At 46.9% G+C, this 288,358-nt stretch overlaps 1 long non-coding RNA gene across 1 annotated transcript; it reads right to left on the bottom strand.

Moving 5' to 3' along the window:
• Positions 1–229,793: 229,793 nt before the first annotated feature.
• On the bottom strand, positions 229,794–231,736 carry LOC117096717. The gene is made up of 2 exons (XR_004442607.1): positions 231,664–231,736; positions 229,794–230,321 (listed from the first exon to the last, which is right to left on the bottom strand). It is a non-coding gene; the product is annotated as an uncharacterized LOC117096717 (long non-coding RNA).
• Positions 231,737–288,358: the final 56,622 nt, after the last annotated feature.

Raw genomic sequence — 288,358 nt, 5'->3', positions numbered from 1 at the left:
CCCTTATGCTTTTTGTGCTATTGTTGCCATATATTTTATTTATTCCAGTGTTATAAACCTCATAGTTTGATAATATTGTTGCTTCAAACATTCAATCTGTTGAAGGAAATTCTGAATTAGTCTTTTATATATATATATTTACCATTTCTGATTGTTTTCATTTTTTTCTGCAGATCTGAGTTTTCAATTATTGATGAAATTCCTTTAGTATTTTATGTAGTGTGGGTTTGCTGGCAATTTATTGTATCAGCTTTTCTTTGTCTAATTATGTCTTTATTTTGCCTTCAATTTTTAAAAGATGTTTCTGCTGGACATAGAACTTTAGGTTGACAGTTATTTTTTTTTTCTTTCAGCACTTTAGAAAGGTCATTGATTGTCTTCTGACTTCCATTGTTTTTGATGAAAAGTCAGCCATTATTCTTTGTGTCCTTTCACTAAAACTAATGTCTTTCTCTCTCTTTTATCTTGGCCTGCTTTTAAGATTTTTCTTTTCCTTTTCTTCCTTTTTTTTTTTCATTTTTTGAGACAGAATCTCACTGTCACCCAGGCTGGAGTGCAGTGGTGCAATCTCAGCTCACTGCAACTTCTACCTCCCAGGTTCAAGTGATTCTCATGCCTCAGCCTCTGAGTAGCTGGGATTGCGGGTGTGTGCCACCATGTCCAGCTGATTTTTGTCTTTTTAGTAGAGATGGGCTTCACCATGTTGGCCAGGCTGGTCTCGAACTTCTGGCCTCAAGTGATCTGCCCACTTCAGTCTCCCAAAGTGCTGGGATTACAGGCGTGAGCCACCACACCCGGCCAAGATTTTTCTACTTATCTTTGTTTTTCAACAATTTGACTAGGATTTGCTAAGTGTGATTTTATTTAGGTTTACTCTGTTGGGGTTTACTAAAAATTTTGGATATGTTGATTAGATCTGTGTCCAACCCATTCAATACATCATCCACTTCATGAATAATACTTTTTAGTTTTATAGTTTTATTTTGTAGAGCTTTCATTTTTGCTGCTAAAATTTCCTCGTTAGCTCATTCAGACCATATTTTTCTCTAAATTAGTTAAAATTTTTATAATAAAAATTTAACATTGTTGTGTGCTAATTCCATCTGGGTCAAATGTCTCTGCCCCTATTAACTGTCTTATTTTCTTAATTATTGGTCATTTTTTCAACCAAGAGTCCAACTGAGCTGGGAATTGGCTGTTGCTTTCATTCATTTTAGTTCCTCTCTGATTCAAAAGTATTGAGGGTGAGGTTAGGTCTTCTGATACCCCGAGGCCCAGACCCTGGGAGACTATGACAATGTCTCTTTGCCCTCAACTCCAACCTCCAATTTCTCTTGCAACCTACATGGAGGGCCTGGCCTTATTTTTGCGGTCTTATCAGGAGTCCAATTGATTGATTCAGTTACAGCTTTGGCTAATTGCAGTTCACCTGTGAATTCAACTGTTCTGAGAATGAAGTCAAACATCTCCCACCCTGTCTCCATTCCCAGGAGGGTCCTGGAATCCGGAATCTAAACATTATGAGACTACAAGAGCTCTCTCTGCTTTCTGGCCTCACCTCTCTTTGCCTCTTACTTAGACAATTCTACTATAATCTCGGACAATTCTGAGTAATAGGGATTATTTTTATTTTATAGGTTCTTTCAAATTCCAGTCTGTCATTTAAGCCTACAGTGCTAAAATGTGCGGCTGGTTTCTCCTTGAGCTTGTAGCCTCTTTGCCTGGGCCAGGCTCATGCCTCCGCCCACCCCGCTCCCAGCCTTGGTAACCACCCCAGAAGTGTTGGCAGACATTGGTCTCTGCTCACCTATGAAGGCCTTGTATTTATTTGGAATTTGGTTCATTTAGACTTCTTTGCATTGACGGCTCTTTGAAGGCTTAGTATTATGATTTTGTTGTCTATATGGTGTTTTCTTGCTGTTGTGGTGGAGTAATGATCTTTATCTTCTATATCCGCACTAGAAGCAGAACTCTGCTGCAAACACAGTTTCTGGTGTATTGCTGAAAAATGGGAGACATCACTAAAGGGAAAATTAGGACCAAGAAGCCTCCTAAGCATGTATGGAGCTTCTCCTAAGTGTGTGGAGAACATTTGCCCCAAGAGCTGCCATTTGAAGGGTGGGGCTTGTGTCCCCAGCAAGGTGAAGGAGTTGAACCCAACCCTTCCTCAGGAGCCTGAGGCCTTGAGGGGATATTGTGATCCTAGGTCAGAGTCAACCGCAGGGTACTGGAAGAAGAAAACAAAATCCTTCTTGGAGAAATGCACCCTCAATCTAAGCCTTCAGGACACCCACAGATTAAGATCAACAGAATATGAGCTCGTAATGAAGATTTTACCAACACGCCAGGAAACAAACTGCCAAGAGAGAGAGAGAGAGAGAGTCAGCAAAAATAACAACTGCAGATTTAGACCCTCAAGGAGTTCATGTACTGGAGTTGCCAGATGCAGAATGTAAAATGCAGATGCATAAAATATTTTAGAAGTAGAAGCTGGAATCTTCCCATGGGGGAAACCCCCTGACTGAAGGGATTCTGCATAGGCAGGAGTGACTGTGGTCCTAGGTGACCTGGAAGGTTCCAAGGAGGCTACTTAGGGAGGAGGTTACTTAGGAAGAAGGTTCTAGGAGGTTACTTAGGGAAACTAAGGGAAGAGATTACCTAAGAAATTATCTAGGGAGGAGGTTACCTAGGAAGAAGGTTCCAGGAGGTTACTTAGGGAGGAGGTTACCTAGAGAAGACATTACCTAAGAAATTAGGTAGCAGGGTACCTGGGAGGAGGTACCTAGGAGGAGCTTACTTAGGAAGGGGTTATGCAGGAGGAGGTTACCTAGGGAGAAAGCTAGGGGAGACCTCCCCAGATTCCCCCAGCATGTGTCTCCAGTCCTCAGGTAAGCTGGAAGGGTCACATAAAGACCATCCAGTCCAAACATTCAATTTTACCCATCAGGAGACTGAGGCTTGAGAGAGGTGAAGGACCTACTCAAGGCCCACTCCTCACCATGGTGGGAACCAAACAGTGCTCTCCTGACTCCCAAGGGCCCATGGATTTCCCAGGGCTGCGAGGCCCTGAAGCCCTGTGATCAGGCCTGGGGACACAGAGGTCAAGCAGGTCCATGTGGAGTCTGAAGGCGGGCAGTGTTCCAGGACAGGAGCTGTCAGAAATGTAGAGTGCTGCTGAGCTCCCAGAGAAATCCTCGTTAGAAATGGAGGCCTCCCATGGCTTTCTACTGGGTTCCATGGGAACCCAGGCTGTCCCAAGGCTCGTGGGTCCCGTGGGATCTGGCCCCTGACCACATCTCAAGCGAGTCCTCCTAGGGGCCCAGTGCAGGGCAGATTCACTTCCTTTGAGGTTGTTAGACCTGTTTTGTTTTCAGATATGAACACGTACAACAATGGCCAAGCCACAGCTTCAACAAAGTCACTGCAAATACTTGCCACCGATGTTTTGTGGGGCACGGAAGGGAGCTGGGGATCCTCAAACTCCAGAGAACTAAAGACATTTCCCAGGAGAAGGGAGATCAGTGTGGGGTGGAGTGTGGGAAACTTGGCTCTGCCGTTTTTACCAGTGTCATCTTCAGCAAGTCAGGTCATCTCCATGCGCTTGGTTTCTCCATCGAGTGGAATAATGAGGCCTTTTGCACTATTCTGAATTAGAAGTAAGGTCACTAAAGCAGCTTTGCACAATCTCAGGCCCTGATATTGTCATTTCAGCCATCGTAATGATAATAACACGATTTTATTCTATTGTTTTATTTGGTGCTTACAGCTTCTGTGAGGGAGCACAGGTGAGTCTTGATGGTTTCTACTTTACAGATGAGAAGTTTGAGACACAGAGAAGAGTTTAGTGTGCAAATCGCGCCAAGAAAGGGCTGTGACTGACTACAAAGGCATGCAGCCAACCTGGGGCAGAAGCTAACTGCTAACTGGAGACCTGGAGTCCCTGGGTCCTGGTGCCGCCTCTCTCCTACAGAAGTGCTGTGTGTGTGTGTGTGTGTGGTGTGTCCTGAGCCAGCCATGACGTAGGACCCTGTGTTCTGGGAGGTAGCACCAGGGCACAAGTCAGTCCTAGCACCCAGGAGATGGGGTTATCTTCTAAGCCACACCTACAGGAAGAATCCCAGAGGTGGCACTGGAAGGATCTTGTCTCTGTGGCCAAACTCAGCCGTGGTTTTGTTGGGACTCAGTGATCCATCTAGGACAGATGGTGTCATGGCCAGCTAAGGTGGCCGTCATTGCATGAGAGTGTGACCAAGACAGCACCATCAGGAGAAAGAGCTTTTCCTGAACAGTAAGAGTAGATGCGTGGCTGAGTGCCTGCTTAGGAGGGGACTGGCTGGTCAACCTCCTGCAGCACCTGTCAGTGGTGAAATGGGAAGGCTGCTCAGACACAACTGATAGGAGGCCTGAACCTGGCCCCGGGGCGGAAGAACTTGGAAAAGCAGGGCTCAGGGCTTCTCTGCACCAGCCCCGAATCTGGTTTATTTCTGCAGAATTGCGTTCGAGGGATGAGCTGTACCAAACGAACAAGCAGCGGGTGTGCCGAGATTCGGGGCCATCCTGGACTTCCAAATGGCCTGTGCTCTGAATAGACCTTTTGTTCAGTGTGGCAGTAATGAAGGAGGGGAATTGGCAGCAGATGCCCAGAAAGGACTGTGACTAAGTGTCCATTATAAGTGCAGCAGTTTAATAAAAAAATCCATGTAATTTATTTGAATAAAAATGTGTGTTCTTTCACAAGCCCATTCTCTCCCCAGTCTTTCCATATTAATAGATCATTAATACTCCATGAATGGGTAATCATCTTCTTGGAAAACAAATGCAAGGGCATAAAAGGAAAATTATGGTCGTTTAAACTTAAAAAAAAGGATTGTTGGGGGAAGGAAGAGCTGTGTTCACAAAAACAGCCAGCTCCTGTCGCCGGCTTTGGGAGTGGGAAGGTCTGTGGAGCTGCACCAGGGGACTCATGGTGGACAGAACCTGAGTACTCACTGCACACCCTGGCCTGCGGAGGGTGCCCTAGGTCCGCTGTAACGGGGGCTGCCCATACAGGGCTTGATACAAGGTCAGCTGTCCTGAGCAGGTCTCACCAGCGCAGGTCCAGGAGAGCAGGTCTGGGTGAGCAAATAGAGGTGAGGAGGTCCAGGTGAGCAGGTCCAGGTGAGCAGACACAGGTGAGCAGATCTGGGTGAGCAGACACAGGTGAGCAGGTCTGAGTGAATAGACAGAGGTGAGCAGGTCCAGGTGAGCAGACACAGGTGAGCAGGCACAGGTGAGCAGGTCTGGGTGAGCAGACACAGGTGAGCAGGTCTGAGTGAATAGACAGAGGTGAGCAGGTCCAGGTGAGCAAACACAGGTGAGCAGATCTGGGTGAGCAGACACAGGTGAGCAGGTCTGAGTGAATAGACAGAGGTGAGCAGACACAGGTGAGCAGACACAGGTGAGCAGGCACAGGTGAGCAGGTCCGGGTGAGCAGACACAGGTGACCAGACACAGGTGAGCAGACACAGGTGAGCAGGTCCGGGTGAGCAGACACAGGTGAGCAGGTCTGAGTGAATAGACAGAGGTGAGCAGGTCCGGGTGAGCAGACACAGGTGAGCAGGCACAGGTGAGCAGGCACAGGTGAGCAGACACAGGTGAGCAGGTCCGGGTGAGCAGACACAGGTGAGCAGGCACAGGTGAGCAGGTCTGAGTGAATAGACAGAGGTGAGCAGGTCCAGGTGAGCAAACACAGGTGAGCAGATCTGGGTGAGCAGACACAGGTGAGCAGGTCTGAGTGAACAGACAGAGGTGAGCAGGTCCAGGTGACCAGACACAGGTGAGCAGGCACAGGTGAGCAGGTCTGAGTGAATAGACAGAGGTGAGCAGGTCCGGGTGAGCAGACACAGGTGAGCAGGCACAGGTGAGCAGACACAGGTGAGCAGACACAGGTGAGCAGGTCCGGGTGAGCAGACACAGGTGAGCAGGTCTGAGTGAATAGACAGAGGTGAGCAGGTCCGGGTGAGCAGGTTCAACAGGAGGGAACCCCGGGACGGGCTGTATCACCACAGACCAAATATCTGGCGGGTGTCTAGCGGAACCTGTGCTTTTTGGGATCCCTTGCTGCAGCTGCACCTGTGCCCTGCTGCTCATGCTCTGTCAGTCAAAATGGCCTCCTTTTGGCTTTGGAACCACGCAGTGGGAGAGGACCCAGCCTTGGACCTGATGCCCTGCCCACCTCTTGCTGGAAGACTTCCTTGAATCTGACCCTTTTGAACAATTCAGCAACTTCAGATGAGACTTCCTCCTTTTGAGTCTCCATTTCCTCATCTGTAAACTAAGGTGGTTGGACTGTGTGATACATTTGTTCATTGTTCATTCACTCACCGATTCCACAATCACAACAGGCTGTGAGGTGAGCAACAGACTCTGCTCTTGTGTGGCTTCTCTGTAGTTGTGACTGTCATGAGAGAGTGGATAATGTTTGAGGTGAAGGAGAAAATGGGAAATCCAGCCTTTTGACGGCTATTTGGAACGGCAGGTGTTTGTAGTTCCAGCCACATGTCATGAGCCTCCCATGAGCTCTGCATTTTACAAAGAAATGGTTTCTCGAGCATTGATCTCTTCTGCCTGCATCTTGAGCTGAGCCATTGATATGGTTAGGCTTTGTGTCCCCACTCAAATCTCATCTTGAATTGTAATCCCCATAATCCCCACGTGTCAAGGGAGAGACCAGGTGGAGGTAGTTGAATCACGAGGGTGTTTTCCCCCATGCTGTTCTCCTGATAGTGAGTTCTCAGAGACCTGATGGTTTTATAAGGGGCTCTTCCGGCTTCACTTAGCACTTCTCCTTCCTGCCGCCTTGTGAAGAAGGAGCCTAGGCACTAGGCAATTCACATATGTTGGTCTTTAATTTGCAACGTCCTAGGCTTCCTGTGGAGTGTTAATACCTTCATTTTGTAGAAGAGGAACAACTGAGGCTCAAATACAGCTGGGAAGCAGTCAAACAAGGATTAGAAAGTAACCAAACGCGTGTTCTTACTTCATTTTAGACATCAGTCTGCTTCACAACAGAGACACGGCTGACGTGTTCTTGGCTACAAAGGCACCTGTAGTCTAGCCCTGGAACCAGAGCACAAGAACTTCAAAGTCGAAGAGCATTCCCCAGTAGGTTCTGGAGGGAGAGCTCAGTTTCCCCTGGGTGTGGAGACAAGCATCCCAGAGGGCACATGGAGTTGGATCCCCAAGGAGTACAGTGGCACCATCTCTACACTGTGGGACACCATCTTTCAGAAGCTCTCTGGGGTGCAAGGCCCCTCGTCCTCGCACTGCCCTGTTAAATTCTCTCCTTGAGTTTCTTTTTCTTTCTCTGAAGCGAAGGGGGAGGAACTTTCAGATGGGCATTTTCAGAGCCCCTTTCAGAGGTGAAGAGAGGATAAGACATGTAGGATAAGTGTTTCTGAAAAACCTATTTGTCCAGGCAGCTTGGGCACGGATGTGTGGTCTTAGGAGAGCCTCCCCCGGAGGCCTCTGTAGCTCTAGGCTGGATTCACTGCATCACTGCCTTACTGTAGCCAGTGCCGAGCTCCATGCCACCCGGGCATGGGTTGTGTCTGCAGCTGGTCCTGGGCTCCCTGTAGCAGGGGCAAGACCCAGTTAACTTCAGCCAGAGGCAGAGAAAACAGGAGACATTGCCGGGCTGCTGGAACCCTCCACTAGGGCTGTGTGACCTCTGGGTGAGTGACTTAGCCTCTCTGTGCCTCAGTTACCTTGTCTGCACAGTGGGGGACTACAGTGCTGTCCTCACAAGTTCTTGGAAACATTAAGTGACGTATTTGATGCAGAGCCCTTAGAACAATGCCTGCACTCGGTGAGTTCTGGGGTAAATGTCACCCGCTGTGCAGTCCCCTGGGGCCTCCATAACAAAGTGCCACAAACTGGGTCTTGAAACATGAGTTGACTCTGCCATTGCTCTGGGGGCCAGAAGGCTGCAATGGAGGTGTGTGCAGGGCCTTGCCTCCTCCAAAGGTCCTGTCATTCAGGGCCTCAGGGGTAGAGGGAGGCTGGAGGCCGAGCCCCTGTCCTGGAGGTGGGGAAATCTGTCATCCCAGGAGACACCCTAAGTCCTCACCAGCTCCTCACCCCATGGGCAGGAAATGTGGCTTCAAGATGGGCATGACGGGCTGTGGTCTGCAGTTTGGAGGGAGCCCTGGAGGAACCTGCTGCTGTGACACCTCCCAGGAAGGCAGATCTGGAAGGGAGGCTGAGGGTCGTCTTAGAGCTGACCCCATGTTGGTGAGTGCCGTCTTGAGCATCCATGCTCCTAGACATTGCTGGCAGGTCCTTTCAGCCTGCACTCCAGGATGGGCAGGAGGCCTAGGGGAAGCCCTCTGGGTCCAAGGCCAGGAGGACCCTGCTTGGAACTCCCAAGGCCCCTACCCTCAGCCATCCCTGCCTGGCCCCTGTGCCTGTGTGCCCCTCTGCCTGTCTCATACATGGACACACCCACAGGGCATGGCCATGACTATCTCCTCTGGGGCTTGGCCCAGCCTCTGTGAGTGTTTGCTGTGCTGTGGGTGGTCCCTGAGCCTGTGCTTGTGTTGCACAAAGTGAGGAACACACCCCACCCTGCCTGCAAGAGCCCCACACTCAGGTGGGACAACGGACATGGGAATGGGATGGAAAGGTAGGATCAAGGGCTGCTGGAGCACAGAGGTGGGTGTGGAGTTAGAAGCCTTCCAGGGCTCCTGAGCTGAGTTTTTAGGGCAGCATCCTAGAACCAGGAAGGAAGAGGGAGGGCTCCCAGCTGAGGGAGCAGCCTGTGAGAAGGCCTGGGGGTAATGACAGCAAGGTGCATTCTGGAGACCAAGCAGTGCCTCTGCTGCTGCTTCAGTAAAAGTTGCTATCTAACACCGCCGTCTTACCCTTAAATTCTTTCCTGGGCAAAACCAAGAACCCTCCCAGGCTAAGCCCCAATCTTGGGACTCACCCATACATTGATACATGTGCTCCACACTATGGCAGTATTTACATACCTTGATTTTTTTTTTATTATTTAAGTTCTAGGGTACATGTGCACAACGTGCAGGTTTGTTACATATGTATACATGTGCCATGTTGGTGTGCTGCACCCATCAACTCGTCAGCACCCATCAATTCATCATTTACATCAGGTATAACTCCCAGTGCCATCCCTCCCCTCTCCCCCCCTCCCCACCATAGGCCCTGGTGTGTGATGTTCCCCTTCCCGTGTCCAAGTGATCTCATTGTTCAATTCCCATTTATGAGTAAGAACATGTGGTATTTGGTTTTCTGTCTTGTGATAGTTTGCTGAGAATGATGGTTTCCAGCTGCATCTATGTCCCTACAGAGGACACGAACTCATCCTTTTTTATGGCTGCATAGTATTCCATGGTGTATATGCGCCACATTTTCTTAATCCAGTCTGTCACTGATGGACATTTGGGTTGATTCCAAGTCTTTGCTATTGTGAATAGTGCCACAATAAACATACGTGTGCATGTGTCTTTATAGCAGCATGATTTATAATCCTTTGGGTGTATACCCAGTAATGGGATGACTGAGTCATATGGTATTTCTAGTTCTAGATTCTTGAGGAATCACCATACTGTTTTCCACAATGGTTGAATTAGTTTACAATCCCACCAACAGTGTAAAAGTGTTCCTATTTCTCTATATCCTCTCCAGCACTTGTTGTTTCCTGACTTTTTAATGATTGTCATTCTAACTGGTGTGAGATGGTAACTCATTGTGGTTTTGATTTGCATTTCTCTGATGGCCAGTGATGAGGAGCATTTTTTCATGTGTCTGTTGGCTGTATGAATGTCTTCTTTTGAGAAATGTCTGTTCATATCCTTTGCCCACTTTTTGATGGGGTTGTTTTTTTCTTGTAAATTTGTTTGAGTTCTTTGTAGGTTCTGGATATTAGCCCTTCGTCAGATGAGTAGATTGCAAAAATTTTCTCCCATTCTGTAAGTTCCCTGTTCACTCTGATGGTAGTTTCTTTTGCTGTGCAGAAACTCTTTCGTTTAATTAGATCCCATTTGTCAAGTTTGGCTTTTGTTGCCATTGCTTTTGGTGTTTTAGACATGAAGTCCTTGCCCATGCCTATGTCCTGAATAGTATTACCTACGTTTTCTTCTAGGGTTTTTATGGTATTAGGTCTAACATTTAGGTCTCTAATCCATCTTGAATTAGTTTTCATATAAGCAGTAAGGAAAGGATCCAGTTTCAGCTTTCTACTTAGGGCTAGCCAATTTTCCCAGCACCATTTATTAAATAGGGAATCCTTTCCCCATTTCTTTTTTGTCAGGTTTGTCAAAGATCAGATGGCTGTAGATGTGTGGTATTGTTTCTGAGGGCTCTGTTCTGTTCCATTGGTATATCTCTGTTTTGGTACCAGTACCATGCTGTTTTGGTTACTGTAGCCTTGTAGTATAGTTTGAAGTCAGGTAGCATGATGCCTCCAGCTTTGTTCTTTTGACTTAGGATTGTCTTGGCAATGCGGGCTCTTGTTTGGTTCCATATGAACTTTAAAGCAGTTTTTTCTAATTCTGTGAAGAAAGTCATTGGTAGCTTAATGGGGATGGCATTGAATCTATAAATTACCTTGGGCAGTATGGCCATTTTCACAATATTGATTCTTATCCATGAGCATGGTGTGTTCTTCCATTTGTTTGTGTCCTCTTTTATTTCACTGAGCAGTGATTTGTAGTTCTCCTTGAAGAGGTCCTTTACATCCCTTGTAAGTTGGATTCCTAGGTATTTTATTCTCTTTGAAGCTATTGTGAATGGGAGTTCATTCATGATTTGGCTGTCTGTCTGTTCCTGGTGTGTAAGAATGCTTGTGATTTTTGCACATTGATTTTGTATCCTGAGACTTTGCTGAAGTTGCTTATCAGCTTAAGGAGATTTTGGGCTGAGAAGATGGGGTTTTCTAAATATACAATCATGTCATCTGCAAACAGGGACAATTTGACTTCTTCTTTTCCTAACTGAATACCGTTTATTTCTTTCTCTTGCCTGATTGCCCTAGCCAGAACTTCCAACACTATGTTGAATAGGAGTGGTGAGAGAGGGCATCCCTGTCTTGTGCTAGTTTTCAAAGGGAATGCCTCCAGTTTTTGCCCATTCAGTATGATATTGGCTGTGGGTTTGTCATAAATAGCTCTTACTATTTTGAGAAACATTCCATCAATACCGAATTTATTGAGAGTTTTTAGCATGAAGGGCTGCTGAATTTTTTCAAAGGCCTTTTCTGCATCTATTGAGATAATCATGTGGTTTTTGTCTTTGGTTCTGTTTATATGCTGGATTACATTTATTGATTTGCATATGTTGAACCAGCCTTGCATCCCAGGGATGAAGCCCACTTGATCATGGTGGATAAGTTTTTGATGTGCTGCTGGATTTGGTTTGCCAGTATTTTGTTGAGGATTTTTGCACCGATGTTCGTCAGGGATATTGGTCTAAAATTATCTTTTTTTGTTGTGTCTCTGCCAGGCTTTGGTATCAGGATAATGTTGGCCTCATAAAATGAGTTAGGGAGGATTCCCTCTTTTTCTATTGATTGGAATAGTTTCAAAAGGAATAATACCAGCTCCTTCTCGTACCTCTGGTAGAATTCAGCTGTGAATACGTCTGGTCCTGGATTTTGGTTGGTAGGCTATTAATCATTGCCTCAATTTTAGAGTCTGCTATTGGTCTTTTCAGGGATTCAAGTTCTTCCTGGTTTAGTCTTGGGAGAGTGTAAGTGTCCAGGAAATTATCCATTTCTTCTAGGTTTTCTAGTTTTTTTTGTGTAGAGTTGTTTATAGTATTCTCTGATGGTAGTTTGTAGGGGTCAGTGGTGATATCCCCTTTTTCATTTTTTATTACATCTATTTGATTCTGTTTTCTTCATTATTAGTCTTGCTAGCAGTCTATCAATTTTGTTGATCTTTTCAAAAAACCAGCTCCTGGATTCATTGATTTTTTGGAGGGTTTTTTGTGTCTCTATCTCCTTCAGTTCTGCTCTGATCTTAGTTGTTTCTTGCCTTCTGCTAGCTTTTGAATGTGTTTGCTCTTGCTTCTCTAGTTATTTTAATTGTGATGCTAGGGTGTCAATTTTAGATCTTTCTCTTGTGGGCATTTAGTGCTATAAATTTCCCTCTACACACTGCTTTAAATGTGTCCCAGAGATTCTGGTGTGTTGTATCTTTGTTCTCATTGGTTTCAAAGAACATCTTTATTTCTGCCTTCATTTTGTTATGTACCCAGTAGTCATTCAGGAGCAGGTTGTTCAGTTTCCATGTAGTTGATCAGTTTTGATTGAGTTTCTTAGTCCTGAGTTCTAGTTTGATTGCATTGTGGTCTGAGAGACAGTTTGTTATAATTTCTGTTCTTTTACATTTGCTGAGGAGTGCTTTACTTCCAACTACGTGGTCAATTTTGGAATAAGTGCGATGTGGTGCTGAGAAGAATGTATATTCTGTTGATTTGGGGTGGAGAGTTCTGTAGATGTCTATTAGGTCTGCTTGGTGCAGAGCTGAGTTCAATTCCTGGATATCCTTGTTAGCTTTCTGTCTCGTTGATCTGTCTAATGTTGACAGTGGGGTGTTGAAGTCTCCCATTATTATTGTATGGGAGTCTAAGTCTCTTTGTAAGTCTCTAAGGACTTGCTTTATGAATCTGGGTGCTCCTGGATTGGGTGCATATATATTTAGGGTAGTTACCTCTTCCTGATGAATTGATCCCTTTACCATTATGTAGTGGCCTTCTTTGTCTCTTTTGATCTTTGATGGTTTAAAGTCTGTTTTATCAGAGACTAGGATTGCAACCCCTGCTTTTTTTTGTTCTCCATTTGCTTGGTGGATCTTCCTCCATCCCTTTATTTTGAGCCTATGTGTGTCTCTGCATGTGAGATGGGTCTCCTGAATACAGCACACTGATGGGTCTTGACTCTTTATCCAATTTGCCAGTTTGCGTCTTTTAATTGGACCATTTAGTCCATTTACATTTAAGGTTAATATTGTTTTATGTGAACTTGATCCTGTTATTGTGATATTAGCTGGTTATTTTGCTCGTTAGTTGATGCAGTTTCTTCCTAGCATCAATGGTCTTTACATTTTGGCATGTTTTTGCAATGGCTGGTACTGGTTCTTCCTGTCCATGTTTAGTGCTTCCTTCAGGGTTTCTTGTAGGGCAGGCCTGGTGGTGACAAAATCTCTAAGCATTTGCTTGTCTGTAAAGGATTTTATTTCTCCTTCACTTATGAAACTTAGTTTGGCTGGATATGAAATTCTGGGTTGAAAATTATTTTCTTTAAGAAAGTTGAATATTGGCCCCCACTCTCTTCTGGCTTGTAGAGTTTCTGCCGAGAGATCTGCTGTTAGTCTGATGGGATTCCCTTTGTGGATAACCCGACCTTTCTCTCTGGCTGCCCTTAAGATTTTTTCCTTCATTTCAACTTTGGTGAATCTGACAATTATGTGTCTTGGAGTTGCTCTTCTCGAGAAGTATCTTTGTGGTGTTCTCTGTATTTCCTGAATTTGAATGTTGGCCTGCCTTACTAGGTTGGGGAAGTTCTCCTGGATGATATCCTGAAGAGTGTTTTTCAACTTGGTTCCATTTTCCCCCTCACTTTCAGGCACACCAATCAGATGTAGATTTGGTCTTTTCACATAATCCCATATTTCTTGGAGGCTTTATTCATTTTTTTCCCTCTTTTTTCTCTAGACTTCTCTTCTCACTTCATTTCATTCATTTGATCTTCAATCATTGATAATCTTTCTTCCAGTTGATCGAGTCAGTTACTGAAGCTTGTGCATTTGTCACGTAATTCTCGTGTCATGGTTTTCATCTCTATCAGTTTGTTTATGGCCTTCTCTGCATTGATTATTCTAGTTATCAATTCTTCCATTCTTTTTTCAAGGTTTTTAGTTTCTTTGCGTGGGTACGTAGTTCCTCCTTTAGCTCTGAGAAGTTTGATCAACCAAAGCCTTCTTCTCTCAACTTGTCAAAGTCATTTTCTGTCCAGCTTTGATCCATTGCTGGCAATGAGCTGCGTTCCTTTGGAGGGGGAGATGCACTCTGATCTTTTGAATTTCCAACTTTTCTACCCTGCTTTTTCCCCATCTTTGTGGTTTTATCTGCCTTTGGTCTTTGATGATGGTGACATACTGATGGGGTTTTGATGTGGGTGTCTTTTCTGTTTGTTAGTTTTCCTTCTAACAGTCAGGACCCTCAGCTGCAGGTCTGTTGGAGTTTGCTTGAGGTCCACTCCAGACCCTGTTTGCCTGGGTATCAGCAGTGGAGGCTGCAGAAGATAGAATATTGCTGAACAGCGAGTGTTGCTGTCTGATTCTTCCTCTGGAAACTTCATCTCAGAGGTGTGCCCAACTGTGTGAGGTGTGAGGTGTTGGTCTGCACCTAGTGGGGAATGTTTCCCAGTTAGGTTACTCAAGGGTCAGGGACCCACTTGAGCATGCAGTCTCTCTGTTCTCAGATCTCAGCCTCTGTGCTGGGAGACCCACTGCTCTCTTCAAAGCTGTCAGACAGGGTCATTTACATCTGCAGAGGTTTCTGCTGCTTTTTGTTTAGCTATGCCCTGTCCCCAGAGGTGGAGTCTACAGAGGCAGGCAGGCCTCCTTGAGCTGTGGTGGGCTCCACCCAGTTTGACCTTCCCAGCGGCTTTGTTTACCTACTTAAGCCTCAGCAATGGTGGGCACCCCTCCCCTAGACTCGCTGCTGCCTTGCAGTTAGATCTCCGACTGCAGTGCTAGCAATGAGGGAGGCTCCGTGGGCGTGGGACCCTCCAGGCCAGGTGTGGGATATAATCTCCTAGTGTTCCGTTTGCTAAGACCCTTGGTAAAGCTCAGTATTAGGGTGGGAGTTACCCGATTTTCCAGGTGTTGTGTGTCTCAGTTTCCCTTGGCGAGGAAAAGGGATTCCCTTCTCCCTTGCGCTTCCCAGGTGAGGCAATGCCTTGCTCTGCTTCAGCTCTTACTGGTCGGGCTGCACCAGCTGACCAGCACCAATTGTCCGGCACTCCCCAGTGAGATGAACCCAGTACCTCAGTTGAAAATGCAGAAATCACCCGTCTTCTGTGTTGCTCGCGCTGGGAGCTGGAGGCTGGAGCTGTTCCTATTTGGCCATTTTGCTCCAGGAACCCATACGTTGATCTTTAACTTAATACATCCTAAGTTTCCTGTGGAGTATCAGTAGCTTCATTTTGCAGAAGAGAAGAAACTGAGGCTCAAATACAGCTGGGAAACAGTAAAACAAAGATTAAAAAAATAACCAAAATCCATGTTCTTACTTTGATTTAAACATTATCAGGCCATCTCACAACAGAGCCACAGCCGATGTGTTCTTGGCTACAAAGGCACCTATAGTCTGTCCCTGGAACCAAAGCACAAGAACTTCAAAGCAGAAGTTGTACCACTGTGCCTGGCTCTATTTTTTTTTTTTTTTTTTTGAAATAGTTTCACTCTGTGACCCAGGCTGGAGGCAGTGGCACAATCTCGGCTCACTGCGAGCTCCAACTCCTGGGTTCATGCCATTCTCCTTGTTCAGCCTCCCGAGTAGCTGGGACTGCAGGTACCCACCATGACGCCTGGCTAATTTTCTTTTTGTATTTTTAGTAGAGATGGGGTTTCACCATGTTAGCCAGGATGGTCTCAATCTCCTGACCTCGTGATCTGCCTGCTTCAGCCTCCCAAAGTGCTGGGATTACAGGTGTGAGCCACTGCTCCCGAACTGTTTGTTTGTTTTAGAGAGATGGGGTCTTTCTTTGTTGCCCAGGCTGGTCTTGAACTCCTGGCCTCAGGCAATCCTCCTGCCTCACCCTTCCCAGAAATATATATGTGATTAACAAGTTCTTAAATGTCTGTGTTTCTGTTTCCCTGGAGAGCTGATGACAGGTGTAGGACTCACACAGCACATTTGTTAGCATTTATCCCCACCCCCGACACCTGCCTGGGTGATGCAGGGACTTCCCTGAGCACAGCAACAGCAGAAGAACAAATCCCTGGAAAAAGCATCAAAGTGTTGAGGAACCTGGGCCTGAGGGACGATGACCCAGCGTGTGTCCACAGAAGGCGTGTTTACGTTTCACTCTGTGGACCATGACTTTTCACTTAGATCCAATGCTGAGTCCTTGAAATTAATTTTGCTCATTTTCCACTGCCAAGTGTTCTTATGCACAGATGAAAAATGAAGTGATAGCTGTGATTGTATTGGCTCTGTTTGTGGAAGACCTTTAGAAACAGTTAATGATTCTAGTTTTATATCATTGTTACCAGATACTTCAAAGAGGAAATCAGTTAATTCCAATGACAGTTTGATCCTTTTCATCTGATTTATGGAATCGGTGAAGATTTAGAAGTTTCTTCTGTTGCTGGTGATACAATGATGTTGTCATGAGTTCGATGGAAAAACTTAGTGTGAAAGGGGTATATTATTTGTTCTTGTAGTTATGATAGGAACACAATTTTTGGTGAAGCTAGTGTCATAGTAAAAACAAGATTATTTCTAAATTAAGTACAGAAATGTGCTTGGGATAACTTGTGGCCATTAAAACAGGCTGTGATAATTTACCAACCTAACAGGAGCTGTGGTTGTCAAAATTTACAGCTATTATATGTGTACCCAGAATAACTTGAAATAAACATGTTTGTGATGACGTTAACACTAAATATGAAAAAAACCTTGTTTTTCCCCCCAAATAGTAGTACTCACTTTCTCTCATTTTCCTCATTATCAGTCAGATTTGATAAATGTTGGAGCTTCTGAAAAATTACTTCATAAATCAACTTAAGTGTCTTATGGTACTAAACTTTTTGTAAACAAGTCATTTAAATTTTAGATGTAGTTTTATAAAATCAATTGGAAATTTTTAATTGAAGCAGTCAATGAATAGAAGCCCCCAAATGTCAGTTATTAATGTTGTAAGCAAATTGTAATTATTGAAAACAAAGCTTGCTACGCAGGAAGACATTGAAATTTTCCTCTAGGAGAGCAAAGGAGGAAGTGAACATATTACATTGTGAAGCTAGCTCAGTGTGCAGGATTTTATTTAGAAATTCTTAAACTTTGGTATATCTTGGCATATGGGAAGAATCTTTAAATGAAGCTCCTTTATTTAATTGGATAAATGTATGATGTGGAATGGAATGGAATCAGGTGGAGAAGGCCTAGAATTTTATGGCATCTAAGTTTGGTAAGACATTTAAAAGAATCATGAATAGAGATGATGCATTTGACATGTTTTGTTGTGAAAAAAATATGTCAAAGAAGGCAACCTAAATAGATGCAAAAGGCAGTCTCTATGACAATGTTTCTGCTGAAATATTTATATATTTCAATGAAAAAATATTAGAATTGAAAATGTTCTCCATTTAACAGAATTTACTCTGAGCTTACCAGCTACCTCAATTCCTGTAGAGATAATAGTTTCTAAATTTAAAATGTCATGCCCTTTCGGAAAGAATCAGTTGCAATGTTAACAACTTAGAATTTTTAAATCATAAAATACAATTTGAAGACAATTACAAGCAATTTGATGAAAAATTTAAAATAATATAGTCACATTCTTCTGAAAAATGCCACTGGTCCACAGCATTAGGATAATGTAGGAAGGAAAATGACTGAAGTATGTAGTTGTGTACCAAGAATAAGTTGTTTATTGATTTTTATTTTTATTTTTTGAGATGGAGTCTCGCTCTGTCATCCAGGCTGGAGTGCAGTGGCGTGATCTTGGCTTATTGCAACCTCCACCTCCCGGTTTCAAGTGATTCTCGTGCTTCAGTCTCCCAAGTAGCTGGGACTACAGGGTATGTGTTACCACACCCAGCTAATTTTTGTATTTTTAGTAGAGATTGGGTTTCAGCATGTTGGTCAGGTTGGTCTTAAACTCCTGACCTCAGGTGATCTGCCCACCTTGACCTCCCAAAGTGCTGGGATTACAGGTGTGAGCCACTGCTTCTGGCTTATTTTTACTTTTTAATATATATCTATTTTTTGGGGACCAAGTCTTGCTCTGTCATCCAGGCTGGAGTGCAGTGGCGTGATCTTGGCTCACTGCAACCTCTGCCTCCTGGGTTCAAGCGATTCTCTTGCCTCTGCTTCCTGAGTAGCTGGGATTACAGGCATGCGCCACCATGCCTGGCTAATTTTTTTGTATTTTTAGTAGAGAAAGAGTTTCACTGTGTTAGCCAGGATGGTCTCGATCGCCTGACCTCATAATCTGCCTGCCTCGGCCTCCCAAAGTGCTATTTTTAAATATTTGAAATGTGTAATTGTTTAAATAATTTAAAACTTTTGCTTTAATATACATAGATATGTCATATTTTCATTTTTTAATTAAAATTTTTAATAGCTTTTAAATTAAATTATTTTAGGCCCACCAATATAATAAACCAATTTATTGGTCAATAAGTGCACGTATAATTTATATTATATAAATATGTATATATATAAAACATTTACTACCTATGTCTATATAATTGAAATTAAAACAACACCTCAAATGGTTAGCTGCTGCGTCAGAAGGAAATGGAGGCTCCAAGTAATTAAATAATGTGTTCAAGTCCTCTTGACTGATAAGTGGTATAATATTTTGGTATTTTATTGAGTGCTTTCTTTTTGTATTATCAAATCTTTAAAAAAATTATTAATACCATTTTATTAATGTAGCTAGAGGGCCCCATTCCTCTCTCTGTTCTTTCCAAATTTCTGTCATTTTAAAATATCTTTTTCTCTATTGCTTTCAAATTAAATTTGAAAATTAAAATAACATTTAAAAAATAAATTAAAATTAAATTAAAATAATGTAATTGAAAATTAAATTAAAATTAAAGTAAATATAAAATAACATTATAAAATATCGTTGGAGTACCAAGATGAACTCTTCACTGCGCACCCTGGCAGTAACCATGACCTTCAGGAGTTGATGTTACCTCTGCAGCCTGGGGGCTTCAGACTTTATACTTATGGATAATGTACATCCTATCCATCTTATCCATCTCCCGGCTCCTTAAAAGCATTTTGTACTCACCAGTCTCTGAACTGGCCCCTGAGTTCTACTGCAGGTGCTGAGTTGTCGACAATGGAGTGCTTGGCTTTGCATGTTTGTGCTACACACATTTGTGTTACTCACCTTTGCCTGTGTGCAGCGGCATCCTGTGGTGTGTGGAGGGAGTCTCAAAGCTGCTTTAACCACATGATTACGTTCCTGAGGCCCAGCGTCTTGTACTGGGCTATGGTTTGTTCATCTCCACTCACCAGTGGGGTTCCAGGATTCCATGGCAAGACTACGGCAGATGTGAATGTGTCCATTCTCCGTCGATGGACACGGACTGATTCTAGGTTTGTCTGATTTGGTTTGGTTTCCTCTGGGGAACCGTGCACCTGTGGTCACTTGTGGGAAGGTTCCTATAGGATGTACCCCTAAGTGTCCAGCTGTGTGACCTTGTGTGTGTTGTGAACGTCACTAGACCATGCCAACCTGTTTTCCAGATGGTTGTGTCAACACAACGCTCACCAGCAAAGTACAGCTCACTGTTGTCCCAGGTCCTAGGCAACACTCGATGTCATCAGATCTTATATTTTTTTCAAATTTAGTTGGTGTGGAGTGACATATTATTGTTTTAACTTGTATTCTCATTCTTTTTAATGAAGCAGAATTTTTTTTTTTGGATGTCCATTATTCATTCCGATGAGTCTTTCTAAAACACAGCTCCGTTCCCATCCTGTCCTCCCCATCTCCCCCAGAAGGTCCCAGTGGCTTTCAACTGTTTCATAAATCTATGCCCAACATCAGGGGACCTCTTTCCATTCAGACTCCCGTTTTACTCCTCTCCTTACGCCTCAGAAGGTGATTATGGCCACTTCACTGGCCATTCCCATGTGCTGTGTGCTGCCTCTTTCCTCCAAACCTTTGCCTGTGGTGTTCAGTCTTCCAGAAACACCCTTCCTGAGGGCCTCCCCTGCACCCCTTCAGCCTCAGCTCAGGGCTCATCTTCTCCAGGAAGTTTTCCCTGAACCTCCCTTGGCTCTCCCTTCTGGTTGAGGCAGCTCCCTGTGTTATGATGGGCTCTGCTTCTCTGTGTCCCCCTCTGGACTGAGCTCACGGGGGTGGACCCCATCTGACTCACCCATGGTGCCCAAGGTGGTTCCCCAGCAGACATGCAGGGAGTCATTCTTCCCATTTTAGTGTGATTTTGCAGTTTTGCCCAGGCAGGTTCTGAGGCTTTGAGTGACCACTGACTTTTTAAGTGCAACTGGCTCAGTGGACAGGATATAAACTGGGGCCAGTGACTTCCAGCATCAGGTGGCTGGTGGCCAGGCTGGCAGTCCTGCCGAGCTCCGGGAATCATCCCCACTCCCTGATTCATGGGTTCTCACCAACCCCTTGGACTCTGTGGACTCTGTGTCCAGCTCTTCTCTGCTTCCCCAACACTTCCAGGCTCTCCCCTCTGGCTTCCCAGCGTGGGCCATCGCTGCTGGGCTCCCTTGAGGACAGAATCCATGTCCATCTGGTTCACAGTTGTCTTCTGATGCCTGCCTCGTGCCAGAGACACAGTCAGTGCTCAAGCAACATGTGCTGTAAGCTTGACACAAGCTCCCTCGATTTTGGCGATTCAGAGAGAAAATTAAGGCGCACTCCATCTCCCTACCTTCATTGAAAGCAGCGATCTCACACCAGGCGGATCCTAACAGAGGCGTGGGTGTTGACAGACCTTGGCAGATTCCCCCAGGTCTGTCAACCTGGAGATGTGTGAAGCCCAGGGAGGGGGAATTGCACTGGGAGCCCATAGATGGAGGAGGGGCGTCAGTGGATACACAGTCAGAAATGCTCTCCCCACCCCAGCCCCTTTTCCTCAGCAACCAGGAATGTTTACCTGACTCACAGGTGCCTCTGCAAGCAGAGAGAGTGTCCAGGAGACCCCAGCCTCCCCTTGTATCCACCTGCAGGGGTGGAGCTCTGTGGAACCCGTGCCTGTGCACATTCCCCCGAGCTCCATCACTCACCACCAGAGAGGAACAACAAAAGGAAGCCCTGGAGATCTGGAGTGAAGACATTTCATCATGCCCCCCTGTGTGCCAGCTCACATCTTACTGAAAAATTCTAATCATCTCAGAAGGCTCATTTCCATTTGTGGCGCAAATGGAGCCTGTCCTCACGGGGATGGATGTACATGCAGCCCGTGCAAAGCGAGATGTTCCACAGGCTGGTAATACAACGTGCTTCCTGGCGCTGGTGGGGCTCACAGTCTTGGACACAAAGAGCAGCTGCAGGACTGGGGAGGAGGCTCCTGTTCATGGGGGTGAGCAGGGAGGCAGGAAGGAGAACTTGAGGTACACCTGACCTATGAGTTCCGGCAAAGGACTCCCCAGCTATGCCTCACCAATCTGTGACAGGGACTGAGCCCTCACACCCCAGCTCAGGCAACACACACATACATACAAACATACACGTATGCACACATACACCCATAAACATGCAAACATATGCACACATGCACACACATGCATATGCACACCCAAATACATGCATAGGCACACACATGCACACATACACAGCCATACATACAAATACATGCATAGGCACACACATGCACACATACACAGTACACACATATACACACACAATACACATACAGATTCATACACATACACACATGCACATATGTGCACACATACACATACATGGATCCATAGATACATACATATACACATGCATACATGCATATGTAGACACAGACACACATACGGTTCCCTACAAGTCAGGGCAGGAGGAGGCAGGTGCCCTTGAGAGTAGCTCAGCTGCAGCTGTGGTCGTTTTCCAGGCTGGTGGTTTCCTGACCTGGCTGAGCCTCAGAATCACCTGAAGCTTTTAACAAAGGTGCAGCGTCACCAGCCCCCCATCTGAAATTCTGACTCCTAGGGCCTGAGACGGGTCCAGGGATCTTGATTTGCTCCACCTCTCTGAGCTCTTGACCCCTCTACCTGCAGACAGTAAAAGCCTTCAAGGCATAGTTAGAATAGCCTCTCTACCGTTGGGCCCTCCTTGACCGCCATGAAGGTTAATCGTCTCTCTTCTGGGTTCCCATGGTTTCTTTTTCGTTCTCTGACACAGCATTTGTCTTAGAGTCCTGTGCGTATGCCTCTCCCTAGGCTGTGAGCTCTGCAGGGGTACCATTGTGTCAGATTCCCCTCTGATCCCAGCAGGGCTTCCTGACCTTCAGAGTGTGGGTCACACTTGATCTGAACCCACCTTCGCAGCTCTAAGGGAGTCAGTCCAGCTCCTGCCTAGTTATTTCTGCCAGTTTTTATGCCGCACTGGCTCTGTGGTTCTAGTACCCACACTTAATGCTTCGAGTCTAGCAGAGCTAGTTTGGGCACAAAGTTTCCAGACACTCCCCACATCCAAGTATTTGTGAAGAATTTGAAGGCTGGGAGTTTGTGGGAGGGGTCACATTGCAAGCTCCAGTATCGGCCATCTTGCTCGTGACAGCCTCCTTTTCTGACTCCTTCCTGGTGCAGCTTGGAAATCCTTCCTCTTACCTCACACAGAGAAATTCTGCCCATCTTTAGAGCACTGAGAGCTCAGCTTCTGCCCTGGGAATCTCTTCTGAAAAAAAGCAGTGGAATTCTGATAACTGGATTCGATCCACTTGGCTACTTTGCAGGAGGTAGAGACACGTATCAGCTCCTGCTAGGAGTGTTCTGCTCAGCATGAAGTGCCACCTATTTAGGGAGAAGAGGAGTCGAAGAATGTTTCCTTGAGGGAAGTTCACAATAACAGAAAGAGACCAAGAGGAGGCTGACAGGGGATGGCAACCTGTGCTAGAGGTGGATAAAATACTTGCTCTGAAAGTTTCCCAGAGTGACCACACCCTGAACCAAGAGGTTAGTCTGCAGCCAGCTGTTTCCTTCAACCAAGAGGTTAGACCACAGCCTGGTGTCTCTTTCAGCTGAGAGGTTAGACTGCAGCCAGGTGATTCATTCAACCAAGAGGTTAGACCATGGCCAGGTGTCTCCTTCAACCAAGAGGTTAGACCACGGTCAAATATCTCCTTCAACCAAGAGGTTAGACAGCAGCCAGGTGCCTCCTTCAACCGGGAGGTGAGACCACGGCCAAGTATCTCCTTCAATCGAGAGGCTAGACAACAGCCAGGTGTTTCCTGGTGGAAATCATTTGCAGGTGGTAAATGGTTTTTGGGTCATGAAATCAGCCCAGTGCGTCACAACCAGGTGAACTGTTTACTTTTTAATGATATAGACTACAAATAAGAATACATCTTGCACAGTATGTATTTTTAGAGGAACTTTTATTCTAGTTGTGAGCGTGTGTGTGTATGTACGTGCTATGGTCAGAATGTGTATGTCCCCCCTTCTCAAATTCCCATGTTAAAATCCTAAGCCCAAGGTGGTGGTATTAGCAGGTGGGACCTTTGGGAGGTGATTAGGTCATAGGGGTGGAGCCCTCATGAATGAGATTAGTGTCCTTATAAAAGAGACTACGGAGAGATTGTTCACCTCTTTGCTATATGACGATATACCTAGAAGAGGGTTGATTACGAACCAGGAAGCATGCCTTCACCAGACACGGAATCTGCTGGCTCGCTGGATCTTGGGTCAGCAGGCTTGCATTCGTTTCTGGAGGCTCTAGCAGAGAACCCATTTCCTTGCCTGTTTCAGCTTTTAGAGACCATCATGTTTCCTGCCTAATGGCCTCCTCCTCCCTCTTCCACGTGGTCTCTGTACCATCTTCCCTCCTCTCTGAGCCCTGCTCCCTTGCAAATGCATTGAGCCCTCTGGGATGATCCGAGATCATCTCTCCAGTTCAAGGCCTGAAACCTTAACCACATCCACAAAGTCCCTTTTGCTACATAATATCACATTCACAGGTTTTGGGGATTAGGGTGCAGACATTGTTGGAGACCATTATTCAGTCTACCATAGTCACGGGCAAAAAAAAATAGAAGCCACTAGCCTAGACTACAACCCACATGAACAAATTAGCAGGCCTCTGGTATCTGCGTCGGCCATCCCGTTTCCCGCCCTGTCATTCAAATTCAATCAGCATCACTGAAACCTGCTGGGTTCGACAGTCGATTAGCCCTAAAACCCAGGAGTCTCAGAGCTTCAAGGGCAGTTTCCTTGTTTACATCTGAAGAAAATCATGCCAGAAGTTGGGAAGCCTTGTCTCACGTTGATTCAAGGAGCGGGGGCAGGGTGGGACCAGAGTCCAGTGACCTTGTCCCCCCAGGCCAGTGTGAAGACAGGTGGAATGATGGAAGTGCTGGAAGCTGGTGTGTGTCCAGGTACTTGTCAGCTAGATGACACCGACCAGGTTGCTTCCGAGAACTTCAGTTTCCGTATCTCTAAATGGGGACAATGATGCAGATTTTGAAGAATGATAATGAGATTCCTCGAGGGAATGCATACAAAGTGACAGTCCTAAAGCAGGCACTGGAAAAGTATGACTTCCTCTGGAAGCTTGAACAATCAGCCTTATTTCTTTGTCCTTCCCTTCAACTGTACCCTTACCATGCTTCATTACCAGTGCCCTCCTCCCATCTTGACTTGGGACTTGGCCAGGTGACCTGCCTTGGCCAGTGACTTGCAGGTGCAAGGGACAGGATGCCGGTTCCAAGCCTAGGCCTGAAGAGGCTCCATGTGCTCTGCTGGTCCTCTTGGGTCTCTGCCATTACCCAATAAGAGCATGCCCCAGTCAGCTTCCCAGTCTCTGGAGGAGCATGAGAGGGAGAGGAGGAGCAGAGCTGCCTGGTCACCCCCTGCCTCTCAAAGAATAACCACCAAACCTAGCCCAATCTAGGCTGGATGATCCCAGCGACCTGCACACACAAGAGGAAACCCAGCTAAGATTGGCGGACACCCAGCCTACCTGCAGATGCCTGATAAATCAATGCTTATATTGTTCACACCCTACTGAGTTTTGGGTTATTATACACTGGTAGCTAACCGCGACAGCCCCCTTTCCTGTTTAGTTTTAACTAAGAAGATATCATACTATTGTGACATTTTAGAATCCATTGTGTCAAAGCCCCTTCCAGTCCCTGGTGAGAACGCCATGTGCTTTCATCCTGAGTGGCCACTTGGTTAGTCAGAGGACTTTGGTGGCTGGGCCGGTGTCTCCCTCATCTCCGTGCCTGCAGCACGTAGTGGGGTTCACTCAATATCTGCTCAGTCAGCCTTGGGCCTGAGCAACTCATTTTCACCTCTAATTTAATTACTGATTGATTCTGTCTTGATGGCAGAGAGGTCTCTGTGAAATGCAATTACTTCCTTGTACCCAAGCATTTTGATTGTCTAATGATTGTCTCCAACAGGAGCCAAGCATCCATCCTGCTTTTAATTAAACTAATCTGTTAGAGAGGGAGCCAGCCTGCCTCCCAGCCCAGCCAACTTCAGCCACACCTCGGGGAGAGAGCTCTTCTACTCCCTGGATGCAGGCTTTGGGATCCGAGACCCTGCATGGTATTTATGAACCATAATATCATTCTGGAGTAGAGATCCCAACGAGATGGGTCAGCTTGATGGCCCAGTCCCTAACAAGCCATTTGCTGCCTTTACAAATGTGCCGCTCTCCCCAAGCTCTTGGTCCTGGAACTCAGAAGTCGGAGGACCCATCGTGTGGCATTAAGAGCAGGAGCAGAGAGCAGGATCAAGCCTGGGTCGAGAGCACAGGCACTGGGGTCAGAATTTAGTTTCTTGCCTTGTCTTTTAACAGCCCTGCATCACAAGAAAGTTGTCAACTTCTCAGCCACAGTTTCTTCATCCGTAAAGTGGGGATACTGATAAAAGCCTGCAATTTCTTAGCCATACCCTCAGGGCAGCTAGTGTTCACATTTTACTCTTTTTCTTTTGGGTTTTGCAGATAATACAGTGTGTATTACAATTATTAACCTTGCCAGGAGGATCTGGGGTAAATACCCCCAAATCAAATGGGATATTTTAGTATCAAAACTTGACTATTCAAATGAAGGCAGTAAACAAAGATTATAAATGGTCTCATGAGACTTCATGATGGATATTGGTGCCCAATGACTTGTGGAAAGTCTTTTGGATTTTAGAACTCTTTGGAATTTGGAATTATAGAGTGAGCTAACTGGATGCATACCTCGTTCAGCAGGTTTTCGTGAGGGTTAAATGAGACCCTGTGGGCATATTGTTAAGCACAGTGCCAGGCACACCATCAGCGTTCAATAAATGGCCATTTCCACTCATCCATTCACTCTGAATTCCCATGGATGAGGTGGGATCCACACTAGTGAGGAGCTGCAGATACAGAGACTCCCTCCTCCAGAGTGCATGGCTTTGGGACAGAAGTAAAAGGCCACAGACACCAGTAACTACCCCGGCAAGAGGAAGAACAGACGCCAGCTTTTCACAGAAGACAGAATCAAATGGCTGATGGACGTTTGGACAGATGCACATCCTCACTGGTAATTAAAAGAAACCAAATGAAAACACAATGAGATTTTTGTAGCTATCAGTTTTGCAAAAACTTTACATATTGCTAATGTCCAGGACTAGTAACAGTATTAACAAGTAGCTACTCTTATAAATTCGGTGAGAATGGAAACCAATCACATAGTGTATGAGTTTGTTTTCGCATTGCTGATAAAGACATACCTGAGACCGGGCAATTTACAAAAGAAAGAGGTTTAATTGGACTTACAGTTCCATGTGGCTGGGGGAGCCTCACAATCATGGCGGAAGGCAAGGAGGAGCAAGTCACATCTTATGTGGATGGTGGCAGGTAAGGAGAGGAGCTTGTGCAGAAAACTCCCCCTTATAATAACCAGCAGATCTCCTGAGACTTACTGTCACAAGAACAGCACGGGAAAGATCTGCCCCCATGGTTCAATTACCTTCCACCAGGTGTCTCTCACAACATGTAAGCATTCAAGATGAGATTTGGGTGGGGACACAGCCAAACCATATCACATAGATACAGCTATTTTTTTGATAGATAACATTTTTACTTTATATAAAAGCTCAACATGTATGTACATTTTTTTTTTCTTTTGAGACAAGGATTTGCTCTGTTGCTCAGGCTGGAGTGCGGTGGCATGATCTTGGCTCACTGCAGCCTCTGCCTCCCGAGCTCCAGTGATCCTCCTACCTCAGCCTCCCTAGTAACTGGGACTACAGATGTGAGCTACCATACCAGGCTAATGTTTAAAATTTTTTTGTAGAGACGGAGTTTTGCCATGTTGCCCAGGCTGGTCTGCAACTCCTGGGCTCAAGTGATCTGCCCACTTTGGCGTCCCAAAGTTCTGGAATTACAGGCATGAGCCATTTCTCCTGGCAGTACGTATTTTTGACTCTACAACCCTAGTTTTGGGACTCTACCCTGCAGAAACCGTAGCCCAAAGACAGTAAGAATGTGTGTTCCAGGTCAGCAATTGTAACATTGTATGTAATTCTGAATTATTGAAAGTGACTGAAATATTTCTTGATAAGGGGATGGGTACAGATACTTAGCTTCATTCATATTTTGGACATTATACCGATTTTGGAAAGAATAAGGTAGATTTACACTAGAATGAAGTAACATGAACCCAGTCTTCTCATCTATAAAATTAGGGCTGTCTTACCTCATAGAGTCACATGAACAGTGGATAAAAGACTGCAAAGCATTTGACACAGTGTCTGATGCAAAGAAAATAATCAATAGCTGTTAGCTGTTAGTTGCTGCTTTTTAAAAATCATGAACTCATAGATGCTGGCTTCAGTGAAAGCTCACTGTCTGTTGGGTCCTCCCTGTTTGCTACTGTTAGCTGTTACAAAGTTGCCTGGCAAGGCAACAGGACCAGCCAGGTATTTGGAAGGCATGGATTCCATACTGGGCTCTGCGATCAACTTCTTGATTTCCAAGCCACCCAACCTCCCTTAATCCTGGCTTCCTTATCTGTCAGTCAGCTCAGGTTAAGTTCTGCTGCAGTAACAAACATCCCTTAAGGTCTTGCTCCCATGACACATTCATCATGAGTGGCTTTGGCTGTGCCCCCTGACACCCAGGCTGGGGAGCAGCCCAGTTTGGGACATTGCTGGTGTCGAGGCACAGGGAAAAAGAATAGAAACATGCAATGCCTCATAATGCTTCTTTGGGAAGCAGTACATGTCAATGCTGCTCAGATATTCATGGCCAAAATGAGTCACCTGGCCAAGCCCAGTGTCAGTGGAAAAGAGAGGGCATCCTGTGTAGGGATGGCCTATGTGGGAAGCACAGTAAAAGCCTGGCAATAACACCACCTACCACACCAAGTCAGTCAAAGTGAGTACAGTCACCCCTTGGTATGCACAGGGGGTTTGCTTCTAGGATATGCCCCTCTGATCCCTGCTGCTTCAGATGCCAAAATCCAACAATGCTCAGGTCCCTTATATAAAATGGTGTAGTATCTACATTTAACCAATGCATATTCTCCCATTTATTTATTTCAAGATGGAGTCTTGCCCTGTTGCCCAGGCTAGAGTGCAATAGTACAATCTTGGTCCTCTTCCTTCCTCCTGGCATTTTGTCCCCTCCTTGGCAGACCCTTCCTCATTTGTCATCCTGCACTGATGCGGGCAGTCCCATGCGCGTCCGTCTTCATGGACTGTCAGCTCCTTGGTGACACTGCTCTGCCATCTCGGGTTACCCTCATCACTCCTGCATATTGTCGAGCTCCACAAATGTCTGTTGAGTTAAGGAATGGATGAGCAAATGAGCACATTCCTGGATGCCCCTTCCCACTTTATGTATCTGTGAATCCCATTTGTTCTTCAAACCCAGGCATCACTGTCTCTAGGGCGCCCTGCATGATGGCTCCCAGGGCTGCGTGAGGTGCTCCTGTAGTCCTCAAGCTCCCCCTCAGCATCGTGCGCTTGCCTGAGGGTCTTCTCTGCTTTCCTGCCTTGAGGGCAGCATCAGCTTTGCTCCCTGTCATTGTGTCTGCCCTGCTGAGGCCAGGGCCAGCACATAGCAGGTGCTTCCAGTGTGTTCACGGGGTAATTATTCATTAGACTCATACTTAGGGGAGTGCCTGGGACACAGCTGTGACCAAAGAGGCCTGCCCTTGAGGTCCTTCTTCTCTAATGGGTGAACGAATTGCTGCCGCCCACATTGCACCAGCTCGGCCTCTCCCAGAGTGTGACATCAGCAGACACTGTCCAAACACAGATAGGACTTCTGTTTTGTCACTGTCTGGTTGTAAAAGCTGCACTTTGATATATTTCCATGGGCTAAAGATTTAAGATAAAATTAATCTGCCAGCTCTGCATCTAAGTGACTGTCAAGGTTTAAATAATGCTATTTAATAGACAGTGGCAGTTGGAGCCACCGTGTTTGCCAGGAGCCAGTGATTTTCCCTGCAAGTCCCCATGCTGCTATCTGAAAACCTCCCTCGGGTCTACACTGGCGGCCCCTGAGAGACCAGCGAGGCTCTGGCCTCCTTTCCTGAGTGTTACCAAGGAAATGGACTGAACCTTGCTCCCCCTTGCCTTAGTCCAGTCCTTCCCTCCACTCACACAGGGAAGCAAGCTCAGCAGTGGCCATTATAACCTAGAAACAGCCCTGGATCTCCTTGCCCTATTCATCTCTTCTCTTCCAAGCATTTCTTTCTGCCTTTGAAGTCAGCACGGTTTTGAACTAGACTTTGAGAGGCTTCCAAGGAACGGGCAAGTCGGGCAAATTTCAATATCCCCTTTCTACAGTTTTTCAAAACCAAATCCTTAAAGGAGTGCTAACTTTAGTTCTCCTCATGAGGCGACAAAACTACTGTCACCAGAAGGGGTTCAACCTCAGCGAGGACATCAGACCAGGCAGTTGTGCCCAAACTTTGGCTGAAATGAAGCAAATAGGACCTGGAGACAGGCTTTGGCAAAACAGCAGGACTTGCTGTTCTGAATGGAGCCCTGGCTGTGCCAGCAGCCCAAGGCCTGTTTCCCCACTGTCAAGGTTGGTAGATGAGATTATCTTGAAGGCCTCTCCTACCCTGATAGTCTATGATGTATGGCTCCCATAAAAGAAGTGATTCAACTGAGTTGGGTTTGATTATATTACAACCAGGGACTCCAGGAATAGGCAGGAAAGATCCTGCCCTCCCTCCCAGTAAGGAACCTAAAGGAACTGGCAGTGCCAAGAGAAGTAGGCTTTCTTGCTAAAGGGAGCTCTAGGCCAGCAGAAGTTAACCATAAAAGGCCTAAGCAGAGTCTTAAGCCAACATTGGCTGGAGGGTTTCCTTCACCTATTTGCCCCTAAACCCTGACCTTGGTCTCAGGACTCAGCACCCCCAGGAGTGGTGAGAGTTCTATGGTTCCTATGCCCAGGTGGGCCTGGTGGAGGGTGGGAGGGGAGGGCCTGGGCAGGAGTTACCTGGAGATCCATCTTCACTCAGCAGAAGGCATCATTTGAAACAGGTGCATCTACCTGTGCAGAATCAGTGGGGTCCAATCCCCACCAAACAACAGGATAGTCGAGGAGCTTTAAAAAATAAATCAATCCTTCAGCTGTACAAGTTCAGAGTGTCTGGATTAAAATCCCTGCATTTGGGTATGGAGATCTGAGCCTTTTGAAAGCCTTCTGTGAGGGGTGTGGTGCCTGGTGTGGTTCCTCCATCTTGTCCACCACTAGGCAGTCAGCACAGTGAGTTAACTGAGAATTCATCCCCCATCATGCCCTGTCTTGGGCGCCAGGGACATGGAGATGGAAGCCCTACCTTGGGCATCTGACAGAGGTGTGTGGGTGACAGGCACACGAGGGGCATGATAGAGGAACCCCAAGGAGGTGGACATCTGGGGTCTGACAAAGACTCTTCTGGACCAACACAGGCTTCACCCAGCCCTCTCTCAAGGAGGCCTCAACCTTGGCCTCTAGAAACTACAGACTCGGCCGGGCGCGGTGGCTCAAGCCTGTAATCCCAGCACTTTGGGAGGCCGAGACGGGCGGATCACGAGGTCAGGAGATCGAGACCATCCTGGCTAACACGGTGAAACCCCGTCTCTACTAAAAAATACAAAAAATTAGCCGGGCGAGGTGGCGAGCGCCTGTAGTCCCAGCTACTCGGAGGCTGAGGCAGGAGAATGGCGTAAACCCGGGAGGCGGAGCTTGCAGTGAGCTGAGATCCGGCCACTGCACTCCAGCCTGGGCGACAGAGCGAGACTCCGTCTCAAAAAAAAAAAAAAAAAAGAAACTACAGACTCTCATCACAACTGATTTCGTCCACCTCCCAACACTGAGACTGGAACAGACCCTGGCATTTTTTTCTCACAGTTCAAGGCTGCATCCCCTGCTTAAGTTCATCCCTGGGAAAGTTCAGGGCTGCCAGAATAATTTACTGTCTGTTCCAGCCAACACCTTAAGAGAGGGCGCCCGTGTCCCAGTTGTGGTGGGAGGGCAGGCGCCTGGCTTTACTAGGTAGCAATCCCGATGGCCTAAGCCCACTGACTACACTTCCTGCTTTTTGTAATCTCCCCTTCCCTGACTCTGCTGGAGCCCCACGCATTCCCTCTTCTACTCCCTCATTCTCCCTTTCAAACGCTTGGTCACCTCGGCATGAGCTCACTTTGCAGTGGACTCTGTTCCCTGCTGCAGTAGACTGAGACCTGACCTCACTGTCTTTAGCTAGTGGCCGGTAGTGTTTAATCTCTGACAGGGCTCAGGGAGACTTCTCAGAGGAGGGGGCTTTTGGACTGGGCCTGGGGTTGGAGGTGGGTGGCAGGTTCGAGTCCTTTCAATGGAGGCTGTGTCGTTTCCTAATGAAGCACTGGTTTTCCCAGGCAGTGAAGCTCTTGTCTCCCCAGAATGGAAACTCACGACTTTTCTAGATCTGCCTGTAAGTTCACACTCTTACAAGGCTAGAAAGATTTTCAAGCTCACTAGGGTCAACCATCCTCCGGGCCCAGCCATCTTGGTCTTTGTTTTGCTGTTTCTTTCTTCCCTTATAAACACAGGCAAGGGTGATTCTCCCATGTCCACGTGGTGTCAAGGTCACAGTCTGGGACCCAGTCCTTTCCCAAGCAAGCAGCAGGGAGGCACTGTTACGGAAGCCTTGGACATCTGTTGCTTTTGCTTATCCACCGGCTTTCCCCTTTCTGGTAACAGGATTCCTTTCTTTGGGACTCACAATTCTGACTCCCCATAGTTCAGGTAGGGATGACCCTATGCCCCATTCCAGTTTCAGAATGAGCAGGAGACCCAGGACTGGCCAATCAGAGGCCAGGGCAATTGGCTCAGGGGAGGGCCCATGACTCCATGACTGGCCAATCAGAGGCCGAAGTAATTAGCTGAGAGAAGGGCACCTGACTCCAGAACTGGCCAATTAGAGTTCACAGTAATTGGCTGAGAGAAGGGCACATGACTCCAGAACTGGCCAATCAGACTTCATAGTAATTGGTTAGGGAAGGGCCCATGACTCTAGAACTGACCAATCAGACTTCACAGCAATTGGTTAAGGGAAGGGCACATGACTCCAGAACTGACCAATCAGACTTTATAGTAATTGGTTAAGGGAAGGGCACATGACTCCAGAACTGACCAATCAGACTTCATAGCAATTGGTTAAGGGAAGGGCGCATGACTCCAGAACTGGCCAATCAACCTCTACAGTAATTGGCTGCTGGAAAGGGGCGTGACTCCAGCCAGCCTGATCAGTGTCTTCCCTGGGACTTGTTGCTGGAATAATTAGGAAAGAAGCATTTTAAAAAGCGTTCATGTGAGTCATCATTTCTTGAACACTGGCTGTGTGCCAGACATTGGGCTAGGCACGTGCCTGTGTTGTTTCTAATCCTTACCAGTACTGTACCTGGCAGTCACGGTTCTGTCTTTGTCGTGGCCAAGGAGCGTGAGGCTTAGGGAGGCTCGGACTCTCCTCAGATCTCCAGACAATGCTGTGCAAAGCCAGGGTGCGACCCGTCTGTCTGGCTCCATGTGGCTTTCAGACTTAGTAAGTAATGCGACATTCCATGGTGACAGCACATCAGTGCCCGGATGGGAAAGGCCAGCGGCGCATCCCTGTAACGTAAATGCCTTCAACAGCTACATTTGGAATCTGAAAAGCTCTCTCAAGTCCATTTTGATATATGAATCCTAAGAAACGAATTGAAGTCCACACAAAGACTCAGGAAGAGCCCTGTTTATTCTTCACAGGGTAATTTGTGATAGTGAATAATTAGAATCTGTCTAAATGTCCTATAATGAGGAAATGATTAAGTAAATTATGCTCCAAAGATGCTTACAATGAGTTTGTAATAACATGGGGAAAAATCTGGCATATTAAGTGAGAAAAACAACAAGGCAAAAAATCATATTTGGAGGCTGATCTCAACCATCTCAACCATGTAAAATTATAGTTTGAAAGATAGACACTTTTTTGTTTTGGAGATACAATCTCATTCTGTCACTAGGCTAGGGTGCAGTGGTATGATCGCAGCTTACTTCAGTCTTCATTCCCAGGCTCAAGTGATCTTCTCACCTCAGCCTCCCTGGAACTATAGGTGCACACCACCATGCCTGGCCATTTAAACAAATTTGGTAGAGATGGGGTCTCTGTTGCCCAGGCTAGTCTTGAACTCTTGGCCTCAAATAATTCATACACCTCAGCCTCCTAAGTGCTGGGATTACCAGGAGTGAGCCACATTGCCTGGCCTGGACACATTTTTTAAAAAATTTTTTTCTTTTTCTGAGATAGAGTCTTGCTCTGTTGTCTAGGCTAGAGTGCAGTGGTGTGATCTCAGCTCACTGCAGCTTCTGCCTCCTTAGCTCAAGCAATCCTCCCACCTCAGCCTCCTGTGTAGCTGGGACTCCAGACATGCCCACCACATGCAGCTAGGTTTTGCATTTTTTGTAGAGATGGGGTTTTACTATGTTGCCCAGTCTGGCTCAATCTCCTGGGCTCAAGCGATCCTCGCACCTCGGCCTCCTAGAGTATTAGGACTATAGGTGTGAGCCACCACGCCTGCCTAGACACTTTTTAAAAAAAATACTGAAATACTGTATGCCACTGTTTCTGTAGTTGTTTTGTCTGCATAGTGACATATATGCTTGCTTTTTATTCTTAGTTTCCACATTTTCCAAAATACGCAAGTAATGTATTTAGAATCAGTGTAAAAGGGAAACACATTATTAGAAATTCCAGTAAGGAAAATGTCAACAAGATTTTTGTTCTCAACGGAGCTGACAATGTCCGCCCCCACTTTCCCTGCCTGGCGTCAGATGAACAGTAAGGACAGTTTGCGCCAGAGTGGGGTTTTCTCCTTAGAATGCGCTTTCCTGTGTGTGATCTCATCTGGGATTCACGACCTCTCTGAATGGTAAACAAGGTAAATTCTTTTTCTTACCCTTATTTTTATTTCATTTTGTTTGTTATTGTCGTATATATCAGGCATTCAAAAATCCATAAAATAAAATACAGTTTATAGGAAAGTAACAAGATGAGTGCCCATGCCTCCACTCCCTAGTATGAGATAGAATATTCTAGAAACTTAGAGGCCTCTGTGTTCTCCTTCCTAATTCTATCTCCCTCCCTCCATGCTCCTACCCAGGCCCAGCCCTAACATTGGTGGGACTTGAGACAAGATTACAAACATAAGTCCACATATCATATGTCTAAATATTTATAAATTATAAATCAAGTTAAATTATCGAATAAAAAGTATTCTAGCCTCTTGCTTTGACAAATATACCTTCATAATAACAAAATAGAGATGTATGAAATTATGGTTTTTTGATAGGTGAAAGCTGGCAGAATATCATAGCAAACTGAATTTAATCATTATTGCATATACCTGGGTGTTCTGTTGCTGGGCCAATAATGCTTGGATAAATAAAAATACAAAAACATGCATAACTTATAAATTATTGTGTTTATTCTAAAAATTTATTTTCTTGTCTTTATTTCATCAGTATCGCTAATCATGCTATTATAACTAAGATTTTCACATAATTGAACAATAATGACAAATTAGGTATCCTTTCTTGAGGCCTTGTAGCTCTTAGCTAGTTTTCAAAACTTTGGAGATTTTTTCAAAATCTGCGGAGGGAGTAGCAGCTGGGATTGTCAATAACATTCTTAGAGGAATATTTTGATTTGGAAATAAACCAAATTTCTTTGAAATTTTACTTACAGTGTTTAATCATTGTAATGGGGTTGCATCTTGTATGTGATCATTAGCAAAGAAAAAAATCGTGAAATATTTTAATTTCATCATACAAAATCACTATCACTTATGTCAGAGCTTTCATTGTGTTTTACTGTCCATCTCAAGACTCCTACAGTCGTGCAAAGAACCAATATCATGTTTCATTCATGTTACATCTAATTGTATATAAACATAAGTGTAAAAGTACTAAGCGTTGTCTAACATAGAAAGGTGTCTCTCAGCTTCTGGATGCATCTGTTCTATATATCGCCCAACTTATGAGGACCTTCAGAACCACGGAATGGTACCCAAGGAGCAGCAAGAGCGCCTTCAGATGAAGAGTTCTGGAGAAGACACAGCCAACAGCCTCTGAGTCATCGTGTGGCTTCAGCTTCCCGAGGGTTCACAAGAGTCCCTCTTGGGGAAATCTGTGGGCAAGACCTGTTGGCAAAGCCAGGATTCCCCAGATTCATGGCATCCATAAATGCCACGGGATGTCCCTGTGCTTCTGTTTCTGGGATTCCAGAGTACGTCATGGCAGAACCCCGCTGCGGAGTGTCTCGCGTGCTCTCAGCTGGTCCTGCGAGCGAAGGATGGTGGGAATGTCAGGGCTCCTTCCGTCTATGGCCAAGACAAGCCCTGGTCACAGCTGGGCAGTGTTGCCTGGGCACTGTGTTCTTAGTTCAAAGGATGGTGTGGTGACCTGGAGCAGCGTGGTACAATCTATTAATATCCTAATATCCCAAGGTCAGTCTCTCAGGCCACACGCTCCCAGGTTGGCCTTCGGCCCTCCATGGCTGGAGCACAGCTGTCAATTTTGGAGTTCCCCTCACCCCTCCTGGGGCTCCTCCTCTTCCCTCCCATGGGGTCATCTCACTCCAGGCCCTGCACGCCCCACAGCGGCTTCCTGCGTCTCATCTCTTCCCCTTTCTCCTTTCACACTTTTGTTTGGGCAGAGTCTCCCACCAGTATCTGCTTGAGGAATGACGTACGGAAGTTAAATTTTTGAGACCTTAGAGGTCTGAAACACTCATTATTTTACTCTCATACTTGATTGACAGTTTTCCCTAGCTGGGAATTACCTTCCCTGAGAATCGGGAAGGCTTTGCTTCGCCACGTTCTAGATTTCAGGGTTGTTGCTGAGATGGCTGAACCTGGTTTGCTTTCTGGTTCTCGTGTGTGACCTGTTTTCTTCCCCCCTTTCTTGGCCCCATGTGGCTATAGAGACCTCTCGTGGCCTGGGTTCTGAAACAGCAAAGTGTCCTGGTGTGAGTTTGTTTTCTTCTGTTGTGTTTGGTACCTGAAGGACTTTTCAATATGCCAGTGGGTCATCTTCCTTCTTGGGGAATGTTGGTGCCTTTTTAATTATTTCTTTTCCTCCGTTTTCTTTGGAACACTTGGTTTTGCTTCCTGGATGCAATATCTTCTTTCTCTGAGAATATTAAAGATGCTTCTGGAAATTCTCTTCTCCTTTAGTCTTTGCTTCCTCCCGCTGAGCTTTGCTGTATGTGTTTAATTTGTCTGTGTTCCATGCTGGAGGCAGACGTCTGTTGATCGTTGGAGCTCAGCTGAGCGTGAGGAATGGGAGTCTAAGCAGCAGACTGGAAGTTCTGAGCTTGGGTGTGGCTAGTCAACATTGACTCTTTGTTGGGGCGATCTGGGTGGGCCAAGTTTCGGGGGACCCCAGCTGTCAGGAGTTTGGGACTTTCCCCTTTCACTAGTTACAGCACTGGAGTGGTTCTTCCGGCCTCTTTCGGTAGGGAGCAGGGTTGGCTGCTGCCTGAGTGGTGTGGTGGGATTTCTGCAGGCAGAACCCACTCCTGCTTTCCCAGAACCCGTGCCGTCCATGTGTGGGGGTGCCCAGTCCAGAATCTGTTTACCTGCTTCAGAGCAGACCTCCAATCTCCACCAGGACAGACGTGAGGCAGTCCCCCATCCCCAGAGGTGGGGAGAGGATCCAGCTTTTACAGCTTCTCTCTCAACTGTCACCCAATTCCAGGAGTGCCCGGTCCTCTCAGTTCCTAGTCCTCTGACTGGTTCTCGGATTTCAAGCTGCGGATTTGGGGTTTGGCTTCCCCAGTCCTGCTAAACCACCTGCCATGCAGCGACTGCTTTGTAGCTTCCAGCATTTTGTCGTGGTGCCTTCGAGGCTGTTCTCCTGTATCTTAAAACGTCTCTCCACTGCTGCTTTGGTGGAGCCTTGGGGCTTTGGGAGCAAGGGGAGTGTTTTCTTGGCTTTCAAAACTGGAATTGCCAAGAGTTCACTTCCTCACTGAGATAGCTGAAGGGGGGAGGCAGGCTCAGGGCTTCTGGTGGCCGATGCTGTTGTGACCCGGAGAGGGCCTGATGGAAAAGAGAGAGTGGAGTCAAGAGGTGGTGATGGGAGGCAGATTTCTGACTGCTGAATTCAGCCATTCCTTAAGCCAACCACACCCTCAACATCCCATTTCTGTTGCTCTTGTTTGTCTAGTCTCCTTTGATTTGAAATTCTGCCATGTGCAATGGAAGGGAGCTCTCGCCAGTCCTTGTTATAACTTTTAAGTTTTCTCTCAAGTTTATCTTCTGGGTCTGCCGTGTCCTCCCTCCACGTGAGTGCAGTTCACACAGGACCTTCTCTGAGATGCCTTCCCTGGCCAGCTCGCTACACCAGCACCCTCTGCTCCTTCTGCCTTCTGACTGGGCTTGGTTTTTCTGGCTTCGCCCACCGGGCCATGACCCCTCCAGAGATACTCGTGAAACTGTATGTCCCCTGCATTCAGAGAACTGCAAATGGTATGATAAGATGGTGGAGAAGGACTCAGGTAACTGTAGCCTGTGGGCCAAATCTGGCCGTAGTCTGTTTTTTTTCAATAAAGTTTTACTGGAACTCAGCCATGTTCATTTGATTAGATATTGTTGATGCCACCTTCACTCTACCATGGCCGGGTTAAGTAGTCACAACAGAGTGTGAAATGTTTACTACCTGGGTCTCGACAGAACAAGTGCCTGAGAGTCTGACGATGCAGCAGAGGTGTGTTCACACCTGGGCACTGTCGCCTACTTGTTGTGTGACCTTGGGCAGGAATTTAGTCTCTCTGAGCTACAGTCTGCTTGTTTTCATGCAGATACCCACCTCATGGGTTGCTGAGGAGATTCAGTGTAGTAACAGATTACACTAAGCCGGATGCCTCAAGGCCCTGAGCCCAAGGGACTGGCCTCTGCTCCCAATGTTAGTGAAGTTCTCCTTGGCCGTGTCCACTTCGGTGTCCTCAGCATCTGTGACCTGGTCCTCGAATGAGTCAGTGGGGTGAGCAGCAGGCCAGGGCTCCCCTCTTCCCTGCTGCCGGGGTCCAGGTCCCAGAGGGGATGAGACCCAAATCTTCTCCCTGCCACACATAGGCGGGCTCCCCCCAGGCTGGGAGAGTGGGACGGGTGCCAGGGCTCCTCCTTTGCCTGTGTGTACCCTCAGCACCTCTCCCCTCGGTGACAGCTGACCAGGTGCAGACCTGCGTGGGGCCATCACTGAGCAGAGTCACACCCACGGCGGGTGCTGAGTGGCACCCAGGAATTCAAGACGGCCGCTGAAGAAATGGTGAAAACCATGAATTTGCAGGCTTGGACTCCCCCGGTTACACTTTCTCTCCATTTTCTGGAACATCCTGAGCTCTGTGAATCCTCCTCCCTGCCCACTGGGAGCACAACCTCTCTGTGGGCCTCTGTGAGAGAGAAGGACCATTCTAGAGGAGCAGGCAGGGGTCTCCTGCCAGTGGCTGGGTCAGCTTCAAGGCAGCAGATCCCCAGTCTCTCTGGAAGTTTCTAAATGCCTGACAACGTGGCTCAGTGGCTGGGCCTCCTGGGTGCTGGCCTGAGTAGGGGCCTCAGCGGCATCCATACTTTTGTACCCCGTGCTGTTAGCAGCAGCAGCCTGCTGGGGCCTGCCTCCTGTGCTCCAATTTATTAATTGTTTTCCTCTGTACACATTGTTCTCTCTCTGTTTGCAGCTTTCCCCCAGCCTTTCACAGTGCAGAAGGAGTGCCTCATTGCATATGTAAATACGCTTCGGTTATTCTTTGCAGGGTTGTCTTCCTGCAGCTTTAATTTTCTTACTCTTTTCTTCCAAATAAGACTGAAACCCGTTTTAGTGAAGAAATTATTCATTAAGGGAATGGTGTTCGTGTTTGTTATAGGTGCCACCTGAAGTCCATTAGGGATCAGCAGAATTAATTATTTTCTCAGGGCTGAAATCACGAAGTGGGAACCGAGAAAAATGGGTCTCCTTAACTCACGGCAGGGAAGAAACAGGATTTTAATAGACCTAAGTGGCCTCAGTCCAGAAACAGTGTGTTATCAGCTCAACGCTAAATGGCCAAAGCAAATTTTAATCTAATCTGTGGAGCTGGCTGGGGCTGGTGGTCCTCATCACCGGGCAGGGAACTGAATCAAACCTGGGCTTGAAAAGGGGAAACCGCACCCGCTCAGTTGGGAGCTCCAGCTTCTAGGTCAATGGCAATGGGAGGAAGAGGACGAGACCCTGAAGTCAGGACTGGGAACACCACAGGTGTTGGATTCAGGAGAGGCAGGTGTGAGCCTCGGGCACAGAATTTAAGGGGTTCACAAAACTCATTCATCAAGATAGATAATATTTCAGTGCAATAATGTAAAATATCAAAATTCATGCAAAAATCTATGATAGACAAAATGTCAACATTTTAAATAAGAACTGGCTGTTGTTTCTTGTTTGGTGATCTTGTCTATCCTGTAATGGGGATGCCATTTCTGGTCAGTCCCAGGCTTGCGGGGCCGCTGGCTGGCGTGTCCACCATGATATGAGTTTATAAGGATTGATGATGGTGTGCGAGCAGATTGGGCAACTCGGGGCTCTCTCTGTAGAGCCAGGATTTTAGATTGTTGGGCTTTTATTAACTTTTCCAACTCAGTTCAGAATGCGAGAGGCAACTGTGAGAAGTGGACATAGGAGCAGGCATGTTTCCTTTGGCCTCAGGCACTGCTGGGCCCACATGCTGATCAGGCGTCACCCCTTGGCTGGCCTGGATCCCAGGCTGGGCTCTCACCTCACAGGCTGAGCGATCTCACTGCTTCCAGACCTCTCTGAGTCCCAGGACAGAGCGCTGCTGATGGACTGCTATGGGATCAGCTGACAGAATGTACTGGAATGCAGCTTGGCAGTAGTGAGGGGCTTGGTGCAGGAAAGTGGCCCTTCCGTCTCCTTCAATCACCTGCTCTGTGGCAGGCAAGGGGGCACCGACAATGACAAGGTTGCTGGATCTTGGGACTGAGCCCCCTATGCTCGTGGACAGGCTCAAAGCCTGGCCTGTGGGGAAAGCCCTGCTGAAGGCTGGCCCACGAGGACACTGCCTGCCGTCTGGGCCTGACCCACGTGGGTGGCCTCCTGGGTGGCCCATGAGGACACTGCCTGCTGTCTGGGCCTGACCCACGTGGGGAGGGGAGGGCCCTCAGGCCCCTCCAGGTACAGCCTCCCTGCAGGCTGGAGCAAGTCCTCAGCCAAAGCAGAGTCACAGGAGCCTGTGTGTGTGTGCGTGTGTGCATGTGTGTGGGCACGTGTACTGATGTGTGTGTCTGCATGTATACTCACATGCATGTATGTGTGTTCTCACATATGAACACATCCACATGTGTATCTGCCTGTACATGTGCACATGAAGATGCCTGTGTGTGCCTGTATATGCGCACGTGTGTGTGCACATGTCCCTGTGCACCTGCATGTGTGCTCAGGCTTGTGCCACACATGTATGTGATCATGTGTGCCTGTATGTATTCATGCATACAATACATGCACTCACATGTATGTCTGCAAGTGCATATCTGCAGAGATACATGCTCACGTGAGAGCATTATACACACATGTACGCAGGCACATGTCCACATGTGTGGATGTGCATGCTTACGTAGGAGTGGATGGGGTGTGTGTGTGTGTAACCAGCAGTGACCTTCTCCCTGCTTCTCTGGAGGAATCTGGCTGGCTAGCCAGAAGATCCCTAGTTTTCAGTCTAGCCTCCTTGACTCCTGAAGGATTAAACAAAAAGTGTACCTGGCTTCAGCAAAAGGCTGCAGAAAGAGGAGCTGGGTCTGTTTGCACAGAGCACTTTTCCATGAAGGTTGTGAGCTCCTGAAGAAGTTGCCCAGCGGGACTGAGGTGGGGACAGTCACTTGGTAAGGGAGAGGCGGCCTTCTGCTCTAGAACTCTGCTTTCTGCCAGGGTCCTTCCATCTCCAAGCCTGGTGTCTCCGGGGTGCAGGCACCCTGGGACTGCTGATGGTGTGGCCTGGACTGGCCAAGGGCAGTGCTCATCTGCAGACTCTGGGTCCTTAGGGAGGGCACATGCTATGGGCCACAGGCAGAAATGGGCCTCCCAGAAAAACAGATGGCCACTGTGAAGGCCTGAGCCCCCAGCCAGGGACCCCAGGTCTCATCGCCAGCTCAGCCAAGGGGTGACTCCATTGAGTCCCAAACGCTGTGGACTGCGGTGGGCAGTGGGCATCTGGGTGGAACCACAGCCCGCTCTGAGTGGAGCCGTGAGCAAGTTTGCTTTTCGGAAGTTCCTTCTTGTGAATTATTTAGGACAAGGGGAATTTTCACTTAGAGAATAGCTTGTTTGTTTGACTCATATCAAGAAAATATTGAAATACATGCAGGATTCTGAGTGACAATAACATCGTCCTGAAGTTGGCCGGCTTCTCTTGCCATTCTCGCTTGGGAGGACTTTCTGCAAAGGGGCAGATGTCTGAATGAGGACTGGAATACAGACACGTGTTGGAAACTGTTAGGAAAAAAAAAGTTAGTTTTATGAGCAGTTCAGCATCCCTTGAGAGCGAGGTAGGACTGGAATGAGCTAGTGGAAAGCACGTACCTGGGTCTGAACTCAGAACCGACTCCAGCCACATTCCTCTGTAGTTAGGGAAAGGGGACGATGGTTTTACTCTTGAGAAGATGAGAGCAGGGTGTCTGTGCTGCCGTCTGCAGCTGGGGATCCCCAGCATCTGCTGCCCACCAGGCATGATGCTGGATGCTTTGCAGATATTTTCTTATTCAACCTGCGCAGAGCAGTGAGGCATTGCCATCTGCATTTTATAGAGGTGGGGAACTGGGTTCAGAGGTGGGAGGTGACCTTCTCAAGACACAGATGAGCTGATGAAGTGTCACAACCAGGTTTTGAACCCATTTCTGTCTGACTTCAAAGCTCTTCCTAAGCAACTCTCAAAATTCAGAACCAAGGAAGAGCCTCTCCTGAAAAAAAATCAGCCAGCTTCTTTTTTTATCCCAAGTAAGAATTAAAAACACAAAGTGTTTCTCTCTTTGCCCTGGCTACCACTAAGCCAGGAGCTAGATTTTGGCAACCTCTGAGTTAGCTGAAGTTTTTGGAATTTTTACTTCTTTACCCATCTGTGGATTTGCATATTGTCAAAAAGCCCAAATGAAGATTTGTTCTCTAGGATACTCAGCCTCCAGCCCTCTTCAGAAGTCCTCGATTATATTTCCAGATCCTTCTTGTGTAGAAATGCGTACCTAATGTGCACCTATTCAGATTCCAGCTGTATGGAAACAGCGGGACGTGCAGATGGCCGTGGTCCAGGAGAAATGAAGCTGTGGTAGATGATGGAGGATTCCGGCCCAGTGCACGGCACTAGTCTTGCCTCCATCTTTATTCACTTCTAAATCAACTTTAGAAGTATCTGAACCAGCAGGAGGAAAGAAAAGGCTTAAAAAGACAAAGTAGATTACAGGAAAGCAATGATTTCTCGGGCTATTTGTCAGTTCAAGTGCAATACATTAACAAAGTGCTGTAATAAGGAGAGCTACTAAAAAATGATTTATTGATACTTTAGACCTGTTGAAACAGGTTAATGTCAATACAATTAGCTCCTGAATCAAGACAATCCCCAAGTTGATAACAGAGCATTAAACGGCACTCCATCAAAACGGGGGAGGGGCTGAGGACTCTGCCCGCGGGGAAGAGAGGAGAGAAATGTTCTCTGACGGTGTCCGCTCTCCCACCCCTGGGGTCCTTCTTGGGCCTTCGCCCCCCAGGACTCCATGGACTGGAGTCTGAGACTCAAGCTGTTCTAAGAAATGAGCAGTTTTTGTCTGGAAGCCTCGCTGGCTCTGCTCTTTCACGGATGGGCGATTCCTGAGTAATTTGGGAGAGTATCGAGCAATTGCTATGCTGGGAAAATGGGCAGAGAAGAGCAGGTGAGTCACCAGGAGACGGGCCGCGAAATGAGTGTTCTCAGAAATGAGCAGAGCTCCGGAGCCTGGTACTGGATGGACGGGTCAGGGCCTGGTCCCTGGGCGAGTCCCCTCACCTTGCTGAGCCTGGTCACTTCTTGGCCAGTCTGTGCAGCTGTGAGCCCTGAGCGTGACCCCTGCCTGGGGCTGCATGGACCCTGGAACCCGCAGACCCCCTCAGTGCTACCTCCCGCTCGGAGGGATCTGTCCTTCGGGGAGTGAACCGAGGCTGAATTGGTCTTTAGTGCTCCCCTGGGTGGTCACCAGGGCATCACTGCCACTGTGTGAGTTGGCACGACCTTAATGTCATCATCCCAGTCCTCAAAGAGTTGTTTGAAAATGGTTGCTCTTTTAAAGCAACAGTGCACAGGATAAGAATTCAGATGGCACAGTCCTGAGTGTGGGACACTTCAGTCTCCCTCGCCCACCCCGCCCCACCTCTTCTGCAAAGGCAGCACTGCTTTCGGGCTTGGTTTTCCTTCCAGAGTCAGCCTGCATGTTGACAGGCACAGGGCTCTGCCCTGGGCATGTTTGCCGGACACGCCGGTCAGCTTCTGCGGGTTATGTTGCAGAGCCAGCGACACCTAAGTCTCGGGGGTTTTCTGAATCAAAGGTTGATGTCTTGCTGTCTGTGGATCTGCTCTGCATTCTTCTTCATTCCCGACCAGGCTGAGGCCCAGCCCTGATGAGGCGTGGCAGAGGGAACACAGAAATAGTGAAACACACAGTGGCTCTTGGAGTGACGCGTGCCACTTTTCTTGGGTTCATTGGCCAAAGGGGGTCACCTGGTCAGGTCCAACGTCACTGGCAGAGATGTGTCCTCTCCCTGCGGGGAGGTTCTCCAAGTTGCAGACAATAGGCAGAGATGAGTAATTCTTTTCTTTGGGAAGGGGGAGCGAAACGTCAGAAGCAATGGAACATTCTGTGGCAACAGTGTACCCAGAGATCTTTCAGATCGATCCAGAGCCGTGAGCCCTTCTTCCTGGGACCCTGTGATATCCCTTATACAGATGTGCTGTGGTTTCTGCAAAGATTTTATCATTTAGGGCATTTGAATTCCGCAGCAGGCTGACCCCAGAGCCCCACCCTAACCACTGTGTAGTCTGGCCTCCTAGAAACCCTTTTAATGAAAAGAGTTGATAAAAAGCAATGACTCCAGAATCCGTCTTCGCCATGGTCTCCGAGTCAAGGTTTCTCTGTCTCTCGGAAACTCTGCTCTAAAAGGGTTGCTTTTATGAGTCCCTGTCTCCAAGTGTCCATTCTGAACATGCTTCTAGGGTCCCCCGTCCGGGGGTGGTGATTCTGACAATCGGAGAGAAGGCTCCACAGAAGATGGCCAAGCCCTGAGACCATTGTGGCAGCTGTGTCCCTGGACGCCACACCGTCTGCCCCTTGGAGTTGGTCTCTGTGTCTGGAGCCAGCCCCTCTGTGTGAGGAATGGGTCCAGAGGAGGGGAAGACAGGGCCTCATAGGTGACAGGAGGCAGGAGGACCAGAGTGAGAGATGTGATGTGTGAAAGCCTCCATAGGCCATCGCTGGTTTGGAGGTTGAAGGAAGGGACCAGAAGCCGGGGAATGCAGCTCCTATAGTCTGGAAAAGGTGGGAGATGGGTCCTTTCCTGAGTCTCTGGAGGGAACCAGCCCTGCCAACACCTGGAGTTCAGCCCTGAGAGCTCCTTCTTGACTCCTGACCTCCCGGGGATTGGAGTTAGGGATTCCTGGATTCTGAGCTGGTGGCTGGTGGAGAGGAAGGGCGGTGGAGAGGGTAAAGCGGCAGTGATGGTGTGACATGGGATAAACGGGGTGCAGGGCTGGGACTGGCGGGAGTGGTGGCAGGCCCGTGTGGCCTCTCCCCTTCCGGGCTTCTCTGTGAAGGCTTTGGCTCTGCTTCCCAGGCAAGCTGAGGGTGTGGTCCAGGGCTCCCAAAGGCTCAGAGAGAGCAAGGAGTAGCCGTGGCAGGGTGGGAGCCTCATGGCCACCTCCCCACCCTTCACACCATGCCAGAGCTCCAGAGGACACAGAGCCTTGGCCGCTGCCCTTACCTTACCCAGGCAGGGAGGCTGAGTCCCTGAGCTGGTGAGGTGAGAATGGAGACCAGAGCCCCGGGATCCTGGGTCCTGCTAGGTGGGGTCCTGTGTCATGCTGGCCTTCCCTGCATGTTCACCGGGCACCAGGGGTAGAGAGCCCCGGGAACCCTAGAGTTGGGAATAGGGGGTGCCCAGGCCCTGGTGCCCAGCTCAGGGCAGGAGCTGGTTTGCCCCAGGCTCACTCTTCCCCTCCCTGCAAGACCCCCAGCCTCCAGCTTACTCTGGGGTCTGCGCTGCCATGATTCTGTCTTCTAAGGCCTGACCTGTCCCAGGCCACGTCGGGCACATCTGTTGTCAGCCCCATGGCTGCATCGCCTGCGGCTTTCAGATGGACTAAAATTCTATTTCCCAATTCCAAGTTCTCAGGAGAGAGGGTTGGACGGGGCCAGCTGGGGCCCCTGCCCAACATACGTCCTGTTAGCCTTGCCAGGTGAAGGCAGGCTCTCCATGAACCGGGTAGACATCATGGCTGCGCTGATTCGGCAGCTGCGTCCAGTGTTCGGATAAGGTGCGTTTTGGGGACAAGGTAAATGCCCTGAGAGTGGAGGCCTAGTTCATCACTGAGGCCGTGGCCCAGAACGGTGGCTGGCAGGGGCAGCAGATGTTTCTGAATGAATGAATGGGTGAGGAGAAGCCATCTCTGTGCTGGGAGGGAGGCAGGCTCCGTGAAGGTCCGGCCCTCGCTCTGGTGAAGGGCAGCAATCAGCAATCCCTTCACCAGAGCGAGGGTGGGGTGGCGGATCCGGGGGCGGCTCGGAGCTGCGGCCCTGCCCCTTGTCCTACCCAAATCCCCAGGACACCAGCTCTGACACCCACCTGGGTCTGACTCAGGCTGGATCAGGTGGAAGGCTCTGGCCTGGCCCGAGCCCCTCCCGCTGCTGTAACAAGGAAGCTGAGATGAACACAAAGACAGAAGCAGCCCCGGCCCCTGCCCCCGGGCACAGTGGACCCACGGAAGAGATCCCTTGTTTCCTTCTTTGTCAGAAGCCCAGGAAAGAGCAGCTCTTTCAGTTTCCAGGACTGATTGCTCCGAGCGTTCTAAAGGATGTCTCTTCCTGAAGAGAAATTCTGCTCCTGAAAATTACCCATCACGGTACTTCGCGGTCCTTTCTCATTTCTCATCTCAGACCCTTAATAGCCTCGCCAGCGCCAAAGGCCTCCGTGTGACTGTCAGCGGCTATTACCCTTGTCACCTCGAGCGCTGCTGGTCCCTGGCTCTGCAAAGGCCCAGCAAAGCGCTTGCCCCCATCTCCAGCCCTCTCCAAATGCTCCTGATCTGTGGCATCGAGGTCTCATTTCAGCAAGTGATGCCTGGCCTGTCGGGGGGACCCTGGGCTGGGGCAGGGAGCCCGGAGAAGGAGGATGTGCCCCAGATATCCCAGCCAGGCCTGGAAAGAGAAAATCTAAGTCCAAAGGAGGTTTCACCTCTGTCCGCAGCAGCACCTTGGGGTGGGTCGTTCTGCCTCTGAGACCCCAAGTGCAGACCCTGGGGCAGGCAGCACTTAGCTGGAGGGGTAACCCAGGGGTCCTGGGGGCACTTGGGCAGATAGGGAGGTGCCTCCCCAACACTTGGGGAGGGAATTCAACTTGTCTCTGCCCAGATTGGCCCAGCTCTGGAGAGGTAGCCTGTGGTCCAGAACAGGGAGGGCCGTGCCTCAAGAAGCAGGTGCATCAGCTGGAAAGGAGGCTGGTCACCAGGGTGCTAGGGTCAGGCTGTGTCCAGCCATCCCTATCCCTGCAGTGCCTGGGGTCCTGGGCAGGGGGCTGAGCATGGTGAGGCTGTGGACTGGATGGTTTCTGCAGCTGAGGGGCCGTTCAGGGGTCCTCAGCAATGCCTTGCTGTTGTAGCCCAGAAATGGCCTCCCTTGCTCTGCCTGAACTTGACGGGCAGAGCTGCGGCCCCTCTGCTTCCACTGAGCGGCCCCTCACGGGAATGAGGGTCTCGAGCCCGTAGACAAACTGGCAGCTGGCTCTGAGTCCCCTCCCTCCATTCCTCCAGGGCTCATCCGCCTCGGCAGGCAGGCAGGTGGGAGACAGTGTGCTCCCTCCCCTGCGGAGCCCCCTGCTCCCCTGCGGCCAGCCCAGGGCTCTGACCACACCTATTGTCATCATCCTTGCAGAATTCATCACCAGCTGTACCCAGGCCATGCGCCAGGTTGAGCCCTGCTGGTTGTTCTGTGAGTCCTTGGTGCTGTCTGGGGTCCTGGCTCTGAGGAAATGGTCAGCAAATAGTGAGGAAAGAACAGGCGATGAACAAATGCATATGAATCAGCTATTCATTCGGTATGGACAGCCTGCGAGCAGCTGACAGATGAAGGGATGCGCCGCTGAGATGGACGGGAATGGCTTATCTGAGATTCCGAACGGCCCCAGACCTTGAAGACACATCCCCAGTGCAAGAAATCTCTGCCTAGGACAGACCAAAGGGGCATTAGTTTAGTTGAGAGGGAAATTTGCTGAGTCCTTCAAGTCACACTGTATCCTGTGTGGGTCCCAGCTCTGAGCTCACCGGCTGCAGGGGCCTGGGAGACCCAGGCAGATCTGGTGAGCTGTGGGGCTGCCTCGGCTCACACGGGAGAAGGAGGCACTCTTGCCATGGTTGCTAACTCTCTGTCTCTCTCTCTGTCTCTCTGTCTGTGTCTCTCTGTGTCTCTCTGTCTCCCTGTATCTCTCTATCCGTCTCTCTCTGTCTCTCTTTCTCTCTTACTTGTTCAGGCTCTTTTTTCCCTCTGTTCCTCTTTCCATCCTTCCTTCCCTCCCCATTCCTCTTCCTCCTGCTTACGGCTGCTAACTCTCTCTGTCTCCCTGTATCTCTCTATTCATCTCTCTCTGTCTCTCTTTCTCTCTCACTTGCTTAGGCTGTTTTTCTCTCTTTCCCTCTGTTCCTCTTTCCCTCCTTCCTTCCCTCCCCATCCCTCCTCCTCCTCCTTTTCCTCCACCTCTCTGTCTGTCTTCTTCTCATTTCTGTTTTCTAGTTTGTTAGGAGGAGGCAGTGATGGCCTTGATGTTGCTGGTTTTACATATTCCCCCTTCCAGGTATTCTGGGGTCCACTTTTATCTGATCAAAACTTCGTATAAGTCCTGGCATTGAAAACCCGCGAGGTCCCTGAAATGTGTATCCTGGTTTAGATGGTGGCAGCTCTGGAAGGACATTCTGTGAAGGGATTGTATTAGTGATGGTGACCCAGGCACTGATGTCAGAGCTGAAGGGAACCGAGCCACCAGAGGCCCTGCACCCGCACCCTTCATGGCGGGTCTCCTGAGAAGAGCAGGGCCTCGCAGATGGCCTTGGAGTGGGCAGGGTGCTTTGTGGGGACTTCATTTTTCCTCTGTACCAGGACGTTCAGACTCATCCTAGAACGAAGCGCTCCTGGTGCAGCAGAGTCTCACCTTGGACCCGGCAACCATCATCTGTTTCTGCACCTCAGCTCTTAGGCTGGAGAAGAGCAGGTTTGGCAGCAGTTAGGGGAAAAGTGATGGGCTCAGAAGGAGAGGAGACAAATGTCTGTCTCCACATGCACATGCTGCAGGCGCTTAATAGACAGAGGGCCTGTCTCAGGCACTAGAGATGCCTGCTGACCACGGAGAAGCACTCGCCTCTGTGAGCCTGGGCAGCTATCATCAGAAGGGCAGGCCCGTGGAGAAGTCCCCACGTTCTGCAGGATCTGTGACTTTCTCAGGTTCAGGCCTGAGACGGAGCCTCCACAGCTGACCCAGATCAGCAGTGGAATCAAGGGCTGGGCCATGGGAATCAGACTGTCCAAGGACAGCCATAGTCCCCGGCTGGTGGCATCTTTCAGTGTGGTGGCCTGGAGTTGCTTACAAGTCCACCTGGAGCCTGACATCCAGCCAGCTCTGCATCTCAGGGGCCCAGGCGCCTCCACAGAGCTCGCTGTGCTGACGGGGAGTCGGGACCCTGTGCTGGGCACCTGCTGGTGGTCCAGGCACTGGGCCTGCGATGCATGAGGGTAGCAACCTGGGACTTCTGGCTCCAGCAGACTGGCAGGAGAGAGGCGGGGCATCTTGATGAAGTGAAATATGAAATGGATAAGGTGCTCTGAGTGCCATTTGGAGGATTGCAGGAGGGGCATTGCCGGCAGGTGCAGGGGCTCAGGAAGGGGTCCAGGGGAGTGGTGGCTGTGGAACCAGGCTCAATGGAGAACCCGCCTTTCATCAGCCACATGCATGGGTCAAGATGAAACTGCATCAGTGAGGGTCAAGGCAACAGGTCCGTGTGAGTTAGCGTGGTTGGAGGAGACAGCCAGGGAGGTGGGGTGGGGTGCCTGCAGTGGTGGTGACAACCAGGACAGGAAAGATTCTAGCAGGGGCCAAGGTCTGCAGACTCGGGGAGCCACAGGAAACTCCTGGTGGGCAGCTCAGGAAGGTGGGGCTACGTCTCCCTTGGTGCGGCTACAACCTCTGCCTCCCTGGGACCTCTGCCTGCTCCCCATGGTCCTGAGGTCAACAGTGTAGGCCGTAGGCTCAGGCAGGTGAAGTGATCGGGTGAAGGACGCATGGTTGGTCAGCAGGGGTGCTGGGACTCAACCCTGATCCTGGATGGTTCATCCCCTCACATCCAAAACAGGGTGGGGTGGGTCTCCATTCAAAGTGCTCAGAGTATGTGCAGGCTCTACTGTGTGTTCATGACCTCACCAAAGCCTCACCGGAAGTGGCTAGTGGGTGCCATTGGCTCAGACCCCTGTCTCCATTGTACCCTCACCACGAGGTGAGAGCTGCAAAGGGTGGGGTCCATGGAAGCCCCTGGGGTCTCAAATTCAAATGACGACGGCTCTCAGCTGGGTGGTCACATGGACGTGCTTTCATTTGTTCTACTGAGAGCCAGACACTGAGCTCCACTCAGCCTCCCCCATTCTGTTTTTCTTTTCTTTTCTCTTTTCTTTCTTTTCTTTTCTTTTCCTTTTTTTGAGATGGACTCTCGCTCTGTCATCCAGGCTGGAGTACAGTGGCACGATCTTGGCTCACTGCAATCTCCGCATCCCGGGTTAAAGCAATTCTCCTGCCTCAGCCTCCTAAGTAGCTGGGATTACAGGGACCCACCACCACGCCTGGCTAAGTTTTGTACTTTTAGTAGGACAGGGTTTCACCATGTTGACCAGGCTGGTTTCAAACTCCTGACCTGAGGTGATCGACCCATCTCGGCCTCCCAAAGTGCTGGGATTACAGGCGTGAGCCACTGTGCCCGGCCCCCATTCTGTTTGTTGCATTTTGTGCAGCAGTATGTAATGCCTCCTCTTTTGGAAGGCGCAGCTGTGATCCTTGTGTGCTGACGAGCAGCCTCCATCTGCCCGTGGAGCAGGCTGCATCTCATGCAATTTCAGAAGCTCCTAGGGAAGTGGTGTGGTGAGACGGCAGGAGAGCTGGCTGGGAAGTTTGCAACCTGCATCGGTTTCCAACCAGCTGGGTGACCTTGGACAACTTCCTTCCCCTCTCTGGGTCTTGAGTTTTCTGAGTGGAACACGATGATCTTGGGTTTGGTGTTCTTCAAGACTTCCTTTGCAGTAATAATGATATTCTCTCTTTCTCTTCTCTGTCTCTGTGTGTGCATGCATTCCCACACATGCATACATGTTTTGTCAGAATTGGCATACAAGACATGGAGGGTTTCTCTCTAGGAACCATACTTCCTTGTTGACATCATAGCACTACTCTTTGTAAAGACTCCTGTTCCAGGAGATCCTTACTTGATCTATGTAACCAGGGTCTCAGTTCAACAATTGGCATATTGGCTGAGTCCATCCAAGGGCAAACTCCTTCATCACCTACCCAGTCATTCACTGATCCCTCTTATCCATTCACCTTCCCATCCATCCATCCATCCATCCCTCCACCCACCCACCTGTCATCCCTCCATCCATCCATCCATCCATCCATCCATCCATCCCTCCACCCACCTACCTGTCATCCCTCCATCCATCCATCCATCCATCCATCTATCCCTCCACCCACCCACCTGTCATCCCTCCCTCCCTCCCTCCCTCCATCCATCCATCAGTCCATCCATCCATCCATCAGTTCATCCTCTTTTCATACATCGGTCCTACCTTGTCACCCACTCATTCTTCCACCACAACATGGAGAAAACATGGGTCTAGGGTTCAGAACAACTAGAACAAGAATTGCAGAGGGTACTACTGATTGTGATCATTGTTATTTTTTGTCTGTCAGGTTATCTTTCCCCCACACTCCGTCCCTGACAACAGGGGTGGACCTGAGGTGCAAGCTGCATCCGCCAGAGTCCCTCTTGTGAGTCTAGTGAGGGAGGCTGGTGGGGCTGTGCCATGTGGGGGCAGTGTGCAGAGGACAGGCCAGTGGGTGCCTCCACCCTGACCCGGAGCTGCCCTGTCTAGTCTTTTGTCTGGGCCACCCAGCTTTGCTCTAGGGTTCTGTGACCCAGGCAGCATCCTTCTATAAATGCCGTTCTTTGCTGGGCGCAGCACTCAGCTCTGCTGCTTATGCTTGGGTTTACTCCTTCCTCCCAGGAGGACTCTGCTCTGATAGAGTTCTCACTCTGTTTGAGGGAAACAGACAGTACAAGAGAGAGAGTGAGTGCACAGGCCAGCCTTGCGGGGTCAAGTGCTGAGTGAGGATCATCAGGGAGACTGGCAGGTGGGGGTGGAAAGGTGGGGTGGGAGGAGCACCTCCAATGGGTTGGTGAGGGAAGGCAGAGGGCAGAAGGTACCTGGTGCATCCAGAAATGATACTTGGAGAAGTTGTTTTAACACAGGAATGTACAGGAACAGCTCAAGGGTTAGTTGTGAAAAAGCGTGGTCATTCATGACACAAACTGATTCCTGATGTTGAGCTAACCCTCTGGGCACTGGCAGGTGAATGCTCCTGAAGGCTGCCAGGGGCAGCCCCTCATCCAGCCTGACTACCCCAGAGGCCCGAGAGGGGTTCAGTGTGCTGGGGAGGGCAGCTGACTGGGCTGACTGGCCATCTGGCATGGGATCCAGCCTTGTCCCCTGGCAAGCAGGAGATCGGGTCTATGGCCAAGAGATCAGCTCTGACCATGCCTGCAGGTGGCTGATGATATCCTCTGGGCTGTGGGCTGGACTGGTGGGCTCAGGACTGGCAGAGGATGGACTTGGAGCTGAAGTGGGGAAGGTAGGGGGAGAGGCCCATCCTCTGCCCCATGTTCCGAATTCCCTGTGTTGGGAACAGCAGGAAGCGCGTGAGAAAGCAGCCCCAATGCCCGCAGGCTGCAGAGCACCCTGCTGGAATCTGGAGGTCACCCAAGCAGGAACCTGCTGTTTCTGGGTTCATGCCCCCATGTGGGAGCCACACCGTGCAGGGACGAGGAAGAGCCTGGACGTTGTCTGACCTAGTGACCTCTGGCCAGACCCATCTGGGCCCCTGCATGCGTGAGCACATCTGGAAGGTGAGCAACAAAATCCTCAACAAGTGCAACAGCTGGAGCTAAACAAGTATGTCAATCGTATGTTGAAATGATGCACGAGAGAAATTTTTAATACACAGCATTCAGGGAAGGAAAAGCTGCTGCTTTTCTCCATTAATTCCCACAATTAACGACAGCAAATCTGTCCCTGTCTTCATCTCCAGACTTGACCAGAAAGCTATTTTCTAAAAGACATCATTTCCCAATTATGGAAGTAAGAGGCCCCCCTTACAGTTAAGTTCATAAAGTGCAGAAAAGTTTACTGGCGATGGTTCCGTATTGCGGGCGTTCGTGCCAAGGCAAAGGTCTTGAGAAGCACAGCAGTTGCCTTCACCACTGGCTTCTCGTGAAAACCACGAGGAGGGTATTATTATCCCCCCAGTTTCAGATGGGAAAGCTCGCGTCCAGGGGAATTAATAGCTCTCCTGGCCAGGCGCGGTGACTCACGCCTGTAATCCCAGCACTTCGGGAGGCTGAGGCGGGCAGATCACGAGGTCAGGAGACCAAGACCATCGTGGTTAACACGGTGAAACCCTGTCTCTACTAAAAATACAAAAAACTAGTCTGGTGAGGTGGCAGCGCCTGCAGTCCTAGCTACTCAGGAGGCTGAGGCAGGAGAATGGCGTGAACCCGGGAGGCGGAGTTTGCAGTGAGCCGAGATCGCGCCCCTGCACTCCAGCTTGGGTGACAGAGCGAGACTCCGTCTCAAAAAAAAAAAAAAAAAAAAAAAAGCTCTCCCCAGGTTGCAGATTCGGTCACTGGTGGAGCCAGGAAGCAAATCCAGGCCTCATCATGACAAATCTTGATTCTGATGTGTGACGAGAGATGGTTACTGCCAGCCATGCCAGCCTCGGGCTAACCTGCCCCAATCCCGGGGGATCCCTTCAACTTACCCAGCACAGCTGCAGCCAGGTAGAGCCAGGCCACGTGCTAATTCCAGCCCTGAGCCCAGCCAGGCTACCTGGCGGGGGAGACCCACTCTCTCCTCAGCCCCCCGTCTGTGTCTGTGAAGCCTGGTCCACACTGGATTCATCTTCTGGGGATGCTGTGAGAATTGCATGAGAATAGGTGTGGGTGTCCAGGCCCCCAGAGCTGTCCCCAGAGACACCCCCAGCACAGATGAGCTTTTACGGGGACCCCATAGGTGTCCATTTCTCTGTCCTTGCGGTAATACTGGCATATAATTTTGACACACCCTGTTTTATCCTCAAATGAAAGATGAAGGCTGGCTGCTTCTCTGCCCTCTCCAGGACTCACCTGTGGCCCCGGAACAAAGCTGCCCTCGCTTGGGACACTGCCCAGCAGGCAGAGGTGCCCAGCACAGAGGCCTCTGTACACCCAGACACGACCCGGGTTCTGATAGCCTGGCCAGGATCCACACTGCCCCGTGGGATGGGAACAGCATTGGCCGAGCTGCACGATTCCCCAGGAGGAGTAACAGGGTATTTTTTAAAAGGGATACGTAGTAACTGTACATGTCTATGGGGTACAGAGTGATGTTTCCATACGTCCAATGTGTGGTGATCAAATCAGGATGATTAGCACTTCCATCATTGAACATTTCCCTGTGTTCAGAGCATTCGAAGTCCTCCTTTCTAGCTGTCTGCTCGTGTGTCATGGTTTTGTCCATTGCTGTCTTCCCCACATGGGGACAATGCATGGTGCAAGGTTTGCCTTTAAATAAGTGGATCTCTGGGAAATCTTCCAGGAGAAGATGGCATCCGTGCTGGGTCTCAGGAACCCGGGGTGACTTCAGCAGGGGACAGCGCTCCAGAGATCTCCTGCAGAGGGCTGGGGAGCCAGGGCCTGAGCTGAGAGGTCCTGGGCGTGTCCAAGGCCTGGCAGGGTCTAGGGAAGGTGGCTTGTGCTCTCACAATGGAAGGCCTTGAATGCAGTGGGGGGTTCCCTCAAGTACCTCGGGCCGATCAGCACTCTTGCTTTGGAGGGAAAATGCGGAGTGCCCGCATGATTCTGCACAGGAAGCTCCATTTTCAAGATGGGTGATTTGGCCATGGGATGAGGACCCAGTATGGGATCCCCTCCTCAGCCGCAGAAGAGGAGCAAGGCCGGGAGAGAGGGGCTGGAAGCAGAGAGACCTGACGCCTGGATTCAGGCATCAGGGAGGGTAGGGCCAGCTCTGTGCTGAGATTGCTCACCTGGGTGAACTCGAGGCTGGTGGGGACCTTAGTAGGGACAGGAGGCTACCTTGGGGGAGGGTGCTGTTTTGGGACTGATCAATTCCCCAGCCCATGAGTAATGAAGACCTCCTCTGGGCTTCATTCTGTGAGACCAGGAGTGGCCTTCTGGTCAAGCCACCTCAGAAGCATTTTGCAAAGGTGGATGGATGCTCCCAGCCCTCTGGCCCTGGCATCTCTGTGGGTGCCAGGATGCGCAGAGGTGGGCTGCAGAGGCCTAGACCCTGCAGAAGTGCCCTTGCCTGTTGAGTAGAGCTGTTTCAGCCTAAGTGCCCTCCACCACTCGGAATGTGGATTAGCTCTGGAGGCCTCATCTGAAATAGATATTTTTCTCCGCCACCGGAGGGATTTATTGGCAACACTAGCCATCTATTAACATCATCTGGGGACTCTGCACTGGTGAGAATAGATACCATAAATCTTAGTTGTATAAAAACCCAGGAGCTAGAAGGCTTTAGTGGACGGCAAATAGAAAAATCCAATGAGTTCAGACCAGTTTATTTTACTTAGAGGGAAAGAACATTCCGAACCCAGCCAGGCAGGAAATGGGTTTTGGGGACGGCCACTTAGCCCAGCTGTTGGCCCTGAAACTGTGGGAGTAATCTCTGCCTGCAATTAGAGCAGGAGGCTCAAAGGACCGTGTTTGGGAGCCAGTGATGGAGTCCTGCAGAGAAGTGAGGCCTGGAACTTCAGGCGGGAGGCCGTGGGGCCTCACGGGAAGGAGACTCCGGGGGCAGGCTGTGCGCTCAGCTCTCGGCCACCCGGTGCCTCGGATGGAGAGGACTCTGTGTCCTGGTTGCCTGGGACAGTCCCATGATGCCAGTCACCCTGGCATAATTCACCGTCGCTCCCTCTTTCTCTCAGTGTTGTGGTGTGGATGAGAAATTGTGTTATTTACCAGTTCCATCATCTCTAACTGGCTGTTGCTCTCTGCCTGCAATGGTAGATGATTCTGCTGCACAGCTTGTCATCCTGGTCTTGGGGGGCTCCGAGGAGTCCTGTCTGAGCACAAGCTTTGGGAGTTGGACCCTCTCCACTCTGTCCCTGAGCGGGACCATGCGAACCCCTCCCCTCCATGGGGCATAGAAGGAGCAGGGGCTCAGGGCGTGGGTGCCAGACCCACTCCTGCTGCCTGCTAGCTGCTCACCTCTCACCTCGGGCAAGCTCTTCACTGCTCTGAGCCTCCGCTTTCTGATCTGCAAAACGGACAGGATATGAGTTCCTATGCGTGACAGGCAGAAGTTCTAAACGTCGACCTTGTGTTATCTTCTTTTGGCTGTTGTTGCAAAATACCCCAAACAACCGAAATTTATCCTCTTCTAGTTTCGGACGCCAAAAGTCAGAAATCAAGGTGTTGTCAGGGCCACGCCCCCTCCACAGGCTCTAGGGCAGAAGCTTTTCCCTGTCCCTTCGTCTCTGGGGTTGTGGGCAGTGCATGGCGCTCCTCGGCTTGTAGATACATTGCTGTAACCTTGGCGTCCGTCGTCACATGGCCTTCTGCCTGTGTCTCTGTCTGTGTGTCTCTTTCTGTAAGGACATCAGTCACACTGAATGAAGGACCCACCTACTCCAATGTGACCTCGTTTTCATTCATTATATCGGCAATGACCTGTTTCCAGATAAGATCACATTCGGAAGTTCTGGGAAGGACATGCATTTTGAGGGAACTGGTCAGTCCAGTGCAGCTCCCTGAGGATGTTCTGTGCTAATCCCTGGAGTTGATGAAGATGAGATGTCATTCCCGGGCATATGTTCTGCTTCTGCGCAGTCGACCTCATGGTTGGGAGATGACCTGGGTGGGCCTGGTTTAATCAGGTGATGCCTTTAAAAAGCAGAGGATGTGCCCTCGTGGAAGGAGGAAGAGGAAGTCTGAGGGATTGGAAGCATGAGATTCAATGCGCCATTGAGAGTGTGAAGCTGGAAAAGGCCACGTGGTGAGGAGTGTGACTGCCTCCAGGGGCACAGTGGCCCCAGTTGACAGCTGCCTGGGAACAGACACCTCAGTCCAACAACTCTAAGGACCTGAGTGGGCTCAGAAGCACATTTCTTTCCAGAGCATCCAGACGGGACTCTGCTGGGCTGGCACTTGGATTTCGGTCTTGGGAGACCCCCTGGCAGGGAACCCGGCCACACCCTGCTGGACTTCTGACCTACAGAACTGGGAGCCGATAAACTGGTGGTCATTTGCTATGCATTACTCATGGGCTGGCTGGGAGGGTGATGAGTTACCGCAAGCAGGGGCGAGACCCTGGCCTGGAGCCGAGCCCGCGTTATGACTGACCTCATGAGATTATTGTTGCTACAGAATCAGAAGACACCACGTGGGGCACCCAGCGAGTCCCTTTGGGCCCATCCTGTCCTGTGTATGGACAAGAAATGCCCCTTGCTTCTGAACTTGACCCGTTTTCCTGCCTCCCCTGGATTCCTTCCTCAACACTGAACCCCAAACACTCCTTGTGTCTCCTAAAATCCAGGCTTCCTGTTGCCCTAGGGGTCAAGTTCATCCCTGGGCTGGCATCCTTGGTCTTCCTGAGCACCCTCCTGTTCCCATGCCCATGTCTTTCTTGGCCCCAGTGCCCTCTATCCAGCCACAAGAAACATGGGCCCTGCCCCATGGCCTCAGCCTCCCTGCCCCTCAGCTCACCATTCCCCTCTCCAGGAGTGACCTGCCTGCAGCCTCTCTGGGCCACTGCCTCCCTTTTCGTGGTTCTCCCTGTCCAGAGGCCACAGGGTGACTGGAGACTATGCCACATCCTCTCACTGCCCAGCAAAAGCCCGGGGTGGGCAGTGCCCAGAGCTGAGCCCATCCATCAGCTCTTCTGCTCTAGAACTTTGCATCTTGAGTGGTCGGGGGCAAGTGTGCAAGAAATGGGTGGGCTTTGTCTTTTCATTTATTTCCTGCATGATCCCCAAGGCCTGGGGTGATGCTTGGTCCAGGGTAGGGACGCAGTGAGTCTTGGCTGAAAACAGCGTGGTTAATGTCAGCAGTGGTCCTGGGTGAGGTGGTTGAATGGCTCTTGCTGCTGACCCCACCTCCTTGAGAGCCTCCTCAGCCCCAGACCCACCTCCTCGGCCTCACTTCTGTCCTGCGAACCATATGTCCTTCAGTAAGCTCCTCCTTTGTTTGCAGCAGTCAGAGTTAGTTTCTGGTGATTGCCGACACCCCCCAGCAGATCCCCAGGAGTGAGGGCCCCATAGACCCTGCACCTGCCCACACAGGAATTCCCGAGAAGCCCGAGCTGAAAGATCGAAGGCAGGAAAGGTGGGCAAAGGCCAGTGAGGGACTGCCTCCCTCAGTGAGGGGCTGTGACTTGTCCAGAGCCCCCAGCTGGGGAAAAGCAGGGTCCGAAGCGAGTTCAGGGCCAGTGCCTGTACAGCAGCTGCCATGGAGGGTGCCCACTGCCCGAGCACCTGGAAGAGCGGGCTCTGCATTTGCTTTTACCCGAGGCCAGAGGAGAGCCCGCGGTGGTGCTCTGTGGCTACACGCCTGCAGTTTGGTCACGCTTTCGTGTCTTTTTGGCATCACATCCTCTCTCTAACGTGTGCTGAGTGGCAGGGCTCGGGTGGGGGTCCCACGGGGAGGCCCCGCTGGGCAGCAGCACCGTTCCTGTCCATAGCGGCTGGAGGGGTATCTATCCCACTCACAAGCACACAGCAGCCCACTCAGGCCAAGTCACATGGGGTCTTCAATACCCCTTCCCGCTAATGAGCAGCGGCTTCACCGGCTCGAAGCCTGGAGATGGGGCTCTGCTCCGTGGACGCTCTGTGCAGATCCAGCCTCATGACTTCACAGCTTCACAGCTTCACAGGTCACATCAACACCCTCCTCCGTAAAGAGCAACACAGCAGGCCGGGTGCCCTTGGTGCCGATTCGGAGTTACTGTCCTTCAGAAATGTCAGAAGAGGATTCCTCCAAAACTCCTGGGACTTGCTAGAGACCTGGAAAATAGAACAGAGTCGTGTTGCCCCTCCCAGCCCTGGGTCCTTCCCCTCGCTGTGTCTCTCACTAAGACGCAGACGCAAAGCAAGCCTCAGGACCTAAGACACAGCGCCGAGCCTGGGCCTGTTCCTTGGTGTGCCATCCCAATTGAGGCTCCATCCCTCTGGGCCTCAGTTTCCCCATTGCAAGGACCGAGGGCGGGACTTGAGACCTCCAAGGTCTCTTTGAGCCCCCTGGCACTGAAAATCTATCTTCCTCCCTTTGAGAACTGGACATGCCCTTTCCTGGGTGAGAGGTGACTCAGAAAATGGCAGCAATAATTAATACTGATGCAGCTTCAAATGTTAAAAGTTAGAATTAAATTAAAAAAAAGGGAAAGGGTCACATGTAACCAATTAAACCACAACTTCTCCACGGCCTGTCTCCTACTTTAGGAGCAGAACCATCCTCGTGTGGCTCTGCCAATTAATCTCCTCACCTTCCTCTACTGGGAGCTAAAGCTTGCTGCAAATGGAAAGGAAAGGAGCAATTGGCCGATCGCAGACACATAGACCATCTCCCGTTGTGCGTATGCCAGGGAGGGGGAAGCGCCGATCAATTTGCAGGCTGAAGACTGCAGACAGCTCTTGGAGGAGAGGGGGGCACACGCACCCCGGCTCGGGTACGAGAATTAATGAAGGCGGCTGGGAAGATGAAAGAGCACGGGCATTTGAAATGAAGCCCAGCGGGTTGCAGGAGTTCAGGATGAATTTCAAAATGCAGAGATTGCAGGGTCATGGACTAATTACCTTGCAAGGATGGGGCTCAATGGTTGCGTCTACGCAACTCCACCTGTCCAGGTGGAAAGTGGGAAAGGTCGCCCGCTGGGAGCCGCCGATCTTGCAGGGCGGGTGATGGCCCAGACCCCGCCTGCCACACCCAGTGCTGCAGCAGCAAGCCTGGCCCTTGACATGCATTTTTCTGGGTCCCAGATTTAGAAATGATTGTGGGGTTTGTGGGGACTCCAGGAGACTCCAAGCCTCCTGAGGGATCTTGGACCGTCCTGTCCTGGAGAGCTGAGAAGCCAGGCACAAAGCTCCTCCCCTCGTCTCTAAGTCATCCTGTGGGTGGACAAGACTTCCTAGAGATGCCTTGTAACCTCCTTGCATAGATCTCGGGGGTCGGTGCTACCTCCTGAGGGTGCCCTGCGCCCGCCCAGCCCCGGTTTCTGGTGTTTGTCCTCCGTTCCTCTGTTGTGTGCTGCCTGGGCCTGTGCTGTCCTCCGTGTGGAGGATCTCACTCCCGTGACAGCACTGTGAGGAAGGCTCTAGTCTCATGTCCGTGTTAGGGGTGGGGAGACTGAGGTTCGGAGAAGGTAGGATGCCCAGCTAGTCATTGGCAGAGGCAGGCTCCAACCTTAGGAGTTTGCTGTGCCCTAACCACTGTGCAGTGCAGCTGCGCCCGGGGAACTCAGCATGGGGTGCTGGCGGTGGCTGCCGGTGGGCAGGTGGCACAGAGGGGCCCGTGGCTCTGAAGATGGAGCAGGTGCCTGCTGGGAGCTGGAGGACCCGGGAGGGGCATGTTCCAGGCAGAGGGAACAGACAGTGTGGGGCTCAGAGAGAAGTGATGGTGAATTTGGGTGGGTTTGGGTGGCACAAGGGGCAGGTGACGTGGGAGATTCAGCCCCAGATAAAGTGTGTGGGCCAGATCAGGAAGGGCTCAATGTCCGTACTAAGAGGCAAGACCTTCTCTGGGACCCGAGGTGCCCTGGGGTAACTTGAGACACGCATGGGGTCCTGGTCGGGACTTCAGGAGGCCCCTCCAATCTTTAAGTGTGTTTTATGAGGTTCGCTTTTTTTTCTTTTTCATGAAATTCAAGCACTTTAGGAGGCTTTTCCTGGCGGCCACTCCATGGAGGAGGCGGGAGGAGCCAGGGCTGGAGAGGCTGTCACATGATGGACTCAGGAGGAGGGATTTCAGCGACCACGTGGAAAGGACTCAGGGTCTGTCCTGGGGCCTGGGGCGGGTGTCATCACCTCCATAAAAACCCTGGTGCTTATGGTTTCTGTGTCATTTAGAAACTCCTGTGTAACAAACGCCCGCAGGTTTATTTCTCAAAATCAGAATTGCTCATCATTTCTCTGCACCCCAGGTCTGCTTGGCTGGTCTGGGCCAGGCTACTCCGGTCCTGGCTGGGCTTGTTCAGGCATCTGGGGTCGAAGAGTGGTCAGCCTGCTGCTTCTCCTGCTTCCTCTGGCCCCATCCTCCTGCAGGTGAGACCTGGCTATCTTCACGGCATCCAGGAAGGACTCGGACAGGGAGTGGAGAGTGCAAGGCCCCTTGAGGCCAGGCTCAGAACAAGTGATGTCACTTTTGCTGACTTCTTTTGTCCAAAGCACATCACAAGGTTCACCCATATTCAAGAGGGAGGAGCTGCCAAGTCACATTGCAGGGGGCATGTGTGTGTGTGTGTGTGTGTGTGTAATATTTGGGCCATTTTTGCAAACCATCTCCCACGGCTTTTGCTGTCCCCTGCAGACACGTGCAGGCAGTGGGTTCTCACAGCCTAGAGAAGGGAACCCCTGGATGCGCCAGGCTGGTCAGGGGTAGCTCCTTAAGGAAAGTGGCATCAGGGCCCTCCAATCTTTAAGTGTATTTACAAAGTTCATTTTTTTCTTTTTCCTGAAATTCAAGGCTTATTAAACTTTTTTTTTTTCTTTTAACCCAGCATGGCAGAAAGGAGGCTGCCCCATGTCTCAGATGAATGTAGGAGCGGGCCAGTTGCAAATTCATAATTAAAAGAATTTGACAAGAATCAAAGAAGACTGGTTTCCACTGGAGGTTTGGGGAGTTAACTGCCGGTTCATACCCTGCCATAATGGGTGTGTGTGAGACATCTGAAGTGGGAGGGCTGGGAATTCGCTGGGAACATGCAGTGATTGTGTAATTTGGGGGTCACCCACAAGACGTCTTAGAGATGAGGGAAGGAGCTTTGTGCCTGGCTTCTCTTGTTTTCAGAAACATCGCTTTCCAAGAGGCCCCGTCGCGTTGCCCTGGAGAGCAGGGTTCAAAGAGTGGCCTCCTCCCAGCCCACCCCACCCCGCCAGGTCCCCAGCAGGACCTTGGGGCGAGCAGGGTGTTGGAAGGAGTTGGCGATGCGGAGTAAAGGGGACACTGGGGCCTGGGTATGCACATAAAGGCCTTTCTGCTGTTTGGGTCTCTCCGGCCCAGAGACCAGGTAGAAGAAACCACTGGGCCCTCTGCTCCCAGGATCTGCCTTCAGAATGGCTCTCCCCGCTCTTAGAGGGAAGCCATGCCTGAGGGCGGGTTGCCGGAGGGTGCCAGGTGCCTGCTGACCTTTCTGGGCCACACATACTCCTGTGCTCTCTTTTGTCTCGGGGCTTTCTTCCCGCTGGCTCTGCTGCCTGGCACACTCCAGGAGGCTCATTCGCATCCCCCTACCCTTCTGCCACCCCAAGACCAGGAGGCTTGCAGTCCTGCCCTGCTCTCCTTTGTGCTCTCAGCCCAGGGGACAGGCACCTGCTGCATCTTCAGCCTGGGCTGCACGAGGCTTGGCTGATCGGCCGCCTGCCGCAGGACCACCGCATGACCAGTCGGCCGAGCTGCAGGTGACCAGTTGGCCCAGAAGCAGGAGAAACGCATCTAGGCAGAAGCTTCTGGGTTCTGGAGCCGTTTGTCACGCAGCTAAGCTGACGAATACACCTGGCTGTGACCTGTCCACCCTTTAGGTCTCACCTGGCCCTTGTCCCACTGTCTTGTCAGCACTTTTCTCTGCGTCTGTGTCCCCAGCTCCCCTGTAGTCCTAGTGAGAGTGAGGACAGCCTCCAGCCTCACCTTGCACTTGTGCTCGGTGGCACCTGGTGCTGCTGGTGGCTTCACGAATGCATGAAGCCAGCGGGTGCACGAGGGCCCTGGGCGGGAGGAACCCGGCTTTGGAGCCATCTTGGGTCTGATGTCCACTCTGCCCTTCGCTGCATGACCGTGGACAAGTCACTTATCCCACCTGAACCTCAGGTTTCTTGTGTGAACATGGGGGTAACCACCCCAGGTTTCGAGGGGAGATGTTGCGTGCAAAAGGCCAGGCTGAGAGCCGGGCACACAGTAGGTTCCCGACACGCCATGCTCTCCCTCTCTTTGCAACCCTACTCTGTGTGAGGCCACCCCTCCTGCGTGCCCTGTGAACTCGCACCGCCCACGCCTCTCGGAGTCTCACTTTCCTCACCTGCCAAGTGTGGGAATGATAATGACAGCTGCTGTGGTGGTGAGGGCGAAGCGGGGTTCTCACTGCTGCAAGGGAGCCCTGGCCTGGAGGTCACCGGTCTCCAGCCACCTCTGCTGGGCCTTGGTCTTCTGGCTTCACTTCTGACCTTCCCACCCACTCTGTCTCCGCTCCAGGGACCCCTATGCCTCTGACGGGCACAACAGAAGATGTGGGCTGTCCCCTGTCTTGACTGTTCCATCTCCAGCCAGCCCTCAGCCCTGGCCTGGGCTTTCCTGGTCCACTCTTGTGAGGACAAGGGTCTGCCAACAGTCTGGGGGACTTGTGCTTATTCCAGCCTTTAGAAGGCGCTTGTTTAGTCACGCCTTCCTCACCAGGTGCATGTGGGGGTGAGGAAGACCACAGCACATGGAGGGGGATGCCAAGCGGCTACGACCCTGTGGACAGGGTGGCTGGGACAGCTGCCTCTCACTGGGCAGGGTCTGGCGTCCTCCACACGGACCTGCCACCTGCCCCAGCCCAGCCTCGCTAGCCAACCCCAGCCCCTCTCTCGGGGGCCTCTGCTTTCTCTGGCTGGGTCCAGGGTCTTGTTGCCACCTTTGGCCAGAGCTCCCCCGCATGATGTCCCCTTGTCTGGGCCACATGGAAGTAAGGACTGACCACCTGGTCCCATCCAGGCCATGTTACTCACCTCTCTGTGCTTCAAGTCATTCATCTGGAAAAGGAGACCTGCAGGCCCTTCCTCAAAGTGGTGCTGGGAGGCCGATGAGTTAATCAAGGAAGGTACTGGGCACAGAGCGGGCACAGAGCAAGTGTGGTGCATTTGCCGTGATTTTCCTGGTGACACGAGCATCTTCCTTGTATTTCCTGCAAATGGAGGTCTGCACACTCTGCGCCTGGGGCCTGCCAGCCCTGGGTACCTAGGAATAGGTTGTGATGTGTGGCCTAGACCAGACCCTGATTTCTTAAAATAGTTGTTTTTCTGGATGTAAAGGTAATCCATGCTCCTTATAGGAGGCCTGGAAAACACAGGGGGCAGCCAAACGAAACAAAAGCCTCTTGCATTTTCACTTCCTACTGACAACTGCTAACGTTATCTAAGCCTCTGTTTTTTCTCAAATGCCTTTGCTCGAGCACACACTCAGGCAATATCTACCTTTGTTGAAAGCTTAATTGCAGATGATTTTGAGATTGCACTTTTCACTTTATTATATCATATTTTAAAGTTTTCTCACGTCACATGCATTTGTCCACAGCCTGAGTTATGATGGCTGCAGCCATCCGTCTTATGGATGTGTCATTTAAATGACTCCTCCTGTTTTACTCTTATAGAGATAGCTGACGCGACTGCCTTCTAGTACATTTTTATGCAAATCCATGACAGTCTCTCCAGGGTAAATTCTTAAAAGTGGATACACTGGGATGAAAAGTATTTACATTTATATACTTTTGATACAAACTGCTCAGCTGGTCTCCAGAAAGCAGTCGCGGGGCGGGATGCCCTCTCTCCCTGGCTCCTTCTGCAGTGGGCAGCAGTGTGAACCTGGAAGTCCAAGTACATTACACACAACATCATTGTGGTAAGTCTGGAAAACATGGGCTTACTGTGCCTGCAGCTGCTCCTACAAGCTACAGCTCAGGCCTCAGGCTACAGGAGGGCCAGGGGAGACAGGGATGGGGACTCTGGCCATGGCAGGAGCCGCTGCTGTGCATCCAGCTCACCTGCCCCTGCCCCGTCAGACGTGGAGCACCACATGGCCCTTTAGGGATAGGTACGGCCATGGCTCTGCACAGCCGGGGAAATGTAAGTGGAGGCCATGCATGGTATGTGGTATGTGTGTGGGGCATGTATGTATGGGATGTGTGTGACGTGGTGTGTGGGGTATGTGTGCCTGTGATATGGCGTGTGTGTGTATGGGGTATATGTGCATGTGATGTGATGTGTGTGTATGAGGGGTATGTGTGCACATGATGTGATATGTGTATTGTGTGTGTGCACGGTGTGTGTGCACCTCTCAGGCCACAGTCTCCTTCCGGGGGGGGTGTGGGAGCGTGTATCTCTCAGCCTGTGTCCCCCACCCCTCCTGGATCAGCAGGGCCCCACCCTCCCTGCAGGCCCACGCGATGAGAGATGAGTTTTGTTCTCGAGCCCACAGCCACAATGGGTGGTGGTCACCATGGCTTGCCCCCACCCATGGCCTGCCAGCTCAATGTTCTCTGTGGTGCCTGCTGTGCACACCACCCTGCGAGGGGCTGGAGGGCGACGCCTTCTGCGACAGAGGTCCCGACCTGAGTGCGGCGGCAGGCCAGCAAGCCCCGGGGTGGAATGGGCCTGGCAGTGCCCCTGGAGCTCCTCATTGCATGCTCTGGGGCTCTGTGGGGCTGGCTTTGGCCAGAGCAGGGTGAGCGGTGGTGTCACAAGGTGACTGCCAGGAGAGGCAGCTGCCCCGGTGGCCCTGTCTGCACCTCTAACTGTCGGGCCCAACTACACCTCCAGCACCCTGGTGAGAGTGAGAACGGGGGTGACACCCAGCCCAGACCCAGGTGAGCCCGGGCAGAGCCTGTCGAAAGTGGAGAACAGCAGGTTCGGGTGTGCACTGTGTGGCGTCTGAGCCTGCTGAGGTCACTTCAGACCAGGCCCCGACCCAGCTGTGTCCCCACAGTCACTGTGGTGTGTGTGGTGGGCTTGGGCCCAGTGTCGCTGCCGGAGTGCCCGGTCATGTGGCCTCCCATTGCCTGTGGACGCTGCTTCGGCCAGCAGCCTGGGTCTGCCTTCCTTCTACAAAGCGGTTTTGGATGTGGCTTGAGCAGTCATTTTGGGTGAGAATTTGCCTGTGTAATGTTAACTAAATCTTCTTAGGTTATTTGTCCTATTTTGCACATGAGGAAACTGAGGCTCGGAGTGGCTGGGTCACTTGCCTGACAGCCTCTGGGTGAAGAATGGGGTTTTACATCCAGGCTCTCTGTGGTGGTCAGGGCCCACCTTCCTAACCCTTGGCCTGAAACTCAAAAGCTTCTGAGCCTTGCTTACGTCCTGGCAGACATGGAACGTGGCCGGGGCTGTGCACTGCACCAGGACAAACTGTAGGGGACTCGGGCCCCTAAACATGGGGCTTGGTGAAAATGTCCACAGGTGTTCATATTAGATAATGTTAAGAAAAAAATGCTAAGGAGTAGGGAAGGTACTGAAGATTGAATTTATGTAAAGCTTCCAAATAAAACCCTTTCACAAATTTAAAATCAGAGACTGAGCCTGCCTTTGAGTTTTCTTTACATCGGCTTACACGTGAAAGGCCTGGGATAATTTCTGGGTTGATCTCCCCAGATTGAGGATACGAAACTCTAGCAAGGGCTGAGAACAAATGGCTGGAGAGTATGGTGGCTGCTTTTCAGCCTGGTAAAACCTCTTTTCTCTCCATAAACCAGAATTCAAATAATCCAGTCGCTCTGAATTGAACTCATTCTTCTAATCTAACAACCGTCTTTTTCTTTCGTGGACAAATGTAATGTGAGAATTTTTTTGTGATAATGCAAATGGATTTTGAATCTAATTGAACTTTTTATATCAACTATTTCAAAATAACGATGACTTTTTCCTCACATCCACAGATGTTGCTCCCAGAACCTTCATGATCCTTCTTTAGGATTCAAATGATAACCCCTGCTAAACACCATTGGTGAGCGGTTTCCGATTTCACTTTTCTAAAGGTGACGTTTTTGCTTCGAATCCATAAACTTTATCATTAAATGTCACCGTATTTTCATGTGGTTCTTGCAATTTTCAAATAAGTTCATTTCAGTGCTCCAAAATGTCCCTGAAGTAAGCTGTTTTTGAAGTCGATGACTATGCTCCAGTAAATCTGCAAAGTGAGGCTTCTCCTGCATTTCAGGGCTTGTACTCCAGCCTCGGCCCTCCCCTGGGTGGCTGCCACTCTGCAGGAGGGAGCAATACTGGGGTTCTGACCCCATTTTCTTCTCAGAAAGCTGAACATAGCTGGGAGTGCAGCAGCTGGTATTTACCAAGTTCCCTGATTTTATCATTTCAGCTCTACAGGCACATTTTGCATAGAACTTGAACTTGAGGCTTCAGAATGCATTCTCTCCTCCTTCCTGTCCTCACAGATGTGAGGTACTCAACGTTTCCATGATGCTTTCAGCGTGAGCATGGGCCACTGTGAGTATTTAATTCCCAGGAGTTTGCTTGGGTACTTTTTTGGCAACATAGATGATGTTTTTCATGCATTTCTCTCCAGGGATTTATTTCTGTAGGTTTGGGTGATCGCCCCTACACCCTTGATCCTGGTGTTAGACATCTTGGCTTCCTTGTGGTCTTTTGTGTGGACCCCTCCAGTTCCCAGAGATGCTGTGGCCACTGGCATTTCAGCAGGCCTGGGTAGGCCTGGTCGACCTGGTCTCAGGACCTGCCCAGTGATGTTGAGAAACCCAGGCGGTTCCATAAGCCTTGGCATGGTGGGGACACTGACCTAGTGATATGGTTTGGATTTGTGTCCCCACCCAAATCTCATGTAGAATTGGAGGAGGGGCCTGATAGGAGGTGATTGGATCATGAGGGAATTTCCCTGTTGCTGTTCTCTTGAGAGTGGGTGAATTCTCATGAGCTCTGGTTGATTAAAAGTATATGGCACTTCCTCCTTCACTCTCTCTCTCTCCTGCTCTGCTATGTAAGACATGCCTGCGTCCCCTTTGCCTTCCGCCATGATTGTAAGTTTCCTGAGGCCTCCCAGCCATGCTTCCTATTAAGCCTGTGGAACTGCGAGTCAATGAAGCCTCTTTTCTTCATAAATTACCCAGTCTCAGGTCGTTCTTTATAGCAGCATGAGAATGGACTAATACGCCTAGTTTCTTGTTTCTCTTAAAAAGAAGGGACCAGCTAGGAAATTGCCCTCATCTCCTTTCCCCTGTATCTGTCAGCTTCTGTCATGACCTATGTTCTGTTGGATGAACTGCCCAGGTACCTAAGGTCCACCTAAGGTCACCCGAGGTCAGCTAAGGTCCACTTGTTCATGGACTTCCACACCTCTTGTGCCCTGCAGGGCATCTCTCCGGCCTCCTTCCCTTCTTGCTGAGTCACCATCTTCGTGTCCTGCTGGGTCACGATCATCAGCCACAGATGGGCTACGCCAGCTCCCATCTTAGAAAGGGAACCTTCCTTGACCCTAAGGCACCTCCAGCCAATGCCCATTTTCCCACTTCCAGCCAGCCGCCAGACCCTCCCCCAAGTCACTCTTCTTCATCCCAGCCCCCCATACCCTGACCTTTATGCGATCGCTTCCTTCCTTATACAGCTTATTTTATTTTACAACATTTTATAGCTTTGCCACCTGGGTAGGTATCCTTAAATAACGGTTTGGTTTTACGTATTCTAAATATTTGTGTAAATGAAATGATACAGCACTGATGTTTGTGTTTGCCTTGTTTGACTCCACATGGCATTTTAAAGATTAAGCCATTCTATTGTGTGCAACTGCAGTGCATCCGTTTTCATCGCTGTGTACCAAGATTTATTTATCTGTTTTGCTGCTAAAGAATGTTTGGGTGCTGGAGTTCTTGTGCAAATCTTTCTGCTGAGTGTGTACCTCAGAGTGAAACTGTTGATCATAGCATATGTGCGTCTTTCAATGTCTCAGACAATCGGAGCTCTTTGCTGTGGATTCAGTGTGTACGGTATTGGATGAGGGAGTCCTTTGCTCTGCCCTCCCGTCAGTCCTTATTATTTTAGCTCATTTGGTGGGTGTGCAGTAATTTCTCCTTGCGATTGCAATGTGCATTTCCCTGATGACTCTCAGGCACCACCGTCTACCTTCACTGGCCAGTTGGAGACCTTCATTTGTGCTGTGCTTATTCAAGTGCCGGATCCATTTTCCTACTGAATTTGCAGGAGTTTGTTATATGTTTAGATACGAGGCTGTTGTCAGTTATATGTGTTGCAAATATTTTCTGTCACTGCTGATCTCGCCTTTGGACTCTTACTGGTGTTTTTGGATGAGCAGAAATACTTAATTTTTATGTGGCCAAATTCATCCACCTTTTCCTTTATGGTTATTGCATTCTGAATCTTGTTCAAAAATCTTTTCTCAGCTGAAGGTCATGGAGAAGTTCTCTCATATCCCTTTGAAAGCTTTATGAAGTGTTTTGACTTTCACTTTTGGATCTCAGTCTGTCTGGAATTAATGTTTGTGTGCTATGGGAGGTAAGAGGTCAAGTTTCATTTTTTTCCGATATGGGTAACCAACAGTCCCCAAACCATTTCTCCTTTCTGTTATTCTGCAGAGCCAGGCACTTCTAAATCCAGTGTCCACACATAAATGGCCATTTCTGGCTCTTTATTCTCTCTCATTGCACCAAAAACCCACCTTTTTCTTTTCTTTTTTCTTTTTTGAGACAGGGTCTCTCTCGCTCTGTTGCATAGGCTGGAGTGCAGTGGCATGATCTTGGCTCACTGCAGGCTTAACCTCCTGGGCTTAAGTAATCCTCCTATCTCAGCCTCCTGAGAGTAGCTGAACCACAGACATGTGCCACCATGCCTGTTTAGGTTTTTTATTTTATTTTTTATTTTGGAGAGACAGGGTCTCTCTATGTTGCCCAGGCTGGTCTCAAACTCTTGGGCTCAAGCGATCCTCCCACTTCAGCCTCTCAAAGTGCTGGGATTACAGGTGGATGTCATGGCACCTGGCCAGCCTTGTCTTAGCTACAGAAGCTTTGTAAGAAGTCTTGGCCGGGCGCGGTGGCTCAAGCCTGTAATCCCAGCACTTTGGGAGGCCGAGACGGGCGGATCACGAGGTCAGGAGATCGAGACCATCCTGGCTAACACGGTGAAACCCCGTCTCTACTAAAAATACAAAAAACTAGCCGGGCGAGGTGGTGGGCGCCTGTAGTCCCAGCTACTCGGGAGGCTGAGGCAGGAGAATGGCGTGAACCCGGGAGGCGGAGCTTGCAGTGAGCTGAGATCCGGCCACTGCACTCCAGTCCGGGCGACAGAGCGAGACACCGCCTCAAAAAAAAAAAAAAAAAAAAAAAAAGAAGTCTTGGTGTCTGGTGGAGCGAAGTCCCTCAGGTTTTTCTGACTTCTCAACAGTGTCTTTTCTATTCTTGCCTTTTGGATTTCTGCATACATTTTAGAACTACCATGCCCAGTTCCACAGAAGTTCTTTCTGGGATTTTGATTGGTATTTTATAGACTCTATAAGTGCAGAGAGCACTAACATCTGGGTAATATTGAGTCCTCCAATGAATGCAGATTTTCTCCCCATTTTTTAAGAGTTTCTTTAAAATTCCTCAATAATGTTTTATAGTTTTCTGAATAAAGACCTTTTACAGTTTGTTGGATGTCCTTCTTCTTCATCTTTTCAGATGCTATTGTAACTTTGTTTCTGAGCTTTTTTCATTGAGGTACCATTTGTATACAATAAGTTACACAGAATTTGGAGTGCTGTTCAACGAGTTTTGATGTGCGTGTCCACGTCGGTGACAAGATCTCAATCAAGAAAATTCCCTGATGTCTCTTTCTGGGCAATTGTCCCATTTCTCATGTTGACACACTGCTGTTGGGATATTTGTCACTGTAGATTAGGTTTCCACGTTTGAGAACTCTGTATAAATGAAATTATCCAGCATTTGTCCTTTGGTACCTGGCTTCTGTCATTCCACATCATGTTCATGAGGGATTCATCTGTGTTATTCTGTGCCTCTGTAGACATGCCTTTTTATCACAGAATGATATTTCATTGCATAAATTGGTTTTCTATCTATCCACCTGTTGATGGTTATTTGGGATGCTTTTAGCTTTTGGCAAGTATGGGTGAAGCTGCTGTGAACATTCTGGGCAAATTCTTTGTGTGGATATGTATTTTCATCTTCTTGAGTAACTTTGAACCAACTGGAATGTCTGGTTCAAGAATGGAGAAATGTTTTACTTTGTAAGGAAAATGTAAAAGCATTTTCCAAGTGGATGACCATTGTATATTCCCCCAGAAGCCAGTGTCTGGAAGTCCTCATCGTCCACACCCCTCACATTTGCTGCTGTCAGCTATCTGAATTTTGGCCTTTCCAAGTGGGTATGAAGTGATGGTCACCGCGATTTTAGTAGGCATCTAAGGTAGCTAAGGATGCTGAGGGCCTCTCACATGCTTACTGGCCACATGTATACCTTCTTGTGTGATGTGTCTGGTCAAGTCTACTATTTCTTTTGAAGGCAACTTTATGAAGACATATTACACATACAATAATGCAGTCACTTTAAGTGTACGGTTTGATGAATTCTGACAAATGAGTGTAACCAGCACCACAGTCAAGATATAGAATATTTCTGTCACCCCAGATTCCACTATGACCCTTTTCAGCCAGTCCCCAACCTTCTCCCCTAGCCCTATGCAAGCAATGGTCTGCTTCCTGTCACTAGAGATTAGTTTGGTTTGTTCTAGACTTTCCTATAAATGGAGTCATAGGCATTCTGTGTGTCTGGATTTCCTCATTCAGTGTGGTGATTTTAGATTCATCATGTTGTTGTATGTTGTATGTTTACTCATTTTGTAGTGAGTAGTATTCCATCAGACATTTATACCACAGTTTTATACATTCACCTGCTGGTGTCATTTGGATTGTATTCAGTATTTGGCTCTTATGAATACAGCTATAAACGTTTATGTATGACTTTAAAAAAGTCATCATTTATGTTAGATGAATACTAGGAGTAAAGTGCCTGAGTCATAGGGTAGGTGTATGACTAAGATTTAAGGAATTTCAAGGTGACTGTAGCATTTTATGCTACTTGAAGTCCCATCTACTCCATATTCTCTCCATTGGGTATGACGTTTTTGCCATTTTAGTGAGTGTAGAGTGGTATCGGAGTGTGGTTTCAGGACTGGAATGTTATATTTTCTAATAAGACCAGACAGCTTAAGGAACTCAAATTGACTTTGAAGAGCCTGGAAAGACACCTTGGAAAATTGTTTCAAACCTTACCAATGAGAAAGGAATGTCACTTCCTGATAAGCCCAGAAATCTCAGATATTTGGGGGACCTCAAGAAAAGAGGAATTTGCCAAATCTATAAGCGTTACAGATGAAGCCTGTTGGCAAATTCTCAGCCTGGCTTCCTCACCTCCAGAGGCTTCTACCAGTTCAATCTGAGATTCCTTATCAAAAGATCCAGCAAAGCAAACCTTAAAAGAGCCTGCATAATCAATCACTATTCTTGCTGCACATGTGTAGATATCCAGGCAAAGTTTAATGAAAATAAACTCATTTTGCAAACAGCCCAGTCTAACTGATTATCTTTGGTATAAATGGGTGTGACTTGAGAGAGAAAAACTGTGTTGCAGAAGAAAACTTGAGCTGAAGCTCCAGCTGAGTTTGGATGAGGTTGGATGACCTGAAATAAACTTCAGAGAAAATGACATGACAGGTCATCAACAGACAACCTTCATGACATCCAAACTGCAAACTAGGAAAATCTGCCATCTCCTAGGAGCCTGCCTCACTCCAATTGAAGATGCTTCAAGTCCAGCATCCAGAAATCTTTTTGACCAGCTGGCCTCTGGACTTGGAAATGGAGTGTCCAAATATTATTCTTTGTTTTTATTTTATTTCCATAGAATCTAAACTCCCCTCATTAAAGGCCTGATGGCTCACACCCTCCAGCAGATCTCCTCTCAGCAGATGATTCGGCTGATCCTTAATTAACCAAAGACCAAGCGAGAAAATGGACTGCTAATACTCACAGAAAAGAGTGCCTCTTCTTTCCTTAAACAAGGGGTAGAAAGATTCTCTGCCTCCTCAAAGTTTAGTCAGTCTTCTGAACCTTCTCCTAGGTCCATCTGTGTGCTTTCTTGTAAAATAGTTCTAGCAGCCCGGCGCAGTGACTCACGCCTGTAATCTCAGCACTTTGGGAGGCCAAGGTGGACGGACCACGAGGTCAGGAGATCGAGACCATCCTGGCTAACATGGTGAAACCCCGTCTCTACTAAAAATACAAAAAATTATCTGGACCTGGTGGCGGGCGCCTGTAGTCCCAGCTACTCGGGAGGCTGAGGCAGGAGAATCGCTTGAACCGGGAGGCAGAGGTTGCAGTGAGCCAAGACCGCACCATTGCACTCCAGTCCGGGTGACAGAGCGAGACTCCATCTCAAAAAAATTAGCAAGAACATAAGTCAGTTTAGCCAGAACCCTGCACCCTTGATATCTGGCCCACCTCACTGTCTGATTGGGTTCCTCATCCTCCACCATCACCCAGGTGATGTCGGTCACCCTAGCCTGTGTTCAGCAAGGCAGAATCCTCCTGGCCCCTGATGTTTTCTCTTAGTAACTTTCCATCCACTGACCCCACCCTGATCTTTGGTTATGAATCTCCACATGCCTGGGCTGTATTTGGAGTGGAGCCCAATCTCTCCCCCTGCAAAATCCTATTGCTGTTGTCCCTAAACCCATCTCAAATGAAAGAAGTCTTTTATTATCATGCTTTCACAAGTATTCGTGAATAATTTTTTCTTTAACAGTCACTTTATCATTTTTTTCTTTTTTTGAGACAAAATCTCATTCTGTCACTCAGGCTGGAGTACAGTGGCGTGATCTCAGCTCACTGCAATCTCCACCTCCCCAGGTTCAAGCGATTCTCCTGCCTCAGCCTCCTGAGTAGCTGGGATTACAGGCGCCCACCACCACACCCAGCTTATTTTTGTATTTTTAGTAGAGATGGGGTTTCACCATGTGGTCAGGCTGGTTTCAAATTCCTGACCTCAAGTGATCTGCCTGTCTCGGCCCCCCAAAGTGCTGGGATTACAGGCATGAGCCACCGCACCTAGCCAACAATCACTTTAGATATTATATATTACATTATTTAAAAGATGTGCATAATTTTAATCACCAGAATTAAATATATTTTAGCTAATAATGCTTAAAGTTACTGTATTTGTTCCCTTCCGCCACACACAGCAGAATTTAACTCATTTTACACATTGAACACCCTCCTCAACTATCCTTTACTCTATTCTTGTTATCGTTGGCTGCTGTTTTACTTTCATCATTTTTAAGCACAAAATTATGGTAATTATACTGTCAATAGTTAAATTTATTGACTTATTTTTAACCATTTGTTTTGTTTTTATTTTTTCATGTGACCTCAGGTACATAGAATTGAGTTAATTATTATCCTTGGTTCCTGGCTGCTGCAGATTTCAGTTTGCTAAAATGGCCATGTCAGTGTATACCCCACCCCAGGGGCTCCTCCACGCACAAGTGGGGCCTATGTTCATTTCCCTTGCACCTGAGCACACCTGGTAATAACTGCCTCCACTGATGATAAAATTAACGTAACATTCATATATTTCTTTTTTCTTTTTTTTTTTGAGATGGAGTCTTGCTGTGTCGCCCAGCCTGGAGTGCAGTGGCGCAATCTTGACTCACTGCAAGCTCCACCTCCCGGGGTTCACGCCATTCTCCTGCCTCAGCCTCCCGAGTAGCTGGGACTACAGGCTCCTGCCACCACGCCCGGCTAATTTTTTGTATTTTTAGTAGAGAAGGAGTTTCGCCGTGTTAGCCAGGATGGTCTCAGTCTCCTGACCTCGTGATCCACCCGCCTCGGCCTCCCAAAGTGCTGGGATTACAGGTGTGAGCCACTGTGCCCGGCATAACATTCATCTATTTCTATATGAAATATTTCAGGACTCTTTTCATTCAAGTAATGGCAGAAGTGTGCTGCGTATCCTCTGAGGCTGGGTCTTCAAAGGCACGGCAGCCCCTGTCTGTCTCACTCATGCTTTCAGTGCTCCTTGAGGGGAGCAGAGTCAACATGTGAGACTCTGCCACACTACAGCCACCATGCTGAAGAGCCACCTGGGGAGGACAGCTTGACACTGTCTGAGGAATCCTTGCTCTTCTAGAGGAGGTCCCATACATTGAGGACTAGAGACAAACCATCCCCACTGTGTTCTGTCTGAATTATTGGACGACAGAGTCCATGTGCGTTGCAAATCATTGCTTTTGCCACTAAGTTGTGGGCTAAGTTGTTAGACAGCCACCATCCCTGTGACAGTACCTGGAATGTTCTCATTAGTGGCCCGTTCACAGCCCTCTGCTACTTCGTTATGTAATTAGTTATCTGTAAAGATGTAATACTCATCTGCATACCCACCTTTCAGAACCAAATCTGGGACCTTGATGTAACTGGCATCTGTGTGGTGCACACACCCATGACCCATCGTTCTCTGTCTCCCCGTCCAAGGGAGCCGTCATCCTGAGTCCTGGGTCCATCCTCACCTCTTCACCTTTTTAGATGACTGCATCGCGTTGAAAGCTATTCATAATGGGTATATGCTTTTCTTTCAGTTGTGCTTAAATATATAAAAATGGTAATATGCTATATACAATATTTTAGGACTTTCTCATTAAGATTCATCTATATTTCCATGTATCGTAGTTCATTTGTTTTGGCTGCTGTACAAGATCCCATGTCTGAATAAATCAAATTTAGGAATCGACTTTCCTCTGGATAGGAATTTGAGTTGTTTCCAGTGTTTCCTATCCTGAACCTAGGAGTAGTTTGAGGCATTTCACCTATCACACTATAACAAACTTTCTCTTGCATAGTACCCAGAAGTTGAATTTCTGGGTTCTGGGTTATAAACTATGTGAATATTCATTCCATATGTATACTTTCTTCATATGCATAGACTTGGTATTACTTTTTTAAATAAATTTTATATATTGGAAATATCTCCCAATTTGTAAATCACCTTTTCACCTCTTTAATGGGTCTTTTGACGGACAGAGCCTTAGTCTTAATATAGTCAAATTAATCTTTCCTTTTATAAGCAAAGGTTTTTAAATTGTGTAAGAAAGTATTCTTTACCCCTAGTTCTAAAAAAAAATCACTTAACGTTTTTTGCTAAGAGTTTTAAGGATTTATTTTTGACGTTTAAGCACTTAATCCATCTGGATTTGACTTTTGCATAATGTAGAATGCAGGGCTGTGATTTGGCCTTTTTCTGAATGGGTAACCATGTTTCAATAAGTCTATTTATTTAAAGTTCCTTCCTGTTATTGATTTTACATGCCATCTCTCTTATATTGTCAGAGTTCCATACTGGGGTGGGTCTGCTTCTAAGCTCTCTATTCTATTCAGTTGATAAATGCATGTATCTCTTGCACAGTATGAAAATGGCTAAATTACTATTGCTTTACATGATGCCTGATTTCTCTATGAGGGCAGGTCCTCCCAGTTCTTTTTCAAGAGTGTCCTGCTTATTCTTGGCCATTGACTCTTCCATGTAATGTTCAGAATCATCTTTAAAGTGTCATTACAAATACCCACGGGGAATATGATTGGAAGAACATTTACTCTTTAAATCAAACTAGGAAGAGTTTACATCTTCACTGTAGTATGTTTCCTATCCATTCATTTTCCTTCCACTTATTTACTCCTCTTTAATATCTCTTAATGAAGTGTATAACTTTCTCTGAAAAGCTCTGGAACATACCCTGTTATATCTATTAGTGAACACTTGATGGTTGGATACTCTTGTGACACCTCTTGACCTTGGGCATTTTGTATATTAATCTTATATTAGGCCATTTTGCTAAATATTTATTATTTTTGATAATTAGTGCACAGATTATTTTAGCATCTCTAACCATGCTATCTACAAATGATGGCAGCTCTGTTTCCTCTTTCTAGTCCTTTGCATAATATATTTTTCCCGTGTTAATGCATTAGCTAAGCATTCCATACAATGTTAAAAAAAAAACTGTCAGTATCAGATATCCCTCCCTTTACTGATTCTAAATCATGTTTCCAACATTTCCCACTTTTACAATGTTGTTTATCCCAGATTTGTTATATTCTTTTGCAGATTAAGAAAATTCTCTATTTCTAATTTACTAAGAGTCTTTACAATTTTATCGAATGAATTTTCTGTATCTATTGAGAAGACACACGTTTTATTTAATCTGTTAATTTGATGAATTAAATTTATAAATCCCTTATTAAACCATCTTTACTCATCTACCATAAACCCAACTTGGTGGTAGTGTATTATATGTTTTATACACTGGTAGGTTTGCTTTTCTAATATTTTATTTGGGGTTTTAAAAATATTACTCATCAGCAGACTAACTGTTCATTTTACTTTCTTGTAGTGTCCTCGTCTGCTTTTAGTATCACAGTTATGTTGACCTCATAGAATAGGTTAAAGAATGTTACCCCTTTTACTCAATTTTAATATAATTTGGGCCTATTTATTTCATTTTTGTTTCTGTGGGAAGACTTTTTAATGCATCAATTTATTTAACAGTATAGGACTATTTATTTCTATTTATTATTTATTAAGCTTTCTATTCATTATTGAGTCAGTTCTGGTAAGTTACCATTTTTTAAGAATTGTATGTCCTCAAACGTACCAAAGCTATTGGCATATAGATACTGAGGGTATTCTTTTATCTTTTAAATCTCGATTTATCTGCATTTAATTCTCTCTTTTATTTATTTATTTATTTATTTATTTATTTATTATTTATTTATTTATTTATTTATTTTATTATACTTTAAGTTCTAGGGTACATGTGCATGACGTTTATATCATGTATAACTCCCCAAAGCAATCCCTCCCTCCTCCCCCCTCCCCATGATAGGCCCCAGTGTGTGATGTTCCCCTTCCCGAGTCCAAGTGATCTCATTGTTCAGTTCCCACCTATGAGTGAGAACATGCGGTGTTTGGTTTTCTCTTCTTGTGATAGTTTGCTAAGAATGATGGTTTCCAGCTGCATCCATGTCCCTACAAAGGACGCAAACTCATCCTTTTTTATGGCTGCATAGTATTCCATGGTGTATATGTGCCACATTTTCTTAATCCAGTCTGTCACAGATGGACATTTGGGTTGATTCCAAGTCTTTGCTATTGTGAATAGTGCCGCAAGAAACATACGTGTGCATGTGTCTTTGTAGTAGAGTAATGTATAATCCTTTGGGTATATACCCAGTAGTGGGATGGCTGGGTCATATGGTACATCTAGTTCTCTCTTTTTATCATAATATAGTTTATTTGTGTCTTCTCTTTTCTCTTGGGAAGTCATGTTGATGGTTTATTTTATTCCTCAAGAAGTGGCTGTGTGGGTGGATTTTCTCTATTGTATCTTCATGGTTTTAAATTTTATTTTATTAATTTACACTCTTAATTTCTTTCTCCTTTTTAAAATCTATTCTGTTATTTTTCTTACTTTAATATGAATACACAGTTCACTTTTGAAACTTTCCTCTTCTCCAGTATAAATATGGCTATAAAGTTGGCTAAAAGAACCATGCAATGATTGGTTATCATTCAATTGTAGATATATTTAATCCTACTGTGGTTTCATCTTGTATCCACGAGTTGTTTGGCAGTGTATGTGGGTGTTTTGTTAGCATCTATAAGAAAAAGTGTACAAAATAAATGGTTTACAGCTCAATAAATGATTACAAAGTGAACATATTCAAGCTACCACTAGGCAAGTAAAAATACAAAACATCGGCCGGGCGTGGTGGCTCACGCCTGTAATCCCAGCACTTTGGGAGGCTGAGGCGGGTGGATCATGAGGTCAGGAGATCGAGACCATCCTGGCTAACACAGTGAAACACCGTCTCTACTAAAAATACAAAAAAATTAGCTGGACGAGGTGGCGGGCGCCTGTAGTCCCAGCTACTCAAGAGGCTGAGGCAGGAATGGCGTAAACCCGGGAGGTGGAGCTTACAGTAAACTGAGATCGTGCCACTGCACTCCAGCCTGGGTGACAGAGTGAGACTCCATCTCAAAAAAAAAAAAAAAAAAAAAAAACCAGAAAAGAAAATACAAAACATCAAGACTAGCTATTACATCACCCTTAACTTCCCCCACAGGTACTTAATCCCTTTACAAAAGGTAACAATTACCTGACTCTTAATCCCATAGATTCGTCGTGACCAATTTTGAGCATTATAGAATGGAATCACACAACACACATTCTCACAGGTCTGGATTTTTGCATGTGTTGTTATGTGAGATTCATCCTTGTGGCTGACTGGGACAAGAGTTTATAAATTTTTGCTCTGCGTCATGGTCTATCGTAAGTGCATGCCACAATGTTTTTCCTTCCATTCTATAGTCTATAGTCGATGAATATTTGGATTGCTCACATATATTTTGGTACACACATGTATGTATTTTTATAGACTATATATTTAAAAACAGGAATTGTGGGGCATAGATCATAAATCAAGTGCCAACAAATGTGTGGACTGTTTCTACACTCTCTATTCTGTTCCACTGATTTATTTATCTACCCTTACACTGGTATCCAGTTATCCTAATCACTGTTGCTTACTGAGCATACTGGTAGTGTATGCACTACCAGTTTTCTAAAATGAGTCATTCTAAGTACACTCCCAGAAGCAATGGATAACAGTTCCAGTTCCTCCAAATCCTTGCAAACATTAATATGTTTTATCTTTTACAATTTTAACCATTGTGGTTGGTCTGGGGTGTTATTGTCGTTTTCATGTGTATTTCTTTGATAAGTAATGGCATTGAATATTTTTTCTCAAGGTTTTTCCCCATATTTCCATTGGGTTATTTTCTTATTTGTCTGAAATAGCTTGTTGTTTGTTTTTTTTTTTTGAGACACAGTCACTCTGTCACCCAGGCTGAAGTGCAGTGATGCAATCTCGGCTCACTGCAATCTCTGCCTCCAGGGTTCAAGCAATTCTCATGCCTCAGCCTACAGAGTAGCTGGGATTACAGGCGTGCACCACCACACCTGGCTAATTTTTTTTGTATTTTTAGTAGAGACGGCATTTCACCATGTTGCCCAGGCTGGTCTTAAACTCCTGGCCTCAAGTGATCCGTCCACCTTAGCCTCCCATAATGCTGGGTTTACTGGCGTGAGCCACCGTGCCCAGCCTCAAAATAGTTCTTTATATAATACAGGTATGGGCACTTTGTTGGGTATATGTACTGTAAATGCTGGCTCGTCCTTTCACTTTCTGAATTATATCTTTTGATGGCCAGAGCTTCCTAATTTTAATGTAGTTCAGTTATCTGGTGTTTTCCTTTTGTGATTGGTACTTTCTGTGTCTAGTTTAAGAAGACTTTGCCTGTCCCAAGGTCATGATGCTATTCTTCTACATTTTCCACTATAGACATTATTGCTTACCACTCAAATTTGGATTTACAGTAGACTTGCATGTGCAATAGACTTGTATACATGGCAAGATTTTTTCCATGTGACCGTTTAACAGCCTCTCTGCCACTGGTCCACAGGATCATAAATCAAGTGCCAACAAATGTGTGGGCTGTTTCTAGACTCTATTCTGTTCCACTGATCTATTTGTCCATCCTTATACTAATATCCAATTATCCTAATTACTACTGCTTTATAAGCAACTTCGATAATCGGTTGTTTAAGACTGCTACCACTGTTCTTATTCGATATTGCTTTGGTTATTCTTGGTAAATTTTAAAACTTTAAGTCTCCCACCATTGTTCTTATTCCATATCACCTTGGTTACCCTTGGTAAATTTTAAAACCTGTTATAAATATCCTCAGAAAACTTGCAGAAACTTTTATAGAAATTGCATTGGAGCTATAGATGAAAGTGCCCAAAATGGATATCTTTGTGATATTTAGTTTTTCAATTTATAAATATTGTATTCATGTATTCATGAATGAATATCATATTCCTATCATATGAATATGATATTGACATGCTGGTTAATTGTGAACAATAGTTTCTTCAAGGCAAAACATGTTTTGAAGCAGTTGCCAATTTCTGTGGTGTAAATACTATCACCAATTTTAAGTTAACAGCTTTTAAAGTAAATACTATGTGGTGTAAATACTCTGTGGTGTAAATACTATCACCAATTGTAACAGCGTGGCTGTTACGGGACAGAGACTGGGGAAGAAACACACGTGCTTGGCTCTCCTGGGAAATTATGAACACAGAAGTGGATCCAGCCCTTCATTTATTTAGGTCTTTAATCTCTCTCAACAATGTTTTTTAATCTCTCTCAATATGTTTTTAAATCTTTCTCAATGTTTGACATTTAATTTTTTTATGTTAATGTTTTTAAATCTCAGTGTTTAATGTTTCATCTCTCTCAAAATGGTTTTTAATCTCTCCCAATTTAAACAATTTTTTTTTTTTTTTTTGAGATGGGGTCTCCCTCTGTTGCCCAGGCTGGAGTACAGTGGCGCGATCTAGGCTCACTGCAAGCTCCGCCTTTCGGGTTGACGCCATTCTCCTGCCTCAGCCTCCCAAGTAGCTGGGACTACAGGCGCCGCCACCATGCCCGGCTAATTTTTTGTATTTTTGGTAGAGACGGGGTTTAACTGTGTTAGGCAGGATGGTCTCAATCTGCTGACCTCGTGATCCACCTGCCTCGGCCTCCCAAAGTGCTGGGATTACAGGTGCGAACCACTGCACCTGGCCAACAATAATGTTTTTTAACCTCTCTCAATAATGTTTTATCCTTTGTCCTCAGTAATGTTTTGTCATTTCCTATGTAGAGAGCTCCATGTTTACCTGAGTTTTGGGATGCTCTTTCAAATGTGATTTTACGTGTTATTTTTAAATTTTATTTTCTAATTTGTGTGATATATACATGAGACCACCAAGTATGGAAAGATAGACAAATACTTGGTAAATTATTTATTGATATATTACAATACAGGAGAAAATAATATATGTTTCCAGACATTGGGACCATCCCAAAGAAATATAGTTGATTTTTGTATATTGACTCATTTCCAAAACCCTGCCAAATTCACTTGTTAATTCTAATACTGTATTTGTATTTTCTTTTGAATTCTTTAAGTATATAATCATTTGAAGTAATGACAGTTTCATTTCTTGCTTTCCAATTCTACATTCAGTTTCTTTTTTGCCCTTTTTCCTGGTTAAAACGTCAAGTAAAATACTGATCGCAAGTGGTAATAGGCATTCTTTTCTCCTTCTAGATCTCAAAAGTTTTTGATAAGTATGAGGCTTTTTGTTGTTTCTTTCCAGTAAATATTCTTTTACATATTAAATAACTGGCTTACTTCTATTTCTAGTCTTCTAAAATTGTTGTATTACTTTGGTGTTGAATTTTATCAAATACTTTGCTTTGCTGCATCATGTAATTTTTCCCTTTTATTCTGACTTGATGGAATGTTACAAGGAATAATTTTCTAATGTTAAATCCAACTAAACTTCCTGAAAGAACACCAACATGGCTATGATGTATTATCTCTATATACTGCTAGATTCATTTTGCTGATTTTTATTCAGTATCTTTACATTTATATTCATGAAATAAATTGTTCTTTTTTTTTTTTTTTTAAACATTTGTCAAGCTTGGCTATTAAGGTTATTCTGGCCTTATGAAATAAATTGGGAAATATCCCTCTGTCTAGCTTCATCAGTTTTACCATGATGGGCCTGGGATATGCTTTAGTAATTAGTTTCTCCTATGGCTTAATGTCTTTTGCCAATTCTGAAACTTGGTGGGGGTGGTTATTGCCTTCAAAGATTGCATCTGCCAGCCTCTCTTTTACCTCGGCCTTTGGGACTGCAATTATACATATGGCAGACCTTCCCACTGTGGCCCACATGTGTCTTATAGTCTACATAATATTTTTCATATGGTCTTAATTTATTGGATATTTTATTCTAACCTGTATTCCACTTTATTTTCTTTAAGCTACATCTAAATTGCTGACAAAATTTTTGAGTTTTTGAAAGTGTTTTGAAATCTTTATTTTCCTTTTTTGTGTGTTCTAGAATTTTTATTTTAGTTTTTTAAAGTTTCCTGTTTCCTGCTAACATTATCTTTGTATCTGAATTTATTGAACCCAGTAAACACAGTTATTTTATTGTTCTGACACATTCAATAATTACATTTCCCATGAGTCTGTTTCCATTGTTTTGTTTAACTAAATATTCAGTCAATAGCTGTTTATCTTTATTGAATGCTGGGCATTGTATTTGGAATATTGTAGAGGTCATTTGAGCCTCTGGATGATGCAGCCATTCTGCAGAGGCAATATTTTTTAATTTTACAGGCAACTCAGGTAAAGCAGATCTCTGAGATGTAGATGATTGAAAGTTGGCCCTGAGTCTTGGTGAGAGCTTTTCTCTTTATTCTTATTTTTTATTTATTTATTTATTTTATCATACTTTAAGTTCTAGGGTACATGTGCACAATGTGCAGGTTTGTTACATATGTATACATGAGTCATGTTGGTGTGCTGCACCCATTAACTTGCCCTTTACATTAGGTATATCTCCTAATGCTATGTCTCCCCCTTCCCCCTTCCCCACAATATGACCCAGTGTGTGATGTTCCCCTTCCTGTGTCCAAGTGATCTCATTGTTCAATTCCTACCTATGAGTGAGACTATGTGGTATTTGGTTTTCTGTTCTTGCGATAGTTTGCTGAGAATGATGGTTTCCAGCTATGTCCATGTCCCTACAAAGGACATGAACTCATCCTTTTTTTATGGCTGCATAGTATTCCATGGTGTATATGCACCACATTTTCTTAATCCAGTCTGTCACTGAGGGACATTTGGGTTGATTCCAAGTCTTTGCTATTGTGAATAGTGCCACAATAAACGTACGTGTGCATGTGTCTTTATAGCAGCATGACTTATAATCCTTTGGGTGTATACCCAGTAATGGGATGGCTGGGTTGAATGGTATTTCTAGTTCTAGATCCTTGAGGAATCGCCACACTGTTTTCCACAATGGTTGAACTAGTTTACAATCCCATCAACAGTGTAAAAGTGTTCCTATTTCTCCACATCCTCTCCAGCATCTGTTGTTTCCTGATTTTTTAATGATTGTCATTCTAACTGGTGTGACATGGTATCTCATTGTGGTTTTGATTTGCATTTCTCTGATGGCGAGTGATGATGAGCGTTTTTTCATGTGTCTGTTGGCTGTATGAATGTCTTCTTTTGAGAAGCGTCTGTTCATATGCTTTGCCCACTTTTTGATGGGGGTTTTTCTTGTAAATTTGATTGAGTTCTTTATAGGTTCTGGATATTAGCCCTTTGTCAGATGAGTAGATTGCAAAAATTTTCTCCCATTCTGTAGGTTGCCTGTTCACTCTGATGGTAGTTTCCTTTGCTGTGCAGAAGCTCTTTAGTTTAATTAGATCCCATTTGTCAATTTTGGCTTTTGTTGCCATTGCTTTTGGTGTTTTAGACATGAAGTCCTTGCCCATGCCTATGTCCTGAATGATATTACCTAGGTTTTCTTCTAGGGTTTTTATGGTTTTAGGTCTAACATTTAAGTCTCTAATCCATCTTGAATTAATTTTCATATAAGCAGTAAGGAAAGGATCCAGTTTCAGCTTTCTACTTATGGCTAGCCAATTTTCCCATCACCATTCATTAAATAGGGAATCTTTTCCCCATTTCTTGTTTTTGTCAGGTTTGTCAAAGATCAGATGGCTGTAGATGTGTGGTATTGTTTCTGAGGGCTCTGTTCTGTTCCATTGGTCTATATCTCTGTTTTGGTACCAGTACCATGCTGTTTTGGTTACTGTAGCCTTGTAGTATAGTTTGAAGTCAGGTAGCGTGATGCCTCCAGCTTTGTTCTTTTGGCTTAGGATTGTCTTGGCAATGCAGGGTCTTTTTTGGTTCCATATGAACTTTAAAGCAGTTTTTTTCCAATTCTGTGAAGTCATTGGTAGCTTAATGGGGATGGCATTGAATCTATAAATTACCTTGGACAGTATGGCCATTTTCACAATATTGATTCTTCCTATTCATGAGCATGGTATGTTCTTCCATTTGTTTGTGTCCTCTTTTATTTCACTGAGCAGTGGTTTGTAGTTCTCCTTGAAGAGGTCCTTTACATCCCTTGTAAGTTGGATTCCTAGGTGTTTTATTCTCTTTGAAGCTATTGTGAATGGGAGTTCATTCATGATTTGGCTCTCTGTTTGCCTGTTCCTGGTGTGTAAGAATGCTTGTGATTTTTGCACATTGATTTTGTATCCTGAGACTTTGCTGAAGTTGCTTATCAGCTTAAGGAGATTTTGGGCTGAGAAGATGGGGTTTTCTAAATATCAATCATGTCATCTGAAAACAGGGACAATTTGACTTCTTCTTTTCCTAACTGAATACCCTTTATTTCTTTCTCTTACCTGATTTCCCTAGCCAGAACTTCCAACACTATGTTGAATAGGAGTGGTGACAGAGGGTATCCCTGTCTTGTGCCAGTTTTCAAAGGGAATGCTTCCAGTTTTTGCCCATTCAGTATGATATTGGCTGTGGGTTTGTCATAAATAGCTCTTATTATTTTGAGAAATGTTCCATCAATACCGAATTTATTGAGAGTTTTTAGCATGAAGGGCTGTTGAATTTTGTCAAAGGCCTTTTCTGCATCTATTGAGATAATCATGTGGTTTTTGTCTTTGGTTCTGTTTATATGCTGGATTACATTTATTGATTTGCATATGTTGAACCAGCCTTGCATCCCAGGGATGGAGCCCACTTGATCATGGTGGACAAGCTTTTTGATGTGCTGCTGGATTCGGTTTGCCAGTATTTTATTGAGGATTTTTGCATTGATGTTCATCAGGGATAAAATTCTCTTTTTTTGTTGTATCTCTGTCAGGCTTTGGTATCAGGATGATGTTGGCCTTGTAAAATGAGTTAGGGAGGATTCATTCTTTTTCTATTGGTTGGAATAGTTTCAGAAGGAATGGTACCAACTCCTCCTTGTACCTCTGGTAGAATCTGGCTGTGAATCCGTCTGGTCCTGGATTTTTTTGGTTGGTAGGCTATTAATTATTGCCTCAATTTCAGAGCCTGCTATTGGTCTATTCAGGGATTCAAGTTCTTCCTGGTTTAGTCTTGGGAGAGTGTAAGTGTCCAGGAAATTATCCATTTCTTCTAGGTTTTCTAGTTTATTTGCATGGAAGTGTTTATAATATTCTCTGATGGTAGTTTGTATTTCTGTGGGGTTGGTGGTGATATCCCCTTTATCATTTTTTATTGTGTCTATTTGATTCTTCTCTCTTTTCTTCTTTATTAGTCTTGTTAGCGGTCTATCAAAAAACCAGCTCCTGGATTCATTGATTTTTTGGAGGGTTTTTTGTGTCTCTATCTCCTTCAGTTCTGCTCTATTCTTAGTTATTTCTTACCTTCTGCTAGCTTTTGAATGTGTTTGCTCTTGCTTCTCTAGTTCTTTTAATTCTGATGCTAGGGTGTCAATTTTAGATCTTTCCTGCTTTCTCTTGTGGGCATTTAGTGCTATAAATTTCCCTCTACACACTGCTTTAAATGTGTCCCAGAGATTCTGGTGTGTTGTATCTTTGTTCTCATTGGTTTCAAAGAACATCTTTATTTCTGCCTTCATTTCGTTATGTACCCAGTAGTCATTCAGGAGCAGGTTGTTCAGTTTCCATGTAGTTGAGTGGTTTTGATTGAGTTTCTTAGTCCTGAGTTCTAGTTTGATTGCACTGTGGTCTGAGAGACAGTTTGTTATAATTTCTGTTCTTTTACATTTGCTGAGGAGTGCTTTACTTCCAACTATGTGGTCTTTTTTGGAATAAGTGCGATGTGGTGCTGAAAAGAATGTATATTCTGTTGATTTGGGGTGGAGAGTTCTGCAGATGTCTGTTAGGTCCGCTTGGTGCAGAGCTGAGTTCAATTCCTGGATATCCTTGTTGACTTTCTGTCTCGTTGATCTGTCTAATGTTGACAGTGGGGTGTTGAAGTCTCCCATTATTATTGTATGGGAGTCTAAGTCTCTTTGTAAGTCTCTAAGGACTTGCTTTATGAATCTGGGTGCTCCTGGATTGGGTGCATATATAGTTAGGATAGTTACTTCTTCCTGATGAATTGATCCCTTTACCATTATGTAATGGCCTTCTTTGTCTCATTTGATCTTTGATGGTTTAAAGTCTGTTTTATCAGAGAATAGGATTGCAACCCCTGCTGTTTTTGGTTCTCCATTCGCTTGGTAGATCTTCCTCCATCCCTTTATTTTGAGCCTATGTGTGTCTCTGCATGTGAGATGGGTCTCCTGAGTACAGCACACTGATGGGTCTTGACTCTTTATCCAGTTTGCTAGTCTGTGTCTTTTAATTGGACCATTTAGTCCATTTACATTTAAGGTTAATATTGTTATGTGTGAACTTGATCCTGTCATTATGATATTAGCTGGTTATTTTGCTCATTAGTTGATGCAGTTTATTCCTAGCATCGATGGACTTTACTAGCTTTGTGAAGGCTTTACTTGTACCCCAGAGCATGGAATATCAGAGTTTTCTGCTGAAATCCTCAATGTATATCAAGTCTCTCATTTTGACAAGCCATGAACTCCAATTTTGTTCCCAGAGCTCCATGGGTTTGTAAAATGTCTAGTCAGTCTCTCAGCCTTTTATCCACAGCTAGCAAATCAGCAAATACCTTGAAGGGAAAAAACATTGCCAGATGTTGGGTTCTGCTCTCTGTTTCTCTCTAGAAATTATCCGTAGAGTTTTAACCACCCAAGTCCTGACAGTCTCTATAGTTTCTGATATTTTCCAGTAGATTACTTTTATATTTCCCCAAGCTGTTATCTTTATCAGTGGAAGGAATGGTCTAAAGCAAATTAGTCCTCTATAAATGGAAATGAAAATTTTTTTTCCTGTATTAAAGATACAATTTAATGTGATAAATCTGTATAGTCGTGTAACCACCACTATCAAAATATCAGATAGTTCCATCACCCCAAAATTCTCCTCACATACGTTGCAATTAACCCCATCCACTCAACCCCAGTGTCTGACCACCACTGACCTACTTTCTGTCACAATAGTTTTGCTTTTACTAGATTTGTGTTTCATTCTGTTTTGTGGTTCATGTTTGCTGATGTTGATTTTTTTGTTTTTATTACAAAGAATAAGCTCTCAAATATATTCACCAACTCTATGCCTTTTCTATCTTCTACACCACTTGTTTCTGCATGTATCTTTATTATTTAATATTTTTTTCTGCTTTTGTAACATTGTTTTTTATGGTTTACTATGTGTTTTCATTAAAAGTCAGAAATAGATTGTTAGCAAGAATGGCTATAACAATGGCCCTGTCTGTATCCTTGCCCTTGGGTAATCCCTTCCCATACTGACTCTGGGCTTTGCCATGTGACTTGCCTTGGTCCACAAGTTAATAAGAAACATGACACAGAGTCTTGAAAGCGCTTCTGTACTGGGACTGGCTCTTTGTTGCTGCCCTTGGAACCCTGAGACCATCATAGGAATAAACCCAAGCTGACCTCCTAGAGAAAGAACACATGAAGAAGATCTAATGTGCCCCAGCCAACAACCTGCCCACCACCGGATATGTAGATAAGGCAATTTTAGATCAGCTATCTAGATAAGGTGATTCGAGACCAGCTATCCTGCCCACCAGCTGACAACACACATATGAAAGAACCAACAGAAACCAGCCATGCCAACCCAGATCAAAGGAATGACCCAACTGTCCCGCAGAGTTCAACACAGTGGTTGCTTTAAACCACTAAGTTTTGGGGTGGTTTGTTATACACCCAAAGCTGACAAATATAATTGCTATATTTATGTCATTTTCTGTTTTAGATAATAAAGTAATTCCTGCTTATGCATTTTCCCTTGAGGATTGTTCTGGCCGAATGCCATAAGCTTGGGTACATAGTGTTCAACATAGTCTATAATTGAAATATTGGCTTCTTTCTTTTTTTCTTCTTCTCCTCTTTGCTAACAGTTAAGAGAACATTTATATTCCATCTTTCTAAAATTGTCTTATTAGTAGCTTGCAAAAGTAATTTGAACAATTTCTGCTTTTTATAAGAGATTGCTGGTTTTTATGGTTTAAGAGTTCATCAAATTTTATAAATGCTTCAACAGCTCTGGAAAAGAAGAGCTGTTCTCTAAATGATTCATATTTCAATATGTCTCCAATCAACCTTTCCCAGCATGCACATTACACAGGGACAGGGGATGGTTTCACCCTGCTGTGTCCCAGCACACAAACATTGCCTGGCACATAGTAGGCACTCCATTAGTATTTATTTGTGGAGTGAATGCATAAATTATCCTAATTAATGACAATTAGATCCTATATTGCCTTAATATGAGACATTATTTATAATCTATTATGATGATTTATCTTACTAACATGCTACAAAGGGAAGTAATTGTGTAAATAATTTTGCTACCATTGTGCTATTGCCAGTCTCTCCGTGTCTTATCTAATACTCTTTCAACTATTTCTGTTATACATAATTATCTGTTGTTCGCAAAGTTTTCTATGTCTGTGAGTTTAGCGTTTATCTCTATAAAATCATAAGCTCTGCTTTGTGATGCATCTTGTCATGAATTCTTCTTTGACATTAATATTGGAATGACTGTGAAACTTCTGCCTGATCTCTTATTGCCCCTCAATGGCAGAAATGGGTAGGTGACCACAGATACCATTCTCTCTTTCATCCTTGGTGAAAAACAAAAACACTTTTATGTAAGGCATCAGAGTGCCCAGCTCAATAGCTCCATCTACCCTGAAGCAGGGATAGTCATGTGGCTTTCTGGCCAAGGAGACAGAAGGAGAAAGTGTTGAATGGGACCTAGGGAAGAGAATCCACTGGCAGGGGGCCACTGTGTTCCCTTCTTTCCTCCTGCTGCCCTCCAGTTCCCACAGTCATCGTGGACTCCAGGGCCCTCTGAGGGTAAAGGCTAAGGGATCAGTAAGTGACTGTGAAGCCAGGACAGAGAAGCAGGCATATCGTCTCCAGCAGCATCATGGAGATGCCATACCATCTCCAGAGGGCTGACATCTGAACTTATGTTACATGATACATCAAACCCTTATGTTACTCTCTCTCTCTTTATATATGTAAATTATGTATCTAAAGTACAAGATTTTTTTCCTTCAGAATTTCAAAAATTACTCTGTATTTAGAGAATTCTAATTCTCAGAATAAATCCTGTTCTGCCACCACTTTATCATTATTGTGCTCTTAATGCATTTCATCTGTTGCTTGATTGGCATATATCTCCAAATGATATCTAAAGAAGGTTACACAGGACAGGAATTGTGGGTGTGTGATTGTGTCTGTAGGTGGGGGGTGATTTTTTGCCTGGTCCCTTCACACTTTAAAAGATCAATCAATCCAATCCAGTCAAACCTGATTTCCAAATTACTGGATTATAAAGGTTTTATCTTCAAATTTTGGCAGAAGCAGTGGACACTGTTCTTTCTGCCCCTTCCTTCTCTGTAAGCATGCTTTTTTTTGTAAACAGGTCACAAAATAGAGTCACAGGAAGAATTGTTAGGACTCCATGCCTAAGAGGATCTCTCTAGAAAAGCACCTGTGAGTATGACTCCCTCAAGCTGGAAGGCTGGGAGGAGGGTTAGGACATAGGGGATCCCTCCCGTGTTAGGACTTTCTTTCTTAACTCTACCTCAAGCTCACATGGAAGCCAGCATCTTGGTAACCAGTGAGGTTCCAGAGGTGCACGCAGAGCAGTTAGCATTGTGTGCAGTAGGTCTCGTGAGGTATCCAAGGTTCTTGTGCAGGCGTAGACTTGCAGTCTCGCATATGTCAGTATTTTGTGAGAAAAATCATTCATTCGAGGACAGGACAGGCCTCTCTGCAGCCAGCAGAGGCAGCAGCCTTGGGCTCAGTGCTAGAGTGTTTTTCATGGACAGGGGATGCTGAGACTTCCGGGATCAGGGATCCCTCCTTTATTTCCCAGCCTTCCCAAGTCCACGTCCAATCCTACCTATCTGTCGTGACCAAGGGACAGGAGTGTTTGCGAAGGTGAAGCAGAAAAAAGAAAGGAACATGTGAGATGCAGCTGATGTCATGAAAGCTAACAAGACCCTTAGAGAGAGAGGCAACCCATAGAAGGGCAAAGCCTAGGAATGGCTTCAGGGCTGCAGGTGGTGACAGCTTCGTTGGTTTCTCTTTGACCTCTGAAGACTCTATCTCCCACAGCCACATGAACTGGAGAAACCTCAGGCTCCCACCAGGTTCAAGAAAATCAGACGGCAACTTGACCCATTTCCTGGTGGAAGACATTTCCCAATTGGGTTACGTTCACAGTCCTGGAATCCAGACAACTGGAAGAGACTGAATGTCTTGGCAAGTTTGAAACCAAGATCCAAGGTTTTTTTCTGTTCTTTCTTCTTTGCTCTCTGGTTACCGCCATTGCCTGCACCATAGCAGCAGTGGAGTGCCACTTTCCTTAGTAAACGCGGTGGCTGACTGCGTCCAACTCTCAGCCCTGCAGGTGAGAGGCTTCCCAGGGGGCTGTGGGGCGTCCTGATGCCCCTCTGGAGTGTGAGGAGGTGGAACCACTGGAGCCTGGGTTCCTGCTCTCCCCACCTGGAAGAGCTGAAAGAGAAGTGTGACCCCATTGGGACCTGAGGTTCCCATTCTCTTCCACGTGGAAGTGCTGAAGTAATCTGCCCACTCCAGAGGATGTTTTGCGGATGGGCAACCTCACCAATACACTGAAGGAGACCCTTCTGGCTGAGCTAGGGCAGGAATTTCATTTGGGGACTACAGTGGTTTGAATGGTGGCCCCAAAGAGATACATCCATGCCCCAGTTCCTGAAACCTGTGTATGCAACTCTATTTGGAAATACAGTCTTTGCAGATGTAATTAAGAATCTCAAGATGGGTGTTCATGGTTCATTAAGATAGGCCCCAAATCCTTGTAAGAGGAAACCAGATTTGAGACAGAGACACAGGAGAGAAGGCCTCATGGAGATGAAGGCAGAGGCTGGAGTGGTGCAGCCATAAACAAAAAGATGCCAGGAGCCATCAGAGACTGGAGAAAGCAAGAAGGCTTCTCCCCTGAAGCCTCTACAGGCAGCATGGCCCTGCTGATTCCTTAGTTTCTGACTTCTGGCCTCCAGAATTGTGAGATAATCAACTGTTGCTTTAAGCCACCATGTTCATGGTTAGTTGTTACAGCACATTTAGGAAACTAATTCAGGGACTTCATGCATTGGTAGGAATGTATTAATAAAAGTGAATTCAAATTGTTCAAAGCTGGGGTAATTTGTGCTGTCATCTGGTAATGTTTGTGGAATTATCTCTGATCAGCTATAATAGGAATTAGAATACAGGGTTCATTTGGGGTTTGGCAGGCAGTATGGCCTTGGGGCTATACTAAGCCATGCTCTCCCTTTGACCCATTTTAGCAGCAGTGGAGCACAGTAGCAAGATTGTGGGTGCTGGAGCAGGGTCACCTGGTATAAACCCAACTTTCTGCAAAAAACAGGCAGTGGCAGAACCTTGGGCAAGTTAATCAATCATCTGTGTTTCAGTTCCATAAAGTTGGATGGTAGTACTTACCTTGTAATTCAAACAAAACACATGAAAAACTTATAAGAATGTCACATCATTATAATTATGATCATTGTCATCATCACCATCATTATCATCATCACTATCATTAGTACCATCACCATCATCACCACCATCATCATATCATCACCATTATCACCATCATCATCATCACTGCCATCATCACTATCACCATCACCATCATCACTATTATCACCATCATCATCATCATTGCCATCATCGCCATCGCCATCATCATCATCATCATTATTGCCATCATCATCACCACCATCAGGACCTAAGTTGTTGACAACGTTGGACTTTACCTGAGCCCTGAGCTCCTGGAAAACAATGAGTATTAGGAAATCATCTTACCCTTTTGTGTTCCAGGAAACTGCTTATGACAAAGAAGATCCCCTCCCCACATGATTCAGATAAGACTCATGGATGCTCCCTTCTTTACCCAAGACAAGTCCAGACACACCCTCCAAATTCTCATTCTGCACCTCTTAATGATGACCTGAACTGTTATCCCATTGATCAATCAGAACAAAGAGACCATTAACTGACTCGATTAAACTTTAGTTCAGCTTCTCTCCCTCTTCTCAGGACCCAGAACATTGACCCTCCTTCAGCCTGAGCCAGCAAACAGCCCCTCCTAAATAGCTCCTCCCCACAGTTAAATGACTGCAAGGAAAGACTTTCCCCAACTGATCAACCCTGATCTCACCACCCACTCCCCCACACGCAATTATTTTTTGGCCTTGTCTGGTTCTCCCCATAAAAGAAAGTTTCTTTCCAACAGAACTTTGAGATGCCTGCAGCTGTTACTGTCAGATTGTTCCCCCTACTGCAGTAGCTCCCCCCTTCCTTTTATCACAATAATCCTTTTGAATGAAGTCTCTCCTTATTTAAATACACATTTGTTTTCATTTGGCACTCTATTTTAGTGCTGCCTGTATGAGAAATGAGGAAGTATTGGGTCATGGTCTTCTAAAGAACTCAGATTCACAGAGGTTTCTGGACTGGGAAATGGCTACATAGTCTTGGCTTTTAAGTCCCTGAGAGCTCAAAAGAAGAATATCTTCATCCATTCAGGCTGCTATAACAAACCACCATACGCTGGGTGGCTTGTAAACAACAGAAATTTATTTCTCACAGTTCTGGAGGCTGGAAGTTCAAGGTCAGAGTGCCAGCATGGTTGGGTTCTCTGAGGGCCTCTTCTAAGTTGAAGACTGCCACCGTCTTACTGTGTCCTCACATGGTGGGAGGGGCACAGTAGCTCTTTGGAGTCATTTTTATAAGGGCATCAATCCCATTCGTGAGGGCTCCACCCTCACAAACTCATCACCTCCCAAAGGCCCTGAATCCTAGTACCATCAGGTCTCCATTTTTTCATTGCTCTAGCTCCCTTCTCAGTAGACTCAGTTATCAAGGATTTGGGGGACAAGAAGTGGGGGCTACCCTGCTCCAGCTCTCAGAGACACCTGCCCTGGGGACCACCATTCATCCTCCAGCTATCTTTTCTTGCACACGCTGCCCTGATGAGACCCTGCGCAGAGCAAGATTGGCTATAAGGTCTTGAAATTCCTAGGCCCTTGGCTTATTACCATAAAAACCAATTAACACACTTGATAAAGTTGCTGGCAAAGGTGGTCCCACTATCTTTGGGCATTAGATGTAGCCAAAGACAAATCTGAGGCCAAAAGAATTTTTGTTCATTTTGTCATAGCTTCTCTCTTCTCCTGAGGTTTTTACCAAGTATTTTTTATCCTTAGAGTTTACGATTTTCACTGGATATATCTCATTTCAAATTTAATGTGGTAAGCCATTTCCACCTGATAGATGAGCTGTTTCCTCAAGGCAGGAAACTCATCTTCCCTCTCTTCCATGTTTGCTTCAATTCTATGTCTTTAGGTGTTCAACCAGACACAAATAGACACATACTGGCTCTCCATCCTTTGTCTACTGCATCTCAGGTGTTCTTTTGTCTCTTGAACCAGTCCATTTTTTCCCCTTCCAACACTAATCTGCTGCCCAGGAATTGGTTTGTGAGCAGCCATGTTTTATGTCAAGATATTTATTACTGTCATCATTTGTAGATGAAGCAAGTTGGGAATGGAGAGGTTAGGAGCATTGCCTGTCTTAGTCATTTTCTGCTGCTATAACAAAGTACAACAAAATAGGTAATTTATAAACAATGGAGGTTTATTTGGCTCACAGCTCTGGAGGTTGTGAAGTTGAAGAGCATGGTTCTGGCATCTGATTGGGGTCATCCATAGAGAAGCATCATATGATGAGCTAGTGTGAGAGACAGAGAGAAAATGGGGGCTACACACATCCCCTATCAGGAGCCCACTCCTGTGAAAATCAACCAGCTCCTGCAATAACCCACTCCTTCAATAATGACAATAATCCATTAATCATCTTTCCTCAACACTATTATGGCAATTAAATTTCAACATGAGTTTTAGAGGGTACATTCAACCCATAGCATTGCTCAGAATTAATTGGCTTATCCAAGCAGAGTCAAGATGCTCAAAGGAAACCATCAAATTCTCTCAAGATGGACAGAACTGGCATTGCTCCCCGTTCTCTCTGGTTTTCCATCCACTCTTGAACTAATGACAAACCCAAAACACCATGTCATCTCTTGGTCCAGTGAGAAAATGACCCCCAGAAGTCCACTGTAAATGCCCTGGCCTCTTCTGCTGAAGAGCCTCCTATGGGACTGCAAAGATTGGATTAGGAGGAGCAGAGGGACATTTAGATGGCTCTGTCTGTTGTGTATACTGTCCAAGCACATCCAAGGTAATTAATAGGACCCTCTTGCCTCTCGCTTCTCCCAGCACACATATTCTAAAATGTCCTTCCAAACACTAAATACACCAGACGGTGGCAAAAACAAAAACACCACACAAGTGATAGCTTATAGACTCAACCTGTTTTTCTTTCCCAGGCAGAAGCTTGTCCACACTTCAGCACTTTTACAGCCTTTATTAAGAGAAGCGAGAACTCAGTCTATTTGATTTATAATTGAAAATCATAAACTATAGCATTCACCTGCTGTTCCCACGCGCTGGTGAAATGATACAAGGCTATTTCATCACTCAGCCTCGTAATTGGCATGAACCAACATCAGTATGCACCGTGGCGTTCCCAGAGGCCCACTAACAAGTTGATACAACTGCACAGGCTGGAAAGCAGAAATTTAGTAAAAATAGTATTTCGTGCTGATTTGTTCTCTAACTCCTGCTTCATGAAGAGTCACCAGGATGCACAAGGGCACTTCATTAGTAAGGTAGGGGAAGAGCGGGCCTGGGTCCAGTGTACACATGTTCTCAGACAACAATTTTTCACTTGTCCAAACTTTAGTCAGGCTCTTGAATCACCACACCCAACCCCAGCTGTGCACTTCCTTGAAAAATTCAGGTTTATCAAGACTCCCCGCACCTTTGGTATCTGAACACCCTCACTATCTAACCCAGTTCCTCCAGGTGATGTCTGGTCACCCTGGCCTGTCCTCAGCAAGAATCCTGTTAGGTCACTTTAGCCAGAATCCCCTGACCCCTGATGTTTCCTCCTAGTATTTTTCCATCCATTCCCTCCCACCCTGCTCCTTGGCTATAAGTTCTCGCTTCCCTGTGCTGTATTTGAAGTTAAGCCCAATCCCTTTCCCACTGCAAAATCCCATTTCAGTGGTCCCTATAGCTATCTCAGTGGTTCTGAATGCTTTATCAAGTGGCGTTGAATCTTTTTTCTAATTTTCAACACCCCCCAGGAGCCCTTTCCTCTGCTGGAGGGAGGCAGGCAACAACTCTACCCTTGGCCATACACTGACTTCAGCCTAGAGCAGGTCTAGGTGCTGCCTCATGCACCACCATCACCGGGCCTGAAACGAACCCACTAGGGCTTATAAGGCTACAGAAGACATGGTCTTGACCCTCAAAGAGCTCTCCTTTGGGGTCTGAGGACATGGCCAGCCTGGCAGGGCTGTCCTGCTGAGCACCTTTCTGCCTCATCCACAGCCTCTTCTGGACCAGGCTCTAGGGACACTGAGGTCACTCAGAGACCCTGCTGTCCCCTTAGGGCTCCTAATTGGGGTATCGAGAGTACGCTGGGGGGAATGCATCACAGGGACACAAGAAGCTTAAAAAGTAGCACAAAGATTTGGCAGGGTGGAGTCAGACTAGTTTTGGCCTTGTCTCTCCAGAATCTCCATTAGGGGTGTCATGACCATTATCAGCTGCCGAAACCCAACCACAAGGAGTTTATGAGAGGGCAGCAGGCCCCCCAGAGGCTGGGATACAGGGTGGTGAGGTAAACTACAGGGAGCACTTCTGGTATTGTCAGGTGAAAGGAGAGGCTGGGAAGCTGCTTAGAAACTGGGGTGGCCTGTTTGTGTTGCTGATCACAAATGTTCATTCATCCCACATTAATACAATAGAATCTTTTGAATCATGTTTTTAACCAGCAAAAAGAAGCATGAAGCCAAGAAGTATTGTGTATATGTATGAGCCAGGCATTTTTATAACATTATATCATGTTTTAAATTTTTTTAATCTTAAAAGTTAACATGCATTTATTGCATTTGCTTTGGAGGTCTTTGTCAAAAATCCTTTGCCTAGGCCAATGTCCAGAAGAGCTTTTTCTAGGTTTTCTTCCAAACTTTTTATGGGTTTTGGTCTTAGATTTAAGTCTTTACTCCATCTTGAGTTTTTATATATGGTGAGAGATAGCGCTTCAGTTTCATTCTTCCACATGTGACTATCCAGTTTTCCCAGCACCATTGATTGAACAGGGTGTCCTTTCTCCAATATTTGCTTTTGTCTGGTTTGTCAAAGATCAGTTGGTTGTAGATATTTGGATTTATTTCTGGGTTCTCTATTCTGTTCCCATTGGTCTATGGTATTTTTATATCAGTACCATGCTGTTTTGGTTACTGCAGTCTTGTAACATAATTTGAAGTTGGGTAATATGATGCCTCCAGATTTGTTCTTTTTCCTCAGGATGCTTTGGCTATTCAAAACCTTTTTTGATTGTATAGGGATTTTAGGATTGTTTTTTCTAATTCTGTGAAAAATGACATTGGCATTTTGATAGGAACTGCATTGAATATGTTGATGGTTTTCAGCAGTATCGTCATTTTCATGATATTGGTTCTTCCGACCCATGAGCATAGGATGTTTTTCCATTTGTTTGTGTCATCTATAATTTCTTTCAGCCGTGTTTTGTGGTTCTCCTTGTAGAGTGCTTTCACCTCCTTGGTTAAGTATATTCCCAGGTGTATTATTTATTTATTTTTTTTGTAGCTATTGCAAACGGAATTGAGTTCCTGATTTAATTCTCAGCTTGATTGTTGTTCATATATAGCAGTGCTACTGATTTGTGTACATTAATTTTGTAACCTGAGAGTTTACTGAATTCATTTATCATACCTAGGAGAACTAAAATGCTTCTGCATGGCAAAAGAAATAATCAACAGAGCAAACAGACAACGTATAGAATGAGAGAAAATATTTACAAACTGTACCTCCAGTGAAGTACTAATGTCCAGAATCTACAGGGAACCCAAGGAAATTAACAAGAAACAAATAATCCCAATAAAAAGTGGGCAAACGACATGAACAGACATTTCCCCAAAGAAGATATACAAATGGCCAACAAACACGAAAAAATACTCAACGTCACTCATCATCAGGGAAATGCAAATTAAAACAGCAATGAGATACCACTTTACTCCAACCAGAATGGCCATTATTGAAAAGTCAAAAGACAATTGTATGAGCCAGGGTTCTCTGGAGGGACAGAAATAATAGGATCTATTTATATATGAAAGAAAGTTTATTAGGGAGAATTGGCTCACACAATTACAAAGCGAAGCCCCACAATAGGCCATCTGCAAGCTGAGGCCGAGAGAGGCCAGCAGTTGTTCAGTCTGAGTCCAAAAGCCTCAAAACCAGGGAGCTGACAGTGCCGTCTTCAGTCCCAGAGTCCAAAGGCCAAAGAATCTGAATCCTGATGTCCAGGGGCAGGAGGAGAAGGAGGAAGCATCCAGCACGGGAGAGAGAAGGAAGCCAGGAGACCCAGCAAGCAAGGTCATGCCACAATCCTCCACCTGCTTTCCCCTGGCTGTGCTAGCAGCCAAGTGGATGGTGCCCTCCCACATTGAGGATGGGTCTTCCTCTCCCAGTCCACCGACTCAAATGTCAATCTCCTCTACCAACACCCTCACAGACACACTCAGAAGCAATAGTTTACCAGCCATCTAGGCATCCCTCAATCCAATCAAACTGACAACTAATATTAACCATCACAACAATAGATGTTGGTATGGATATGAGTGAAAAGGGAACACTTATACACTGCTAGTGGGAATGTAAATTAATACAACCACTATGGAAAACAGTATGACGATTTCTCAAAAAAACTGAAAGTAGATCTACCATTCAATTCAGCAATCCCATTACTGGGTATCCGCTCAAAGGAAAAGAAATCAGTATATAAAAAAGACATCTACACAAGCATGTTTATCACAGCACAATTCACAATTGCAGATGCAGAATCAACCTAAGTGCCCTTCAACCAATGAGTGGATAAAGAAAATGTGAGATATATAAATAGATAGATACGGTATATTTAATGTATATATAAATATATATATATTTATTTATATGGTCCTTATGCAATGCTTTATATATATACCACTCAGCCAAAAAAAAAAAAAAAAAAAAGAACAAAATAATGTCTTTTGCAGCAACTTGGATGGAATTGGAGGCCATTGTCCTAAGTGAAGTAACTCAGCTACAGAAAATCAAATAACACATGTTCTCACTTATAAGTGGGAGCTAAGCTTTTGCTATTCCATGGCATGCACAGTGGTATTATGGACATTGGAGACTCAGAAGAGGGGAAGGTGGGAAAGGGGTAGGGATGAAATATTACCTTTTGGATACAATGTACACCATTAGGATGACAGGTACACAAAAACCCCAGATTTCACCACTATACAATTCATCCGGGTAACCAACAATCATTTGTACCCCTAAACTATTGAAATAAAACAAATATTTAAAAAAGTTGTAGTAGGAACCCATAGAACACTTATTTAATAATTCTAATAAATAATTTATAGTAAAAATTTTAAAACATTAACATGCAGTAAAATGACTTTATTTTTTGTTTACAGTTCCATGAGATTTAACACACATAGATTCATGTAACTGCCACTATCATCAAGGTAGAGAACAATCTTATAACCCCCAAATAATTCCCCGAAGCTTCCCCCAACCCTTATCACCTGGAAATCACTGAGCTCTTCTTTGTCTTTCTCATTGAGCCTTTCCAGGGATGATGTAAGTGGAATCACACAGTGAACCTGTCTTCTTTCCCATAGCCTAACGCCCTTGAAATGTATCCATGTTGTTGCATCTACAAATATTCATTTTTTTTATTGCCACATAGACTGCATCACATGGAGGCAGTACAGTCTGTTCATTTACCTGCTAGAGGACCGTTGGGTTCTCTCCATTTTTTCATGATTATGAATAAAGCCGTAAACATACATGTGCAGAGCTTTCATTTCTCCATAGTAAATATCTAAGAATGGGATTGGATTGCTGGGTCACGTGGTAAGTACGTTTAATTTTATAAGAAATTGCCAAACTGTTTTCCAGAATAGCTCTGTGTACTATTTTTCATTCAACAATATGTGACACATCAGCAATATATGTGTGTTCCAGTAGTTCCACCTCCTCACCAGCTCTTGATATTGTCAGATTTTTTATTTTACCTTGTACAATAAGTGTGTGGAGACATCTCATGGTGATTTTAATTTGCATTTCCCCAATGGCTAATAAAGTTGAGTATCTTTTCATGTTCCTTTTTGCCATCTGTATGTCTTAACTTGATGAAGCATCTGTTCAAATCTTATGCTTATTTTTATCTCCATTGAGTTGTTTGTTTCTAACTGTTAAATTTGAGAGGTTTTTAAAAAATATATTCGGAATAGAGGTCTTTTTATCAAATATGTGATTTGCAAATACTCTCTCCTAGTCTGGAATTTGTCTTTTTGTCCTTTTAACAAGGTCTTTTACAGAGCAAAATTTTTTGTTTTGATAAGGTCTTATTTATCTTTTCCTTTTATAAGCCATATTTTTGGTGTTCCTTGCCTAACAGGTCGTAAATATTTACTCCTATAATTTTTCTTCTAAAAAGTTTATAATTGCACTTTTACATTGAGATCTATAACTCTCTTTGAACTAATTTTTGTCTGAATTGTAAAGTTTAAATCCAGGTGCTTTTTTACATGCAAATACCCAATTGTTCCAGCACCATTTGTTGAAAAGATAATCCTTTCTCTAGTGAACCTTTGTTGGGAGTCAATTACACATATTGATGTGGGTCTGTTTCTGTAGTTTCCATTCTGTTCCTTTGATTCATAGATCTATCCCTTTGCCATATCACATTGTCTTGATTACTGTTGTTTAAAATAAGTCTTAAAATTAGGTAGGATAATTTTTCCAATTGATTTCGCTCTTTAAAAGTTTTTTGGCTATTGTAGTTCCTTTGGTTTTCCTAACACATTTTAGAATTGGTTTATGTCTCCAAAAAACAAAAACCCAGCCTGGATTTTTGTTGAAACTGCATTAAATCTATAGGTCCATATGGGAAGAATTTTTATCTCAGCTATATCAAGGCTTCCTATCCAATAATATAGTATCTCTCCATTTATGTAGGTCTTTGATTTCTTAATCCATGTTTTGTTGTTTCTAGCATACTAATTCTGTATGTTTTTATTAGGTTTACAGCCCAGTATTCCACTTTGTATGAAACTATTTTTAGTAGTTATTTCTATTAATTTGGGTTTCCAAATGCTAATTGCTAATATGTAAAAATATAATTTTTTGTATATTGACCTTTTATCTTGCATCTGTGCTAAATTCATTTATTGAAGCAACTTTTTAAAAGATTCCTTAAGATTTTCTATATACATAATAGCATCATATGTGAATAGTGACAATTTTATTTCTTCCTTTTCAATGTGTATGCTTTCTTTCTTCTCTTTCTTTTGCTTTAATGCACTGCCTAGAACCTCTAGTAGTTGATGTTAAATAGAAGTAAAGAAAATGTACATCCTTTGTCTTATTCCTAATCTTAGGAAGAATGTGCTGAGATTTTCATTAATTATGATGTTAACTGTAGGCTTTTGGAAGATATCCTTTATCAGGTGAAGAAAATTTCTGACATTTCCTATTCCTAGTTTGTTGACAGTTTTTGTCATGAAAGGAGTTGAATTTTGTCAAATATTTTTTGCAAAAATTTAGTTAATCATATGGTTTTTCTTTTTATTCTTTTAATATGGTGAATTATATTGATTGATTTAGTGGATGGGACTAAAGGGGTAGTTCAGTCTTCTACATTTTTCCAGAATTTCTGCCTATTTGTTCTATTGACTACTAACAAGGATGTGTTGAAATCTCCAAATAAAATTACGAATTTGTTCATTTCTCCTTTTAGTTCTATCAGTTTTTGCTTCATATATTTTGAAGCTCTATTTTTAGGTGCAAACCAATTTAGGGTTATTATATCTTCTTGATTGGTAATTTAGCCCTTTTATTATTCTGGAATGCCCCTCTTTGTCTCTGATCATTTTTTTTTATTCTGCAGTCAACACATGGTATTAGCATAACCATTTCAGGTTTCCTTTGATTAGTGTGTACATTATATATCTCTATCCATCGTTTTACTTTTAATTTACCCATATTATTATACTCAAAGTAGAATTTTTAAACACCACATCATTGTGTCTTTTACCTATTTTATCTTTTAAAATATAATTTATTACTTATACTATTTTCTAATGTGTCAATTTTTAGTATTATGAGCTATATTTCAAATGCCATAAAATTAACTCATTTAAGGTATACAGTTGCTTGCCTTTCAGTATATTCACAGAATTGTGTAATCATCACCACAATCTAATTTTAGAACATTTTAAACACCTCAAAAAGAGGCTCCATACTCATTACCAGCCATTCAACTTTTCCCTTGAATCGGCCCCAGGCACCCACTAATTTACTTTGTGTCTCTATGAATTTGCCTATTCTGGACATTTCACATAAATGAAATCACACCATATGTGGTTTTTATGACTTACTTCCAATTTGTCTTTTAATTGGTATGTGACTATTTACCTTTGTTGTTTGACTGCATTATTTTAATATTTTAGTATATTATTTTATCTGTTTAGTCATATACTATACGTTTTGTGTAGATTTGTTTTAGTGATTGTGATAGGAATTATAATGTACATACTTTTCATAGTTAAGTATGAATTAACATTTTACCACTTCAAGTGGAATATAGAAACCTGACCATCATATAGTTTCTTTACCACTTCTTTGATGTGGTAGCATTTATGTGTATCATGTTTACAATCACTGAAAATCTCAATCTTATAATTTTTCCTTTCAGTAGTCATACTTATTTTAAAGAATTTAAGAGGAAAATAGTGTATCATTATATTTACCTAGACAGTCACCATTTCCTTTGCTCTTCCTTCATTCCCAATGTTCCAAATATCTGTCTGGTATAATTTTTCTTACTTTGAAAAGCTTCCTTCAGCATTTATATTAAAGCAGGTCTACTGGCCACAAGTTCTCTTAAACTTTCTTCATCTGTCTCTTTCACTCCTGAAAGATATTGTTGCGGAATCTAGAATTCTGGGTCAATAGTTATTTTTCTCAGTACTTAAAAATGTTATGTCACTTAGTTCCTTCTAGTCTTCCTGATTTCTTTTTTTTTTTTTTTTTTTTGAGGCGGAGTCTCGCTCTGTCGCCCGGCTGGAGTGCAGTGGCCGGATCTCAGCTCACTGTAAGCTCTGCCTCCCGGGTTTACGCCATTCTCCTGCCTCAGCCTCCCGAGTAGCTGGGACTACAGGCGCCCACCACCTCGCCTGGCTAGTTTTTGTATTTTTTTAGTAGAGACGGGGTTTCACCGTGTTGGCCAGGATGGTCTCAATCTCCTGACCTCGTGATCCGCCCGTCTCGGCCTCCCAAAGTGCTGGGATTACAGGCTTGAGCCACCATGCCCAGCCTAATCTTCCTGATTTCTCATGAGAGATCTGCAGTCATTTGAATGATTACTTCCTTACATTCTATTCAGTGCCTTTCTCTGGATACTTTTTTTTTTTTTTTTGCTTTTGCTTTTAGTTGGTTTTCAGCAGTTTGATTATTATTTTTCTGGTGGAGAATTTCTTTGAGCTTAACTTGTTCTTGAATCTGTAAGTTTATGTCTTTCCCCAAATTTGGGAAGTTCTAAATCAGTATTTTTTTTCAAGTATTTTTTTTTTTTCCTGTATCTTGTTCTTACTTCTCTGGGACTCTAATATATAAATGTTAGAACTTTGTTTTTCTTTCACGAGGCCCTGGGGTTCCACACATTTTCTTAATGTTTTCTTTCTAACTCAGAATTGATACTTTATATTAACTTATCTTCCAGTTTCCTACCTCTTTTTTTGTCATCTCCAATCTGCTATGGAGTTCATTTGAATATTTAAAATTTCAGTTATTATATTCTTTGGTCCTAAGATTTTTATTTTATTCTTCATTATAACTTATTTTTCCTTGTGAAGATTTTCTCCCTTTCCATTTGTTTCCAAGTGTTTGCCCTTACTTCATAGAGCATGGTTTTGATAGCTACTTTAAAGTGTTTTTCTAGTAATTTCAACGTAAGTGTCATCTTGATGCTGGTGTCTGTGATAAACTTTTACCTTACAAGCTATCTTTGTCCTGGTTCTTTGTATACCAATTAATTTTGGATTATATCTTGAAAATTTTAAATACTATATTATAGTTGGTGATTTTGTTTAGTAGATAATCAATCTGGTTATGTTCAGAGCATAGGTCTGACCATTTTTTCTGTGTTTGAAAAGTTTTTAAAGCCTTTGCAGTGCTATTAAGATTTTCCAGTGTGTAAGCCATCAGGTGGCTAATCTCAGACTTGGGCAATGGTCTAATCCACAGTTCAGCTCTCAAAGTCCCTGGGTTGCTATTTAAGGTCAGATCCATTCATGCACAACTTGAAGGCGAACTCAAGAGTTTATACATAGTTTTATAGGACAGCTCCTTGGTCTCCTTCCTCTTCATGTTGTCTCCAACACTTTTTGGTTCCCTGGAGCTCCCTTTTGCAGTCCTTGGGCCAAAAACCGGAGGCTAACATTTTTCTGCTCTGCTATTATTTTCCAAAACCACATTGTGTCTAGGTCAAACAGCAGAATGAGAGAGGAAAAAGAGAAACAGGAACTCATTCTATTGCTCCTAGTACCACCTCTAGTCATAGGAAAGTATTGCCTTTCTTAAGTGTTTGGGGTTTCTTTCCAGCCTCCACTTCTTTTGCACTCTAGAAAGATTGCCTGGGTAGCTGGGGCAAGAGAAAATGAATAAAAGGGGGGAAAAAAAACAATGAATTTTTGCCTCTGTCTCTGAACCTTTGGCGTATACTTTCCCATTCCTCTGGCCAGAAATCAAAGGTTCTTCTTTAAGCTCTTTTTCTCTGTAACTGGTGCATTCTTTGATATTTTATGCTGACTTCAAGTCCGGTATGGACAATAGCAGAGGCAAATAAAATGGGGGCCTCACCACCGGTTTGGTACTCCTTCAAATTCTTCTATACTTTATACTTTGCCAATCTGCCTGCTGTTATTTCCTTTCCAGGGCCCTCGTGGAGCTGCTCCATGCATCCCATCCAGGATTTGCTTTCTGCTATGGTTTGAATGTTGGTGGCCTCTCCAAAATTCATGTTGAAACTTAATCCCCCATGCAACAGAATTAAGAAGGGGGACATTTAGGAGGTGATTAGCTCATGAGGATGGTGCTCTCATGAATGGGAGTTATGCCTCTAAAAAGCAACCAATTATATTTGAGGACCGCAACACTGTGCCTTTGCAGATTTGCCCCTTCTGTCTAAACTTCTTTTTCCAATCTAGAAAGTTGCTGAAATCACTGTCTTGTTTCAAGTCTTAGGCCAGTAGCCACCTCCTCTCTCTCTCTCTCTCTCTCTCTGACCCCAGTTTCCTGGGTTCAGCCGCGCACTTGCCACATCATTTTGGGAACATTTCTCATTCTAGTCTGTGCCCTTCACTGGACCGGGAAGCTCCCAGGAAAAGGTCTAGGTTGGTCATCAGTATGGATTCAGCTCCCAGCATAGGTCTGCCCTGCTGGGATTCTCAGTGCCCAGCAAAGGGGCCCAGGTGTTTTGTAACTAAAAGGCAGGAGCCCGGATTTCCATACTTCTAGGGAAACAGAGAAATGCTTTTGTTTTCCTGACAGGGAGTTCTGTCCACCTCTACACAGCACTGGTTTGCTGCTCATGAAGACTGTGTGCCTTCAGGGCCTGGGGAGCCCCCACTCCTGGGTACAGGATTTGCACCAGATTTCCAGACAATCTCTAACAGGTGGAGGTGGAGGCTCAACCTGCATCTGAGGACTCTTTGATATTTCTGATCCCTGGTCCTTCTTCTGGAGCCCTCTGCTCCTATGTCCCACCAGGCTGTCCCCAAAAGGGCTCAGCTCCAAGGCATGTCTCCTAATGGGGGCTGCCTCCTCTGCCCAGGCCATTGTTTTTGTAAGACTCCATCTTTTATCCATTCAAAGCAAGAAAACAAATCCTGCCCGGTGCCAGATCCTGAGCACTACGGATCCCAGGTGCAGAGAGATGGGCCCCACGTGCTCCTGCACCTTAAGCCCATTTGGTTTGGTTCCTACTGGCAGGGCCTCCTTCTCCACCCGAAGCATGGGCTATCCAAAGGGAGCGATTATGTGCTTGCTTGTGAATTCCAAGCAGGCAGCAAGCTTTGTGCTCCACAAATGGGGTTTTTCTGGGTCACAGCTCAGAAAGAATAAAGGAATCTGATGCAGTTAGAGAGAGAAGTGGCTGGGTTCCGAGGGTCAGATGCTGGCCTGATGCGAGAGCAAAGCCTGGGGCTCCATACACATCTGTTGTGCCGCTGATAAGGAGGCTGTGCCTGGGGGCATGAAGGCTGCATCCCAGCTCGGCCCACCGCCACTAAGTGGTTGTGTGACCTTGAGCTCTCCACCTCTCTGAGCCCCAGCCCTCATCCATAAATGATGACAGACCCTGCCCCACTGTTGCTGTGTCGGGAGAGGACTCACCAAAAGGAGCGCCTGGGGTCAGCATATCTCACCAGTACTTCACAGTCCAGTAGCCAGTTATAATTCCATGGCCCCTGGGTGCTCTAGGAAGCTTGGACAGCAACATGCAGGAGACACTGGCTGCCTTCCTCATTGGTCCACTTCACCCATAGGGAAACTGAGGTCCAGCCAGGGCACAGATCAGGGGGGTTTGGAAGGAGACTTGAACTCAGCTCAGGGCTCACCCCAAACCATGTAGGTGGTTCCTCTGGTCCTCAGATGAAGGGCCTAGACTTTTCTCTTTCTGGAAGCTTTTGAGCATTTAACTCAGGGCAAGGCACACTGTGATCTTTACAGAAAGTCCAAACCCCTCTGCCTTACAAAGACTTTATCCTGCCCCTCCTCGTTCCTCTCCATTGTTCCCCATCATCTTCCCACTGTAATAGAAAAATTATTCATCAGACACTTGTTTAAAATGGCAAGACAAGTTTTATTTGAGACTACTGCCACAGAGAGGAGAGATTGGGCTCAACTCTGAATTCAGCAAGGACAGGATGGAAAATGACCCAGATGGACTTGAGTGGGTATGAAGGGTAGAAAATTCTTGCTACACTGGCGCAGTAGGATTCTTGCTAGAGGTGATCAGATATCAAGGAGAAGGAAAGAGGAGCTGGGGTAGATACCAAGCGTGTAAGGAAGCTCAGCAAACTGGCTTCGCAGGACTCTGCTGAAATGGGGCTCAGCAGGCCAAGGCCAAGTGCAGAAGAGGCTCAGAGGAGCCAGAAAAAGTTTGATCAAAGAGTCTTTGTTGACAACCACCTCTCTCACCATCTCTGTCACCCACAGGATCCAGTGACCTTGAACCAGAGCCAGAGATATTTAATTCCTTGTTTGCAGCAGTTATCATGCTTGCTTGTGTCTTCCCGAAACTCTCTGGCATCTTGACTTCTGATACCTCTTTCTCTCCTGGGTCCCAGTTTGTTCCTCTTTAAAATGAAGAATGAGATTGGATTCCATGATTCTGGGGGCTTCTGTGCTTTGAGCAGAATATGCCTGGCTGGGGATGCGTGGGTTGGGGGTTACATCATGTCGCTGGAGGTATTGGTCAGGGTTCTCCAAATAAGCAGAACCAACAGGATACCCAGAAAGAGGTTTATTATAAGGAGCTGGGCTCGTGTGATTATGGAGGCTGAGAAGTCCCACCGTCTGCTGTCTGCAAGCTGAAGACCCAGGAAAGCCAGTGGTGTAAGTTCAAGTCTGAGTCCAAAGGCAGAGAACCCGGAGAGCTGATGGCATAAGTTCCAGTCCAAGGGCAAAAGACTGATGCCCCGGCCTGAGCAGTCGGCCAGAGGAACAAATCTCTGCTAACCTTTCTGTTCTACTTTGGCCTCCAGAGTTGGATGACGTACGGGTCCATCTGCTTTACCTAGCCCGCCAGTCTCCAAAGTGAATCTCCTCCAGAAACGCCCTCATGGACATATCCAGCAGACATGTTTAACCAAGTATCTGGGCACCCTGGGGCCCAGTCAAATTGCCACACAAAAGTACCATCCCAACGGCTGAGCTGGGACATTCCGAGTCAGGCCTTAAAAGGCAACTGGCAATGTGACAGCAAGCCCTCAGGAAGGGTGCTCAGCAGCAGAGGCAAGACCAAGTCCCAGGGAGCTGGTGGAAAACACCCCGACAACTGAGTGGCAGGAGGAAGGGCAGGAACAGACAAACCAGCTACCAGGACAAGGGGAGGAGCCGGACTTCCCTTAGCGACCTCTTTGCTGGCAGAGAGTTCTCAGCAAGAGCTGGGTCACCCTTGGAACTGACTTGGCCCTCCTCACTCAGGCCCTGCGCCACCCTCCTGGCTCCTGGCTGCCTCCCCTAGCAGATAAACAAGAGTTGACCATGGGCCAGGACTGGACTGACCATGGTTGGGTCCCCACGCCCAGCCCTGCCCCAAGTAGGCCCTGAGGGAAGCCTGCTGAATGAAAGAGCAGCTGCAATTGTGAAAATAGTTATCCTTCAGAGAACAATATGGGAACTCAATCGATCAATTAGTCATTGAGAAAGAAACATTCATGAGAATTAATTGAAAAGCATCTTTAGGGGGTAATGTCTAAGCAGTATTCTATCATCATTGGCTTTTCATGCCTCACTGAGCAGTTGGTCTGAGAGCTGGAGAAGCAGCCACAAGCCCACAGGTTGGGGAGGCAGGGTGTCTGGTGCCCACTGATCTGACCTCCCTCTTGCTGCCTCTCTCTCCTGAGGGGAGAGGTTCTACTGGGTAGGTGTAGTGTCCTCATTTCCAGATGGTGAGCAGGGGCCCTGAGCAGCAGCAGCTGAGTATCTCACAAAAGCTCACCCAGCTGATGCTGGTAGCAAATTCAATTGAACAGGCTCTCCTGGACTGTGGCACCCAAGTTCACCCATGTTCATGCCTTTCTCAGAACCAGACCCCTGAGCCTGCAGTGGTGTGTCAGCACGAAGACAAAGGTCATTCATGTCCTGACGTTCTCACTCCCCAAGCCCCCAGAAGCCTCACCCCATCCTCACCTGGGATCACATCAGGCCCAGGGCATGCAGCCAGGACTGTGGGAGTATTTCCCTCCTCTCAACACTGCAGAACTTCATGCATTCTCTCCCATCCTTCACCACTGCCGTTCTGTTTATGCATCCATTCATGTCACAAACACGTACTCATGCCACCCGCTAATGGCTTCTTTTCAAAAGAGTGGGTACAAGTGTCAGGGCAGGATGAGAAGGCATGAGGGATCACAGCACAGCTTCATTCATGTATTCATTTGCTCAGCATGCATTGCCTGTGCTTCTACTGTGAGGTGGGCCCAGAACAGGATTGAGGACACACTGTGTACAAAACAGGCAAGTCCCTGTGTTCACAGAGCTGATACTTAGAAGCAGGCCCAAACAGAAGTAAGTGCACAAATGATCTAAACAAGGTCATCTCATGGACTGCTAAGTGTGAGGAGGGAAAATAAAACAAGTTCACTGAAATGCACAAATGAAAGGAATAGTACTAATAGCTAATGTTAAGTGAGGACTTACGATGACGCGTTCAGCCCTGTGGAAGCACTTCACATGCTTAATTTCCTTCTCTCCACTGTGCAGAGGAAAAAGTGAGGCACGGGCATGTTAAGGAAATTTCATAGGCTTCACAGCCAACGTGAGTCAGCACAGCTGCAAATCCAGGCATTTCGCTTTAGAGCTATGCTGTACAGAATCATAAGCCACAAATGTGAGCCATGAATGCAACTTTAAATTTTATAGTAGCCATATGTTTAAAAGTATTTTAAAAAGTGAAATCAATTTTTAAATTAATTTGTGTTAATTGACAACTAAAATTTGTGTATATTTATGATGTACAAGGAGATGTTTTGATATATGTATACATTGTGGAATGAATAAGTCAAGCTAATTAACTCATCTATCACCTCGTATGTTTATTTTTGTTGTGAGAACTTTTAAAACCTACTCTGATAAATCTTCAAGAATACAATTCCTTATTGTTAACTATAGTCACCATGCTGTACAATGGGTCTTCAGGACTTACTCCCCCTGTTTAAAACTTTGTACCCTTTGAGTGAAATTAATTTTTAATAATATAGATCATTTAACTGAATAGATCAAAAATATTATTTCATTAAGTAACCAGTAAAAACAAAATATTGAGGCATTTTACTTTCTTATTTTCAAAATAAGTCTTTGAAATTTGGAATGTAGTTCGCACTGACAATTCATCTCTGTGCAGACCAGCCACACTTCATGTGCTCAGTGACCACATGGGGTTCATGGCTGTCACATTGGACAACATGGATCTAGAGCCAGGGGGAAGCAGGAATGGGGGTCATACATGCCGGTGTGGAAGTGGGAGAGGATGGTCAGGACGGGCGACATTTTACATGAGTCCCGAACATTGTGGAAAAGCAGCCTTAAGAGTCACTGTGGGAAGAAAGGTATTGGCAAAATAAATGAGAAGGGCATCAGCCTTGAGCTGGGAATAATCTTGGTATATTTGAGGAGCAGGAAAAACAGCACTGGACCTGAGTGCATTGCCCAGGATGTGTCAGGAGCCAGGTGGGAAGCCCCAAGGTGAGTATGTAGAAGAGTAGATGAAGGACATGTCCTTGGGCACTACCAATGCTCAAGTGCCTGCTGAAGCAGAAGGGTCCAGAACAGGAAGGGATAATTCAGAACAGGAAGTTTGACACAGGACAGGAAGTGGGACATAGGACATGAAGGGGGATACAGAACATGCAGTGGGGCATACTCAGAACAGGAAGTGGAACACAGAACAAAAAGTGGAACATAGAACACAAAGTGGGGCATACTCAGAACAGGAAGTGGAACACAGAACAAAAAGTGGAACATAGAACACAAAGTGGGGCATACTCAGAACAGGAAGTGGAACACAGAACAGGAAGTGGAGCATACAACAAAAAGTGGAACATAGAACAGGAAGTGGGACATGCTCAGAAGAGGAATAGAACATAGAACAGGAAGTGAGACATGCTCAGAACAGGAAGTGGAACACAGGACAGAAAGTGGGGCATAGAACAAAAAGTGGAACATAGAATAGGAAGTGGGACACACTCAGAACAGGAAGTGCAACACCCTAGGGAGACTGAAGTTGAACAGAATCGTGTCACAGGAGCCACATACAGACTTAATCTGAAAGACAAGGTAGTGGTCTACACTGCAAGTAAGATTGGGCATTTGGGGCAGGCAGGTCTGGGTTATGAGGATGCAGAGGTGGGCAAATACATATGTAAGACCTTCAGCTTTTCCCTGGTTTCAACTTTCCCGGCATTTCTGGCTTACAGGAAGGCAGGGACCATTCTGCTGTGTGAAAAATTTCCCTCCACTCTCAACCTGCATAAACAAGATTAATCCAACCAGAAAGCTACAAGGAGAGCAGCACCTCCTATTTGGGAATCATCTAGCTAGAATTACCTTGCTTTATAACTGATGGGGAGGAAAGTGGAACAAAAGGAGGCCTTGGAGGAAAAACTATTGCTCCCATCCAAGATTGATGGGTGGCCTTGCAGTGGCCCAGCGTGCCATTTCTGCTCACTGTGCCACTTAATAATCATGATGTCTGTTGTTGGTTACCTTAGAAACCACCATGTCACTTCAGCCTTTCCAAGGGAGGGGACAAAAAGTCTGCTGTAAGTTTGACTGGAGTTGTCACTTTTTCCAAGCTTATTTAAGTAAGGAGGTACTACAAGGGAGTAACTGCTCCCTGATTCAAGGGAGGGATCCTACACATTCGTTTGCAAGCAGAGTTCTGTAATCTGCACAACCTTTTGGCCTTAGAGCACTGCCAGGTATAGCCTCCAGATCTCATTAGTAAGAACAGCCATAGGAAGGTGGGCTCAGCGACCTTCATTAGGCAGAAGTGTTCTTCTACCTGGTGACCTGGGTCTGGAACTGCTGAACAGCCCTCTGAATTCCTGATGAGGATTCAAGAGACTCATCTGTCTTCACTGCAGAACTCTGTCTGGGCAACAGTCACACAGCCCTTGCGAGAAAGAGGCACAAAGAGTGTGGTTTGGGAGAAGTTTACAGAACAAGGGTTCCGAAGGGGGCCTGTGGGTCAGCCACTCAGTCTACAGATCTTTGTGGAGCATCTGCTGTGTCAATGACTGTTCTAGAACCAGGGATACCATAATGATTAAGCCAGACCAAATCCCTGAGCCCACAGATTGAATGTTTTAGTGGCAGGTCCACCTGTCTTCTTTGCCACTTTCCATGTACCTTGAAGAAATAAAATTCTCCTAGTCCCTAGGAATCAGATTCCTCAACTGTGAAGAGGAAGCTGTTTGGACGAATGGAGGCAAGATGGTGCAGTTCCGGGTTCTTCACCGTCAACTTTCCCACGCCCGGGAAAGACACAGGTCCACTGCGCAGGCGCAACCCGACCTCCGATGGAGAAAAACTGGAACCGTCTAGCCACGCCCACTCCCCCCTCCCCCCGCCCCCGACCCGCCTACGTCCCGCCCACTGCCCGCCCACTCCCAGGCCCAGGACATAAAAGCCGCTCCCCGGCGTGCGCGCCGCATGCACTTCCTCAGCCCCCGCTCTTGTCCGGACTGCATTAGGAACCTAGCCCGAGAGCTCCACCGGGTGACTCCCCCAGCCTCCCCTGCCGGAGACCGACGGACCTCACCCCTCCCCCACAAAGCTGGCTGACCAAAAAATAAATTTGCAGTTTTGCTCCTAGCCTTGCCTACTGGCTGGTCCTTTAATACCTGCCCTGGTGAGCCTGGAAAGCAAATCAGTTTCCTAGAAAGCAAATCAGTTTCCTAGAAAGCAAATCAGAAGCAGTAATAACACCGATGGCTCTTCCTGCAACTCAGTGGTGTCAACACAGTAACTGGGCAACTTACTCACAACTGCCAAGAGGTGGGAGCTACCCACATGCCTATCAACAGACAAATGGATAAACAAAATGTAGTATGTGCATGCAATGGAATATTTGACCATAAAAAGGAATAAAATTCTGACACATGCCACAGCATGGCCAAGCCACTTATGTTTCTCTATCCCTCCCTTGCCCCAAATTACTCACCAATGTTTCCAAGATTCTACCAAGACCCAGGATGCCTGCTGAGTGCTAAGGATGTAGGAGAGACCAAGGCAGCTAAAGCCTCTGGCCTCTCAGAGCTTCACCTGGAAGAAGGTCATGCTGCCAGCAGATGCCCACGTAGATGTGAGGTTTCACAAAACCTCGAGAAGGAAATGTGAAAAAGTGGTGAGATAATCCCTAAACAGCAGGGGCCCCGAGGCTTGGAGGCACAGAAAAGGTGGAAGGAGGGGAAGGCTGATGAAAGGAAACCTGTTGAAAGTGAAGACAGATATGAGGCCTGGAATGGTGAGCACAGAAAAATGCATCCCCTTGAAGACAGTGTGTATTAGTCTGTTCTCACACTGCTAATAATGACATGCCCGAGATTGGGTAATTTATAAAGGAAAGAGGTTTCATGGACTCACAGTTTCACATGGCTAGAGAGGCCTCACAATCATGGCAGAAGGCTAAGGAGGAGCAAAGGCATGTCTTACATGGTGGCAGGCAAGACAGCTGGTGCAGGGGAACTGCCCTTTATAAAACCGTCAGATCTCACGAGACTTATTCACTCTCACGAGAACAGCACGGGAAAACCTGCCCCCATGATTTAATTACCTCCCACTAGTTCCCTTCCATGACATGTGGGGATTATGGGAGCTACAATTCAAGATGAGATTTTGGTGCGGATGCAGCCAAACCATATCACTGTGGCAAATAAGAAAGACTACACATCAATGAGTGTTCCACTTTAGAGGCTGAGAAGGAAGAGAGTAAGCACCAGAAGGGAAAAAGAAAAATAATAAAGAAGGAAGGAAATAGTAAAGATAGCAAGCTCAAATCAATACATAGGAAACAAAATTAATGAATGATCTAGACAAGATCATTACCCCAATTTTACAGTGAGAAAAACAAGATGGGGAATGATTAGAGGAAAATGTATAGCCTCAAATGCTGAAGAGAAAAAGAAAGATGGGAAATAAATGAACTAAATATTCTACTTTCGATGGTGAAAAAAGAACAGAATGGACCGAAGAGGGTAGAAGAAAGGAAATAAACAAGATGATGAGCTCACATTGATAAACAGAAAGCAAGTTCAAAATGGAAAGGGTCAACAAGGGCTGGGTGCAGTGGCTATAATCCCAGGACTTTGGGAGGCCAAGGCAGGCAGAATACAAAAATTAGTTGAGTGTGATGGCAGTTGCCTGTAACCCCAGCTACACAGGAGGCTGAGGCAGGAGAATCATTTGAACCTGGGAAGTGGAGGTTGCAGTGGGCCGAGACTACGCCATTGCACTCCAGCCTGGGTGACAGAGTGAAACTCCATCTCAAAAAATAAAATAAAATAAAAAAAGAAAACGGCCAACAAAACTAAAAGCTGGTTCTTTAGAAAGCCCAATCATGTAGGCAAACCTCCTAGAAGTTGTCTCAGACAGAGAAAAAGACAGGGAGGGAGAGAAGGGTACCGTAAGGATATGTGTCTCATGATATTTGGACACATGAACTGGAACAACCACTTTGCAGATGAGGTCATTAATAGCAAAAGTGAAGATACAGTAGTTCCCCTTTAGCCACCGTCAAACTTCCCACAGTTTCAGTTATCCTCGTTCAACCATGGTCCAAAAATAATGAAAAATTCCAGAAATAATTTGTAAGTTTTTGATTGCATGCTGCTTGGAGCAGCATGATGAAATCTCAAGCCACGCCATTCTATCCTCTCCAATTCTGCCTGGATCATCCCTTTGTCCAGCATACCACGCTGTCTACACTCTTTACCCATTTAGCCACTTAGGAGCTGCCTTGTTTATTTTATTAGATGGAAAAAACCCATGATGTCTATAGAGCTTGGCACTATCTGCGATTTCAGACATCCCCTGGGGTCTTAGTACGTGTTCCCCATGGATAAAGGAGGCCTTTTGAATCTGTTTTTTTATAACCTAGAAGTCATCCTTAGATGCAGATATAAAAAGGTACTCTACATGTGCTCCAGGACAATGGTTGATTATCATAGAAAAAAGCAGACCAGAAGGGGGCGGAGCAAGATGGCCGAATAGGAACAGCTCCAGTCTCCAACTCCCAGCGCGAGTAACACAGAAGACCGGTGATTTCTGCATTTTCAACTGAGGTACTGGGGTCATCTCTCTAGGGAGTGCCGGACAATCGGTGCTGGTCAGCTGCTGCAGCCTGACCAGCGTGAGCTGAAGCAGGGCGAGGCATCGCCTCACCTGGAAGCGCAAGGGGGAAGGAAATCCGTTTTCCTAGCCAGGGGAACTGAGACACACAACACCTGGAAAATCGGGTAACTCCCACCCCAATACTGCGCTTTAAGGAAACAGGCACACCAGGAGAATATATCCCACACCTGGCCGGGAGGGTCCCACGCCCACGGAGCCTCCCTCACTGCTAACACAGCCGTCTGCGGCGATCTATCCGCAAGGCAGCAGCGAGGCTGGGGGAGGGGCGCCCGCCATTGCTGAGGCTTAAGTAGGTAAACAAAGCCGCTGGGAAGCTCGAACTGGGTGGAGCTCACAGCAGCTCAAGGAACCTGCCTGTCTCTGTAGACTCCACCTCTGGGGACAGCCCACAGCTGAGGTCCAATAGGGAAAGCAGCGGGGCCGGTGCAGAGGCGAACGACTCTGTCTGACAGCTTTGGGGAGAGCCGTGGATCTCCCAACGCGGAGGTTGAGATCCGAGAACGGACAGACTGCCTGCTCAGGTGGGTCCCTGACCCCTGAGTAGCCTAGCTGGGAGACATCCCCCACTAGGGGCAGTCTGACACCCCACACCTCACAGGGTGGAGTCATCCCTGAGAGGAAACTTCCAAAGGAAGAATCAGACAGGTACACTCGCTGTTCAGCAATATTCTATCTTTGGCAACCTCTGCTGCTGATACCCAGGCAAACAGGGTCTGGAGTGGACCTCAAGCAATCTCCAACAGACCAACAGACAGTCCTTCTGACTGTCAGACGGAAAACTATCAAACAGGAAGGACACCTATACCAAAACCCCATCAGTACGTCACCATCATCAAAGACCAGAGACAGATAAAACCACAAAGATGGGGAAAAAGCAGGGCAGAAAAGCTGGAAATTCAAAAAATAAGAGCGCATCTCCCCCTGCAAAGGAGCGCAGCCCATCGCCAGCAACGGATCAAAGCTGGTCAGAGAATGACTTTGACGAGATGAGAGAAGAAGGCTTCAGTCCATCAAACTCTCAGAGCTAAAGGAGGAATTACGTACCCAGCGCAAAGAAACTAAAAATCTTGAAAAAAAAGTGGAAGAATTGACAGCTAGACTAATTAATGCAGAGAAGATCATAAACGAAATGACAGAGATGAAAACCATGACACGAGAAATACGTGACAAATGCACAAGCTTCAGTAACCGACTCGATCAACTGGAAGAAAGAGTATCAGCGATTGAGGATCAAATGAATGAAATGAAGCGAGAAGAGAAACCAAAAGAAAAAAGAAGAAAAAGAAATGAACAAAGCCTGCAAGAAGTATGGGATTATGTAAAAAGACCAAATCTACGTCTGATTGGGGTGCCTGAAAGTGAGGGGGAAAATGGAACCAAGTTGGAAAACACTCTTCAGGATATCATCCAGGAGAACTTCCCCAACCTAGTAGGGCAGGCCAACATTCAAATTCAGGAAATACAGAGAACGCCACAAAGATACTCCTCCAGAAGAGCAACTCCAAGACACATAATTGCCAGATTCACCAAAGTTGAAATGAAGGAAAAAATCTTAAGGGCAGCCAGAGAGAAAGGTCGGGTTACCCACAAAGGGAAGCCCATCAGACTAACAGCAGATCTCTCGGCAGAAACTCTACAAGCCAGAAGAGAGTGGGGGCCAATATTCAACGTTCTTAAAGAAAAGAATTTTCAACCCAGAATTTCATATCCAGCCAAACTAAGTTTCATCAGTGAAGGAGAAATAAAATCCTTTACAGATAAGCAAATGCTTAGAGATTTTGTCACCACCAGGCCTGCCTTACAAGAGACCCTGAAGGAAGCCCTAAACATGGAAAGGAACAACCGGTACCAGCCATTGCAAAAACATGCCAAAATGTAAAGACCATCGAGGCTAGGAAGAAACTGCATCAACTAATGAGCAAAATAACCAGTTAATATCATAATGACAGGATCAAGTTCACACATAACAATATTAACCTTAAATGTAAATGGACTAAATGCTCCAATTAAAAGACACAGACTGGCAAACTGGATAAAGAGTCAAGACCCATCAGTCTGCTGTATTCAGGAGACCCATCTCACATGCAGAGACATACATAGGCTCAAAATAAAGGATGGAGGAAGATCTACCAAGCAAATGGAGAACAAAAAAAAGCAGGGGTTGCAATCCTAGTCTCTGATAAAACAGACTTTAAACCATCAAAGATCAAAAGAGACAAAGAAGGCCATTACATAATGGTAAAGGGATCAATTCAACAGGAAGAGCTAACTCTCCTAAATATATGCACCCAATACAGGAGCACCCAGATTCATAAAGCAAGTCCTTAGAGACCTACAAAGAGACTTAGACTCCCATACAATAATAATGGGAGATTTCAACACTCCACTGTCAACATTAGACAGATCAACGAGACAGAAAGTTAACAAGGATATCCAGGAATTGAACTCATCTCTGCACCAAGCGGACCTAATAGACATCTATAGAACTCTCCACCCCAAATCAACAGAATATACATTCTTCTCAGCACCACATCGCACTTATTCCAAAATTGACCACATAATTGGAAGTAAAGCACTCCTCAGCAAATGTACAAGAACAGAAATTATAACAAACTGTCTCTCAGACCACAGTGCAATCAAACTAGAACTCAGGACTAAGAAACTCAATCAAAACCGCTCAACTACATGGAAACTGAACAACCTGCTCCTGAATGACTACTGGGTACATAACGAAATGAAAGCAGAAATAAAGATGTTCTTTGAAACCAATGAGAACAAAGATACAACATACCAGAATCTCTGGGACACATTTAAAGCAGTGTGTAGAGGGAAATTTATAGCACTAAATGCCCACAAGAGAAAGCAGGAAAGATCTAAAATTGACACTTAACATCACAATTAAAAGAACTAGAGAGGCAAGAGCAAACACATTCAAAAGCTAGCAGAAGGCAAGAAATAACTAAGATCAGAGCAGAACTGAAGGAGATAGAGACACAAAAAACCCTCCAAAAAATCAATGAATCCAGGAGTTGGTTTTTTGAAAAGATCAACAAAATTGACAGACCGCTAGCAAGACTAATAAAGAAGAAAAGAGAGAGGAATCAAATAGACGCAATAAAAAATGATAAAGGGGATATCACCACCGACCCCACAGAAATACAAAAACCATCAGAGAATACTATAAATGCCTCTACGCAAATCAACTAGAAAATCTAGAAGAAATGGATAATTTCCTGGACACTTACACTCTCCCAAGACTGAACCAGGAAGAAGTTGAATCCCTGAATAGACCAATAACAGGCTCTGAAATTGAGGCAACAATTAATAGCCTACCCACCAAAAAAGTCCAGGACCAGATGGATTCACAGCTGAATTCTACCAGAGGTACAAGGAGGAGCTGGTACCATTCCTTCTGAAACTATTCCAATCAATAGAAAAAGAGGGAATCCTCCCTAACTCATTTTATGAGGCCAACATCATCCTGATACCAAAGCCTGGCAGAGACACAACAAAAAAAGAGAATTTTAGACCAATATCCCTGATGAACATCGATGCAAAAATCCTCAATAAAATACTGGCAAACCGGATTCAGCAGCACATCAAAAAGCTTATCCACCATGATCAAGTGGGCTTCATCCCTGGGATGCAAGGCTGGTTCAACATTCGCAAATCAATAAACGTAATCCAGCATATAAACAGAACCAAAGACAAGAACCACATGATTATCTCAATAGATGCAGAAAAGGCTTTTGACAAAATTCAACAGCCCTTATGCTAAAAACGCTCAATAAATTCGGTATTGATGGAACGTACCTCAAAATAATAAGAGCTATTTACGACAAACCCACAGCTAATATCATACTGAATGGGCAAAAACTGGAAAAATTCCCTTTGAAAACTGGCACAAGACAGGGATGCCCTCTCTCACCACTCCTATTCAACATAGTGTTGGAAGTTCTGGCTAGGGCAATCAGGCAAGAGAAAGAAATCAAGGGTATCCAGTTAGGAAAAGAAGAAGTCAAATTGTCCCTGTTTGCAGATGACATGATTGTATATTTAGAAAACCCCATCGTCTCAGCCCAAAATCTCCTTAAGCTGATAAGCAACTTCAGCAAAGTCTCAGGATACAAAATTAATGTGCAAAAATCACAAGCATTCTTATACACCAGTAACAGACAAGCAGAGCCAAATCAGGAATGAACTTCCATTCACAATTGCTTCAAAGAGAATAAAATACCTAGGAATCCAGCTTACAAGGGATGTAAAGGACCTCTTCAAGGAGAACTACAAACCACTGCTCAGTGAAATCAAAGAGACACAAACAAATGGAAGAACATACCATGCTCATGGATAGGAAGAATCAATATCGTGAAAATGGCCATACTGCCCAGGTGATTTATAGATTCAATGCCATCCCCATCAAGCTACCAATGACTTTCTTCACAGAATTGGAAAAAACTGCTTTAAAGTTCATATGGAACCAAAAAAGAGCCCGCATTGCCAAGACAATCCTAAGTCAAAAGGACAAAGCTGGAGGCGTCACGCTACCTGACTTCAAACTATACTACAAGGCTACAGTAACCAAAACAGCATGGTACTGGTACCACAACAGAGAATAGACCAATGGAACAGAACAGAGTCCTCAGAAATAATACCACACATCTACAGCCATCTGATCTTTGACAAACCTGAGAGAAAACAAGAAATGGGGAAAGGATTCCCTATTTAATAAATGGTGCTGGGAAAATTGGCTAGCCATAAGTAGAAAGCTGAAACTGGATCCTTTCCTTACCCCTTATACGAAAATTAATTCAAGATGGATTAGAGACTTAAATGTTAGACCTAATACCATAAAAACCCTAGAAGAAAATCTAGGTAGTACCATTCAGGACATAGGCATGGGCAAGGACTTCATGTCTAAAACACCAAAAGCAACGGCAGCAAAAGCCAAAATTGACAAATGGGATCTAATTAAACTAAAGAGCTTTTGCACAGCAAAAGAAACTACCATCAGAGTGAACAGGCAACCTACAGAATGGGAAAAATTTTTGCAACCTACTCATCTGACAAAGGGCTAATATCCAGAATCTACAAAGAACTCAAACAATATACAAGAAAAAAACAAACAACCCCATCAAAAAGTGGGCAAAGGATATGAACAGACATTTCTCAAAAGAAGACATCCATACAGCCAACAGACACATGAAAAAATGCTCATCATCACTCGCCATCAGAGAAATGCAAATCAAAACCACAATGAGATACCATCTCACACCAGTTAGAATGGCAATCATTAAGAAGTCAGGAAACAATAGATGTTGGAGAGGATGTGGAGAAATAGGAACACTTTTACACTGTTGGTGGGATTGTAAACTAGTTCAACCATTATGGAAAACAGTATGGCGATTCCTCAAGGATCTAGAACTAGATGTACCATATGACCCAGCCATCCCACTACTGGGTATATACCCAAAGGATTATAAATTACTCTACTACAAGACACATGCACACGTATGTTTATTGCGGCACTATTCACAATAGCAAAGACTTGGAATCAACCCAAATGTCCATCTGTGACAGACTGGATTAAGAAAATGTGGCACATATACACCATGGAATACTATGCAGCCATCAAAAAGGATGAGTTTGCGTCCTTTGTAGGGACATGGATGCAGCTGGAAACCATCATTCTTAGCAAACTATCACAAGAAGAGAAAACCAACACCGCATGTTCTCACTCATAGGTGGGAACTGAACAATGAGATCACTTGGACTCGGGAAGGGGAACATCACACACTGGGGCCTATCATGGGGAGGGGGGAGGAGGGAGGGATTGCATTGGGGAGTTATACATGATATAAACGTTATGCACATGTACCCTAGAACTTAAAGTATAATAAAAAATAAAAAAAGAAAACGGCCAACAAAACTAAAAGCTGGTTCTTTAGAAAGCCCAATCATGTAGGCAAACCTCCTAGAAGTTGTCTCAGACAGAGAAAAAGACAGGGAGGGAGAGAAGGGTACCGTAAGGATATGTGTCTCATGATATTTGGACACATGAACTGGAACAACCACTTTGCAGATGAGGTCATAATAGCAAAAGTGAAGATACAGTAGTTCCCCTTAGCCACCGTCAAACTTCCCACAGTTTCAGTTATCCTCGTTCAACCATGGTCCAAAAATAATGAAAAATTCCAGAAATAATTTGTAAGTTTTTGATTGCATGCTGCTTGGAGCAGCATGATGAAATCTCAAGCCACGCCATTCTATCCTCTCCAATTCTGCCTGGAATCATCCCTTTGTCCAGCATATCCACGCTGTCTACACTCTTTACCCATTTAGCCACTTAGGAGCTGCCTTGTTTATTTTATTAGATGGAAAAAACCCATGATGTCTATAGAGCTTGGCACTATCTGCGATTTCAGACATCCCCTGGGGTCTTAGTACGTGTTCCCCATGGATAAAGGAGGCCTTTTGAATCTGTTTTTTTATAACCTAGAAGTCACTCCTTTAGATGCAGATATAAAAAGGTACTCTACATGTGCTCCAGGACAATGGTTGATTATCATAGAAAAAAGCAGACCAGAAGGGGGCGGAGCAAGATGGCCGAATAGGAACAGCTCCAGTCTCCAACTCCCAGCGCGAGTAACACAGAAGACCGGTGATTTCTGCATTTTCAACTGAGGTACTGGGGTCATCTCTCTAGGGAGTGCCGGACAATCGGTGCTGGTCAGCTGCTGCAGCCTGACCAGCGTGAGCTGAAGCAGGGCGAGGCATCGCCTCACCTGGAAGCGCAAGGGGGAAGGAAATCCGTTTTCCTAGCCAGGGGAACTGAGACACATAACACCTGGAAAATCGCGTAACTCCCACCCCAATACTGCGCTTTAAGGAAACAGGCACACCAGGAGAATATATCCCACACCTGGCCGGGAGGGTCCCACGCCCACGGAGCCTCCCTCACTGCTAACACAGCCGTCTGCAGCGATCTATCCGCAAGGCAGCAGCGAGGCTGAGGGAGGGGCGCCCGCCATTGCTGAGGCTTAAGTAGGTAAACAAAGCCGCTGGGAAGCTCGAACTGGGTGGAGCTCACAGCAGCTCAAGGAAACCTGCCTGTCTCTGTAGACTCCACCTCTGGGGACAGCCCACAGCTGAGGTCCAATAGGGAAAGCAGTGGGGGCCGGTGCAGAGGCGAACGACTCTGTCTGACAGCTTTGGGGAGAGCCGTGGATCTCCCAACGCGGAGGTTGAGATCCGAGAACGGACAGACTGCCTGCTCAGGTGGGTCCCTGACCCCTGAGTAGCCTAGCTGGGAGACATCCCCCACTAGGGGCAGTCTGACACCCCACACCTCACAGGGTGGAGTCATCCCTGAGAGGAAACTTCCAAAGGAAGAATCAGACAGGTACACTCGCTGCTCAGCAATATTCTATCTTTGGCAACCTCTGCTGCTGATACCCAGGCAAACAGGGTCTGGAGTGGACCTCAAGCAATCTCCAACAGACCAACAGACAGTCCTTCTGACTGTCAGACGGAAAACTATCAAACAGGAAGGACACCTATACCAAAACCCCATCAGTACGTCACCATCATCAAAGACCAGAGACAGATAAAACCACAAAGATGGGGAAAAAGCAGGGCAGAAAAGCTGGAAATTCAAAAAATAAGAGCGCATCTCCCCCTGCAAAGGAGCGCAGCCCATCGCCAGCAACGGATCAAAGCTGGTCAGAGAATGACTTTGACGAGATGAGAGAAGAAGCTTCAGTCCGTCAAACTTCTCAGAGCTAAAGGAGGAATTACGTACCCAGCGCAAAGAAACTAAAAATCTTGAAAAAAAAGTGGAAGAATTGACAGCTAGACTAATTAATGCAGAGAAGATCATAAACGAAATGACAGAGATGAAAACCATGACACGAGAAATACGTGACAAATGCACAAGCTTCAGTAACCGACTCGATCAACTGGAAGAAAGAGTATCAGCGATTGAGGATCAAATGAATGAAATGAAGCGAGAAGAGAAACCAAAAGAAAAAAGAAGAAAAAGAAATGAACAAAGCCTGCAAGAAGTATGGGATTATGTAAAAAGACCAAATCTACGTCTGATTGGGGTGCCTGAAAGTGAGGGGGAAAATGGAACCAAGTTGGAAAACACTCTTCAGGATATCATCCAGGAGAACTTCCCCAACCTAGTAGGGCAGGCCAACATTCAAATTCAGGAAATACAGAGAACGCCACAAAGATACTCCTCCAGAAGAGCAACTCCAAGACACATAATTGCCAGATTCACCAAAGTTGAAATGAAGGAAAAAATCTTAAGGGCAGCCAGAGAGAAAGGTCGGGTTACCCACAAAGGGAAGCCCATCAGACTAACAGCAGACCTCTCGGCAGAAACTCTACAAGCCAGAAGAGAGTGGGGGCCAATATTCAACGTTCTTAAAGAAAAGAATTTTCAACCCAGAATTTCATATCCAGCCAAACTAAGTTTCATCAGTGAAGGAGAAATAAAATCCTTTACAGATAAGCAAATGCTTAGAGATTTTGTCACCACCAGGCCTGCCTTACAAGAGACCCTGAAGGAAGCCCTAAACATGGAAAGGAACAACCCATACCAGCCATTGCAAAAACATGCCAAAATGTAAAGCCCATCGAGGCTAGGAAGAAACTGCATCAACTAATGAGCAAAATAACCAGTTAATATCATAATGACAGGATCAAGTTCACACATAACAATATTAACCTTAAATGTAAATGGACTAAATGCTCCAATTAAAAGACACAGACTGGCAAACTGGATAAAGAGTCAAGACCCATCAGTCTGCTGTATTCAGGAGACCCATCTCACATGCAGAGACATACATAGGCTCAAAATAAAGGGATGGAGGAAGATCTACCAAGCAAATGGAGAACAAAAAAAAGCAGGGGTTGCAATCCTAGTCTCTGATAAAACAGACTTTAAACCATCAAAGATCAAAAGAGACAAAGAAGGCCATTACATAATGGTAAAGGGATCAATTCAACAGGAAGAGCTAACTCTCCTAAATATATATGCACCCAATACAGGAGCACCCAGATTCATAAAGCAAGTCCTTAGAGACCTACAAAGAGACTTAGACTCCCATACAATAATAATGGGAGATTTCAACACTCCACTGTCAACATTAGACAGATCAACGAGACAGAAAGTTAACAAGGATATCCAGGAATTGAACTCATCTCTGCACCAAGCGGACCTAATAGACATCTATAGAACTCTCCACCCCAAATCAACAGAATATACATTCTTCTCAGCACCACATCGCACTTATTCCAAAATTGACCACATATTGGAAGTAAAGCACTCCTCAGCAAATGTACAAGAACAGAAATTATAACAAACTGTCTCTCAGACCACAGTGCAATCAAACTAGAACTCAGGACTAAGAAACTCAATCAAAACCGCTCAACTACATGGAAACTGAATAACCTGCTCCTGAATGACTACTGGGTACATAACGAAATGAAAGCAGAAATAAAGATGTTCTTTGAAACCAATGAGAACAAAGATACAACATACCAGAATCTCTGGGACACATTTAAAGCAGTGTGTAGAGGGAAATTTATAGCACTAAATGCCCACAAGAGAAAGCAGGAAAGATCTAAAATTGACACTTTAACATCACAATTAAAAGAACTAGAGAGGCAAGAGCAAACACATTCAAAAGCTAGCAGAAGGCAAGAAATAACTAAGATCAGAGCAGAACTGAAGGAGATAGAGTCACAAAAAACCCTCCAAAAAATCAATGAATCCAGGAGTTGGTTTTTTGAAAAGATCAACAAAATTGACAGACCGCTAGCAAGACTAATAAAGAAGAAAAGAGAGAGGAATCAAATAGACGCAATAAAAAATGATAAAGGGGATATCACCACCGACCCCACAGAAATACAAACAACCATCAGAGAATACTATAAATGCCTCTACGCAAATCGACTAGAAATCTAGAAGAAATGGATAATTTCCTGGACACTTACACTCTCCCAAGACTGAACCAGGAAGAAGTTGAATCCCTGAATAGACCAATAACAGGCTCTGAAATTGAGGCAACAATTAATAGCCTACCCACGAAAAAAAGTCCAGGACCAGATGGATTCACAGCTGAATTCTACCAGAGGTACAAGGAGGAGCTGGTACCATTCCTTCTGAAACTATTCCAATCAATAGAAAAAGAGGGAATCCTCCCTAACTCATTTTATGAGGCCAACATCATCCTGATACCAAAGCCTGGCAGAGACACAACAAAAAAAGAGAATTTTAGACCAATATCCCTGATGAACATCGATGCAAAAATCCTCAATAAAATACTGGCAAACCGGATTCAGCAGCACATCAAAAAGCTTATCCACCATGATCAAGTGGGCTTCATCCCTGGGATGCAAGGCTGGTTCAACATTCGCAAATCAATAAACGTAATCCAGCATATAAACAGAACCAAAGACAAGAACCACATGATTATCTCAATAGATGCAGAAAAGGCTTTTGACAAAATTCAACAGCCCTTTATGCTAAAAACGCTCAATAAATTCGGTATTGATGGAACGTACCTCAAAATAATAAGAGCTATTTACGACAAACCCACAGCTAATATCATACTGAATGGGCAAAAACTGGAAAAATTCCCTTTGAAAACTGGCACAAGACAGGGATGCCCTCTCTCACCACTCCTATTCAACATAGTGTTGGAAGTTCTGGCTAGGGCAATCAGGCAAGAGAAAGAAATCAAGGGTATCCAGTTAGGAAAAGAAGAAGTCAAATTGTCCCTGTTTGCAGATGACATGATTGTATATTTAGAAAAACCCATCGTCTCAGCCCAAAATCTCCTTAAGCTGATAAGCAACTTCAGCAAAGTCTCAGGATACAAAATTAATGTGCAAAAATCACAAGCATTCTTATACACCAGTAACAGACAAGCAGAGAGCCAAGTCAGGAATGAACTTCCATTCACAATTGCTTCAAAGAGAATAAAATACCTAGGAATCCAGCTTACAAGGGATGTAAAGGACCTCTTCAAGGAGAACTACAAACCACTGCTCAGTGAAATCAAAGAGGACACAAACAAATGGAAGAACATACCATGCTCATGGATAGGAAGAATCAATATCGTGAAAATGGCCATACTGCCCAAGGTGATTTATAGATTCAATGCCATCCCCATCAAGCTACCAATGAGTTTCTTCACAGAATTGGAAAAAACGGCTTTAAAGTTCATATGGAACCAAAAAAGAGCCCGCATTGCCAAGACAATCCTAGGTCAAAAGGACAAAGCTGGAGGCGTCACGCTACCTGACTTCAAACTATACTACAAGGCTACAGTAACCAAAACAGCATGGTACTGGTACCACAACAGAGAAATAGACCAGTGGAACAGAACAGAGTCCTCAGAAATAATACCACACATCTACAGCCATCTGATCTTTGACAAACCTGACAAAAACAAGAAATGGGGAAAGGATTCCCTATTTAATAAATGGTGCTGGGAAAATTGGCTAGCCACAAGTAGAAAGCTGAAACTGGATCCTTTCCTTACCCCTTATACGAAAATAATTCAAGATGGATTAGAGACTTAAATGTTAGACCTAATACCATAAAAACCCTAGAAGAAAATCTAGGTAGTACCATTCAGGACATAGGCATGGGCAAGGACTTCATGTCTAAAACACCAAAAGCAACGGCAGCAAAAGCCAAAATTGACAAATGGGATCTCATTAAACTAAAGAGCTTTTGCACAGCAAAAGAAACTACCATCAGAGTGAACAGGCAACCTACAGAATGGGAAAAAATTTTTGCAACCTACTCATCTGACAAAGGGCTAATATCCAGAATCTACAAAGAACTCAAACAAATATACAAGAAAAAAACAAACAACCCCATCAAAAAGTGGGCAAAGGATATGAACAGACATTTCTCAAAAGAAGACATCCATACAGCCAACAGACACATGAAAAAATGCTCGTCATCACTCGCCATCAGAGAAATGCAAATCAAAACCACAATGAGATACCATCTCACACCAGTTAGAATGGCAATCATTAAGAAGTCAGGAAACAATAGATGTTGGAGAGGATGTGGAGAAATAGGAACACTTTTACACTGTTGGTGGGATTGTAAACTAGTTCAACCATTATGGAAAACAGTATGGCGATTCCTCAAGGATCTAGAACTAGATGTACCATATGACCCAGCCATCCCACTACTGGGTATATACCCAAAGGATTATAAATACTCTACTACAAAGACACATGCACACGTATGTTTATTGCGGCACTATTCACAATAGCAAAGACTTGGAATCAACCCAAATGTCCATCTGTGACAGACTGGATTAAGAAAATGTGGCACATATACACCATGGAATACTATGCAGCCATCAAAAAGGATGAGTTTGCGTCCTTTGTAGGGACATGGATGCAGCTGGAAACCATCATTCTTAGCAAACTATCACAAGAAGAGAAACCAAACACCGCATGTTCTCACTCATAGGTGGGAACTGAACAATGAGATCACTTGGACTCGGGAAGGGGAACATCACACACTGGGGCCTATCATGGGGAGGGGGGAGGAGGGAGGGATTGCATTGGGGAGTTATTCATGATATAAACGTTATGCACATGTACCCTAGAACTTAAAGTATAATAAAAAAAAAAAAAAAAGAAAAAAAAAAAAAAAAAAAAAAAAAGAAAAAAGCAGACCAAATTAAAAGTTCGCCAAAAAGAGAATGAATGAAAAAAGTGTGGCCTATGCACACAATGGAACTCACTACAGCAGTTAAAATGAATGAACTATAAAGCATGTATCCAGCTCAGGATCAATTCAAAATAAATATCTGCAACCCGCAGAAAATACGATCGGTTGTTTATGAATATGACATGTGCAGCAAAAATATAACATGATACGAGTTCAGAATGGGATGACCTTAAAGAAGAAGAAAAATGGGAGTTGGGAGAACCAAATGGGTGTCACTCTGTTCATCATAATGATCATTTTCATTTAAAAACAACAACAAACCTTCTTTACAGAAAAGATCTGAAGCAAAAATCTGTTAGACTAACAAAGCAAGGAGGGAAGGTACCTGAGAGGGCACTGTATTACCCTCCGTGCTTTTCTCTATGTTTAGAATATTCATATTAAAAAATTGAAAGCATTCTATAAAAAGCAAATGTATAAAAATAGATAATTCTGTAAAGAAAAATAACATACATAAAATCTCTTTAGATGTATGCAATATATATGGGTTATCAATATAACATTTCAGTAATTGAAATAAGATGATATTGGTTCACAGATGTGTAACAGACAATTCACCAGAGGTAGGTCATGAGTTCCAAAGCATGGCCACGCATGTGCGGAAAGTTGATCTGCAGTCAGGGTGTCAATCGGGAAAGCTGGCTATCAAAAAATCATGGTGAAAACAAGCGAAGTGAAATGATATCCTTACATCACACCATATGCAAATATGAATTTCAGAGGATTAAAGTCAGCCAGAGAATAAAACTTTAGATGAAAACAGAGGAAACCATCTTTGTATTCTCATGGTGAGAACATGTCCATTAGATAATGCACGATCAGCACAACACCTGGAGGAAAGTGCTGATCACACAAAGAGATTATACTTTATAATTCTGACAAGAAAAAGGGCACCAGAAATAAACTCGAAATGTGCCACAGACTAGCAAAAGGTGTTTTCATTGAAACCATCATATGACTGGTATCCAGAATATGTAAAGATCTCCTATAATTCAATAAGAAAAGGCAAAGTGCCCAATAGCAAGAACACAGAGCACAGAGATGCTTTGTGGAAGATGAAAGTCCAATGGTCAATGAAATTACAAATGGAGTTCCACCTTTTTTGGGGGGTGGATGGGGGTGGTGGATGGAGTCTCGCTTTGTCACCCAGGCTGAAGTGCAATGGTGCAATCTTGGTTCACTGCAACCTCCACTTTCTGGGTTCAAGCAATTCTCCAGCCTCAGCCTCCTGAGTAGCTGGGATTATAGGCGCCTGCCACCAGGGCTGGCTAATTTTATTTTATTTTTTTCAGTAGAGACGGTGTTTCGCCATACTGGTCAGGCTGGTCTTGAACTCCTGATCTTAGGTGATCCTCCCACCGCATACAGGCGTGAGCCACCACACCCAGCCGGAGTCCCACTTTTCTAAGTGACCAAGGAAATGGAGACTAAACCACAGTGAACTGCATTGTCAACATCCCCAGTTCTAGCCACACAAAGGATTGGTAAGGATATGCAAAACAGAATACGGGTGCAGCCAGCAGCGGATAAACTGCCACAACATCTCTGCTAAAAACTTTGCCAATATCCTCAGAGGATGCTCTGCAAGTGAGACGCTCCATTCCCAGGCAGGCACCTAAAGGAACACGCCATCTGCCCCAGTGACACCACGCAAACATCCACCACAGCGCTGAAAGTGTCAGTCCACAAGAAACGGGTAGATAACATTCTATGGAGTGATTTGAAAAAAATACAACGAATCAGTAATGATGAATTTTAGATCTCAAAAATACTAGTAAAAAAATTATAAAGCCAGTAAGATATAATGTACATTTTAAAAACTTAAAACAGCATTGTGATTGCTAGACATATATGTGCGTGTGCGTGTGTGTACATATATATATATGTAATAAAAATACATGATGTTGATTGCAAAAAAAAAAGTTGCACAAACTTCATGATAGTGACAGATTCTAGGAAGAGACAGAGAGGGTCAGCCACAGAAGAAATCCTGGAGAGGTCTTCACTTTTATCTGAAGCCCTGTATTTGTTTTATAAAAGAGAGATAACTGAAGGAAACTTCCAGAATGTTAATAGTTGCTCATGCTACTTGGTAGGTGCATGGGCCTCAGTCATGCTATTTATTCTCTGTTCCTTCTGTATTTTGAAAAGAGAGAGAAAAGGACTATAAGGCAATATGAACTAAAACAGTTTGATGCTAAGGCAGGAATATAATAAATAAGAAAGGCCACGGGCAGACACTTCCACACATTAGGATTCAGGAGCTGGTACAGTGGCATTTCCATTTAGAGAGGGCCATAAAGGGCTGCAGAATCGTCCACCTCTGGGGCAGATCTCCAGCTTGACTCCTACCTCACCTCATTTGCCAATTAAGGAGGTAAGTGCCTTATGGGGTAAAGACAGAAACGGTGGCAGGACTGGGGGGAAATGGAGATCGATGTTTTTCTGACCTCGGGACAGGAGGCCGTTCCCACGCATAACATCCAAGGGAAGCACCATAAAGGGGCGATTGATGGATTTTACTATTCACCACATAAAAATAAAAATGTTATTCTTGCAAAAACACTAGAAACAACATGTAAATGCAAATGATGCATTTTACAAGAGGGAAAGAGAGAGCTGACCTGGGCCCAGGTGGTTAGGCAGAGGGGCCTTCGAACACAAAGGTGGGGCCGTTGGGGTGGAAGAGGGGAGCTCCTGGGGTCACATATAGTCGGCCCTTGCCCGGGCCCAAGGCAGTGCCTTCCTCCTTCCATCCTGCCCCAGGGCCCCGCTGCAGACCGGCAACTGCCCTTCCTCTGAACGTTGGCCGATCAAGAACACCCGGTAGATTAACGAAATGATGCAGGAAGGGTGAAATCTCAGAGCAAGTTCCTAGGTGTCAGAGTTCCTAAGCTTTCTCTCCTTAAATGCCCTTTCTGCTGCGCTGTGGGCCTTTACACTCAGAAGTAAGTCTAAACACCAAGATGTGTTTGTGAAAACTCTAAACTTCCCCTCCCTGGAGCAAGTGGGTGTGCATTCCAACTTCACTCCAGCAGCCACGACTTCCTTCAGTTATTCACGCAGCCACCTTGTCCTGCACAGGTCCGTGGCAGGCCGTGAGATGGTGACCAGAGAAGCAGTCAGCACTCACGGTCCCTGCCCTTTCAGAGTTTACGCTTGCTTGGAAGTCTCCAGAATGGGGATAAGCACAAGACATTTATGCTGGGCTTCATCCAGGAAGCCCTGGTGGAGGGAAGAGAAAGCAGCCCACACAGCAAGGTTCAGGAGAGATTCCCATGAAGGATGACGGGGGTTCAACCCCATCCAGCAGATAACACGGAGCCAGCCTCGGAGGTGTCCCCGCCGTGGGACACTGGGATCTGAGCTACCCCAGGGCATAGCCCACCAATGTTCTCAGCCTCCCCCGGGCAGAGCCAGCCTGGACCAAGTGGTCTATCTAGGTAGGCAGCCCAAAAAGGGGACACAGTGAGGGTGGGACAGCAGCTTCCAGGGGGATAGGTGGACAGCAGGATCAAGAAAACACACAGGAAGCACCATGGTGGGGTGGGGACCAAGGGGTGACAAGGCGGAGAATGGAGTCTCAGATGAGCATTGAGGCACCAGAAGTCTGTGAGTGACAGGAGGGAAACTTTCAGGCGACTGCTGGGGATGAAGGACTGAGCCAGGAGCAAAAAGCAAGTGGGGCATGGGGAAGGAGGGGGAGTGCACACCGGGGTGGAGTGGGTAGAACGGAGGTTTTCAGGGTTTTGCGGACAGATGCACTTCATCTCTCTCCTCTGTGCCCTTGGACTTGGCCGGTTGTTGTAGGTGTCCGCCCTGCAGTGGGGCAGCCATTTCCATGCTGGGGAGGACAGAGATTTTACCTTGTTCTTGGCTGTCTTGCTCCGAGTGTAGGGGGCTGCCTCCCTGGCAGGCAGCAGATTTTCAATGGAGCAGTGCCCACGGGGTTTGGGGGAATGCCAGGGGGACAGGCCGCCATGGTGCCCTACATGAGGCAGTGCATCATGGAGGGGAAGACACACCCCTCGAGGGTGGGCTCAGCTGCCCCTGCCCAGCCCCAGCGTGGCAGCAACCAGATGGGCCCACGTGGAGTAGGCAGGCTGGGCCTGAGGACGGAGCAGGTGGCTCCTGGAGCACTTAAGCGAATATGAATATAAATTCTCTGCATTTCTTAATAACTGGAAGTAAAAGTTTGTGTAAACTCAATTGTCAGAGCACTAATAATCCGATTTCTCTCGGCAGGGTCAGTCCTCTGGGCTCCATCTATAAAATAAATGTTTGTCATCCTCCGGTAAGTGCTTCTTAGGGATAAATAAATAATCAGAGAGCTAATCGAGTGTGCACCTTGCCACACATTTACGTATTCTCTTCTTTGCACATCAATAACCCCATTGGAATTGGATTTATAAATTCAAATTATTTTTCCAAATCTTTTTTTCCAATGGCAAGGCCAGCCCTGCCGCAGGAGGAGACACAGATCTGCGTTTTGCTAATATCCGTGTCCTGTTGCACGCATCTCCTTGCCTGGAGAACAACTTCCATTCGCATTTTTCCCACCTGGGCAGAAACCTGGGTGGGTGGGAACTCACATCTGTAGAACGCAGAGGGCACCTGCTACATTGATACTAGGAAGGTTGGTGGGTTCCATTTCTCCCAGGGCAGCTTCAATCCTACCACTGGGAGACCTTCCCTGACCACCTGCCCAGAGCCCCCATCCTTCCCTGTACTCCTGCCTGTGGGCAGGTGGAGTCAGTGGTTGGGAGTGCCACCAGCACTCACTCCTGGCCCTGGATGCTGGGACAGTCACTATGGCTCCCAGGCATCCATTGGGCTTCCCCTGCAGTGACAACTGAGTTTGTCTGGCACCTGCTCTGTCCTCCTCCCCTGCTGGGTGACACACTGCAGGCAGGCAGGGGCCCCATTGGCCCTGCTCTCCACCCACCCCTGTGCCTGGTGCAGGGGGTGACCCAGAGCAGACCCCCTAAAACACTACTGAATGAGCTAATGGCCACCGCCACCTCCCAGCCTCCCTCCTCCCCACCTTCCTGCTCCCATCAGCAGAGGAACAATCTGCTTAAACTTTCTGAAATGCCAATCTGACCAAGCCACTCACAACCTCCAGGCCTGTGAAGGGAGGGGCTGCTGTGAAGGTCTCCGACATGCCCTGGAGACATTTCCCCCACTGTCTTGGTAATTAACATTGTGCTTCTCATTACTTATGCAAATTTCTGCAAGAGGCTTGAATTTCCTCCCAGAAAATGGGATTTTCTTCACTCTTTGCATCTTCAGGCTGCAAATTTTGGAAACTTTTATGCTCTGCTTCCTCTTGATTGCTTTGGTGCTTAGAAATTTCTTCCACCGGATACCCTAAATCATCTCTCTCAAGTTCAAAGTTCCACAGATCTCTAGGACAGGGCCAAAATGCCACCAGTCTCTTTGTATAGCAAGAGTGACCTTTACTCCAGTTCCCAAAAACTTTCTCATCTCCATCTGAGACCACTTCAGCCTGGACTGCATTGTCCATATCACTATCCGCATTTTGGTGAAAGCCATTCAGCAAGTTTCTAGAAAGTTCCAACCTTTCCCACATTTTCCTGCCTTCTTCTGAACCCTCCAAACTGTTCCAACTTCTGCCTGTTACCCAGTTCCAAAGTCACTTCCACATTTTCGGGTACCCTCATAGAAGCACCCCACTCTCTGTGGTACCAATTTACTGTATTCGTCCATTCTCACGTTGCTATGAAGAGACTGGGCCATTTATAAAGTAAAGGGGTTTCATTGACTTGCAGTTCTGCAGGGCTGGGGAGGCCTCAGGAAACTTAAAATCATGGTCAATGGGGAAGCAAATGTATTCTTCGCATGGCAGCAGAGAGAAGTGCAGAGCCCATTATAAAGCCAACAGATCTCATGAGAACTCACTCTCAGGAGAACAGCATGAGGTTAACCACCCCCATGATTCAGTTACCTCCTGCTGGGTCCCTCCCATGGCATGTGGGGATTAGAGAACTACCATTCAAGATGAGATTTGGGTGGAGACAGAGCCAAACCATATGAATCGACAGCCCTGCAAGGCCTTACCTGTTTATCTCTGGACTCTGCTTCCCTTGGCAGTGATGTTACTGCCTATGGCAGCCCTGTTTGGGAGGACATAGCCTGCACAGACCCTGGCTTGGCAGGTGCTGGCCGCGTGGAGTGGTCCCTGCTGTGGGCATCATGGAACTTTCCACAACCTCCTCTGTGGTTCACCCTCACTCGGGAGGCTGGCGACAGGTGTCACCACTCTCTTGTTCAAGCAGAGAAGGGAGGCTCAGAAGGGACAAATAACAATCCCAAAGACCCCAGCTGGTACATGGCAGAACCAGGCCCTAAAGACAGGTGTCCTGAGGCTGAGCTGAGCTCTTCTGACCACGCCAGGCCGTGTCCATCCCAGGTACCCACCATTTCTGCAGCCATCCCCAGGCTGATCCTGTTGGAGAAGCTCTGGGAGACCTCTGGATTCCCACTGGGAAGACCTGTGCAGCTCAGGCACAGATGGCCTGCACTGTGGCCCTTGCCCCTTTCCCTCCATGCCTGCCACAGGTCCTCAGCACCCCAGTTCCATGAACTTCCCAGGCTGCCTACACCCTTTGAGCCCCCTGCCCATCCCCCAACATGGGAGGTGGTGAGAGTGGCACCGCTCTCATGTACTGCCCACAAAGAACACTGCATGGCATCTGTGCCCACCCACAGCCAGGGAAGGCACTGGCAGGCCATGAATGTACCATTTCACTGCACGGCCTCTTTTCCCAATGAAGTAAATAAATAAATAAAGGCCGCTGCTCCCCACTGGCCTGCTCCTGCAGCTGAAATGGATGATTTTCTTTGCCCTGTGCCCAATATCTGTGCTTATTGCAAAGCATATATCTGCAGCAGTGGATTTTTAAACTAGTCAGCATGCCCAGCGCCCTCAGGAAGCATCTTTCTTCCCTTTGAATGGCCTGGCTTTCCTGGCAGGGGTCTGCTGGGCCTTTTTATAAGCTACAGGGGCATTTTTCTTTCCTGAAATGAGGGCCTGGCCTGCGCATCTCCGGGAGCTGCCAAGGCTGTTGGAAAGAGCACTTCTGGGCAGATCCGCCATCCTTGGGCACATCCTCCAGCTTGCACCTCCAGCCGAGGCTACACAGACATGGGGTGGAGTCCCCAACCTGGGCTGCGGGTTCTCCTGCTGGGGTCTGCAGGGCTGTGGGAGTCAGCTGCCTGTGGGGGACAGGAGGGTAAAGTACTCCAGTCCCTGCAGAGGGAGAGGTGAGAGACATGGGGGAAGGCGGCCCCAACCTCTACCTTCACCTCTAAAGCAGTGGGGGAATTTGGGGCTTCTGTCCCTCTCCCACGGCAGCAGCCTTATCTCTGCAGCAGGCCCCATGAATTGTGTGCCCAGAGTTGAGGTCAAAGCAAGTTCCTGGTTCGTTAGGGAAACAGAGCACTCTTAGCCAATGAGGTACCACAGCACGTCTGACAGAGACAGGTGATTCCTGGAGGTTCTTTATTCTGTTCACTAGAACCAGGGTCCCGGTGGCAGAGGCCTCCCAGGAGGTCCACATCGTGCAAAATACAAACTCAGGTCCTTTCATCTCATCCATCGACAGCCCAGAACAGAGTTGATTTTGCCCATTGTACAAAGGATCAAACCCAAATTCAGAGAAATTGACTGTCCCGCCCGTGCCTGCCCAGCTGGGAGGAGTCTGAGCTGGCTTCCATTCACACGTGTCTTACTGAGAACAGCAACCCACAGCCTGACTGAAGGGCTGGTCCAAGCCTGCTTGTTGGGTGTTTGCTCGCTGCCCTCCCTTCTCCCTGTCCACCCTTCCCTTTGCGGACAAAAGCCGGAGTTCAGAGAGGATCCCCAGGTCCCCAGGGACACACAGCCAGGCATGGAGGGAGCTCACCCCAACTGCTGCCTTCTGTCCAGGGCCTCGCCTCCCCAACCCCACAGCCAGCCACCTTCATGCAGCCAGGACTGCAGGTAACGCTCTAAACACATGATTAGCATTTATTATGGCTTCATTTCATAGACACAGGACAATGAACAGAGCCATAAACAGGGAGAACAACAATTGAATCAGGAATATATGGCACTTTTAAGAATAGTTTATGAGTTGAACAAAAGGAAAACTCTAGTCTTGCACTCTGGGATACTGAGCAGTGCTCCTAGGGCTCTTTGGACTGTAAAGCATTATTGAACTGTTCCTGCAATGCAAAGTGTACAAGATGGTCATAATTAAGAACAATTGATTCAATATTTTTGCCAAACCTCAGGGTAAGAATATAAACTAGTCATAATGGAAAAATGCCAGATCCGAGGTGACCTGAGCCAAGATGATCATTGCAAGAATACAGGAACCATTGCAGTGGAGGTGACACACACAACCATCACAGCTGAGATGACACACACAGCATGAAGTGACCATACTCACACAACCATCACCACGCAGGTGACACACACACCATGGAGTGATGGCACTCACACAACCATCACAATGGGGGTGACACACTCACCATGGAGTGACGGCACTCACATGACCATCACAGCCAAGGTGACGCACACAGCATGAAGTGTCAATGTTCACACAACCGTCACAGCAGAGGTGACACACACACTGTGGAGTGACAACACTCGCACAACCATCACAGTGGGGGTGACGCACACAGTATGAAGTGACAATACTCACACAACCATCACAGTGGAGGTGACGCACACACCACGGAGTAACAGCACTCACACAACCATCACAGTGGCGGTGATGCACACACCACGGAGTAACAGCACTCACACAACCATCACAGTGGAGGTGACGCACACACCACGGAGTAACAGCACTCACACAACCATCACAGCAGAGGAGTGACGGCACGTGCGCAACCATCACAGCAGAGGTGACACACACACTGTGGAGTGACGGCACTCACACGACCATCACAGCGGAGGTGACGCACACACCACGGAGTAACAGCACTCACACAACCATCACAGCAGAAGAGTGACGGCACGTGCGCAACCATCACAGCAGAGGTGACACACACACCGTGGAGTGATGGCACTCACACGACCATCACAGCAGAGGTGACGCACACAGTACGTTAGGAGACCTCCAGGCACTGGTCGCTGGGCTCACAGCTGATGATCTAACGAAGAGCAAAGCAGACACAGGTCACCGCCCAGGTTGTTTTGCCACCTCGAGAGAGGCAGACTCTAAGCACAAAAGCCGCACCTGTGATTCAAAGACACCAAGTCAAGTTGCTCCCACAAGCAGCGTCAGGGGTGGCAGCTGTGGGGCAGGCGCCGGGTTGTCTGCCTCCAGAGCTAGTGTCAACTGTGTCTGGGTTCGGTTCAGTGGACGAGCAGATTCCAACCAGGCTATGGAAACCACCACACAACATGGTGCCTGGAAACAGAAGGGTGCGTTCAGCCGAGGGGCATCTGCCCTGGAGCTCCCCAGGCACCTGGGAGCCGACTTGCTGGGAAGTCACATTGGGGCTCAGAACTTGCTGTGGGGCTAAACCTCACGCCTGCCTTTCACAGGATGACAAGGCCGCCTCCACCCACTCACCCAGTGTCCCTCACAGGGCCACCACAGAGCACGATGACCGTGCCTTCTGCTCTCTGGCCAGGGCCAGCGCAGGCGGGGGTGTGGTTGCAGGGGGCAAGCTTCTTAGGACACCAAGTGCCAAGAAAATGTCTTGCTGATGCCTGAAGGCTGTTAGGAAAGAGGATCTCTAGAGTCCCGGAGGAAGTTAGGAGAAGGAAGCCTTCCCGGAGGAAGCACAGGAAGCCGCTGTGGTGGGAGCCAGCCGTGGGCCAGGCCGCAGTGTGCTGAGACGTGGCTAACAACCGGCTCCTGTGGTGAGGGGTGGATGGTCATGCAGTCGTCACCAACAGCCCTGGTGCAATTGCTCCCACCATGGCCGATTCCCAGCTACACATGTCACATCCACTGTTGCAGGATTCTGGGATATTTAACAACAGGCTCTCTGGACAGGTACAGCTGGCCCCAGCATTACACCCTCTCAGGACTCTGGCTTCTGAGAAAACCTTGTCCACAGAACTCTACAGCTGTAATGGAACTCCAAAGAAGGTCCCTCCACATGGTAGGGCTCCAGTCACTGCCGTCAGCTTGCTGCGGGCCTACAGGAGTTCTGAGCCCCAACGTGTCCACTCCACCCGCAGGAATCAAGCCTTCTTCCTAATGCTTGGTTTAGCCCATTGCACAGGGAGTGCCTGATGTGTTCAAGATCTGTGCTCAACCAGAAGGCTACACACTCAAGCTGAACTCATGCTCCCAGGAGCCCCCAGAGGCCGGGACATGCCCTCCCCACAGTCGGGGGGACAGGAGAAAGTGCATGCGTCCTGGAACGCCAAGCACCATGTGGCATGGGGAGGGGAAAAGGGGGCCAGGGGATGCAGGGCTTGGCCCTGGCGCGGATCTTAGCCAACGGGCAGGCACCTGGCGGGGAGGGCAAAGCAGAAAGGGTGTTTCTAGGTGAATAAGAAGCTGAGCGGGCAAAGGTACAATGGGGGTCCCAGCAAACTGGAATTCAGCTGTAGATTCGCGTGTGGAGCCTCAAACAGGCACGTAGGCACGTGGGTGGCCTCGCACACTGCAGACGTCAGTGCCCGAAGAGGCAACTTCCACTGGCAGAGCCCTGCCGTGAGCTACGTGCCAGGCCTTGTGGTTGCACACACCATCCCGCACACCCTCGGGGTTTACTGAGACATCCTCCAGGGGTCCCCAGAAAAGGCCCAGGAGACCAGGAGGTAGAGTTTTCAGGGGACAGAGCCAGGGCTTATGGGCCTGTGGAGCCCCTGGGAAGCCCTGAGGGAAGCTGCGAGTGGAAGCCTTCTGCAGGAGCACAAATCTTGGCCGAGCTCCATGGAGCTGGGCAATGGATGTCACCTGTGGGTGGGCGTGTTCCCTGACACAGCCAGCCGCTCTCACAGCTGTCGCCTCGACCCAAAGTCCCTCCAGTTCCCCGCCTGCTGCCAGGCCGAGCCTCAAGGACTCTTGGGTGCCCTGATGTCACGGGCAGAAGGCACGTAACCATAACCTCTCGACGCATCGTGGATGTCGAACGCACGTCAACTGATGGAGCAAATAACTGCCGCGGCCGCCAAGTACCAGAGGAGGATGGGAATGTGCCCAGATTTTCTGAAATAGATGTAAATTTTCCCAGGTGGCCAAGGCAGGCAGCAGTGGGGCTGCGACAGGAAAGGCCACGCTCGCCACCAAGACCCCGCCAGCCTCACGCTCTGTTGTCGAAAGACACCTGCCTGCTTTGCGACTCCGTCTCTACTGAAACGGTCCCTGCGGGCATTTGCAGGGCTCCGTCCTTTTCCCTCGAGCACCTGCTTTATTCCTCTCCCCAGAATCATGAGGCCCAGCCCCGATCAACCTTGCCGCTTACGCCAACCCGCTGGTATCGTCACTTTTCAATCTCCTTAACGTACATGCAGGAAGAAAAACAGCCAGCGCGGAACACAGTTCAGCAAGGCCAAAGAGGAGCAGTGGCCTCGTCCCAGGATGTGCTGGGCAGGCACCACAGCACCTGCGTCCCCACATCCAGGACAAAGCTGAGTGCAAGTGTCACCATGAGGTGGCCTGTGTGATCCCGGCCCACTGACCCCCTCGGGTGAAAGAGAGCGGGAGACGCCTCTCAGCCGGGACTCAGACCACCAGCACGCAGCACCCAGTACCCACGGGTAAGCAGTGCACCTGAGTAGAGAGGAGACCTCGGTATGGAGGGGACAGTGATGTGACGGCCACCAAGTCCACGCTCTGACCCCCAGCAGCAGGGGTGCCAGCCTCATTGTGGAGTATTGCAGCATGTGGGGAAATGATTTTATTTTCCTCATCACTGCTACCAGCTGGGCGCTAATGAGCCCCCAGTTCTGGTTCCATTGGTGACATTTCAGTTCACACATCACTGTCATTTGGGGCGGGTAAGTCCAAGGCACTTAAACCTCAGCCTCACGTTGATTAGAAACTTCCTTCCAGTCCCAGCTTCAGGCCTCTGCTCGCTCCTGGACCATCAGGAGAAACGGCAATGGGAGAAAGCAAAGAGCAGGCATGGAGCCAGGAGGACAAGGGAGGCCGTGGGAGAAAGCAAAGAACAGGCATAGAGCCAGGAGGAGAAGGGAGGCTGTGCTTGTCAGGAAGATTGGGAGCTTCCTGGAGGAGGGGCACTCCCCCTTTTTCTTTGCTTTGAACTCTTGGTGATCTGTTACCCACAATGAGGGCACAATCTCCATGAGGGCAGGGGTGTGGCCTGGGGGGGGGTCTCAACAATGAATGGGGAAGCCCTGGACCCCGCAGTCCTGCCCTGGGCCAAGGCGCTCATGGCCCTTCCTCTGCCCTCAGGACCCCCCCACCACCGCATGTGCCCTTCACAAATGCGGTGCACTCCCCTTCATGTCTAGGCATCACCCCATCCCCTGCCATCTGGCCCACTGGCATGGCTATTGCAGTGAGCCTTCTGGAAAACTCTTCATTCACCTCCCACTGCTTTGGATAAATGGCCAATGCCTTAATGGAGACAGACTCAGGGTTCCTGGTGGTCAAAGCACTAAGTCCCTCATACCCCACCTGCCTCTGCCTGCACCTGCCACCCCCTGGCCCCGTGCAGCCATTCCTGGCGACACCCTCCCCTGGGTCTTCATCTGTCCACCTGGTGTCTGCTCTCTGAGATGCCCCCCAACTTTTCATCAAGCCCCTGCTTTAACTTCAAGAGCTGCTGGCCCCCACTGCTCTGGGTTTGAGACCCCCGACCCCCTCCCACATACGCACAGGCAAAGCCCGGTGCCGTGCACTGTCTCCTGCCTAGAGGGCGGGTGCAGAGCTGGGGGCTGTCTGCTGGATGTTCTAAGGCACCAGGGAGTTTGGGGCAAGTGAAAGACACTCATTCTGCGTTAATGAAATGAATGAATCAGTGAACAGAAAGCTGCACAGCACAGGCTGCATCTTCTCCTGGCTGGGATGCCCTCCCTCGGCCGCCTGCCTCCTCGGAGCTCCAGCCCTCGGTGCTGGCGGCCCTGGTTGGCACCTCCTCAACACGATCTCACTCACTCTTGGTTCTCTCTGCACACACACCACTCCTCCAACGCATTCATGTCCATCCTGTGCCTCCCCACAGACAGAGGCTTCCCTATATCCCAGACTCCTGAGCCCCAAGTCAGCACAGAGCAGGTGCTCAGGGGATACCTGCTGCATGCGTGGAACAGGAAGGCCTGTCCTCAAGCCTGCAGGGAATGTGATGCAGGCCTGGCTCCCCCACCCTCTGTGGGAACAGGGGCATGCAATAGTGGGACCAGGGCAACCAGAGCATTTGACATGGGATGCAGAGACCAGGTGTGTGTCTGGTCTCCTAGAGCTGGGTGGGAATGGGGGATGACTGGGGAAACTGAGGCCCACCGCAGGCTCCTTTCACCCCCTGGTTATGGAGGAGCAAATCTGGCTCAAACTGCTGTCCTCCGACACCTAGTCCAGCCCTCTGTCCTGCTTCTGAAGCAGGTGAACGAACTTCAGGCTGCAGTTCCCCCTGCACCCACCCCAGCCCCGGCCACAACAATGGGATACCGGGAGGCCCCCTGCAGGTATGTGGGCTCTGACCCAACCAGAGACCAGGCCACGGCAGTCAAGGGTAAAGACGGCCCCACAGAGGCCCCGGAGCAGCGTGGACTGGACTCATCACCTTCTTCCTTATGCCTCGCCCTGGGGCCAGAGTGGCCGGCATTGTTTGGTGTGATTTAACTTTATCAGGGGAACCTGGCAGGGAACCCCTGGGAGAGTGATAAAGACTCAGTTTCCACCCTCGGAGAGCTTGCCTGCTAATAGAACCCCAGCAGCCAGGCCACCAGCAGCCCAGTCCTCTGCAGAGCTTCAGACTTTTGTCATCCCGGGTTCTGTACTCCAAACACCGCTGGACAAAGCCCACTCGCTGTCCGGGTTGCGGTTACCTAGCAGCAGGGGAGCACATGTACTAAACAGCAGCAGAGCCAGGATGCCAGTCCCCTGAATGGACTTTGCTCAGTGCCCCCACCACACTGGAACCCTTTAGGGAAAGGAGAGAGGGAGCTCCCTGGAGGCTGTGGTTCTGTGGGCCACTGCGATCCTAATCAACACGACCAGTCCTGTTTGGAAGTCTCATTTAAAATCTTAGCGCCTATTTTGGAGGAATGGCAGAGAGTGATCCAGGAAGGGTCACATCCTATCTGGATCCTAAGACACCCACAGACGGGGAGGACCAGAGTGCTCGAGGGGCCAGGGGGCTGCTTACAGAGGGGTCTTAGATTCATCCCGAACCTGTCCCTCACAGCACAGGGTCGGCCAGTGGAGGAAGCAGCTCTGAAATCACAGCAAATGAAGTTAACCACCTGCAAAATGGACTCCCCAAACACACACGTGCATGCACACACACAACGTGGAACACTTCGACATGTGATAGAGATGGGAGGGACCTCAGTAGCCCCAGGCCAACCCCAGAACCTTCTTGGCACCCTACTGTCTGGTCTCGACATGTCCACCTGAGGGTGGGCTTCCAGCCTGGGCAGCCTGGGCTTCCAGCTGCACCCCTCGGCTACTCTGGGTTGCTGGTGAACCTCAGCCTCCACATGCAACCTTGCCTGTGAGTGTTTGGCGAGCCCAGCTGTGGAGCGTGGCTGTGGTTCATCCCAGGTGCCGGGCTCTGAGTTGCAAACCATGGAATGTGGAGTCAGGTCTGAGAGGGCGGGGGTCTCCCTGACCAGCCCCTGCCCTGCGGCCCAGGGACTGTCATCTCTCAGGAGGAAGGTGTGCATGGCCCCTGAGCTCATCAGGGAAAGTCTTTTTCTTCCAGCATCTTTGCCTTTTTTCCCTTTGGGGTACCCAGCCACCGGCAGGGTCCATCCTCAGGGAAGCAGCTGAGGCTCCTCGCGCCGGATGTAAAACCAAGATGACAGAAAGGCCAGACACTGAAAACCCATCTACATAGTAATTGAAATATTTTTCCAATTTTTTTTTTTTTTTGAGTTGTTGGAGTTCTGATTCCAGGCTGTAGAAAGGAAAGGCAGATTCTCATTTTCACTTGGCTCATCCCTGATTTGTACCACTGGGGGTTTTAATTTACAAGTCAAAGTTCATAAATTGAGTATGCACTCGATGATTTCAAGCGCCTGCTGACCTCCTTCCCAGCCTGCGAGACCCTGTGGCTCATCTCCTGGCGCTGGAGGGGAGACTCAGTGGACTTCGATGCCCCATAACCCAAGGTTGTCATCGCTGCCCCTGAGAGCCCCTGCAGGGAGCCTGTGGCCTCTCTCTGTCTCCTCACAGATGGGTTCGGGTAAAATAAATAAAACATGGATGGATTAGTTAAGAATGAAAAAGGCAGAACCTGGCTCAAGATGTTATCAACAGTAACAACCACCAGAGCTCTGCGTGCCATCCATCACTAAGCACGTCCAGTGCTCCATGGCCATTAAAAGAGGCCCCTGGGAGGGAAGGCACCTCAGTTCCCGCCTAGTGAGGTCGCTGCAGCCACAGAGCTCCACGAGGCTGAAGCCCAAGTCTGCCCAGAGCTAGCCTCCATTTCCCAGCCATTCTCTCCTCGAGGCATTTTCCAATCCTCTCTCATTCCCTGCTGTGAACCCCAAATATCTGAGACAGGTCTCAGTCAATTTAGAAAGTTTATTTTTGCCAAAGGACGCCTGCCCGTGACACAGCCTCAGGAAATCCTGATGACATATGCCCAAATAGGTCGGGGCACAGCTTGGTTTTATGCATTTTAGGGAGACATGAGACATCAATTTATGTAAGATGTACATTGCTTCTGTCCAGAAAGGTGGGATGACTGAAAGCGGGGAGGGGCTTCCAGGTCATAGGTAGATAAGAGACAAATGGTTGCAATCTTTTGAGTTTCTGATGAGCCTCTCCAAAGGAGGCAGTCAGATACGCATTCATCTCAGTGAGCAGAGGGAGGACTTTGAGTTCTGTCTGTCCTTTGTCTATAAGGAAATTTCTCGTGAGGGAGGTATGTAGCTTTTTTTTTTTTAATCTCAGTGGCTATCTGTTTTAGGAATACAATGGGAGGCAAGTTTGCTCTAAGCAGTTCCCAGCTTGACTTTTCCCTTTGGCTTAGTGATTTTAGGGTCCCAAGATTAATTTTCCATTCACACTGCACAAATCAATTCTGTAAGAGCCCAGGTGTCCAGGAGAGGATGAAGAAACAGAATCAGGGAGGAGAGAAGCCACCAGCCCCTTGCATGGATCCCCTCCTACCTTCTTCCTTAAATCTTCATTCCTTAAATAAATTCCTCCATATCTGTGGAGCTCCTCTGTGTTCCAGGCACCCTTTCAGGCACCGAGGAATGACGCAATGTAGGAGGGCAGGGGCCCTGCTCTTGGGGAGCCGAAGCCTCAGTGAGAAGATACACAAGGCAGCACACACAGGTATGTGGCACCTGGCAGGACGAGCTGGCCTGGGCAGCTCCCACCCCCTACAACCCCCACTACAAATGCAAAGAAAAACTGAGTAAATATACTTTTTTTTTTTTGAGAAGGAGTTTTACTCTTGTCACCCAGGCTGGAGTACAGCGGCTCGATCTTGGCTCACGGCAACCTCCACCTCCCGGGTTCAAGAGATTCTCCTGCCTCACCCTCCCAGGTAACTGGGACTACAGGCGCCTTCCACCAGGCCTGGCTAATTTTTGTGTTTTCAATAGAGACAGGGTTTCACCATCTTGGCCAGGCTGGTCTTGAACTCCAGACCTCAGGTGATCCATCCACCTCGGCTTCCCAAAGTGCTGGGATTATAGGTGTGAGCCACTGCGCCTGGCTAAAGTACATTTTTTTTTTTAAGTTATAGACACGATCAGGATCAAAGAAAGAAAAGGAGCCATGTGCCTGAAATAGAGTGGGAGTTCAGGGCCAGAGCAGCCGGGGGCATCTGACCTGATGTCAGCCTTAATGACGAGGGTCTGGGGCTTTTGCGCCCATACTGAGCAGAAGGCATGGCCCTAAGTCAGGACAGGACACTGAGACTGAGACCCCTGCACAAAGCAGGACCTAAGGCGGGCCACCCCACCCTGGAAAGGGCACAAGAAACTGCTCATCATGTAGGAACTGACAAGAGAGGCTGTGTCTACCCCTGGCTATGGATGAAAAAAAAAAACAAAACAGTATGTCAGGAAATTTAAACACATTAGCCTTGGCTGTATATAGGTATGAGGTCTGAACTTACTAGATCAACATGGAATAAAAGTTCTCCAATGAACAAAGGTGCCAGATGTATGAAAATCATGGATTCCTTGACAGAAGAAAGAAGAAAGAAAATATACACATGAGCAGAGGTCTACCCACCCCCAGAGTCCATGAGACTGGCAGTTAAAAACTAAAACAACTCACAGGGAACATAAATTTACAATAAAAACTTTAAATCACATAAGGAAAAAGCATACCATGAGTGAGTGCTAGAGGATCCCACAAAAAGGCAAGTTTGTGCCTGTTTTAGTCAGTTTTCACCAGGACACTGTATTGGTCCGTTCTTAGGCTGCTAACAAAGACATACCAGAGACTGGGTAATTTTTAACGGAACAAGTTTTAAAGGAAACAGGTTTAACTGACTCACAGTTCAGCATGGCTAGGGAGGCCTCAGGAAACTTGCAATCAAGGCAGAAGGGGAAGCAAACACGTCCTTCTTCACATGGCAGCAGGAAGGAGAAGTGCAGAGCCATGAAGGGGAAAGCCCTTTATAAAATCATCAGGTCTCGTGAGAAGTCACTCACAATCACAAGGTAGCCACCCCCATGATTCAATTACCTCCCACCAGGCCCCTCGCATGACACATGGGCATTAGGGGAAATGCAATTCAAGATGAGATTTGGGTGTGGACACAGCCAAACCATATCAGACAGTCTGTGTTACACACAAGCTTGGAATCCCAGTGGCTTCCAAAAACAAAGATTTTTGCCCCAGAAACATTATCTAGTAGGTGCAGCAGGTGCATATTGGCTTTGGTTCTGCTCCTTCTATCTTCTGCATCCTAAAATCCATTTCTGAATAAACAGCCTTTATTTGGAACATATTCTCATGGAAGAGGGAACCCGTACCATAAACCACTTGTGAAATGCCTCTTAAGCGACTGCTCAAATGTGGCACTTCTGCTTACATCCCGCTGGCAAAAGTTACCCCAAAACTGATGTCATTGGGGAAGAAAGACTATTGTCTCAGAGGAAGCACTGCCCATCCCGAGGCCACAGGAAGGCTGTGTACCTCCCTTACGGAAAAGGCAGGGAGTCATTGGGAACAAAATTACAACCCACCACGGCACCCTAGGGACCTGAGATGTAAGAGTTCTGTAAAACTCTCACATTATTATATTGAAAATAGAGAGCTAAAGATTAGAAACTGTTAGGAAATAACAAGATTCTAAAAAGAACACGTAGGTTTGAAATAGAATTAGGTTTGAAATAGCCAAATATAATTTTTTTTTTCTTTTTTTCTGAGACTCAGTCTCACATTGTCCTCCAGGCTGAAGTGCAGTGATGTGATCTCAGCTCACTGGAGCCTTGACTTCCTGGGTGCAGGGCTCAGGTACCACCTCTGCCCCCCGAGTAGCTAGGACTACAGGTGCATGCCACCACGCCTGGCTAATTGTTTATATTTTTTAGTAAAGATGGAGTTTCATCATGTTTCCCAGGCTGGTCTCAAATTCCTGGGCTTAGATTCATCAGGCAATCTACCTGCCTCAGCCTTCCAGAGTGCTGGAATTACAGGTGTGAGCCACCGTGCCCGGCCAAAATTTCTTAGAAGGAAAAACATAATGACTGAAATTAAAAAGCCAGCTAATCATTTAAATGTACACTGAAGCAGCTGAAGAGATAATGGATGAACTGGAGATAGAATGGAGGAGATCGCTTAAAATGCAGCACAGAGAGGCAGAGGATTTACAAGTATAATCGAGAGTTCAAGAAAACTGAGAATAGACTCACATAATCCTGAACATAGGTCAATTTTGAATTCCAGATGGCAAGAATAAAGAGAATGAGGCAGAGAGTAATGGCTAAGTGATTTCCAGAATTGAAGAAAGGCCTGAGTTCTCCAGCTGAAGATGCTCACTGAGTCCTAAATAGGATCATTAAATAGAAATCCACACTTGGGCCCAACTTTGGGCAACAAAAAGGCAAACAAAGCTATTTTTAAAGCAAACACAGAGGAAATACAAATTACCTACAATAAAGAGGGGAGGAAGGAAGAATAGGAAGAGGAGAAGGAAGAAGAAATGGAAGGAGGAGGAAGAGAAAAAGGAAGAGGAGGAGGAGGAAGTGGAGGATGAAGAGGAGGAGGAGGGGGGTGGAAGAAGGAGAGGAGGAAGAGGAAGAGGAAAAAACAGAAGAGGAGGAGGAAGAGGAAAAAACAGAAGAGGAGGAGGAGGAAGAAAAGAGGAAGAGGAAGAGGAAGAGGAGGAGGAGGAGGAAGAGGAAGAGGAGGGGAGGAAGAGGAGGAGAAGGAGGAAGAAAAGGAAGAGGAGGGTATGGAAGAAGAAGAGGAGGGGATGGAAGAAGAGGAAGAGGAGGAGGAGGAGGACTGACAAAAGTGACAATCACTGGCTGAAAGACAGCTGTGTAATATCCTCAGACTTCTGAAGGAAAATAACGAAGGCTGGAATCCTCTGCCAAACTAAAACCAGTGAACACCCTTTAAGTCTAATGCAAGAGATTCAAACACAAAAGGGAGCACAAGTGGTGACAAGATGGTTCTGTTGAATGGATAAAAATGTGGGCAGCCAGCCAGGCACGGTGGCTCATGCCTGTAATCCCAGCACTCTGGGAGGCCGAGGCGGGCAGATCACCAGAGGTCAAGAGTTCAAGACCAGCCTGACCAACATGGGGAAACCCCATCTCTACCAAAAATACAAAAATTATCCGAGCATGGTGGCGGGGACCTGTAATCCCAGCTACTTGGGTGGCTGAGGCAGGAGAATCACTTGAACCTAGAAGGTAGAGGTTGCAGTGAGCCGAGATCGTACCACTGCATTCCAGCCTGGGCTACAGAGTGAGACTCTGTCTCAAAAATAAAATAAAATAAAATAATATAAAATCAAATCAAATAAAATGTGAGCAGGCTAATACATCTGTGAGTCCAGGAACAGCTTTTCTCCTAGCACTGGAACCATGAAAGCAAAATCGCTCCATTTTAGTGGCTGCCATTACTAACAACAATGTGCTGAACAGAAGTCTGTGTATAAAAAGAATATTTATTGCACACGTCCTCAAACATGTATCAGGAAATACCAATTTATAACAAAAAGTAAATGACGGTACTATGGTGAAATGTATTATTTAACCCCGGAGCAGCGCACCTCTTCTACAAGTTAGATTTTGGAGGTGGGGGCGCGCTGCGGCCCATCACCGTGATTCCGAGGCGGGGGGCGCTGCGGACCATCCCCGTGATTCCGAGGCGGGGGGCGCTGCGGCCCATCCCCGTGATTCCGAGGCGGGGGGCGCTGCGGACCATCCCCGTGATTCCAGCACGTTGGGCGCTTATTGCCTTTGGAGCTAAAACCCCGGTTACCAAGGACTCGGCAGACCCTTCCCTCCTGCTGTTCCCTGGGTCAAGGTCATTTTCCCCAGGGTTTTAGGATCATTTTCTAAGAGGCTCAGGAGATTGGATTGAAAATGTAAAAAAAATAGTATTTATAGCACATGTCCTGAAACATGTATCAGGAAATATTAATTTATAACAAAATTAAACAAGGTTACTATGATGAAGTTTACTGTTTAATCCCTGAGCAGCACACAGTCATCTACAAGTTAAACTTTGGAGGCCAGGCGTGGTAGACCATACCTGTAATTCCAGCACTTTGGGAGGCTGAGGCAGGCAGATCGCCTGAGGCTAGGAGTTTGGGACCAGGCTAGGCGACATGGCACAAAACCCCTTCTCTACATAAAAAAAATTCAAAAGTTAGCTGGCTGTGGTAGTAGGGCACCTGTAGTCCCAACTACTCCAGAGGCTGAGGTGGGAAGATCACTTGAGCCTGGGAGCCACAGACCACAGGTAGCCGAGATCCCACCACTGCACTCTAGCCTGGGAGGTAGAGCCAGACCCTGCCTCAAAACAAAAACGAAAAAGTTAGACTTTGGGATAACAAAGACAGTGCATGCCAATCACAACTGCATGGAGGAATAGAACACTGCTGTCAAGAGTGGATGGAAGGAAGAGAAGCCCTGCCATGCTCCGGGTCAGCATCCTTGACAGTTCTGCAGCAGCTCTGTGGACGGGAGATGCAGCGGTGACTCACCAGGGACACCATGTGTCGCTGTCCAGTAGAAGATAAGCCTGGACTTCTGAAATTGTTTTCCCAACAGCAAAGGTCACTGGAGATGAGTGGTGCATTTTACTCTGTGAAACATACACTGTAATCGGGAAGTGAAGCACAGAGATGCTCATCTCGTGTACGTGAATTCAATTCTGTTTGCTGCAGAGAGGGGCAGCCAGGGAGAGAGGGGGAGCCGGAGAGAGAAAAGCCCCGTTCACCATGCACGTGAGGAGTGCAAGCCACAGAACGTGGCACAGGCAAGCCTGAGCTGGCTAAGGCCACCAGCAAGACCCCTGGGCTCTCCAGGGTCCCCTGACCAGTGACTCAGCAGGGGGACAAATGCCTTCATGGAGGAAGCATGCCACAGCTTCCTCAACATCCATGAGGAGACAGAAAAAAATTTGAGGGTCTTAGCAAACCACTCACCAACCCAGGTCAGAGTGACTGTTGAACCGTCCGCAGAGTTATTGACATAAAGCCTCATGTACTGCTCTTTATGGGCCATTTAAGGGAATTTCAGGGATAATTTTGATTATGAGCAATTTTCACCTCCTAGGTGACTTTAGAACCAAACTCTATACAAGATACAACTCCACTGTAAACAAGTAATTACCGACCAGGATGACACATCTGGTGACAACAGGATGTTGGAGGCAGAGAAGAAACATCAAGAGGGGTGATTATCTCTGTCTGGGGCTTTCAAGGGAGACTTCAGACAGAAGATGAGGTCTGAATAGAGTTTGAAAACTGAAAAGAAGCTTTTAGATAATGAAATGGAGGAGAACGCATTGCAGGCCAAAGACAGTTTTGAAAGCACAAACAGGAAGCTGCGAGGGGCAGCCAGGACCAGAGGTGGCTTGGTATTTATGGAACATTAAGTGTGCACAGAGCCGCGGGAGAGGAGGGCAGCAGAGCCCCATGCAGCCATGCCAAGGGGCTTGTACAGCCCCCCAGAGGCATGCAGAGAAACAGGAGGCTTCTGATGGAGCAAGGGGATGACCAGATTTTCATTCCTTCAACATTTTTATGGCCGCCTGGTAAAGAAAATTATTGAAAGGGCAAGACTTGAAGCAGAAATGCACATCAGCAGCTTTGATGGTCTAGGGAGACATGCTGGGCTCCAAAGTGCAGCTGCGGTGGTAGGGATGGTCAGGGAGAGGTGCAGTGCATGCACCAGTGACCTTGGGGAGCGGCCAGACTCCAGTGCACAGGAAGGAGGACCTGGGGCCAAGGCTTTACGTCCTGGGGGCAGAGGGAGCCCCTCACCAGCTTGGGCAGCCTGAACTCTCCGCTTCCTTAGCTATCACAAAAACAAAGCTGGGTTTGTTTGTTTGTTTGTTGTTTCATTGTCTTTTTTTTCTAGCTCCTCCAGGCCTGGGACCACACCTATTACACCCCCCTCTCTATGCTGAGCAGCAAGAAGACAACCTGGTGATCCTGGAAGTGGCCAACATGCCCCTGCTGAATGAATGCAGAAGAAGATGTGCAAGGAAGGACATGAAGGGATGCTCTGGATTTCTTGACTGGGAAGTGCATCCTCACCAGGCGTCCCTGGCAGCAGGCTGGCAGACAGTGCCAGTCCAGCCCACAGTGGCTCTGAGCCCACACTTCACAAGACCAGGGAGTACTTTGGGAGCATGGCCAGCCCCCTCCAAGGAGGCACCAAAGGAAGTAGGACATGAAAACCCCAGATGGACAGAGCTCCGAGCAGCACAGCTCACGGTCCCCTTGCTGTTTAAAAAGGCCTGAGCAGATCTTCCGTTGCATGCAACTAAGACCCTTGACTAACCCAGGGGCTTACAGGATACCCACAAGGTAATGTGATTACTGGATAAAGTGAAAGTTATAACTTCAAGCTAGAGATGCGTAAGCCATCTGCAGGAGAGCTGAGTGATGTGGTTTGGCTGTGTCCCCAACCAAATCTTATCTTGAATTGTGGTTCCCATCATCCCCACATGTCATGGGAGGGACCTGGTGGGAGGTCATTGAATCATGGGGGTGGTTTCCCCCATGCTGTTCTCGTGATAATGAGTAAGTCTCATGAGATCTGATGATTTTATAAATGCCTGGCATTTCTGCTGCTGGCACTCATTCTCTCTCCTGCCGCCCTGTGAAGAGGTGCCTTCCGCCATGACTGTAAGTTTCCTGAGGCCTCTCCAGCCATGTAGAATTGTGAGTCAATTAAACCTCTTTTCTTTACAAATTGCCCAGTCTTGGGTATTTCTTCATAGTAGTGTGAGAACAGACTAATACGCCAAGGCTATGGGAACAGCTGAAATCTTTCAGGGTGGGGAAGACATGTGCCACCTGGAGAAGAAGGCCAAGAATGGATTGTGCCTATCAAACTGCTCCAAGAAGCCCATGAAGTGAGACTAGTGAAAGGATATGGCAGAAGGTCAGGAACTGGTCCTTTGGAGAGAATGTTTCTACCTGCCCTTGGCCATCTGAGCCATCCAAGAGGCAGAAACGATTTTCAGCACTTAAATGAAAAAAAAAAAGTTGGGGGACACATATGGTTAAAAGAAAGACACATTTTTTGGTCATTCAGATGAATATATTATGTGGCATGTGGTTCTTGAGCCTCCCTGTGCAAGGCTTGTGTTAGGCAAGAACATGAAATGCACAACACCGCATCCTTGTCCTTGAAGGACTCACACACAGCTGGAGAAGACAGACACCAGCTACCTGGTCATCCAGGCAGAAACCTCAGGCATTATTGGCTCCAGCCTCCCTGGACCTCCCTCATTATCAAAGATGAATAAATGTGGTCCCTGCCTTGGAGGAGCCACAGATCGAGGATTTAGAAACATGCAGCAATTTCTGTGTTTTACAAAGGAAGCAGGACGCTGACTGCATGTGGACATCTAGACACCTTCCAAAAGGAGGTAGCAACCTAACTAGGGCTGGAAAGATGGGTGGAAGAAGAGAAGTTCAGGCAGAGGAATGGTTTATGCATGTATGGACCCAGAAGACTCGGGGCAGCCAAATAATGCTGAGAGGTTAATTGTGGTGCAAGCAGAGAACCACAGAGTAGATAGTAGAGTTGACCTGAGAGTAGAGAGCAGCATGGAGAGTTAGTCCACTCAAGTAAGGAAGCTGAATGTATGGGAAGACGTCAAACATGGTCAACTGTAGACCTATGAGACAGGAGGGGGTCTCGGTCTTTGGGGAAGACTGCAACATCCCAATAGGAGCAAGGAACACATGGGGCATGTTAAAGATAGTGGGGTGGAGGAAGGCGGAAGAGGCTTATTATTTGCCATGTCTCCTGAACATTTTCCATCTGTCAGTCTGCCTGTTAGGGAAAGTGTCTCATTCTTCTCTGTATCCCTAGCACCTAGCACATTCGGGGAGTATGCCTGATGCTCAATAAATGCAAAAGGTCAGTGAACTGAAACAAGGGCAGACTCAACAGAACACAGTGAAGAGAAGGAGCCAGGAATGGTGACCATCGGCAGGCATATGACCACCTCTGGTGCTTTCCAAATGAAACTTTCATTGAATCTACAAAATGATGCTCTTTAATGCCTGCATCGTGATTCCCTTTTTGCAGATGAGGAAGCCAAGACAAAGAAAATGTCCAAAGTGACACACACATCTACTGTATGGCTTCCTCTGGGACTCAGACCCAGGTCTATTTGGTTCTAGATCATGGTGGTCACCCCTGAGGACCAGGCAGTCCAGGCATGGATTCCCCCATGGGTGTCTAGGACACGGCAAGCTCACCGTCCCCCTACCTGAGTGAATTCATGTTCCCCTCAGTCTTCCTGTCCTCTATTCCTGTCATGCCAGACAATGGCAACACTTCCACTGCAAAAGCTACAGCATCCAAACAAATGAATCAAATTGTCATAAGACGTGGCTATCACATGTACAGGATGTACATAATAGCAATATCACATGTACATGTGTGTACAGGAAGAGCAGCCCCGGAGGACTAAGGAGGTGAGGACATGCCATCACAGAAGCCAAGGGTGGAGAAGAAGCAAGGGCGTGGGCAGCTCCGGATGCTGCAGACTGAACACCCTTCTTTAAGGGCATATGCCATCATCAGCTCACGCCTGGCACTTGCCCATTTGCAAAATGACCTTCCGCCTTCATGGCTCTGCATGGAGGAGCTGAGTCAGCCTCTCCAGACAAGGTCAGGCGGCGGGGACTGCTTCATTGGTTGGCTGGCTGGTTGGTTAGTGTGTTGGTTGATTGGTTGGTGGGTGGATGGGTAGGTTGGTTTGTCGGCCTTCTCCCTAAATAAAATGTTGCTCCTCGCAACCAACAAAAAACTTTCTCTCTGTTCCAATTAGTAGATCTAAATTGAGCACTGCTGATGGAGTCCTATCCTAGATGAATCCCATATATCAATTCAACTCTATTTTCTAGTACAAAAGAGAAAAAAAAATTTAAGTAGTATAGTTGATTTTTCCTGCCTTTCCACTCAACCAGTGAGCAAGACACAGAAGGCAAAAATGGCCTTTTTTCCACTCACGTCCAGTCCTCACAGTGCAAGCACCTTGTCAGCCACGTGTGAGTCCAATGTTTTAAAACCATGTTTTAACACAAAACAGCCCCTCAATGCAAGCCGATGGCTTTATCTAGTTTTCAAGCAAAGAAACATCCACCTGTTCCAATGCTGTGAACCTCTGAGAGATCAAACAGCAAAGATGTTTATAGGCGCTTTGAGGAATTATCAAAGGAAAAATGGCTTTTTCAGGACTTCTGTCATCACAAAGAATTTAAACCCCGCCTGAGAAGCACCTTGAATCCAGCGTATGATTGATCTTCTGCCTACCAGTGTTTATTGAGTGTGTGTGGCACAGAGTGAGGGTGCTGATGAAATCATGGTACCTGGGTATACAGTGTACCCTCACCCTCCAAGATCTCACTGCCTTCCCCTGAGAAATAAACCCTCAAGTTGAAGAGTGGGATCGCCCAGAGATGACTCCCTTCCTCCTTCTTTCATTCCTTCATTTATTCATCCAGTAAACACCTATTGGACACTATGTACCATGTTCTGTTCTAAACCCGGAGATGCAGAGATAAACAAGACGCATGCTGGCAGCAGGAGAGGCTGGCTGACCGACCTCATAATCAGCGCCATGCAGATGTACGTTTCTGGGCATGGCTTTGCAGCACTCATGGGGGGGCTATGGTCTAGTATGTTTGACAAACACCATCCCCACATCTCAAAAGCCATGCATGATTCTTCTAGGAGACGTAACCTGGTTCTGAAATGACTTTTGATCCCACATGGCAGAGAAACACTGAGGCTGTGGTGTGTCCTGTGCAGCACCGGCCCTGGAGGCACCTGCTGGGGCCTGTTCTGTGGCTCCCGGGCAGCCTCTGACCTGCTGCTAACCCTGCTCGTCCAGTGGGTGTGAAGAAGTGGTGACCATCCCTCCTTATTCATGCTCTCTACTCAATTAGCTCAGAAGCAGCTGGAGACCCAAGTTCAGAAGTAAAACAGCCCAGGAGTCTTTTAAAAAATCCCTCTCCCAGTGGGAGTTTTTCTGGAAACAAAAACAAAGCCATTTACCTTATTATTAAAATTGATTCTCCATTCTGCAAGAGTCTGTTGCAGTTTGCCTGGAAAGGAGGCGTATGACTGTGGATGCCAGAGTAAAAACAGGCCAGGACCAGACGAGGGACTCTGTCGGGCAGAAGGCCTCCCCCAGGCTCCCAGGGACTCACAGCCCCTCTCCCTCATTGAACTGCGGCCCAGAGAGTCAGAACTGACCTGGGACATGTGTGACTCAAAACAGCCCTTCCTACAGACATAGCCACCCCTGACACTGAGCTGCCAGGCCATGGTGGAAATAGCAAGGCTGTATTGGCAGCAGGAGTCCAGTGCCCCCAGCATCTTCCACAGACAGGGCTGAAAATGTGGTTCCAGGCATCCTGCTCAATCAAAAGCCAGGGGCACGTCCGGTCAGTGCATTTGGTGGAGTTAATAAGCTCCCAGGTCACTGCACCGGAAGCGGAGGTGACGTTGAAGGGAGATCCTCGTGGAGCCCCCATCTAAGGGACCTGGGTGGGGACGGCCACTACCACTGGATCCCACAGCACCTCGAAGCTACAGAAGAAACTTGGGAACTGCTGGGCTCCACTCAGCGCTTCTGCTCAGAGGGCTTGAACTGGGGAATGAGATTTCCTCAATATACCGTAAGCGCTTCACGCAAGGCTCCTTATGCTCTAAAATTCAGGCAATAAACAGTGATTGCCATGGCCTGGCCAGTAGGATGACTCTGAAGGAGGGGATACTCAAGGAATCCTCGCCAGCCAGTAGGGATGGAGTGCCTGCTTTGGGCTGGGATGTGATGTGGGGACCAGAAGGAAGAGGGTGGAGATTTGTCCCCACCCAGGGCTGATAATCTATCGGGATAAACTGTAATCAGGTCCCTGATCCACTTTCTGGGAGAACCCAGAATAGACATTAATTCTAACTTGGTAATTCATCCATCTGCTGTTGTCTATTCTAATGGAGCAGCCCAGTTCTCCGCAGGGCCTGACACGCACGTGTGCACAGCCGTTTACATGATGAAAGTGCTATGTCCTTCTGTGTCCTGTAGTGGAGGTGAGAAGAGCGTTGTGGCTGGGCCCTGGGGCTTGCAGACAAACATTTCCAATCCCCACCTCTCCTCTTACTGGGCATACAGACCCCTTGAGCCTCCTCTCATCTATAAAGTAGAAGTGACGATGGTGCCACCTTGTCACACTGCAGGAAGGGAGGCTGGAGAGCCGAAGCCCTCAGCTCTCTGCTAAGCCCCAAGTGTGGGCTCAAAAACTGGAGAGGGAATTCCCTGGGCCTTGTGGTCAGCCTCTTTCCCATCTCCAGTGGCCGGCAACGGTCCCTTGCCTCCGCATCCTGGATGCATGGCAGAGGATGCAGTATCCTGTGTTGAACAACCCAGGAAAGGTTGCCTTCCATGAGTGAGCAGCCTGCTGGAGGTTTCTTTCCAGCACAGAGAAATCAGGGAGGTAGAAATGTCGGCCTCACGGATGGAACCAGCTCCTGACCCGGGGCTTCACATCCGCTGAGTGTCCCCCCAGCCTGTGGCTGGTAGGAAGACGACGAAGGCACCCAGGACCTGCCCACCCACACCACGAGGTCTCGTGATTTTGGAAGGCAGACTCGGACTACTTCATACTGACACCACTTGGAGAGAGTTTAATTTGTCCCCATGTGAAACAGCAGCTGTTGGCTGCTCAGCATGGATGAGCTCCCTGTGTATGGGACTCCTGCATGCAGACAGGGTGAGCGCTGAGAGGGGAGGAGAGGAGGTAGCCTTGGGGTTCCCATCCACCCCTAAGAACCTGCTGTTCTGGGTGAAAGGAGAAAATGTGTTGGAAATCTTGGGAGGAGAGTGATTCAGGAGGTCAGCAGGTCAACAGCGTGGCATTCAGCCAAGGGGTCCACGGTGAACACCCCCAGAAACCCTCCAGACGCTGCTGTTCCCAGATGCTGACCCACAGGCCAGCAATTGTACTGATGATTTCATAGCTTTAAGCTAATAAGACACTGCCTTAATGACTCCAATGCCGAGTCAGAGAATGATTTTATTCCAAAGATCCCATCTAGGGCAGAGCCAGTGCACCCGGGGTTGACACTGAGGCCAGGTAGAGAGTCCCTGGGACGGCAGACCCGGGGCTCAAGGACCCCCGCTGAGGGATGGGCCCTGGGGAGGCTCATGCTGGGGCATCCGCCAGCAGCTTGGGAGCCCTGGGAAGGCTGGGTGTGGGAGAAACACTTTACGCAGAAAAAAACATCCAAAACCAGGCCAGGAAGGAAGGGCTGGTGAGCAGAATGGAAGAGAGACTATGTCCTTTTAGTAATTAAACACACCAAATTAATCATGATGCCACTTTCGGAAAATCAGTTTGCCAGCAGGAACCAGATTTCCACTCAGAGGCTGAGCTGGAGAATTAATGAAGGCTATTTCCAGCGACGAGGGCAGGGCGGAAGAACACCGTGGAGACAGGACCACCGAGCTAGCAGCAGTCACAGTCACCTCCGGAGAGCAGGGACAAGTGGGGGAGACCCTGGGAGCCCCAGGAGCTTGAGGGAGGGACACACAGGAACCGGCGCGCATGGAAAGGCGAGAAGACCCGCTGCGTTCTGCTCCTGCCTCCACCTCCTGCCAGAAGTTTCCATGGGCTGCACTGACTGGGGGATGCTGCCCATAGGGCCCAGGCTTCTGGGGCTCAGAGCAGGGCAGGAATGGATCTGGGGGTCGGATGTCGAGTCAACAGCTCACCTGGAGAAACGTCAGAGATGCCACGGCAACCAAGGGGAGGCTGATGCCCGGAACAGAGATACCAGCAGCCCCTACTCCCATCCCCAGACCCCTGGGGCTCAGGGGGCAACAAGGGGCCTGTGTGCCTCCTTCTCTGTCCTTTCCCGAGGTCACCGCCCCCTCCCCCTGACTCAGGACAAGGCCTGTGGAAGGAAGACCCCAGAGTTGCCACTGGGGAAGGGAAGTGTGACTGTCCCAGCCCAAGCCTGGCAGGAGGGGTAGGGAAGGGAAGAACAGAGGCTGGGCTGATCCCACAGAACCCTCCCAGCAGCTCTGGGAGGGACGAGCATTGTTTCCCAGATTTACATCTGGTCCGTGATTGCAGCTGTCAATCAAATATGCTTTACCCCGCTGACCTCCATCTTCCTGCATAAGGAGTCCTGTGCACCAAGATGAGTAAAGTACAGCCACCTCCCCGGGGAGGACCCAGCTTCACACACACCCACTGACCACCAGGGAATCAGGGAGCCACCCCAGGGCAGAAGCCAGTGTCCTGGAGGGAAGGACGATGCAGGTTTAAGGCTTCACTGTGAGTCCTGAATTCAGTGGGCAGGCCCTTCCCCTCACCGAGCCTTGACCTCCTCATCTAGAAAACAGGGCAGTCAAGACCCCAGAGTGCAGGGGAGCCTCCCATGCGTGGGCCTGGCCCTTAGTGGAGGCGGGCTGCCCTTCACTCTCAGCGGGGAGGCAGGCAAGTCCTGGGCTGAGGTTCAAGGACACCGCTGGGCGATGGGTCGTAAGCAAGGCCGTACCTCGTGGTCCAGCCTGCATGCCTCAGGCGATGGACCAGGGGGCTGTCTCCACCTCTGCCATAAATGTGAGCTCAAGCAAAGACTAGTTGAAAGCATAAACAGCTGGGACGGCATCCCTGCCTGCAAATGGTGTGAGGGCGCAGAGGGACCTGCAGAAGGCGCTGCGGGCAGATGTGCATCTCCGCACGCCCTTCCGTCGTTTCTCAGCGGCAGTGGTTTATTAAAAATGCAACTCGCCGGCCCTGCTCATTTTTGTTTTCCTCATTTCCTGAACATCTATCTGGTCTTAAACCCGCCTCCTCCTCCAGATTCTTCAATGCCGGCTTGGTCCTGGGTGGCTTCTCCCTGCTCCTTCTCTGCGCCCCCCTCAGTGCCTCATTTCCTCCACCTGCTGCTCAGCAGGTCAACGCAGTGGTTTTGAGATGGAACCAAACTGAACGAAAGCAGGGGGAGGCGGGATGAGGCAGGTCACGCTCCAGGCCAGAGTTAGAAATCCAGGTGTGCAGGCGCCCTTGGGACACTCCCATGGCCCGGGGCAGTCAATTCACCACGTGGCCTGGGACAGAGTGGGGGGACAACATCGGAAGACTTCAGTAAGGCACCCCCTATCCATCCTGTCTCTGGGAAACAGCATGGAAACCTCACCAGGTGTTTTGTTGGAACGATTCTTCATATACTGAGTATTGACTAGAAATTGTTTACTATGCCTGACAATAATGGAGAATGCTGTTAATTACAGCCCAGAGTAAGTGAATTTGTAAACACCCAAGTAAGTGAATTTATAAGCTCCAGATAAAAAAATCTCAAACACGATACAACATCCAGAGATGAGAAACATCCCAAAGATACCTGGGACACATGCAGCTGTCAATCAAATATGCTTCACCCCACTGACTTCCATCTTCCTGCAGGGGCAACCTGTGCACCAAGATGAGTAAAGTGCAGCCACCTCCCCGGGAGGACCCAGCTCCACACATACCCACTGATCGCCAGGGGGCCAAGCCAGTCCCAGGGCAGCCTCTCCCCTCCTGTTCAGCCGCTCCCAGCCCATCATCCCTGCCTAAACTCTGCCTTCCTGTCCTCTGTGTGAATGCCTCACAGCCCACCTCTTGTCACCTTCTGTAGTCCAGCCCAGCAGCCACCTCCTCCAGGAAGGCCTCCGGATAGCGCCAGGCAGAAATTAACTATTCATTCCACCCTCCTCTTTCTGCCCAGCAACTTCGTTTGCTCACAACAGGATTGGAGTGCGCTCTGGGCTAGTGATCTGTACACCCAGCCTTGACCAGGCTACCGGACACAGACTGAGGAGCTCAGACACACTCTTGCCACTGGCCCCAAATGGTAGCAGGTGTCACTGTGGATGCTGGTGCACCCAGAAGCCATCAGAACCTGCTCTAAAATGCATCCCCCACCCAAGGAGTCAGAGAGTGTCCTCTCCTCGGATCCACACCACATTTTGAGAAGTGAAAACGCTTTGACCTTTATCCCTCCCTCCATCTAAAGTAATTCCAATTATTCAAGGAGAAAGAAGCAAACTTTGGAATGCAAGTCAAGGCGTCAGAACTTTGAGGCTCTGAGTCAAATTTTCATGCATTTGCATAAAATATTCAAATAGTCTAGAGCTTCTGTGGAGAGCAGAGGGCTGGCTCCTAATGCGGCAGGAAACCCTGGTGTCCTGGAGGTTCTGGGCTCACTAGTCTGCCGCAGGCCTCCATTGGTGTGGCTTTCTGGCCTGGACACACACTCGTCACACACCCATCTCACAAGGGCTTGCTGAAGCTCTCAGCTGCGTCCACCTCTGCAGGACGGAGGATTGGAGCGAGAGGCTGCTAGCTAGGGAAGCCCAGGTCCTGGCCCACCTCTGCCCACACCGACTGTGGGATTTAGGGCAGGGCCCTTCCCCTCTTGAGACCTTGTGCTCCCACCCTGAATGGTACCACGGGCTGGGGTGCTGGGCACACCTGGGTCTCTGCACCATGACCCAGGCAAAGCTGCCTTGGGCTATGCTGACAGATCCCTTGTGGCCCTGTTGGTGATGGGGACACTGTGCCACAGTGAACTTCCCAAACACTGGAGCAACAGGTAGGCTTTGTTCGCCAGCTCCTCCGTCTCACAGTGGCCAAAATGTGGGGCCTGGATACAGGGCTGCCTGCATGGATGACCTCTGACCCTCAGCATGGACTAGGGCTTGTCAGGGGTGGGTGAGGCAGTGGGGGTGGGTGGAGCAGCTCTGCCCAGCTGGGGCAGGAGCAGCAGGCAGCCTGCCGGTGTAGATGGTACAGCCACAGACTCCTCAGGGGGGGTCAACAAGCAGGACAGCAGAAGAGCTCTCCTCCCTCCGGAGAAGGCTTACCTCATTCCCAGGCCTGACCTCCCCAAATCCATTAACCCAGACACCTCCTTCAATACCCAGCACACCTTCTGCTCTCCTCCCTGCCCTGCAGCACAAGTGCAGGCCGGCCTGCAAATCCGCCAAACACACACACATACACAAACACACTATACACCATGCACCCCACACACACTCCAGGCACACACACTCCACGCACCCCACACCCCGCACGCACCCCACACTGCACGCACCCCACACCACACGCACCCCACACCACACACGTACACACACACAAACACATCATACACCACATACCACACAACATGCGCTGCACACACTGAATGGGTGCTTGGACACACACCCACTGCACACAGCAGACACTACACATGCACACATATGCACCACACACGTGTGTACACACCAATCACAAATACATCATACACCACACACACAGGATACACAGGTACTACACACACACGTGTGTACACACCACTTACCTACACAATCACAAACACATCATGTACTACACATACAGAATACATAAGTACCACACACACCACACTCATGTGTACACACCACTCACATATACAATCACACACAAACACATCATACACCACACACACACACAGGACATGCAGGTACCACACACACCACACACGCCCTTTGACCAGGTTCTTTGACCTTTGTGCATGTGCTCTGCTGGCCCCCGAGGCAGCACCTCCAGAGAGGGGCTCAGTTAGGGACATCAGTGAGGGTCATGGTGCTGGCTTTCTCCTGGGACAGACCCTGGGTTGGAAACTGTCCACTGGGAGTCAGCATCAGGTCAGGGTGTGGCACTCGAGCTCTGCAGCGGGCTGCATGGAGCCCATGACCGGGCAGCCCCCAGCCTCCTCTCTGTAAGTGGGAGGAGTATGTGCCTGTACCTGGGCTGTGGGGAGACTGGTGGGCTCCTGGGTGTCCAGTGCTCCCTGTGGCCTGACCCCAGGACTCTCACGTGTGCCTGCTGGCATTGCTGCTGCTGCTGTGGTTGTAGCTGTGGGCTGTTGCATGCCAGCCAGGATAGCAGCTCACACAAGCACAAACCATGCTGACTCAGACTGAGCCAGGACCACGGGTGACAGGCAGAAAAGCAGGGGGACCACACTCAGTTCTGAGCCAGAGACCTGCAAACACCTTCCCCTTGGCTCTGGGTATCCATTGCTGTGTAATAAACTACCCCCAACTCAGTAGCACAAAGCAAAACTGTTTACTTGCTCATCGCCCTGTGGACCAGGGGCTGGAGCAGGGCCTAGCACGTGCAGCCTTAGCCGAAGGGTAAGAACAGCTGGAGGGAGAGGGCATGGGGGAGGTAGAGGGCATGGGGGAGGTAGAGGGCATGGGGGAGGTAGAGGCCATGGGGGAGGTAGAGGCCATGGGGGAGGTAGAGGGCATGGGGGAGGTAGAGGGCATGGGGGAGGTAGAGGGGATGGGGGAGGTAGAGGGGATGGGGGATGTAGAGGGCATGGGGGAGGTAGAGGGGATGGGGGAGGTAGAGGGGATGGGGGAGGTAGAGGGGATGGGGGAGGTAGAGGCCATGGGGGAGTAGAGGCCATGGGGGAGGTAGAGGCCATGGGGGAGGTAGAGGCCATGGGGGAGGTAGAGGGGATGGGGGAGGTAGAGGGCATGGGGGAGGTAGAGGCCATGGGGGAGGTAGAGGGGATGGGGGAGGTAGAGGGGATAGGGGAGGTAGAGTCCATGGGGGAGGTAGAGGCCATGGGGGAGTAGAGGGGATGGGGGAGGTATAGGGCCATGGGGGAGGTAGAGGCCATGGGGGAGGTAGAGGCCATGGGGGAGGTAGAGGCCATGGGGGAGGTAGAGGGGATGGGGGGGGGTAGAGGCCATGGGGGAGGTAGAGGCCATGGGGGAGGTAGAGGCCATGGGGGAGGTAGAGGGGAGGGGGAGGTAGAGGGGATAGGGGAGGTAGAGTCCATGGGGGAGGTAGAGGCCATGGGGGAGGTAGAGGGGATGGGGGAGGTAGAGGCCATGGGGGAGGTAGAGGCCATGGGGGAGGTAGAGGCCATGGGGGAGGTAGAGGCCATGGGGGAGGTAGAGGGGATGGGGGAGGTAGAGGCCATGGGGGAGGTAGAGGCCATGGGGGAGGTAGAGGCATGGGGGAGGAGAGGGGATGGGGGAGGTAGAGGGCAGGGGGAGGTAGAGGCCATGGGGGGGGAGGTAGAGGGGAGGGGGAGGTAGAGGCCATGGGGGAGGTAGAGGCATGGGGGAGGTAGAGGGGATGGGGGAGGTAGAGGGCATGGGGGAGGTAGAGGGCATGGGGGAGGTAGAGGGCATGGGGGGTAGAGGGCATGGGGGGGTAGAGGGCATGGGGGGGTAGAGGGCATGGGGGAGGTAGGGGGCATGGGGGAGGTAGGGGGCATGGGGGAGGTAGAGGGCATGGGGGGTAGAGGCCATGGGGGAGGTAGAGGCCATGGGGGAGGTAGAGCCATGGGGGAGGTAGAGGGGATGGGGGAGTAGAGGGCATGGGGGAGGTAGAGGGCATGGGGGAGGTAGAGGGCATGGGGGAGGTAGAGGCCATGGGGGAGTAGAGGGCATGGGGGAGGTAGAGGGGATGGGGGAGGGGGAGGTAGAGGCATGGGGGAGGTAGAGGCATGGGGGAGGTAGAGGGGAGGGGGGAGGTAGAGGGCATGGGGGAGGTAGAGGGCATGGGGGAGGTAGGGGGCATGGGGGAGGTAGGGGGCATGGGGGAGGTAGGGGGCATGGGGGAGGTAGGGGGCATGGGGGCATGGTGAACCCTTGCCTTGGGGCTGGGGCTACATTCCACCATCGGCTGGGCGCCTCCGTTGCACAGGCAGCCTCTGTGTGTAGCCAGCCTGGGCTCCTCACAGCATGGCAGTCTCAGACAGCTTCGGCTTGCAAGGCTCAAGAGACTAAGGCTGAGCCGCAAGTCCACTCATAGACAAGGTACAGGACTTGCTCAGCATCTCACCTGCTGTCTCCACCGCACAGAGCGGCCAAGACCAGCCCAGACTCATGCACCGGGAGGAATGAGCCCGTCTCCAGGGGAGAGGTGTCAGAGACCTGGGGCATCTTCCATCTACCAAACCGCTGTGCTGTCAACCTGTACTCCTTCCCAAGGTCAGAGCAGCCCCTCCAAGGATGGAACTGCCCTCACCCTTCCTCTGTCCAAGGAGACAGGTAAGCACCTCTCAGGTACCTGCCATAAGCGTTCCAGGCTCCCCCTAGGCACAGGGCCCGCAACACCCCTCTTTTTCAACTCATGCCTCTCCACCAGGCCCTGGCAGGAGCAAGTAGGGGCCATGCTTCTCACTTAATAGATGCGGAAATCACATCCAAATCACAAAGCCTTGACAGGTCAGTGACAGTCACCAAGAGGCTAGGCGGGGTGTGCAGCTCTGTCTGGTCCCGAAAGCCCCACTGGGTGGCTTCTCCAAGACCCGTGTTTGTTTCTCCAGACTCCAACGTGCTGCCACACAGCCACACGCTCTCGAGACTGGGGAGAAGCAAGGGGCTTCATTTCATTAAGGGTCAAGCAAACCAGGCTGGCAAGCTGCCCATGGTGGAGCCCCTGGCATTGGGGCAGCAAAGAACCATATCCGTAATTGCCAGCTTCATCTTCTCTCCCTCCCTCGGGCATGGGGGGGCGGACACTGCCAGCTGTGGTTGTGGAAGTCCTAGAAAGCTTCTCATAAATATTCAGTGCTTGACTAGATAGCCATGAAATGGACACAGATCAGGTCATGGGCCTCCTGAGAGCCTCACCGAAAGGACCACCTGCTGCCATGAGTCCTGGACCCAGCTCTCCAGTGTGGAAGGGCACAGGGCATCAACCTGCCTTCCCCACCTGGAACAGATTGGATGGTGACCCCCAAAAAGCTATGTCCATGGCCCAGAACCTGTGGATGTAACCTTATTTGGACGACGGGCCTTTGCAGAGGTAATGAAGTTAAGGATCTTGAGATGAGATCATTCTGTATTCTCCAGGTGGGCCTAAAAGCCAATGGCAAGTGTCCTCATGAGAGACAGAGGAGGAGAAAACAGGCTCCGAGGAGGAGGCCAGGTGACCACAGAAGCAGAGATGCAGCCAAGCCACAAGCCAAGGATTGCAGGGAGAGGTGAGGAGCTGGGAGAAGCAGGAAGAATTCTCCCCCCAGAGCCTGTGGAGGGCATGGGCTCCTGAGGACACCTTGAGTTAGCACTTCCAGCCTCAAGAACTGTTGGAGAATGAATCTCAGCTGTTGAAAGCCACCCAATTTGTGGTAAGTTATGGCAGTTGTAGAAAGCTGATATAGCACCTCAAATGTCCCAGGGCCACCGCGATGCTTGAAGTCATCCCCAGCTAGAAACTGGATGGGTTGGGCCTTCCCAGAAGCCAATGCAAACACATCAGCCCTTTCCAATGTCCTGAGTGCTGGAGGCTCTGCAGAGAAGCCGGCTGGGGACAGGGCCTGCTTCCTGCCTTGCCACGTTCTTTGACCTTGAGCAAATACTTTGACCTCTGTAACCCAGAACATGGGCTTTGTGAGGCCTAAATACGATTAGGAGTTGAAAGTACTAACATGCTCCTAACAGGCAGTAGATGCTCAATGCACAGACTGTGTCATTGCCAGAGATTTAAAACAGAAACAAGAAAGAGGGGAGGGGAGCCCAGGGCCACGGCAAGGACGGCTGAGAGCAGAGGACCGCTCGATATGCTGGAAAACATCTGCACCGTAAACAAAGCCAACGCCAATCCAGGGATCGAAGGAGGCAGCCGGCCCGTTTAGTATTGATAAATGGCTCATTAATATGAAACTGTGCTCCATTTAGCATTTCTTATTGCCAATTAGCTGTAATGTCTCCACCACACTTGAGACAATTGCAAATTGATGGTCTCTAGTTTTCTGGGACAAGCATGGCAAAGATTAGAGTTAGCCACTGGGTAGCTCTGAGCGGACCGTCAGAAGTTTGCAGAACACCCCTCATGGACTGGAGAGACCTGGAAAACCACCAAGCCTGGGGTAGAAAGGCGACAGACACAGGAAATCCCCCACGTCCCCAAACTCTCCACAAAGCAAGATGCAGCTGCAGGAACATCACCCTGCCCAGGCCCCACGTGAGTTCCCAGCCCGCTTTTCAAGCCAGCCAGAGACTCCCATCCCTCTGCCCCAGTGATTAATGATGGCCCGTTGTGTCACAAAGTAAACAATGGAATTGTGCTACCAAGAGTTACGGGGAAATAAAGCCATCTCTCTCCTGGCCCGAACAGATAGCGCGAGTTATGGCAGGGCATTAAGCATTCTTTGCGGGGCAGAAGTACATTGATTTTTGTTTAATGCATTAGGCTGTTTACGTGGTTGGTTATTGGAAAATCTGACCCCCCAAAATGGAGTATTCATCTGTGCAACTTGGCTCTAGGTGGGACTTCTGGGAATGTTTCCTGGACCTGGGGATGGTGGGAGAGGACACTGGTGCCTGGACAGGCCATCAGACAGACCTGGGTTCCAGCTCCCAACTCCAGCCCTGAGGGATGAACCAGAACAGCCAAAGCTGTGTCACCTCTCCGAACCTCAGTTTCCCCGTGTCTATAATGGGGTTCTAGCTGATGTAAAATCCTCCAGTAAGATGAAAGCAGTTCTTCGTCGCAGAAGGGGCCGGTAGATCGGCAGGCGGCCGACCCTCAGCTTGCACCTGTGCATGTCCAGCCACCGGAGAGGGTACCCCAGGCCCCCGACCCTCAGCTTGCACCTGTGCATGTCCAGCCACCGGAGAGGGTACCCCAGGCCCCCGACCCTCAGCTTGCACCTGTGCATGTCCAGCCACTGGAGAGGGTACCCCAGGCCCCCGACCCTCAGCTTGCACCTGTGCATGTCCAGCCAGAGCCTGCAGTTGCACTTATGCACACACGTGTGTGCTTGCAGGGGGACAGGTATGCGCACAGACGTGTAGACAGATTCTGATGCCCTTGATCTTCAGTTTCCATGGCACCAGTTTGTCCCCTGAACACAGGACTCATGCTCTCAAGGGTTTCCCTGTTAGTCAGCCTCACCCCACGGACCCTGAACCATTGGGAGCAAAGGTGTCCCAGGGCTCATCTCTGAGCCCAGCACCAGCCCAGGGCCTGGGCAAAACACACACTTGCTGGATGAATAGACAAACCCTCAAGTATATGCCTCACACTCAGCTTCCAGGGCCATGCCCACACACGCGCGCACACGCACAGCCTGGCCTTTCTCCACCCCGGTCAGTGGCCCCGAGCGCCTCACTCTCCCTGCCCCAGCCCCTGCCTACCTCTGGCCTGTGCCTCCTCTGTGACTGTCCTCGTTTCCACCCTCCTCCTGGCTTCCTGATCGCACACTGCTCTCTGACCCTCTCGTAAGACCTTTGATGATACTGGGCACCCCACTTCATCTAAGACTCTGACCCTGTTGTAAGACCCCTTTGAAACTGGGCACCCCCCTTTCATCTAAGAGTCTCCCCATCTTGAGATCTGTAAGTGAACCACATCCAAAGTCTCTTTAGCCATGTGAGGCCACAGGTTCTGCGGTTAGGACGGGGACATCTTTGGAGACCAAAGTTCTGCAAAAGCTGAAAGAGGGAGCCTTCAGGTCTGGGGAGCCAGAGCCCATTCTGCCAGTGAGGTATGGAAGGGGACTGGAGTTTTAGGGCCTCCAGATCCTAGCTGTGAGGTAGGAGGATGCCTGCAGACACCTCTGGTGCAGACGCACTTTTGCACAGCTACGTGTCAAGCAGAGAATGCTTGAGCCTCCATGTGGTCCCCTGCTCTCCCTCACCTAGCCCCCAGGCCTTCACACTCTGGCCTCTGGCTCCCAGCCTCAACTCCTACCCTCTGCTGGCTGCACACACCCACGTGGCATCCAAGTGTGCCCGTTCTCCAGAACACACTCACTCCAGTGCAGTGCAGGCAAACACGCTCAAGACCCAGCCCCAGGGCTGCCCTCCAGATCCAGGCTAATGATTTCCTCCTCTGGCCGGGCCTCAGCTTCTCTAAGGCAAAGTGCCCATTTACTATCCAGAGCCTCTTGGATGCCACCAGTCTCCCAGCTGAACTGTGGGCCTCGGGGCAGGGCGCAGGGTGATGTCCCCTGCATCCTGGCACCCCTGGTGCACAGCACAGGGCCTGACCCGTGAGACACTGGGGCCTGTGCGCTGAAAGCACGCAAACATGCCCCATGGGTGGAGGTCAGAATTTCTTTGTTTTGTTTTATTTTAAGATAGTCTTGCTCTGTTGCCCAGGCTGGAGTGCAGTGGCGCTATCTCGTCTCACAACTTCCACCTCCCGGGTTCAAGTGATTCTTCTGCCTCAGCCTCCTGAGTAGCTGGGACTATAGGCACACGCCACCATTTTTGTATTTAGTAGAGACAGGGTTTCACCATGTTGACCAGGCTGGTCTCAAACTCCCGACCTCATGATCCGCTTGCCTCGGCCTCCCAAAGTGCTGGGATTACAGGCGTGAGCCACCGGGCCTGGCTGAGGTTGGAATTTCTAAAACGCATCCCCAAAGATGTCTTGCTCGAATCCCCAGAACCTGTGAAAATAGCGTCATCTCTCCCTCACAACAACATCCGAGGTGCCTTTAAGACGGGGGGATTATTTGTGTGGTCCTGACTCTAATAATCCTCTGGCTGAGGCCAAAGGCAGACAGGTGTTGAAAGCCTGAGAAGGATTCAGCACTTCATTTCTGGCTCAGAGGTGGCAGGGACCACGCGAGAAGGAAAGCAGGTGGCCTCTAACAACCCTGAGTGGCCAAACGGGACTTCCCACCCACAGCCACAAGGAACTTGATTTGACCAACAACCTAAATGAGATCAGGAGGAAATCCTTTCCTTAAGCCTCGGGTAAGAGCTTTCCCCAGCTGGCGCCGTGATCTCAGCCTTATGAGACCCTAAGCAGAAAGCCCAGTTGAGCTTTGCCAAACATCTAAGCTACAGAGCTCAGAGCTCATGAACCTGTGCCACTCTAAGCCACTGCCTGCATCCATTTGTGACACAACAACAGAAACCAACACCATACGCTTGTGCATCCTGAAGGCACCTACATCCATGCACATTCCAAGTCCATACACAGAAAAAGCCATGCACCCCCAGGTTGAGCCATGTACACACACGCCCCGAGTCTGCACGCAGAGAAAATCACGTACCCCCAGTTCGAGCCATGTACATATACACACCCCGAGTCTGCACACAGAGAAAGCCACGTACCCCCAATTCGAGCCGTGTACATATACACGCCCTGAGTCTGTACACAGAGAAAGCCATGTATCCCCAGGTTGAGCTGTGTACACACACACGCTCCAGGTCAACACACAGAGAAAGCCATGTGCCCCCAGGTCAAGCCGTGTACACATACATGCCCCAGGGTCTTCATAGACCTGACACCGTGGGGACCACGATGACCAGACTTGGGAGCAGCCAGGCCACAGTCCTAGTCACAGCCATAGACCAAGCCCAGTGTCCCTGCTGGGGGTCTCCATCTCTGCCCACCAAGGGGAGAAGTGTGGCCTTTGGAGCCTGCCATGTGTCCTAAGGACAGCCCGAGACAGAGCCCCCTGGAGAATCCCATGGGTACCAAGAGGCCACTTGGTCAGCAGAGTCACCAGACGTTGTCTCCACTCCATCCTGGCCAACCTACTGAGGTCAGAAGGCAGCGCCCACACCACATCAGCGCCCACACCACATCAAAGCATGCCTCCTCCCACTGCCCCCTTCACGGGCCCCACTGCCTGAACAAAAACACACGGGAAGGACATTTTTGCGGGGATTGAAATCAGGAATCCAGGCAAAGTCCTGCTTCAGCTCTTGCTGGCCCAGGGCCTTGGGTGGGGCTGCGGCTCTTTCCTGTGTGTTCCCGTGGACACCAACAAGACAGCCCTGTATGAGTCCATTCTCACACTGCTATAAAAAAATACTCGGCCGGGCGCGGTGGCTCAAGCCTGTAATCCCAGCACTTTGGGAGGCCGAGACGGGCGGATCACGAGGTCAGGAGATCGAGACCATCCTGGCTAACACGGTGAAACCCCCGTCTCTACTAAAAAAATACAAAATTAGCCGGGCGAGATGGCGGGCGCCTGTAGTCCCAGCTACTCGGGAGGCTGAGGCGAGAGAATGGCGTAAACCCGGAGGCGGAGCTTGCAGTGAGCTGAGATCCAGCCACTGCACTCCAGCCTGGGCGACAGAGCGAGACTCCGTCTCAAAAAAAAAAAAAAAAAAAAAAAAAAAAATACTCGAGACTGGGTAATTTATAAAGGAAGGGGTTTGACTCACAGCTCTGCTTGGCTGGAGAGGCCTCAGGAAAGTTACAGTCATGGCGGAAGGCAAAGGAGAAGCAGGTACCTTCTTCACAGGGTGGCAGGAGGGACTGAGTGCCAGCCGGGGAAATACCAGATGCTTGTAAAACCATTGGATAGTGAGACTCACTCACTATCATGAGAACAGCGTGGGGGAAACCGCCCCCGTGATCCAACCACCTCCACCTGGTCCCACAGAAATGACCCCCGTGATCCAACCACCTCCACCTGGTCCCACAATTTTGCCCCATCATTTAACCACCTCCACCTGGTCCCACAGAAACCACCCCCATCATCCAACCACCTCCACCTGGTCCCAAGGTTTTGCCCCATCATCCAACCACCTCTACCTGGTCCCACAGAAACCACCCCCATCATCCAACCACCTCGACCTGGTCTCACCCTTGACACGGAATTATGGGGATTACAGTTCAAGGTAAGATTTGGGTGGGGACACCCAGAAACCATATCAAGTGCCCACAGAGCCCTGGCCAGGGCCTGGCACCAGCATACACAGTGCTTGCTCAGTGGCGTCGTGATCATAGCAGCCTCAGACTTGAGGGTCCTGGGCCCTGGCTTTGCTCATGAGGTCCTAGAATTGGGGCCACTTGGCAACGCACATCTGCCCCAAGATTCAGTCACATCCACAAGGAAGGCCCATGACTATAATCAGTGAAGCCTCTGGGTGACCTGTGAGGTAGGGGAGGAGAGTCCACACTCCCAATGTACAGGTGAGGAAACTGAGGCCCAAAAATGTCTTAACAACATCTCAGAATCATAGCCTGTCCTGAGTTGGTGGAATCTGCCCAGGACGTGGGTGTAGACGGTGTGGATTCAAATCTACATCCAAGACGTGGGCGTAGATGGTGTGAATTCAAATCCACGTCCTGCCTGCCCTCCCTGGGCTCTGCCTCCTGTCTGGCCAACCCCTCCCGACCCCCACAGCCTGGAGTACATGAGCACAGGTCCCAGGCACAGGTTGGCACCGCCACAAGCTCCCCGAACCCCAGATTCTCTCACATTTCAACACTGGCCCCACTCACTGCTGGGCGGTGCCTGTGTCCCCCTCGCTGAGGGCCATGCCCTTCCTCCTTTCACCCCGATTCCCGGCGCATGGCACCACAGCTGCTCAGTTGGTGTGCCAGGTGGATGATGTCTCAGATGCAGACACTGCATTTTAGCAGGAGAGTTCACTATCTGCTGAGCGTGGCTGGAATCACAGGTGCCTTCACGGTGCCTTAGAGGGACTTTCCTCCTAGGGCTGCAGGGCAGTCACCAACAAGGCCAAGGGGCAGCCATGCCCAGCACCTACAGCAGAGCCCTGCGGGTTAGCTCCCTAAGGCCAGCATGGCCCTGTGGAAGGCACACGTGGTGAGTGAGAGCGGAGGGAGCCACCTAACTGAGGAGCTGGCCAACTGGTGACGGCTGACACCTCCCCTGGGTGGCCCAACCCAGGACCTGCAGAATGGCCTCTGAGCAGGGTGACTGGAAGCAAGAGGGCCAAATCCAGGCCCACCATGACCTCAAGGGCCCATGGCGTGGAGCAGGTATCGAGGGCTCAGGGCCCAGGGAAGCACAGGATATGCTCACAGGGAGGTCTTCGCCTCTGTGGTCTGGAGGGTGGAGCTTCGATGCCTGCACTTGCCAGGTTAGTGGCCCAGCTCTGCAAGGCACAACAGGATGAAGAAGGCCTCCAGTACTGCAGGTGTCACTGGGCACTTCGGCCGGCAGCCCAGACCCATCCTCCTGTCTGAGATGGAAACCAGGATCTTCCATCGCCCGCGCTCCTGTCCCTGCTCCCCCTACAGCCCCTCAAGTCCAGGTGAGTGAAGCCGCCTGGGGCAGTGCAGGGAACAGACAGGCTGGGATGAGATAAAGTGGCTTCCAAAATCAGGTTCGACATCACACCCACCAATTTTGTTGGCAGGCCCGGCTAAAAGCTGCCCCCTAGACATTCCGTCCAATTATTTAAATCCCAGCCTCTCCACTCACTATAAAGATTGGACAGGATTGGACATTTATTAGCTAACTGAATGGCTGTAATAAGATAGGAAATCCAAAGGAGCAGAAAATTAAATGTTCCTGAGTTATCTTATTGAAATTTCCCGTCCACGGCTTTTATTGGAGGCGACAGTGCCAGAATTTCAAAGATGCATTTTAAGAGACTCCTTTATGGGGTTACCCAGCAAATGCTGAAGCCATCAACATGAAACCAGCCAGCGAGTGTCGGGATGGACAGCCCGGGTCCGGGCAGAAACCCCAGACTGGCCCCCACTGCATCATCTCCAGGGAACCAGAGCAAACGCCCATGTGCCCCATTGACGGTACTGCGGATGCAGACACTGCATTTTACCAGGAGAGTTCACTGTTTTATTCATCGAATTTTGATTACGTGTTATCCTAAGGAGATACATTGATTTCATAAGTAAGGCAGGAAGAATAAACCGCAGGAGGAAACTGCTGTCATTTCTCAGGCCCAGCTTCTTTTCAGGAAACAAGGGTTCTGCTGAAGCACAAGTGCTGGTCCTGATGTAGATGCATCGAAGTCATTAGGGGAGACGTCTGCAGCCCTTGACATGGAAGAAGTCTGTCCGGAGCGGCCGCCGGGCTGAGGAGGGGCCTGGCCGCAGGCAGTGGAACTCCTTGAGGCTGCCTGTAAAGGTGATGCTCCCCCTGGGAACAGGGTTTCTCGTGGGTGGACAGGTGGTCCCTGCCAGCCTCCTGCCCTCCCACCCCACCCTTTCCAGGAAACGCGGCCCTATTTATCACGACTGTTCCATGTCCCCCGCAGACCGTGTGATATGAAAGATTTGAGCCCAGGTGTTCATTTATAAAGACTATAGAGTGACAGGAAGGGATCAATGCTGTGGAAAGAGAGGGCCTTGTTACCCACAGCACCCCTAGAAACAACGGGCACAGCCCTCCCCACGGGGCCTTGGGGGAGGCCTGGGTCTGCAGGAGGCGGGAAGGAAGAGGTGAAGGCCCCGACCACAGCCTTCAGTGGGGTTTTCTCAGGAGGCAGCTTATCTTTGGCTAGTCTGAATAATTCTGGCAGACCCTGGGTCATGGGGGTCGTTCCTAGTTGTCTGGTACCTGGTCCTGGAGAATGCAGGCTTGGTGTGTGAGAGAGGGCAGGAGGGGTGCGGGCTCAGGACTGGTTGGTGTGAGTGTGAAAGGCAGACAGACAGCCGAGCTCTACGGCTCATGCCTGTAGTCCTGGATACTCAGGAGGCCAAGGCAGGAGAATGGCTTGAGCCCGGGAGTTCAAGACCAGGCTGGGCAACATATTAAAATCCTGTCTCAAAAAAAGAAAGGTGGGTGAGTGTTCCATGGTGGGGGCAGAGTCCACTGACCTTGGGGACACACCAGGTATGGCAGGAGAATGGAACAGGGTCCCAGATTTTGTGCTTGGTGTGGACAGCAGGTGCCTCTGTCCATTTCCTGTTGCTGTGATCACAAATTCCTGCAAGCTGAGTATCTTGACACAGAACTCTGACTTCACAGGGCAGATGCCCAGAGGGCCAAAGCAGCACCAGGCTGGTTCCTCTGGAGGCTTTGGGGAGCAGGGCTTCCCTGCCTCCCCCAGCTTCTGAGCATCTGTGTTTCTGGGCTCGCAGCCCCTTCTCCCTTCTCAAGGTCATCTTCCTGGCTCTGCTTTTGTCTCCCGTAGCTCCTGCCCTGCCCCCACCCCTTTTTTTTGAGATGGAGTCTCCCTCTGTCACCAGGCTGGAGTGCTGTGGCGTGATCTCCATTCACTGTAACCGCCGACTCCCGAGTTCAAGCGATTCTCCTGCCTCAGCCTCCTGAGCAGCTGGGATTAGAGGTATGTGCCACCATGCCTGACTAATTTTTGTAACTTTAGTAGAGACAGAGTTTCACTATGTTGGCCAGGATGGTTTCAATCTGCTGACCTCATGATCCGCCCACCTCGGCCTCCCAAAGTGATGGGATTACAGGTATGAGCCACCGTGCTCAGTACCCCTGCCCCCTCTTTAAGGCCCCTGTGAACACACCAAGCCCATGTGGGTCATCTGGGACCACCTGCCATCTCAAGGTCCTCAACTAACTCATTCCACAAAGTCCCTTTTGCCTCATAAGGTAACGTGTTCATAGGTTCTGGGAGTCAGGATATGGACAGCTTTGGGGAGCTATTATTCTTCCAGGCATTGGACCGTACCCCAGTAAGGGCTGGGGCTGGAGAAATGTTTCAGAGAGCAAGGCCCCTGAACAGCCTGTTTGAGGCAGGCCCAGGTGCTGGATACACGTGGAAGGGACCTAGAAGCCTATGTCTGTGTGTCTGCATTTAGGAGGACTGTCCCGGCCAGCCCAGCAAGAGAAGGAAAGAGAAATCCACAGAGGGTCAGAGCCCCAGGGGCCTACACAGGGCCAGAGTACCCACTGCAGGAGGGTCTTCCCAGCTCTGCTGCCCCGGCCCTCAATGCCTTCTCCCCACCTGAGCCCCCCCAGAGCCCCTTAGCACATGGCCTCACCTGACCACTTGTCCCTGAGGGAGGGGCCAGCCACATTGCTTTCATTCTACCCCCAGTTCCTGGCACAGAGGAACAGCCCGAGACATGTGTGTGCGTTCGTGGGATGATTGACAGCCAAGTTTATTGTGGTCCAATTAGGTGAGACTCTGAATGCCGAACTAAAGATTCAGGGATGTGTTTTGCATGCAGTGCAGGGACCATAGATGGTGTCAGCCGGAAAGCAACATGGCTTTCCAAAGCGTCTCAGGAAACGTGGATGCAGTCGGCTCCAAAGATGTGTGTAGTGCGTGTGTAATAAGCATGGGGTGTAGCCAGGGATAGGCCCACAATCACAAGCAGCAACCAATTGTAACTGAGCGCAAAGTTTCTGAGGCCGCCTGAGGTCTGCAGGGGAACCACAGCCCGGGGAACAGTGATGGCCAGGGCATGAGGGTGGCCAGGGCATGAGTATGGCCAGGGCATGAGGATGGCCAGGGCATGAGGGTGGCCAGGGCATGAGTATGGCCAGGGCATGAGGGTGGCCAGGGCGTGAGGGTGGCCAGGGCATGAGGGTGGCCAGGGCATGAGGATGGCCAGGGCATGAGGGTGGCCAGGGCATGAGGGTGGCCAGGGCGTGACGGTGGCCAGGGTATGAGGTTGACCCAGGCGTGATGGTGTCCAGGGTTTGAGGTTGGCCAGGGCGTGACAGTGGCCAGGGTATGAGGTTGACCAGGGTGTAATGGTGGCCAGGGAATGACAGTGACCAGGGTGTGATGGTGCCCAGGGTGTGATGGTGGCCAGGGGGTGATGGTGGCCAGGGTTTGAGGGTGGCCAGAGCATGATAGTGGCCAGGGTGTAATGGTGTCCCTGGTTCTTATGAGGCCTCCCCACTCTGTCCCTGCATGACCTCCTCCCTCTGTTTCTTGGTGTCTTCTTCCTAGGAGGACATCAGTCATTGGATTTAGAGTCCACCCTAAATCTGGGATGATTTCATCTCAAGATCTTGAACTAAACTAATTATATCTCAAATATTTCCAGGGGCAAATCCCGAGGTTTCTGATAGTTTCTGATGCTATTTTGTGTAACACTATTCAGCCTCGCTATGTGACAAATAAAATTCTAAGACCTTCCCCTCACTGATGGCACAGACCACCCTCTTGGCCAAGGGGACCCCAGAGGAACCTCAGCAGCCAAGCTCTTGGCCATGGTGGGAGAGGTGGGACACACCCTGTTTTCACCTCTCCTTCGCTGACTGCCACTAGACTTCCTTCACTAAGGCCGAGCAGAAGCCAGTCCCTTTGAAAGACTCCACCCCGATATCAACCAGCCTCCTCACGCTGCCCCAAAACAACCAGCCAGTGTTCCTTCCAAAGAGGAAGCAAAAACTACGGGGTGGCTCTGGCCGGTCTATGGAGGATGCGCAGTGCGGGTTTCCGTGTCCTCTGCTTCATTCCACGTCAGTGGGCCGGAAACTCCACCCTCGGATCACGCTGACACCACCACGTTTTGCACATGTGACTCGCGACAGGGCATGAAGTGCAATCGTACATGTGCGTGTTTCTCTTCTCATCAATATTCATGACTCCTCCTGTAGCTCATTGAATATGTATATTTCACCACCTTGCTCAACATAAATTCCTGTCTCATTCTTTCAATCCTCAAAGTGCCTGTTTCTGGCTTCTGGCCAGAGGCTATGCTTCCCAGCCTTTCAGAATGGCTGCCTGCAGGCAGCAACCGCTTAGAAGAGAGACAATTCTCCTTCCCAAATGTATCAACCTCATCTTTCTTCAGTCATTAAACAGCTGACAATTACAGCTGCACCAAACAGCACTAAGAGCATGGAGTATCCAGGCAGGAGAGGCCATTCAGTGCCCCCAGGTTATTCCAGAAAGGGCTCCTTGTTCTCAACCCTCACACCCTGGCCACCCTCACACCCTGGTCACTGTCACACCCAGGCCACTCTTACACCCTGGCCACCATCACACCCTGGCCATCCTCACACCCTGGCCACCGTCACACCCAGACCACTGTCACACCCTGGCCACCATCACACCCTGGCCATCCTCACACCCTGGTCACCGTCACACCCGGGCCACTCTTACACCCTGGCCACCATCACACCCTGGCCATCCTCACACCCTGGTCACCGTCACACCCGGGCCACTGTTACACCCTGGCCACCATCACACCCTGGCCATCCTCGCACCCTGGCCATCCTCGCACCCTGGCCATCCTCGCACCCTGGCCATCCTCACACCCTGGCCACTGTTACATCCTGGCCACCATCACACCCTGGCCACCATCACACCCGGGCCACTGTTACACCCTGGCCATCCTCACACCCTGGCCATCCTCACACCCTGGCCACCATCACACCCTGGCCACCGTCACACCCTGGCCACCGTCACACCCTGGCCACCGTCACACCCTGGCCACCCTCACACCCTGGCCACCATCACACCCTGGCCACTGTTACACCCTGGCCACTGCCACACCCTGGCACCCTCACACCCTGGCCACTCTTATACTCTGGCCACCCTCATACCCTGGCTACTGCCATACCCTGGCACCCTGGTCACTGTCACACCCTGGCCACTGTTATACCCTGGCCACCCTCACACCTGGTCACCCTCGTGCCCTGGAAGGAAAGGAGGAGGATGCAGTGCCCTGAATTCAATGCAACAGCTGCTAATTGCATGAGTTCTACCGAGAAGTTTTATGAAGAAGTTGCCTCCATCTGACACCCACTCCAGCATTTTGTTGACGCCTGCTGAATCTGTCCACACTCCGGGCCAGGAAGAGTCATTCTGGCTTCGTGCATTACACAAGACATCTGTAAATTGGATACTCTTTTCCTCCCTTTAAAAAATAATTTTCCTCAACCGCCATACACAGACAATTTTACACTGAGGAGTGCCGGCCGTGAGGCAAGAATTGCTGAGTGTGAGTAGAAAAGGCAGATGTGAAATGATCCCCCAGTCACTGAGGTGCTTTCTGGAAAATGCAATCAAATACTTGATAACTTGCTAATAGTATGGTTATTAAACAAGCTGCCTTCATCTTTCCCAGAGAGCAAGAAAATGTACAAGAATTTGCAACACAATGGAAAATGGGAGATTATGAAAGCAGGCTGCTTGTTGTTAATATTTACAGCATTTTACATTTCTAAAGGGTTCATGATCCTCTTTGAGCTCCCGCCCGCCCCTCCAGTGGCTGCAAAGCTTCCCCTCTGAGGGTTTCAATACTGATTATCCTCTCGCAGGAGCTCACTTCTTACTCGCCCTGTCCCTGCCCAATCAGGACAATCCTGGGAGCCTGGGAGCCCTGCCCTTGACTCTGACACTTGCCAGCAAGTTAGCCTCTGTGTACCTCAGTTTCCCTGTTCTAGAATTGGGAATGAAAATGGTGTTACTTCCTAAAGCTGTAAGGATGAGGCCATGAAGTGCTAAAACTGGGGAGAGCTCAGAAGAGCCTCTGACAGGCAGTGAGCCTCCGTCAATGGGAGCAGGGAACTTTACAGCTATGATGCACTGGGAAGAGGGCAGGACATTGCCACTGGTCCGGGGTGCTCCCTGCAGTGTGGCTGGCTGTGCTGTCCATCTGAGGGAGGGGGTACTGGCAGGCATCAGGTGCTGGGAATTGCCAAAGGGAGGGGCCAGTGCAACGACTACCAACGGGATGATTGGCTGGGACCAGGGCCTCAAGACTCTATCATTCACTCATTCATTTATTCACTCACTCTGCTGTCCGAAGAAACAAGGGTTTTTTCACCTGCTGAGTAATGAGTGTAATGAGTGACTCCACAAGGATGCAGGTGTTCATCAACAGGCACTTTGTTACGCGTCGCAAGGAAGGAGAGCCCTGGGTGTGTTCTCCACAGCAGTGTCTCCCCGCAGGACAGTGACAAGAGGGTTTTAGGCGGCTATGGAGGGGATAGGGTGTGGCATGGCATTCAGAGGAAGGGTCCCAGTGGCACAGATGCAGCCAGTCCTCCTGCCAGCACACAGGCCCTTTGTGGTGGTAATGATGCCACAGCCCCTCCCAGGTGGAGACGTTGGCATGGCCATGAGCAAGGTTCACTTGAGCTCGTCTGCAATTCGCCTGCCTCTCTCGGGAGCTGCTTCCAACTGACTAGGTGACCGCATTCCACGCAGGGGCTGGGAAGAAACAGGCTGCCAAGGAGGGGGCTGTAGAGCAGGCAGATTGCTCCCGTGGGTTAAATTCCTATGGTGCCTGTGTCAGAGGCGTGTGAACCAGAGCAACTCTATCTTAACAGGAGCTGTGTAAAATGAGGCTGAAACCTACTGGGCTGCTTTCCCAGACGGTGAAGGCATTCTAAGTCACAGGATGAGACAGGAGGTCAGCACAAAATACAGGTCATAAAGACCTTACTGATAAAACAAGCTGCAGTAAAGGAGCCGGCCAGAACCCACCAAAACCAAAATGGCCACAAGAGTGACCTCTGGTCGTCCTCACTGCTGCACTCCTGCCAGCGCCATGACAGTTTACAAATGCCATGGCAACGTCAGGAAGTTACCCCATATGGTCTAAAAGGGGGAGGCATGAATCATCCACCCCTTGTTTAGCATATGACCAAGAAATAACCATACAAATGGGCAACCAGCAGCCCTTGGGGCTGCGCTGTCTGGGGAATAGCCGTTCTTTCATTCCTTTACTTTCCTAATCAACTTGCTTTCACTTTGCCCTGCAGACTCGCTCTGAATTCTTTCTTATGTGAGAGCCAAGAACCCTCCCTTGGGGTCTGGATCAGGACCTTTTCCTGTAACACCTGGAGAACCTCCCTGTCTGCTTACCATTCATCAAATATGCCAGGCACTCTACCAGACGCAGAATGTTAGAGGCGGAAAGCCCTCCATAGCCCAGCGGGTCCAGCCTCCCTCCCTTAAGCTGAGCCTTCCCCTCCCCCAAATTGCCAGCACTTTATACATAAGTAAATTGAGACTCACAGAAGCACGTGACTGTCCCATGGCCAGATGTGGCAGGTTCGGCACGGGCTGACTCTTTACTACTTTCTCTACCCTCTGCCACCCCAAATGCAAGTCCCTGGTTATTCCATCCCTCCAACGGAGGCTTTCTTTCAGAGCCTATGTAAGCAAAGTTCCCTGGTGACTTTCCACCCTGCCACCTGCCCATCACTGCCACCCCAACACACTTGCCCCACCTCCTAGACAGGAAACCTCCATGACAAGCAGGGTCATGTCCTCAGGACCAGCACAGGGCCTGGAGCGGGGTGGAGAGGCAAGGGGTGCCTATAAGATAAACACATGGAGGAACCAGTGCTCCTTATTGGTGTCTTCCTCCTCCCTGGGATTATTCTGAGCCAGGGTGTCACTGAGCTCTCAATACAAGATCATCACTCCTCCACTCTCACATTTGACCCCTCTGACTTGTGATGCCCCAAGCTGTAGCCCTCACTGGAGGTTATCCTCCCCACTGACAGCAGCAACAGCAGCCGCCCATGCCAGCCCTTTCAGGCTTCACAGCTGCCCGCTGCCCTCACAGGGGCACCCTGATGCAGTCAGAACGACGGTTGTTATCTCTGCTTTGTGGATGAGGGAACTGACACTCAGCCAGTCGCCTGTCCTAGGTTCACGCAGCAGCAGCCTCGACTCCAGCCTGGACCCACCGCCTCTGAACGCCCCACTCCCTGCAGCCAATGGCTGCCTTTCCTACCTGATGCCAGGTCAGGCCACACACCAGATCTAGCCAAAGGATTCAAGCACCACCGCAGGTAATCTGATGCCACTCCGTTTAAAGGCAATGCTCTAAATTTCACGTGGAAGCACAGACGGGAAGTGCAAATACAGAAAGAGGAGAGTTGCACTTGGTCTCAGGGTGTTGGGTAGGAGTTGCAGGTCATGATGTGAGCTCATGGTCTTCAATCTACAGACATGCAAACAAATACACAGGTAAATGTGTGTGTGTCTATGCATACAGGTATCTCCGAACTTTTCTCACCAAGAAGTTCTAACAACAGTGACACCTCAGCAAAAATAAGCACACACATTGCCCAAATTGTGTCTGGTTGCCATTTTCCACTAGCGATACCAGGACTGCTTGGAGAAATGGTTAATTCCGGGGCCGAGGCAGGGGAAGAACAAGATGAGGATGGATGGGTCAGAAAGCAAAGGAATGACTGAACGAATGATGGGAACATGTCACAAAGACACAGAAAAGATCTCTGTCTCCAGGGACTGAATTTATACATGGAGGCTTCCTGTCTAGGGGAAGGGGTGTCTGTGTTGGGGTGGCAGTGATAGGCAGCTTGGAGGGTGGGAAGGTGCCAGGGAAGTTTGCTTACCTAGTCTCTGAAAGAAAGCTTCCATCTATAGGATGGAGGAACCGGAGGCTTGCATTAGAGGTTGGTGGCATAAAACAATTTTTAAAATGACAAATACGTGAAACAAGGGTTTGCAGAATGCGTGACATCAGCCAACAAGAGAGTGATCCCAAGCAATGGGAAACAGATGAGGAGGCCCTGGGATCGCTCCAGGTTACAGGTCAGAGAGTTGCCAGGCCACAGTTCAGGGAGGTGGAGCCCAGCCACAGCCCAGTGGGCTCCTGAGTTGAGGAGACAGCGCAGAGTCTGGGGAACCAAGGGTGGCTGGGGTTCACTGGAAGAGTGACAGAGAGGAGAGAGCTGCACAGAGAGCATTGCAGACACCTGCAGGGGCCCCGGACTACCTGGCCGGATCAGCATCAGTGTGTGAATAGGAGGACACAGTCAGAGGCCAGGGAAAGAAGCACCAAGGGGATTAAAGGTGACCATGACCCGTGCACACGCAGAACCATGAAGAGTGCCCGTCCCACCAGCCCAGCTGGGAAAACTCATTTTTTGCCACACGTTGGGTTAACACACAGAAGGCTGTTAGCTCACTAGTGGGGGATAATTAGCTCTGGACCAAGCACTATTCTAATTCCCAGCTAACAAATCTTAAAGTAAGACTTGAAAGGATCAGGTTGTTTCAAGTAACTTAACTGCATCCCAGAAAAAAAAAAAACAGAAAGCTCAAGAACGTTTCTAGGAATACAAAATATTCGCATCAAACAAGGCAAAATCCACAATGCTTGGCATTCAACCAAAAATGACCAGGTGTGCAAAGAACTGGGAAAATATGACCCAGGATGAGGAGCTAAACAGCCAAAACTCACCCCCAAAATGACACAGATATTAGAATTAGAGAGAAAAACATTAAAACAGTTACTATAACTGCCTTCCATATGTTCAAGAAGATAATTACATATGTTCATGGAAGACGAAAAACATAAAAGTCCCAAACTGAACATCTAGAGATGAAAAGTACATCACGTGAGAGGAAACAACACTGGATGAGACTAAAGGTGAAGGAAAAGTGAGTAAGTGTGAAGACACAGCAATGGAAGGTATCCAAAATAAAACACAGAGGAAAAAATGATTTAAAAATGAACAGGGCATCAGTGAGCTATGAAACAGCTTAAAGCAGCCTCATATATATAGGCATAATTTGAGTCCCTGAAAGAGAAGAGGATTATGCGGGACAAAGAGAAAGAAAAGATGTTTGATGAAATCTTCCAAATGTGATGGCAACTGTAAACCCACAGATCCAAGAAGTTCAATGAACCCTAAGCACAAGAGAGATGAAGAAAACTGCCCAGGCACAGTGGCTCCTATCTGTAATCCCAGGACTTTGGGAGGCCAAGGCAGGAAGATCGCTTGAGTCCAGGAGCTTGAGACTAGCCTGGACAACATAGCAAGACCCCATCTCTACAAAAAGTTAAAAAATTAGCCTGGGGTGGTGGTGCAAGCCCGTAGTCCCAGCTACTCAGGAGGCAGAGGCAGGAGAATCCCTCAAACACAAGAACTTGAGGCTATAGTGAGCTATAATCATGCTACTTCACTCCAGCTTGGATGGCAGAATGAGACCCTGTCTCTAAAATAAATTTTTTAAGATAACACCGAGGCACATCATAATCAATTTTCTCAAAGCCAGTAATAAAGAAAAAACCTTAAGAGCAGGCAGAGGAAAAAAAAGACATGTTTTATACAAAGGACCAAAAAGTAATATAAAGCAAATTTCTCATCCCAAGTGATGCAAGCTGGCAATTTCTCATCAGAAATAATCTAAACAAGAAGCTATATCCTCAAAGTACTGAAAGAAAACTGGCCAGTCCAGAATTTTATACCCATTAAGTGTACCATTAGTACCAACATTTCTGCTCTTACCTCTTCCATTCAACTTTTTACTAGCTAACGAAATAAGCCAACGAAAAGAAACAAATGGTACCCCGGGTTGAAGAGGAAGATATAACACTGTCTACATACACAGACAACGTGATTGTCTTCTGTAGAAAATCCAGTGAAATCTACCAAAAGAAACCCTACTAGAATTAGAGAGTTTAGCAAGGTTACAAGACGACTGTAGGTGTGCACATTAGTAACAAATTTTGAAATTAAAAAAATGCTTTTTACAATAGTATAAAAAGTATCAGAAACTTTGAGGTAAATCTGACAAAAGATGTGAAATACCTACAAACTGAAAACGACAAAACATTGCCGAAAGAAACGAAAGGAGACATAAATCAATGGAGAGATACAGCATGATTATTTATTGAAAGACTCAATATTGTTCAGATGTCAGTTCTTCCCAAATTGATCCATAGATTCTATGTATACATAGGGTCTCCAAGTGAAGGGTCCTGTTTTTTTTTGCAACTTTTTCTGTAAGTCTGAAGTTGTTTCAAAATAGAAAAAAAGAAAAAATACATGGCCATATGCTATGGTTTAAATGTGTCCCCTCCAAAACTTAGATGTTGCCCATGTGATATTATTACAGGGTGGGACCCCTAAGAGGTGATGAGGCTGTGAGGGCTTCTCCTTTGTGAATGAGATTAAGGCCTTTATAAAAAACGACTCATGAAGCATTCAGACATTTTATCTTCCAGTTTCTACCATGTAAGGAACTCAGTGTTCTTTCCGTCCAGAAGATGCAGCTCTCACCAGACAACCTACTAGCACCTTGATCATGGACTTCTCATCCTCTGGAATGGTGAGAAACAAATTTTTCTTATAAAATGCCTAGACTCAGGTATTCTGTTATAGCAGCACAAATGACCTGAGACAGAAATTGGTACTAAGAGCAGGGTGTTCCTATAACAAATACCTAAAAATGTGGAATGGCTTTGGAACTTGGTAATGAGTAGAGGCTGGAACAGTTTGAAGTGATTGCTGAAAAAGTCTATATTACTGTGAACAGAGCATTAAGGGCAACTCTGATGAGGGCTCAGAAGGATAGTAGAGCTGTAAGGAAAGCTTCATTCTTCTTAGAGATCACTTAAATAGTAGTGAACAGAGTATTGGGAGTAATCGTGACAGTAAAGGTCACTCTGCTGAGGTCCTAGGTGGAAAAGAGGACTAGCTTATTGGAAACTGGAAGAAAGGGCATTCTTATTATAAAGTGACAAAGAACTTGGCTGAATTATGTTCATGTTTTAGGACTTTGTGGAAGGCAAAACTTAAGAGCAATGAACTAGGATATTTGATGGAAGAAATCTCTAAGCAGCAAAACATTCAGGAATCTGCATGGCTTCTCTTAACTTCTTATAGTAAAATGTGAGAAGAGAAATCATTTAGAAATTGAACTTATGATTAAATGGGAAACAGAATGCAAAAATCTGGAAAATTCTCAGCCTGCCCATGTAAAGTATAAAAAGTGGGTTTAGGAGAGAAAATCAAGGGTGTGGCCTAGCAACTGTTTGATAAGGAGATTAGGAAAAGGAAGCCAAGTGCTGCTATTTATCAAGGCAATGGGAGAATGACCCTGAAGGCATTCCAGAGAGCTTCAAGGCTGCCATGCCCATACAGGCCCAGAGTACCAGGGTGTTAAGGGCAGAAGACTTTCCAGGGAAGTCCACCTCATCTGCTCCCTGTTCTTCAGCTGCTCAGCAATGGCTCAAGCAGACCTAGGTATACTAGGGCCATGGTTCCAGAAGGTATAAGCTTCTGGTGGCAGTATCCACATGCTACTAATTCTGTATGTGTGCAGAGTGCAGGAGCTATGGCAGCATGGCCTCCACAGAGTCCCAACCAGGGCAATGTTCAACCAAATTGGTGAGTTGGGGCTACTGCAGAGAGCCCCTATTTAAGCAATGCTTGGTGGAGCCATGGGGCCAGGGCTGCTCACAAGATCCCAGACCTGTAGAGCCACCAGCAGGCAACTAACCCTAGCCTGGGAGTGCTGTGTGCTGCCAGCACCTGACACCAACTCATGAGACCTGCTATATGGGCTATGCCCAGCAAAGCCATGAGGGCGTGGCTGCCCGAGGCCTTGAGGGTTCAACTCCCACCCCACTGCATCATCCAAAAAGTGGGACAGGGAGTTGAAAAAGATTATTCTCCAGCCTCAAGATTTAATGTTGTTTGACTTACTTGGTTTTGGATTTACCTGAGCCCCCATTATTCCCTTCTTCTTGCCTATTTCTTCCTTGTGTGATGGAAGTATTTATCCTATGCTTCTCCCTACACCATTGTATTTCAGAAGCTCATAACTTGTTTGATTTCACAGGTTCACTGCTGGAGAGCAGTTTTCCTTGAGGTGATGTCTAGATGAGACTCTGGGCTTGAGGCTTTAAAGTAGATGCTGGAATGAGTTAAGACTCTGAGGGCTATTGAGATGGAATGAATATATTTTGCATGTGAGAAGAATATGAATTTGGTGGGGGGAGAGGGATAGAATGCTATTGTTTGAATGTGTTTCTTCCAAAATTCAGGTGTTGGCCATGTGATAGTATGAGAAAGCAGGGCCTTTAAGAGGTAATTAGGCCATGAGGGCTGCTCCCTCATGAAATGGATTAAGGCCCTTATAAAATAAGCTTCATGCAGCATTCACTCTCCCTACCACTTTCCGCCACATGAGGACGCAGTGTTCCTCCTTTCCAGAGGATGCAGCCCTCAGCAGATGACCTGCCAACACCTTGACCTTGAACTTCCCAGCCTCCAGAGTTGTGAAATATAAATTTCTGTTGTTTATAGGTGATCCAGCCTCAGGTCTTCCATTACATGAACTAGGATGCCTCATTTTGCTAAATTCTGATAGAAGGGCTTGTGTGTGCTCAAGGCTCATAAAGGAAGGTCATTTCTACCTCATTCAGGGTTCTTTCTCCCAGCCTTGGGCATTCATCAGGCAACGAGGCTCCATTGAGACACCAGGACGGAAGAAATGCCACAGCTCCATTAGGAAGCTGGCTCGGCCACAGAGGTCACAGGTGGGTAATCAGGGAAAAAGGCATTTTGGGGGAAAGGAGCCTCCTGAGGTCATGATTTTGCATATGGTTGTTAATAATGCAACACTGAGTCTATTAAACAGAGTAAAAGGTAACTTTGGCCCGTGGGAAAGGACATTATGCAAATTCAAGCAGAGACAAGCTTTTTAAAATGCACATACTTAACGAAAGCATCCAGAGCTCTGGTCATTAGTTTCTTTTAAAAATGTCCCCAAGAAAGCGCTGTTTCCACCAATTGCCACTGAACAGAAAGCCAGGATTTGGATTCCAACGCACCAGGGCACTGGCTCTAGATTGTTGCTGTATCCACTGTGGGACGTTGAGGATGCTTCTCAAAGTCTCTGAGACACAGTGTTCTCACCAGTGAAACATATTTTTCAGACTTCATGTTCTTTCGGAATTGTGGTTAACACAGGCTTCAGGATGGAGCTGTCCACAGACGCGCAGTGCTGAAACCCTGGCATAAATAGGCCCACTCAAAAGCTCATCTCTGGTATCCACCTGCACCATCCTAGCTGTGGGTAGCAGGATGTCTGTTCTGCAGCCATGGAAACAGCCCTCAGAAAAGCAATTAGTGCACAGGTGTGCACTTTAGATCTGCGATATTTCGAAATTATTTATAACTGTAAAAGCAATTAGTCTACATAATGGACTAATCACTTACTGGAATTTGGGATTCTTTTGGATTTCTATATAACACGCATGTATCCAGCACAATTTAGTTTTATAAATGCCAATAATTAAATCAACTCCAATTTTATTTCAATTAGATTGAGTACAACTATCATAGATTTGGAAATTGCCGTGTGTGTGTGGAGTGGGGTGTGTATTTCTTCCTTCTATCTGCTAGTTCAAAAAAGTGAAGTTAAATGAGAATATACTGAGGTAAATAATATCATTTTTGGTAACTTTTCATAGGACTGGTATTATCTTCATTTTACAAACAAGGGCCTATTTTAGAAAGGTCAAGGCTAACCTTAAAAATTGTTGAGTGACCAGAAAATGTGTACTGTATTATCTAATTTAATTTATATGACAGCCAAAATGTGTATTTGCACATTTACCAATAAAGAAAACTGGTTACAGAGAGGAAAATGAAAGGTAACAAAAATTTGTGACTGGTCACTGTGTAAAGTGTATATGTTACTTTTTAACATCTGTAACAATTCTAGGAGGAAAGAGTTATTTCCCAATGTCAGATGAAAAACCAGAGGGTCAGAGATGTTGAGTAACTCACTCAGATTTATCCACAGTGAGAGATCCAGGTTTTAGACCCAAACCTGTCTGGCTTGAAAGCTCAGAATCTTCCTGAGTTGCTGCATTAACTCCAGACTGCCCCAGGAAGTGGCCTCCCCTGAGCTGTCCTTCTGTGTGGACACCACTCTGCTCACTACAAGAACTCAGACTCCCCCAGCATTCAGCTCCCATAACCTTGTGGCTTCCCTAGCCCTTCACACAAGGAAAATACAATAACCTCGTAGCCACTGGGCCTGAACAGAGTGCAGGTGTCATTCTTACCTGTCATTCCTGCATCAGCCCACTCTCCCTCCTCCATTAAATACCCCAGTTTTGAAGTCCATGTATCTGACTCCTTCTCCTGCCATCATTCCTTGCAGCTATCTACTCCTCTCCTGCTCTCTCTTCTTTCTCAAAGAACTTAGGTCCTCTCTCCCCCCACTCTCTTCAATTACTCCTGCTGTTATTCTTGGCCATATCAATGCCCAGACAGGTGACCTGCCAACACCCTCCTGGGTCCTTATTCTCAACCTGTCTGGTCTTCTGCTCTCCTTGGTCCTTCTGAGACCGTGTACTGACAGTATCTGCAATATCTCCTCAACAGCCGTGTTATAGATCCTGCTCTCAGAGTACAATCCACAGTTTTGCCTGCATGTTCCCCTTCATATCTCTAATCTAACAGTCGTCAGTCCCACTAGGACCTTGACCCATGATACTTCTCCTTTTATCTTTCCTCCGCCCCCTCACATCTTCACTTTCCTCACTGTGCAGCTGATATTTCACGTCAGATAGTGTAACCATTCCTTGGCTGCTTCCCCTCCCTAGAACACTGACATCCTCCAATATCCCCACATCTCACTTTCTTCAGGTCTTTGCTCATAGATCATATTTCAGAGAAGCCATCCCAGCCACCCTGCCCAAAACTCAGCCCAACAGCTCCTGCTCCCTTTCCGTACTTTCCATCTCCTAAAATGTGCATCCATCTCACACTGTATTATATTCTCTTAGCACAGAGTCGGTGCCCAATCATTCTTGAATAAACTCCCTGCACTTTGTGCCCACATCGGTAGCACCTGTTTATGAATTGTTTGGAACATTTCTCTTATTTTATTGAAACTATTAGCTCACATAGCCAATGGCCCATGTCCCATTCATCTCTGTATCCCATGGGCTAGCAGTGACCAGACAGAGTAAGAACCCAGCAAATATTTGTTAAGTGAAAGAACGAAAGAAGGAAGGCTGAAAGCTGCTATGTTGCTTAGCACAGCACATCAGGTGTCTGAGAAGCTGATGTCTTATACCGCTTGGGGACTTTGTGTAGAGCTTGGGCATGGAACAATGTGTTTCATTCTAAAATATATGGTCAAAAGCCCACTTGTCTCCTTCTGGTACCACTCCCTACTCTCACATGTCCTTCTCACAGTCTCAGCATCACCCACACAAGCTCGTCACCACCCCATAATATCCCCTCTTCTTCCTTAATCATCTCCGAATCTAGCCCACCCTCTCAGGATCATGATGCCTCTCCTGACACAATAAACGGGAGGGCTGCTAACAAGAATGGAGAACAGTGGAGTTTTGCGCATTTCTGTTTTACAGATGTCATCTGGAGCCCTTATTCCCTGTGTGCAGGCAGGTCTCTGCATGCCACGCAGCCCTTAAATTGCTCTGTGTCCCAAGTAGATGATGGTCTTCCGACATCTTGGACCTAAGTTCACCACTCAGGCCTCCCAGGATTATCATCAGCACATTCAAACAAGACACGTACTCCAGGTCCAGAGAGTCTGCAAAGACCATGAATGCAACCCTCGCTCTCCGACCAAGGCTAAGAGGGATCAAAGAGGGCTATAGGTGGAAGGACAGGAGGGCAGGTGTTATCACCACAAAGGCTTCAAAGAGAGAGAACAGGGGAGAAAAGCAAAGAAGAGCAAACCAGGAAACATGGAAGGTTCCCTGCTTTCAAATCTAGGCATCTGGCATACTTGCCCCCAGTTCCATCACTCACCTCTTCCTGAGCCTACTCAACAAGTGTTACTATTGATAAGGAAAATGATACATTCATACTTTAAATAATAACTGAAATTTGTATTTATTTTATTGTCAAGGCAGTTTTGCACTCATGATTGCATTGACCTGTTATAACACACCTGAGGGCAGGTACCACCCTCGTTCCCATCGCACAGATGAGAAACTGAGGCATGGATTCATCATCCAGTGGTTTGCTCATGTCATCCAGGTGGTAGCTGGAATTAGAACCCTAGGTTTGCAGGTCGGGCATGGTGGCTCACGCCTGTAATCCCAGTACTTTGGGAGGCTGAGATGGGTGGATCACCTGAGGTCAGGAATTCAAGATCAGCATGGTTCAACATGGTGAAACTCCATCTCTACTAAAATTACAAAAATTAGCCAGGCATGGTGCTGTGTGCCTATAATCCCTGTTATTCGGGAGGATAAGGCACGAGAGTTGCTTGAACCCGGGAGGTGGAGGTTGCAGTGAGCTGAGATCGCGCCACTGCACTCCAGCCTGGGTGATAGAGTGAGACTCCCTCTCAAAAAAAACCAAAAAACAAAAAACAAAAAAAAACAGGTTTGTGACACCCAACCCGGTGCCCTTTCCCCAGCAGCCTGTAACCACATAGCCCACTCAGTGCCATCTGCAAGAAACAGGCTGTGTCCCACTGAAAGGAGGCTCTGCCCCGCAGCCCCCACCCTGGAGAATCACTAGCTGCCCCTGGCCAGCCACCGCGGACGGACGTGCAGTTTCCTCGTATGGATCCCCTCTTTTTTCACAAGTTACTCCATTAGAGGGAAAGGTTAGATAAATGCTGTGCTTTGAGTCAATGGAGCCAATCTTTCTTTTCCCCACTGGCTCTGAGCTTTGCCGCTTGCCTCATGAGTGCTCTAAACGCCTTTTACTACTTCATAATCACCTGCATTGTGCTCCATGCTCACCTTGTTATTTAAACTCCCATAAAAGGTAAAATAAAAAAAAGTTAATGGCCTAAAACTTGCTTCTTCGAACAACCTAAGAGGACGTTTTACTCATAAATGTAAGCAAGGCAACAGGATTCCGTTTCTCCCGTTATGAGACAAATAAATACCTTCCCAAGGCTCCACAGCCATGGTACCCAGTGACGGGCTGGGCAGCGCCTCGTACTCAGCGGCCCTGGGAGAACTCCCTGCGCCTGGGACTCCAGCACCCTCACAGCCCCTGGAAAGCCTGCTCCTCTGGGAGCAAGAACAGCATAACGGGGACAGTGATGGATTCCAGTGGCCCCACCTCCTGCCCTTCTGAGGGGGACGCAGCAAGCCTTTCACTCTCCAACTGGAGAGCGCAGATTGAGTGTCTGCGATGTGCCAGACCTAGGGACAGACAGGTAGAGCCAGGAATCCCATTCCCAGCCTCCCGAACCGCACAGGTGAGGAGGCAGGCAAACAGAGAGAAAACACAGCACATTCAGTGACTGTGGAGGAAGGAGAGGGTGTTACAGGGCGCAGACAAAGACGTTCAACCAACTGAGCATTCACAGAAGGCTTCCTGGAGGAGACGGTTCATCCTGAGAAATGAACAGAATTTTGCCAGGTGAAGAAAAGTAGAGAATCCCAGACCAAAAGAAGAGCGTGGGCAAAACCAGGGAGAAGCAGAAAAGATGGCCGGTTTAGAGGTGGAGAGCAGTACATGACTGAAGCAAGAGAGCCAAGAAGGGGCAGCTTGAAGGGGAACGGAAGGTGGGCAGCTCCGATGGTGAAGGTCGGGGATGTCCTGCCGGGCTGGAGGCTTCTCTGCTCCTCGTGTCCCATGCAGGGAGCAGCAGGGAGCAGATCTGATGATGAGTGAGACTGTGGACGTCACCTGATTGGAAAACCAAACGCACCCTCCCTGCTTTTCCCCCACAACATGGGGATGGACGCAAATGGACAAAAGTGGGTGTCTCCCCCGGGAGTGCGGCTCCTGCCACATGGCAAAGCTGGCAGTGCACAGAGGAGGGATGGAGGGGGAGCTGGGGTGTCCAGAGGCAGGGAGGGCATGAGGAGCCACCAGCGCAAGCCCGGGCCCGCCCTCATGCTCCCAGCACTGGTGCCATTCAGAGTGTGAGCACGCCTTCCCCTCCCATCAGACCTGACCCAGCATCTTGCAGGGACTGTGTGCTCAGCAGGTGTGTGTACGACAAACCGAGAAGCAGGTTGAGAGCACGGCTAACAAGCTCTCTTAGCACCTGGAAGGCCGGACAATCTAGCCCAGAAAATCCACATTTAAATTTAACAAAATTAGATGGAGCGAGCCTATGCAGGACCCCCTGGAGGAGTAGTGTACACTCTCCCCTCACAGGCTGTTGGTCTGCAGAGCAGACAGACCAGGAGCACAGGCGGCCATGAGATGCTCCAATGTACCCACATACCCCTCGCTTCCAGGCATCACCTGCTCGTGATAAACATCTCAATTCCCAGCCAACCTTTCCTGGCATCCATGAATATAACGGCTACCTTCATGGTCAACTTGGCTGGGCCACGGTGCCCAGACATTTTGTCAAACATTATTCTGGATATTCCTGTGAAGGTGTTTTTGGATGAGATTAACATTTAAACCTGGGGACTTTGAGTAAAGCAGATTGTTCTCTGCAATGTGGGTGGGCCTCACCCAATCAGGTGAAGGCCTTCAGAGAACAGAGACTGACCCCCTCCTCAATAAGAAAGAATCCGGCCAGCACGTAGTCTTCAGGCTTGAACTGCACATCAACTCTTCCCCGGTCTTCAGCCTGCTGGCCTGGCCTTGCCAGGCTCTATAACTGTGTGAGCCAGTTCTTTAAAATCTCAATCTCACTCTCTCTCTCTCTCTCTCCCCCCATCTCTCCCTCCCCCCTTCCCTCTGTGTCTTGGGAGATCCCTGAATAATGGAAGGAACCAGGACAAGCTGTCCCTCAAGGCTGTGTTGTGGCCCCAAGCCCCCAACACCTGTCCCCACCGCCTTTCTGAGATGGATCTCCCATCGTGTCCACCTCTACTGTGATATCACTGCTGAGCTGACTCGGGAAGAAAATCTTTGCTCTGAGTTAGGTTTGATTGGGAGGATTCCAAGGGAAGGGTGCCTGGGCTCCAAAATGTGACAGGGCCTCTTCAAGTAGCCCTTCCAGCTGACAAAACCAGCCCCTCTGGTGAGTCCTCACAATCTCACCTCTGACTCTCTAAATCCCCACCCCCACACACCCCCAATGGATCCATCAGACACAGCTCTGGATGCCTGGCAAGGTGTATCTGCATCCTCTGAGAACATCTTCAGGTCCAGTGCGAATCAGCAAGTGCTAGTGGATAAAGAATGGAAGGAGAGGTACCTGTGTCCGTGCTGGGCTTCCCTAGGATGATGGTACAACCACATCACGAAGCTGAGTGCTCAGTGCCCAGGAGAGAGGCAAATGACAGTTATAGGCATCAGATGAGAAGGAAGCCTTCATCAGGGTTGCTGCTCATTCAGCTGGCCCAGAAGGTCAACTGGTAATTAATAAACTTAACAATGAACTGGAGTGAAACTTCCCTGTTTCCAGGCACTACCCTGTCAAAACCAACTTTCATCCCACCTCAGAAGAACAGTTTTTAAAGGCCAATTTAACTTTTTCACCATCCCATCCAAGTGCCCATGTGTAGGGGATGGATGGATAACAGGACGTGGAAGCTCCATATGAAATCACAGGCAGGAGTAAGAGGGAACTGGGGGAACATCCACCATGGATAGACCCTTCAGACTCAGAGTCAGGTGGAGGGAGGTGAGACGAAAAGAATGGCATCTGGTAAAATACTCATGTAAAGTTAGAGAAATACTTATGCAACACAATGCTCAATACTTTGCAGAGATGTCACCATATGCAAAGAATTACTCCAAATCTATTATAATGGGTGTTTACGAGGCTTTGAGGCAGAATGGAAGTGGGAATAGAGAATAAAGGGGAAAATGCAGTAATAAAACAAAAGAAACAGTTACAAAAAATATAGAAAATGAACAACCCTTCTGAAGGCAACTAACTCAACATGCCCAATAAAATACTGTTGTAAATATTCCCTTTCAAATGTGTTGTGAGTGGGCAAGAAACAATAAACCCCCACAGACCAATTAACATATGAAAGCAGGATCCTCCATCGGCAAACTCCAGAAGATCTTGACCTTCTGACTGACGGCTGTATAGACCCAGGGTACACAGGACAAGACAAAGTCAACTCAGTGAAGGGTGTCTCATGAGACAGCCCCCCCAGGAAGTATACCCCTCTGTATAACGGTAACCTAGAAAGACCTCCAAAAGAAAATAAAGACCCTACGTTGGCTCAAACTCATTGTTGAGTAGATAGAAAAAAAATTCTCCTGATAATGTGAAACCCCAAACCAATGCTCACGTGGTTTTGCATTCTGAACTCATATACACTGTGAGAAAAAGGAGAAAAGAAAAAGAAAACTCAAGGGAGAAATTATTTTAAAGTTGTCCTATCCTGAGCTCATAGCAACCCAAGAGAATACAGATTCTCTTCAACAGAGTACAACTTCAATACAAGCCTCAAATAATTCCCACATACAAAGTTATATGGAAAAAATGAGCCATGGTCAAAAATCACAAAATACACAAAAGGCAGGTTACGTGCATGACAGCCCGCAGAAACAACTGGCTTCAGGAACAGCAGGCTGCAAAGCCAGGAGCCACTGCATTTCTAGAAGCTGGAATATAAAATATATATATTTTATAGATGTAAAATATGCTTTAAGACCCCAAATTTTTTAATATTAAAAAGAATCCAAGGGACTACAAGAAATGAAGGAGATTTGAAAAATAACTGAGAAGTCTAGAAATAAAATTAAAAATATAACCAAAATTAAAAACTCAACAGACATGGTACAGCAGATTATGCACAGCTGATGAAACAATTACTGAAGTGAAAGGTAGGAGACAGCACAGACGTGAACAAATGTGACAGACGCAAAAGATGGATGGGCTAAGAGGGAAAGGGGAGTGGGGGTACATCTCATTCGAATTCTAAAAGGAAGTAACAGAGACAGTGGAGCAGAGGCCACACTTATTAGATGGTGGACAAGTATTTTCAGAAACAGAAGAAAGGCTCCAACCCTTAAATTCAGGCAACTGGACAAAACACAAAGAGAATGCATGTTTTCAACAGAAAGAAATCAGCCAGGCGCGGTGGCTCATGCCTGTAATCCCAGCACTTTGGGAGGCTGAGGCGGGGGGATCACTTGAGATCAGGAATTCGAGACCAGCCTGGTCCACATGGTGAAACCTTGTCTCTACTAAAAATACAAAAGATTAGCCAGGCTAATCTGGCGTGGTGGCGCATGCCTGTAATCCCAGCTACTGGGGAGGCTGAGGCAGGAGAATCACTTGAATCCAGGAGGCGAAGATTGCAGCGAGCCGAGATCACGCCACTGCTCTCCAGCCTCCAGCCTGGGAGACAGAATGAGACCCTGTCTCAAAAGACAAAAAAAAAAAAAAAAAAAAAAAAAGAACAGAAAGAAATCCACACTGAGTTAAACTATCAAATAAGCAAGAAAAGTATCATAAAAAAGAAATATGAAAAGAAAATATCATACAAAGAAAAAGAAAACAAATACTGTTCATCAGTGAGCAAAAGTCAGATTGAGGATTGATTGACTTCTCAATAGCAACAGTGAATGCCAAAAAAAAAGGCAATAATATCTTCAGCGTGTTTCAGAGAGAATAAAAGAATTGTACACTCAGAAAACCTATCGTTTAATGATGGAGGTAAAATATACATATTTTCAGACAAAAATAACTTAATAAGATAATTTGCCATCAACTGACCATACCACAGAAAATTCTAAAGAATCTACTTCAGACAGAAGGGAAGCCATGCCCAGAAGAAATTGGGAAATACATGAAGGAGTAGTAAGCAAAGAGAATGGTATTTATTTGGATAAATCTAAATAAAAGTAAACTGAATAGAATCAAAGCAACAACTCAATCAACAACAAGAACAACAACAACAACAGAACCCAACTTGGGGGGCTTAAAAAACAACATTTAAAAATGGATAAAATGTAATAAAATTGGGCAAAATGGCACATAATAGAGAAGGGAAATTCTGGGAGTTAAAGTATCTTAAGATCCTTGTGCTTTGGGGAGGACGGGAAGTAGTTTTTACTTTGTTGGTTTAAAAGTAAACTCTTCTAAAGTAACAACTGAAATAAAATAAATAAGAGTGCAAAAACCTCCAAAATGGTAGTGGGAAAAAGTGGAATGAATAAAACAAACTCAGTGAATATAGAGAAAGACAATTGGAGGGAAAACAGAAAGTATGAAAGATGATAAACATGAATCATAATTTTTCACTAGTTACAATAGATATAAATAGTCTAATCTCAGTTAAAAGACAAAGATTGCTCAACTAGATTTTAAGAAGATAATTGATCTATACACTATTTATAAGAAACATACAACTTTAGAATGCAGGAAGATCAAATAAAAGGATGAAGAAAGATTAGGTAATATTTATTCAAATACTAATCAAAAGAAAAAACTCGAGAGAGAGAGAGAACGTGTGTGTGTGTGTGTGTGAGAGAGAGAGAGTCAGAATTTAAGGCAAAATACATAGAGAATAGAAGGTTACTATAAAAATGCCAAAAAGTTAAATATACCAGGATATAGAATAATTTCAAATAGTATTTAATCTAACAGCTTCAAAATATATAAAACTAAAACTGACTACTATAGTCTATCATAGAAGGAAATATTATTTTTTTTGTAAATATCAGTAGACGAAAAGGATAAATTTAAATATTGGAATATCATAATTAACAAGCTTAGTCTACTCTAAAAATAAAAACTACGGGAGAATGCATATTGTTTCCAAGCACACATGGGACAATTATAAAAATTAGCACATCCTAGGCCATACAGCAGTATTAATACATTTTAAAGCATTAAGATTATACAGATCAATTTTTCAGACAAAACTTTAATTAGAAATTAATAAAAATATCATTAGAAAGACTACATGCATTTGGAAAAATCTTTTTTTTTTTAGAAGTCTTTTTTTTTTATTATACTTTAAGTTCTAGGGTACATGTGCATAACGTGCAGGTTTGTTACATATGTATACTTGTGCCATGTTGGTGTGCTGCACCCATCAACTCGTCAGCACCCATCAATTCATCATTTATATCAGGTATAACTCCCAGTGCAATCCCTCCCCCCTCCCCCCTCCCCATGATAGGCCCCGATGTGTGATGTTCCCCTTCCTGAGTCCAAGTGATGTCATTGTTCAGTTCCCACCTATGAGTGAGAACATGCGGTGTTTGGTTTTCTGTTCTTGTGATAGTTTGCTAAGAATGATGGTTTCCAGCTGCATCCATGTCCCTACAAAGGACGCAAACTCATCCTTTTTTATGGCTGCATAATATTCCATGGTGTATATGTGCCACATTTTCTTAATCCAGTCTGTCACAGATGGACATTTGGGTTGATTCCAAGTCTTTGCTATTGTGAATAGTGCCGCAATAAACATACGTGTGCATGTGTCTTTATAGCAGCATGATTTATAATCCTTTGGGTATATACCCAGTAGTGGGATGGCTGGGTCATATGGTACATCTAGTTCTAGATCCTTGAGGAATCGCCATACTGTTTTCCATAGTGGTTGAACTAGTTTACAATCCCACAGACAGTGTAAAAGTGTTCCTATTTCTCCACATCCTCTCTAGCACCTGTTGTTTCCTGACTTTTTAATGATTGCCATTCTAACTGGTGTGAGATGGTATCTCATTGTGGTTTTGATTTGCATCTCTCTGATGGCCAGTGATGATGAGCATTTGGAAAAATCCTTTTAAAGCACACATCTAAATTAATCATTGAGAAGGTTATAACGGAAATCAAAAATTTGTTTAATTTGAAATTTCAAAACTTATAGGATGCAGCCAAATCAGTTCATAAAAGGAAACTTATAGCCTTAATTGCTTAGGTTAGAAAAGAAGGCCGGGCGCGGTGGCTCAAGCCTGTAATCCCAGCACTTTGGGAGGCCGAGACGGGTGGATCACGAGGTCAGGAGATCGAGACCCTCCTGGCTAACACGGTGAAACCCCGTCTCTACTAAAAAATACAAAAAAACTAGCCGGGCGAGGTGGCGGGCGCCTGTAGTCCCAGCTACTCAGGAGGCTGAGGCAGGAGAATGGCGTAAACCCGGGAGGCGGAGCTTGCAGTGAGCTGAGATCCGGCCACTGCACTCTAGCCTGGGCGGCAGAGCGAGACTCCGTCTCAAAAAAAAAAAAAAAAAAAAGAAAAAAAAAAAAAAAGAAAAGAAGAAAGATTGGAAATCAATGAGACAAGCATACAACACAAGAAGTTACAAAAAGAGTAAAATACATCAAAGAAAATGAAATAAAATGATTTTCAAACATTAAATAAATGAATAAACAACAGACAAAATAAAGTTTTGAACATACCAATTAACTGACAACATTCTAGTAAGATAATGAGAGAGGTTAGTATAAATGGGTAAGAAGGAAACAGTTGGGTGGGGTGTTGGAGGAGGTGGGATGGCAGCCATGAGGCTGTCTGGGAGGAGAGGGGTCCAGGCAGAAGGAGAGGTTGCAGAAGGACAGGAGTCTGGAGTACATGCTCTTAACACCCTACCTTCTTAGCCATGATAAACATGAATCATAATTTTTCACTAGCTACAATAGATATAAATAGTCTAATCTCATTAGTTAAAAGACAAAGATTGCTCAACTAGATTTTAAGAAGACAATTGATCCATACACTATAAGAAACATATAACTTCAGAATGCAGGAAGATCAAAGAAAAGGACGAAGAAAGATCAGACAATATTTATTCAAATATCAATCAAGAGAAAAAACTGAAGAGGTGTGTGTGTGTATTGTATGTAGTTCAAAAGCATGCAAAACTAAACAATACATTATTTATGTATTCCTGGACAGCAAGATTAAAAACTGCCACGCCAGCACTCCCCTCCACTCCTTCTCAATAACACTTCTAACGTAATTAGGGGCACACCAATGTGTAATTATAACACTTCTAATAGGATTAGTACACTGCATTTTCTAACATATTTTTTGTTTTAATCATTGTCTGTCTCTCTCCGTAGGAATTTAGGCTCCATAAGGACCGTGGGTGTTGTTACTTTCGTTCACTGCTACATCCCCAAGATGTAGAGCAGAATCTGGCACTTAGAAAGTGCTCCATAAAAAATTTGGATGAATCTATCCAAAAACCTAATAAAAAAATGAGGGACAGACTTGACTGGGCACTCTACAGAACAGGAAATGCCAATGGCCCATAAACATAACCAGATGCTCAACCTCTTTAGTAATTAGTTGCTATGTATTAGTGTATTGTGCAATCTAGTCCATGCATCTTCCATGAGATGCCATCTCACACCCACTGGATGTGCAAACCCGGAGAAGTCAGACAGTGTCAGATGTTTGTGTGGTTAGGGAGCAGATCCTAGATTCTGCTGGTGGGTGCATAAGTTGGTTTAACCACTTTGAGTAGTCATTTGACACTATCTAGTACCCTTAAATATGTGTGTGCTGGCTCCTCTTCACTCCAAGACCCATGTCTATCCATTGCTGCCCTGCTCTGAGTTTCCGGGGGCCAACGTCTCCATCATCCAGGGAGCATCTCTCAGAGCTCCTTGCCCCTGGGACTCCAACTGGGTTCAGCCAATGAGAAGCACTGGAGGAAGTCAGGGGACAGGATGAGAGAACAATCAGGGTATTTCTCTCCACCACCCCACTTCCCTTCTGCACTGGCATCACGTGTCCAGCAGGGGCTGCAAACTCTACAGCGCCACCTGCTGCCACATGGAGTGAGAAAAATGCAAACTGCTTAAGAATTGAGCAGCATAGGCCGGGCGCGGTGGCTCACGCCTGTAATCCCAGCACTTTGGGAGGCTGAGGCGGGCGGATCACGAAGTCAGGAGATCGAGACCATCCTGGCTAACACAGTGAAACCCCGTCTCTACTAAAAATACAAAACAAATTAGCGCATGGTGGCGGTGCCTGTAGTCCCAGCTACTCGGGAGGCTGAGGCAGGAAAATGAGGTGAACCCTGGAGGCGGAGCTTGCAGTGAGCTGAGATCCGGCCACTGTACTCCAGCCTGGGCGACAGAGCAAGACTGTCTCAACAACAACAACAACAAAAAAGTAGAATTTAGCAGCATAGGCCGGGCACGGTGACTCACGCCTATAATCCCAGCACTTTGGGAGGCCGAGGTGGGTGGATCACTTGAGGTCAGGAATTCGAGACCAGCCTGACTGACATGTTGAAACCCCATCTCTACTAAAAATACAAAAATTAGCTGGGCGTTGTGGTGGGCACCTGTGATCCCAGCTGCTCGGGAGGCTGAGGCATGAGAAATGCTTGAATCCCAGGAGGCGGAGCTTGTAGTGAGCCGGGATCATGCCACTGCACTCCAGCCTGGGCGACAGAGTGAGACTCCATCTCAAAAAAAAAAAAAAAAAAAAAAAGGAATTTAGCTGCGTAGTTCTATTGTACATAGTTCAAAAGCATGCAAAACTAAACAATACATTATTTATGTATTAAAGGGCCAACACAGGCATTATTAATACCTAATTCAAGATCATGAATGAACCTGCTAGAAGGAGAATGAAAAGGGGAGCATGAAATGATGAGCAAGAGATGCTCAACTTCCCGGTCATCTCTTGGAAACTGTCTGGTGCATACAGAACGGGTGCCTTTTATTTTTTATGCTTCCTCATATATTATGTGTGCCTGTTGTATGTATTTGTTATTTAATAAAAACTAATTTAAAAAAGATAATCAGGGTTTTTCCAGAACAAAAACTCTTTTTTTTTTTATTTTTTGAGACGGAGTCTCGCTCTGTCGCCCAGGCTGGAGTGCAGTGGCCGGATCTCAGCTCACTGCAAGCTCCGCCCCCCGGGTTGACGCCATTCTCCTGCCTCAGCCTCCCGAGTAGCTGGGACTACAGGCGCCCGCCACCTCGCCCGGCTCGTTTTTTGTATTTTTTAGTAGAGACGGGGTTTCACCGTGTGAGCCAGGATGGTCTCGATCTCCTGACCTCGTGATCCACCTGTCTCGGCCTCCCAAAGTGCTGGGATTACAGGCTTGAGCCACCGCGCCCGGCCCCAGAACAAAAACTCTTATTTAAATGGCCATGATGCTAAAATGTTTAAATATGCTAAATATGCAGAATTATGATTTTGCAGAACTTCCAGAAATTAAAAATAGCAAACAGAAGAAGAAAATTAGCCAAGGTCGAAACATTTTTAATGATTACATTCAGTAGAGTAATATTTATTTATTTTTTATTTTTTAAGACAGAGTCTCACTCTTTTGCCCAGGCTGCAGGGCAGTGGCATGATCTCAGCACACTGCAACCTCTGCCTCCCGGATTCAAGTGATTCTCCTGCCTCAGCTTTCTGAGTAGCTGGGATTACAGGCAACCGCCATCATGCCCAGCTAATTTTTGTATTTTTGTAGAGACAGGGTTTCACCTTGTTGGCCAGGCTGGTCTTGGACTCCCGACCTCAGGTGATCCACCCACCTCAGCCTCTCAAAGTGCTGGGATTACAGACATGAGCCACCACACCCAGCCGAGTAACATTTATTAAAAAATAATTAAGCCAATATATTACAAAATTTTAAATAAGATCTCATGAATGAGTATTAAGGACCCCAAAAAAGTATTAAATCTTTTTTTTTCTTTTTTAGAAAAGTGGAGCCCTATCTTTCATGTTAGAAACTGGAGAATGTGATTAACCCAAGTCTCTGCGTCTGAAGTCAGAAGGAACAAGGAAGAAAAGAGGAAAGAGAAGAAGGAAAAGGGAAGGAGAGGAGAGGAAGGGAGGGGTCCAGGGGGAGGCAGGCAGAGGAGGTTGGGCCAAGGTCACCTGCAGAGTATGGGAACACACAGAGGACGAGGGAAGGCGTGAATGGAGACCCAGAGGACCCGCAGTGGACAGGCGTAGATGGGGAATTCCAGAAGAATCAAAAGCAGAAGCAAGACGTGAGCTTGAGAGTGTATCGCCTGTTGCAGGAAGTAGAAATATCTGGAGAAGTAGGTATCTCAGGGGCCCATCAGAGAAGAATAGGAGTTAAGAGTCCCCCAAATGTGACTGTCCGGGTTTTGCATATGGACTCAGAGTCACTAGCGGTGTAGCTTGCAAAAGGCACACTTTCCTTCAGCAAATATCGTTTTCAAGTCACCCAAACTCCCTATGCCTCCATTTCCTCTCCCAGGAAAGCAGCTTGGTAGTCAGGGGGTAGATGATCTGCCCACCAAGGTTGTTGTGGAGTTGAGGAGATGGTGCGTGTACAACACAACGCCTGCACACGGTGAAGTCCAATAAATGTTTTCCATTTTTATAAAACGGAGATGCTGAGCAGAGACAGTGGAAACAGGCTGTGCAGAGCCCCCATGTGTCATTAAAAGGCATTTGGATATTATCCTGCAAGCGGTAAGGGCCCTCTTAAGAATTCTGAGTAGGTTAAACATGGGTTTCCGGCTGGTCACTCTGGTTGGCCAGCAGCGGATGGGGCAGGTTTGGAGATCAATTACATGACATGGGCAGCAGCCAGACAGAGAGGGAGGGGCGGGCCGGGGACACAGGAGAGAGAGCCAGCTGTGCCAAGCAGGCGGGTGTGTGGATGGAGCCTGAGGGTGATGATCCCCTAGTTTCTGACTGGGAAAACTCCTACAGTGGTTGAACTACCCCCTGCCCACCTGTCCTGGGTTGAATTGTGCTCCTAAAGAGGCAAATGAAGTCATAGTGGCTAATGCCTCCCCATGTGACCTAACTTGAAAATAGGGTCAGTGCAGGTGTAATCTGTTAAGATGAGGTCACTCTGGAATGGAGTGTGCTCTTCATCCAATACGATTGGTGCCCTTAGGAGACCAGGAGAGAGGCCCACAGGGAGAAGATGGCCGTGTGACAATGACCACAGAGAATGAAGCGATGCAGTTACAAGCCGAGGAATCCCATGGAATGCCAGTCAACAGCAGACGCTGGAAGGGGCCAGGAAGGTCTTTCCCAAGAGCCTTCACAGAAGCGGGGTCCTGCCGACACCCCTAGTCTCCAGACTGGAAGAGAACCAATGCCTGTTGTTCAAGGCTGCCCGGTGTAAGGCACTTTGTTCCAGCTCCCCTGGGGCACTCACCCACCACGTTGGCCCCAACTCAAAGGCAACCTCTTCTCAGAAGGCCTTCCTGTATCTTCAGAGAACTCAGGTCATGCTGCAAGTGTAGCCTTTCCAAAATGAATTTCAACCATGCTTTTTATTTCCCTGACTCCCCCCGCCAGACAGTGAGCCCCATGAGGACAGCCTAAGGTCCCACACATCCCTGAATCCCCACCTTTCAGCCAGAGGGTGAGTGGGAAGAAGTGAAGCCACCTAGCACAGCCTGGCCCCGCTGCGGCCATCGGTGCAGCCCCTGGATCTCCTGGTGCCTCCTGCATTCCTCCTTTCTCGGCCGCATGCTCTGTGCCTCCACCTTCAATGGATGGGGCCCTCCAGCTTTGCTCTGGAATTTATCAGGCACTGGGTGGCACACAATGAGGAACTCATTAGCTGGGCTCGCCCTGTTTGCCATGTCCACAGCTTTGTCCATGCTTCCCTTACAGACTGAGGACTGCCTATTCCAGCATCGTCAACTAAGGACACCTTGTGTTCAGATCTCGCTCTGCTGCCCCTGCCACCTAGAGGACCTCCTCGCTCATCGCCGATGCCTGGCTGGGGGACAATCTTGCTAAGACGCTCCATTTCATTCATTTTGTAATGCAAACCTCCCCAGTCAACTGTTTCTGCTCCTGTTTAAACGGTTTGCACATCTCCTCTGTTCTTATAATAGCAACCAGAAGCTGTTGCAGTTCCCTGTTTCTGCTTAATTTTGAAATGCAGTTGATGTCAAAGTCTGTGTGTGTATGAATGAGTCCATGTTGCTGCAATACGGTGTTGTGGGTGAGGGTGTAATTTAGCAACATCTGGAAGCAGCTCCCTGAGATTTCTGTTCTCATCTCACAGATGCAGGATTTCCCAGTCACAAGGAGGAGACAGAGCCAGGCAGCTGCTCATGCTTCCTTCTTTCATCTCACTGTTCCACCCTCGGCCATCGGCGAGGACACGAGGGAGCCACCAGGAGTGCCTATGACTCACTTCCCTGTGAGTGTTTCCTGAAGAAATCACAAGACACCTAATGTGACCTCCTCCCCAAACAAGCATATCTGCCTTCTGTGGAAGGCCCTTTTTAGGAAGCTCAGGGAGCTGTTTCCAGACATTGCTAAATGGTACCTAACCCATGGTATTATATTACAACAACATGGATTCATTTCTATGCACACAGACGTTGATGTCCGGTGCACGTCCACCACATGGCGTTCTACTGGACCTTCTGGGACACTCTAGCACTGCCCAGTAGGATTTCTGCCATGAGGGAAATGCTCTCTCTGGTCTAGCAGCCACTGGCAGATTGAGCACATAAGGAACTGAATTTAATTTCATGTCATTTTAGTTCATTTACATTTGAATGTGGCTAGCAGCTACTGTAAGGGACAGTTCAGTCCTCGAGTACTTCTGCTAGGAAATAAATGATAAAGTGAGCTAACAGCCTCCTTCCTACTCCAAACATGCAGAAATGCAGAAGTCCTAACAACAAAAAATATTTTCTAAAACCGAGCAAAACTCAAAGCAAGAAAGAAAATCCTTCCGTGCCAGACCACAGGGGAAATGCAGTCAAAGAAAACAGCTGAGGGTTAGGGGACCGCAGGGGCACAGGAATTAAGGATAAACCTTGGGAGTGAGCTTGCAGGAAAGGGAGGAGCCCAGGAGGCCTGAGAGAGAGCCGGTTGTATGGGATCCCATGTGTCCTCCTTCCTCCCCTTTGAACTGCATACACTTTGGGCCTCGTGTCCATCGGTACCTTCCAGATCTACTTCTCTCCATGGAAGTGTAGAGCTTTGCATATAAAATCTCTATTGAGAGATTTTTAAATTATTGTCCTTTGGCTAGATTTTTCCAACTCTATAATTTCAATTAGCTTTTGTTTTTAATAAGGTCTTTTGGTTTTTAACAATGCCCTTCTCATTTTATGAATTTCATTTCTTTCTTTATCTCTTTGATGATTCTCATCGTGCTTGTGCTAAAGCCTTGTTAGGACACTCCATCATGTCTAGTTCCTCGGGGCTGAATTCTCCACGTGCTGCGCTGACAGCCCCTCACTATGGTGCCTTTTCCTAGTGCTTTATACATTCTCTTATCAGCTCATTTTCCTTGAATTTGTCCTCACTTGTAGTCCTGCCAGTTCCCTAGAATGTGAAGGTGTTTCTAGGGGACAGAATTGTAGAAGTGTTTTATGTGTTCACTGGTGATATCGCTTGGATGTCTGTCCCCTTCAAATCTCGTGTTGAAATGTCATCCCCATTGTTGGAGGCGGGCCTGATGGAAGGTGTTTGGGCCCTGGGCGCGGATCCCTCGTGAATGGCTTGCTGCCCTCCCCTGGGTGATTAGTGAGTTCTCATTTTATCATTTCATACGAGAACTGGTCGCTTAAACAGCCCAAAACCTCCTGTCTCTCCCTTCTTCCCTCTTTCTCCGTGTGACACCACTGCTCCCCCTTTACCTTCCGCCATTGAGTAAAAGCTTCCTGAGGCCTCACCGGAAGCCAAGCAGAGGCTAGTTCCATGTCTGTACAGCCTGCAGGGCTGTGAGTCAAATAAAGCTCTTTTCTTTATAAATTACCCAGTCTCAGGTATTCCTTTATAGCAATGCGAAACGGACTAATACACTGGTTTTAAATCCACTTGGGCCCTAATTTCTACTTTCAGGGGTTTCCACCGTAGCACTGTGTGGATTTAGAGTCCACACAGTCTGGGCTTGGATTTCTCACTACCTGGGAGACACTGTTTCTGCCCAAGCCAGCTTGTTTCCTGTCTGTTTCCTAAGGCCCAGGGGAAGTTGTACTATTTCCTGTCATAAATCAGATCAATCCTTCCCTGCTCTAAGCTTTTTGCAGGGAACCCACATCTATCTCTCTTTTAAATATTGGACCCTGCAGTCTTCACTCAAGACCTAAGGCAGTCATGGATACCCAGCCCCAAGGCACAAGTCTGTTCCGGCACTCCTGAGGCACAGGGTTTCATGACGCGTTCTCTCGTACTGTCTAGCACCTGAGATTTCCCAGGACTGCTTCTAAAACTGCTGTTTACTTCTTTTTTTTTTTTTTTAAAGCTTTACTAAATAGTACATAAGTAAATATTAAAACTTAAATGTTGGAAAATTATTTTAATTAATATTAAATTAATAAAGAATAAGAACTTGTCTTTTTTGTTGTTTTAACACATTTATGTATTGTGTTTGGAGCAGAAAAGGAGTTTCTCACATAGCTTGTTTCACTATTTTTCCAACTATCTATTGTGGCTGCCTAAGCAACCACCACAAAACTTAGTGGCCTATACCACTAACAAACTTTGCCCTTGCTTACATGTCCATAATTTGGGCAGGACCCAGCCAGGATGGCTCATGTCTGTTCCATGTAGTCACTGAGGGCAGCCTGATGGAGCTAGAGAACCCACTTCCAGGACAGCTCAGTCTGTGCTGGAGCTCAGTGGGTAGTGTCAGCTGGGGCCTCAGCTCTTCCCCACAAGGGGTCCCTCGGCATGGTTGATTGTACTTCCTCACAACATGGTTGCTTGGTGCCAAAAGCCAGTATCCAAGACACAAGAAGTGACAGATTTCAGCCTCTTAAGGACTGTGCCTGAAAACCAGCATAGTGTGGTGGCTGCTGTATTTTAGTGTCAGGTATCACAGAGGTTGCCCAGATTTAAGGGTAAGGGGGCATGAATTGTTCCTCTAAATGGGAGGACTAGCAAAAGACTTGAAGCCATCTTTAATCTACCACATCACAGTAGTGGAGGTCTCCAATCTTCTTTTCTTTCAAACTCTAGATTTTTAAAACACTTATCACTGGAAATTGCCAACCTAAATAACAAACAGAGAAAAGCTCTCTAAAAGAAAATGGTATTTCTTCAGGAACTGGGCATTGCAATGAGAGTATGCATTCCATAGTAAGCGATGCACACATTCAGGAAAGTAAAGGAAGGCAAAGCTTTTTAAGGAAAAAATGAGGAGAATTGTATAATTGTTCTGAGATCGTTATCCTTGGCTAAAAGAGTAATGACAAGGGTGAGACCAGTCTAAGATTGAACAGGCAGTTGCTAGGCAGATGTCCTTGAAGAAGTATGTTTTGTGTAAGGTTCCAATGACCTTTGTGCAAGGTTGGGTGTTTCTCAGTCTTTTGTGATAGTTTGTGTTATCACCAAAAGGGTGAGAACCTTCCCTGCATGACCTTCCCCAGCTCTTTCTGTCAGGGTCTCTTCAAACGTAAGTGACTTCATTTCTACTCTGACAACTTTCTCAAAATGTATTTGAGTATGCCTACAATCCAAGATTCCTCTACATTCCAAATTATCTTTTTCCTTTTCAAAATAAGTTATTCAGCATAGCTAGGATGGGAGCCTACCACTTTACCTAAAACCAATAAACTTAAAGCGGTTTACCTGATGGTCAATTACCTAATTCCCAGCTAACTTAAATGCCAACACCTTATATAGCCTGTTTGTATGCACCAATAAATCCTACTTTTTTTCCCCTTTTGGTGGGAAGGGGGTTGTACTTTGAGATATTTTAAGAACACGTATCACTTATTCTTTCAAAAAGCGTGTCAGAAAAATTGCACTTCTGATAAACATTTATTAAGTGTGAAGAGGGTTAGACCTGCTTTGTATCCTTACCTGTGTCTTTTTGAATTAATTTTGATTTTTTTTTGAGATGGAGTCTTGCCCTGTCACCCAGGCTGGAGTGCAGTGGCACCATCTTGGCTCACTACAACCCCCGCCTCCTGGGTTCAAGCAATTCTCCTGCCTCAGCCTCCTGAGTAGCTGGGATTACAGGCACATGCCACCACACCTGGCTAATTCTTTTGTATTTTTAGTGCAGACAGGGCTTCACCATGTTGGCCAGGATGGTCTTGATCTCCTGACCTCGTGATCCACCCACCTCAGCCTCCTGAAGTGCTAGGATTACAGGCGTGAGCCATTGTGCCCGGCCCGATTTTGAATTCTTAAAGGGCTTCTTGATCCACTCCCTGAAGCCTGATCAGTCTGCACCATGGATAGCACATGCCGTGCGTATCACTAGGGCCCGGTGATCAACAGCACAGTAATTCCAGGAGTCCCAGGCACCCCCAGGAGCTGTTGCTGAACTTGAATTTTTGTCCCAGAATTTGCTCTTAGCAATCAAGCTTCTCATAGAAAGTCACGCTACCACCCAAAAGGATCCTTGGAGACAGGAAGGATGCCAGAGTTGCCAGGGCCAAGTACAAGGGCTAACAGAGACGGGCAGGTGCATCGGTAGAGTAGGGATAATCCAATAAATGTCAAAAATCAAAAAAATTAAAATTCACATCAACTGACTGTTAGCAAATTAATTACTAAGGAAATTGATTTTTAAAGCTTTTGGAAACTGAGCCAGAAGGCGATGTGAGACGCGGTCATGGTCAGCGTGGAAGCTGCCTGTGTGGACGGGTTCCTTTGTTCTTTCATTTGATGAGTCTCTGTCAAATAATCTCTGTCCAGTGATGACATCATCCAGCTTTGAAGTCCACAGTTTCAGGTTTGAGCGCAGCACCACCCATGACACGTCCTGGAATTGTGAGCAGATCCTTACCCTCCTGAGCCTTAGGTAATAATAGGGCTCCTTGAAAAGGTTGTTGTTAGAATTAAATGAGTTAATGCTTGTAAAGGCTTAGCTCTGTGCCAGGACATAGTAAGAGATGAATAAATGCTCCATGCTAGTTTTATTTTCTCTGACCTATCTCTCTCAATAGGTTATAAAGCCTCAGTGGAGAGGGTATGTGGGAACTTGGTCATCTCTAACTTTCTTGCCATATTCCAAAGACTGGAAGGAGCAAAGCCTGTATATGCTTAAGACATTCCCTTAGGCATAGCAATATGGGTTATAAAACCTTTCTTTCAATGACTGTATTTTTATAATGTCAGAATTTCCTTCTGGTTCTTTTTTTAAGCCACGTGTTCATTTTCTTCATAATGTCCTACTTTTGTGTATGCACTCTATTTCTTTGACTCACTGAAAACTTAAACATACTCATTTTACCATCTTCAGATTGCTCTGTCGTCTGCATTTCTGAAGTTTTGTGTGCTGAGTGTTCTCTGTATTTTCTTACTAAGTGCATATTTCATGAGAACTGGTTTTCGTGGGAGTTCTGAGCACCCTCGGTGGTGGAGACGTCCCTGTGCAGTGATTTTGCATTTGCATCTGTTAGAGCCAAGTGGGTCTGCCTTCTCACTTCATGGTTTTTTTTGACACAAACTTGGACCCTATGCATCACAGAATTGGCATTCCAAAATCAGTAACCCATGGCAGAGAGCAGGTTCCCATTTGGTGGTCCCATTCCCTGAAGTGTCAGACCCCAAATTTATGCAGGAAACTCAATTTCAGATCTCCCCAATCTTGGGGCCCAGCGCTGCAGGTCAGCCTTGTATCTATTGCTGACATTGCACTTAAAATCCCACTCTTGCCTCTGGTTTTGAGCCCCATCTTCTTCTGGTATCTGAGGCTTTCCCTTGCTTTAAAGTTCTACTATGGCCGTGTGCCATGGCTCAGGCCTGTAATCCCAACACTTTAGGAGGCTGAGGTGGGTGGATCACAAGGTCAGGAGTTCAAGACCAGCCTGGCCAACATGGTGAAACCCCATCTCTACTAAAAATACAAAAATTAGCCAGATGTGGTGGTGCACGCCTATAATCCCAGCTACTTAGGAGGTTGAAGCAGGAGAATAGCTTGAACCCGGGAGGCTGCAGTGAGCTGATATTGCACCACTGTACTCCAGCCTGGGTAACAGAGCTAGACTTCATCTCAAAATAAATAAATACATAAATAAATTTCTACTATGTATTTACAATGTTTTGTTATATTATATCCATCATTTCTGCATGTTTGATGTAAGGGGAAGCATCCTGTTTCAATTCAGTTTGGCTTATTGACTATAATTTATAAGAAATATATCTGATGCATTTAGCTGGTAATAGTGCTAACAAAACTAGCAATGGCTGTTCGATGTATGAATCATCCTCATGTTTGCAGCTCATTTGTTGGCTGTTATGTAGATTAGTCCTCACAACCATTCTGTGGGTTAGATATTCTTATCCCCATTTTATACATAGGGAATCAGGGTTCATAGAATAGAGTCAGAACTCAGAATGAACACTTCCCTGCTTTTCAAAAGGAAAGGGCATAATTGACTCCGTTCCATCCACAACTGTAGAGAAGCTTCTGGAACTCAGGGCTTCCAGGAAGACCGGCAATACTGAGATGCAGGCTGCTTATGCAGCTCACAAAATGCAGGATGGGGTTAAAGATGGCAGGCAGCAAGCAAGCATGGCAGAGACAAATGCAATTGTGCAACGTCTTTTGTGAGCCCGTTCAGTGAAATGGTCTTTAGGGAAATCTGAGGGTTACCGTATCCAAGGTAAGGCCTGCTAAGAACAACCTGCAGCTGTTACAAACCAAGGAAGTGACACTGCTTAGAAAGTGTCATTGCCAGTCCCGATCCAAGTAAAGCATTGAGGAGTGGAGGGAAAAGGAGAGAGTGTGGCTTTATGAAGGAAGATGTCCATCACAGTATTATTTATAATAGAACTACAGCAATGCTGACAACTTCCTGGGCCCCATGCCAGGACTCTGAGGACTATGAGCCTGCATGGATGAGCCTCCTGGCCCCTTGTGGGGCAGAAGGCAGTGGGCTCAGGACCTTGGCAGACACACTCAGGGCAACAGGTAGTAGCCCAAGCCCCCCAAATAGGCACATGGCCAATCTCTGCAGTAATTTAAAACAGTCACTGAAGACACTGGCAAAATGGAACAAAGGCTTGGTGAGGGGAAATGATAGGCTCAAATGGAAACCAGTCCAATTGCCCTGCAGAACTAATGTTTATGTTTTGCTTTTTTTTTTTTTTTTAATAAGCCTAGAAATTGCCCTTCTGGTCTTAAAACTTGAGAAACTTCCATGTGTCTATCTGAGTTCCTTTCTCAGGAAACCAACCCTCAGGCCTCCCAGATAGAACCAAGGAAATGAAACTCACAAAATCACCACAGCCAGACAAGACTCTAGTCCTTTCATCCGTGGTGATTTCCATACCCTCTCTCATTCCTGTTTTTCTGCACATAGTTAGATTTCTTCCCTGCTATATAAATCCCTGATTTTAGTTGATCAGGGAGATGGATTTGAGACTGATCTCCCATCTCTTCATCTGCAGCACTGGATTAAAGCCTTCTTTCTTGGCAATACCTGCTGTCTTAGTGATTGGCTTCCTGCGTGGTGAGCAGCCAAACCTACACCTGACCCCTGGCATTTCAATAACAAAATGGATCATATACCAATTACAACTATGTAAAATTTGCTTCTTTACCAAGCTATATGAGAAAACAGAAAAGTCCCCCAGGCAGGACAGAGCTGGACAGAGGCAGCCTGTGTCTCTCATCCAGACAATGCCCCTGAAAGGCCAGGCAGCCTGGGTCACCAACAGGCGAGGACTGAGTGGTGCGATAGTGACTCAGGGCAAGCTGTTTTTGAGGCCTCTCCAGAGTCTCCCAGGAGCTGAGAGACCTAGAAACTGTCAGGTTTCCAGCGTGAGTACCGTTTTGTCCTCCAGTGAGCCAAGAAGCTGACCCTGCAAGATGCCTTCCCAATTCCTATCATTCCATCCACTCCCCTTGTCCTCAAGATCTAAGCAGACAGACATTTCTTTTAAAAATAATTAAAAAAAATTATCCTCTGAGATTTTCTCCTCACTAGGGGAAGGCTGCCCTTTTCTCTGTGCTCCTATAACCCTGATTGCACCCTAACTTTGCACCCTGAACCCCAGGTTATTGATGAGTCTGTTGTCTTGCAACACCAGCACCCAGAAAGCAGCACATAAACACTGGCCCAGAGCTGGCAGAAACAAGGGGAGACCCAGCCAGGCAGAGGCATACCCCACTACTGCCATCACCAATAATTAGTAATGATAACAATGATAATAGGTACCCCGTTTTGAGTCCCAGCTCTGTGACAGCCCTGTCCAGGAGACTGGCATGCGTTATTTCACTAAAATTTCATGATGATACCACTAGGTGAATGTTATAATCCAAAATTATAATAGCAAGCAAACAAACTCAGAGGGGCCAGTAACTTGTCCAAAGGCGCTCAGGTAGGAAGAGGCAGAGGTAAGAACTGATGCCCAGTGGCTACGATGGCAGGGCCGGCTCCTGTGCTCCATGTGGCGAGGCCTCCGGAGCAGGGACCACGTGGAAATAATCCCTTTTCTCTGTGCAGTTGGGGTCAGGAAGCCCCAAGACAGAGTCCAGCTCTAGTCACGCTTAAGGATAGAGCAGTGAAGAGGTTGGGTCTCACACAAGGCAGGGGGCTGACAGCGGGTACAGGTGGCTGAGTGGAGTCTATGGGGAATCAAGGCAGGACTAAAACCCACCCACGGGGTCGGGTCAAGTTAGGGGCCTACAGAGACCTCACAAGTGGGGTTAGGTGAAAGAGACCCAGCCAGAACCGGCAAGCGGCCACCCCAAACCCAATCCTGACTGTCATGGCCACACCCAGGCCGGGGGAAGGGAGGGGACACCTACCTACCACTGTCACCAGAATCTCAGGTTCACATGCAGAGCCATCACTGTCCAGACCATGAGCAAAAGTGAACAAGGACACATCCAGAGCCCCTGACTGTCCCCAGCCAAATGGAAACCTCCATTGGTCCCAGACCAGCGGGCCAACCCATAGGGTTACATGTCACCAGCAGCTGGGATGTGGTTAGTGCAGGCAGGGACATGTGGGAGCCCCTACGGCAAGGACAGCATCCACTCTGGTTCTTATTGCACACCCTGGGTCAAAGCTGAGGTTGGTAGAGAGGGTGTCCCTGAATGTCTGATGGGCAGGTGGGTGGGTGAGTGGGTGGATGAATGAATGAATGAATGAACGAGTGGATGAATGCATGAATGAGTGGATGAACGAATGAATGAGTGGATGAATGAATGAATGAATGAGTGGATGAATGCATGAGTGGATGAATGAATGAGTGGATGAATGCATGAGTGGATGAATGAATGAGTGGATGAGTGCATGAGTGCATGAATGAATGAGTGGATGAATGCATGAATGAGTGGATGAATGCATGAATGAGTGGATGAATGCATGAGTGGATGAATGAATGAATGAGTGGATGAATGCATGAGTGGATGAATGCATGAATGAGTGGATGAATGCATGAATGAATGAATGAGTGGATGAATGCATGAGTGGATGAATGAATGAGTGGATGAATGCATGAGTGGATGAATGAATGAGTGGATGAATGAATGAATGAGTGGATGAATGCATGAGTGGATGAATGCATGAGTGGATGAATGCATGAATGAGTGGATGAATGCATGAGTGGATGAATGAATGAGTGGATGAATGCATGAATGAATGAACGGCTTGCCAACAGATGATGCCAAGTGACCACGTCCAGGGCTTAACCAATGAGCAAGTGAGCCAAGGGATGAATTCCCTTCCCCTCACCCCGCCCCTGCCTTCCCCGGGTCTGGCCTGGGACAGCCTGGGACGTGGCTAGGTGGCTTCTCCATGGCAGGCCCCCAGTGGAAGCAGCTGCCTGGCGAGGCCGGAGAGGTCATACATGCACATCTCCCTGGCTCTCCCTCCCTGCTGCCCCGTGTGCCCCTCACTCCCGCCCACTGGGGCTGGACCCTCTCATAAAACACAGCATGTCAGGGCTCTGCCTCGGGATCTACTTTCTAGAGAAGTCAGGCTGAGGCTGACAATCCCTCTGCAGGAACAGGGCTGTGAGCTTCGTGCTGGCAGGGGCTGCATCCCAGCTGTGAAGAGCCTCCCAGCACCCAACAGGGAGCACAGTCCATGCCTGGCAAGTGCCAGAGCAGGCTGGGCTTCATCCACAGCAGAAAAGTGTCAGGTGGGAAGCCACAGACAGCACAGGGTGGGAAAGCAGAGGGCAGGAAGCCCTTATATCCCATGAATTGACTGCAGTAGGTGCTGTAATTATCTCCATTTCACAAAGGAGGCTTGGAAGGGTTCACCTCGGTCAAGGGTCACAGTTGGTGAGACAGGAACCAAGCTGTAACCCTGGCCCTGCCAGTCTGCCTGTCTGCCTGTCCACCTCTCCACCCATCCTCCTGTCTTCCTGTCCACCTGTCTGCCTGTCCTCCTGTCTGCCTGTCCACCTGTCCTCCTTCCACCTGCCCTCCTGTCCATCTGTCCACCTGTCCTCCTGTTCACCTGCCCTCCTGTCTGCTTGTCCACCTGTCCTCCTGTTCACCTGTTTTCCTATCCACCTGTCCTCCTGCTACCTACCCTCCTGTCCACTTGTCCACCTGTCTGCCTGTTATTCTGTCCACCTATCCTCCTGACTTCCTGTCCTCCTGTCTCCCTGTCCACCTATCCACCTATTCTTCTGTCCGCCTGTCCGCCTGCACAGCCCACACTTTCAGCCTTGACATCTCACTAGGCACTTTGCCTGCTGCTCATCCAAGTGGGCAGCATTGCCCGCAAGCTGGGGTTTCTTGGTTCAGGGCACCTTCTCTCAGCTCCCCCAGTGGGGTGGCAGTGAAGTCAGCTGCAGGAGGAGAGCCTGGACTCAGGGGTGGTGGCCACAGGCAGCGTTTGTGGGGCAGACGGTTACTGAGACCCACTGGCAAACGACAGTCAAAGACACACATGAGAGGAGCCTCCACGCGGAGTGCGGAACTGGCCTGCGTTCCAGGCACATCTTAGAATGCCAAGTACACAGGCTGCACGGCCACTTGCAGGTGTTTGTGCATCATGGCCTCTTTGGTGGGGAGGAAGCAAGGCCAAGAAACAGAACACACGGAGTCAATAACACAGCAGGGCTGCACCAACGAGAGGCCCAGCCAGGCGGGCAGCCTCGGCCGCAGGAAAATGAACCGTTTTAGCAGAGCACACAGGCCTCCATAGCTCCTCAGCAGGACGAGGGACGCAAGGGCGGGATAGGCCCTCACTCCCACCCCCAAAGTGTTCTTTGGGTCACACTGATCCTGACTGCCAGGGATGGTGTGCTGTTGATTCTGAGAGAAACAATATTCTCAGCCAAAATCACAGGCAATCAAGATGACAGGGGAGTAGGCTGATGCCTCACCTGCACACACACAAAATAACACCTGAGCCCCAGAATTGCAGGGAGAGGGGGAGAGGGCCCAGGCAGTGCTCAGAGGCTGTGCTTCCCAAACTCTGCCTCTGCTGCTGGAGCTACACCCCAGGGGAAGAACGGGACACTGAATCCAGCTCAAATCAGGAAGGAGCTCTCCAGACAGAACAGGTGGGACAGGTGGAGGAAAACTCCAGTGATGCCCAGAAAGGAGGAAGGCACTTATCAAAGCTTCGGACTCTAGAGCTGAGCTTGGCAAACCATGGCCTTCCCCATCAGACACAGCCCGTGAGCTAAGAGTGGTGTTCACATCCTTACAGGGTTGGAAAGAGAAGATGGAAAAGGAGAAAGAGAGAAAGAGGGAGAGAGAGAGGAAAAAGGAGAGGAAGGAGGAGGAGGAAAGAAAGAAGAGACAAAGCCCAAATGTGGCCTGCAAAGCGTATCTAACTCTGTACAAAACAGAAACACAAAGGTTTGTCTCTGTGACGTGGAAGGTAAGATGAGGCTAGAAACAAGTGTGTCGAAGTCAGCAGTTTACAGGATAGAGAGCAAGAAAGCCTGGGAATATTGAAGCGAGGGGCTCACTCCCAAGTCCAGGGGCTCCAGAGAGGCCGGCGAGCCCCTTGTGGGATGTGGGAAGAGAGTGAGGTGGGGTGCTTGGGAGTCCCGTTTCTCTATTCCACTGGGAAATGCTTGGGAGCTGCCCACATCCAGTTGTAGACACAGTCTAGAGGTGATGCCACCCAGCAGAGCCTCCTGCGATGATGGAAACGAGCCACATCTACCCAATATGGCAGACACAAGCCACACGTGGATACCAACCACCCGAAAGGCAGCTCATGCACCTGAGAAACTGAATTTTATTTTCATTTCATTTTCACTAATTTAATCTCTATGAGCTATGCGTGGCTGGACGCTCCTGTATGGGAAAGTGCCATGCAGATCCAGCTTGCCCAGACTTTGAAGTCCAGTTGTGACATGTCACTGTGTGGCCTTAGATGTACTGGCTCACCTCACTGTGCTTCAGTTTCCCCTTCTGTAGAATGGAGATAGTAACAGCGCCTGCCCAGGGTTGCTCTGAAGATGTGTGGGTCAGTTCACATGGACCACTCGGAGCAGGTGGCACTTGGGGCACTCTGTGGCGCCACACGCTGTCCTTGCTCTCGGCTCAGAGATGCAAGGGTCAAACTAATAAGCAAGCCAGGTCCTTGTCCTCAGGTAACTCCACAGTCTAGCAGAGGAACTGGATGCCAGATCACCGGGCAAACAAATGTCAGATCATGACCGAGGCAGGGATGTTGGGTAGGACACGGGGATTGGCCAAGTGAGGGAGGCAGGGGCGCTGGGAAGGACACTGGGACTGGCCAAGTCAGGGAGGGAGAGGCAGGCACACCCAAGGTAGCAGTGCTTGGGTGGAGCCAGGAAGGAGTTGACAGACAAAGGAGAAAGGGAAGATTATTCAGCAGAACCACAGCAGGTGCAAAGGCCGCGTGGTGGGAGCGACCGTGACCAGCACAGAGAAGGCTGCTGCTGCTTGAGGGCAGATCACACGGGGTGGGGTGGGTTGGAGGCCAGAGATGGGGCTGGAGCTACACCCTGCAGGGTCTCAGGGCCGTGACAAGGTGTTTTCCTTCATCCTAAGGATGGTGGGAAGACACTGAGAGGTCCCTCACCCCCGCACACTTTTTAGTGATGTGCTGGGAGTCCCTTCTCCAGGTGGACAGCATTAGGGTCTGTTCTTGGCTCTTCCCCAAACTGCACCTCTGCTCATGACCATCAAGGCTGAGAACACGCAGAGAGCACAGAGGGCTGAAACCCAGCAGGAACCCCCAGCCACAGCCTTGTCCATCCTCCCCACACCCCTTGAACCGCTGTGGACCCAGCATCGCCGAGCACTGCTCTCCTCCTGCACCCGGGGCATGAACTGAAGGTTCTTCTGAGCATGGCCTGAAGGAAACTGCGGACCACCAGAGCAGAGGGGACTCCACGAGGAGATGTGTGCAGGTCCCTGTGTGCCCAGCCAGTGTCAAGGTGCCCAGGGCCCCACCTCATTCATCTGAACAATGCCTGCTCTGCCCCCAGTTCGGCTGCCGGCCCCCACCTGGCTCAGGTGGTCTCCTCCACGCTGCCTCTCCCAGCATCTCTGGCTCTGCAGCGCATCTTTGGACTCTGAAAGCAGAACTGAAGGCTTGATGACATGGAGTCCCCAGAGCCAGGAGCCCAGAGTAACTGTGCCCAATGAGCCGCCTCCCACCTCCCAGAAGCTCCTCCTGGGCACTCGGCAGGAGCAGAGGGTTGGCAGCAGCAGTGAGAGCAGTGAAGACCTGGTACTGCACGCTGGCTGCTGAAGCTGTGACTGGCCCAGAGCACTCAGGAAGGGACCCTGTGGCTGCTGCAGGACACCCATGCAGGGACCCAGGCCAAGACCATGCAGAGGAGGGTGGCTGTGGGCCTGCTCCAGCAGAGGCTTGCTCGGGAGTCCGCACTTGAGGATTGTGGTCTACGGGCCACCTCAGCACCTTCACTCCCATCCTGGGACCATGAGCCCACATAGTGCAATGCACTGTACCAGCCTAAGTGCCCCTGGAAAGGCCTCTGCTGGGTCACAACCAGCCTCACACTCAGGCTGTGTCTGTGCATATGAGTGTGTGCCTAAGACGTGGACAACCTATGTGCACTGTGTTTAGGGTGTGATATGGTTTGGCTCTGCGACCCCACCCAAATCTCATCTCAAATTATAATCCCTACGTGTTGGGGGAGGGGCTTGATGGGAGGTGATTGAATCATGGGGACCGACTTCCCCCTTGCTGGGAGTTCTCACAAGATCTGATTGTTTAAAAGCGTTTGGTGGCCGGGCGCGGTGGCTCAAGCCTGTAATCCCAGCACTTTGGGAGGCTGAGACGGGCGGATCACGAGGTCAGGAGATCGAGACCATCCTGGCTAACACGGTGAAACCCCGTCTCTACTAAAAAAATACAAAAAACTAGCCAGGCGAGGTGGTGGGCGCCTGTAGTCCCAGCTACTCGGGAGGCTGAGGCAGGAGAATGGCGTGAACCCGGGAGTTGGAGCTTACAGTGAGCTGAGATCCGGCCACTGCACTCCAGCTCGGGCGACAGAGCAAGACTCCGTCTCCAAAAAAAAAAAAAAATAAATAAATAAATAAATAAATAAATAAAAGTGTTTGGCAGTTACCCTCACACCCTCTTGCTGCCGTGAAAGACGTACCTTGCTTCCCCTTTGCCTTCCACCATACCTGTAAGTTTCCTGAGGCTTCCCCAGCCATGCAGAACTGTGAGTCAATTAAACCTCTTTCCTTTGTAAACCACCCAGTCTCAGGTGGTTCTTTAGAGCAGTGTGAAAATGGACTAACGCAGGGTGCGTGTGAGTGGATGTATTGGCTTGGCTTGGATTAGGGAGGAAATGTAAGGAAATCTACTCAGAAAATGTTTCTAAACATTCTTGTCACCAGATGCCCCCGGTCATCACAGTCCTCTTAAAAGTCACTGTAGGTAAAAAGTTCCTCCCCGTGAATAGTTGTTTCATGTTATCGAATAAGAAGGGAGACAAGCTGGGGCACTCACTGGGAGCTTGCTGGGCTGGGGCCAGCATACAGCAGCTTCCCGGCAAGCCTGTGAGTGCTGAGAGCACCATGCACACGTGCCCACCACACGGCAGCCCAGCTCCCGGCGCCAGCCACCTGCACTCGCTGCCACCTGCTGCAGTAACAGACTCACAGTGATTATCCTAGCGCTCTGGAGGCCGGAAGTCTAAGGGGTTTCCCTGGGCCAAAATCAAGGTGTGGGCAGAGCTGCATCCTTCTGAGGGCTTCGGGAGGCCCGCAGCTCCTGGGCGGTAGAATTGGTTCGGGGGTAGAATTGGTTCCAATGCAGTTATCTTGTTGCCGGAGGCTGCGGCCTTCCTTGCCTGGGAGCCCCTTCCATTTTCAAAACCAGCACCCAGCAGGTTTAGTCTCTCTCACCCCTCCCTCCTGCGAAAATGTTTGTGATTATGTTGGATCCACCCAGATAAGCCGGGAGAATCTCCCGCTCAAGGCCAGCTGATTACTAACCCGATTCCACCTGCAACCTCAACTCCCTGTAACTCTGTGTCACCAAACACGCTCGCAGGCTCTAGGGATCACGACAGGGCTGCCTTGGGGGCTGTTACTCTACTGATCACACCAACAATCACCCCTCCCAACAAGACATTTCTCTTTTGCACCCAGTAGCCTTAAAAAATGGCTGAAGAGCAGAGCTTTGAATCCCATTGATCTTCTAGGCCTCTCCGCACCTACTACGTACCCTGAGCTCAGTAATTCCCTCAGAATCTTCCATCTAACCCAACAGGCCCATGCTGAACACACACAGGTGGGGTCCCAGCAGGTACAGGAGAAGAAGATGGCCCACTTGCCTCTCAGGGGGCCGTGAGCCAGAGCCCTGGGTGTGAACCATGCCCAGGATCCCCACCACAGGCAAAGGCCGCCACCCTATGCCCTGCTTGCTTGGATTCAGAGTGGTGGTAACAACCATGCCTGTCAGGCCGAGCTGTCAAGACCATCAAGTAAGGACACATCCACAGGCTGCTGGGCCAGAGAGCAGGTTTGGAAATGTTTCTATTTCCGTATAGTTTATGAATCCAGGTGGGAAGGGCCTTTGGATGGTCAATTCCTGGTCCAGGGCGGTGGAAGAAGAGGTGAGCACCGGCCTTTGCAGCCTCCCCAGTTCATCCTCCCCACACCCCATGAGGTTCCGAGAGGTTGGGTTGCTGCCTCCATCCACCCAGGCCGCAGGTGGAGACTTGGATTGGAAGAGGTGCTGCTTCACTCCAGCACGCAGACACTGCTGGGTGAGGAGGTGAGAGCTTGCAGGAACTCCAGGGTCCCAGGACTGAAGGGTCTTTTTTCCTTGTTCCTGGGGTGCACTCTAGATACAGAAGCGATGCTATCAGACTTTGCCCCACGTTCCCTCATCACCTACCGGCTGGATTCCCGGGGACTTGTCTGCGAAATGGAATCACACCACACTTATTTGGAGGAGCTGAAAGGTACAGCCAGACTGTGATGTGATGAATACCTTAATCTACAGATTCCAGGCTGGGAGCTGGAAGCCTTCACCCAGAGAGGGCTCTTGGGGTGGAGTCCGCCCTGCCTGAGGATGCTGGGAGCCTTCTGCCAGGCTGAAATCCCGGGATCAGAGCTTCAGGCCAGGCTCCGTCTCATAGGAGATATTTTGGACACCTAAATCCCAGCTACATCCCAATGTCCCCGAAATAACCACCAGCTAGCACTTCTGAAAGTGCTGGCTGTTCTGTTTCCAATCAAACTGCCGCCATCTGACAGCTGGCCCGGAGGAGGAGGCTGTGGGAGCGTTCCGGGTCTCGTGGATCCAGGTCCACTTGCCACAAATCCCTGGAAGCCTTTGAGCCCCATTTTCCACATCAGATTTATAAGGACCCCAATGGTACAATGGGGTTTCTGAAAACTGAATTAAATAAAACAATCCAGACCTTTTTGAACAGCTTTGCCATTTAAAGCTTCCAATGAATGATGCACCGTGATGGGGGAAGGGAAGGTGGGGCTGCCAGGAGCACCCACCCACCTCTGAAGGCCAGGCTTGCCCTGGTCCGTCTGGGCACCAGCTGCTCTCTGACCTGGGATGTTTGTTTTCTCCCCTACCCACTCGCCCCCTCCACTGGGCAGCTTTCAAGATAAGCCTCAGCCCTCAACTGCAAACTCCACTCCTCAGGAAACTGCCTTGACTCCCCGGCCAACAGATGCCGCGTCCCTTCTCTGTGTTAATACCTGCAGTTCAGGGCCAGGCTCATGCCTGTGATCCCAGGGCTTTGGGAGGCTCAGGCGGGAGGATTGCTTGAGCCCAGGAGTTTAAGATCAGCCTGGGTAACATAGAGACCCCATCTCTAACAAAAAAGAAAAAAAGTCTGCAATTCATCCATCGTATCTTATTCCATAATTTTTCTTATTCTGTTCATTCTGTGTTCTCTCCTCTGCTAGATATGTCTCACCCCTCACCTGTCTTCACCTCCCTCTCTCCTCCCATCCTCCTCCCCCTTCTAATCTCTCTGTCTCCGTTGCTCTTTCTCTTGCCATCTCTCTCTGTTCCTCTATTTATGTCTCTCTCTCTCTCTTTGTCTACACACACACACACAGCACTGGGCTTTACATGGGCAGCTCAAGAGGCTGACACAGCCCCAGTCACCCCTTCCCCAGGACTCACCCAGTTTCCTTTACCCTCAGCCCTGTGGGCACTTCCCATGTGGTAGTGTGGAATATCAAAACAACGTGTACCCAAGGGTTGAGACTAAATAAAATTAACTGTTGCATCTGCTCCCATCAGGGGCGCTCCTGAGTGAAACTGACAGTTTCTTCTTCCTATGAATGTGTTCAGGTGCAGAACACACAGTGACCACTAGTGGAGATGTAGAGTCACTGCCAGCATCTGTCCCGGGGCACCCGCAGTGTTATCCACCATTGCTATTGTACATCAGGGCAAATAGGGCACAGTGAAGAAGGAAAATAATACCTTAGTATTAGTATAGTAGTATACCTAAGTATACTACATAGCAGTATATCATAGTAGTAGTATACCTAAGGTATTATTTGAGTATTTTTGAGCACATGGACATTTGAGAAATGCCCTGGGGACCCCTGGGGTCAGCAGACCAGACTCAGAAGGTTGCTGCCCTAAAGACAGGGTTGGTTTCTCTGCTTTTACACGGGCCCTCTCAGTTCATTTCCCCCTGGAAATATGCCACAGGCTTCTTATCCGGAGAGAATAAAGTGCCACAGCACTGTGTCCAGGCAACTCTCACGCCTTCCTGCCCCAGCATCCCGTCACCGCTGTACTCATCTCTCTCCAACACCAGACGCCGGTGTTCCTTCAGTCCCTTCAGCGTGCTGCATTTGCTCCAGGTGAAGACCCTCATCCTGCTATTCTCTAACTGAGCACGCTTTGCTCTCAGACTTTTCCCCACTTGGCTCCTCCTTCCACAAAGAAGCCTTTCCTGCCCTTGCATGCTCCTCCCACCCAGTCTCATTGCCTGATTTTGTTGTCATTGCAGCACTTGTCACATCAGAAATTTAGTACTGGTTTGTGTGCATGTTGATTTTCCGTCTCTCCACTAAAATATAAGGTCCACGAGGGCAGGGATTCCTTCTCTCCAGGTAACTGCTGCGTCCTCAGTGCTGCAAACTGTGGGAGACCCTACTGAGTCCTCAGCTGACTTCTATGTGGTCATCATAAGCCAAGATGGAGGCTGGAGGTGGGAAGCCTCGTGGAGGGGAAGGGACGGTGTGCCACCAACCCCTCATCCTTCCCTTCTTCCTGCTGACACCTGAGTGGGAGTGGACGGGCCAGTCCAAGCAGATCTTACAGCCTAGGGGATGTGGAGCCTGGGGCATGGGGAAGCAGGATGCTGGAAGTTCTGGCAAGTGGCAATAGTTTAAATAGTTTAAAATGAAGGTGCAAGTTAAGTCAGGATTTCCTCTTCTGGTAAGGACAGACTAGGCAATTATGACCAATTCTCCAACTGAACACAATAAAAATATTTGGGCAAAAATATCTTCTTAAAATTGGTTACAGAACTAATAAGATAGTGAAAAATGTACAGGCCAGAATCACAGGAAAATGGGGTCCAAGCCTTCCATGTGTGGCTGCTTTACTCCTGGGGGCACTTTGCTGATACCACGGGGATCAATAGAGAAGCCAAAAGACAGCAGTGGTTTCACAGCCATGTGGGGTCCCAGACAACAGGGAAAGCCCCGGTGAGGCCCCCTGGTTTTAGTTGAGGCACCGAAGGGCTGAATGTGAGGAGTGGTGAGGAACTAGAGCAGACAAACCTTCTCAGGAAATGGAAGTGACATCTTATTATCTCAACACCTGAGGTTGAGTTGAGACGATTTAGACCTCAAGTGCTAAAAAGCAATGGAAAGAAATGTAAGTCATCTCTGAAAGAAGATAATGTCATTCTAGGGCTTAATTGATTCTTCCAAACAACTTTTAAAACACAACATTGGGCATAATAACCATGCATACAAGGAGTCAAAACAATATGAACGAAACCAGCAGAAACAACAGACAATAGAAGTAATCACAGGGACTCTAGCTATTGGAGTCATCAACACATACTTCTAAATAACTATGTTTATAATGTTCAAGGAGATAAAGGAAAAATTAGAAATTTCAGTACATCAATGAAAATTCCTTTTTAAAATGGAAATTCTAATACTGAAAAATCAAATCAGCAAAATAAAATTAAGTGGATGGATTTAAAAGCATAATCTGCTGAAAAGAAAATTAATGAAATAGAAAGTCAAAATAAAATGTCTGGAATAAAAAAAATAGAGCTACAACATGATGGAAAACATAGAAGAATGGGTATGAAATAGAAAGGACACAAGGAATAGGTTTAAGAGCCTTGTAATTGCAGTCCCAAAAGGAGCTGGGAGACTAGGTAGGTCAGAAAGAAAACATGAAAAGGTAATGGCTGAGAAATTTTAAAGCTGATGAAAGACTTCAAGCACAGAAGCAAGGAACCTTATAACTCCTATCAAACAACAAACAAACAAATAAATAAAAGAAAATCCCCACCAAGCTGTATCAGAGCAAAACTACTGATAACCATAAAGAAAGAGGATTTTTTTAATTAGAGAAAAAGACATATTATCTTCAAAGAGCAACTATTAAAATAATAGCTACTTCTCAACAGCAACAATAAAAACTAAAACACAATGAATGATATCAAGTGCTGAGAAGGAAATATGGGCCAACCAAGAATGTTATATCCAGTGAAAATATTCTTTTCAAATTAAGGTTATGTAAAGAGAATTTTCATACAAACAAAACGGAGAATTTATCATCAATGATTACACTAAAGGAAATACTAAAGATTGTTCTATAGGCAGAACAAAAATGATCCCAGGTGAAAGGTAAGAGATGCAAAATATACAAGGAACAAAATGAGTGTGTGTGTGTGTGTGTGTGTGTGTGTGTGAAAATAATGCCTCATTGGGCTTAAAATACACAGCGAATTAAAATATACAACAGCAATGCCATACAAGAAGAACATGATAAATGGACCTCATGTGTTTTTAAGCCCTTAATTGTCCAGAAAGAGGGTAAAATAACAACAAAAAAATTTAACTTTAATAAGTCAAGAATGCTTATTGCAATATTCAGGGCAACCACTAAAAGAATGTTCAAATAGTCTAAAACTTTCAAGTTAATGGTAGTAAATAATAAAATACATAACCCATAAAACGCAATCTGGGAGAGAAAGAGAAAACAAAATAGGGAAAATTGAGACAAATAGGAAGCAAGTCATATATTTAAACCCAAATGGTCATTCGTGACATCAAGTCATTACATCAAATGCATAAGCACTCACGTCTCCAGTTAAATAGGAAGACTCTGCTGCATTTAAAAAAAAGCAAGACTTGGCCAGGTGCAGTGGCTCACGCCTGTAATTCCAGCCCTTTGGGAGGCCGAGGTGGGTGGATCACGAGGTCAGGAGATCGAGACCATCCTGGCTAACACGGTGAAACTCTGTCTCTACTAAAAATATAAAAAAGTTAGCCGGGCGTGGTGGTGGGTGCCTGTACTCTCAGCTACTAGAGAGGCTGAGGCAGGAGAGTGTTGTGAACCCGGGAGGCAGAGCTTGCAGTGAGCTGAGATCATGCCACTGCACTCCAGCCTGGGCAACAGAGCGAGACTCCGTCTCAAAAAAAAAAAAAAAAATTGATAGAACTATAAGGAGAGATAAACAAACCCACAGTCAATTGGGATCTCTTAATACATGTCTTAGTAACTGACAGAACAAGCAGAAAAATAAAATCAGTCAAGATAGAGGAAATTTGAAGAACATGAATAACAAAATGGAACTAAGAAATATATATAGAATACACTACCCAACAAACAAACTATATTTTCAGGAACTCACATCAAACACCTGCAAAATTGCATGACATGTTGGAGCATCAACAAAGCCTTCACAGCTCTCAAAGGGAAGAAACGATGTCAAGTCTTTTCCACTACGACAATTCTAGAAAATGAGAATCAACTGTCTCACTTTTGGCAGAGCCTGGGAGGAAGCCGTGGCCACCCTAGGATGGGATGGGAAGAAATCCGCCAAAGTCTGCATGTGGCCTGCAGGATCCCTGCAGAACTGCTGGGCACTCCAGATGCAGATGGCACCTGCACTCAGTCATAAGCTCTTCCCAGTGTGTGCCAGCAAGAAGGGCGGGGCCGAGGGGAGCCACCTGGATGGTGCAGCCCAGTGATAGACAGCTGGAGAGGACGAGACCAAAATGCAGTCGCCTCCCCAGGCCTCTGCGCACGGCAATCAAGAGCACCCTTCCCATTCTCAAGAACAAGGTAAGAATCCACTGACTGGGAAAGTGGAGGAACGGAGGTCATTTGCCATCGGCTGAGGGGCGGGAAAAGTCCTCAGCCCAGAATCCCATAAGGCAAAGATGTGATTCCCCCTTCTGGAGGAGAGAAAGAAAACTTTCTCCTTCCTAAGACCTGTCACAGACACCAGGCGGAGTTCGCCTGCCACAGGGGAGGGGCCGGAGGGCCAGAATGCGGCCAGGGCCTCAGCCCAAGCTCTCTCCAGTGGTCAGTGAGGGTGACCCAAGCAGAGGGACAGGGCGGTGGCAACAATACCTCTTTGGGCTCTCAGATGCAGGGCTATCTCCTTAGAGTTCTCTCTCCGATCCCTCAAAATAGCCCTCGGCCCCCGGACTCCCTTCTGTCTCTACAATGCCATGAAATAATTCTGACCATTCACCTGCCGCCCCTTTCCTGTCCGCAGCCTCTGCTGGAACAAGACCCAGAGTGCAAGGACTCACCCGGTGTCCCGTCTGTCCCCTGAGACAGGCTCTACCTCTACAACCACCTCATGAATGAAGGCCTGGGAACTGCCACTACCTACCACGAAAGGGCCAGTTATTAGGCGCCTACTGTTTGCCAGGCATTGGATTTGCACCTTAACCCACACAAGGACCCCATGAGATCAGTATTTTTATTTGAATTTGTAGAAGAAGGAACTAGGGCTCAGGGGGGCTGGCACAGCTGCTGTGTGGAGAACTGAACCCTGCACCTGACCTCGCCTCCAGCCCCGCAGACCTGCAGAAGCTCCCATGTTGCCCTGCCTCTTCTGGGAGAAGAGAGGACCTGGGTGGGGCTCATGATTCATCACACTAAGAGTCGTCGCTGTGGCTCCCCAGACGGGGCCTGCAACCCACACCTTGAGCATGAAGGCAAGACAGCCCCGGGGAGGTCCCGGCCCAGGCCAGCCCCGGCACCTCTGCCTCCTCACTGTGGTTCGGGGCCCCTTCCCAGCCTCACAGAGAGGCTGCTTCCTGAGAGAGCACACACAGCCCTTAGTGTTCCCAAGCCAAGGCCCTGCCCCAGTTCCCTTAAGAGCACCCCCTCCTAGTGCCCAGTCGGAGCCAGGGTAAGCAGTCACCACCACTGCCTATCAATCAGCCACAACAGACAGCTTCACTGGCCTCCTGGCATAAGACCACAATTAGCAGACCCGAGTTTACAATCTAAATAAACTCCTCTTTAATGAGAATACTTTTCCTTTCATTATTTTATGGGCAGCCAGTTAGAGCCACTTAGTAAAAATCATTTTAAATAGCAATAAGGCTACTGTTGCTGGTGGGGGGTGATGAAGGCCATGGGCCCTGAGCATCCCCTCAATGCTTTGAACTTGACGGGAAGAACCAGGCCTCCTTGAGCAGTCCCCTGCATGCTAGGGAGGGTCTAAGGCCAAGGATGCCAGCAGAGGCAACCCAGCGAAAGCGGGGAGCCCAGGAACAACAGGGCCGGAAGCGCAGCGAGAGGACCGCTGACCCGTCTTCTGCCCCCACAGTCCAGCTGGGGAGAGAGGCTTGGGGAGAGGAGGGGCCCCATAGATGACCACGTCAGAGCCAAGGCCTGGGAAAAGCAGGAGGAGGAGGAAGGGGACAGAGGCCTCGTGAGTGGTGGCAGTGTCCTGTGGCAGGGCACTTCCTCTCCCCAACTACAGTAGCAATGTAACGGCCCCAGCCTTCATGGGCGCTCACATTCAGGTACCTCTTCTCTGCACCAGGCGGGCTCTGAGCCCTCCATGCAACACCTCATTGGAGGCCTGCAACAACCCTTGGGGTGGGGAGTGAGAAGATTTCCTTCTCACAAAGGAGGAAGTGAGGCACAGAGAAGTATAAAAGTAGAACGTTAAATCCACCCCGAGGGCAAGTTAAGGTGGAAGAGGATCTGGGATCTCTACGTCCTGCCCTGCGTCAGTGTCCAGAGGACCCCGGGGACCCCAGAGAGACCACACCGTCCACAGGGAACAAGCCAGGCAAAGGGACGCTTGAGCAAAGCTAGGGGTTTACTCCGAGTTTCACATGATCTTCTGTAGAGCCTGCCCTTTACAGAGTGGGGTGGGGTTGTGGGGGTTAGAGCTTCAGACACGCGTAACTCCCTCCTCCCAGCCCCATCCCCAGAAGCAGCGCCACGGCCAGAATCCAGAGACGTGGGCTTGAAGAGGGAGCTTGGACAGCCCTGGGCAGGCAGCACCTTGAGGACCAGGATAGGCAGGAACTCGGACCCAAGTGGGAACAAGCTGCTGTCCATGGGAAGAGAACCTCGGACCACTCTCAGGGCGGCTATTGCTTCCTCACTGGGCCCCCTGTCCTCAAGTCACAGAACCCTGGTTTGAAAGCAGCACCCAGGCCAGGCGTGGTGGCCCATGCCTATAATCCCAACATTTTGAGAGGCTGAGGCAGGTGGATCACTTGAGGTCAAGAGTTCAAGACCAGCCTGGCCAACATGGCAAAACCCTGTCTCTACTAAAAATACAATAATTAGCCGGGCATGGTGGCGCATGCCTGTAATCCCAGCTACTCGGGAGGCTGAGGCAGGAGAATCACTTGAACCTAGGAGGCGGAGGTTGCAGTGAGCCAAGACCGTGCCACTGCACCCCAGCCTGGGCAACAGAGCGAGACTCTGTCTCAGAAACAAAGCAAAGCAAAGCAAAGCAGGCAGTGACCACCCTCAAAGTGCAGCCAGGAAAGGGGACAAGCAAACTGGACCCCAGTCAAGTGTGCTGGCCACAGCACGCTTCTCAGTGACCTTCAGTGCCAAGATTGTGGAGAGGAGACACATGCAGATTCTGACCCACAGATTCTATGACCATTACAAGGTAGTTCTTGCCTAATGCCAGGATGTTCAGGGCTTTCTGTTACATGACAGCAGATAACAAGAAAAGTCGCCAACGACGTGATGATTTCTGATATGGTTTGGCTCTGTGTCCCCACGCAAATCTCACCTTGAATTGTAATAATCCCCACATGTTGTGGGAGGGACCTTGTGGGAGGTAATTGAATCGCAGGGGCAGGTTTTTCCAGTGCTGTTCTCGTGATAGTGAATAAGTCACCAGATCTGAAGTTTTTTATAAAGGGGAGTTCCCCTTTATACGCTCTCTCTTGCCTGCCGCTGTGTAAGACGCCCCTTTACTCTTCATCTTCTGTCATGATTATGAGGCCTCCCCAGCCATGTGGAACTGTGAATCCATTAAACCTGTTTCCTTTATAAATTATCCAGTCTCAGGGATGTCTCTATTAGTAACATGAGAGCCAGCTAATACAATTTCTGAATGGCAGGATTTTCTTTCTTTCTTTTTTTTTGAGATGGTTTCCGTCACCCAGGCTGGAATGCAGTGAGTGGCCTCTGCCTCCTGGGTTCCGGCTATTCTCCTGCCTCAGCTTCCTGGGTAGCTGGGATTACAGGCACATGCCGCCATGCCCGGCTAATTTTTTTGTATTTTTAGTAGAGACAGAGTTTCACCATGTTGGCCAGGCTGATCTCGAACTCCTGACCTCAGGTGATCCACCCACCTTGGCCTCCCAAAGTGCTGGGATTACAGGCATGAGCCACTGTGCCCGGCCTGAATTTTTAAATAATTAGTAGCAAGCATTTATATGTCACAACAGAACCATTACTTATTATAAATGCTCTTACTGCTACGTCGTGCTCTATACCACAAAGCTGATTTCACCCAAGTGACACCTCTCAAAATCCACATTTTCATATTCTGAGTTTGCTTAAAATCAGGTGCAGTGGCATCAGATTGGCATCCCCCTGGAGGCAGTCGATCCGGGGCCAAGGGGAGCGGCCCACAGAATCATACCCTGGGTGGACATTGTATTGCTGATGAGGACAAATTGACCAGTTTGGCAATCCATGCAGCCCTGGTTCTCCAGATAATCGTTTATGTTCCAGACCATTTTGTACCATGCTCAGCCAGACAAAAGCTTCGTGCCTCTGCCAGTTTGGGTATGCAGGGCCTAATTTCCTGAAAAATCAGCTTGGCCGGCTGGTGTATGGCAATGCCCTTCCAAGGGAGAGCTCTCCAGGCTTCTGTTTTTCAAGAAACACTGTCACTCAGCTCTGGAATATCACCCTAATTAAAAACCCCTCTGCTCCAAATAGCTCCCTTTACTTAAGGCTGTTTCTTTCCATAATCACACACACACACACACACACACACACACACACACACGACAAAAAAAGCTGCTACGAAGTCACTTTTTTTATACGAAACCCATATGTCTGAACTCTACCCTGTTAATGAGGCCTACCCAAAAACAAAACACAGAACCCTAAATGGTATAAATCTGTGAGTTCTTAGAATGACAATAAATATCACCAAAGTATGTTTACCAATACATGTCTTAATAGGCCAGATGCAATAAAGAGATGCATGAGGATCATCAGGAGATGTGATAAATAAGCTCAAAATAAAGGAACCAAGTGCAAATGGACTTGCTTTATGTCTCAAGGCATTTTTCTGCAGGCTTTCAACAGCAGAAAGCAGCAAGGCTGAAATCTAAAATAGCATGCCTAAAAGCATGGGCTATGAACTCAGGCGCCATGGCGAGTTCAACTCCTCCTCCTCGTGGCTGCATGGCCTTGGGCAGGTTACAGAACCATCTGTACCGAGGGACTGAATCCTAGGACCGTGTTGATGATTCGACGAGACAACCTATGCAAGGCTCTGAGCAGACAGCCCGGCTCACAATAAGCACGCAATGAATATTAGCTGGTAACGATCTCATCCGATTTCACATTTAGCCAGCAGGGAGCGAGCGCCCCTATCCTGGAGCAACCCAGCCAGCGCTGTGCCAGCACCAGCTTGCACCGACTCTTCCAGGATCAGCATTCAGCAGCATGGCTGTGGTTGCTTGAAACAGCCCACAGTGGGAGTGTTTACACCAAGAAAATCAGCAAATGCCATCAATCAAGACTGTTTTGTTTTTTTCACGGAGTGGCTGTTAAACATTCACTAGCACATCCCCGGGCCCAAGAGAAGAAAGATGAATGGGAACCATGTCAAGGACAACAAGGGATGGGATGGGAGAGGAGTATGGCTTAGATGATGTGATCTTCGAATGTTATTCACTCCTTCTTCAAGCCTATTGGATGCCGTGTAGTGCAGGGAAGGGTGTGGGCTGCAGAGCTGGAGCTGGATTTGAATTCTCTCATTTCAAGAATGGGAGATCTGAGGCCCACACTGACGCTAGACCTGCTCAAGATGAGAGAGTTACAGGTGGCAGAGACAGGCTCAAACTCAGCTGCTCTCACTGCTTGGTGGCCTCTCACCTCATCAAGGGGCCAGTCTCATCAGCTCACCCCGACCCTGAAGTTAAAGTCTAAACAGTGCGATTCACTGTTGCAGTGGTGTGTCTGGGAGGCAGTCTTACAGCATATGCTCCCTCAGTTGTACTTCTGGTCTTGAGCTTTGTGTCTTTCTGTAAAACTAAACCAAACAATAAACACTTGAAGCCCCCAATGAGCCCATGTTGTTAAACCCTATTGGAAAACAGGTTTTCTTAAAAAAAGAGAAGAAGGTCAGGTGCAGTGGCTCATGCCTGTAATCCCAGCACTTTGGGAGGCCAAGGCAGGCAGATCACCTGAGGTCAGGAGTTCGAGACCAGCCTGGCCAACATGGGGAAACCCCATCTCTACTGAAAATACAATAATTAGCCAGGCATGGTGGCACACACCTGTAATCCCAGCTACTCGGGAGGCCGAGGCAGGAGAATTGCTCCAACCTGGGAGACAGAGGTGGCAGTGAACCGATATCACATCACTGCACTTCAGCCTGGGTGACAGAGTGAGACTCTGTCCCAAAAAAATAAAAAATAAAAGAAGATGAAGAAAAAAGCTTACATTGATTTCCCCATACATTTGCACAAGCTACAGAACTTGGTTCTTTTATTTTCATTTGGAAACAAGTTGAAACAGCCCTCCAAATTAAGAAAACAACTTTACAAATTCAAGCTTTATGTTCTCTTATTTCAGAAATATTCATGGCCTCAATATGTCTCTCCTAAGTACTTATATAAAAACATTTTTCTCTTCCATTTGCCAATTTTTAAAGATTTTTTTCACTCTACTTACAACAAAGCAATCATTTCAAATTAATTAAGTTTTCATTAAAATGTATTACTGTAATGTCACAAGTACTGAATAGTGATTTTGTGCTCTGAGAGAACAAGCCTGAAAGAAAAATATTATAACTTTTGCAAGTAGACAATTTCAACCCAATTCCTTCCTCTGGCATGAAGCACAGGGGGTTTGCATACAGTAGGTTGAGAGAATAACTAACAATAATAATTATCAGTGACATGAATCAGGAGAGTACATTTACAGAGGACTTTCAGAAGTGCACAGCTATTTTGCATATGTTATTCTATTTCGTTCCAAGCATCGTTCCATGTAGACCTGTTTATCTCTCTTTTTTATTTTTATTGAGAAAACCAAGACCCAGAAATGTGAGGTCACTCACCAAAGGTCACACAGTCTCAAGATGCAGAGCTGTCATTTGACCCTGAGTCTTTCCACCTCCAGATGCACCTGAGCGTGGAGTGTGCAGGGGGAGGTGGGGTCTGGGTCCTGGAAGGAGCTGAGGATTTCCTCACTCTCCCTTCCTGACTTGTTTATTCTCCTTTCGAAGCACAGTTATTTTCTTTGCAAGACCAACGAGCTCGATTCAAAATCAGAGTCATTTTAACGTTTTAAAAACATCAAGTAGAGCTTAGAAAATTCAAGCACTAGACGGAAAAAGAATTCTCAAGTTATTTAGAAAGAAAATTTACCTTGATTCTGAGGGTCCTTGAGCTTTCTGCTTTTTGCTCCTTTTTTGGGCTATGCTGAGTGGGGGCCGTGGCTGTGGTGGGAAATTGAGAGCTGCATGAGATGTCTAGATGCTTCTTAGCCCCTCAGCGCCACAGAGAAAAGAGGAAAACACTCATCTGGATGATCCGTGTCTTGCAGACTCAGTCTCAAACCCTTTGGGGTGAGAATTCTGAGGCCTGGGGGCATTTATGAGGGAAGCCACACAGAGCGTTGGCCAGCGGGACGAACAAAGGAAGCCAAACCGGGCTCTTTGGTGCAAAAATAAAATAAATTCCTATTTGTTGATATGGTTTGGCTCTGTGTCCCCACCCAGATGTCAAGTTGAATAGTAATCCCTAACGCTGGGGGAGGGACTGAGTGGGAGGGGCTTGGATCATGTAGGTGGAGTTCCGTTTGCTGTTCTCATGATAGTGAATGAGTTCTCATGAGATCCAGTGGTTTAAGGGTGTGCGGTACTTTCCTCCTCATGTGCTCTCTCTCTCTCTGTCCTGCCACCGTGTGAAGAAGGTTCTTGCTTCCCCTTTGCCTTCTACCATAATTGTAAGTTTCCTGAGGCCTCCCAATCATGCTTCCTGTTAAGCCTGCAGAACTGTGAGTCAGACCTATTTTCTTCATAAATCACCCAGTCTCAGATAGTTCTTTATAGCAGTGTGAGAACGGACTAACGCACTTGTTCATTATTGAGTGCTGTGTTCTTGCTCTGGGTTCCTGTCTTCATTTTCCACCTTATTTCCTTCTTCAGGGCTCCCATGCCCTCTCCCCCATCCCATCCTATTACTGTGCTGAAAGCCGTCATCTTCACTCTCAGAGTCCCACCAGCAGGGCCAAGGTTCCTCCCTACCCAACCAGCACGCCATCAACACACTTCCTAACATGATTCCCTCTGTGCCAGTCTGTTTCCCTCTAGCTCTTTGCTTGTGCCATTTTCTCCAACTAGAACACAGAGCAGTAACAGGGAAAGAAGAGCATGGCTGATTGAGCATGCTCCCTGGAGCCAGTGGCCATGAGTTAACCCCCACTGGGGCATTAATGGTCTCACCTTGGGCATGGCAATCAGCTCTCTGGTCTTCACTGGTAATACCCATAAGAAAACTACCTTACAGGCTCAGGATAACACACTGATATGAATCCTCTTAGCTGGCACCTGGTCCACACTGACAGGACAAAGGTCATCATTTTGTGCCTGACACTACTCCATTAGTGCTGGGTGAGCCCCTCACCCTTCCCAAAGGATGTGGAATTGAGCCCAGGAACATGTTCATGTCTCCCAGAGGCTGGACTTGTACCTATAGGATCAGGAGCCACAGGAGGCTGCAGGGGAACAGAGGCAACAAAACCTCAGTAGAAGGAGGAATAGAACCTGGTGTGCAGGAAGAGCAGGGAGATGGAAAGAAACTTTGGTCACTTCTGACTCTGATCCCATCCCTTCCCGAGGTCCCATCCACGTTCCTGCCCTCACCACATAGGACACTCCACAAACTCCATAACTGCCTCTTACTTTTCCTTTACTCTGATCCAAGGACCCATTTGTTTCTGCTATTTGTGAGCAGATGATTTCAATTAACATCATAATGAGGGCAGCCAGTGGAGTGCCTGTCACATGATTGGGGCTCAATGACCACAGCTCCTTCCACACCCCACTTCCAGCTTCCAGCAACTGGAATCAGACCACTCAGCCAGAGTGACCTTGGCCCTAAATGGAACTATCGCTCCTGAGAAAGGTTCCCATGGGGCTCCAGAACCAACCCTGCAAACCTCTGTGCCCTACTACCCTTTGAAGAAATTGCATTCTTGTAAGAGGTGGCTCCAAGGACTCTGCAAAAGTGTGCAGATTACCCAGAGCCTGCAGCAGTGAGGGAGGGAGCAGAGGAGAGGCGCAAATGGAGCCTGGGCACCAGCAGGGAGGCTCAGGTGCTTGCACCTTCATGAGTCGCAGATCACCTGGCTGAGTGCCCTCCTCCCTCACCTGCTGCTGCCCGGGGTCATGTCCATCCTGCAGTCCTGCCTCCACTGTACCCTCAGCATGATCTGTGCTGCAGGCTCCAGCCAGAGCTCTCCAGATGCACCCAGAGCTGCTGGGCTGAGAGGACAGGCCACCACAGGCCAGGGTCTGAGCTAGGGCCCTCAGCACCCCACCTTCCCAGGGCAATGCTGGCTGTCAGAGACACTGTTCACCCTTCAAAGTCATGGCCCATTGGCTGAGATGAAATCCACAGAATTTATGCTTCTTGATTCCTGATGACAATATTTAAAGTGCCTGTGATTTATCACTAACCCAATATGCATTGTCATTTCTAAGTAATTACAGAAAATATTGTAATCTAAGTACTATTACATCAGGAACACAACTCGGAATAAATACTGCCTCTACCTTCAGTCAACTCAGTAATGCGAATCGATACCTACTGATTTTTTGAATGTGAACATGTTGAAAGGTCCTGAATTCCCATCACTGCGGCTGGGTCATATATCCTCCTTCGTTAGAGAATGAGGGGCCCTCAGGCAGCCTGGTCTCCCTCACACACTTCTGCAGGTGCAGACCTTCCTGCAGGTCCTGTGGGCTGGTGCCCCTTAGGGGTCAGCAGGGCACTCAGGGTCCCAACAGAATGAGTTCAGCCACAGCCTCTGCCTGAAATGTGCAAAATCAGCTTTCTCCCAGACAGCCTTCATCAAATAATATATTTATGCAAATACATGCCATGCCCAGCAGTGTGCTAGGTACAATGAGTGATACCAGGACGTAAGATGTGACCCTTGCCCAGAACATATTCTTTTTGGTTGTTGTTGTTGTTGAGATGGAGTCTCGCTTTGTCACCTAGGCTGGAGTACAGTGGCTGGATCTCAGCTCACTGCAAGCTCCGCCTCCTGGGTTTACGCCATTCTCCTGCCTCAGCCTCCCAAGTAGCTGGGACTACAGACGCCTGCCACCTCGCCCGGCTAGTTTTTTGTATTTTTTTTTTTTTTGTAGAGACGGGGTTTCACCATGTTAGCCAGGATGGTCTCGATCTCCTGACCTTGTGATCCGCCTGTCTCGGCCTCCCAAAGTGCTGGGATTACAGGCTTGAGCCACTGCGCCTGGCCCGCCCAGAACATATTCTAAGGCCCATCTGAAGAGTCTAACTCAGGTGTCTGAATCATGAGATTTGATTTCAGGTGTGGTTCCACTCTGCTTCTTACTGACTGGTAGCCCTGGAGCAGACTTAACCTCTCTGAGCTGCAGGCGTAACCCTGGTAAAACAGGACCAATATCTGTCCTATCTATTTCATATCACAACTGGTCAATTGAGTTGATGGATAAGAAACATATGTGGATTTCAAAGTGCTATACAGAAGTGAAGAATAGTATTACTACAGAAGGCCAGTGATTCCTGGAAAATAAAGTAATCCACTTATGGTCAGAGGAGCAAGAAGAATTCTTCAGATGAATATGTACCATTACACTCACCTCCTTGTAAATGAAAATAGAACTCATTAAAACTAGTATAAACAACACATTATAGAATATAGTCAAGTTCCATAAAACAGATCATTAAAAGAAGGAGACAAAATGGGACAGAGTCTGGTACACTGTAAGTGCTCAAAGTTATTTGTTGAACAAATGAAAAAGTAAGTGAGAAAAAAGACATAGAGAAGGAAGAATATGTGGGGCCCACTGAGAAGCTGACAGCCCAGGTAAAAGCAATGGGAGATGGCGTGAGGAAAGGAGAGCCATGTAGTACCTGGTGCAGCACTGGCAGCCCTGGGGGTCACTGGGGACAATGGCAAAGCTGTTCTAGAAGGAGGGACAAACAGAAGAAGAAAAATGGAGTGCAGAAAGAAAAGCCAAACACTCCCCTCTCCCACAACACAAGAGTGTTCTAGTGCTCAGAATGATAAATAACAAATCAGTACTCAGAACATGAAATAACTCCAGACAAAATTAATTGCATGGGGACAATTTGTCTACAACAAAAATAATTATGTTTAGGGGGTTTAAAGAGATAACAGAGGTGAAGGAGGGAGAATGTGCTTTTAAAAGCAGAAGAAACTATAGAAAAATAAAACAGGTGCATAAGAAATAACAAAAAATAAGTTTCTTTAATATAAACAATTAGAAAACTAAGAAATTAAAAATATAACCAAAGAAAATATGTGATAACAGGAACACATTTTAGGCAGAACAGGGTTAAAGAGAGATTTAGTGAATTGGAGACAATATTGAGGAACTCACCTAGAATATTGCATAGAGAGACAAACTGACTTCTGTAGGTAGATATGAATGTGTACATGCATGCACACATGTACACTGCACTTCATTGATTCCATTTTCTCATTTTAATATATCTGAAATTGGAGCACACCTTACAACTGAAGGTGACTTACAACCACTGTTGGTCTAGATTGGAGACATTTTCCAAAGAGAATCTTCATTTGCCCCGCCAGTCACTTGGAAGTATTACTGACCTAAGATCATTTAAAATTAAAATCTATAGTTAAGATTTACATTTAAACTGTAAATCTGAGTGTGTAAAGTTTGGAGGTTAAAATCTCAGGAGAGATTGTCTGCTTTTTTTTTTCTACCTTTTGCTCACTGTGGGTTTATTTCTCATTTCTCATTTCTTCTTATAGCAAGGCTGCAGTCCTTTGGGGTCCTCACCTTATATGGGGGTCTTCCACTAAACACCTTGTCTGTGGCACATTTATTTCTTAGCGGTGCATGAAAATAATGGTTCCTCCTTCTATTGATGGCTTCTTAGGCTGCTTGAGGTATGTTTATCTCCACATCCACACACACACATTCACAAGCAGGCCAGAGGTGGAGAATAGTCAAGGAGGTCCTATATCTGTGAAATAACAATTCCAGAAGAAGAAAATGGAGAAGCTCTATATGAAAAGCTAGTAATTTAATTTTTCCAGATTCAGAGAAAAACAGGTGTATTAGTCTGTTTTCATGCTGCTGATAAAGACATACCCAAGACTGGGAAATTTACAAAAGAAAGAGGTTTAATGGACTCACAGTTCCACGTGACTGGGGAGGCCTCACAAACATGACAGAAGGTGAAAGACACGTCTCACATGGCAGCAGACAAGAGTGGAGAACTTGTGCAGGGAAACTCCCCTTTATAAAACATCATATCTCATGAGATGTATTCACTATCATGAGAATAGCATGGGATAGACTTGCCCCCATGATTCAATTACCTTCCATCAGTTCCCCCCACAACACATGGGAACTGTGGGAGCTATAATTCAGGATGAGATTTGGATGGGGACACAGCCAGACCAGGTCAACAGGAGTCCTCAGTTCAAAATTGCTGTAGAAATACAGAACAGAATAAAAAAACAAACCAAACAAGCCCCACATGTAGACACAGTAGTGAAACTACACAATAGCAGGATAAAACGAGAAAATGTTAAAAGCTACAAGACAGAAAAGACAGATTCCTATAAAGGATCATGAATTAGATGGATAGTAGATTTATCCACAGTGATAAAGATCAGAAGAAATGAAATAATGCCTTCAAAAGACTGAGGAAAAATAATCATTAATCTATAATTTATACCAATATAAACAATTATTCAGCAAAAAAAATTAAAAACTTGCAAGGGCTAAAAGAACTGGCTTACCACCACAGATGCTTGCTCTAAGAACTGTAAAAGGATTCAAGAGGAAAAGTGCACTGAGACAGGGCTCATAGCACATCACATATAAGAGTAAGCTTAGATATTGATGGTTTATAGATTGATGAATGTAATTAAATATTGACTTGTGAAATAGTAATAGCAGGTTTGAAGTGTTTTTAAGCAAAACCGAGTTGCAGAGAACAGGAACAGAAAGGGTGATAGCAGGGTGGTCTGTGGTTGGTAAATTCTGCTGCAGTCCAGGTCCTGTTGTAGGAAAAGACAGAAATAGGAGCAACCCCTGAAGCACGTCTTCCTCCGTGACGCTTCCCCAGGAGAGCCCGTCTTGAGTTTAACACACTAACTTCATGGAGCTTAAGTAGTTCTCAGTGCAATATGTCCAACTATTTATGTAGAAAACATCTATGTCTATGTCCCAAAGACTCAATTCAGCATTTTAAACAAAACAATATAGAGGAAGTCTCAGGTTCTATTCCAAATAATATGGGCAGAATTGCATGTGCAAACATTTTGGAAAGCTCATGAATCTTAGGGCGGGGAAGTGCATCTGGGATGTTGCTGGACCCAAGCGAGTCATTATTCCATGAGGCCACGCCAATGCTGGGTTATATATTAGCCCTGAATGTGCCTGGGTTAGGTTGGGAAGCTTCAAATGGAGGAAGAAAAGAAACAGCCCGATGTCTCCTAAAACCTCATGTAAATGAATTTATGAAAGGAAACATCATGACAAAGAGGAAGACTGCATCTTGCAAGTGTTTCACGCAAGAGCAGCGAGCAGCTCCTCTGCAGATTTGTCAGACCCTCTCCTCAGAGCAGCTACCAAACCATGGAGAGCCATTCCCAGGCCTTGTGGGTCTGACAAACGCCCAAAACAACCCTCTCTCACCCAGGTCCTCTCCCCATCCTCCTCCACCACCAGACACACAGAAACCGCCTCCTCTTTTCAACCCTCTCCCTTCTCAGCTGACTTTGAGCTACAAATCTCGCTTCTCTACTTGGAGAGCCCTAGTTCATTACAGGAATTTGCTTTGAGTTTTATTATCATTTTAGTCTATGTCTTAGATTGGGCTGCTACAACAAAGTGACAGGCTGAGCGGCTTAAACAACAAACACTCACATCCCACAGTTACAGAGGCTGAGAAGCCTGGGGTCAAGGTACCAGCATGGTCTGGTTCTGGTGAGGCTCCTTCCTGGTGGCAGACTATCAACGTCCCTGTGCACCCTCACATGGTGGAAAAGACAGCTGGCTCACTCTCTGGTCTCTTCTTACAAGGGCATCCACCCACCCCATGACCTGTTACTTCTCAAAGACCCCACTTACAAAAACCATGGCGTTGGGATTAGGGGTTCACATATGCATTTTAGAAGGTCACAAACATTCAGTCCATTGCAGTCTGCGTTTTTCTAAAAAATGTATCTACTTTCATTTTTATTTGCCGTGCTGTGTGGCAAAGATAATGTTTGCAGTACAGCTTGTAAACTGGATATATTGCTGCCTACAAAGCAATGGTTTGTTAACAACCGTAATAAGTGTTGGTGATCTGGAACTGATACTTAAACATTTTATATCCTAATATACTAGGTTTTTAGTTTTATCTAGGCATTTTTCTGTTTTAGAAACACTCTAGGAAATTTTGGTTGAGAGTTTTGGATTGATGTGGAATGCGTTACAAATATTTTGCTCTTCAAATATGGGAAATAAACTCGTGAGCACATTGACATAGAACCTCTGATTTTCAGAAGTTCACAATGGACATGAAGAAATAGGTACCTGTGTTGAAGCACTTGGATTTCTTGAAAAAAAAAAAAGCATATAGAGTTAAATATTTAATGTTTGAAAATGTAGAGAAAACCCACTACAACAGTGTAATTACAACATATAAATTCCAAACCAATAAAGCAAAGCAGAAATTTAGGAAGTACAGCTAATGCAGTACCAGACAAGAAGGAAGAGAAGTGAAAAGGATGACACGCTAAAAACATGGGTTAGCAGGACCTAAGTCTAAGCATGCGTGTAATCACAATAAGGGCAAAAGGACTAGAATCATGGAATAAATGTCAAAAAATATTTGTCGCTACCTATTTGTGCTGCTGTAACAGGATATCACAGTCTGGCTAATTCATAAAGAAGAAAAATTTGTTTTCTCACAGTTCTGGAGGCTGGGAAGTCCAAGATGGAAGCACTGGTAGGTTTGGTGTCTGGGAGGGCTTCTCTCTGCTTCCGAGACAGCGCCTTGTTGCTGTATCTTTCAGCGGGAAGGAACGCTGTGTCCTCATAGCACAGAAGGTGAATGCTGTGTGAAGCCTCCTTTTTTTTTTTTTTCTTGGAGATGGAGTTTTGCTCTTGTCGCCCAGGCTGGGGTGCAGTGGTGCTCACTGCAACCTCTGTCTCCCAGGTTCAAGCAATTCTCCTGCCTCAGCCTCCTGAGTAGCTGGGATTACAGGTTTGTGCCACCACACCTGGCTAATTTTTGTATTTTTAGTCGAGACTGGGTTTCACCACGTTGGTCAGGCTGGTCTTGAACTCCTGACCTCGTGATCCACCCACCTCAGCCTCCCAAAGTGTTGGGATTACAGGCGTGAGCCACAGTGCCCGGCCTAAAGCCTTTTATCAAGGGCCTTAATCCCACTCATGATGGGGAGGAGCCTCATGGCCTCATCATCTCTTAAAGGCCCATCTCCTAATACTATTACATTGACAACAGTTGAATTTCGGAGGGGACACATTCAAACCATAGCATTCCGTGACTGTCCTCCCAAAATTCATGTTCTTATCACGTACAAAATACATTCATTTCATCTCAACAGACCCAAAAAGTCTTAACTTGTTCCAGCATCAATGTTAAAGTCTTAGTCCAAACATATGGATACATAGCTAAACATATGGATACATGTCTAAACATGTGGATACATAGCTAAACATATAGATACATAGCTAAACATATGGATACCTGTCTAAACATATGGATACATGTCTAAACATATGGATACATGTCTAAACATAAGGATATATATCTAAACATATGGATATATGTCTAAACATGTGGAAACATGTCTAAACATATGGAAACATGTCTAAACATATGGATGAGACTCAAAGCATGATTTGTCCTGAGGCAAATTCTCCTCCAGCTGTGAATTTGTTAAATCAAACAAGTTAAGAGCCTCTAAACACACTGTGGGACAGGCACTGCACAAACAATTCTATGACAAAATGGACACACGGCAAGAAGACAGAGATAACAGGCCTTAAGTAAGTCTAACACCCAACAAGGCAGAAACATTCAATCTTGACAGTCATCTTTGATTTCATGCCCCTCCTTCTGGACACACAGGGGTGAGGTTTGGGCGTCCAAGGCTCCTGACAGCCCCACCTCACAGCCTTGCTGGGAATTGCCCTTGTGGAGGCTCTCTTGGGTGACCCCAGCCCTGCAGCAGGTCTGTGCCTGGACCCCACATTGAAACCACCTTTGCAAAATTATAACTGAGGAAATTATGACAGTGAAAGAAATCACACCTAACCCACTCCATCTTGCTTCCAACCTTTAAGCTGTCCTTGTTCATTCCTGGACATAGGCTGAACTAACTTTGGGAAGGAAGTTGGTTCATGGTTTGACTCTGAAACAAAATTGATATAACCCTTTCCCAAAAAGACCCCCTTCTTGCCTGGCGACCAGTCAGCTGCCTTTGCAGGACTAACAAATTAGCTACAAGATTAGAAATTACAGTTTAGGGATCATGCAGCCTCTGGCTCCAAGAGTCTGAACCTCCCCAAATTGCTCCTGGGGATCACATCACTATTGCAAAATCTAAGATCAGGGCTTGAGATATTTTGCAGACCCTGCCCTGGATGGTTCAGCTGACACCACCCAGACCAGTAATCTGGCCCAGTCATTTCTGCCATCACACCCAGGAACAGAAAACAGCAAGAAAAACTCACTTCAACCCACTGCGAGTCCATCTCCAACCTGACCAATCAGCACTCCCCACTTTCCAACCTGACCAATCAGCACTCCCCACTTTCCAACCTGACCAATCAGCACTCCCCACTTCCCAAGACCCTACCTGCCAAATTATCTTTAAAAACTCTGATCCCCGAATGCGCGGGGAAACTGATTTGAGTAATAATGAAACTCTCTGGTCTCCCGCACAGCTGGATCTGCAAGAATTACTCTTTCTCCACTGAATTCCCCTCTCTTCATAAATTGGCTCTGTCTAGGCAGCGGGCAAGGTGAACCCATTGGGCGGTTACAACATCTTTTGACATCTGGGGAGAGGCAGCCCTGGCACCACAGCTCATGCACTGTGTGCCTCCAGAATCCTCCCCACATGCATGCACCAGGGCTCACCAATTGCACCCTCTGGGGCAGGATCCCACGCATCACCGAGACCTGGCTGAGCCACAGCCGGGGAGGCTGAGGAGCACTGTGCCCGAGTGCGGGAAGCAGAGACTTGAGGCACCCTGGGCAGTGAGCCTGAAGGTCCCCAGGGTGCCCTGAGCCCCTCCCAGTTTCTCCCCCAAGGCCCTGGCACTCTGAGTTTGTGATGGGCATGGCAGCCTTGAAGGTTTTACTGGATTTTTAAATGCTACTAATTCCTGATTACAAGAAACACATCTGAAAACAAATCATGCAGAAAAGTTGAAAATAAAGAGATGGAATATATATATACATACACATATATATACACACATATGAAAACTACTACATATAGGAAGGTATGTAGCAAAGGCACAGAGAATATAATTTAAGACAAATAGCTTCAATAGGATTTAAAAGCAAACCTTGCATACTAAACCAAAAATAAACCAAAATAAACCAAAAACCATGAACTTGCAGGAGAATTTTCCAAAGCCATAATTATAATGAGAGTGTTTTTAAGTCTATAAGAAATTATCAAACAAAGGTTAATACGGATTTAGAATTTATATGAAATGGCAAAGGAAAGGCCGGCCACGGTGGCTCATGCCTTTAATCCCAGCACTTTGGGAGGCTGAGGTGGGCAGATCACTTGAGGTCAGGAGTTCGAGACCAGCCTGGCCAACATGGTGAAACTCTGTCTCTACTAAAAATACAAAAAGACTAGCTGGGTGTGGTGACGCACACCTGTGGTTCTAGCTACTTGGGAGGCTGAGGTGGGAGATTCACTTGAACCTGGGAGGCAGAGGTTGCGGTGAGCCGAGATCGCACCACTGCACTCCAGTCTGGGTGACAGAGCAAGACTCTGTCTCAAAAAATAAATAAATAAATGAATAAACAAATAAAATGGATCTAGTCAATAAAACAGCAAAGGAACTAGAAGAGCCAAATCAATTGTGGGGAAAGAAAGAAGAAAGTAAAGTCACACTGATGTCAACACTTACCGTAAAGCTACAATAATCAAGACAATGTGGTATCGGCAAAGGGATAGACATGTAAAATCAGTGAAAGGAGAGAGTCCAGAAACAGACTCACACAAATATGGCAAACTGAGTTTTTACAATACTGCAAAGCCAACTCAATGGAGAAAAAATACTGTTTTCAGCAATTGGACATCCATAGGCCAGAGAACCGAGAGGAACAGAGAGCGAGACCTTGGCCCATACCTTGTACTTTTTGCAAAGAGTAACTAAAAATGGAACATAGACTTAAATGTAAAATGTAAACTATAACATTTCTAAAAGAAATCAGAGGAGAAACTCCTGTGACCTTGCCTGAGGCAAAGAAGTTTTAGACAGAACACCAACAGCACAATTCCTAACAAAAATAAATAAATAAATGAGACTCCACAAAAACGAAACATTTTTGCTGTGTGCAAGACACAGGAGGCAAAAGACAAGCCGTAGACTTGGAGAAAATATTGGCAATTCACACATCTCAAGAAAGACTTATATCTACAATGTATAAAGCACTATCAGGACTCGGCAATAAGAAAACAATGCTCCAATTTAAAAATAGGTCAAAATAAATTGAGCAGGCATTTTACTAAACAAGATATATGGATGTGAAAGCATGTGAAAAGGTGTGCAACATTGTGGGTCACTGGGGAAAAGCAGGTTAAAGCCACAATAAGATAATACCACACCCACTAAAATCATGAAAACTATGAGTGAAACGGAAACTTAAACCAACAACAAAAATAAAACCTGCAATAGCGAATACCACTTAGGATGCAGAGGAAGCAGCTGGATCTCCCACGCGTTGCTGTAGGAATGCAAATGGCATGGTCACGAGACAAAGGAGTTGACAGTTTCTTAGAAAGCCCCATGTACACGTACCAAAGGACCCAGAAATCCCATTCCCTTGGTATCAGAAGGAATTAACTTGCAGTCACACAAAAATGTGAACATGTATCTTTATAGCACCTCCAAGCTGAGAGCAACCCAAATGCTCTTCAACAGATGAACAGGTAAAGACCCAAAGGTCACTTCTCTGACCCCCTCAAGACAGTCAGGAACCTGCAGCAAGCTTCAGAAGCCACCTCACTGAAGTCAGCTCCCCTCCATGCAATGGAATAGTCCCAGCCATAAAAAATGTTAGGCTCTTGAGTCACACAAATGTGACTCTCAAATCCATTATGCTAAGTACAAGATGCCTAATGCAAGAGGCTACAGAGAGTGCCAATGTGTCTGACACCTGAAAAAACACGGCTATTAGGATAGAGAACAGATCGTTCTGACCTGTGTAGGGAGGGAGATGATCACCAAAGACAGCATAAAGGAATCTGGGAGATGTTGCAACTTTTCTGTAAAGGTATCTTTATTGTAATGTTTAAATGACTATCCATCTGCCAAAACTCATAGTTCTACACAATAAGAGTAAATTTTACTGGGTGAAAAATTTTAAAGACATTTTTTAAAGGAAGGAAATATATTCAGCTTAGACACCTAAAGTGGACAAGATAGTAGAAGAAAAGAAAATCGTTCTGTAATCTTGCATAAAAATATATACAGAAGTACAAAAAAAGATACCAGCAATTCATATCCAGCATTGGAGATCATTACCAAGTAGGGTTTCACACAGGAATTCTAAAACAGTTCAACATCAGAAAAATCTATTATTGTGATACACAAAAGTAACAGAATATAAAAGAACACGTATCATCCCCTAAATAGACACAAAATGATATTCCATAAAACTCAATACACATTCAGGATAAAAATGCTTAGCAAAGAATAGAAAGTAACTTTTTTGATGTGATCAAGACTTTCAGAACCCTTCAGCAAACTGTAGAAGCCATTTCATTAACGTTGGCAACCAGGTGAGGAGGCTGCTGTTCACTGCTTCTATTCTATCTGTATTAGGTCTTTGACAAGCGGAAAAGGAAGAAAGAAAAACTAATGAAAAACAAATTTGGGGAAGGAAGGACCAAAAGTCTTCATAATTTGGGAACCATATAATTTTCTCTTTTTTATACATAACAGCTTTATGGAGACTTCCTGGAGAAATAATCTACTTAGTATACACAATTGCCTTTGGTAAAGTGAAAAATTCAGTGATTTTAGTATAGTCACAGGGTTGTGCAACCATCACTGCCATCAGTCTAAGAACATTTTCATCACTGTGAGAAGGAAGCCAGGTCCCACGTGCCTCTTCTCTGCATTCCTCCCTTCCACCTGCCACTGGCAGCAACTCATCTACTTTCTGTCTCTAGGGATTTGGCTATTCTGGACATTTTATTTAAATGAAATCATAGAACTCTTGGCCTTTTGTGTCTTACTTCTTCCACTTAGCATGTTTATAAGATTTATCTACCAGCAGCATATAGCAATACTTCATCCCTTTGTATTAACAAATAAAATTCCATTGTGGGAATATAACACATTCTCTTTACATGTGAGTTGTTTCTCCTTTGTGGGTATTATGAATAATGACGTTAAGAAGATTTGTGTACAAGTTGTTTTGTGAACATGCATTTTGGTGGCTCCTGGGAATATACTTGGGAGTGCATTTCTGGGTCATGGAACAATTCTGTTTACGCTCTGAGAAGCTGCATCATTGTTTTCCAAAGAAGCTGCTCCATTTTCTAATCCTACCAGCCGTGTACAAGGGTTAGAATCCTTCCACATTGTCTCCTGCTCCCTTTTATACCCCTACCAGCAGTGTACATGGGTTCCAATCCTTCCACATTGTCTCCTGCTCCTTTTTATAATCCTACCAGCAGTGTAGAAAGGTTAGAATCCTTCCACATTGTGTCTTGCTCCATTTTATAATCCTTCCAGCAGTGTACACAGGTTCTAATCCTTCCATATTATCTCAGATACTTGTAATTATTTTTTCCACTATAGCCACCCTAGTGGGATTGAAGAGGTAACTTGTGATTTTGATGTGCATTTATCTGATGGCTGCAGATGCTGGGTAGCTTTCTGTGCACTGAACGACCATTTGTTTATCCTCTTGGGGAACAATATTATTATAGAATCCTTGTCCATTTTTACTTGGGACATTATCTTTTTATTACTGAGTTGCAAGAGTTCTTTGTATATCCTGGATACAAGTCCCTTATTTGACATATGGTTTACAAACATTGTCTTTCATTCTATGGGTTGTCTTATAGTCGTATAATTTTTTTTTTCTTTTTTTTGAGACAGAGTCTTGCTCTGTTGCCCAGGCTAGAGTGCAGTGGTGTGATCTCGGTTCACTGCAACCTCCACCTCCCAGGTTCAAGCAATTCTCCTACCTCAGCCTCCTGAGTAGCTGGGACTACAGGTGCATGCTGCCATACCTGGCTAATTTTTATATTTTAGTAGAGATGGGGTTTCACTGTGTTGCCCAGGCTGGTCTCGAACTCCTGAGCTCAGGCAATCTACCAGCCTCAACCTCCCAAAGTGCAAGGATTACAGGCATGAGCCAGTTTAATTTTCTTTTAATTTTCCTTTTTTTTCTTTTCTTTTTGAGACAGGGTCTCACTCTGTTGCCCAGGCTGGAATGCAGTGGTACAATCATTGCTCACTATAGCCTTGAACTCTTGGACTCAAATGGCCTCCCATCTCTGTCTCCTGAGTAGCTAGGAATACAGGTGTGCACTATCATGCCTGGCTAATTTTTAAATTTTTTTGTAGAAACAGGATCTCACTATGTTATCCAGGCTGGTCTCAAACACCTGGCCTCAAGTGATGCTCCTACCTCAGCCTCCCAAAGTGCTAGGAGTGAGCCACCACACCCAGCCTCAATTTTCTTGATGGTGTCCTTTGGAGCACGCAAGTTTGTAATTTTGATGATGGTCAATTAACCTATTTTTATTTTGTTGCTTATATTTTTGATGTAATATGTAAGAAATAATTGCCTAATCGAATATCATGAAGATGTATGCCTATTTTTCACTAAGAGTGTTATAGTTTTAGCTCTTACATTTAAGAGCTAATTTTTGTATGTGCTACATTTTAAGTTTTTTTGTATATGTTGTGAGGTAGGGGTCTAACTTCATTCTTTTGCATGTGGATACACAGTTGTCTCAGCACCATTTGTTGAAAAAGACTATTCTGTCTCCCACTGAATTGTCTTGGCACCCTCTTCAGAAATCAATTAACCATAGATGTATGGGGTTATTTCTGGACTCTCAATTCTAGTCTACTGATGCCTATCTATCCTTATGCCAGTACCACCCTGCCTGAATTATAGTAACTTTGCAGTAAGTTTCAAAATTGGAAGGTGTGAGTTATTCAACTTTGTCATCCTCTTTGTTTTTTTATTTATTTATTTATTTATTTATTTATTTATTATACTTTAAGTTCTAGGGTACATGTGCATAACGTTTATATCATGTATAACTCCCCAATGCAATCCCTCCCTCCTCCCCCCCTCCCCCTGATAGGCCCCAGTGTGTGATGTTCCCCTTCCCGAGTCCAAGTGATCTCATTGTTCAGTTCCCACCTATGAGTGAGAACATGCGGTGTTTGGTTTTCTCTTCTTGTGATAGTTTGCTAAGAATGATGGTTTCCAGCTGCATCCATGTCCCTACAAAGGACGCAAACTCATCCTTTTTGATGGCTGCATAGTATTCCATGGTGTATATGTGCCACATTTTCTTAATCCAGTCTGTCACAGAGGGACATTTGGGTTGATTCCAAGTCTTTGCTATTGTGAATAGTGCCACAATAAACATACGTGTGCATGTGTCTTTGTAGTAGAGTAATTTATAATCCTTTGGGTATATACCCAGTAGTGGGATGGCTGGGTCATATGGTACATCTAGTTCTAGATCCTTGAGGAATCGCCATACTGTTTTCCATAATGGTTGAACTAGTTTACAATCCCACCAACAGTGTAAAAGTGTTCCTATTTCTCCACATCCTCTCCAACATCTATTGTTTCCTGACTTCTTAATGATTGCCATTCTAACTGGTGTGAGATGGTATCTCATTGTGGTTTTGATTTGCATTTCTCTGATGGCGAGTGATGACGAGCATTTTTTCATGTGTCTGTTGGCTGTATGATGTCTTCTTTTGAGAAATGTCTGTTCATATCCTTTCCCCACTTTTTGATGGGGTTGTTTGTTTTTTTCTTGTATATTTGTTTGAGTTCTTTGTAGATTCTGGATATTAGCCCTTTGTCAGATGAGTAGGTTGCAAAAATTTTCTCCCATTCTGTAGGTTGCCTGTTTACTCTGATGGTAGTTTCTTTTGCTGTGCAAAAGCTCTTTAGTTTAATTAGATCCCATTTGTCAATTTTGGCTTTTGCTGCCGTTGCTTTTGGTGTTTTAGACATGAAGTCCTTGCCCATGCCTATGTCCTGAATGGTACTACCTAGATTTTCTTCTAGGGTTTTTATGGTATTAGGTCTAACATTTAAGTCTCTAATCCATCTTGAATTAATTTTCGTATAAGGGGTAAGGAAAGGATCCAGTTTCAGCTTTCTACTTATGGCTAGCCAATTTTCCCAGCACCATTTATTAAATAGGGAATCCTTTCCCCATTTCTTGTTTTTGTCAGGTTTGTCAAAGATCAGATGGCTGTAGATGTGTGGTATTATTTCTGAGGACTCTGTTCTGTTCCATTGGTCTATTCTCTTTTGTGGTACCAGTACCATGCTGTTTTGGTTACTGTAGCCTTGTAGTATAGTTTGAAGTCAGGTAGCGTGACGCCTCCAGCTTTGTCCTTTTGACCTAGGATTGTCTTGGCAATGCGGGCTCTTTTTTGGTTCCATATGAACTTTAAAGCAGTTTTTTCCAATTCTGTGAAGAAAGTCATTGGTAGCTTGATGGGGATGGCATTGAATCTATAAATCACCTTGGGCAGTATGGCCATTTTCACGATATTGATTCTTCCTATCCATGAGCATGGTATGTTCTTCCATTTGTTTGTGTCCTCTTTGATTTCACTGAGCAGTGGTTTGTAGTTCTCCTTGAAGAGGTCCTTTACATCCCTTGTAAGCTGGATTCCTAGGTATTTTATTCTCTTTGAAGCAAATGTGAATGGAAGTTCATTCCTGATTTGGCTCTCTGCTTGTCTGTTACTGGTGTATAAGAATGCTTGGGATTTTTGCACATTAATTTTGTATCCTGAGACTTTGCTGAAGTTGCTTATCAGCTTAAGGAGATTTTGGGCTGAGACGATGGGGTTTTCTAAATATACAATCATGTCATCTGCAAACAGGGACAATTGGACTTCTTCTTTTCCTAACTGGATACCCTTGATTTCTTTCTCTTGCCTGATTGCCCTAGCCAGAACTTCCAACACTATGTTGAATAGGAGTGGTGAGAGAGGGCATCCCTGTCTTGTGCCAGTTTTCAAAGGGAATTTTTCCAGTTTTTGCCCATTCAGTATGATATTAGCTGTGGGTTTGTCGTAAATAGCTCTTATTATTTTGAGGTACGTTCCATCAATACCGAATTTATTGAGCGTTTTTAGCATAAAGGGCTGTTGAATTTTGTCAAAAGCCTTTTCTGCATCTATTGAGATAATCATGTGGTTCTTGTCTTTGGTTCTGTTTATATGCTGGATTATGTTTATTGATTTGCAAATGTTGAACCATCCTTGCATCCCAGGGATGAAGCCCACTTGATCATGGTGGATAAGCTTTTTGATGTGCTGCTGAATCCGGTTTGCCAGTATTTTATTGAGAATTTTTGCATCGATGTTCATCAGGGATATTGGTCTAAAATTCTCTTTTTTTGTTGTGTCTCTGCCAGGCTTTGGTATCAGGATGATGTTGGCCTCATAAAATGAGTTAGGGAGGATTCCCTCTTTTTCTATTGATTGGAATAGTTTCAGAAGGAATGGTACCAGCTCCTCCTTGTACCTCTGGTAGAATTCAGCTGTGAATCCATCTGGTCCTGGACTTTTTTTCGTGGGTAGGCTATTAATTGTTGCCTCAATTTCAGAGCCTGTTATTAGTCTATTCAGGGATTCAACTTCTTCCTGGTTCAGTCTTGGGAGAGTGTAAGTGTCCAGGAAATTATCCATTTCTTCTAGATTTTCTAGTTGATTTGTGTAGAGGCATTTATAGTATTCTCTGATGGTTGTTTGTATTTCTGTGGGGTCGGTGGTGATATCCCCTTTATCATTTTTTATTGCGTCTATTTGATTCCTCTCTCTTCTTCTTTATTAGTCTTGCTAGCGGTCTGTCAATTTTGTTGATCTTTTCAAAAAACCAACTCCTGGATTCATTGATTTTTTGGAGGGTTTTTTGTGACTCTATCTCCTTCAGTTCTGCTCTGATCTTAGTTATTTCTTGCCTTCTGCTAGCTTTTGAATGTGTTTGCTCTTGCCTCTCTAGTTCTTTTAATTGTGATGTTAAAGTGTCAATTTTAGATCTTTCCTGCTTTCTCTTGTGGGCATTTAGTGCTATAAATTTCCCTCTACACACTGCTTTAAATGTGTCCCAGAGATTCTGGTATGTTGTATCTTTGTTCTCATTGGTTTCAAAGAACATCTTTATTTCTGCTTTCATTTCGTTATGTACCCAGTAGTCATTCAGGAGCAGGTTGTTCAGTTTCCATGTAGTTGAGCGGTTTTGATTGAGTTTCTTAGTCCTGAGTTCTAGTTTGATTGCACTGTGGTCTGAGAGACAGTTTGTTATAATTTCTGTTCTTGTACATTTGCTGAGGAGTGCTTTACTTCCAATTATGTGGTCAATTTTGGAATAAGTGCGATGTGGTGCTGAGAAGAATGTATATTCTGTTGATTTGGGGTGGAGAGTTCTATAGATGTCTATTAGGTCCGCTTGGTGCAGAGATGAGTTCAATTCCTGGATATCCTTGTTAACTTTCTGTCTCGTTGATCTGTCTAATGTTGACAGTGGAGTGTTGAAATCTCCCATTATTATTGTATGGGAGTCTAAGTCTCTTTGTAGGTCTCTAAGGACTTGCTTTATGAATCTGGGTGCTCCTGTATTGGGTGCATATATATTTAGGAGAGTTAGCTCTTCCTGTTGAATTGATCCCTTTACCATTATGTAATGGCCTTCTTTGTCTCTTTTGATCTTTGATGGTTTAAAGTCTGTTTTATCAGAGACTAGGATTGCAACCCCTGCTTTTTTTTGTTCTCCATTTGCTTGGTAGATCTTCCTCCATCCCTTTATTTTGAGCCTATGTATGTCTCTGCATGTGAGATGGGTCTCCTGAATACAGCAGACTGATGGGTCTTGACTCTTTATCCAGTTTGCCAGTCTGTGTCTTTTAATTGGAGCATTTAGTCCATTGACATTTAAGGTTAATATTGTTATGTGTGAACTTGATCCTGTCATTATGATATTAACTGGTTATTTTGCTCGTTAGTTGATGCAGTTTCTTCCTCGCCTCGATGGTCTTTACATTTTGGCATGTTTTTGCAATGGCTGGTACCGGTTGTTCCTTTCCATGTTTAGGGCTTCCTTCAGGGTCTCTTGTAAGGCAGGCCTGGTGGTGACAAAATCTCTAAGCATTTGCTTATCTGTAAAGGATTTTATTTCTCCTTCACTGATGAAACTTAGTTTGGCTGGATATGAAATTCTGGGTTTAAAATTCTTTTCTTTAAGAACGTTGAATATTGGCCCCCACTCTCTTCTGGCTTGTAGAGTTTCTGCCGAGAGATCTGCTGTTAGTCTGATGGGCTTCCCTTTGTGGGTAACCCGACCTTTCTCTCTGGCTGCCCTTAAGATTTTTTCCTTCATTTCAACTTTGGTGAATCTGGCAATTATGTGTCTTGGAGTTGCTCTTCTGGAGGAGTATCTTTGTGGCGTTCTCTGTATTTCCTGAATTTGAATGTTGGCCTGCCCTACTAGGTTGGGGAAGTTCTCCTGGATGATATCCTGAAGAGTGTTTTCCAACTTGGTTCCATTTTCCCCTCACTTTCAGGCACCCCAATCAGACGTAGATTTGGTCTTTTTACATAATCCCATACTTCTTGCAGGCTTTGTTCATTTCTTTTCTTCTTTTTTCTTTTGGTTTCTCTTCTCGCTTCATTTCATTCATTTGATCCTCAATCGCTGATACTCTTTCTTCCAGTTGATCAAGTCGGTTACTGAAGCTTGTGCATTTGTCACGTATTTCTCGTGTCATGGTTTTCATCTCTGTCATTTCGTTTATGATCTTCTCTGCATTAATTAGTCTAGCTGTCAATTCTTCCACTCTTTTTTCAAGATTTTTAGTTTCTTTGCGCTGGGTACGTAATTCCTCCTTTAGCTCTGAGAAGTTTGATGGGCTGAAGCCTTCTTCTCTCATCTCGTCAAAGTCATTCTCTGACCAGCTTTGATCCGTTGCTGGTGTTGGGCTGCGCTCCTTTGCAGGGGGAGATGCGCTCTTATTTTTTGAATTTCCAGTTTTTCTGCCCTGCTCTTCCCCATCTTTGTGGTTTTATCTGTCTCTGGTCTTTGATGACGGTGACGTACTGATGGGGTTTTGGTGTAGGTGTCCTTCCTGTTTGATAGTTTTCCGTCTGTCAGTCAGAAGGACTGTCTGTTGGTCTGTTGGAGATTGCTTGAGGTCCAATCCAGACCCTGTTTGCCTGGGTATCAGCAGCAGAGGTTGCCGAAGATAGAATATTGCTGAACAGCGAGTGTACCTGTCTGATTCTTCCTTTGGAAGTTTCCTCTCAGGGATGACTCCACCCTGTGAGGTGTGGGGTGTCAGACTGCCCCTAGTGGGGGATGTCTCCCAGCTAGGCTACTCAGGGGTCAGGGACCCACCTGAGCAGGCAGTCTGTCTGTTCTCGGATCTCAGCCTCCGCGTTGGGAGATCCACGGCTCTCCCCAAAGCTGTCAGACAGAGTCGTTCGCCTCTGCACCGGCCCCCACTGCTTTCCCTATTGGACCTCAGCTGTGGGCTGTCCCCAGAGGTGGAGTCTACAGAGACAGGCAGGTTTCCTTGAGCTGCTGTGAGCTCCACCCAGTTCGAGCTTCCCGGCGGCTTTGTTTACCTACTTAAGCCTCAGCAATGGCGGGCGCCCCTCCCCCAGCCTCGCTGCTACCTTGAGGATAGATCGCCGCAGACTGCTGTGTTAGCAGTGAGGGAGGCTCAGTGGGCGTGGGACCCTCCCGGCCAGGTGTGGGATATATTCTCCTGGTGTGCCTGTTTCCTTAAAGCGCAGTATTGGGGTGGGAGTTACCCGATTTTCCAGGTGTTGTGTGTCTCAGTTCCCCTGGCTAGGAAAACGGATTTCCTTCCCCCTTGCGCTTCCAGGTGAGGCGATGCCTCGCCCTGCTTCAGCTCACGCTGGTCAGGCTGCAGCAGCTGACCAGCACCGATTGTCCGGCACTCCCTAGCGAGATGACCCCAGTACCTCAGTTGAAAATGCAGAAATCACCAGTCTTCTGTGTCACTCGCGCTGGGAGTTGGAGACTGGAGCTGTTCCTATTCGGCCATCTTGCTCCGCCCCCCTGTTTTTTTTTTTTTTGAGACAGGATCTCACTCTGCTGTCCAGGCTGGAGTCCAGTGGTGTGTTCACAGCTCACTGCAGCCTCAACCTCCCAAGCTTAAGTGATCTTCCCACCTCAGCCTCATGGGTAGCCAGGACCACAGGTATGTGCCACCATGCCTGTTTGTTTTGTTTTGTCTTGTTTTGTCTTGTTTTGTTTTGTCAGAGAGAGACAGGGTCTTCCTATGTTGCTGAGGCTGGAGTTGTTCTTTTATTAAGACTGTTTTGGCTATCCTGAGTCCCTTGATTTTACATACAGATTTCTGGATCAGCTTGTCTATAGCTGTAAGAAAGCCTGCTGGGATTATTACGGAGATTGTGTTGAAAATGCAGAACAATTTGGGGAGCGTAGCCATCTTAACAATATTAATGCTTTTTACCCATGAACATGGATGTCTTTCCAGTTATTTAGATCTTTAGTTATTCAAAATGTCATGATTTTCATAGTATGTTTTGTGCTTATTTCGTTAAATTATTTCTGAGTATTTTATTCTTTTCATGGTATTTTTAATGGAATTATTTTTCATAGTTTACTTTTTGGATTGTTATTGATTTTGCCTCTTATAACTGGTGAACACACTTATTAGGTTAACAGTGTTTTGGTTAAACCTTATGGTTTTCTGTGTACAAGGTCAAGGCATCTGTAAATTAGATAGTTTTAATTCTTTAGTTACAATTTAGATACCATTTATTTATTTATTTATTTATGACTAACTGCCCTAGAAAGAACTTCCTTCCAGTACAATGCTGAACAGAAGCAGTGAGAGCAGATATCCTTGTCTTGCTTCTGAACAGAGGAGAAAAGCATTTTACCTTTCACCATTACAGTGTTAGCAATGAATTTTTTCATAGATGCTTTTTAACAGGTTGAAGAATTGACCTTCTAATCTTACTTTGTTAAGGGTTTTTTAATGCAAAGGTATTGAATTTTTGTAAAATTCTTTTTATGTGTCAAGATTATTGCATGGGTGTTGCTTGCTATCTTTTGTTCTGTTGACATCTTGTGTTACATTAATTGATTTTCTGAAATTCCTGGGGAAAAAATCCCACTTGGTCATGATCTCTACTCCTCTTTATGTATTGCTGAACTTGGTTTCCTGATATTTTGTTAGGATTTCTATGTCTGTATTTATAAGCTATATTAGTCTTGTTTTTTTTTTTTAATGTCTTTCTTTGGTTTTGAAGTCAGGGTAATACTGGTCTAATAGAATTCATTAGACTATACTCCTTCCTCTTGCATTTTCTGAAAGAGTTTGTGAAGCATTGATATTACTTCTTTAAAATTTTTGGTAGAATTCACAGAGAAGTCATCTGTGCCTAGGCTTTTCTTTGTATGTATTTTTTTAATGCTAATTCTGTTATTTTACTTTCTATAAGTATATTCATATTTTTTATTTCTTTTGAGTCAGTTTCAATAGTTTATGTCTTTTTAGAAATTCGTCCAATTTATCTAAGGCATCAAATTTGTTAGCACACACTTGTTCACAGTATTCCCTAATAATCCCCCTTTTTCCTAAAAGGTCAACCGCAATGTTCCTTTATTCCTGATTTCAGTAATTTGAGCCTTCTTTATATTTTCTTGCTTCATATCACTAATTTTTGTTGATTTTGTTAATCTTCTTAAGAGAATCCATTTTATTTAATTGAATTTGTATTTTAAGTCCTTGGTTAGAGATATGTCTTCTTTTGTAATATATGAGCAGCTACGAAGTCCCCTCCATTTTATTAACTGAATTTGTATTTTAAGTCCTTGGTTAGAGATATGTCTTCTTTTGTAATATATGAGCAGCTACGAAGTCCCCTCCATTTTATTTAACTGAATTTGTATTTTAAGTCCTTGGTTAGAGATATGTCTTCTTTTGTAATATATGAGCAGCTACGAAGTCCCCTCCATTTTATTTAACTGAATTTGTATTTTAAGTCCTTGGTTAGAGATGTGTCTTCTTTTGTAATGTATGAGCAGCTACGAAGTCCCCTCCATTTTATTTAACTGAATTTGTATTTTAAGTCCTTGGTTAGAGATGTGTCTTCTTTTGTAATGTATGAGCAGCTATGAAGTCCCCTCTGAACACTGCACTATCCGCATCACTGAGGTTTTGGTACCTTTGTATCTTCATTTGTGTTAACCACAAAGGATTGTCAAATGTATCTGCAATTTCTTCTTGACACATCAGTTACTTAGAAGTGTGTTACTTAACATCTACATATTTGTAAATTTTCAAAATTTCTTGCTGTTATTGATTTATAATTCCATTCTAGTACAATTGGAGAGTATACTTTGTATAATTTCAGTTCCTTAATGTTTACTGAAGCTTGTTTTATGGCCTGGCATATGATCAATCAGAGAATTTTCCAGATGCTCTTGAAAATAATGTGTATTTCACTGCTGTTGGGTGGAGTGGTTTGTACATGTCTCGTAGATATCATTGGTTCATAATCAAAACCTCCCCACAACAAAAATTCCAGGCTCATATGGCTTCACTGGTGAATTCTACCAAACATTCTAAGAAGAATTAATGCCAATCCTTCACAAACTCTCAAAATATAGAAGAACAGGGAATACATCTCAACTTATTCTATGGGGCTAGTGCTATCCTGATACCAAAACCATACATTACAAGAAAAGAAAAGTTAAAAACCAGTTAGCCTTATCACTAGAAATGCAGAAATTCTCACAAAATGCTAGCAAATTAATCCAGCACCATGTGAAAAAAACATATATATGGAGAACAAGATCAAGTAAGATTATTCCAGGAATGCAAGGTTGGTTTAACATCTGAAAATCAATCAATGTAACACACTGTATTAAAAAAAAAAGAGAAACAAAGTCACAATATTATCTCAATAGATACACAGAGCATTTGCTCTCATCAATTCTATTTCACATGGTAGAAGAGATACTATATACCTAATTAGGCAAGAAAAAGAAATAAAAGTCAACCAAATTGGAAAAGGAAAGAGTAAAACTATATATATATATGTGTGTGTATATATATATATGAACAGATGACATGATTTGAATATAGAAAACTCTAAGGAATCCACCATAAAACTATTAAAACTAATAAACCAGCTCAGCAAGGTTGCAGGATGCAAGATCAATACACAAAATTAAGTACATTTCTATACATTTGTAATGAATAATCCAAAAATAAAATTAAGAAAGCAATCTACTTTCAATAGTATCAAAAAGAATAAAACACTTAGGAACAAATTTAAACAAAGTGTAAGACTTCCACACTGAAAACTACAAAACATCAGTGACATAAATTAAAGCAAACCTAAATAACTAGAAAGACATCATGATTGAGAGACAATGTTGTTAAGATAGTCATACTCTTTAAATTGATCTAATGGCTCAACACAATCCCCATAAAAATCCCAGCTAGCATTTTTGCAGAAATTTAAAAGCTGAACTTTAAATTCATATGTAAATTCAAAGAACCCATAATAGCCAAAATAATCTTGAAAAAGCAACAGAGTTGGAGGTCTCACACTTTCTAATTTAAAAAATTAACTGCAAAGCACAGTAATCAAGACAGTGTGATACTGGCATAAGCATGAATGTGTAGGTCAAAGGAATAGAATTGAAAGTCCAGGCATAAGCACTCAGATTTGTGGTCAATTGATTACTGAAAACAATCCCAAGAAAAATCAATGGGGAAAATAAGATTTTTAACAAATGGTGCTGAGAGACTTGATATCTAATGCAAAAGAATGATGTTAGATTCCTCCTACACACCAAAAACAACTCAAAATGTATCAAAGACCTAGGTGTAAAAGCTAAAACCATAAAACTCTTAGAAGAAAGCATAGAATCAAATCTTTGTGATTCTGATTACTTAATAGTTTTTAAACATTACATCAAGATCACAAGTAACAAAAGGAAAAGTTAGATAAATTAAACTATATCAAATTTTAAAATATTTTACTTCAAATGATACCATTAAGAAAGTGAAAAGACAATGTATCAGATATTTGCTAACCATGTATCTAATAAGGGACTTGTTCTAAAATACATAGAAAACACTTAGAACTCAATAAAAAAAGATAATTCGATTTTTAAAATGAGAAAGGGATTTCAATAAACATTTCTCCCAAGAATACACAGAAATGGCCCATTAGCACAAGAACAGATGCTTAACATTATTACATTGGGAAAACAGTCCAGTAGTTCTTCAGATGGTTAAACATACACCTCAGCAATATCACATCTAGGTACATTCACAAGAGAAATGAAAACATATATTCCCACAAAAACTCATACAAAATTTTTAACAGCATTATTTACAGTAGTCAAAAAAAAAAAAAAAATTGGAGGCCGGGCACGGTGGCTCGCGACTGTAATCTCAGCACTTTGGGAGGCTGAGGCAGGCGGATCATGAGGTCAGGAGATCGAGACCACCCTGGCTAACACGGTGAAACCCCGTCTCTACTAAAAATACAAAAAATTAGCCGGGCATGGTGGCGGGCGCCTGTAGTTCCAGCTATGTGGGAGGCTGAGGCTGGAGAATGGCGTGAACTCGGGAGGTGGGGCTTGCAGTGAGCCGAGATTGTGCCACTGCACTCCAGCCTGGGCAACAGAGTGAGATTCCGTCTCAAAAAAAAAAAAAAAAAAAAATTGGAAGCAATCCAAATGTCCAAATGGATAAATGTTGGCATACAATGAAATACTCCTTGGTAATAAAAAGGAATGAAGTACTGATGCATGCTACGATGTTGATGAACCTTGAAAACATTATGCTACATGCAAGAGGGAAGTCACACAAGACCATATATTGTATGAGTCCATTTACATGAAATTTCCAGAATAGGTAAATCTACAGACACAGAGAGTACATTAGTGATTACTGGGAACCAGGGGAAGTTAGGGAGAATGGGAATAGACTACAGATGAATATGAATTCCTTTCAGTAGGGACTAAAATAATTTTTTAAAAAATGCACAGATTAGGCCGGGTGCGGTGGCTCAAGCCTGTAATCCCAGCACTTTGGGAGGCCGAGACGGGTGGATCACGAGGTCAGGAGATCGAGACCATCCTGGCTAACACTGTGAAACCCCGTCTCTACTAAAAATACAAAAACTAGCCGGGCGAGGTGGCGGGCGCCTGTAGTCCCAGCTACTCGGGAGGCTGAGGCAGGAGAATGGCGGGAACCCGGGAGGCGGAGCTTGCAGTGAGCTGAGATCCGGCCACTGCACTCCAGTCCGGGAGACAGAGCGAGACTCCGCCTCAAAAAAAAAAAAAAAAAAAAAATGCACAGATTATTGTATGATCGTACAAAGCTAAATACACTAAAAAATATTGAATTTTACACATTAAATGAGTAAATTCTATGATGTGTTAATGATATGTGCTATGAATGCAATATTTATGTTTCCCTAAAATTCCTATATAGACGCCTAAATCCCCAATGTGATGATATTCGGAAATGGGAACTTTGGGAGGTAATGAGGTCATAGGTGTGGCGCTTGCATGAATGGGATTTGTGCCCTTATAAGAAGACAAAGAGATACAAGTTCCCTCTCTTCATCATGTGAAGATACAAGAAGACAGCTGTGTGCAAACCAAGACAGGGGCTGTCACCACACACTGACTCTGCCAGCACCTTGACCGTGGCCTCCTGACCTCCAGAAACGTTGAGCAATCAATGTTTGTTGTTAGGCCGCTCAGTCCATGGTATTTTGTTATAGCAGTCCAAACTAAGACAATATCTTTAATGAACATGTTTCAAAAGAGAGATTAGCAACATTTGGGATAAGTATAGTAAACAAACATAATACTATTGCTGTAGAAAACAAAACAAAACAAAACAGGTTCTTGTCACACAACCAGGAAAGATTAGGCTCATGGACACATGGAAGGGTAAGGAGTGGGATTTATTGGGCAAAAAGGAAAAAATTATCAGCAAAGCGAGAGGAGTTCCTGTTCACAGTACCCCATTTCACAGATTGAATCCCAGGTTACCATACAGGAACAGAAAAGGCCAGGCTCCTCCCTACTGCAAACAGGACCAACGTCCTGAGGTCCCACCCCGTCCTCCCAGTGTGCAGGTCGGCATTATTCTGACAGAATCAGTCAGGGCCGGGCATGGTGGCTCACGAGTCCAATCCCAGCACTTTTGGAGGCTGAGGTGGGCAAATCACTTGAGGTCAGGAGTTCAAGACCAGCCTGGCCAACATAGTGAAACCCTGTCCCTACTAAAAATACAAACATTAGCCAGGCATGGTGGTACACACCTGTAATCCTAGCTACTCAGGAGGGTGAGGCAGGAGAATTGCTTAAACCCAGGAAGTAGAGGTTGCAGTAAGCCAAGACTGCACTACTGTACTCCAGCCTGGGCAACAGACAAAAAAAAAAAAAAAAGGAATCAGTCGGGAAAGGAAGGGCTTCATCCAGGACTGGCAGTCTGGTTTTTCAACCTTCAGGCTGTTTTAGGCTTAAAGGCAGGGTTTCACCAGGGATCCTTGGCTGCCTCCTGCCTCTATCACTAATAGCAGATAATATTCATTGAAGGATTGCTAAGTATCACGAGCAGTGCAAAGTTAGAGATAACCAGGTCTACGCACATGTGAGTCCTTCCACAATGTCAGTCAGTACTGCAAGCCATACATAATAGTATACTTAATCAATACATAAATGTTATAGATTAAACATTCCACAAACAAACAAACAAAAAAGTAACATTTAACATCAAGAGAATAGAGATAGGAGAAAGGTTTAACAAACCAGTCCAGGGAGAGCAATGAAGCCAAAAAGAATCTCCCGGTCTGGGCCAGGCAGTCCTTTGGTCCTGCAAGGAAGAGTCTTTGATGTGGCAGAGCCTTTGATAGCCAATGCTGGGTTCTTATCATGAGTGACAGCAAGACTGAGTCTGTTAAGACGGCAGTTTTGAGCCATTTATGACCAGAGTCCTCTGGTGAGGACTGATAGTAGAGGAGCGTGCTTGTTTATGTCCTTATCTGTCTGGATGCAGTCTTTGTTTTATTTTTTTTGTTAAGCAAATCATCTTGTCCTTGCTGGCAAAGTGTCCTATGAAATATAAAATAGAGTCCTTTTCTAAGATGGAGTTAGTTATGTCAAGGCTGCTCTGTGCAGTAAGACAGAGGAATCGCTCTATGTGCTCTAAACATTCTGTTTTGTTCTCCTTTCATAATGAGCTTATGAAGTAGCTACTATTATTTCTGGTTTATACAGAAGAACACTGAATCTAAGTGTAGTACTGAAGTTGCTTGAAGTATCACCGCTAATAGGTGGAGGAGCTGGGGTATAAATCCAGACTGCCTGGCTTCAGAGCCTATGCCATTAACATACAAAATTCAAGTCCACTCCTGTATTCCAGTAACAACCGAGAAGCTATAATGGAAGGAATAAGAGATGATGAATACACTTAATAGCAGAAAACTCTAAGGTACCTCGGAATGCATCTAACAGCGTATGTGCACAACACATATGGAGAACATAGATGGGCCTTCCAGTTTCAGCCCCAATATGGAAACGGCATGGAAGTCATCCCCTCTCATCCTCCCATCAGGAAAAACACTGAATGGACTGAAAATCAATGACTTTACCTAGATCCATCAGAGAATTGAGATCACAGAGCAAACCAGCCTCTCTGAAGTTTGCAGAGAAAGGTGAAGACAGAGAATCATAGCCAAGATTAGTTTACCTGAGACTAAAGCCACTGGAGCCTGTAAATGGCAGAGCCACTTTAATGCTAATTTTGACAAATTACCAGAGACTGAATGTGGACTAGCTTGAGAGTTAAAAAGTCTTAGGGCCCAGTCTTAGGGAGACTGCCACAGGCTCATGCATTTCACCTCCAGAAACCCCACCAGGTTCTTGCCATAAAGATCAGAGAAAAGTGTTTTAGAAAGGGGAGGGGAAAAGAACCATTTTGAAATATGACTAGAGAATTATCCTTAACAAAGCCCTGACTTCCAACAGTTTCCTCTTGTCTGACCTGGAGGAAGAGCAACTGGCCCGCTCAAGCCCCCTGTAGCTTCTTTCATGTCTCATATAAGGAGAGACAAAAAGAAGCCAAAATTTCCTTTGCCGTAAAGATCAGAGAAAAGTGTTTTAGAAAAGGGGAAGCATTAAAGTGGCCCTGCTGTTTACAGGCACCAGTGGTTTTAGTCTCAGGTAAACTAATCTTGGTCATGATTCTCTGTCTTCACCTTTCAGCCGGGCGTGGTGGCTCATGCCTGTAATTCCAGCACTTTAGGAGGCCAAGGTGGGCAGATCACAAGGTCAAGAGACAGCGACCATCCTGGCCAACATGGTGAAACCCTGTCTCTACTAAAAATACAAAAATTAGCTAGGCATGGTGGCATGTGCCTATAGTCCCAGCTACCCAGGAGGGTGAGGCAGGAGAATTGCTTGAACCAGGGAGTCGGAGATTGCAGTGAGCCAAGATTGCACCACTGCACTCCAGCCTGGCAACAGAGTGAGACTCCATCTCAAAATAATAATAATAATAATAATAATAATTACAGAATCTTCCCCTCCCCTTACCAGCACGTCCACAGGGTTCCAGGATAGTCACAGTGGGTTACAACCCGGAGAACTGTAAGACACGGGTTCTTATGTAAGAAGTTCATAGGAAAACCTGAAGAAAACGGGGGTGGGGTGGGGGTGGGGGAACACAAGAAAACTAAAGCCCCTGGCATATACAGTGATAGCAATCATTAAACACAGTCTAACTTCTGGCCAGATTAATATTAAACCTCACACCAAAAGTCTAATTGCCTAGGTTTTTATTACCTGATGCACCATGCCTGGCTTCTAACAAAAAATTAAAAGGCAGCAGAAAAACACAGAACAAGACTCAGATATAACAAAGATTTGAACATTATCAGAAAAGGAACTTAAAATATCTATGAGTCCTGTGTTATGGGCTCTAATGAAAAAAGTAAATGACATGTAAATGTAACTAGAGAGATAAAAACTTTAAAAGAATCAAAGGGAAATGCTAGATATTAAATGCACTATCACCAAAATGAGGAATACCTTTGAGGGCTCATCGGTAAACTGGACACAGCTGAGGAAAGAATCACAGCGTTTACAGACACGTGAATGAAAATCTGCCACACTGAAATACAAACAGGAAAAAAGGGTGAAAAGATGAACAGAACATCCAAAAAGTGTGGGTCAGTTCCAAAAGTTGTAACACATGTAATGAAAATACCAGAAGGAAAAGAAAGAAAGAAGCCAAAGAAATATTGGAAACAATAATGGCTGAGGGTTTTCCAAAATGATTAACAGACACCAAACAACATATTCAGGAAACTCAGAAAACGCCAAGCAGGATAAATGTCGACAAATATTGATATAAACATAATTTATATCATCTATCTCAAAAATACTCTATGTTTGGTATAAATATGAAAAATATCTATACCTAAGCATATGATATTCAAACTACCAAAAAAAGAAAAACCAAGACCAAGAGAAAATTTGTGAAAGAGACCAGAGAGTAAATATACCTAACCTGTAGAAGAACATGAATAATCATTACCTTGGAGTTCTCACCAGAAACCAAGCAAGCAGAAAATGAAATAAATATTTAAAGCATTGAAAGAATAAAACATTAACCTATAATTCTGTATACAGTGAAGTTGTTCTTCAAAAATAAAGGGGAAATGAAGGCTTTCTCAGACAAACAGAAACTGAGGGAATTTGTTGCCAATAGACCCATCTTGCAAGAAATATTAACGAAGTTATTTACCAAGAAGGAGAATTACATAGGCCATATATTTGGATCATATAAAGAAAGAAAGAGCTTCAGAGAAGGAATAAATGAAAGTAAAATAAAATCTGTATTTTTCTTAATCTTACCTGAGCTAAAACAAATAACTGTTTGAAATAATAATAGCAAAAACGTATGGGGTAATTATAGCATATGATAACTGAAGTGAATGATGCAATGTTATAAAGGTTGGGAGGAAGTAATTCAAAAGGTTCTGTTAAAATGTACCTGAACTACCCATGAAGTGGTCTAGTGTAATTGAGAGTAGACATAGATTAGTTGCAAATGAGTATTGCAAACCCACAGGCAACCACCTCAAAAATCTCAAGCAGAAGTGTAATTGCTATACTAAAGAAGGAAACAAAATTGAATGATATAAAATGCTAAGTTAAAACCAGAGAATGTAGAAAAAAGAGAGGGAAAAAAGAAGCAAAGTACAAGTGAAAATAGAAAACAGTTTAAAAAACATGGTAGATATTCACCCAACTATATCCCTAATCACTTCAAATGTGAATGGTCTAAACATACCAATTAAAAGACAGACTTTCAGAGTGTAAAAAAACACAATTATATGTTATCTACAAGAAGTGCACTTTAAATATAAAGACATTGATAGATGACAAATAAGTGGGTGGAGAAGGATATCCCATTCTAACACTGATACGGTATGGATCTGTGTCCCTGCCTAAATCTCATGTCAAACTGTAATCCCTAATGTTGGAGGTGGGGCCTGTGGGAGGTGGTTGGATCATGGGGGCAGTTTTTCATGTTTTAACACCATCCCCCTTGGTGCTGTCATCACCATAGTGAGTTCTCGTGAGGTCTGGTTGTTTAAAGGTGTGCAGCATCTCCCCCATCTCTCTCTTGCTCCTTCTCTGACCATGTGAAGTGCTGGCTCCCTCTTCGCCTTCTGCCATAATTGTAAGCTTCCTGAGGCCTCCCTAGAAGCTGAGCAGAGGCCAGCATCATGCATCCTGTACAGCCTGTGGAATCATGAGCCAATTAAACCTCTTTTCCTTATAAACTACCCAATCTCAGGTATTTCTTTATAGCAATGCAACAGTGGACTAATACAAACACTAATCAAAAGAAAACTGGAGTAACTATGTAATTTCGGACAAAGGCAACTTCAGAACATGGAAAATATCAGAGATAAATAGGGAGACTACATATTGATAAAGAGATCAATTTTCCAAGGAGACATAACGATCTTTTACATGTATGCATCTAATAACAAAGCTTCAAAATATGTGAAGCAAAAACTGATAGAACTGCAAGGAGAAATGGATGAATCCACCACTAGAGCTGGAAAATCCAGTGCTCTTGTATCAGTAATGGACAGATCCAGCAGGCAGAAAATCAGTAAGAATACAGTCGAACTGAGCAGCATCATCAATCAACTGGATCTAATTGGCATTTATACAATGTCAACCAACAACAGCCAAATACACACTCTACTTATACTCACATGAAGTATTCACCAAGATAGACAACACATTGGGCCATAGAATACATCTCAAGAAATTTAAAAGAACAGAAATTGCCCAGGCACAGTGATTCACACCTCTAATTCCAGCACTTTGGGAGGCCAAGACAGGCGGATCACTTGAGGTCAGGAGTTCAAGACCAACTTGGGCAAAATGGTGAAACCCCATCTCTACTAAAACAAAATAGAAAAATTAGCTGGGCATGGTGGCACACACCTGTAGTCCCGGCTACTCCAGATGCTGAGGTGGGAGGATTGTGTGAGCCTAGGAGGTGGAGGTTGCAGTGAGCTGAGATCATGCCACTGCACTCCAGCCTGGGTAGTAGAGCAAGGCCCTGTCTCAAAAAAAAAAAAAAAAAAAAAAAGAATAGAAATCTGTGAAGTATACTGTCAGATCACAATGGAATCAAACTAGAAATCAATGTCAGAAAGCTGAAAAATCTCAAAATATTTGGAGATAAAGTAACTTAAATAAAACACCTCTAAATAACACATGGGTCATAGAAGAAGTCTCAAGAGAAATTTTAAACTATTTGAACTAAATGAAAATACAACTTGTCAAAAATGTATGGGATACAACAAAAGCAGTGCTTAGAAGGAAATTTATGATATTGAATGTATACATTAGAAAGGAAGAAAAATCTAAAATCAGTCATCAAAGCTTCCACCTTAAGGACCTAGGGAATGAAGAGCAATATAGACCTAGAGTAAGCAAAAGAAAAATATAATAATAATTAGAGAATATAACAATGAAATTGCTTAACATTTTCAATAGATGTAAAAAGAAAAAGTCAATGAAACCAAAAGCTGGTTATTTTAAAATACTATTACAACTAAAAAACCTCTAGTCAGGCTAACAAAGTAAAAAAAAAAAAAAAAGAAAAAGAAAAAAGAGGATATACAATTTATATCAATAATAAAAAAGAAGCATCGATACTAATACCATGAATAATAAAAGAATAATAAAGGGATATTATGAACAACTCTATGCTCCAAAATTTAATAACTTAGATGAAATGGAAAAATTCTTTTGGGAAAAAAAATATTGAAACTCACGCAAGGGAAAATAAACAGTCTGGATCTATATCTATTAAATAAACTGAATCTATAATTAATAATCTTTGAAAAACAGAAGGTACTAGGCCCAGATGACGTCACTGGTGAAGTCTACCAAATAAAGCAAATATAATACCGGTTCTCTCCCATTTATTTCCAAAAGTAGAGCACAATAATAATTTTTTAATTTGTTCTAGGGGGTTATCATTACTAATACTAAAATCAGATAAAGGAATTACAAGAAAGGAAATCTATGAGCCAATATTTCTCATTAATAAAGATGCAAAGATCCTCAACAAAATATTAGCAAATTGAATTCAACAATCCATAAAAATAAATATATACCACAATAAAGTGGGATTTGTTCCAGGTATACATTCAGTTAATGAAATCTATCAAATTAGCAGGTTAAAGAAGACAAATTACAATGATCTTATCAATAAATACAGAAAAATAATTTGACAAAATTCAACACCTATTTATGAGAAAAACTTTCAGAAAAGAGTAAAAAATGTTTTCAACATGTTCAAGTTGAAAACATTTACAAAAATATTTGTACATATCTACAAAACAACCTACAGCTGACATATTAATGATGAGTGCTTTCCCCTTAAGATAAAAAACTAGGTAAGACTGTTCCTTCTCACAGGAGACAGTCAATATTGTGCTAGAAGTCCTAGCTTATGCAATAAGACAGGAAAAGGAAATGAAAAGTATACAAAATTTATTCCTAGAAATAAAACTGTCTTTGTTTGCAGATGATATAATTGCTATGTAGAAAATTCCAAAGAATCAACAAAAAATTCCTAGAACTGAGTGATTATAGTGAGATTGGGCCAAATGTGGTGGCTCATGCCTGTAATCCCAACACTTTGGGAGGCTGAGGTGGGCAGATCACTTGAGGTCAGGAGTTTGAGACCAGCCTGGCCAACATGGTGAGACCCCATATCTACTAAAAGTACAATAAGTAGCCTGGTGTGGTGGTGGGCACCTGTAATCCCAGCTACTCAGGAGGCTGAGGCATGAGAATCTCTTGAACCTGGGAAGTGGAGGTTGCAGTGAGCTGAGACTGTGCCACTGCACTCCAGCCTGGGTAACAGAGTGAGATTCTGTCTAATAAATAAATAAATAAAGCAAGACTGCAGGCTACAAGGTTAATATGTAAAAGTCTATTGCTTTCTTATATGCCAGCAATAAACAATTTTATTTAAAATTAAAGACATAATATCATTTACATTAGCACCAAAAAAGTAAACACTATAGATCTCACAATGTATGTACAGGATCTATATGAGATAAACAAAGAAATCAAAGAAAGAAAGAAATCAAAAGAAAATATAATTAAATGGGGAGGTATTCCATGTTCATGAATAAGAAGATTCAATGTTGTTAAGATGTCAGTTCCTCTCAATCAAAGAAAATATAATTAAATGGGGAGGTATTCCATGTTCATGAATAAGAAGATTCAATGTTGTTAAGATGTCAGTTCCTCTCAATCAAAGAAAATATAATTAAATGGGGAGGTATTCCATGTTCATGAATAAGAAGATTCAATGTCGTTAAGATGTCAGTTCCTCTCAATGTTATCTGTAGATTTAATGCAATCTCAACTAAAATCCCAGCAAGTTATTTTAAGGATATGGACAAACCAATTATAAAGTTTCTATGCAAGGGTGAAAGTTGCAGAAGAACTGATACAATAATGAAGAGGAACAAAGTGGGAAGACTGACTTATAAAGCTACAGTAATCAAGATAGCATGGTACTGATGAAAGAATACACAAATAGACCAGTGGAACAGAACAGTGATCCCAGAAGTAGACCCACACAAGCATAGTCAGTTGATCTTTGACAATGAAAATTCAATGGAGAAACGATAGTCTTTTCAACAAATGGGGCTGGAACCAGTGGATATACACATGCAAAAAAAAAAAAAAAGAAAAAAAGAAAAGAAAACATATTCTAGACACAGGTCTTACACCTTTCACAAAAATTACCTCAAAATGGATCATAGATCTAAATGTAAAATGCAAAACAATAAAACTCCTAGAAGTAACATAGGGAAAGAGCTAGGTGACCTTGGATTTGCAAAAAGTTTTCAACACAACATCAAAAGGATGACCCATAAAAAAATTGATGAGTTTGACTTTATTAAAATTGAAAATTTCTGTTCTGTGAAAGATACTGTTCAGAGAATCACAAGACAAGCCACAGATGTGGATAGAATACTTTGGAAAGACCTATTTGTAGCCAAACTATACAAAGAACCCTTAAAAATCAACAACAATAGACAATGCAGTTTTTAAATGGGCAGAAGAACAGACACTTCACCAAAGGAGATATACAGAAGGCACAGAAGCTTATGGAAATACGTGCAACATCATAAAACATCACTGAAATGAACATGAGATACCACCACACACCTCCTAGAATCGTGAACATGCAAAACACCGATACCACCAAATGCTGGTGAAGATGTGGAACAACAAAAATTCTCATTCATTGCTGGCGGGAATGCAAGTGTGGAAGACAGTGTGGAGGTTTCATAGAAAGCTAACCACGCTCTTCCCGTACAATCCAACCACTGTGATCCTAGTATTTACCCAATTGAGATAAAAATTTATATCCACACAAAAACTTATGCAAAAATGTTCATAGCAGCTTTGTTTATCATCACCAAAAACTGGAAGTGACCAATTATAGTAGGTTAATGTTTAAAAAAACACTGTGGGACATCCATACCATGAAATCTTACTTAGTAATAAAAATAAATAAACGATGAAGCCACAAAAGGACATGAAAGAGACTTAAATGCATATTTGCCAAGTGAAGGAAGCCAGTCTGAAAAAGCGGTGTATTGAGTGATTGCTACTATATACCATTCCATAAAAAGGCAAAACCAGAAAACCAGAAAAAAGATCAGTGGTTGTCAGGGGTTGGGGGACAGGGAGAAGGATAAATAGGGGGAGTGTAGGGGTGTTTCAGGGTGGTGAAACTCTTCTGCGTGATTCTGAAACGGGAGACGCACAACATTACACATCTGTCAAAACCCAGAGAATGTACGACACCAAGAATGAACCTGAATGCAAACTATGGGCTTTAGCTAATGATAATGTATCAATATGAGTTCATCTGTTATAACAAATGTACCACACTAACGCAAGATGTTAATAATAGGAGTGAGGGGAAGAATATATGGGAATCTCGGTGTTTTCTGCTCAATTATTCTGTAAATCTAAAACTGCTCTAAAAAATAAAGTCTATTAATAGAAAAGGAAGATACGTGCAGAATACATATGAAGATGTGATCAAACTGGGCAGTATTCCACACCCTACAAGGGAAGGGCTGACCTGGCGAAGGTGCCATTGCTCCAAAGCCTGACTGGCCATGCTTTTATCAAAATTACTGACTATGCTTGTATCAAAATTCCAGCCAAAGCCCAACAGGGTGCCTTGTGAAGCTTGATAAGCTCATGCTAAATCCATCTAGAAGAGCAAAGGCTCAGAAGTGGCTAGGAAAATACTGAAGTAAAAACGAAGGGATGGAACTTATTCCACCAAACAGCAGAAGCAATTCGATGAGTGTGATACTAGCACAGAGACAGAAAAGTAAGCCGACGGAGCAGGACAGAGCATAGATACAGACCCACCGATCAACAAAAGCCTGTTATTCACAGAGTGGCATTAATTCCGCAGGAATCAGCCCCTTCCCACCCCTCCCTGAGAGTAAAGAAGGCTGAGCCCTCTCAGGGTCAAAGGCCAGGTCTGAGCCTCTCAGTCTCCCCAGTGGATTAAGGTGATCCTGGACTCTTAGTGCACCTGGTTCCAGCTAGAAACGAAATAAACCTTCCCCAGAGGAAGATAACAAGATCCTACACTTAAAGTTATTTCTGCAACGTCTCATATACAATTTCCAATGTCCAATCCACATCAGCCAAGCACACAGACAGGCAGAACAAAAATGGACAGAGAATGAATGAATTATTCTCTGAATGGTGCTGGAATGAATATTCATGTACAAAAAACCAGAATAAAACCTGATCTCTGATGTCGTCCTGCAGAACACTGGGCTGGAGCTTCAGCTAAAATATTCTGTGGCAGTAACAGGATACTCTCTTAGGTTCCAATGCTATACTCTCAGCAGAGCCTACTGACCAGTCAGGTTGTAATGTGTGTGCTAAGCACAACTTTTCAAGTCTCCAGCTTCCTGGATGCTTTGGGGCCAGTGATGATAGGGGCAGATTGCATTTCTCTGGGTCAGGGCAAGACCTACCATGTTGTCAAGGTCCTTTGAAGGCTTCTTGTATCTCCCATCATGTCACATTGAAACTTCAGCATAAATACTTCATATGGTTAAAAAAAACTTTAATAAGTCACATACCTGAATCTAATATGCTGTTATTGGTACAATGTTTTTCCTATACCACCACACCTACCTGACTGCACTCTCTACAAAATATGTAATAACAACCACAAATCTATAGTGCACAGCCTCAACTCAATGGCTAACCCTGGACATGTGGAATGGGTCATCTATTACACTGGGGAGGAGCTGCACCCAGCACCCAGCACTACCTCTACCCCATTCAACACACACTTTCATTGAATAAAAGGCCTATGTGGCAAAAATAAAATTACATACTATTTAAAAGAAATCACAGGAGAGTATCTTTCAGGCTTCAAAGCAGAGAGAGATTTCTTAACAGATAGGTGTACACACACACGCACACACATATGCACACATGCATGCATGCACACATATGCATGCACACACATGCATGCACGCACACACATATATGCACACATGCACACACACAGGCACACACACAAGCAATAAAGGAAGAGAGTTTTGTTTATGAAAAAGATAGCAGAGGGGTAAATCACAGCATGGAGGGAAGATATTTCAAGCAACATAACTGACTATCAGTGTCTGAACTATTTAAATATATCTAAAGGCAAGCACAGAAGAGAAAACATAAGTGACCGTTGTATCAGCCAGAGTCCTCCAGAGAAACAGAACCGACAGGAAACAGGTGATTTATTTTAAGAAAGTGGCTCACACAATTGGGGAGGCTGGCGAGCCTGAAATCCGAGCACATGCCAGTAGGATGGAAACTCAGGCAGGAATCGGTGCTGCCGTCTTGAAGCACAATGTCTTCTTTTCCAGGAAACCTCTGTTTTGCTCATAATGTCTTCACCTGAGTGGGTAAGGCCCACCCACCCTAGTGTGGGTCATCTTCTTTACTTAAAGCCAACTGATTGTAGATGTTAACCACATCCATGAAACACCTTTGCAGCAACAGCCAGGATAGGATGTGATTAAATAACGGGTGCTATAGCATAGCCCTGGAAAACTGGCCAGCATAGCCACCAAGCACCAAACACATTCGCCACCACCAAGTTAGGGAAATGCACTCTGAGTCCACCGTGACATCACATCAGATGGGAGAGGGTGAGTCTGCCCACACCACACACCACGTGTTGTTGAAGGGATCGAGGGATCAGACTTCGCGTTCTTGACCAGTGGCACAGAAAATGGGTCCGAGACCCCGGAGAGCCCTCAGGAGGGTCATGCTATTGCCCATCTGTTCAGCCTTTGAGCCACATTGGCAGGGTTTTGTATATTGGCTCTGCTGCTTCTCCGCTGTGTGTCCTCAGGCCAGGTGCTCAGCCTCCATGGACCTCTACTGCCTCATCCGTAAAATGGGGAGAGTCGCTGTCTATGCATCTATACGTCATGTGACCACTGGGAGGTTAATGAGCTGATGCACATCATATGTGTAAAGATAACCCAGTAAGAGTGAGCTGGGATCATCTGGCAGTCTCTAGCAAAGAGGCACAAACCTGACAGGCAGCCATTCCATGTCCAGATGTTCCCATGGCTGAATTCTCCTGCATCCATTCACAGGGATATGGGCAGCCACATGCGTGGCAGGCATGGCCCACAATGGTCCAGCGTTTGGACCCCAGCATAGCACCTGGCCACAGGGCCAGCGCCTGCATGTAAACTCCAGGGGAGCAGTGCACGGCCACACGGCCGGCACATACAAGTAAGCTCCAGGGGAGCAGAGCCTGGCCACGGGGCCAGCGTATGCATCTAAGCCAAGGGGAGCAGAGTCCAGCCTGGACCAGTGTGATGGCACCTGCCAGCCACACTGTAGGTACTCAGCAAACATTTGCTGAATTAGTGGATCATCCCTACTTATGAAAGTCTATGGATCAAAAGTCTAGAATTTCAAGGGCCCATAATAAATCCTTCCAGAGCATGGATGAATGGGCCTGCTCCCCTCACCTGAGTACTCTGCAGAGGAAGAACAAGAGATCCAGAGGTGAACCAGCACTGAAGGTTACAGGGCGGGTCTCCTAAACCCCAGACCAGAAACCGTGCGTGCACAGCCCATCCTTTCCCTAAGTGTTTTCCCTGAATTGCAGCCCTGCTGGGTGCAATGAAGGCCAGGAATCCCCAAGAGAAGGCCAGAGGACCGTGGATGTCTGCAGTGGTGGGCATTCCACAAGTCTACCATCCCCAGAGCCCGCCATGGGAAAGCCCCCCTCTCCCAGGACCTAGCAGCATCTTAGCCCTCAGCTTAAGCTTAGGTTTGGAAGGGGGCTCAGAAACAAACACTGCCCACCTTGGTGATGTTTGATCCAAAGCAGCTCCACTCTTGTGCCGAAAGGTGTGGAGAAAAGGGGTGTTTGCTGAGGCAGGAGGGGGCAGATGGGATGGGTCTCTCCCAGGCCTGAGATTCATCTGTGTTGAGCACAGACGGAGCAGGCAGTGTCTCAGTGACAGGGCCACACACTATGGAATGACAGGCAGTCAGGAGTAAGGACTTGGAGCAGGGAGAATCTTAATGCTGGCAAGACTTATCAGCCTGTCACGCACCAAATGTACTTACAGTCAAACTTGACATCACAAGAGTTTGTGGAACAAATATTTATTTGTTGTGTGCTCTGGCTTTGGGGCCAATCCATCTCTGAGTGGCGCCATATGCATGGACAAACCGCAGCCTCAGAAAGTGGCAACTGGCGGGCGGGGTCTGTCCCCTGTAGGTCCAGGAGCCATGGGGTTAGAGCAGCCAGGGAGTGACATTCCCCATGTCAACTCTGCTGCTCACGGAGTGGGGGGCAGCAATGCCCGCAAGGTGCTGTCGAGGTAGGAGCCTGAGGAAGAGCACCTGGGCACAGGGCTTGGGTCCCGGCGCTCCTGGCCACCGGCTCTGTGCCTTTGCAGGGGCGAAGGACCTCTCTGAGTCTCCGAGTCCACAGTGCTCAGTGTACTCATGGCAGGAGCATCTGCTGTGGCTTCAAATGTGAAAGGAAGTGAGCACAAGCCTGCAGGAGCATCACGGCCACCACATCAACACAGAGGGACGTGGCAGACGGTTTAGGAAGCTCCAGGGTGGTTATGCAGGGGCCAGCCTGTGGCTGTGTCTGTCCTGACCATCTGGAGACCACAAGACAGTCTGGATCTCACTGTATAAAGGGAGGTGACAGAGGTACAGAGGTACAGAGGGAGGAAATGCTTGTTTTTGAGCGCTTAGACTGTGAGGGACTCAGCCTGGGGCTTTACACACACCACTCCTTTCCATTTTCACAATAATCTACATAGAACTCTTAACCCCATGCCATAGATGACAATGCTGAGACTCAGGAAAGGTGAAATACCTGTCCACGGCAAGCAGACAGGAACTACTAGAGACTTGCTGCCAGGTCCACCTGTCCCCACACCCCCGCCATGACATCAGTGACTCCTAGGACAATGTGCATCAGGGAAGCTGATGGACACAGGCACGTGGCCTGACCCACTATCCCTGGGACCCATCAGAGTGTCACACTGTCCTCGACCATCCCTGCCACACCTCAGAGCTGCCGAGAAACCACTGCTTCCCCTCTCCCAAGAAGTCCCCACCCCTTCTCAGTCCACCCTCTCCACCGCCTATCTCTTCCCCAAATGCCCTCTGTGGCTACTCTGCAGCCCCAGGCTCGACCTGCCTAATCCCAGAGTAACTGACTCAGGTGTTGGCCACCGAGGTCCCCGAGGAGGGCAGGTGGACCAGAGAGCCTGGCACAGCAACTGGCCCAGGTCCAGGAGTGCAAACAGCAGTGAGATCGTGAAGGGCAGGAGACCATCGGCCCCTTCTGGGAAGGGCCTACTTATTTCCAATGGAACATTGACCCATGGAAATCCAGGCCAAGTGTGGCCAACTCTTAATGTTTCCAAGAAAAAACAAACAGAAATACAGAGTTCAGATGATTTCTCTTAGGTTTTAGAAATTGCTTTGAGGTTTTGTTACAACACTTTGCAAGTCACACAAGGTCATCTGCAAGGGAGCCGCCCTGTGTAGCCTCCATTGTTGGTTGGCCAACACCATGGAGGGTGATGTGCAGGAGTGAGTGGTGGCTATGCCTGAGCAAGCGGGACCTGAAGGTGCCGTCTCTCTAAAGGATGTTTTGCCAGGGAAAGGTGCTCAGGGAGGCAGGCAGATGCTGGCAGTGCCCAGGCCAGGGGGGCACAGGCAGGCCCTGACCCAGGTCCCCAAGGGATGCCTTTGGATCACTGCATCTATGCTGTGAGCACACACGGGCCTTGCAGGACAGGGGCTCAGTGGCTGCTGGCCAGAGTGAACATCTCACCTGCCCTTTCCTTCTCCTTTATATGTTTTAAGTCTTTTCCCCAGGCTTCCCGTCTACTTTCTAGCATCACATTCAGTTTCAAGTGCAAAAGCTCATGTTTTCTTGAGAACAATGCATGAGATGCTCTCCCGGCTTGGACAAAGAGAGGATGGAGATTTGAGATAAAGCTGTTAATTACTGCAGCACTTCCGGGCCTCAGCTGGGGGTCCTCGGAGCTGGCAGGAATCCTTTGGATAACAAGTTTACAGAAAATCAGCTCAGCTCCATCAGGGAGGCTCTGGGGGCCACTCCAGTCTGCCAGGGGGATGTGATTCCTGAGAAGCGTTTGCTCCCTTCTCCCTTCTCAATATGGCTTGAAGTCTGTCTCACAATCAGTCAGGCAATAAACAACGAGCAGAGGGAAGGCAGGAGGCAGCATCTCCTGGAAGTGCTACAGAGAGATGGGGTCTGTGGTCACCACCCTGTCCCGAAACTCCCTGTGTGCTAAGCGCCTGAGGCCCAGACACCCTGCTAGGCATGGAGGACTCCATAGAAGAAAAATGTCCTCCCTTTGCCTCTTAACAGGCAGGGAGGAAACAGCAGTTCAGGGAACCGTGGGGGCCATGGGGAAGACCCACCACTGCCTGCCTGGGGTGGAAAGGAGGTGGGGACGCTGGGACCAGGATGGCACTGGAGGGAGGCTTAAGGCTGAGGGGAGATACCCACTGTATTCATTCGTTCTCACACTGCTATCAAGATACTACCTGAGACTGAGTAATCTATGAAGGAAAGAAGTTTAATGGACTCACAGTTCCACATGGCTGGGGAGGCCTCAAGAAACTTCTAGTCATGGCAGAAGGTATAGGGGACAGCAAGGATCTTCACATGGTGGCAGGCCAAAGAGTAGGCAGGGGAAATGCCAGGCACTTATAAAACCATCAGATCTCATGAGAACACAGTATCACAAGAACAGGATAGGGGAAACCGCCCCCATGATCCAGTCACGTCCCACCAAGTCTCTCCCTCAATGTCTGGGCATTATGACTCAAGATGAGATTTGGGTAGGGACACAAAGCCTAACCGTATCACCCACCCAGCAGGGGAATGACTGGTGGTTGGGATGGTAGAACTTCTTGGCCAGGCAGGCTGTTCTGGCCAACACTGCAAATTCAGGGCTCAGACAACACACTGAGGAGCTTCTGCTGCGGCAGGAAGGACATTGGCCGTGGAGCCAGTGGGTGTGACGTCCGCAGCTCACACTGCCATGGTGTGGCCTCTGAGCCTGGCTTATCTCCAGAGAACCGCAAGAACATGAGACGATGGCAGATGGTCCTGCAGGTCCCTTCAGGGTCTCACATTCCTCATCTACCAACTCTTCTCTGCATCCATGAAAGCCATGATCCCCACTGACCTGTGGCCGGTACAGTGAACGCTGCACATCACAGATGACGGAAGCACAAATGTTCCCTCCCACCCAAAGGCCCAGTCGCACTTGGTAAGGACTCCTCTTGTCCCAAAGGCTGCTGATCTGCCTTCTCGCCAGTGCTGCGTGTCTTGCTTCAAGCCGGCCCTCTCCCCCACACCCCACATGGAGCTGGGAGCCCACAGGCCCTCTGCTGACAGCCACACTTCCCGGCTTGACCTCTGAGGCCCTGCAGAGTCAGAGAAAGGACAGAGGGACAGAAGGACAGAGGGACGGAGGGACAGAGGGACGGAGGGACAGGGGGACGGAGGGACGGAGGGACGGAGGGACGGAGGGACGGAGGGACGGAGGGACAGGGGGACGGAGGGACGGAGGGACGGAGGGACAGGGGGACGGAGGGACGGAGGGACGGAGGGACAGGGGGACGGAGGGACGAGGGACGGAGGGACGGGGGGACGGGGGGACGGAGGGACGGAGGGACGGAGGGACGGGGGGACGGGGGGACGGGGGGACGGGGGGACGGAGGGACGGAGGGACGGAGGGACGGAGGGACGGAGGGACGGGGGGACGGAGGGACGGAGGGACGGAGGGACGGAGGGACGGAGGGACGGAGGGACGGAGGGACAGAGGAATGGCGCTGTCACCGTCAGCATTTCAGAAGACACACTTCAATAAAACAAATCCTTGTATTGGAAATAAACCTCAAAAACACATTTAACAAATGGGTGTTAACGTCTCTCCAGGCGACGGGAAATGGGAATCTCTTAGCAAAGTTTCGGTGATAATTCAGGTGCATTTTCCTGCCTCACCCAGCAACGATTCTCAGCAGATTCCTTCGGAATAATCGGCCCATTCCGGTTGTTAGGACATGGTCTTTAAAGCTGAGTTATTCCTCAATATCTTGGAAAATAGGGGCTCTTCATCTCACCAGTTATGAATTACTGCAGACAAGGTTTGCTGCCGGAGAGAAAGATTTATCTCCAAAGATAGTGGCGAGATAGGGTTGCTCGTGCTCCTGGGACCCTTTGCTGGAGGGTTTCATCATTTTGCAGGGAACACTGGGAGGGGATTTAACTGCTCTGCTGTGGGGGGAGGATGCTGCCCTGTCAGGGAAGGGAGTGACTGGAGGAGGCTTCATGAGGCCCCACCGGGGACAGAGTGAGGATTTACAGTCCAGCTGGGCCCTGGAGCCACCCACCCCTCCCTCATTCACTCCCTCCGCAGTCAGTCCCAAGAGGCTGAGATGGGAGACCAGGCAACCAGAGAGACCAACCCTGAACAGGTAACTCTGGCCAGCGTCAGCAGTGCTAGGTAGGTGCAGACGTGTTTCCATGGACGAGACCAGGCAGGGACGAGAAGCAGCCTTTACAGAAGGGATGAGCCGAGACTGGAGAATGCACCAGAGCCCATGAAGGAGGGGCTTTCCAGATAGAGGAAGAGGATGTCCTCCAGCCTGCAGCCTGAGGAAGGCATCTCCAAGAGGATGTACACCAGGGGCCCAGAGAGATCACCAGCTGGGTGGGGGTGGGGTGCATCACGCAACCACTGGGCACAAAGGACCTGGCCCACGACAGTGGCACACACAGGCTCTATCCAGGGGACAACGGGGTCTCGGGTGATTTCAAGACAGAGGGTGACATGCCCAGGTTCCCCCTGACCAGGAGGAAGCTGGCCTGGAGGGGACAGGCTGGAGGAGGGAGGTCCGTGCGGAGGCTATGATGGGTACCAGAGGGGATACCAGGCTCTGGAAGGGAATGCGGGCAGAGGCAGCAAGGAATGAGGGAAATCAGAGTCACATCCGAGGACTTGATAGGTGCAAAGCTCAGAGCTCAAAGGGATAAAATATTGTCCCCCGAAAAGTTCATGTCCAGTAGGAAACTTGGAATGTGACTTTATGAGGGAATAGAGTGTTCCAGAGGTAATTAAGGATCACAGATGAAACCCTTGTGGATCAGGAGTGGGCCCTAAACCCAATGACTGACGTTTTACAAGCGGAGAGAGTCAAGGAGAAGGCTGTGTGCACAGGAGGCAGAGGATGACGTGGTGCCGTCACCAGCCAAGGAACCCCTGGAGCCCCTGGGAGCTGGAAGAGAAGGAAGGATTCTCCCTGGCGCCTCCAAGAGCGAGCAGCCCTACTGACACCCTGCTTTTGGACTTCTCATCTCTGGAACAGTGAGAGAATCAATGTGTGTTGTTCTAAGCCCCCATGTGTGGTCATTTGTTAGAGAAGCAAAAGGTCACTCACCCAGCCCCTGGAGCCCTGCGGCCCCAGCTCCCTCCTCATGGAGGACACCCTCCCCTGCAGGCTCTGCCTACCTCTCCTGCACGCCTCCAAGGTGGAGGTCTCCCTAGCTGTTTAGCATCTGGTTCTCGCCTGGATGGCTGAGATGTGAGAGTTGTCTCCAGAGTGCTCCAGAATCTGCCTGTCTCCTCCCCACAGACCCCACTGGCCCCAGATCCCAGATGTGGCCAACCTGGCCCTGGGCCCCCCACCTCTGCATTGAGCCCCTCACTAGCACCCCCACTTCCCTCCAGAATCTGCCTGTCCCCTTCCCCCAGTTCTCTCCAGAATCTGCCTCTGTCTCCTCCCCACAGACCCTATTGGGCCTTCTCTGGAATCTGCCTCCTCCCTGAAGACCCTGCTGGGTCCACACCCCCATATCCCTCTGGAATCTGCCTCTTCCTCATGGACCCCACTGGGCCCACATCCCCACTTCCCTCTGGAATCTGCTTGTCTCCTCCCCACAGGCCCTGCTGGGCCCACACCCTAACTTCCCTCTGGAATCTGCCTGTCTCCTCCCCATGGACCCCACTGAGCCCCCCACTCCCACTTCTTGTGGCCAGTGCTGTGCTAAGGGCCAGATGCAGCTGCATGTTATATCTGTGTTATGGAGGGGACTGAAAAGAAATATCTCAATACCTGCCCTACCCGATCCCTGCCCTACTCAATCTATGCCCTATTCAATCCCTGTCCTACCCAATCCCTCTCCTACTGAACCTCTGCAGGCAGGAAGAATTGCTTGAGGCCAAGCCAGGCTGCCCAGGAGAGAATGAGGGCAGGAGGACCAGGCCCCGGGGGCTCTGCCCTCAGCAGCGGTGGGCCCCCACCTCTGCATGGAGCTCTCCCCAGCACTGGTGATGGAGGGTACCTTCTGAAAAGGCTCCTGTTTCCAGGGAGAACTTTTCCAGGAGGATTTAGTGATTGGTTTAGAGCTAGGTGAGCACCACTGCTTCCCTTTAGCAAAGCCCCTCTGCCTCCCTTGGGGACACATCCCTGCAGCCACACCCACTCATCAGCACACAGCCTCAGAAGTCCTCATCCCGGAGGGAGCGTCCCTGGGCCCGAGCTGGGACAGCAGAAGTAAGGCAGAGCCTGCAGTGGTGGACAGGGCTCTCCCAGCCACGCTGCTGCCATCTCACCACGCAGCTCTGGGCATGACCCCATCCTTCTGTGTGACTCAGTTTCTCCATCTGTAAAATCCCACAGGTCTAAGATGATGGCCAAAGCCCGGGTAAAGATTCTGGCATCCCCAGACATTCACAGATTCCGAGGGCTTACCACTGAAGGGGCTGCAAATGTCTGCAAGGACAGGGATGGTGGCCAATCTGTCTCTTTAAGTACAAAGTAAAAAAATTCTAAATGACAACAGAATAAACACATGGGAGAATCAAAGCAGAGTGTGAGCCACTCGGGAGCGGCTGTGACCCTGGCATCTAGGACAGAGGGTATCCGCTCAGCACGTGTCTGCTGGGGAGACTCCAGGCCCTTCTCCCAGCCTCACAGACACACGATCTACCTCGTGGACCCAGGCAACAGCAGTTGCCTGCAGACCCAGGAGCCCGCAGTGCCTCCCCGCACTGTCCCCGTGCCCTCCGGTGAAGTGATATGCTCACCTCTTTTGCTCATGCTCCCCCATCAGCGAAAGCCACCACCACCCACCCATTCCAAGTCAGGGGTCTAGAGGTCATCCTTGACCCTCTTCCAGTGCTCCGTGGGCCCCTATCACCTTTCCTCACAGAGTTTCTCAGTGCAGAGTCCACTTAGGGTTTAGGACAGAAAACTTGCTCGAACATCATTTGTATCTCTGGCCCATGCACTAATCGTCAAGTGCATCTATAACCCCTCACGTGACATCCTCTCCTCTCCAAATGCCCTTTGGTGGCGGGTCCTGTTGAGGGCAGAGCCCCCGGGGCCTGGTCCTCCTGCCCTCATTCTCTCCTGGGCAGCCTGGCTTGGCTTCAAGCAATTCTTCCTGCCTGCAGAGGTTCAGTAGGCCAGGGATTGGGTAGGGTATAGATTTTGAGTAGGGCAGAGATTGGGTAGGGCATAGATTTTGAGTAGGGCAGAGATTGGGTAGGGCATAGATTTTGAGTAGGGCATAGATTTTGAGTAGGGCAGGGATCGGGTAGGACAGGGATTGAAATATTTCTTTTCCGTCCCCTCCATAACGCAGACATAACATGCAGCTGGTGAAAAAGCAAGCGGAAGAATGTAGTCCACACAACTCGTGATACCAATGAGGACAGCTGGGCCCGGCGGATGGTGTGGCCTGACCACAGCCACGCAGGGCTCCTCTGAAGCCCCAGGCCCAGAACCCACAGCTGTGTGATTGGAGCCAGGCCCAGAGAATGAGCAGGATCAAGACGTCAGCAGGTGTGGTCACCAGCGAGAACAGAAGCCATCGGGCGCCACTACTTTCCATCCTGGGCTCCCCTACGCAGGCAGTTGCTGCCAAGCCTTTAATCTCACATGTGTGAGAACTGGCGCATTCTCTCTAATTGTAATAAATTAGGTTGAAGGCTCTGCAGTGACGGAAAAATGAGTTTGTTTTACTCAAAGAGCCCAATTGATATCTTCCTAATCCTCCCTTCATTTTCATTAACATCAAGCCCCACATGACCTCTCCCTGACCTGCCCTGCTCTCCAGTATACTGGGGGCTTGGCACAAGGATATGCATAGGGTGTTTATTTTACCCTCTTCATCCTGGTTTATGGTAAATCTGTGGAATCTCTCCCTGCTAACGACATTTATAATGCAAAGGGTGAAATTTCCAGCTTGTTCTATCAGATCATTACCACCTAACAAAAGACTGAGGTCCTCAAATCTGTCCACTGCAAAGTTAGCAGAGTTTCCTTTGTGCACCGTTTTGGTGGAGCAGGCTAGAGAGGATGCTGGGGGCTCAGATCCTTGTCTGTGACTCAAAACCTGGGGCTGGGAAGAAACTGAAGGAATCTGCTACACCTGGTTCCCTCCCCGTTCAGCCAAGCATGAGATCTGCCAACTTGGGTCCTCAGCACTGCCGCCCCAGTCTGGGCCTCCGCAGCCCCTCCACATCTCCCGTGGAGTCTCCCTGACTCAGGCTTCCATTTCTACAAACACTGCTGAAAACCAGCTCCCTCCTGCCTGCTCCCTCCAATTCCTTCTCCACAAGCCTGATTGTGTCACCAGCAACGGCGACCACCCCATAATATGCCCTCCCCCCAAAACTCTGGGTGGCTTCTTGCATCACCTGGGATAGATCCCGGGTCTGTAGATGCCTGCAAGGCTGCACAGTGTCATGTAACTAGGAGCCTCTTTAATCTTCTTTCTGATATCTGCCTTCCCTGCTGGATGGAGCTCTACCCAAAAGCATGTACCCCTTGTCCACTGGGCCCATGACTCTCAGTCTTACATCTCAGCCTCCAGCACAGCCAGCTCTTGAATTCTGCTCTAAGCACAGGTGGGCTCCAAATCCTGAAAGCATCCTGCAAAATAGTGTCTGCATCATGCTGTCTGGACTTCTATGGAAGATGATTTTAGACACTTGCATTTGGGGTGGGAGGAAAGCATAGAACTCCTTAGCTTTGCCTAATTATATTTAGGGCAGTTGTTGGAAACCAAGAGGCAGTTGGTGATGCAGCAGCCATTGACTAGTGAGGCTCGCATCTCAAGACAAGGTAGATAAGTGACCAACCCCATGGCTGCAGCCCGGGGCAGTGGAGACCGTGAGACACATGAATGCCATTAGGAGGCAGCGTCCACGCTGAGGCTTGTCAGGAAACATAAAGGCGGGACACTAGGATTCACCTGCCAAGTCAAAGCTAGGGCAGATTAAAAGCCCTTCCCACAGCTGCAGCCGAGATCCGAGAAGAGCAGTGCCAGACACTGGCAGAGCCTGCAGTGGAGGGAAGCTGTGATTCACAGTCAAGGTGGCGACAGGGAAATAGCAAAACAGGACAAAGATGCAGAATTGTGCCTGGAGCCTCGTAATTCCTAGATGAGAAGGAACAGAGGAAGTACCTTGAATGTTGAGGTTGTCATATGTGTAGATGGGAGAAATCGTTGTTTCTCTCTTGCCATGTAAAAACTGCTCTAATGGTTTCAATTTGTATTCCTTTGTTAGTGAAGTTGAATATTGAAAAGGTATCCTAAATAAGGACTTTATAACAAATCCAGTATAATGCACTGTGTGGCTGGATAGAGACTGACCTTGTTTATGTCACACATATGTGTGTGACAACCTCGACAACTTTCAAGGTATCACCTGTTTCTTCTCATCTAGGAATCATGAGGCTCCAGGCACAACTCTGCATCTTTGTCCTGTTTTGCTATTTGTGTATATAATTATGAAAATATACACAAATTGTGTGCATATAAATACACAATTATCTGTGTGTGTATATATACACAATTATATATGTGTGTGTATATAAATATATGCACAATTATGTTAAGTTACTGCTAGAACATTGTATTTAATTCATTCAAGTGTGGCTTAGTCACTGTTACAAAGCTCAGTGCTGTCGACTTTATAAATTCCCCATCAAATGAACCCTATTTCTTGTTATAAGTAATCACATGGTCTGAGTAGACCCACTAGAATTCTGTTTCCCTGAGCAGGCAGGGTCAGAATTTCAGGACTTGCAGAATGGGCATAAACAAGGTCAATCTCTATCTGGCTACACTGTGCATTATATTGGATTTACTATAAATTCCTTATTTAGGATGTATTTTCAATATTCAGCTTCACTAATAAAGAAATGCAAATTGAAACAATTAGAGCAGTTTTTACATGGCAAAAGAAAGGCAGTGATTTCTCCCTCCTCCTATTCGACATTAACTAAAAGCAGAAAAGAAAATAAGAATGAGAGGTATCTGTAGCCCTGAACATCAGTGTATGAGGAATGGCTACCATACAAAATAAAAACCAAACTAAGGTGTGAAAGGGGCCACGGGAGCCTGCCTGTGGTGCAGGTGTCACGTGGAAAAAGACAAAATCAGAATGAAAACTGACAATCTCTGATTAAGACCAGAGAAACAGTACACAGATGTGTGACAAAAGCAACCACGGGCCAAGTTTGCAGCATCCAGAGAGGAAAGGTGGGGCTGAACCAGGAACTACAGAGAAGCCGTATTTGCAGGAAGCAGTTTTATGAGGGGTCGCACAGAGGAGAAAGGCTGCGTTGTGAATTCAGCGATGAGCCAGCATGAGCAGGAAGAAGTAAAACTAAAATAACACAACCGCAAACAGCCGGTGTCACACACCAAACATTTCACCATGATTAGAAAAGTTTAGAACTCAAAGGAGAGAAAAAAGCATTGAGGGAAAATAGAGATAGAACAAAAAGTGACAAAGCTCAGGAGAAAACATATGAGGAAACCAGAAAACCATGTCCGAAAGGTAAACCCAGCTGAAAGCAGGACAGAAACAGATACAGACACCAGTGAAACGCAGTGTATTGGTCAGCATTCTCTAGAAGGACAGGACTAATAGGATAGATGGATATATGAAAGGGAGTTTATTAAGCAATACTGACTCACATGGTCACAAGGTAAAGTCCCACAATAGGCCATCTGCAAGCTGAGGAGTAAGGAAGCCAGTCTGAGGAAGTTGAGATAGACTTGTGCTGTCATTGTGCGATGTGTAGAGTCAGTAGAGGATTGAGTGGGGTGGATAAAGTTAGAGTTAGAAGACAGCCACTAAAGCAAACTTCCGGTTCTGCCAAATGGCAAAAATAAACTGATGAAACAAAGTAAAGGATACACAGAATCTATAGTGAAGGATGCTCTTGAAGTACAATTAAAAGTAGAAAGTATAGGCCAGGCGTGGTAGCTCACGCCTGTAATCCCAACACTTTGGGAGGCTGAAGCAGGCAGATCACCTGAGGTCAGGAGTTCAAGACCAGCCTGGCCAACAGGGTGAAACCCCATCTCTACTAAATATACAAAAATTAGCAGGGCATGGTGGCTCATGCCTGTAATCCCAGCTACTCAGGAAGCTGAGGCAGGAGAAGCACTTGAACCTGGAAGGCGGAGATTGCAAGATAGTGCCACTGCACTCCAGCCTGGGCGACAGACTGAGACTCCATCTCAAAAAAAAAAGAAAAAAAAAAAAAAAAAAGGTAGCTAGCAAGTAGTATAATAACAACAGAACTAACTTCAAACATATCTGTACTTTACTCAGGAGTTAAACTTATTCAGGAGGCAGAGGCCAATTGTGAACTGTATCCCAGAGGTATATCAAAAACAAAGCAACTCAGAGAGGTTAAAGATAAAAGCATGAAAGGCAAACACGTTTTTAAAATGCAGGGCCAACAATCAATATCAGACAGGCTGTATTTTAGGACAAAAGGCGTTAAATAAAACAAAAAGTCACTTTAGAATGATAAACGGTGCAATCCACAAAGTCTAGCAATTACAGATATTAGCACAACATAATGTAACACCAACTTTGATAGTGCTCAAGTTCAGAAAATACAAGATGAAGCAGGGATACTTTAGAGTAGGAAATTTTAATTCATCTTTCTCAGGCCATGATGGATCAAGGTAGAAAAATGAGGAAGGTTTTTTAGCCTAAAAATAGAATTTAAAGACCCACAGATTGCCAGGGAGCCTGGGAAGCAGAGGGAAGCCCGCAGAATAATTGTGAGTGATAATTGCCCCGCCAAGGTAAGTACAGCTCAAAACACAGAATCCATAAAACAGGCCAGGTGTAGCGGCTCACACTGGTAATCCCAACACTTTGGGAGGCTGAGGTAGGCGGATCACTTGAGGTCAGGAGTTTGAGACCAGCCTGGGCAACATAGTGGAACCCCATCTCTACTAAAACTACAAAAATTAGCGAGGCATGGTGGCACATGCCTGTAATCCCAGCTACTCGGAGGCTGAGACATGAGAATCGCTTGAACCTGGGAAGTGGAGGTTGCAGTGAGCCGAGATCGCACCACTGCCCTCTAGCCTGGGCCACAGGGCGAGACTCTGTCTCAGAAAAAAAAAAAAAAAAAAAAATCCACAAAAGAAAAAACACTGGATTACATTAAAATATTTTAATCTTCATGCCAAGAAGTACATATAAACTAAGTCAAAAGACAAACTGAAAACTAGAGAAAAAGTTTGCCATTTATGTCATACAGTGCTATTTCTTATTAATTTTTTAAAAAGGTATTTTTTAAAAAAATGTTTAAGTGTGCTAACAGGTATGATCCATGTAAGTGACAACACCCACCAATAACACAACAGAAAAATAATCAAAGGATATGAACCCAGTTTATAAAAAAGAAAATACAAATGGCTCTTAACATACAAACAAAACATCAATTCTACATACACAATTCTGAAACTAAAACTACAACGAGATACCATTTTTCACTTCCGCAACTGACCAAAGGGTTGACAGGCACTGTGTGTTGAGGAGGTGGGGCCCTGGGAGCTCTTAGGCAGTGCTGGTGGGGATATGTCTCAGACAGCATTTGGCTGGGAAAATGGAAACCCTCCAGGTCCTTCAACGGAGAGGAGATTAATGCAGGAGATTACAGGCTTACAAAGCTGTTGGGGAGAGTCAAAGTCAGGGACACTTCAGAAGCATTCAGGAATCCAGGAAGTGGAGACTGCAGGGACAGCCACTGCAGATCTTAACTGTGTGAACAGATGACTCGCACCTGAAAGCCACTGGCAGAGCTCACCCATCCTTTATTGACGCCCATGTCTCACGCCATCACCAAAAGTCAGCTTCTCTTTGTCAGGTTTCCAAATTTTACACCAGTGGCCCTTGTTGGCAGAAACTAAAGATCCCTGCTGGCAAAGGATTGAAGGAACATTGTTTCCAGGCTCTGACCCCTGAAATACAGAGGGACAGGGCAAAGGGAGAAGGAATAATGAAGACAAGATCACAACAGATCATCTAGAAAAGTGGGCTACTAGGTACGATCCGTGTAGGTAAAGGTAATGGCACCCGTCAGATTTACCCTTGTACCAGGAATTACACAGCCAGGAATAGGAATTTATCTGATAGGTATTTAGCACATGTGCAAAATGACACGTGCACCAGAGTATTCATAGCACTGTTTGCGATATTAAAAGATTGGAAATACCATAAATGTCCATTAATATAGGACTGGCAAAGTCAGTTATAATGCATGCACATAATGGAATGCTAGGTGTGCACTGAAAACAATGAGGCAGTTCTGTACGTCAGCTATGGCCCCAATTCTAAGATATATTGTCAAGTGAATAATGCAAAACAGTATGTACAACATGTTACCATTCCTGGGAAAGCTTTACTTGTGTAAAAGCTAAAATTAACCATGTATAAATGAGCTTGTTTGTGCGGGATTCACTTTCCAAGATCCACAAGAAACTGCAAGTAGAGTTGCCTCTGAGGAGGAAAACTGGGGACAGGACTGGTCAGGATGGTCTCCCTTCTCTGTATGCATTATTTGGTTTTCTATGTATTAGCTAATCACGAATAAGTGATACATCAGTGAAGGTTCAATCAGAATAGAACCAACTGGTATAAATAAATACAGAGATGGAGATGATAGAGATGATGATGAAGATAATGGAGGTGAAGATGGGGATAGAGTGATGGAGGTGATAGAAATGGAGGTGATGAAGATGATGGAGGTGATAAGGTGATAGTGATGGAGATGATGAAGATGATGGAGATGGTGATGGAGGTGACAGAGATGAAGAAGATGATGGAAATGGCAGAGGTAATGAAGGTGAAAGTGATGGAGACGATGGAGGCAATAGAAATGGAGGTGATGAAGATAATGGAGATGGTGATGGAAATAATGGAGATGGTGAAGAAAATGGAGGTGATAAAGATGGAGTTACAAAAGATGACGTTAAGGTGATGGAGATGATGAAGAAGATGGAGATAACGCAGGTGGTGAAAGTAATGCAGATGGAGATGATGGAGGTGGAGATGATGATGGAGATGGAGATAAATGTGTTACAGAGGTTTAACCTCCCTCACTTTGGGGAGTTTGTTAAGCAGTCTCCCAGGGCTGTTGTCATTCCGTCTGGCGCTGGAGCTTAAAGTCCACAGGGCAGTCAGTGGGGACAAGAAGATGGCTGCCAGGTAGGAAAGCAAGAACAGGCTGGAGCCCCAGCATGAATGGAGCCCATGAGGATGGACAAACCCCTGTCCCTCTGGCCTTGAGATGTTGGTGTCCTCGAAGCCAGCTCCTCCTCATGCACACTCCCTACCCAGAAGTAGGAGGATCCAGGGGAACAAGTTGCAGTTTGAGGCCCGGCCCTGTCTCATGCCCCTGAGACAGGCTGGGAGCTGAGGTCAACACACGTGTGTGGCCAAGGGCTGCAGCTTCACTTCTGCCCTCTGAGGCCCACACAGGAACCCCTCCTGTGGCCACATGAGCCAGAAACACACAGAGGGAATCCTGGGAAGTGCAGTCCACCAGCCACACTGACACACCACAGAGGCGCCACACTTTCTAAAAAAGAATAACGTAGCCATGTTTTATATCCCCTTTAAAAATATGGAGAAGTGATTTTAATTCTGGCAAGAGTTTGATAAAAATCGATGCAGTCATACGTTGTTGGTGACAGTATCAATGGTATAGACGTCTGAAGAGCAATGAGGACAAATAAGTCAAGAACCGGGGGGAGTCTTCATCCCACTTCTGGGAATAAGATAAAAAATAATCAGAACCTAAAATACCGGAGGAGGGGGGTCTCCATTGCCCCACTGTAACATTGTCTCTACCAATAAACAACCAGGAACAACCTAAATATCAAGAAAGTTTCCTGACGTGTACATCTTACTGTTCACAACGATCACACACTTTAATTTTGCAGGCTCTGGCAACGTGGAAAATGCCTACGGTGTTAAGTAAAATAAAGCAGGTTACCCAAATATCTGTACACTCTGTATCTATGAATGAGTTTTACATGAGACCAAAGGTCCATGTGCAGCACCCATGGGAATGCCCCTCGTCCCCGGGAAAGCTGACCCAGGGGCCTTGAGAGTGCCTCAAATATGACAGCAGCCCTTTTCCAGGAGGTAGGTGCCTGTAGCCACCATTTATCCATCCCCATCTGCGTGAGATGCTTCACATCTGCTGTCAGGAATGCTCCCAGCAGCCCAGCAAGGCAGGCATTGTCATCCCTACCCCAGAATTAAGGAAACAGGTTAGGGCAGCGTAAGGCATGTGGCCAAAGTTCACAACTGTTAAGTGGCAGACCCAGGATGCAAAGCCTGGTCTGTTTAACTCTGAAGCCCTGATCTTTCTGCTACACCATGCCGCAATTTTCCCAGTCCTCCTGGATATCTAAAATAGGGTAAGTAAGTGCCTGCTGACTGCTTTTTTCAGATTAATCTAATTTTTCATCCTATTCAAGGTAGGGATTTGGCAGGGATCTCTATTCCCTTACCAAGTCCATTCATATGACATGGAAACAATTTCCAAATAGATTTAAGAGCCTTGCTCCCGGGCGGTGGGTCCCAGCAGGTTGAATGTGCTTCCAGCTTGGCTTCTAAGTGACTCCGATTTATTTTAGAATTGGTGCTGATGAGGAAAGGAGCTTCTCTGCAGAGCCTGTGGGAAGATGGTGGCATGGAGAGGACTAGCAGGCAAGCAGAGAGAGAGAGTTCAGGACAGCTTCCCCTTTCCT

Source organism: Trachypithecus francoisi, unplaced genomic scaffold (genome assembly GCF_009764315.1).
Source record: "Trachypithecus francoisi isolate TF-2019V2 unplaced genomic scaffold, Tfra_2.0 Lachesis_group14, whole genome shotgun sequence".
Taxonomy (NCBI): Eukaryota; Metazoa; Chordata; class Mammalia; order Primates; family Cercopithecidae; genus Trachypithecus; species Trachypithecus francoisi.
The sequence above is the reverse complement of the archived record's forward strand: the minus strand, read 5'-3'. Positions and strand labels throughout refer to the sequence as shown.